Here is a 288,358-nt window from a genome sequence, read left to right on the forward strand (position 1 = left end):
GTGAAAACTCTAAAATGCCTGAATTCACCCTCGTGCACCTTAGTAAGTAGTTGAGTGACCCTAGCTAGACTCTCCCTTGGTTAACCAGGGGTATTGCAGTGTTCAGTATTTGCTACTGAGGACTGAAGAAGCTGAGAAGTGTTGGAGTGAAAGCATTCTAAGGCAAGGACAGCTCAGGGAGCGCTTCAATACCTACTAATGTACCCAACCCCCAGAGGAGGCTTCTTGTCTTCTGATTCACTTTTCTCTTAAATGTTGGCCTCAGGAAAAAGGCTTTGGTTCATCAAGTCAATCCATCTGACCAAATATAGAGTGCCTTGGTGGGGTTGCTATAAATGTCAACTCACAAATTCAGGCGCACGAGAAATTTTTTCTTATAACTTAGTCTATTTTGAGCTCCCATTCCTCCAGGTAATATAAAACTTAATCTCAGTCCATTCAAGCTATCCCCACAATCTCTGAGGCTGTGGCTAAGACAAGGAGAAAGTATTTGATCTTTAGTTTTCTGCTGTCCACGCTGGAAACCACTGACAGGTACACTGTCATGTATGGCCTTAACTGTCTCTGCACATGTGTTGCAGGGCTATTCAAATTCCACCCAGGCCTCAATTACAGTTGGACTCACATCACTGCCATGCCTCCTTAACCTTGAGTTGAAGTTTTCTCAGGTCTTGAGGACCCTCATGGCCATCCAGAAAACACTTTGTTCTCCCCATACCTCACCTGAGTCCAGGGAATGATAAGGCTGCCTCAAGCCCTGTCCCTGCGATAACACCTGCAGCCAGCTCTACTCCACTGCTCTGGAGCCAGGCCGGGCTCAAGGGAACACTTCAGGCTTGTTGCCTCTAAGTGGGGAGAGGCCAGCAGTCCAATCTGCTCAGTTTTCTCCATCCCTCTCCCCTTTGTCTTCAACTTGGGTCTTGCCCCACAGGGCAGGTTACAGCACGTTTGTTAACAAGGAGTTTTGTTCTAACTCACTCCTCTCACATCCCATGAAATTTTCATCTAGTCTGGGGAGAAAGAAAAACTTGCTCAGATTGACCCTGTATCCTTTCAAATCTAGTACATATGTCATGAAGTGTATGACCTGGGTTCTTTAGGGCTTAGGATTTTGAAGCTCAAAAGTCCTGGTTCCTGAAACTCTAAATAGGCTTTTAAAACTCCAAGGCTGAGAATTAACTTTTTAGTTTTCTGCTTTTCTACTATAATAACCTTTCTCTTAGGTGATGAAATTTCTTTGCTGAATATGGGAAGGGCTAGGTGTAAAGACACACACACACACACACACACACACACACATGTAGGGGATAATCTATTAAAATATTATCCCAACATGCTACTGTATACTTAAGGCCATGGTAGAAACTAGGGGAGACAAGAAAAGACACAGTCTATGTGCTAAAGAGAATAAAGTTTCATTACAGAGACAATGATTTATATATCTGAGATACTCAAAAGATGCATTGTCACATATAATCCAGGGATAGCTTGAATGATACTCAAAATGCTATAAAGAAGCCAAATAAGAGAGCTATCAAGATGAACCATAGGGGTCAGAGACAGTTCCATGGAAATGATTGACCTGAAAGGAAGAAGGTAGGAGGAGGTAATAAATGAATAATTTAATCTCGAAAACTTTTCTCCAGGCAAGTGTCATGGCCCTTATATTAGGCTTTTTATGGTGTTTTTTCACTGCTCTCCCACAGGTTTGACAAAAAAGCCTATTTCTGCCTTTCAAAAACTAATGTGCCCTAGAGCGTAATTCACTTATTATTCAACATGTACTTATTAAACACCTACAGTATGCTGAGCCCCATGCTAGGTACCATTAGGGCTATTTGCATAGAAGGGAATCACCTGGATCTCCTACCAAGAGGGAACCATATAATGGGCAGTGTAGGGCAGAGCAGCGGTTCTCACACTGGAGCGTGCCTCAGAGTCACCTGGAGGACTTGGTAAAAGATTGCTAGGCCTCACCTTCAGACTTTCTGATTCAGTAAGCCTTTCACAGTGCCTGAGAATTTGCATTTTCAATGAGATCCCAAGTGATGCTGATGCAGATGGTCTGGTAGAAATGACTAGCATGATGGTTAAGAACCCAGAGGACTTATAGTCAACCAGAACTGGGTTTGAATCCCAGCTCTGGCACTTAGGGGCTGTGCAACTCTGAGTACGTTATTTAGCTGCTCTGAGCCTCAAGTTTTTTATCTGCAACACTTGATTCAACAAGATTCAGCAAACAGATTTTGAGATCTGTGTCTTAAGGTACAGGAGAAATAGCAGTAAGCAAGATAGACATAGACCCTGTGGGGTGACAACCATTCAACACAATCACAAAATGTACTATGTAATTACCATTGTGATTAGGTCTGTAAAGCAGGAGGGTGGTATGCTATGGAAAACAGGGAAAGCTAATCCAGGCTGAATGGTCAGGGAAGACATCACTGAAGCTGGCTGGTACTTGAACTATAAGTAAAAGAGCCCTTGTCCATTAGTAGGGTCAGTAGGGTAGGGCTGCTACAATTTGTAGCTGCTGGATGGACAAGGTATGATAGGGAGATGGGGCAAAAAGGAGCATGGGTTATAAAAGGAGTGGACGAAGCTGGTGGTAGTGGGTGGGGCTAGAGGGTGTAGCCAGTGGATGAGGGTATGGTGGTGGACATGACAATGGGGAATTGTGGTGGGGTGATGAGGATATTGGGGTGTAAAGCCTGGTGGAAGTGGTGCATGGAAGGCTGTGGACTTGCTCACAGTAAGCAAAGTTGGTGGCTATGCCTTGTAAGTGATGGTGATGAGTAGCATCGTTATGAAGACTAAGGGAGCATTCCTTTAGGTAAATGACTCAGAGAAGGTAGTGACTTTTAAGTTGAGACTGGAAGGTTGAAGAGAGAGGTGAGGTATACTCCAAGCGGAAGCAATTGCACATGCAACAGCTCTGAGACAGTAGGGAGCTGAGGGGCCTATAGAAACTCAGTGCAGCTAGAGGGGCACAAGTAAAAGAGAAAATGGTGGAAGAGGGGGCTAAAGACGTGGGTAGGAGCCAAACCATGAGAGCCTTGTAGAGGTTGGTGAAGAGTCTAGTCTTCTTCCTAAGAGTGATTACAAGCGGTAAGATCAGTTTGACATGTTCAAATGCTCACTCTGGCTATATTGTGGATAACAGGCTGGGGGTGGATGGCTCCAGTCAGGAGTTTGGAGAAGACTGAAATAATCTAGCAACTCAGCACCAAGTCACATTTTTCTTCTGACAGTATACAGATACCTCCATAAGCAGAGCTCTTCCATGTCTTCCTCCCCTGTGATTCCTTGCCTGGTATCCCAGTTGTGGGACTACATCTCCTACACAAAAACCTGTTTCCCAGTCTGAATCTTGATCTGAATCCCTAGTACCCACTACCATAATCCCTTGATAGTTAACCACCAGCTAATCTGGACTCTGCCAATTGCCAGCTACTTGGATGACCATTGTCAACTCCTCACTTCTGCTTAGCCAATAACTGGTTCTTGGTTTGCATTGTGGATACTTACACTCACATCTTACCTGCTCTTAGACCTCCATGGTATCATTTGATTCTGAACCTACCCTGATTGGATTCCAACTATCATGTACTCAAGCCTATAATAACTAAATTATGAAACACCAAAATTACGTTCTTGTCCCAGTCCCAGCCTTCCCCCGACCCACTAAACCCTCATGAATTCCCAAGTCTTATCTATTCCAATCTGGCCTGTTCCACCACCACTCAAGCTGTGGTTCTACTAGCAGGTATTGTTGAAGTGTTAGCCACTCAAGAATTAACATAGCCTGGGATTCAGACCACATCAGGTCTTGCTGTCTGAGAATTGGATGTGGGCTGTTTGAGATTCTTGGACTCTTGTGATTATACAACTTAAGCCTGGTAAATAAGTCAGAGCTGCTCCTTTACAATACCTCAGCTCCCTAGTCCAGTTCCTGGGAAGTCAGCTTTCATATGTGAATGGATTTTCCTGAGGCCTCTTGGAAGTTTAACAAGGAAATCTCTTATATATCCTAGACTACAGGCATCACTTGGGTGACATCGTGGCATTCACTCTCAGGCATTCGCCTTGGGAAACAAGAAATCTCTCTATCCTGGGTTGCTAGTAGAGCATATTAACTGTATAGGTCAGATATGCATCTCTGAATGTGTGTGTTAAGGCCCAACTGACTGGGTCCATACTCCTCACATTCAAGTCATCAAACTGCAAGTGAAGATGGCGGGGAGGTGGGGGGATGGAGAGGTGAAGCTACTAATGGGTTCAAAGTCCTTCAGTTTTCTGGACTTGCATTAGAGTTCTCTGGGAATGAGATCAGAGGAAGGGAAGGCAGGTGACCATGTGTGATGGTTGCAGACACAGAAAGCAGGTTTTTGGATTCAAGATCCTTCATCTGTAAACCTACTACCTCTTATTATAAACACCAAAATACCTTGGTGGTTGGGGGGGGGTGCAGTGGTGGGGAGAATTCTCCCTCAGAAAGAGTCATCTCACAAGGAATCTGGGAGGTCTCCTGATCAGGGCCCGATGGTGGGTTTGGTGCCAGGGGGCTGGTGGCAAAGGGTTTATAGGTTAGAGCAAAGAATTCCTGGGAGCCGGAAACTCAAGGCTCTAAGAATAGAAAAGTATCTGACAGGCCCAGACCAAAGAGTTGAAGTCAGAGGACGCTAGGAGTCCAAAATAGGTAGTAGAGGTGGCAGGATGTCAGAGTACCAGAAAGAGAACCAACCCAACAGGGGCAGACCAAAAAGCAGTCAGTCCCAAAGTCAGGGAGTTTGTAGGACTCAGCAAGCACAGGAAGTTCTTTATTCCTTTAAGCTTATGGGGAGCTCTATGGAACAGGTTTGAAGCTGGATTAGTCACAAAGATGATGCTCACAGGGACTTCCCTGGCAGTCTAGTGGTTAAGGCTCCATGCTTCCAGGGGGCACGGGTTTGATCCCTGGTTGGGGAAATAAGATCCCACATGCGATGTGGCAATAAATAAATTAGTAAGTAAGTAAGTAAGATGCTGCTCACAACCAGTGAGTTTTTCACTGGTTGGCCCCAGGACATAATAAATTCCATAATAAATGGAATTTAGTTTTTAGGTTCTCTCTCTTCTCTTTTGGCACCCTCTCATCCCAGTCATCACTCTCTGTATCCAGCTACACAGATCCCACTTGTCAAGTCTAATCTCATGATGCCCCAGGGCCCAGAAATCCCTGCATCCTGGGTCCCCTTCCATGCTCTCTGCCAGCCAGCCAGAAGAAGGCATAACAGACTACTGAATGTTGCCTAACACATTTTTCCTTTGTATTTTAGTGGAAACTTTTAGCAATTGTGTCCTTCAGTGATAGCTCCCAAAAGAATAGTTCTAATATTGTGAATTTCTGGCTCTCTGGCATGTCTGGGAGAATTTGGAGGGCTGGCTTGAAACAACACAAATTTATTCTCTTATGGTTCTGGAGGTCAGAAGTCTGAAGTGGGTCTCAATGAGCTAAAGCCACAGTGCAGACAGGGTTTCCAGGTTCCTTCTGGAGGCTCTGAAGGGGAAATCCATTTATTTGCCTTAGTCAGCTTCTAGTAGCTAACTGCCTGTATTCCTTGGCTTTTGGCTCATTCCTCCATCTTCAAAGTACATCACTCCAGTCTCAGCTTCTATCATCACATCGCCTTTTCCTCTGCCTCTGGTCTCCTCCTGAGCCCCTTTTATTATGATCCATGTGATTACATTGGAACCACCCAGATAATCCAGAATAATCTTCCCATATCAAGCTCCTTAACTCAATTGCATCTGCAAAGGCCCTTTTGCATATAAGGTTGCATATTCACAGTTTCCAGGGATTAGGATGTGGAAGCATTTAGGGTACCATTACTCATCCTACCACAGGGAACATTTCAAATTGTACCATGGTTCAAACTTTTTCTATGTCTGCACATAGTTTATAGATTAGAGATTTTAAAGAAATGTGAAATAACTCAGTGTTACCTTTACTCAATGATCATCATCTTCCAAAGGCTGTATGTGGATGGAAGGAGGTGATTGGGAGGGGGGCGGTGCATATGACAAAAGTTCTGCAATGAGATATTGGAAATTGGCCTCTTACCTGAGTAACTCCACTGCCAATTAGGACAAGCCTCAGCCTTGTGCTTTCATTTGAAGCCTCAATTCATGACAATTCATTTCAGTGCTTCTGCTGCTTTTCCAATACAATTTGTTCTTGAGCTCAAATGGTGCTCTCGGACTGGTTGGAGATTGAAGGCCAGCTTCCTTCAACTCTGGCCTTGGTCGAGGAAATAGGAAGTGGACATTTGGAAAATTTATCTGGGAAGGGAGGGAAATTAAAGCTGAAGGGAATCCAATTGTTTTTCACAAATGTCTAAAGAAATTAGAGCAACGGTGACTCAAAATGACATCCTACTTAGTTTACAAGCTCCCACTTGTTCAGCATTCTGTGGTGCAGGAGATAGCCTGTCCGGGGAGTCTGCACAAGCCTCAGAAGCTGAGGGCAAGGACATAGTGGTGAGCAAGATGGGACACTATCCAGGGCCATCACTTCCAAAAGTTTGCATTCTAGGAAGAAATACATATAATAGCTACCAGTGAGTGTGTGCTTCCTATATACTAAGCACTGTGTTAAGCACATTACATGTGTCTTGTCATTTACTTTAACCTTCATAACAACCATGTAAGGTAGTTAATATTACCCCATTTTATAGGTTAGGAACCCAAGGTACAGAGACATTAAGTGACTTACCTAATGTCAAAAACCTCCTACAAGGCAGAGGTAAAATTTGAGCCCATGTATGTCTGGCTCCAAAGCCCATGCTGTTATCCACTATGCTATCATACCACTCCAAATGGACCCTTGGTTGGGGAATTCTGTGTTAGAGATGTAGAAGTTTATGGTGCCAAATAAGTCATCATACCTGCTCACAGTAAAACTACTGTCCTCAAGGACTTAACTTCCACCATAGGGGCAGCATCAGGGATGATTTCACCAGATTTTTATGAGTTATAATATTTGGGTAACAGGTGAGATGGAGCATCTGAAGCTTTAAAAACCAATTATGTGATCCGATGCTGGCCAGGGCCAAAGATAACACGGTACATGTATTATCGTGCAGGGATAAACCCCCTTCTGGAGAAGAACTGTATCTGAACAGGCTCTTAATTCCAACAAACATCCTACTTGGAATGATCCTCAGTTTTCTCTTCATATACATTTTTAAAAGCCTATCCAGCCACTCCCTACACACCTTATGAATGGAAGAAGCTCTAGGTCTCACGTCCTCCAAGCTAAAGCTTCCATATAGGGACTTCCCTGGTGGTGCAGTGGTTAAGACTCTCTGCTCCCAATGCAGGGGTCCCAGGTTTGATCCCTGGTCTAGGAACTAGATCCCACATGCATGCCACAACTAAGAGTTCACATGACGCAACTAAGAGCCTATGTGCTGCAACTAAGACCCGGCACAACCAAATAAATAAATAAATAAAATTAAAAAAATATTTATTTAAAAAAATGCTTCCATATGTCTCAGAGTGGGGGAGTGGGAGGCACAAACTATTGGGTGTAAAATAGGCTCAAGGATGTATTGTACAACACGGGGAATATAGCCTACATCTGGTAATAACCGTAAATGGAAAGTAACCCTTAAAAGAGTATAAAAGGGACTTCTCTGGTGGCACAGTGGTTAAGAATCCGCTGGCCAATGCAGGGGACACAGGTTCGACCCCTGGTCTGGGAAGATCCCACATGCTGCGGAGCAGCTAAGCCCGTGCGCCACGACTACTGAAGGCCACACGCCTAGAGCCCGTGCTCTGCAACGAGAGAAGCCACTGCAATGAGAAGCTTGTGCACTGCAGGAAGAGTAGCCCCCGTTCACCGCAACTAGAGAAAGCCTGCATGCAGCAATGAAGACCCAACGCAGCCAAAAATAAATAAAATAAAATAAATTTATTTTGAAAAGTATAAAAAATAAAAATTAAATTAAATCAAAAGCTTCTATATGTCATATGTCATATTTTTCCAACCACCCAGACTGGTTCAGAGGTATGAAGGACTTCAAGGGCCTTGGATCTGAGATTTTAAAAAAGAAAAAGAAGGTATGTAGCTACCTAACTCAGAAGAGTTAGAAAAGGTTATACTTTGGAAGACTGATCATAGGAGCCATCTAAGGTTGTGTGGGGCCCTCAGCTTAATGATAGAGGCAGAACATTGTCAAGACTTGCTCACTGGGAGCTGCTCCTATGCCTCAAGCCAGCAGCCACCTCCTTCATTACGTATCATCTCAACTCCAGCAGGTTTGGGTCATTCATTCAACAGATCTTTATTAAGGACCAATTATGTGCCCAGCACTGTGCTAGGCACTGTGGGGGAACACAAAGATGTACAAGACACAATCCTGCTCAAGACACTGTATCTATCTTGCTAGTCAGACTCCCCAGCAAGTACAGGAGCCACAGAAAAGTGCAGAAACAGTGATCAAGTTCACTTAACTCTGGGTCATTTTCGTTTTTGTCCTATTTTTTCCCTGTACCCTTCACTCCACAACTCCTCTGTCCCTGCTCTCATTCCTTGAACCTCAAACTGCCTTTCCTCTCCCCTCCTCAAATAATGACCCATTTTTTGTACTTCAGTATCTTCCTGTTGCTTCATGAAGATTTACCGCAAACTATCTCTGATACTTGATACCTTCACCTATTTGCAGGCATCACACTACCCCAATCTTAACACATACACCACTAACACCACCAACAAAAACAATGCAGCCCCTATTTTGAATTTTGAGATCATGCTAATCAAGGAAGTAGCAACCACTTGGTGACGGCATACCCCAATTCAAATAGCAGGAACTATTTCTAGGTGAGAAGGAACAGCCTGAACTTACAGAACTAAAGTTAGAAAATGCCAGATACGCAAAGTTAAAGTTAGAAAAAGATAACCATGTCACATCTATAAAGTAGTATCAGTTGTACTCAGGAAGACAATTGAGAGTGTTGCAGTCCTGATAACTGCAAAAGAGAGAGAGAGAGAGAGAATGCAAAATTTATTATGGGAGTAGAGAGTACATCCTCCAGGCTATAGCCACAAAAAGAGCCCCAAGTCCTAATGTTTTAGTTCTAAATGCACAAAGCCTGTTATATCTCCATATTCCCTTAGAGAAAACTGCAGTTAGACTAATTGAATAATCCAGACTTTTGGAAACAATGGTAAGCCAAATGAAAATGCATATACAGCATTTTTCTTTCTGGTATAATGGGTCATTAATAATAAGATACTTAAAATAACACAAGCAGCAAGTGTATGGCTTTGGGGACTGCACTCACTGGAAGTCAAATCCTCCTCCGGGATTTGCATCAAATGTCAAATGAGCTCCCACTGATGTTGAAGGCAGTGGGCTGGCATAGATATCCTCCCGAGGCTCTTGAATTCTACAAAAACACAGAGACTATATTCTAGTTCTTAAGTAGCCAGAACACGATAATTATTAGCAGCCCAGCACAACAAACTTTCCCTGATATATTTAGAAATGTGGGACTCAGAATAGCTTTGAAATTGGCCCCTTAGTCAAATGATCTCTAGTTGATTAAGAAATGCCTACGCCTTGCATCTGACGTGCCTGCAAAACAAACAGCTTTTCCCTTTCTCATTAGAACTTTTCTAGTTTTAGAGGAATCAGTCTATAGTTTTCATCCATAATAAGACACCCAAGCCAAGAAGTTCAATGGTAAAAAGCATGGAGTATTTTAGCTCAGCTGGCATGCATATGGCCAAAGTCAATCAAAAAAACACATTGAGCCCCTACTATGAACCCATCCCCATGCCAGCTGCTACAGAGTAGACAGAAAAAGTATTGGCAGAGTGCCTGGACTCAAGTGCTTACCATCTAGTTGGGAGATAAGATTAACATAAAAAACAATTAGCTAAAAGACACAATGTGTTTTCAGTTGGATTGTTCAGAGACTAGGTGCTATGGCATTAAGTAAAGAGGAACATGAATGTGGGCTAGGCTGTTGTCAAGAACTGTGAAGGGTCTGAGATTTTACTCTAATTACAAGCTAGCAAATTCGCCTGCCACACCTTCATGGATACTGGTAGAAAGTATGAGACTCCTGGATTAGAGATGGAGAGTTTATTGCTATAGCAATAGCAGTAGCAGGCATAGAAGCATTTTTGCATTGTTTCCAAAGTCCCAATTCCCACAGGGCAATGTGAAGAGGGCCAAATGACACCTGCCTATGAAGTAGGTTGCATTACAGGAGAAGAACCCTGAGTTTAGGGAACTCGAGCTTATACAATCTTTTTATAATGGGTAATGGGCAATAAGCATGCCTGCCCTTTGCTCCAGAGGGAGACACTACCTCTCTATTGCAAGGGTTCTCCCTCTACAAACATCCTTGAAAAAAATAGTCCAGAACGATGGGCAGGCAGCACCTCACTTGTAAGACATTCAGATACACAAGAGACTCAGTAGTTAGGTGAAGGATTGCGGTGCCATGGATTTGGTAAGAGGTGCAGATCACAGCCCAGGTGGCTCATGTAAACCCATGTCCAGTACAGAGCACATGTCCTAAAGATGAGGAATATCCTAAAATTGCTAATCAAATCCTAAGAGGTCCCGAGCTGCAAAGGTCTTTGTCCAACATGCTTGTTTTGCAGACATGGAAACTGAGTCCCAGAGAAGCCAAGTGGTCCTAACACCATTGTGATGTACAGCTAGCACGTGTCCTAGGTCTGATTAGACAGGTATATTCTGTGCCCACTGAACACTGGCCTATTCTTCATAGTAGGATGCTGGTTGAACACCTCATTAGAAATAAAATTACCACCTGCACCAGGTTTACACTAATGTATTGACATCTACAGCACTCGTTAAATGAACCGTAAATCCAATACACTGAAGTCATTTTCCACCGAATCAAGTCCAGCTTCAGTCAAAAGAATTATCATTGTGATATACTTAATGCCTGGCATTTGCAGAGGGTCTCTGACTAGATCATTTTAGACGAAGAGAAAAAAAAAAATGGTGGAGTCATAAAATAGTGCTGACTAAATAGGTCACATGCAAGCATACTAACCCAGAACTGGGAGTTTAAGGACAGTAATCAACTCACATTGACTACTTAGTGAAGCCATCTAAGGATTCACAGTTCTTTGTTTACTAATCTGTCTGTACTTCACCACTGACTCCAGATCACAAGGGTCATAAATACTACTGCTTGCTTTTTCTAAGAACCTTTGGCCCTTTTCAGTTTGCATAGCAACAGAGCTGCAAGAAAGGGTGAGGGGGGAATATAAAAACTATCTGCTACTAAAATGGAACCCAAAGTATAGATAGACCTTCTTGTATTTGTGGGGAATAATAATCCCAGGGCAAGAAAGTTAATCAAACTGGAATATACTTTCTGGTTGGGTTTCATTAAACCTGACCCAGAAAGTCAGGAGCGAGTATTGAATAAATGAAAAATCTACTTGAGTTTCTGATTTTGTATGCAACTCATGCCACAGAGTTAGAAAATATAGCTCTTTCCAAAATCAGGAGTATACTGGCATATAAAAGCCAAACATGGAATGCAGTTAAGTGTGTCCCTCAGCCCCCAACATCATCTCCCACCTCTAGGCTTCCAATGGCCTAAGGTTGACTGAAAAATCATTGCCATACATTACTGGCTTAAGATGAATTGACTTGTTCTGGCTTCATGAATTATTTGAACTGGAGACTAGTATTGAGATCAAGGGAGATGATAATCTCATTGCACCTGGCAGTCCACACCTGAAGTATTCAGTTGTGGGCACCATATGTAACAAGAAACTTTGAAAATTATAATGTGTCCAGAAAGTATCAACCAATATGATTAGGAGACTGGGATTCTTAGCCTTTGAGGACTAGTTGAGGAACCTAAAGATATTTAGCCAGGAGACGACTTAGTGGGAAACCATTAGTTGTTTCTTCAGATCTTTGCAGGGTTATTATTTTTAATAAATCACTTGGTCTGGGTGACTCCAGAGAACAAAATGGGGCTATTGACATTGTTGAAAAAGAAAACAGAAGTCAACCCAGTAAAAGAAAGAACTTTCAAACAATTGAAGCTATTTAAAAATGGAATGGGAACCAAATAGGGTAGGATGAATCTTCTGAATAGGAGATTCCATTTGCAGTGTGACCTTCCCCCATAGGGCTTATTACACTCACAGGGTCTGGGAGTTAGGACCTTAAAGCAGCATGCTTCTACTAGACACCAGGACCCTCAACCCTCCAGCTGCAAAGCCTCTGGTGCTTTGAACCAATTAGAATAAGAACAATCTATCTCTGAGCAGAAAGTCCAGATCCTGCAAATAAAACCTTTAGTTTTTTTTCCTTAGAAACTTCATATCACAGGACCATAGGCTGTTGGAGGAAAAGGACTTCTAAAACCATCTAAGCTTCCGATTAAGTCCACATTACAGACCCTGTGAACAAAGGATACCCAAGAAAGTTGTAGAAGAAATACCTGTGGACAACTTGACATGTTACATCAACTTATGTTATTTTTCAATCAAAAAATGGGCAGAAAATCTAAATAGACAGTTCTCCAAAGAAGACATACAGATGGCCAAAAAGCACAAGAAAAGATGCTCAACATCACTAATTATCAGAGAAATGCAAATCAAAGCTACACTGAGGTATCACCTCACACAGGTCAGAATGGCCATCATCAAAAAGTCTACAAACAATAAATGCTGGACAGGGTTGGAGAAAAGGGAACCCTCCTACACTGTTGATGGGAATGTAAATTGGTACAGCCACTATGGAGAACAGTATAGAGGTTCCTTAAAAAACTAAAAAATAGAGCTACCATATGATCCAGCAATCCCACTCCTGAGCATATATCTGGAGAAAACCGTAATTCAAAAAGATACATGCACCCCAATGTTCACTGCAGCACTACAATAGCCAAGACATGGAAGCAACCTAAATGTCCATCAACAGAGGATTGAATAAAGAAGTTGTGGTACATATATACAATGGGATATTACTCAGCCATAAAAAAGAATGAAATAATGCCATTTGCAGCAACATGGATGGACCTAGAGATTATCATACAAAATCAGACAGAGAAAGACAAATATCATATGATATCACTCATATGTGGAATCTAAATTTTTAAAAAGATACAAATGGGGACTTCCCTGGTGGCGCAATGGTTAAGAATCCACCTGCAAATGCAGGGGACATGGGTTCGAGCCCTGGTCCGGGAAGATCCCACATGTTGTAGAGCAACTAAGCCCATGAGCCACAACTACTGAGCCTGCGCTCTAGAGCCCGCAAGGCACAACTACTGAAGCCCACACACCTAGAGCCCATGCTCTGCAACAAAGAGAAGCCACCGCAATGAGAAGCCTGTGCACCGAAACGAAGAGTAGCCCCTGCTCGCTGCAACTAGAGAAAGCCCGCATGCAGCAACGAAGACCCAACGCAGCCATAAATAAATAAATAAATAAATAAATAAATTTATAACAAAGATACAAATGAACTTATTTACAAAACAGAAGCAGACTTATAGATATCAAAAACAAACTTATGGGTACCAAAGGGGAAACACTGGGGGGAGGGATAAATCAGGAGCTTGGGATGAACACACACACACTACTATATATAAGAGAGATGACCAGCAGGGACCTACTGTATAGCGCAGGGAACTCTACCCAATATTCTGTGATAACCTATATGAGAATCTAAAATAAGAATGAATATATGTATATGTATAACTGAGTCACTTTGCTGTACACCTGAAACTAACACAACATTGTAAATCAACTATACTCCAATAAAATGAAAATATTTTAAAAAAAAATTTACATTACTCTTGCCCTTAATTATGTACACTCTTAAGTCCCTTTAAAAATAAAATCTCTACTTTGTGCCAAGCTGACAGTGCCAATGGTTTTACTCTTTGCTTCTTCCAACATCTTCTATCAGTTCACTGGAGAGTCGAGCTGAGTTGTAGACCAAATCATAACATCGACTATGTTCTGTAAGCAAGAGCCCCTGATGCCTATATGAATAATGCTCCCTGTAGCTCTGGCTGGGCTGTAGACACTTCTGAATATCTTCCACACCCTTCATCTAGCTCTCTGGCCCAGGCTGTATACTACACGCTTCCCCTCTGCTACACTACAAAGAGCCCAATTGCAGGTATAGTAACTCTAAACTCAGTGTCTATACCAGAAAGAACCAAGGAAGTAGATCTTCTCTCTGTCTTACTACATTTTCTACCCACGTAAGTATGCTGAGGTGCGCCTTATTGGCTCAAGACCCATTGCACAGTGAAGAGAGAAATTAGGATATGCATATACCTTCTCTGGCTTTCTCACAGTGCAGACCTAGAGGAGAAGAACGTTCTCCCTTACACTTTCTGTCTGTTCAAGCCTGGCTGTTTATATACTAAAGGAGGAGATTTAGGGAACTTAGAAAAATCCTCTCCCAACAATGTCTATCTTTCAAGCCATATTCCCTGGCACAGAATTCTATTTTGAATGTCAAAAGCTGAAGGTTAATGTTTTCTTTCATATTTTATCCTCAATCTTTTTTCCTAAGCAGTCGATGGATGTCTTGGGCTGAGAAAAATATCACGTACCCCAAAATGCAAATAAGAAAAACACATTTATATTTTTTCAAACTATTTCCTCCATGACATGTATGATCATTTATTCAGTACTATTCATGGTATATGCATTTTATATATACTATAACACTGTCTAAGTCAGGATTCTTTCAGAAGCATGTGAGAGAAATCCCATTCAAACTGCTTAAACAACCAACAAGCACCTACTGTATAGCACAGGGAACTCTGTTCAATATTACGTAGCAAGCTAAATGGGAAAAGAATTTGAAAAAGAATAGATACATGTGTATGTATAACTGAGCCACTTTGCTATACACCTGAAACTATCACAACATTGTTAATCACCTATACTCCAATATAAAATTAAAAAAAATTTTAATAAATAAATAATTTAAAAATGATTAAAAAAAGGGACTTATAAACTGGGAAGTTCAAAAGGTAACCTGCTTCAGGCACAGGTGGATTGAAGAGCTCGTGTACTCTATCTTCTCAACTCTCTTCTGTGTGTTGGGTTCACCCTGTAGACAACTCTCTCCATGTGCAAGGGAAGATGACTTGTGGAATACATTCCTTCCAGAAACCTTTGCTTCTTGTGCTTCTTAGCAGGGATACGGTGACCTCCTGTGAGTCTCTGCTTCATTGATTGTCTCACCCACCAGAAGTTCTACCCAAGGGCCAGGCGTGTGTCTGATTAATCACTGTAATCCCCAGCTCCCAGTACACGGCCTGGCCCAAAAGGTGAGGAACTAAGACAATACTTGTTAAATAAAGTGATCATTATACAAGGAGAAAACTGTTTTATTGATTCAACAACAATTAGAGGATAGTCCCTGCCCTCCAGGAGCTCAATGTCTACTTCGGAATGTTTCATATCCTCCTTTCTAAGATCCTGGAAATCAGTGGCTAGGTTTTAGTCATCTCTGTATCCTCATCACCTAGCATAATTCTTGGCACACCCAGTGCTTCTTAAACTTGCCCATTTAACTATCCCTAATGGTAGAGTAGAGTAGATACCTATTCCTGAAGGAATATAGGGGCTTAGCTTGAAGTACCCTTCACAAGCAGAATTTTCTTTGAAGTCTTGTGTTCTACCTTAAAAATTCATATAAATATTATACTACATTCCACAACACAGCCACTTATATTTTTTAATGTTTTAAATTACTTAATAGGGAGTAAAAATATGCTCCAGAAAGATGTCCATACAATGCTAACTCAAACACCCATCCAAGTAGGTAAGATGCTCTAAATTCAACTTATCAGGCCCAGTGGAGGGTGTGATGTCAGTTTTCATGAAGGACCTGGTCTTCCCTGAGGCTGACTGGCACAATTAGGAGTGAGGATGAATTGTGCTTGGATTTTTGTCTAAAATGATTTCCCAGAATGTCCCCAAATGTCAAGCTTCATTTGATAAACTAGGCTACATTCCAGAAGCAGGGGAACATAGCTTTCTGTGGGGGAGGAAGAGCAGGGAGTGGGGATGCTGTAGAAAGGACTGGCCTAACTGGGGGCATTTTGCTTTGCATCAGTTGGGGAACTCCAGTGGTTCAGTCACTGGCCACATCCAAAAGTATCTGCTCTGACAATAGTGGGCCTGAGTGTGTCGCAGGACCATACTTAGGCCAAGGGTGAGGGGACATGGCAAATGAGAAAAGAGCAAAAACAACCTAAAAAGAAAGGGGCATGGGATGGTACTACTTAAAATCATTGTTTTACAGAAAAAAACAAACACAAAAATAGCAGTTGGGATGAATTAGAGAAAAATAAAATGGTTTTCAGGAAGCCAGTACCTATGATTCCAAGGCCAGTTTTGTTATTCTTGTTGTTCTATTTTATGGCCCTAGATTGAGCCCTGATCCAGTCCTTCCCAAGTTCCCAACCCAGGCTGTAGTTAGAGACCTAACCCCAAAAGTCATGTCACAAAGTGAATGGCTGACCACAAATGGGACAGCTAAAATAAGGTGAAAGATGCAGAGTAGAACAGCACTTCTCAAATTTAATGTGCATATCAGTCACCTAAGAATCTTGTTAAAATGCAGATTTTGATTCAGCAGGTCTGGGATGGTGCCCAAGATTCAGCATTTTTAACAAGCACCATGCCTGCTGATCCAAAGGCTACATACTGACTGAGAAGCAAGGGTGTAGATCTAGACCTCTTCCCACTTATGCTCACCTCCTGGGTTCACTCTCAATTTTGATAGTCCCTAGGTGAGCCCTTGAGATTTCAGAGAAAAGGTGCAATTTGAATTTACAGCAATCAAGTTTTACTCCATGCTATCCTTACACATAAGTGCTTTTTATTGAGCACTATGTACTATAAATAATCCTGTCTCCCAGGGCTAAGAAAAATACATCTGGAGCAAAAGAAAGCAGGCGATGGGCAATAAAAACAATAACAATTTGGGCAAAAAATGATATCTTAGTTATTAATGCTCTGTGACCCAAGACACTAATACAAATCTAATACAAGTATGGGATAAAAGGAATAAAATGTATGTTATCTACTATTTTGTAAGTACTCTCACACAAACATTGACAGAGACAGCTCAGGTAATACAACAACCAAGGCTGGTAAGGGGAAAGACTAAGCATGCTGCTGAGCACATCGTAACTCTTCAATAACTCTTCAATAAACAGTAACCTCTCAATAAATCTTTAAACTGACAAAGACAGATTTCAGAAAGGCAAGACTGGTTTTGGCAGGAGCAGGGATACATAATGGAAACTAGAAAACCTTGGAAATGCAGAGGAAGACAGCCAGGGTTCTTCAGAGAAACTGAACTGATATATACAATATTATATGTAAAAGATATTTACTTAAAGCAATTGACTCACATAATTCTAAGGGCTGTCAAGTCCAATATCTGTAGGCCAGTCTGGAAACTACAATATCTGTAGTTTCCAGACTGGAAACTCAGGCAGGAGGTGATGCTGCAGTCTCGAGGCTGAATTTCTTCTTCTCCAGGAAACTTTGGCGTTTGCTCTTAAAGCCTTCAACTAATTAGAAGGCTCCCACACACATTATCAAGCATAGTCTATTTTACTTAAAGCCAATTGATTACACATGTTAACCACACCTACCAAATGCTTCACAGCAACATCTACTTTAGTGTTTGATTAAATAATTAGGTAATACAGTCTAGCCAAGTTGGCACATAAAATTAGCTATCACAGAGACTATTCTAAGTCATTGTTTCTTAGCCCTGGCTTCACATTAGAATCACCTGAGGGTTTTTTCTTTTAAATACTAAAGCCAGACCTTACTCCCAAGAGGTTCCATAATTTTCATAGCTCACCAGGCGATTCCAATGATCAGTGCAGTCAGGATGGAGAACCACTAATTTAGAGACCAATTCTCCTCATTTCAATGAAGATGCTAAGGCCAAGATGAGAAAGGAAAAGATTTTTCCCAGCATCTCTTAATAATCCGGGTCCAGATCTGGAATTCCTAACTTATAACCCAGTATGTTCACAACACCTACCTCTGTCACCTTCATCCCCTGACTAGGTGAACTTACAAAAGGATTTTCCATAATATTATACCTTGAATTTTGCTTGAAAATAATTTGGTATTAAGATTGGAAAGAGTAGGTAGGGTGGTATAGATAAAACAAGAGTGACCATGAGGTGATTATTGTTGGAGGCAGGTAATGTGTACCTGAGGGTCTGGTACTGTTCCCTTTACTTTTGTATTACTCTGAAATTGTTATTAATACTTTTTAAAATCAAAACCAAAAGGGGAATCCCATACCACTGCCTAACGCTACATTAAGGTATCAGCTGTAATTAACTGGCTTCCACTAGATTTGAAGAAGCCTTCCCTACTTTTCAAGTCTATACCTGGAAGCATAGGAGAATAGTCTGTCAGTCATGGTCACTTCCTTGTAGCTGTAATGAGTATTCATTCCTGGAATATAACCTGTCTTTAAGATATTAAATAACCAAACAAAACAAAAATTTATTTCATGTTACTAACAAATGGGAAGAAGGTGCCTATTAAATAGCCATAAATGTTGGAAAGAAAGCTGTATAAAACAGGCTTGACCTTAGTGAGTTGCAAAGCACTAGACTGAGGTGCCCATATTAACCATGGAAAGATTATTCTGCTGTTGTTGCATGAATTATTCTATAGATGTCACTTAGGCCAAGTTGGTTGATAGTGTTGTTCAAGCCTTATGTAACCTTGCTGATTTTCTGCCTAGTTCTTCTATTCATTATTAAAAGTAGAGTATTGAAGTCTCCAAAAATTACCATCAAATTGTCTATTTCTCACTTTAATCCTGTCAGTTTTTGCTAGATGTATTTTGGAACTCTATTGTTAGGTACATATATGTTTATAATTGTTTGTCTTCCTGATGGATTGACCCTATTATCATTGTAACATGCCCCTCCATCTCTAGTAAATTTTTTTATTTTAAACTCTATTTGTCTAATATTAGTAAAGCCATCCCAGCTCTGTGATGATTGCTGTTTGAGTAGTATTAATTTTCCCATTATTTTACTTTGAACTTATTTGTATAATTGAATCTAAAGTGTACCTCTTGAAGACAGCATATGGTTGGATCTTGTTTATTCTTAATCCAATTTAACAATCTCTGCCTTTTTGTTGAAGTGTTTAATCCATTTACATTTACTGTAATCACTTACAGGGTAGGATTCATGTCTGTCATTTTGCTATTTATTTTCTATATATCATATCTCTTTTGTTCTTCTGTTACTCCCTTATTGTCCTCTGTCTTAAGTGAATATTTTCTTTTTTTTATCAGAAAACTGATATTGATTTGTTAGAATTTTATTTAGACTTTTTGTACTTTTTTTTAAACATCTTTATTGGAGTATAATTGCTTTACAATGGTGTGTTAGTTCCTGCTTTATAACAAAGTGAATCAGCTATACATATACATATATCCCCATATCTCCTCCCTCTTGCGTCTCCCTCCCACCCTCCCTATTCCACCCCTCTAGGTGGTCACAAAGCACTGAGCTGATCTGCCTGTGCTATGCAGCTGCTTCCCACTACCTATCTAGTTTACATTTGGTAGTATATATAAGTTCATGCCACTGTCTCACTTCATCCCAGCTTACCCTTCCCCCTCCCCATGTCCTCAAGATAAGTGAATATTTTCTAATATACCATTTTGATTTCCTTTAATGATTTGATTTTTAACTATATTTTTGAGTTATTTTATTAGTGGTTGTTCTAGGATTTACAACATACATCTTAACATAGCAAAATCTACTTACAGATCTTTACTAAGTTAATTCTAGTAAAATATATAAACTTTGCTCCAATATAGCTCCCTTCTTCTCCACTTTTGTGCCATTACTGTTATATATTGTACATCTATACATGCTATGAACACAAAAAAATATAGTGTAATAATTATTGTTGTATAAATTTTTGGTTTTTTAAGAATTTAAGAGAATAAAGAAGAAAAATACAGAGCCTTTTATATTAACCTTCATATTTACCATTTCTGGCACTCTTCATTTCTTCCTACAGAATTGAGTTATACTCTGGTGTCATTCCCCTGCCTCAAAATAGATCTGTTCCCTCTCCCCTGCTTTGTGCTATTATTGTTATATATGTTGCATCTTTATATGTTATAATTCAAACAATACTATTTTATAATTAGTATTTTATGCAATTATCTTTTAAATCAGTTAAGAGAAAAAAGAATATGTATTTTTTATGCTTACATACTTTGTTTCTTTGCATGTATTTGAGTTAACTTTTGGTGTCACTTCCTTTCGACCTGAAGAATTTCCTTTAATATTTCTTGTAAAGCAGGTTTTCTAGCAACAAAGTCTTTTGGTTTTGTTTATATGGGAATTTCTTTATTCTTCCTTCATTTATGAAGGACACAAATTTTTCCGCTCTTATGAGGAGAGCAGCACTGCTAGAGAGGACAGACTCCACCAAAGCATTGCAGGAAGAAAGGAGGAGGGAATATAAGGCTCTTGGATACACAGTTAGCACTTGATAATAATTGGAGAAAGGAGGAGGAGAGGAAGGAGCAAGAGAAGCAAGACCTAAAGGGAAACATAGAGTTACTGATTATAAATTATATTCCAAAATTAAAGTAGTAATAATATTCCCTATGTGTACAACCTTTCCCAATTTTCAAAATTCTTTCATTTCCATTTTCTGTTTCTTCCTCTCAAACATCCTGTGAGTTAGCCATGACAAGAATTCTTATCCCTGGTCTCTTACACTACTCACAATTTTGTTAGCAGTTCTCTCTATATATTTATGGAGCCAGACTTCCTGGGTTTAAATCTCTCCTCAGCCACTTACTAGCTGTGTGGCCTTGGGCAAGTTACTTAGCTTCTCTGTGCCTTAGTTTCTTTACCTGAAAAAATGATATGATAGTAGTACCTACTATATAAGGTTTCTCTGAGTATGAAATGAGTTAATATTTTTAGAGTGTTTGGAAGAGGGCCTGGCACCTAGTATCTACTATATATGTTTGTTAAACACGTAAATTGCCAGCTGGGAAACTTCCTAGCTGTGTGACCTTAGGCGTCAATGTCTTCATCTGGAATATAGGGATGACAGTACCTGCAAAATTGTGGTTAAATTTACTCTTATACATTCGCGGTGAGAGTGTTAGCCTTTTGGAAAACAATTTGTCTCTATGTATAAAAATCTTTAATTTTTAAAATCGAACAACTAAAATTAAATAAATTTCTACAGCTCTAGAAGTAATCTGAAATATGGTGGTAGAGGGGTATTTTTCCCATGATTAGTCATTGTGAAAGAATTTATAATAACAGAAATATGGAAGCAACAATAGAGGAACTGTTAAATAAATTATTGTACATTCACTTGATAGAATATTTTGCAACCATTAAAAATGATAGTAATAAAGTGCTACTATAATATGGAAAAAATGCTTACACTGTAGCCAGATAATAAGTTATATGCATAGTATTATTCTAATTATGTTAGAAAATGATATTCCTGTTTTTTAAAATATTACCAAAATTGTAAAAGTGATTGTTTGAGACGACCAAACTAAATTTTTCTTCTATTCTAATTTCCAAACTGTCTTTTATTTATTTATTTTAAAAGCTTCTTCTTTTTTTTTTTTTTTTGGCTGCATTGGGTCTTCGTTGCTGCTTTCTCCAGTTGCGGCGAGCGGGGGCTATTCTTCATTGTGGTGCACGGGCTTCTTATTGTGGTGGCTTCTCTTGTAGCGGAGCACGGGCTCTAAGCGCACAGGCTTCAGTAGTTGTGGCATGTGGGCTTCAGTAGCTGTGGCGCATGGGCTTAGTTGCTCTGTGGCATGTGGGATCTTCCTGGACCAGTGATTGAGCCCATGTCCCCTGCATTGGCAGGCAGATTCTTAACCACTGTGCCACCAGGGAAGTCCCTCTTTTATTTTTTTTTAATGTAGGTTTAAATCATACTAATCTCTGTCCTGTCTACATAACAGGCTTAATTTGAGGATTGAATGAGACACTGACATGTATGAAACTGCTTTGTAAACTCTCACATAACAATCTTATGTAAGGTGTTATTATTTCATAGAGAGTTATGTGCAATCTGAACAGGTCCACAGCTGCACTAAATGGCACTTCTGGGCAGTGCTTCCCACATTTTCACATCAGGACACACATAGAAAATGAAACTGTTTGTCAGCATACTGAGGAAAATGGACCAGGCTCCTTGCAGCCAGAGCAAGTGGTCAGGCTTCTGACCACTCCAGGCCTTGCCCCACCTGAGGGTGAGAGCACCAGTATCTCTGCATACCAAATGGAAATCTCTGCGCTATTGGCCTTACACTTGCTTTAAAAGAGGCCAAGAAATGTAGAGTCCAAAGATCCAACACTTTATGATCTTGGACATTTCACTTCACCTCTCATTTACAAATGGTGATAGCAATATTCCTTTCCTTCCCAGCCTAAGAGGTTAGTGAGTTATCAAGGGAGATGATGGATGTGAAAGTACTTTGTTTGGAAATTAAAAAGATGAGGCCATGCAGTGGACACTATTATTCTTTCACATTTAAACCCTAGGGAGGGGGACTTCCCTGGTGGTCCAGTGGGTAAGACTCCACACTCCCATTGCAGGGGGGGGCAGGCTCAATCCCTGGTCAGGGAACTAGATCCCACATGCTGCAACTAAGACCTGGTGCATCCAAATAAATAAATATTTTTTTAAATAAATAAAATAAACCCCAGGGAGGGGCTTCAACACTAGGGAGACTAGAAGCCAGTGTATCTTTAAATGATACACATATGCTGCTCATTTACTCTGCGAGTGCTCCCTGTTTGCAAAACACTCTGCTAGGTGCTGAGAATCAAAATTTCCCATTCTCCTAAGAAAAAACTGATTTGTTCTTTGGCTATAGCAACTAGTAACCCTTAGAGCCAGTTTTACACCCATTTCTTTTGTCAGTGACATTTGGTGCTAGTAGTCATGCTTCTGAAAGCCAACCAATCAGTGGTAAACCCATGCCTGGGAAAGTCAGCCAGTCCACAGCAGATACACTCCAGTCACCATGTTGCTATAGCTAAAGATGGTAAGTTCTTAAGCACTTCTGCTTCTGGAGCTCACCAATCCCCAAATTCCGTGCTTTCCAAAACCCTATATAAGGTAAACTCTCTGCTTTTCTTAGAGCATCTACACCTTACAAGTGAAGCTCTCCCTTACTTAAGCAAACAATAAACTTAGCTTTTGTTTTCAGCCATTGAGTAGTAGCCTTCAACAGTACTAAAAGTACTAAAAGGTGTTGTATAAGTGAGCCAAAGATGTTCTCTATATATTAGCCCTATGATGTTGACTTCTTCATAGCAGGCTGGGATCTGTTGGTTCAAAAGCCAATAGGTGCAGGGGAGGGGAGATAAATTAGGAGTTTGGGATTAACACATACACACTACTATATATAAAATGGACAACCAACAAGGACCTACTGTAGAGCACAGGGAACTATAGTCAATATTCTGTAATAACCTATAAGGGAAAAGAATCTGAAAAGAAAAAAATATATATATATATATATAACTGAATCACTTTGCTATACACAATATTGTAAATCAACTATACTTCAATTTAAAAAAAGCCAATAGGCAACAAACTCAAACTTTTACACATCCAACTGTTTCAAATATAGCCCAACTAGGCAGATATTTAGCCATTTAGAGCCTCCCTGCTTTGCATACCTTGCAAAACCACACCTAACATCTGCTAGCCACAGGTGAAATAAACCCTGTGGCTATAAAAGATGGCAAGCCATGGCTGCCCTTCAGAGCTCTCTGACCCAGAGGCTTCCCATCACGCTGCTGAGCAACATCACCTAGATGGGTAAACTCCCTCTCCAATTGCCCTCTTCCCTGGAAGTTCCTTGCCCTCCTGCCTTTCTGAGTGGTGGCCCTTGTACCATAGCCTAGGGAAGGTCTAATGCTGTGAGGGACACTCCCCCACCTCCACCATGCAAACCTGTCAAACTGGCACCCAAAGCAATCTTATTGTGTATTACTGCCACCTTGTGGTCGTACTGTTTTCCTTAATCAGCCCAGACATGCCCTCAAGCTCACTACAAGGAGAAATTAGGCTGGCTTGGCTTTCTGCGCTCCAGGAGTTCTCAGGTTGATGGGGGAGTTATGACAAATCCATTTAGATCAGTGGCTAGTTGATGGATATAAACTATTTGTGATCAGATTTGGGAGGGGGGAAGAGGTCATCAAGGGCAGGAGTGTGTCAGGACTAGCTTCCTGGAAGAGGTGGAAATGGAATTGGGTAGTGAGGCGACTAGGCAGAGAAAAAGTTCTAGAAAACAAAAGATGAAATCAAGAGAAAACAGGTCAAACCACTCATCAGTGGGGTGATGTTTTCAAATTCTAAATCTTGCTGAAAGACCTAATTGAACTAGATTCCCTGACATAGGTCAAATACTAAAAGCTAGCTTCTACCAGGTGGATCTGCATCTAAGTAGTGTGTCAAAGGTTATTTCCCCTCCAATGGTGCTAGAGTAAAAATGCTGCACATGAAAATGATCACAGGCTAAGTAATGTGTGGATCACAATACAGAACAGCTTTATGATCCACCTGTCTTCCTGGGTCTAAGTAACCCCGGAGAGAAATAAACTTTATAAACACAGAGGAAAGATTACATCCGACCACGGCTTTTCAAACACAAAAGAAATGCTCATAAATATTCTTTGATTTCACTGGTAACAGCAGGTGCTTGCAGGAAAATAAAACTGTCCTTCTCCTGCTGTCCCCAGTCTTCCAAAGGCATCCCACTGCCCTGATCAGGTTATCCTCCTTGAAACAAAGTAACTTTTAATAAAGTGGGTCGCTGGCAGGGAGCACCTGATATGATCACACACCTGTTATAATAGGGTTTAATTCTGCTTCAGATGTGCTAGTTTTAATAAAAAAGGATTGAGCAAATCAAAAATAAATTACATTGAAAGGTCAGGCTTATTGCTTGTACAGTTATGTTAACTTCCCCACCAATACTTTTAGAAACTGTATTTATGAGACCTTTTGATTTGGGAAAGAGAGGTATAAAATACATCTACAATTTCCCCATTATTTGCAGCAGTATTTAATTTTCAAGTGTCAATTCCAAGCACTTAAGTATGGCATTCTTTAACAGGAGTAAATCTAAAAAGTATGAATTGTTTACAGAATGCTATTATTCAATATATTAATAAAACAAGCTTTCCTATCCAGTGGAAAGTTAGAAAAATCCTTCCAGAGTTTATGCAGCATGCTAATTCACTTGAGTGCATGTGGAGCATTTATTAAGAATGTGTTGGCTCTTAATATGAATGAATATATTCCTCTGACATAGCATCTCCTCTGCCAGAGGGAAGCCTGCTTGATTTACTAACTAGGGATGATGGAGCAATGATCCACCCAAGATTATTTTCCTGATCTTTCTAATGGGACATTCAAGTAGATATAGTGAGTTTGTTTCTTTGCTCAGCTACAATTTAGCTAGAAGTATTTCCATATGCAATTCCAAATGTCCTTCCCTGTTCCTAGGTTGGTTTTATGATCCATCCATCAAACATAACAGAATGTTGAAGGGGACTCCTATTGCCCCAGAATTGGTGACTATGGTCCAAAACTGAAGATAAGTAATAAATAATAATAATAACAACAAACTTGCATGACATTTATTATGTACCAGGCACTGTACTAAGCAGTTTACAAACCTTAATCCAATTAGTCCTCGCAATAACTCTATGATATATATTATTATTATCTTACTATTATCCCCATTTTAGAGATGAGGAAACTGAGGCACAGAAAATGTAAGTGAACTGCCCAGGAACACACAGTTTGTAAGTAGAGAATTCAGGATTTGAACTCAGGCGCTCTAGCTCCAGACTTAAAGTGTCTTGTAGCCTAGATTCTCTCATAGTCTAAAGAGAGCCACCAACAAATGAGACCAGATATTTTCCCCAGGGCTTACTGGACATACTATCAACTACTATCCTCTATGACTCTCCACCTCCAGTCTAGTCCCCTGAGACCTGGAGGAAGGGAGCGAGCAACTTATTAGAGTTTTCAGCCTGGTGGAAAAGAAAAGGTTTTTCTCTTCCCACCACCAAAGGCAAGTGAAGTAGGGGATGGACCCCAAGAGAAGCTTTCATAGATTTGAGGAGAACCTGTAAGAAGAGGAGACTGGTATCTTCAGACTCGGATCATCCAGTAGACACTGCATACTTACTCTCATACCTTTGGGTGCAACAGTATGGGAATACTTAAGAGAGTGTGATATAGATTCTCTCAAGGCAGAGGGTGTGTGTGAATATTGAGGCTGGCCCTGCTCCTCACCTGGAGATTTCTGAAGGCAGGTGACTTGCTGGAATAGTTCATCCCAGTACGATATGAAAGGATTGTAGTGTAATGTAACTTGGAGGAGAACAGGATGATACTCCCACCCCCAGATCCCTGTTGCCCTTGAAAGTCATAGAAAAGGACCACAGCAGTTGTGTGACTCCACATGAAGGATCGTGGAATAGAAAAGGAGGAGCCTGAGCACTACCCAGACAGCTTCAGGGCCAACAGTCATGGCGACCCAACTAGTGACGAGGTTGGGCGCATGGATTTCTGGGAATGACTGTGAGAGACCAGCTGTCCCTCTCTGAGCGAGTTCGCAGTCACAGAGGATGCATTAGTGGAGCTAGCCACCATTCCCATGAAAGCCACATATGTTGCCTGTGTTCACAGATGGTAGCCCAGCAGCAGAAGCTACCGGCAAGAGCTAGAAGCATATCTAACCAGGGTGAGGCCAGGGGCATCTCCCTACGCCAACAGACAGCTAAAGTAGAGAGCAAAAGCAAAGGAGCCAAAGGACAAGCAGGAAGGGGAAGAAGAATGGGGGTGAATACCACACCCCTGTACCTACTCCTATCCATCCATCTACACAGAAACAGGGTAAGGCGCAACCTCTGAATCAGATATGAGACTGGAATTTTTAATAGACTAAATTTTACTCACTGATAAGGACCAGAAGGCTATGAATTTAAAAAGGGAACTCAACGGGGTTTCCCTGGTGGCGCAGTGGTTGAGAGTCCGTCTACGACACGGGTTCGTGCCCTGGTCCAGGAGGATCCCACATGCCGCGAAGCGGCTGGGCCCGTGAGCCATGGCTGCTGAGCCTGCGTGTCCGGAGCCTGTGCTCCGCAACGGGAGAGGCCACAACAGTGAGAGGCCCGCGTACTGCAAAAAAAAAAAAAAAGGGAACTCAACAAATCAAGGTTAGAATCACCGTTCAGAAAACAAGAAACCTTTACACGTTAATACCCTACTAACTTAATATTCCTTAGTTCCTCTGATGAACCAGTTACATCAGAATTTCATGGTGGGGAGTTGTTGGAAAGCAGTTGCCTCTTTAGCAGGCTACTGCACGAGTGCAGAAATTACTCTTCAGGCCCTTCATTTCAAAGATTACAGGTCTTTGTAAACATTCTGACCTTCCATGGTTCAGTTGCAGTCTGTCATTCCTGGATTTATGAGCAACAGGTGCTGTCGAGGCCACCAGCCTAGGGGAGGATACAATCACACACAAAGAAACAGGAACAAAATCATCCTTCTCTGGCTCAGTTCCTACTTGCATAATTGGAGGAACTCTAGCCTCATCCACATACTTCCTTTTGGCTCAAGTTAGCTATGGTGAATAGAAGGGGAAGGACCCTTGGGGTGTTTCACAACTTCTGCCTTAGGCCATATTTCCACATAGGTCCTGGAGACCAGGCCCTGACCACTCTTTCCGGAGTCTACCATATGGTCGCTGCCCAAAGAGTCTACTGCCGTTTGCTGTTTCAGCACTGCAACTCCATTATACTGATAGTGTCATCATCAGCACTGTGGCAGGCCTCTTCTGTACTGGCACTCTTCATCTCATACAGGAATACTACACCAGAATGTGCTGGTACATTCCAGATACCTCATGGGAGTCCTCTCTCCCTCAGACTCTGACATTTGTCCCAAAGGAATGTGCCAGCAGCCTATATGAGTGTCAACCCACCACAATGCCCGTGTTAATCCCTCACTCCCCACACTAAGTTGGTGGACCCTAACTCTCTCTGTTACCGAGGTTAGCTCCTAATAATATTAGATATGTATCGTGCAAGTACCCTGTGCTCAAGCACTGTATCAATACTGGGATAACTGTATTATCACACTCAATCCTCAAAACCACCCAATTAGGCAATTCCTGGTTGGGATTAGTTCTGCCTGGAAAAAATGGAAATAAAAAGGAAGTAATAATGGCTTAAACAGCATGGCACTTCATTTCCACTCATGTTCAGGGAGGACTGGTATAATACTCCACTGTGTCAGAGACCTAGATTCCTATTCCATTGCTCCATCTTGTGTGTTGTTTCCATTTCCATTGTCATTTCACAGTACTGGTTGGCTGCTGGGGCTTTAGCCATAATGAGCCCATTCCCTCCAACAGAAAGTGGAACAGGAATGGGAAGGGTTTGCCCTTCCCTTTAAGGACACTTCCTACATGTTGCACATACTGCTTACAATTCATTGGCTAGAACTTAGTCACATGTTCACACCTAACTGCAAGACTGGCTGAGAAAGCCTTCATTCTTGATGACTTCAGACCAGCTAAAGAACTGGAGTTCTACTGTTGATGAAGAAAGGGGAATATATTTGGGGGACAATTAACAATCTCTACCACAGGTAGGTACAAGACTCCCACATATGATTGTGCATTTTGTGGATTTAGAAAAGCTGAAAGATGAGAGATGACATTTAGCCAGTGCCCACTAACGAAACTAGTGTGCCATAGCTCAAGGTTCAGTGAGCCCAGAAGAAGGAGTGCCTTTTGTATTAGGTTAAACCATATGAAATTATCATTTTCGTACATCCAAAATGATGAAGTATCAGCAATTTCATATGGTTCAACCTAATAATATGAACATACCACTGCTCTGCCTAATGGGGAGGGAGCCCTAATGGCTAAATGTTTAGTAACCAGCTCTCCAGGGACAAAAGCCCTTATTTGTAGTATTTGCTGATTTCCATGATTTAAATATACTCCCACTGTGACCAATCTCAAACCTCCAACTTGACATCACTGAACACAGAGTTGGGAATATATATGCAATAATACAAGATTACATAGTATTTCCACATACAAATATAAGTATATAATCTAAAGAGCATATAGAAGTAAAATGTAGTAAGAGAATTAGGAAGTGATGAGTTTTGCATATTTGTTTTCAATTTAGTTTTTAATTAAAGGTTATATAATTTAATTTTTAACAATGGCTATGTTTAAAAATTGGCTTGCAAAATTTCCTGAGAAGTTAACAATTGGCTCTCGTGAGACAGAATGAGCTGGCTCTAGCACACCCTTGGCTAAAGGTCATAGTCCAATCATCCAGTCATTTGACCCACGTGGAAATTCCTTGCTGCCTTCTGTAAACCAATACCGACCACCCACCCCTCCAGCCTTCCAGATGTGCATGAGTTAAGTGAGTATTTATTGCTTAGCCTACACCCTGAGATCTCTGTCCATATAGCAGCACTTCTTTAACCTATTCTATTTATCTTTTCAGTCTATACTACCCCTTGGGATAATAAAATCTATATGTACTCTCTACTGGGTCAAGTCTACATTTCCTTAGTTTACTTATACTAAAGTAATCTTGTTAGTCCTCTAGCTTCAGAAAGGGTCCCCTACTGATCTTTCTAGGATCCAACAGCTCCATTTTCTCCTTCTCCCCATTCCCCCGACCCCCACCTTCCCAATAACAAAGATCTCTGTTCTGTCATCCATTCCTGCTCTACATCGAAGAAGCCTAATATTTTGTCCTTGTGGTCAAATTTATCCACCTATCCATCCATCTAGGAAATTTATTCCCATATTCCCCTTGGCTAGTCTCACCACCTCATCACAGGACATAGATTAAACTTAAAACTCCATATAAGGTCCTTCATGAGTCTGTATAAATCCCTTTCCAGAGACTTCAAATATTGTCACTCCTTACCTCACATTTCACATTCCAGCAACACTGAAAAGCCTGGAGTTGTTTATACTTTCCCAGGAGTTTCTTGCCTTGTGCTGCTGGTCTTCCCTCCACCTGAAATGCCCTCTCCTCCTCTCCTCACCCCACACAATAATGTTCACTTGTCAAATGCTTGGTCATCTCTCTTCACCTCCTCCATGAAGCACTCCCTGATACCTCGAGCCACAATTCGTTCATTTCTCTACTGCACAGCTTCTCTACTCTGTACATAACTCTACTGTTGTGTGACACAGAGGGTTGTCAGATTTCACAAATAAAAATACAGGACACCCAGTTAAATTTGAATTTCAGGCAAAAAATGAATAATTTTTAGTATGTCTCGTGTGATATTTGGGACAAATTTATGTTGACAATTATATATTTTTTATCTCAAATTCAAGCTTAACTGGGCATCCTATATTTTCTCTGGCGACTCCAGTGACACCACACTAGTGCTCCTCTCTGGCAGCTTGTCTATGAGTTCCTTGAGGGCAAGGATTTCAGCTTGCTCATCTATGTATCCTTAGCACCATGCAGTCCTTAGCACACGGTAAGAGCTTACTAAGTGTATTAGGAACTACATTTGGGTACTGCTTTATACCATTTTTTTTTTTTTTTTTTTTTTTTTTTGCGGTACGCGGGCCTCTCACTGTTGTGGCCTCTCCCATTGCGGAGCACAGGCTCCAGATGCGCAGGCTCAGCGGCCATGGCTCACGGGCCCAGCCGCTCTGCGGCATGTGGGATCTTCCCAGACCGGGGCACGAACCCATGTCCCCTGTGTCGGCAGGCGGACTGTAAACCACTGCGCCACCAGGGAAGCCCTGCTTTATACCATTTGAACTAGTTTACGTACATCATTTTATGAAGTCTCACAAAAACCCAGTAAGGTTTTAAAAAACAGATATTATTATCTTCATTATACCAATGATAAAACCGAGGGCCAGAGAGAAGTGACGTACCCAAGACCATGCAGTGCAACCACGACAGAGGCAGAACTGAGACCAGGTCGTCCTGAGTCCCTAGCTCTTTCCACTAAGCCACACCACTGTCTTTCTGTGTGTGGCCACAGATTTTATGCAACTTTGCAATTTTCAGAACTATCTCTAAGCTTTAAAGAAATGATTATACTTGTTTTGGTTTTAAATGATATTATGCCTCTATTGGTATAGCAGTAACTTTCATATAGTTTGAGATGCTTGAAATTGAGCCTAGTGAATTTTTAATTAGGTATCAATCAAATCAAGAGACTGGTTATAAAGCATCATTTTCCAGTAAAGTCAGCAACATGGTAAATGATTTTATTGGTAAACCATGAGCTTTCTTTACATATTTATTATTATTATGTCAATACAGTTTTCCTCTATCTGCGTATGTATAGCAGTTGACAATATCAGTCACATTATTAGCTTGGTTTCCTCTGCTTGGCTAGCTTTTCAGCTGTGGTAAGTGAAGTCTGCATTCCCTGACTCAGCACTTCCGAAGAAGTGGCAGTTACAGTAAAACTTATATTAACTTGCACCCAAGTAATGAACCCTCTGTTAATTGAAAAATTTCTGCACTTAGCTGTTATGAAAAAAAAAAAGCAATTACATGAGGATGGACTGACAAACTTCTTTTTTCCCCAGAAACGTTTGACAGTAGTCTATTCAGTCTAATTTCCTGTACTATTTCCATCTAGAGTTCCAGATAGTAATGGGCAATTCGCACCTTGGCCCTTACGAAGGGCCCAGCTCTCTAGGTGCCATAGGGTTCAAAAGAGGCAGGAAGAAACTAATGTTTATTCAATACTATGAGCATCTCTGGAAAGATTCTCAAGAAACCAGTGACCGCGGTTGTCTCCTGGGAGGGAAACTGAGTGACAGGGGGGACAGTGGTAACAAGGAGGCTTATTTTGCACTACAGTCCCTTGTGTACATCTTGAAATTTTGATCGTGCACCTATATTACCTAATCAAGGAAATTAATTAAACGTTGTTTTAAATGCCCACCGTGTTCTTAGCGTGATCGAATAAATTCTCACAATGACCCTTTGAGATAAGAATTGTTATCTCTATCTTTAGAGAGAGAAAACTAGAGCTCAGAGAATTTAGGTCACTTGCCCCAGCTCACACTAGTTAACGGAGGGAACAAGAATCTGAACAAGGGTCTGCCTCACTCCAAAGCTGTGCTGACTATGCTGTTCCCCAAAGAAGATGAAAACCCAGTACTTATACTTAAGGACAATCTTGTTGGAGAACTAAGACATAAAACTCTGAAGAGTTAATTACTGTATTTCATTGATTCTAAGAAACACATTTTAAATGTTCTGAAATTATTAGGATGTGTCTTCCAATGGATGGCATGTTGTCCTATATTTGATGATGTTTTATTTTTCTCAGGGGTTCATTAGATAATGGCATGTTTTTCCACCAATGGTATCTAGGAGTCAATGAAATATGGTTCCAATAGAACGCAGAGAGAATCGAAAAATCCAAATACCCAACACAAGCAGTAAGTGCTGTAGTCCTGAGGAAGGAGCATCCTCCTCTGTAAGAGTTGCTAGGGAAGGCTCTGTATTGATCTGAGCTAAGCCTCAGTGAGTGGGTAGTGTATCTGTTATCCATTGCCACAATAATGCTGTGCAATAGACCACCCCAAAACTCAGTGGCTCAAAATGACAGCCATTTATTTATTATTTCTCTCAAGTCTACAGTTTAGCTGGGCAGTTCTGATCATCGAGGCTGCATTTGTTCATGTCTGTATATGGTGGGCTCTCGGCTAGGGTCACTCATGTTTAGAGATGAGCTGGCTATTGGCTGATCTGGTTTGGCCTCTGCTTGAGTGAGGGGTGGTGTGGCTCTTCTGTGTTTCTGTTATGTGTTTCTCGCATACCTCCAACAGGCTAGCCTGAGCATGTGCTCAGGGATATGGCAAGAGAGCAAGAGCAGATGTACAAGAGTGAGCAGGCGGAAATGTGCAAGCATTTTCCAAGCCTCCCCTCGTACATGCTGGCTAACATCCTGTTGGGCAAAGAATGACGTGGTTGAGATCAGAGTCCGAAGATGGGGCAGAACACACTGCCTACAGTGGGAGAACGGAATAATTATGTCCATCAATGCAATCAATCCATCACAGGTAGGCTTCAGATATACAGGCTGAGGAAAGGAAGGCTTTGCTTGATGGCTAGGAAAGAGGAGAGTCAGCTAAATAGACTGTATGTGTGTGTTTGAGGGGGTGGTTACATCAGCAAAGACGGAACCAGGCTAGGCTATATCTGAGTTCATTTAGGAACGATGCTCACAATGACGACACAGAATCATTGTTTGAAATAAGGATAGAGGCAACACGGGGGGAAAGGATAAATCAGGAGCTTGGGATTAACATACACACACTATTATATATAAGATAGATAACCATTAAGGACCTACTGTATAGCACAGGGAACTCTACTCAATATTCTGTAATAACCTCAATGGGAAAAGAATCTGAAAAAGAATGAATATATGTATATGTATAACTGAATCACTTTGCTGTACACCTGAAACTAACACAAATTGTAAATCAACTATAATCTAATAAAATTAAAAAATAATAATAATTTAAAATTTAAAAAAAGGATAAAGCCAATAGGCCAATAAACTCAGCCTCCCCACCTCTGCACCCAGAAGCTCCCGAGGCTCACCCATGGAACCCTAAGTCTCTACCAAATACAGTTGGAAAACTACTGCATAGGGCTTCCCTGGTGGCGCAGTGGTTGAGAGTCTGCCTGCCGATGCAGGGGACACGGGCCGTGCCCCGGTCTGGGAGGACCCCACATGCCGCGGAGTGGCTGGGCCCGTGAGCCATGGCCGCTGAGCCTGCACGCCTGGAGCCTGTGCTCCGCAACGGGAGAGGCCACGACAGTGAGAGGCCCGCGTAACGCAAAAAAAAACCAACCAAACAAAAAAAACTACTGCATGGCACTCTTGGTCCCAGCAGCAGGCCTCCCCTGTCTTTGTTCACCTTCCTAGGACAAGCATAATGAATTCGGCTTGGAGTGCGGGCACTCTGGCCCTGGGGAAGTCACCCTCCAACTCAGCCATCTTGTGAAGCCAAAGTGCCTTCCTCACTAACCAGGGCACCATTCCTCATGTTTGACTCCAGAAAGAGGTCCCCACCTCAGCAGATGAACTTTAGAAAGGACACGTGAACAACCTCCTCTCTAGGATTCCAATTTGCACCCTAATAATGTTTGCAGAGATTTCTTCCCTGTGATATTGGTGGATAATCAACCACCTTTGAGTTCTGAATCACACTGAGGATATCCACAGCACAGAGAATTTTTCTTTTGAAAACAAAAGGGAAATCAATTTCAGCCAATTCAGTTATTGCCATTTTATGAAATTAAGGTGCTCAATGTAAATTAATGTTTTGAATGTATGCCTTTGATCAATAGATGTAATTGTTGTTTGGAATCACACAAAGCCGAAAGCAAACCAATCATTCCAGACACTGTAGGCTTTATACCATGCAGATAAATCCCAAACACAACTGCACTGAGTTCAAAGCTTATGTGCCTCCCTCCCAATTTTACAAGTCAGCTCTTAAAAAGAATGTAAACATGTGCAAAAACAAACAAACAAAAAAGAATGTAAACATGTTCACTCTTTGCCTTCCTTTCTGTGCAAACTCCTCTAGATTTTTAATTAAAAGAATCCATAGGGCTTCCCTGGTGGCGCAGTGGTTGAGAGTCCGCCTGCCGATGCAGGGGACACAGGTTTGCGCCCCGGTCCGGGAAGATCCCACATGCCGCGGAGCGGCTGGGCCCGTGAGCCATGGCCACTGAGCCTACGCGTCTGGAGCCTGTGCTCCGCAACGGGAGAGGCCACAACAGGGAGAGGCCCGCGTACCGCAAAGAAAAAAAAAAAAAAAAAAAGGATCCATAGACCAGAGTAGGGGCAGTTGTTCCTGATTGGTCACTTGTCCAGAAAGTGACTAATATAGTTCCTTATGCTTAGTAATGATATCACTACTAGGAAGTATATATTAAATAGAATATACTGGTGTAGAGCCCTCAGGCAAAGCTAGCCTGATTTTATTATTATTGGAGGACCACTGCAGCCCCTGCCCCCAATCAAAAGGATTGCCCCATGAGCTTGTCATAGCGTACAAAATTCTTATTATTTGTCATTGTCAGGGTACACAGAGGCCTTTTCCCTCTTAAGCCCCAGGATCCATTCTGTCTCAGTCCAGTTTCCCATGCTCTCATGAACAGTGTCTAACACCCACTGAATACTTACCAATGGGCCAGGCACTCAGCTAGCACTTCACATGCATTACCTCACTGAATCTTTACAAAATTCTGTTACATAGGTAACAGTACCCTGATTTCAAGATGCCAGTAATTTTAAGATTCGCTTTATTTTTTTTAATATTTATTTATTTATTTACTTGACTGGGCCAGGTCTTAGTTGTGGCACGTGGGATCTTCGTTGCTGCCTGCGGGATCTTTTAGTTGCAGCATGCGGCATCTAGTTTCCTGGCCAGGGATCGAACCCAGGCCCCCTGCATTGGGAGTGCCGAGTCCTATCCACTGGACTACAAGGGAAATCCCAAGATTCATTTTAATTTAATAAATCCTATATGAATCCTATACATTGACTGTGTAAGATACATATCGAATATAGAGGTGTGAAAACGTTAGAATCAGGAAAATAGGTAATATCCCCATTTACAGATGAGGAAACTGAAGTCCAGAGGAGATAAATTAGCACTCCAAGGTCACAAAGCTAGTAAGTGGTGACCAGCGTTCAAACCCACATCACTGATTCCATTGCCTACAGAGGCACAATCTCTTTACTTCCTTTGCTACAGATCTTAGAGGCCTTGCCCCTCTCCTCCCCAAATGTCACCTTGCATTGTCTTTCATGGAGTTCTGCTAACCCCTAGAGCCCAGCTGCTAGGGTGACACAAATACCTAGTTTCTTCCTTCCAGAAGACCTCAAACAACCAGAAACAAATGATCATGCCAGGAAATAAAAACGGTATCATCTGGTAATAAAGGTGCAGGATCAGTGATTTCAAGATGTAAGACCTAATACATGCAGCAATCTCTCTATCCAGCACCAAAACCACTGAAATATAGAGGGATCCTTGAAAGAAATAAAGCAGATGGGATGGTGTTAAAGAGAGAAACTAGAGCACAACATAGGCAGTAAAACTCTGTTGTGGTAGATGAGAGCAGTACAAAGGATGCTTCATGCCCTCAGGTGGTGGAAACAGGAAGAGCCCTCCCACCTCCTCCCTCCACAGGCCAGGTAGTAGCAACAAACAGTAGTGTCTGCATCCAGGTGGGAGCCATGAGTATAGGAGTTTGAATCCAACAGACATCAATGCTTTAGGTATAAGATTGTCAGACAAATTACAGGACACCCAGTTAAATTTGAATTTCAGGTAAGCAATGAACTTTTTTCCCCATAACTAGGCGCCATATATTGCATGGGACATACTTATACTAAAAAAGAATCTATTGTCTGAAATTCAATTTTAAATTAAAAAATTCTAACACTATAAGACTTTAACTTGCAATATATGGGACATACTTATATTTTAAAATGTCATTACTTAGCCAAGACATGGAGGCAAACTAAATGTCCACTGAGAGATGAATGGATAAAGAAGATGTAGTGTATATATATGCAATGGAATACTACTCAGCCTTTAAAAAGAATGAAATAATGTCATTTGCAGTAACATGGATGGACCTAGAGATTATCATACTAAGTGAAGAAACTCAAAGAATGACAAATATCATATGATATCACTTATACGTGGAATCTAAAAACATGATACAAATGAACTTATTTACAAAACAGAAACAGACTCACAGACATAGAAAATAAACTTATCGTTACCAAAGGGGAAAGGGGGGGATAAATTAGGAGTATGGGATTAACGGATACACACCACTATACATAAAACAGATAAACAACAAGCACCTACTGTAGAGCACACGGAACTATACTCAATATCTTGTAATAGCCTATAATGGAAAAGAATCTGAAAAAGAATATATATGTACATATATATATTTATAACTGAATCACTTTGCTATACAGCTGAAACTAACACAATATTGTAAATCAACTATACTTCAATTTAGAAAAAAAACAAAAAGAGTAATTGATGTGAGATTTAACTGGGAATTCTTTTATTTACTCAGTCTGCCAACCCTATTCATGAGTCTAGCAAACCCTGAGAGTAATAGAGAGCACCCACAGCCAAAAGAATAGCTGGCCATGTCCTCCAGCCAGCAACATCTACTCTCCTCTAAAATAGTCACAGCCAACAGTAGCAACTTCCACCTAGTCCGTCAACCAGATTGTGCAAAACAGAGGCAAGAACTGTCAAACATTTAAGGAAAACTCACACCATTAAAGAGAAGGTGGGATGGGGGGAGGTGGGAGGGAGGTCCAAGAGGGAGGGAATCCTAAAGATGCTACCAGAAAACTACTAGAGCTAACCAATGAATTTGGTAAAGTAGCAGGATACAAAATTAATGCACAGGAATCTCCTGCATTCTTATATGCTAATGATGAAAAATCTGAAAGAGAAATTAAGGAAACACTCCCATTTATCATTGCAACAAAAAGAATAAAATACCTAGGAATAAACCTACCTAAGGAGACAAAAAACCTGTGTGCAGAAAACTATAAGACACTAATGAAAGAAATTAAAGATGATACAAACAGATGGAGAGATACACCATGTTCTTGGATTGGAAGAATCAACATTGGCAAAATGACTATACTACCCAAAGCAATCTACAGATTCAATGCAATCCCTATCAAACTACCAATGGCATTTTTCACAGAACTAGAACAAAAAATTTCATAATTTGTATGGAAACACAAAAGACACCGAATAGCCAAAGCAATCTTGAGAAAGAAAAACAGAGCTGGAGGAATCAGGCTCCCGGATTTCAGACTATACTACAAATCTATAGTAATCAAGACAGTATGGTACTGGCACAAAAACAGAAATATCGATCAATGGAACAGGATAGAAAGCCCAGAGATAAACCCATGCACATATGGTCACCTTATTTTTGATAAAGGAGGCAAGAATATACAATGGAGAAAAGACAGCCTCTTCAATAAGTAGTGCTGGGAAAACTGGACAGCTACATGTAAAAGAATGAAATTAGAACACTCCCTAACACTATACACAAAGATAAACTCAAAGTGGATTAATGACCTAAATGCAAGGCCAGACACTATCAAACTCTTAGAGGAAAACATAGGCAGAACACTCTATGACATAAAGCACAGCAAGATCCTTTTTGACTCACCTCTTAGAGAAATGGAAATAAAAACAAAAATAAACAAATGGGACCTAATGAAATTTAAAAGCTTTTGCACAGCAAAGGAAACCATAAACAAGAGGAAAAGACAACCCTCAGAAGTGGAGAAAATATTTGCAAATGAAGCAACTGACAAAGGATTAATCTCCAAAATATACAAGCAGCTCATTCAGCTCAATATCAAAAAAACAAGCAACCCAATCCAAAAATGGGCAGAAGACTTAAATAGACATTTCTCCCAAGAAGATATACAGATTGCCAACAAACTCATGAAAGGAGGCTCAACATCACTAATCATTAGAGAAATGCAAATCAAAACTACAATGAGGTATCACCTCACACCAGTCAGAATGACCATCATCAAAAAATCCACATATATATGGAATTAAAAAAAAATGTCATGAAGAACCTAGGGGTAAAACGGGAATAAAGACACAGACCTACTTGAGAATGGACTTGAGGATATGGGGAGGGGGAAGGGTAAGCTGTGACAAAGCAAAAGAGAGGCATGGACATATATACACTACCAAACGTAAGGTAGATAGATAGTGGGAAGCAGCCGCAGAGCACAGGGAGATCAGCTCGGTGCTTTGTGACCGCCTGGAGGGGTGGGATGGGGAGGGTGGGAGGGAGGGAGATGCATGAGGGAAGGGATGTGGGAACAGATGTATATGTATGACTGATTCACTTTGTTATAAAGCAGAAACTAATAAAAAAAATAAAAAATAAAAAAAATAAAAAAAAGGGAAGCAAGAAAACACACACACACACACACAAAAAAACCCTACAAACAATCAATGCTGGAGAGGGTCTGGAGAAAAGGTAACCCTCTTGCACTGTTGGTGGGAATGTAATTTGATACAGCCACTATGGAGAACAGTATGGAGGTTCCTTAAAAAAATAAAAATAGAACTACCATATGACCCAGCAATCCCACTACTGGGCATATACCCTGAGAAAACCATAATTCAAAAAAGTCATGTACCACAATGTTCATTGCAGCACTATTTACAATAGCCAGGACATGGAAGCAACCTAAGTGTCCATAGACAGATGAATGGATAAAGAAGATGTGGCACATATATACAATGGAATATTACTCAGCCATAAAAAGAAATGAAATTGAGTTATTTGTAGTGAGGTGGATGGACCTAGAGACTGTCATACAGAGTGAAGTAAGTCAGAAAGAGAAAAACAAATACCATATGCTAACACATATATATGGAATCTTAAAACAAAATGGTTCTGAAGAACCTAGGGGCAGGACAGGAATAAAGATGCAGACGTAGAGAATGGACTTGAGGACACGGGGAGGGGGAAGGGTAAGCTGAGATGAAGTGAGAGAGTGGCATGGACATATATACACCACCAAATGTAAAATAGATAGCTAGTGGGATGCAGCCTCATAGCACAGGGAGACCAGCTCGGTGCTTTGTGACCACCTAGAGGGGTGGGATGGGGAGGGTGGGAGGGAGACACAAGAGGGAAGGGATATGGGGATATATGTATATGTATAGCTGATTCACTTTGTTATACAGCAGAAACTAACACAACAAAGTAAAGCAATTATACTCCAATAAAGATGTTTAAAAAAGAGAGAGAGAAACAACAAACTCAATAAGTGAAAGAATTTAAGTTAGAGGAAACAAAATTAATAAGAAAATCACAATAAGAGCTTCACATAAGTTTGGTTTGTTCTCTCAGAGAGATATGGAAGGATATTACATCCAGAAACCAGGAGTAAATGGTTTTGAATAAGAACTGAAGATTATTTTTAAAGCTAATTAGAGATCTTGAAAATTAAAATAAAACTATTGAAATAAATATCTCAACAGATGGGCTAAACAGCAGATTAAATTTACATGAAAAGCAAATAAGCTGCAAAATTGAACTGGGAAATTATCCAGTAGAACCCAAAGAATTAAGAAGACAGAAAGTACAAAACTACAAAGACATAGAAGTCAGACTCAGAAGTTTTAATATCAGTCTAATAGATGTTCCAAAAGAATAGAACAAAATAGAGAGGAAGCAATATTTGAATAAATAATAGCCAAAATTTTCCCAGAATTGAAGAATGATAATGAATCTTTGATTGAAAAGTCCCAACAAGTGCCAAGCAGGATAAATTAAACACACACACACACACACACATCCTTAGACACATTGTAACACAATTTCAGAAACCAAGGATAAAGTGCTAAAAGCTACCAAGAAGCAGAAAGAGAAGTCAGATTACCAGAAAGGAATGAGAAATCAAATTGACATCAGACTTCCATCTGCAACATGGGATGCAAGAAAACAAGGAGCACTTCATACTGCTAAGGGTAAATAATTCTGAACCTACAACTCTATCAAGAAGAGGGGTAAAATAAAGACATTTTCAGCCACACAAAGACTCAGAAATGTTACCTACCACAAACCCACACTGAATGGTGGATATATTACAGAAAGAAGAAAATTGAATCCAAGAGGAAGTAGTGAGATTCAAATCCAAAACTATCAATATGAGAATTGGGAATGGAGAGAAGAGGGTAATAGAAACATGCTAAGGTTATTATCTTCTCAGGAAGATGAATTAGATACTTACTAAGTCTAGTGTTAGAAAAAATATAACTTTTTGTGTCTGTTAAAAATTTAAGGGTGATTAATAAAACATAGAAATAAAATGTATAATTTTCCACCTTGAAAGAGGGGGGAATAAAAAAATCTTAATCCAACAATTCAGTCTCAATCTCAATCCAATCTCAATTCAACAGGAAGCAGAAAGGGAAAAAAATAAGAAAGTGAAAGCATGAAAGTTTTATAACAGAAAATAAGAAAACAGAAATAACCCTATACACATCAGTGATCACAGTAAATGTGAATGAATTAAACATATATTAAAAGACAGTAAAAATGATTCAACTAGATGTTATGTGCAAGAGAGACACTTAAAACAAAATGACTCATGCTTTGAAAATAAAGAGCTAGAAAAAGCTAACACCAGACAAATGATAACAAAAGGAAAACCGGTGTTGCAATATTAAGAGCAGATAAAATATAAATTCAAGGTAAAAATAATTCAGAATCAAAGAGAGAAACATCATTCTGATAAAAAGAGAGAATACTCCACTAAAAAGATATGACAGTTATGAACCTTTCTACACTTATGAACAGAGGTTGAAAATATAGACACATAAACTGATAAATGTACAAGAAATCATGCTTTCTGTAAGTCACATCACATAGGAGAATTTAACATATTTCTCTAAGAAATTGAGAGATCAAGTAGAGAAAAAGTAAGAATAAAGAAAAATTGGAATATTACTCAGTGATAAAAAAATGAAATCCTTCCATTTGCAGCAACATGGGTGGACCTAGAGGATATTATGCTAAGTGAAATAGGTCAGAGAGAGACAAATACTGTATTATCTCACTTATATGTGAAATCTAAAAAACAACACAAATAAACAACCAAACACAAGCGGACTCATAGATACAGAGAACAAACTGGTGGTTGCCAGAGGGAAGGGAGGTGCAGGGATGAGTGAAATAGTTGGAGATTAAGAGGTACAAACTTCCAGGTATAAATAAATAAGTCACAGGGATATAATATAAAGCATAGGGAATATAGTCAATAACTTTTTATGGTGACAGGTGGTAATTAGATTTATCTTGGTGATCATTTTGTAATGTATAAAAATCACAAATCACTACATTGTACACCTGAAACTAATATAATATTGTAAGTCAAATAAACTTCAATTTAAAAAAGAAAAAAAATCATTTGGGGAAAAAAAGAAAAATTGAATAACACAATTAATATATAGAAATTTGCATTCAACAAATAGAGAATATATCTTCTTTTTAAACATACACAAATATTCACCAAAAAATGACCATTCATTAGACCATGAGGAAATATCATATTCCAAAAACATAATGTCCCATAGGCCATGTCCATTGTTCTTAATGCAATAAAATTAGGAATCAACTACAAAAAGATAGTTCCCTAAAATCTTTATACCTGGGACTTCCCTGGTGGTGCAGTCGTTAAGAATCCACCTGTCAATGCAGGGGACACCAGTTCGATCCCTGGTCCAGGAAGATTCCCACATGCCGCCGAGCAACTAAGCCCATGTGCCACAACTACTGAGCCTGTGCTCTAGAGCCCACGAGCCACAATTACTGAGCCCGAGTGCCACAACTACTGAAGTCTGCGTGCCTAGAGCCCACGCTCTGCAACAAAAGAAGCCACCACAATAAGAAGCCCGCACACCACAATGAAGAGTAGGCCCCGCTCGCCACAACTAGAGAAAGCCTGCACGCAGCAACGAAGACCCAATGCAACCAAATATAAATAAATAAATAAAATTGATTCTTTAAAAAGAAAAAAAAACACTTTATACATGGAAATTTTTAAAGAACACAACTCTAAATAACTTTTAGACTAAAATATAAGTAAAATACTAACACAGTATTGTGAAGCCATTATACTCCAATAAAGATCTATTAAAAAATTTTAAAAAATAAAGTATAAGTAAAATGGGAATTATATTTAGCACAGAACTAATCTCAAAGCATTAGGAATGGGTGCTCCACTTCATTAATCATCATGGAAACACAAATCATAGCTACCACCATTACATAACCATCGTATATTCACCAGAATGGCTAAAATGAAAAAAAGACAGAAAAATACCAAGTGAGGTATGTAGAGCAAATGGAAATCTCATGCACTGCTAAAAGGAGTGTAAATACTTAGGAAAACTGGGATGAAACAGCTGAACACATACATAACCTATGATCCAGCAATTCCACTCCTATGTATATACCCAATAGAAATGCATGCATATGTTTACCTAAATAGATGTACAAGAAGGTTCAAACCAGCTTTATTTGTTATTGCTAAAAACTGGATGGAAAAAATCCAAATATAATCAATAATAGAATGGATAAATAAATTAACTGTAGTATATTTACACAATGAAATACTATGCAGCAAGGATAATGAACCATTACTCACATCAATGAATCTTACAGACATAAGGTTAAGTGAAAAAAATCCAGGTTCAAACGCGTCTATACTGTATCATTCCATTCACATAAAGTTCAAAAACAGGCAACACTAATCTATACAGCGTTATAAATTAGGATAGAGGTTACTCTTGGAGGGGAGTGGTTGGTGAAGGGGCACCAACCACTGGAAGGGGCACAAGAGGGGGTGCCTGAGATGCTGGTCATGTTGTTTCTTGACCAGGGTGCTGGTTACACAGGTGTGTTCAGTTTGTGAAAATTAATTGAGATGTACACTTTTGATTTGTACAGTTTGCTATATGTATGTTATACTTCAATAAAAATTACCAAAAAAACTTAGATATGTGGCCAAATAGTACTCAAAAATAAATTGTCTTAAATGCATGTATTAGAAGTAAAGATTGAAAATAAATGAACTAAGCTTTCAACTCAAGAAGGTAGAAAGAAAACAATAAAATAAATCCAATGAAGGTAAAATGAAAAAATTACGTATGTAGATAAAAACATACATTGGTAAAATATAGAATAAAATTCAAAAAACTAGATAATAAAAAACCCAAAAGTGAGTAATCTGAAAAAATTAATAATGTACACAAATATGGATAATGTATTTTAAATATATTTATTTAAAGTATTTATTTAAATATTATTATTAAATATAATATATATTATTTTCAGATTATTTTCCATTATAGGTTACTACAAGATATTGAATATAGTTCCATGTGCTATACAGTAAATCCTTGTCATTTCTCCATTTTATATATAGTGGTGTGTATATGTTAATCCCATTCTTCTAATTTATCCCCCCCCCTTTCCCCTTTGGTAACCATGAGTTTGTTATCTATGTCTCTGAATCTGTTTATGTTTTGTAAATACGTCCCTTGTATCATTTTTTTAGATTCCACATATGTGATACCATTTGATATTTGTCTTTGTCTGAATTACTTCACTTAATATGATAAGCTCTAGATCCATACATGTTGCTGAAAATGGCATTATTTCATTATTTTTATGGCTAATATTCATATATATATCATATCTTGTATAATATTGTAAATCAACTATAGTTCAAAACTTAACTATAAAAAAGAATATTTTAAGACAGCCACACTGTTCAACTTCAAGGGTTCCTCCTGGAGTTGTGCAGTGGACACCCTGAAGACTTTACTGCCTTGATTTTAAATAAAATGTACACTGTTATTTTAAAAAACTAAATTTTAAAAATTAAAAAAATAATGTAAACAAAACTTTGGCAAATATGACTATTTTTTTAAAAAGAGAGAAAGCAAAAGAAGCAATATCATGAACATAAGGGTATAACTAGAGATAAATTGGGGACTAAAAATTACAAGAGAATACATATTATGTACAACCTAATACCAATTAATTTGAAACCTTAAAAAATGGACACATTCAAGGAAAACACAAATTACCAAAATTGGCCCAGGAATAAACAGAGAATCTTGAATAGACCAAAAACCATTAAAGAAATTTTAATAGCATCCAAAATTTCTAATACCCCCAAAAAGTCCCAGTGGTTTTATTGACGCATTTTATCAAAGCTTCAAGAAAGCAATATTTAAATGTAATGAATAGAAAAAGTTCTGGAAGTATACAACCAAACGGATAGTAGTGGTTACTTCTGGAAAAAGGAGGTGGAAATTATGATCAACAAAGAGATAATAAATAATATTTTCATTTCTAAAAGAAGAATATACTCATGTATTTCTTGTGTAATTTATAATTCCTTTAAAAATTGCCCTACAATTTAAATGCCAAAAAAAGTCTTGATCTGTACCTAAATTGAAGACCTAAATAAAATGGACAATTTCCTATATAAATTACCAACACTGACTCCAAATCCACCACTTCCCAGCTGTGTGATCTCTGGCAAATTATCTAACATCTCTGAGATTCAATTTCTCTGTAAATGGTGAGTAATAATAGTACCTTCCTTACAGGTGTTACAAAAATTAAAATTAAATGAATTAGACAAGTGCTTAGCACAGTGCCTGGCACTTAGTAAGTGTTCAACAATTGTTAGTTATTACCATTACTATTCACTAATAAAATAAATAATATTAAGGTATTACAGAGGCCACAGAACCTTACAGCAATCTCACAGTCACCATCCCTAGTGTGTAATTCCTGACTCCCCTCTGTGGTGACTGGGATCCCCCTTGGGATTCTGTCTTCTACTCTCATTCCTGACTGTGGGCCTCACTCTCCCTCCCCACCCACAATTCCGAACCACTTCAGGGAAAGTCACATGGAGTTTCCTTTTTTGTTTCTTTCCTTTTTAAAAATTATTGTGGCAAAATATACATAACAGAAAATTTACCACTGGAATCATTTTTAGGTGTACAGATCAGTGGCATTAAGTACATTCACATTGTTGTTCAACCATCACCACCATCCAATTTCAGAATTTTTTTCATCACACCAAACAAACTCTGCACCCATTAAACAATAATTCCCCATTGTATATTTTTTTTCCTGGAATTCCCTCTTCTCTGCCTAAAGATACTAAGCCTTTGTCTCCAAGGACACTTAGCATCTCTGAAGCTCTCCAGACTGGGTGGCTTCCAGTTCTCCAAGCTTCTAGAATGATGGTTTCCAGGCCTTTCCTCTCAGTCAGTACTTTCAGTGAAATTAGGGAAGGTGCCTTTTGAAATATAAATATATTTACAGGGATAATGAGCCATTTTAAGTCATTAAAATCTTACTGAGCTACAAAGAACCTGTTATGGGTTGAACTATATCCCTCAAAAACTCTTATGTTGGGCTTCCCTGGTGGCGCAGAGGTTGAGAGTCCGCCTGCCGATGCAGGGGACGCGGGTTCGTGCCCCGGTCTGGGAGGATCCCACGTGCCGCGGAGCGGCTGGGCCCGTGAGCTATGGCCGCTGAGCCTGCGCGTCCGGAGCCTGTGCTCCGCAACGGGAAAGGCCACAACAGTGAGAGGCCCACATACCACAAAAAAAAAAAAAAAAAAAAAAAAAAACTCTTATGTTGAAGCCCTAACCCCCCATACCTCAGAATGTGACCTTATTTGGAATTAGCATTGTTGCAGATGTAATTAGTTAGGGTAACATGAGGTCATACAGGAGTAGGATGGGCCCCTGATCCAACATGACTGGCATCATTATAAAAAGAAAACCATGTGAAGAGACAGACATGAACACAGGAAGAACACCATTTGGAGTTTTGCTGCCACAAGCCAAGGAACCACCAGAAGCTAAGAGAGAAGGCTGGAAGAGGATCCTTCACTAGCATCTTCAGAGGAAGCAGAGCCCTGCTGACCCCTCATTTTTGGACTTCTGGCCTCCAGAACTGAGGTAATAAATTTCTGTTGGGCCAAGTCACCCCATTTGTGGAACTTTGTTACAACAGCCCGATGAAACTAATACAGTCACCTAACAAAGAAAGTAGGATAGGGAAATTTTGAAGGGCAACAGAGGTTTGGTGGAGCGCACTGGTTATCTATTGACCTGGGTAACAAATTGCTCAGAGTATAGGGCACTTCTGGGGAAAGTCAGCTTAGGTTAGAGGCCATAGTTGGGGGCTATGGACAGTAGGGGGCATTATAAGGGTCCTGGGTTCCTGGAAGACTCAGAATGTCTATAAAAACTAGGCCTGCTTACTGCCATTCTCCTTGTGTTTTCAAGGTTACTTTTTTCTGGGTCTACCTGATGACTCCCTGATGCCACATGATATATAACTTCTTCCTTTTCTGTGCTATTTTTTTGTTCATCTAAAGAGAAGATCTATTGGGAGCAGATAGGCGACTGAGGAGAACGGTCAGAGGAAGGCAGGCTCTCCCATTTCTAAGCTGTCCAGTTTGGCATCATGAAGCACTACCTAGTGTTCAGCTCACATGTTGTTTAACTGGAGGCTGACTTTTGTCTTCTAAAGGGCAGTAGGCTACCCTGGATATTAGGGAGGAGATTTGAGACATGGCATTTGGAATGAGTTGGCATATTCAATCTGCCTTTCCCAGAAGAGCTGGAGGCAGGGCCCACTTCTCTGTCAACCATGATGTGACTTCCTTACTATAGACCGCAGGCTTGGGAATCCAAGAAGATCTTCTTTCAGCCAGCAGCTGTTGTCTAAGAGCTGGAACTGAGGCCAAAGAGGCCTGACTGGGAAGCTACCTATAACCCTCCTGATCTGCCTGGTGGTTGAAAAGGCAGGACTCTTTCTCCAGACCTTGAAATTCCCCCCCCTTTTCATTAAAAATGAAATTCACGGAATTTAGAAGTTCTTGAGGTTAGAATGTGCACTTGCTGAAACTGGCTCTTAATGGTCTCTCCCTTCTCATCTGTGTCTTCCTGTGTTCCAGCCTCCTGCCAGTGTGCCCATAATACAAAGAAAACAGCCCCTTCTCAGCAAAATATCTTGAGGTTCATGAATGACAAATAGCTGAAAAGGGAGAGAGCCCGTGCCTTAGTTGACTATATAAGTTTAAAATGTGTCATCTCTTATTTTTAATTATTTTTATTTTTTAATTTCCCTGGTGGATCTTTGAAGAAGTTAGGTAACCATAATTACAAATCAAAAGGAAGGTCCTCCCTACAGAATAATTGGCAAGATTTTCAGCCACAATCATCTTGACCAAATATCTAATATATAATCATACCCTTGGCATTTGCAAATATTTTCCAAGATCAGACATGGAAGCAACCTAAGTGTCCATCGACAGATGAATGGCTAAAGAAGATGTGGCACATATATACAATGGAATATTACTCAGCCATAAAAAGAAACGAAATTGAGTTATTTGTAGTGAGGTGGATGGACCTAGAGACTGTCATACAGAGTGAAGTAAGTCAGAAAGAGAAAAACAAATACCGTATGCTAACACATATATATGGAAGCTAAAAAAAAAGGTTCTGATGAAACTATGGGCAGGATAGGAATAAAGACGCAGATGTAGAGAATGGACTTGAGGACACAGGGAGGGGAAGCTGGGACAAAGCGAGAGAGTAGCATGGACATATATACACTACCAAATGTAAACTAGATAGCTAGTGGGAAGCAGCTGCATAGCACAGGGAGATCAGCTCGGTGCTTTGTGACCACCTAGAGGGGTGGGATAGGGACGGTGGGAGGGAGACACAAGAGGGAGGGGATATGGGTATATATGTATATGTATAGCTGATTCATTTTGTTATACAGCAGATACTAACACAACACTGCAAAGCAATTATACTCCAATAAAGATGTTAAAAAAAAAAGTGTAGGGCTTCCCTGGTGGCGCAGTGGTTGAGAGTCCGCCTGCCGATGCAGGGGACACGGGTTCGTGCCCCGGTCCGGGAAGATCCCACATGCCGCGGAGCGGCTGGGCCCGTGAGCCATGGCCACTGAGCCTGCGTGTCCGGAGCCTGTGCTCCACAATGGGAGAGGCCACAGCAGTGAGAGGCCCGCGTATCACAAAAAAAAAATAAATAAATAAAAAGTGTATCCCTTTAAGAAGACATTAAATAAAAAAGTAAAATGAAGGAATTATGGCAAAGTTTTGCATTGTCACTATATTTTGTCAAGCTTTTTGAAAGGTAGTATAAGCTCTGATGTATGGTGTGATTCATTCACTCTCATTCAGCAGATATTTTTAAAGAACTTACTATATTTTAGGCAGCAGGCTACACACGAGGATACAGTGGTAGGCAAGATGGACCCTGCCTGCACTGAGCTTATGGGCTAACATAGGAAGATTCACAACTAAAGCAGCAATTGCAATAATGTGTGATGCATTCTGTAAAGAGTTAACCTCTCAAGGAGTTGTGAGACTATGATGGAAGAACATTTCTCCTGGACTTGGGAGTGGGGGTGGAGTTGGGAAGACTTCCCAGGGGAGGGGAAATTTCCGCTGACACTAGAAGGATGAGTTACTCTGGCAGTATGTGGGTAGATGGGCGTTCCAGACAGCAGAAACCCATACAATAGGCTAAAGCTCTGAGGCTTTAAGTAGGGTACATACAGGGAACTGAACCAAGTCCATTATGGTTGGAGTATTAGTGTAAAAGAGAGAGAGGTCTGGTTTAAAAAAAAATGAGGTTGGGCAAGTGGACAGATTCCAGGTCATAAAAGATTTTCTAAAATTTGTTAAGAAATTTAGACAGTTTCTTTAGGCAATGGGAAGCCACTGAAGGTTTTTGGGCAGGGAAGTGACATGATCAGATTTATGCTTTAAAAAGCACACTCCGGCTGCAATGTAGAGAACTGACTGGAGGAAGGGTAAAGAGTAGCGGCAGGGAGACCAGTGAGTTAATCGCAGTAGTCCAACACAGAAATGACGGGGGTGAGTGGTAGTCTATGGTGCAGTGATGGAAATAGAGAATAGTGGAGAGATTCAAGAGATACTTAGAAGATAAGATGAACAGGACTTGGTTATTGACTGAATATGGGAGAGGGAAAAAAAGTTGTCAAGGATGAGTCCTTGATTTAGGGCATAGAACTCTGAGTGGTTGGCAAAGTCATTCACTGAGATACAGAACACAGGAGAAGGTGCAAACTTGAAAGGCTATGGGGAGGGGAAGGAGATGCATTTAGTACTGGAAATATTGAGTTTGCAGCACGTGTACCCCAATCTAGACTTACCCTATTTTACTAATGTTTTCTCCAAGTGGTTTCTGGTATAGACCTTCGACCCAATTAGTCAGTCTCCTTATACTGTCAACCTCATGTTAATTTCTTTGCATCCCTCTCTCTCCTCTGTCCACCAAAAGCCTTCCAAGTCAAACGTAAGAGTTCACCTTCTCTCAAAGGCCTTCCTTGACTCCAAGTCATACTGATGGTATGCTCCCCTGCCCTAGTTTTAGCAGTTATCACACACTACTTCTAACTTATTAGTTTTCTGTTTGAGATATGTTAGTCTTACCACCCTAGTGAGACTGTAAATTCTTCTAGAGCAGCAACTATGTATTTACTTGCCTATCCACTCCCACATGCCAGACACGGTATGTGCTCAGCAAGTACCTAATAAAAAACATTTTTCTACTGAAACTGGTATGCAGCCTTCCTTTTTAGCTGTTAAGGCAGCAAGACCAAGCCCAACTCTCTGTTATCTGTGGTATGCTTATTGCAAAGGATCTTCATTCCATGGCATTTGCCATAGTTAATCAGGGGGTGAGGCAGGAAGATGTCAATATTTTAGTTGCAGTAAAGTACAAAAAACAGGCAAATGCACCAGGAAAGAAAACAACAGCAGGCACTGTGCTCAGGAATCTGGGACCTTTATTAGACATCCTCAAACCCCAGCATGGGCCTGGCCTCAAGAATGAACATTTCACACTGAGAGGCACTCATTTTTAAAGAAGGTCATGTTTGAGGTCATAGCTAGTGGACTGTATCACTTTAATGGGGACAAGATAAAAATCATACATTTTTTAAACAAGGCCTGTTGGAATGACTTTGCCTTGGCTTATGATGCATTTACCCTGGGAGGAAAGCAGGTAAACATGGTTGAGACTTTCATTAAGCTATAAAAATTGATGGAGCCAATTACCTCCCTCTGAAAATCAGCCAGTATAAGGAAGAGGAGAGAAGATAAATGGCTTGAAAATGGAAATGGGGCACTGATAGAGCTATGAGTTGCATCAGGCAGTCTCTGATTTTCATAGTGGCACACAAAGAAGAGGGGTTCCTTCTGAGAGAACAAAATTTGACTGAAGTCATCTTTTGCCAAGTACCTTTGGCTCCCATAAGCCTCTGTGTCTACCCCTTTTGGGGATGATATTAAAATACAGGGTTCTTTGTCTTTCCTCTGTAGAACCCTATAGTGTACTTGGTGGAGCCAAGATAAAGATAACCAAAACAACAAAAGAACATTTACAAAGTGGTATGAGTGGAAACATAATGTAAATTAGCTTCAAGCACTCAGGAAATGGGGACTCCAGGAACTACATGATGTGTGTGTGTCCACACATGTATGTGTGCCCACTTGTGTCTGTTGGGGTAGGTGATGGTGCAATAATCTGGGAAATGGAGCTTCATCTTGAGGAAGTGTATGAGCTATAATATTGGAGGAAATGGAGCATTCTCTGTAACTGTATGAGCAGTGGGTGCAGAGGCAAAAATAAAATAGGAAATGTAAAGAAAAGGATTTTAAAAATCAGGCTATTTAGACCAATGGGTCTTTGTGAGCAAGGCTGGGATTGGGGAGTTGGGCAAACAGGCATGCAAAGGTTGGTAGTGAGGAAAAAGTTGGATTGATCAGTTGAGACCAGTTTAAGGAGAGATCCAAAACCTACGGTTAACATCATACTTAATACTGAAAGACTAAAAGCTTTTCCTCCCAGGTCAGGAGTGAGACGAGGATGCTTACTTTCACCAATTCGATTCAACATCATACTCGTGGCTCTAGTCCAGTCAATCAGGCAAGAAATAAAAGGCACCCAGATTGGAAAGGAATAAGAAAAACTATCTCTACTTTCAAATGACATGATCTTGTATATAGAACACTAAAGAATCCACTAAAAAAATTATTATAACTAACAAACAAGTTCAGCAAGGTTGCAGGGTACAAGATGAATATACAAAAATCAACTGCATCTTGATGAACAATCAAAGAATGAAATTAAGAAAGCAATTATATTTACAATAGCATCAAAAAGAATAAAATATTTAGGAATAAATTTTAAAAGAAGTGAAAAACTTATACTCTGAAGACTACAAATCATTGTTGAAGGATACTGGAGATCTAAATAAATGGAAAAACATCCACCCCGTGTTCATGGATTGGAAGAATTCATATTGTTAAGATGACAATATTCCCCAAATTAATCTACATATTCAACATAATCCCTATCAGAATCCCAGCTGATTTCTATGTAGAAATTTAGAAACTGATTCTAACATTAATATGGAATTGCAAGTTTCCCAGAACAGCCAAAACAACATTGAAAAGGAAGAACAAAGTAGGAGGAGTCACACTTCCTGATTTTAAAACTTACTAAAAAGTAACGGCAATCAGGACAGTCTGGTAGTGGTGCAGGATAGACATATAGATCAGAGGAGCGGAATCACAAGACCAGAAATAAAACCATATGTCTAGGATCAAGGGTGCCAAGACCGTTCAGTTAGGAAAAATACCCTTTTCAATAAATGGTACTGGGACGGCTGGATAGCCTTATGCAAAAGAATAAAGTTGGACCCTTACCTCACATCCTACACAAAAATTAACTCAAAATGGATCAACGGGGACTTCCCTGGTGGGCCAGTGGTCAAGATTCCTTGCTCCTGATGCAGGGAGCTTGGGTTCGATCCCTGGTCAGGGAACTAGATCCCACATGCCACAACTAAGACCCAGCTCAGCCAAATAAATAAATAAATATATTTTTTAAAAAGGATCAATGACCTAAATGTTAGAACTAAAACTACAAAACTCTTTAGAATGGAACATTGGGGCAAATCTTCATGACCTCAGATTTTGCAAAAGATTCTTAGATATGACACCAAAAGCATGGGCAACAACAACAACAAAAGTAGATAATTTGGACTTCATCAAAATTTAAAACATTTGTGCTTCAAAGGATGCTGTGAAAAAAGTGAAAAGAGAATCAATCAACAGAATGGGAGAAAATATTTGCAAATCATATATCTGATAAGGGATTTGTATACAGACTATTTAAAAACTCTTATAACTCAACAATAAAAAGTCAAATAACTCAATTTAAAATATGGTCAAATGATCTGAATAGACATTTCTCCAAAGAAGATATACAAAGGGCTTTTCATTAACACATGAAAAGACACTCAACATCATTAGTCATTAGGGAAATGCAAATTAAAACCACAATAAAATACCATTTCATACCCACTAGGATACAATAAAAAAGATAAACAATAACAAGTGTTGGGGAATCTATGGAGAAATTGGAACCCTCATACATTTCTGGTGGAAATGTAAAATGGTACAGCCACTATGAAAAACCATCTGGCAATACCTCGAAAGGTTAAATATAGTTGTCATATGACCCAGCAATTCCACTCCTAGTTATATACCTAAGAGAAACCAAAACATATGTCCACACAAAAGTTTGCAGACAAGTGTTCACAGTAGCATTATCCATATAGCCCAAAAGTGGAAACTCAAATGTCCATCAATGGATGAATGGATAGACAAAATATATATATCCATCATACAAGGGAACATTATTCAGCTATAAAAAAAGGAATGAAGTACTGATACATGCTTCAACATGGATAAGCCTTGAAAACATTTTTCTAAGTGAAAGAACAGTCACATCAGACCACATACTTTATGATACCATTTATACAAAATGTCCAGAGGAGGCATATTTATAGAGACAAAAAGCAGATTAGTGATTGCTTAGGGATGGGACAGGAGAGAGGAAATAGGGAGTGGTTACTAATGGGTATGGAGTTTCTTTTAGGGGGAATGGAAATTCTAAAATTAGATTGTGGTGATAGTTACACAATTCTGAATATACTAACAACCATGGATTGTACACTTTAAATGGGTGAATTATATGGTATGTGAGTGATATCTCAATAAAACTGGTATTATGAGTTGAATTGTGTCTCCCAAAAAGACATGCTAAAATCCTAAGTGCCAGCACCTGTGAATATGACCTTATTTATAAATAGAGTCCTTGTAGATTTAATCAAGTTAAGATGAGGTCATTAGATTGGTCCCTAATTCAACATGATTGGTATCCTTATAAGAAGAGGGAAACCTGGACAAAGATACATAGGGAAAATGCCATGTATAACAAAGGTACAGATTGGAGTGATGCAGCTGCTAGCCAAGGAACACCAAGGGTCGACGGCCATCACCAGAAGCTAAGAAGAGACAAGGGGTGATTCTACCCACAATCTCAAAGGAAGCATGGCCTTGCTGACACCTTGATTTCAGGCTTCTAGCCTCCACAACTGTGAGACAATAAATTTCTGTCATTTTAAGCCACCTAGTTTGTGGTACTTTGTTATAATAGCCCTAGCAAAATAATAAAGCTATTTAGAACATAAATAAATAAAACAACACAAAGAGTTTCAACTTGTAGAGATATCAGAGATAACACTGGGGGGGTTCCCTAGCGGTCCAGTGGTTAGGACTTGGCACTTTCACTGCTTGGCCCGGGTTCAATCCCTGGTCTGGGAACTAAGATCCCGCAAGTAGCAAGGCGTGACATACATACATACATACATAAATAGTACAAAAAAAGAAATAACACTGGACTAAGAGTTAAAAGACCTAAATTTTTGTCCCAGTTCTCTCCTGACTCACTCTATGACATTAGGCAAGTCACTAACTCTGAGCATAAGTTTTCCCATTTACAAAATGCAGGGATTGGGTGGCATAATTATTAAGGTCCCCTTAAGGATGACATTCCCTACCATTAATAGAACTCATTCTTTTTTCAATTCTGAAAATGTTAGCATAGGGCCCCAAATTCATATAACACCAATAAAAAGTAGTGAAATATTTTATAATCAAATTAACTCCTTCCATCTTGAAGCTCTTTTGCTCATCTTGAAATCTCACTGGAACTAAAACCACCACTGTTTATAAGACAAGGATGCCCACTCTTGCCACTTTTATTCAACATAGTATTGGAAGCCCTAGCCACAGCAATCATACAAGAAAAATAAATAAAAGCATCCAACATGGAAAGGAAGAAGTAAAACTATCACTGTTTGCAGATGACATGATACTATACATAGAAAACCCTAAAGAATCCACCAAACAGCTATTAGGATTAATAAATGAATTCAGTAAAGTTGCAGTACACAAAATTAGTATACAGAAATCAGTCACATTTCTATATACTAATAACCATCTATCAGAAAGAGAAATAAGAAAATAATCCCATTTACAATTGCATCAAAAGAATAAAATACCTAGAAATAAATTTAACCAGGGAAGTGAAAGATCTGTATTCTGAAAACTATAAGACATTGATGAAAGAGACTGAAGACAACACAAATAAATGGAAAGATATACCGTGTTCTTGGATTGGAAAAATGGAAAGATACCATGCTCATGGATTGGAAACCTTAATATTGTTAAACTGTCCATACTACCCAAAGCAATCTATACAGTCAATACAATCCCTATCAAAATATCAATGACATTTTTCATAGAACTAAAAGAAATAATCCTAAAATTTGTATGGAACCACAAAATAGCCAAAGCAATCTTGAGAGAGAAGAACAAAGCTGTAAATATCATGCTCCCTGATTTCAAACTATATTACACAACTCAATATTTTTTTTAAAAAACAAAAAAAAACTATTAAAAAATGGGGAGAGGGGCTTCCCTGGTGGTGCAGCAGTTGAGAGTCCGCCTGCCGATGCAGGGGACACGGGTTTGTGCCCCGGTCCAGGAAGATCCTGCATGCCGCGGAGCAGCTGGGCCCGTGAGCCATGGCCGCTGAGCCTGTGCGTCCGGAGCCTGTGCTCTGCAACGGGAGAGGCCACAACAGTGAGAGGCCCGTGTACCGCAAAAAAAAAAAAAAAAAAAAAGGGCAGAGGACCTGAATGGGCATTTCTCCAAAGAAGACATACAGATGGCCAACAGACATATGAAAAATGTTCAGCATCATTAAGCATCAGGGAAATGCAAATCAAAACTACGATGAGATATCATCTCACTGGTCACAATGGCCATCATCAAAAAGTCTACAAGTAATAAATGCTGGAGAGGATGTGGAGAAAAGGGAACCCTCCTACACTGTTGGTGGGAATATAAATTGATACAGCCACTATGGAGAACAGTATGGAGGTTCCTTAAAAAACTAAAAATAGAGTTACTATATGATCCAGCAATCCCACTTCTGGGCATATACCCAGAAAAGAGGAAAACTCTAACTCAAAAAGATACATGCACCCTTATGTTCATCACAGAATTATTTACAATAGCCAAGACATGGAAGCAACCTAAGTTTCCAACAATAGATGAGTGGATAAAGAAGATGTGATGTGTGTGTATGTATGTGATGTGTGTATGCCTGTGTATATATATGTATATATAATGTGTATGTGTATATATATAATGGAATATTACTCAGCCATAAAAACCAGAATGAAATCTTGCCATTTGCAACAACATGGATGGACCTAGAGGGTATTATGCTAAGTGAAATAAGCCAGACAGAGAAAGACAACTACTGTATGATTTCACTTATATGTGGTATCTAAAAAACAACACAAATTAACAAACAAAACAGAACAGAAACAGACCCATACGTACAAAAAACAAATTTGTGGTTGCCAGAGGGGTGGAGGATGGGGAAATTGAGAAATAAGTGAAGGGAATTAAGAGGTACAAACTTTCAGTCATAAAATAAATAATTCATGGGGATGTGATGTACAGCATAAGGAATATAGTCAACAATATTATAATAACTTTGTGTGGTGACAGATGGTTACTAGACTTACTGTGGAGATTGTTTCATAATATACATACATAAATGTTGAACCACTATGTTGTATACCTGAAGCCAATATTGTATGTCAACTATACTTCAATTAAAATAAAATAAAGTAAAACAAAATAAAATTAGGATCCTAAAAAATCTACCCATTCTGTGTAAAGGAGACTAGAACGATTTTACCCATATCTCAGGGAAACATCAAGGACACTTATGGGCTCCTGGCAGCTATGGATTGAAAATAAAGTCTTCCATAAGAAGTCATATTCTAAGTCTGTGACATATTTCTGGGTGGGGGTGCTCACTTATATATTACATGGAATAGGACAATAAATTAACATAAAACTTGGCCCGGAATTGGTAAAAACTCCCATGGTTCCTGCAGAATCAAAACCAATTTTTAGAGACACCTCCACATCCTAGGGTGTATGGAACACCCATAGAAAAGATAACCTTGAGTTTATAATAAAAAGGTAGAAACCACTTGAGGAAATTAACCACCATGAGGAAGAGTCAGCTGTCACAATAAACAGCAGGATTACCATCCAAGAAGCACACAAAATAAATAGTTGAAGGAGATTATAAAATAGGCATGTTTAAAATAATTAAAAAGATAAAAGAAGAGCATAGGACTTTGAAGAAAAAAGATGAATTTAAAGGAGAAACAAAAAGAACTTCTCAAAGTAAAACATAGTCATTGAAATTAAAAACTGAATAGAAAAGAACTGAAGACTAAACACAGCTGAAGAGAGACTTTGTAAAGAGCAGAAGTTAGCTGAGAAATTAACTTAGAGAGATAAAAATGGATGGAGAACGTGAGTGATTAAAATACCTAAAGATATAACAAGCAGAATAGTATTAAAGAAATACTATTATTTTAAAGGTCTTGTTTACAATAGATAGAAAATGAGTTACAGAAGAAATGAAGAAAGAGAATGGGGAAGAGGCAATATTTGAGGAGATAATGGCTGGAAATTTTATAGAACTGAAAAAAGGCATGAGTTCTCAGATTAAAGAAGCACACTGAGTCTTAAGCAGGATTAATAAAAACATGGATAGGAGGGATAAGCACCAACCTCTAGATAATGCTCACGTCTGAAGAGGAAAGGAGGGAACAGTATGACACAATGGATAGAAGGGGATTGAGTCTTCAATGGTATGATGTACCATTTTGTTTCTTTTTAAAAATTATCTGCAAAGGCAAATTTATAGAAAAAGCAAGTTGATTAGTGGTTGCCTGAGGCTGACGTCGGGAATGGGGAGTGACTACCATGGACATGAGGGATCTTTTGGGGGTGTTGGAAGTCTTCAAAGATTGAGTTGTGGTGATGGTTACACAGTTCTGCAAATCACTGAATTCTACTCTTAAAATGGTAAATTTTATGGTATTTAAATTATACATCAATAAAGCTGTACTTTTAAAACTATCTGTAATATATTTAGCAAAACATTATAATGTATGACTATTAACATAAAAAACAAATATGTTTGTATATGCTATTAAAAGCTTTTTTTAAATGACAGGGCATAGCAGTTGGTTTCTGCCTATAGGTCTGATGGCTCAAGTCAATTGCTTTTTGGAAAGAAAAGAAAGAATGTGGGACTTAAAGATAGTGTTGCTGAAATAATAACAGTGATAATAATAGCTACTTTATATTATTTGATTTATTAATTTAGATACATGCATATTTAAATTTTAAGTTAGGGATGTTGATTATATTCTCTCATTCTGTGAAGCCAAATCAATGTTTGCATCTTCCTGGATCACTTTCTGCATCATCTAACACAATTTTCCAAAGCACATCATTTTCACTTCTGAATAGTAGCAGAAGATACAGCATTTCAAATATACATATATGATGCTCTCTCTAGTAAAAAATGTTCCCAGGCAATAAGTTATACCTATAGGCATAACATGCATAACAACTAGTCCATTTTTCTCACTAATAATTTAACACAGTGATTAAAAGAATAAGCTCTGGAGTTTGACCAGCTAACATCTATTGAGGACTTGCTAAGTGTCAAGCCTATCAATCTTCACAATAACCCTTGAAGTAAATATTGTTATTTAGCACCATTTTTCAGAGGAAAAAAAGAAGTCTCGGAGAAGTTGAGTAATTTACAGCTAGTGAGGATCTGAAGGCAAGTGTCTCTACTCTAGCTGCTCCTATCAAAAGTCTAACTACCCAGAGCCATGTTATAAAATTAACCACAGGGTCTGGTGGAAGGAGTGTTGTCCTAAACTCTTGTCAGTGCTGTCAGATTAAAACTTTGTTTCCAGTTCAACCAATGATTTTAGGTAATTTTGACACCAAGGGTTCCAAAGAATTCAGATATCTTTGCCAGAGTTTTTCAGATTGTCTTTTTTAGGAAGGTTCCAAGTCCACCAAATCATGGATAATCTCCCTGTTACTTTAGCTCCATAGAGGAGCTGGGAGCGTTGGCTGACTCATTGGCCAGGTAGCAGGTCAGAGATGGCTGACTTTCGCTGGCAGCAATGGAATTTTTTTAAATGTATAAACCCTAAAACAAAGGCAAAAGTAAAGAGACTATCACTGGGCAAGAAATATCGGTAAATTTCTGAACACAGAAAGCAGATGTAGAAGTGGTAATTGACGAAGTGAGGCAGAAGAAGCAATAGCTAGAAAATGCATAGAGGAATACATCCAAGAAAGGAGTCAGTATGCTGTCTATCATCCCACAAAAGCTTATTGTTCAGAAGTACCAGAGACAACAAAAAGTAGGAGTGAGGTGTGGAACTGACAACACAGGAACTAATTAAAAATCTGTATGTGGAACAGTTGACTCTCCCCAACATCCAAATGCCCATGCGCAGAAATATTAACCACCAGACTTTTTTCCAGGTGAGGAAAAGAGGGCTTCTTCTCTGGAGAAACTAAACAGTCCTACAGCAAACGCCTCTGCTTTCTGATCTTTGGGAGTTCCCTATCAGATGACTCTAATGTGAAACATACCAGTTGACCAGCTTTATCCAAGCACAGAGCTCCCAAGCAGTTGTTTATATTTTATTTCATTATTCTTATACATGAACCCAAGGATCATCAGGCATTTGAAGAAATTTTTCAATGGAGAAAAGATCAATAATAAACAGGAAAATGGCCCCAAGGGAAACAGCAATAGTTCAGGGAATAAAGAAAAGTAAAAAAGCAATAAAAATAAAATAATTTTTTATTGTGTTAAGAGCACTTAACATGAGATCTACTCTTTTAACAAAATTTTGAGTGCACAATACAGTATTGTTAAATATAGGCATTATGTTGTACAGCAGATCTCTAGAATTCACTCATCTTGAATAACTGAAACTTCATACCTGCTGAACAACTTCTCATTTTCTCCCTCCCCCTAGTCCTTGGCAACACCTTTAAACTCTCTGCTTCTTTGTGTGTGTGTGTGTGTGTGTGTGTGTGTGTGTGTGTGTGTGTGTGTGTGGTACGCGGGCCTCTCACTGTTATGGCCTTTCCAGTGGATGCGCAGGCTCAGCGGCCATGGCTCACGGGCCCAGCCGCTCTGTGGCATGTGGGATCTTCCCGGACCGGGGCACGAACCCGTATCCCCTGCATCGGCAGGCGGACTCTCAACCACCGTGCCACCAGGGAAGCCCTGCTTCTTTAAGTTTGACTATTTTAGATGTCTTAGAGAAGTCAAATCTTGCAGTATTTATCCTTACGTGACTGGCTTACTTCACTTAGCATAATGTCCTCCAGGTTCATCCATGTTTTAGGATATGAAAGGATTTCCTTTCTTTTTAAAGTTGAATAATATTCCATTGTACTTATATACCACATATTCTTTATTCATTCATCCATCAATGGACATTTAGGTTGCTTCTGTGTCTTGGCTATTGTGAATAATGCTCCAGTGAACATAGGTGTGCACATATCTCTTCAGGATACTAATTTCAATTCTTTTGGATATACACCGAGAAGTGGGATTGCTGGATCATGTGGTAGCTCTTTTTGGTTTTTTTTGGTTTTTTTTAGGAAACTCCATACTGTTTTCTATAGCATCTGCACCATTTTACATTCTCAACAACAGTGTACAAGGGTTCAGATTTCTCTAAATCCTGGCCAACATTTCTTGTCTTTTGTTTTTTAATAATAAAGGTTGTGAAGAGATAACTCATTATAGTTTTTTGGGGTTTTTTTCTACTTCTGCACTCTGTGTGCTACAATGCTCCCTAGACATTAAAAAACAGTGAATCAAATTCATTATGGTTTTGATTTGTATTTCCCTGATGATTAGTGATGTTGAACACCTTTTCATATACCTCTTGGCCATTTGTATGTGTTCTTTGGAGAAATGTCTGTTCAAGTCCTTTGCCCATTTTTTAATCAGGTTGTGTTTTTCTGCTAATTGAGTTGTAGGATTTCCTTGCATATTTTGAATATTAACCCTTTATCAGATATATGGCTTGCAAATATTTTCTCTACTCTGTAAGTTGCCTTTTCACTCTGTTGATTGTTTGCTTTACTGTGCAGAAGCTTTTTAGTTTGATGTAGTCCCACCTGTCTGTGTTTGCTTTTATTGCTTGTGCTTTTGGTGTCATGTCCAAGAAATTATTACCTATACCAAGGTCATGATGCTTTTTCCCTATGTTTTCTTTTAGGGGTTTTATAGTTTCAGGTCTTACATTTAAATCTTTAATCCATTTTGAGTTGATTTTTATGTATGGTGTAAGATGTAAGATGTCCAGTTTCATTCTCTTGGATCCCATTTATTTACAATAGCATCAAAAAGAATAAAATACTTAGGAATAAATTTAACCAAGGAGGTGAAAGACTTTTACATTGAAAATTACAAAACATTGATGAAAGAAATTAAAGAAGTCACAAATAAATGGAAAGACATCCAGTGTTCATGGATTGGAAGACTTAATATTGTTAAAATGTGCAACCTACCCAAAGCAATCTACAGATTCAATGTGATTCCTATCAAAATCTCAATGGCATTTTTTTTGCCAACATAGAAAAAAAAATCCTAAAATTCATATGGAACCACAAAAGACCCTAGTAGCCAAAGCAATTTTGAGAAAGAAAAACAATTTTAAATAACATCCTCATAGAGATTCGAGATATTGTATTCCTAAAACAAGGACAAAATGCTAAGACAATGGACCAATGAGAAGAAAAGAAAGAGATTGTGTAAATTTAAAATGCAATTTCCAAAATAAAATTTAGTGACAAGGTTGAGCATAAAGCTGAGGAAATTTCCCAGAAAACAGAATGAAGGCACAAAGAGGTGGGAAATCTGAGCAAAAAATATAAGACACAGAGGATCAACTCAGAAATTCTAAATATGATGGAGTTTCAGAAAAGAGAATTTAGAGAGGAAAGATAAAGAAATTATCATAACAAGGAATATAAGATCATTTTATAGAGCTCCGTGAAGAATAGAGTTTCTATACCAAAGAGGCCTCCTCAGTGTCCAGTGCAATAAGTCAAAAACACTCCACAACAAGCCACATCACTGTGAAATTCCAGAACACCAAATATCAAGACAAGGTGCTAAAAGCTTCCAAGGAGAACAAAAGTGGTCATCTACAAAGGTACAAGAATCAGACTGGCATCATATTTTTCATCAGCAACACCAGATGCTAGAAGACAACTGAGCCACACCTTCAAATTCTGAAAGAAAAGTACTTTCCAATGAGAATCATCCAACTACAAACTTATCAATCAAGTGTGAGAACAGAATCAAAACATTTTCAAACATTTACAACTCAAAAAGTTTATTTCTCACACATTCTTTCCTGGGAAGTTACTTGAGGATCTATTCCTGGAAGAAAAAGTAGTTAACCACCCCCCAAAAAAAAGACATTGAGACCCAAGAACCAGTGGCTCCATCCAAGAACTGCAGTGAAGATAAGTCCTAGGATGATTGCTGCTCCTTAGAACTGGGGAACAATCTGGGCAGAATGGAGCGACTTCTTGATGCTTTTTTTCATCAATTTTTTTCCTCAAACTTAGAGGGATTTATTACAAACTGATTTACCTTTCAGTGAATAAATATTTTTCCAAAGTATATAGTTTCTTCAGTTTGACCTCATTTTCTCCTTAATCCATTAAATCCTAGCAAAAGTAAATTGAATAATTTTGATTAAAAATATGTATTATATGATCCAAATTTATCAAAAATTGGTTTGTACATAGCAGCCTATGTGCCCATCAAGTGATGTATGGATAAAGTAGATGTGGTACATATACAATGGAATACTACTCAGCCATAAAAAATGAATGAAATAATGCCATTTGCAGCAACATGGATAGACCTAGAGATTATCATACTAACTGAAGTAAGTCAGAAAGAGAAAGACAAATACCATATGACATCACTTATGTGTGGAATCTAAAATATGACACAAAATGAACTTATTTACAAAACAGAAACAGACTTACAGACATAGAAAATAAACTTATGGTTACCAAATGCAAAGCAGGGGAGGGATAAATTGGGAGTATGGGATTAACAGATGCACACCACTATATATAAAATAGATAAACAACAAGGATTTACTGTATAGCACAGGGAACTATATTCAGTATCTTGTAATAGACTATAATGGAAAAGACTCAAAAAAAGAATATAGATATATACATATATATGTATAACCAAATCACTTTGCTGTACACCTGAAGTTAACACAATATTGTAAATCAACTATACTTCAATAAAAATAAATAAATAAAATTGGTTCTGTACATCTATCCCTGATCTGTCTATATGTGTGCAATCAGATATTCTAGAATGATGTTAATCTCATGTTAATGGTGATTGTACCAGGGTGATGGGAATTGGGGTGGTTTTAGTTCTCAACTTTTTACTTTGAATTGTTTGAACTATTTATAATGAGCATGTATCATTTTTAGAAGAACAATAAAGTCATGTTGAAATGAGAGGATTAGACTCACAGGTCTCCAAAAATCTCTAAGCTCTAAAAGTCTATGATTTAATATTCTATGAAGCAAACACAGATTCATAATTCAGTGATGTCTCCACATTCTTTTTTTTAATAATATTTCACTGATTCTAGCCTCTTTGATCACTGATCTTTGTCTAGGCTCAAGGCCTATTGGAAAAATACTAAATGACCTCAAATAATTAACCTTAGAGGACAGTGTGTTCTCATCAACCAAAAGCAATTTTTAAAATACAAACAAAAATTTTAAAGCAGGAAGCAAACTATCTAATCTAAGAACAATAAAGAAACATCAACTTACACATAAAGTAGTTTTAATATTTAATTGTAATGACAGTAAACTGTCTACTTAGAGAGGTTATAAATATATCTTACATTGGCATACTTTTCTTCAAAACAAGCAGTCCAAATATATTATCCAGTAGGAACATCCACTATTCCCCTAACCTCCCAGGTCTTTCAGACCTGTGTATCTTTGGACACATCCTAATGCTTTCTCCCTCATCTATAATTTGGACAAATGCCATTCACCTGGCGAAACTCAGTCCCTCTTACAACTACAGGCCCATAGCACTTGGCATATACCTCTGTTGTAACAGTTCTCAGGGCCACTGTGTGTAATTGTGCAGGTTGTGCACTGCACAAAGGCACCCAGATGAGGGAGTAAGTAGGTGTGCAAATCTATCCTGAGCTTAGCGACCAAGCCAGGTTGTACCTGCCTAGAGGAAGTCTCTTTATTAAATTTGAACAAAGGTATCTTATAGATTCACACTGACTCTTAGAGTTGTTTGGATTGAAATCAGAGTTTACTCATCTATTGCCCCTCCTAGAGTGTGCACTCCTCAAGGACCTAGCATAGAGTAGGGACCTAATGTTTGTTTAATAGATCCTGAATAAAGATAAGATATAAACAGTTCCCTTAATCTCTTAACATCAGAGTGAAAACAAGTGTCAGCCATCTTTCTCTCCCCTTATTTAGGTTGAAAAACATTTCTCATAAAGTTGTACAGAAGAAAAGGAAGAAAATAAAACTAATATTTCATGAGTAGCAACTCAATGTCAGGAACTTCACATATATTATCTCATTTTATATTCCAAATAACCCCACCTATTAAGTCTTACTAGGAGGGATAGTCAAAATACTTAACAACCAGTACAGCATGGGTACCTACCTGTCAGAGTGGACACTGGCCCAATCAGAACAGAGCCCAGCGGCAAACAACTGATCCACCCATGCTGGTAAGGTTCAGCTGAAAGTCAGCCCTGAGTATCTCACCCCACATTACAGATGGGCAAATGAATGCTCAGAGAGGTTAGGTAATGTGTCAAGCTCACAGAGCTAGTAAGTGGAGAAGCTAGGACTAGACCCTGATAAGTCTGAGTCCCAAAACTGGTGCTCTTTGCCCCATACCATGATGCCTCTCCCTGGTCTCTAAAGCCCAGCAGAAATGTGACAAGTTGGGCTTAAGTTTCCTGATGTCTAGTCCAATGTCTATTCACTAGACTACTTCACTTCCCCAAAGAGGGATAACATTGTTTATGACTCTAAAATAATGACCCTCATTCCATAAGTCACACACAACAAATAGTCCTGTTCCTTTAGAGTCACACCTCATATCTTAGTAAATCTGAACGAGACATTTCTATCACTTTATACACTGAAGAGGATAGCAAAAGGGGACAATCTGTGAATAATGCTCCTAGCTCCCTATGTAGTTTTTAAAGTCCGTATTCTTTAAATCTGAACTACACAATGCAGTTCCTTTCAACAAATACACTTCAACTGTTGAAGAATATACCAAATGTAATTTTGTTCTGTGAAAGTTCAAGGCAATGCTTTGCATCCTAGACATTTTACTATCGGTTGATGAATACTAGCTTTTTTCTGAACATAGTTTCATTTTGGGATCCTGTTATTTACCCAGTCCTTGCATCAGCCACTGCACAGCACTACGGCCAGACACTATACATCATGGCACATCCCTACTGGGAATGAAAACATTCAATAATGTTTGGTTTCTTCCAAAGTTGTTTTCCATTACAGCCCTGTAGGAGACTCTAACAAATTTGTTTCTCCTATGAAATCAGTTCTTTTCTGTAAAGAAAAGGAGATTTTTTCCTTAGGTCAGTTTTACTACAATATAATACTAACCTACAGGTAATTGACTCATTCTGATTTGTGACCAAAATTTATTTTCCTTGCAATAAAAGAGTGAACCTAAGGAAAGATTATCACTTAAAAATGCTTTTTTAAAGATCCGATTTCTCCTCTTTTTACAGAAATAAATGGTGAACGTTTTTAAAATGCAAAATTTGTAGAAAGACATGTTGAAATTGCTTTAAAAGAAATCAACCAAAGTATGAAATACATAATTTACAACTACACTAATGCAAGTATACATAGAAAATATTTCACATATGCATTTTGTAATACAGGTTTTGGATCTTCTTTCCATGCAAGTCATGGGAATGGCATTCAAAATATTTAAGAAACAGTGTAGCACGGACATCAGCCAATCAAAATGGAGGCCATCCTATCTCTGAAATAGAAGCCCAAACTCCTCTGCTAGACTACAGATTAACTTTTAAATTTCTGGGTAGTAAGAAGATCTTGGGGTTCCCTGGGAGGGGTCAGGTCATCTGGGATTGGGGGGGCACTTGAGGGGCACAGGGAAGGAACTATTTACCAATCACTAAGAGGTATTCAATATTTTAATAACCAGTACAGCTGGTTATTAAACAATTACAAGTAGTATATTTTGATTTATATTTTAATATTATATTAGATACTACTATATTAATCAAAATAACCAGTATGGTGGGTACCATCTGAAAATCAACTTTGCCAGTCAATACACTATACTCAAAATGTTCATCAGTGCCTGCCAGGCCCCAGGCCCTTTGTCCAACTCCCCTACCCTTAGCTCTGCTGCCCAGGCAGCCATGTTATATGACATATTACTCTGCCCTTCACTGGCCACAGCCAACAGGACTCAGGGACTCACAATCCAAAGGTTGAAAATCCCTAGGCCAGCCAGCAACCCTTTTGGGCCTGACACAAAAAAATAACCTGGTCAACCAATCTGATTCCTAGTCTTAGAAATTTGAGTTAGGAAATGCAAGTAGCAGTTAGTACTTTCCTGGCAGGAAATGAGAATGGGAAAGGTGATAACAAAGATATCACAAAATACACAAAGGATGGGAGGAGCTTGGGTTGGACACAGTGGCAGCAGTTAATCATGGAACTGTGTGTGGACATCCCAACCAACACCCGAGGAAGGGTGGCAAGCCAGGTGCCAGGAGGGACGGGACACAGGGAAAACTCTGTTTGGGGTTTACAAATATAGGGGCTCCCAGGCACACAGTGACAAAAGACCTAGAGAAATTCTCCTGGATTGAAACTACCAACAAAACCCCACTTCAACTTGATCACCAGAGGCCTGATTCAAGTACCCTAAAATGGCAGTTTTTAAAGTGTGATTCCTGATTTGGATATACACACTACTCTGTATAACACAGATAACTAATGAGAACCTACTGCATAGCACAGGGAACTGTACTCAATACTCTGTAATGGCCTATATGGGAAAAGAATCTAAAAAAGAGTGTATATATATATATATATATATATATATATATATATATATATATGTATATATAACTGATTTACTTGGCTGTACAGCAGAAACTAACACTACATTGTAAAGAACTATACGCCAATAAAAATTAATTTAAAAAATTTTAAAAATAAAAAATTTAGAGATTGGTTCAAGATGGCAGAATAAAAGGATGTGTGCTCACTCCCTCTTGCAAGAGCACCAGAATCACGAATAACTGCTGAACAATCATTGACAGGAAGACACTGGAACTAACCAAAAAAGATACCCCACATCCAAAGACAAAGGAGAAGCTTCAATGAGATGGTAGGAGGGGCACAATCACAATACAATCAAATCCCATAAACACTGGGTGGGTGACTCACAAACTGGAGAACAATTATATCAAAGAAGTCCACCCACTGGAGTGAAGGTTCTGAGCACCACATCAGGCTTCCCAACCAGGGGGTCCGGCAATGGGAGGAGGAATTCCCAGAGAACCAGACTTTGAAGGCTAGCAGGATTTGATAGCAGGACTTCAACAGGACTGGGGAAAACAGAGACTCCACTCTTGGAGGGCACACACAAAGTAGTGTGCACGTCGGGACCCAGGGGAAGGAGCAGTGACTCCATAGGAGATTGAACCAGACCTAACTGCTAGTGTTGGAGGGTCTCCTGCAGAGGAAGGGGGTGTCTGTGTCTCACCGTGAGGACAAGGACACTGGCAGCAGAAGTTCTGGGAAGTACTCCTTGGCATGAGCCCACCTGGAGTCCACCATTATCCCACCAAAGAGCTTGTAGCCTCCAGTGCTGGGTTGCCTGAGGCCAAACAACCAACAAGGAGGGAGCCCAGCCCCACCCATCAGCAGACAAGCAGATTAAAATTTTACTGAGCTCTGCTCACAAGAGCAACAACCAGATCTACCCACCACCAGTCCCTCCCATCAGGAAGCTTGCAGAAGGCTCTTAGATAGCCTCATCCACCAGAGGGCAGACAGCAGAAGCAAGAACTAAAATCCTGCAGCCTGTGGAACGAAAACCACATTCACAGAGAGACAGACAAAATGAAAAGGCAGAGGACTATGTACCAGATGAAGGAACAAGATAAAACCCCAGAAAAACAATTAAATGAAGTGGAGATAGGCAACCTTCCAGAAAAAGAATTCAGAATAATGATAGTGAAGATGATTCAGGACCACAGGAAAAGAATGGAGGCAAAGATCAAGAAGATGCAAGAAATGTTTAACAAAGATGTGGAAGAATTAAAGAACAAACACCTCGAAGAATTAAAGAACAAACAAACAGAGATGAACAATACAATAGTGGAAATGAAAAATACACTAGAAGGAATCAACAGCAGAATAACTGAGGCGGAAGAACAGATAAATGACCTGGAAGACAGAATGGTGGAATTCATTGCCACAGAACAGAATAAAGAAAAACGAATGAAAAGAAATGAAGACAGCCTAAGAGACCTCTGGGACAACATTAAATGCAACAACATTAGCAGTATAGGGGTCCCAGAAGGAGAAGAGCGAGAGAAAGGACCCGAGAAAATATTTGAAAAGATTAGAGTTGAAAACATACCTAACATGGGAAAGGAAATAGCCACCCAAGTCCAGGAAGCACAGAGAGTGCCAGGCAAGATAAACCCAAGGTGAAACATGCTGAAACACATATTAATCAAATTGACAAAAATTAAAGAGAAAGAAAAATTATTAAAAGCAACAAGGGAAAAATGACAACATACAAGGGAACTCCCATAAGGTTAACAGCTGATTTCTCAGCAGAAACTCTACAAGCCAGAAGGGAATGGCATGATATATTTAAAGTGATGAAAAGGAAGAACCTACAACCAAGATTACTGTATCCAGCAAGGATCTCATTCAGATTCAAAGGAGAAATCAAAAGCTTTACAGACAAGCAAAAGTTAAGAGAATTCAGCACCACCAAACCAGCTGTACAACAAATGCTAAAGGAACTTCTCTAAGTGGGAAAACACAAGAGAAGAAAAGGACCTACAAAAACAAACCCAAAACAATTAAGAAAATGGTAATAGGAACATACATATCGATAATTACCTTAAATGTGAATGGATTAAATGCTCCAACCAAAAGACACAGGCTCAATGAATGGATACAAAAACAAGACCCACATATATGCTGTCTACAAGAGACCCACTTCAGACCTAGGGACACATACAGACTGAAAGTGAGGAGATGGAAAAAGATATTCCATGCAAATGGAAATCAAAAGAAAGCTGGAGTAGCAATCCTCATATCAGATAAAATAGATTTTAAAATAAAGAATGTTACAAGAGACAAGGAAGGACACTATGTAATGCCCAAGGGATCAACCCAAGAAGAAGATATAATTATAAATATATATGCACCCAACATACGAGCACCTCAATACATAAGGCATATGTTAACAGCTATAAAAGAGGAAATCAACAGTAAAACAATAATAGTGAGGGAATTTAACACCTCACTTACACCAATGGACAGATCATCCAGACAGAAAATTAATAAGGAAACACAAGCTTTAAATGACACAATAGATCCGATAGATTTAATTAATATTTATAGGACATTCCATCCAAAAACAGCAGATTACACTTTCTTCTCAGGTGCACATGGAACATTCTCCAGGATAGATCACATCCTGGGTCACAAACCAAGCCTTGGTAAATTTAAGAAAACTGAAATCATATCAAGCATCTTTTCTGACCACAAAACTATGAGATTAGAAATGAATTACAGGGTAAAAAACGTAAAAAAACCCAAACACATGGAGGCTAAACAATATGTTACTAAATAACCAAGAGATCACTGAAGAAATCAAAGAGGAAATCAAAAAATACCTAGAGACAAATGACAATGAAAACACGACCATCCAAAACCTATGGGATGCAGCAATAGCCATTCTAAGAGAGAAGATTAAAGCAATACAATCCTACCTCAAGAAAAAAAAATCTCAAATAAACAATCTACCCTTACACCTAAAGGAACTAGAGAAAAAAGAACAAACAAAACACAATGTTAGTAGAAGGAAAGAAATTATAAAGATCAGAGCAGAAATAAATGAAATGGAAACAAAGAAAACAATAGCAAAGATCAATAAAACTAAAAGCTGGTTCTTTGAGAAGATAAATAAAATTGATAAGCCTTTAGCCAGACTCATCAAGAAAGAGAGAGGGAGGACTGAAATCAATAAAATTAGAAATAAAAAAGGAGAAGTTACAGTGGACACCACAGAAATACACAGCAACATAAGAAACTACTACAAGCAACTCTACGCCAATAAAATGGACAACCTGGAAGAAATGGACAAATTCTGAGAAAGGTATAACCTTCCAGAACCGAACCAGGAAGAAACAGAAAATATGAACAGACCAATCACAAGTAATGAAACTGAAACTGTGATTAAATATCTTCCAACCAACAATAGTCCAGGACCAGATGGCTTCACAAGTGAATTCTATCAAACATTTAGAGAGGAGCTAAAGCACATCCTACTCAAACTCTTCCAAAAAATTGCAGAGGAAGGGACACTCCCAAACTCATTCTATGAGGCCACCATCACCCTAATACCAAAACCAGAAAAAGATACTACAAAAAAAGAAAATTATCGATCAATATCACTGATGAATATAGATGCAAAAATCCTCAACAAAATACTAGCAAACAGAATCCAACAACACATTAAAAGGATCATACACCACAATCAAGTGGGATTTATCCCAGGGATGCAAGGATTCTTCAGTACACACAAATCAATCAATGTGATACACCATATTAACAAATTGAAGAAAAACCATATGATCATCTCAATAGATGCAGAAAAAGCTTTTGACAAAATTCAACACCCACTTATGATTAAAACTCTCCAGAAAGTGGGCATAGAGGGAAACTTCCTCAACATAATAAAGGCCATATATGACAAACCCACAACACATATCATTCTCAATGGTGAAAAACTGAAAGCATTTCCTCTAAGATCAGGAATAAGACAAGGATGTTCACTCTCACCACTATTATTCAACAAAGTTTTGGAAGTCCTAGCCACGGCAATGAGAGAAGAAAAAGAAATAAAAGGAATACAAATTGGAAAAGAAGTAAAACTGTCACTGTTTGCAGATGACATGATATTCTACATAGATAATCCTAGAGATGCCACCAGAAAATTACTACAGCTAATCAATGAATTTGGTAAAGGTGCAGGATACAAAATTAATGCACATAAATCTCCTGCATTCTTATACACTAAAAATGAAAGATCAGAAAAGAGAAATTAAGGAAACAATCGCATTCACCATTGCAACAAAAAAAATAAAATACCTAGGAATAAACCAACTTAAGGAGGTAAAAGATCTGTACTCAGAAAACTATAAGACACTGAGAAAGAAATCAAAGATGACACAAACAGATCGAGAGATATACCATGTTCTTGATTTGGAAGAATCAAGATTGTGAAAATGACTATACTACACAAAGCAATCTACAGTTTCAATGCAATCCCTATCAAACTACCAATGGCATTTTTCACAGAACTAGAACAAAAAATCTTAAAATTTGTATGGAGACACAAAAGACCCCAAATAGCCAAAGCAGTCTTGAGGGAAAAAAAAGGAGCTGGAGGAATCAGACTCCCTGACTTCAGACTATACTACAAAGCTACAGTAATCAAGACAATATGGTACAAGCACAAAAACAGAAATATAGATCAATGGAACAGGATAGAAAGCACAGAGATAAATCCACATACCTATGGTCAACTAATCTAAGACAAAGGAGGCAAGGATACACAATGGAGAAAAGACAGCCTCTTCAATAAGTGGTGCTGGGAAAACTGGGCAGCTACATGTAAAAGAATGAAATTAGAACACTCCCTAACACCATACGCAGAAATAAACTCAAAATGGATTGAAGACCTAAATGTACGACCGGACACTATAAAACTCTTAGAGGAAAACATAGGAAGAACACTCTTGGACATAAACACAGCAAGATCTTTTTTGACCCACCTCCTAGAGTAATGGAAATACAAACAAAAATACACAAATGGGACCTAATGAAACTTCAAAGCTTTTGCACAGCAAAGGAAACTATAAAGAAGACGAAAAGGCAACCCTCAGAAGGGGAGAAAATATTTGCAAACAAATCAACAAAGGATTAATCTCCAAAATATATAAATAGCTCATGCAGCTCAGTATTAAAAAAACAAACAATCCAATCCGAAAATGGGCAGACCTAAATAGACATTTCCCCAAAGAAGATATACAAATGGCCAAGAGGCACATGAAAAGCTGCTCAACATCACTAATTATTAGAGAAATGCAAATCAAAACTACAATGAGGTATCACCTCACACCAGTTAGAATGGGCATCATCAGTAAATCCACAAACAACAAATGCTGGAGAGGGTGTGGAGAAAAGGGAATCCTCTTGCACTGTTGGTGGGAATGTAAATTGATACACCCACTATGGAGAACAGTATGGAGGTTCCTTAAAAAACTAAAAATAGAATTACCATATGACCCAGCAATCCCACTATTGGGCATATACCCAGAGAAAAGCATAATTCAAAAAGACACACGCACCCCAATGTTCATTGCAGCACTATTTACAATAGCCAAGACATGGAAGCAACCTAAATGTCCATCAACAGACAAATGGATAAAGAAGATGTGGTACATATACAGTGGAATATTAGCCATGAAAAGGAATGAGTCTGAGTCATTTGTAGAGACGTTGATGGACCTAGAGACTGTCATACAGAGTGAAGCAAGTGAGAAAGAGAAAAACAAATATCGTATATTAATGCATATGTGTGGAATCTAGAAAAATGGTACAGATGAACCGGTTTGCAATGCAGAAATAGAGACACAGATGTAGAGAACAAACATATGGACACCAAGGGGGGAAAGCGGGGCGGGTGGTGGGATGAATTGCGAGATTGGGATTGACATATATACACTAATATGTATATGTATAAAATAGATAACTAATAGAACCTGCTGCATAAAGAAAAGTAAAAAACAATTCAAAAATAAATTTAAAAATAAATAAATAAAACTATGTAAGGAAATTCTTGCTGTAAAAAAAAAAGAAAAAAGAAAAAAGTGTGATTCCTGGACCAGCAGCATCGATATCACCTGGGAACTTGTTAGAACACACATTCCCACAGAAGCAGAAACTCTGAGGGTGGAGCTCAGCAGTCTGTGGTTTAATAAGCCTTCCAGGTAATTCCAATCCAAGCTCCAGTTTGAGAACCAACCCCCTCAAGCTGGCTTTGCAAAGACCGCCAGCATTACCTGGAAATGTACTGCTGCTGCCCTTAGGGCATCTCGGGGTAATCCTCCCAGAGGAAGATTCTCCAGTTGGTCAGATTTGCTGATCAAGGAACTCACTTCTCTGCAGTGTGTGTACGCCTACCAGTTCCAGTATAAAATCCACCATCCCCAAGCAGCTGCAGGATGCAGTATATACTCTGAACCAGGAATCATAGACAGGCCCAGGAATTGAAGATTTGAAGATGCCACCTAAAAGTTATCAACACTGAGTCTGATGAGCAGGTTTTAATGTGCTCTTTTCATATTACTTCTAGATAAAATTGGATTGCCTTCCTCCTGGAAGTGGGGGTAGCAGGTGTTTGTGGCTGAGGTGTAATAGACCGTTTTAGGCAGAGGCAACTTTGGTCCTGCATGGAGGAGAAAGGTTGGTGTACCAACGGACAAGAAACAGACTACAGGGACATGCCAGTTACTGCCTGTTAGTCCACTTCCTGCCTGCACCCTCTGCTGCTCATGCTGCCAACTTTTATATCACATGACCTTGTCCTCTAGCCATAGGGTGTACCCCTGACCCAGGCGCAATCAAATCAATCAAAACACTTACCTACAATGTGACCTGATGTAGAAGATGATCTGTACCCCTTTGAGTCTCGCAGTAAAAAAGGTGAAGGCTGAAGCAGTCAGAAATGACAGCTGAAGCTTACCAAAACTGCCCTGAGGAGAAGGATCTATGAAGGGTCATAGCAAGGCAAAGTAACAACAAAAACAGAATGCATTGCACAGCATGGGCTTCCAGGAAATAAAATCGGTAGGCCATCCATCCATTAAGGCTAATCACAGAGAGAAGCAGAGATACTGAGAGAGAATGACAGTGACAGGGACAGTGAGAGAGACATCATGGAATCCTGGAGAGAGACGGAAAGCAAAACTACCTGGATTGCTGTTGGCTGGTGTCCTTAGGAGAGCCACCTTTCCGTGTTTAGATGGTCAGAGTTACTGAAATGCCTGAGGAGGGGGCTATTTAAATTAGTTTGAGTGTAAGAGCATGTGAGGGTGATTAACAGGATGAGGGAGACCCAGAGTCTATTAGAAAGACAAAGACAATGAAAGAAAGAAACAGAGAGAAATACACACAGACCAACAGAGACAGAGACAGTGCCTATGGATGCAAAGCTTGAAGGGCATTCTGTCAGAGACAGGTTCATGGCCACAACCCCTTCTCCCAGGAGTTTAACCCGAAGTCCAATTAAATGAAGAAAGAATGAATGAATGCACAAATGAATAAATAATAAATTAATAAATTTTAAAAGGAATATGTAAAGCTAATGACCTTTGTCAGGATGGACACAGGTGACGCTGGCCAAGGCCCAGTGGCAGAAAGAGCAACAAAGCTTCTGAGATCAAATCAGTATGAGAGTAGCAAGAGATGGCACTAGTGGGCCAGACCTTGCCCAGTATAGTCAAAGAGGAACAGAAGGACTGGGTCTGCGCGGTGGCAAACCCAGCAACCAATCTCAGCCCTGCTCTTCTGGTGGGTGTCCTGAAGAAAAGTTAGTTAATGTTTCTAAAGAGCTCAAGTGTTCGAATTTCAGACCAGTTTTGTTTGCTTGTTTGTTTGGCCATGCCGCACAGCATGTGGGATCTTAGTTCCCCGACCAGGGATTGAACCCGTGCCCCCTGTGGTGAAAGAGCAGAATCCTAACCACTGGACCACCAGGGAATTCCCCAAACCAGTTTTTGATAGAGCACCTTAACTCAGTGGTGGCCTGGGTGAGGATCTCACTCAGGGGCCTGGGAAGTGATGGGAGTGGGAGTGTTCTGCCCCAGACTTATCAGTTCAGTCATCACACGTGGCAATGCACAGTCCAGCACCAGCAATGGCCTCAGTGGCAATCAAAGGATCACAAACCTTGCCAACTTCAGTGGCAGCAAAAGTGGCATGGAGGGACTTCCCTGGTGGTCCCATGGTTCAGACTTTGTGCTTCTACTTCAGGGGGCCAGGGTTTCATCCCTAGTCGGAGAACTAAGATCCCGCATACCTGCACGGTGTGGCCAAAAGAAAAAAAAAAGTGACATGGGAAGGCTGTTCTGAAGTAAACAACTTAGGGTAGCAAAGGTGGAGGTTTCCAGCCTCAAAAGGGTTTATCTGAATTCTGGCCCAGTGCCAAGAGAGGAGTAGCAGGACCCGCCCTAAGCCTTGGTAAACATGTGGGGCCCTAGTTGTCCAAGACAACACAGGACATTTGCTCTTATGGCCTCTATTCTGACCCTGCCATTTTGACCCCCAGGACATTTTTGTTCTGAATTTTGCTCTTGCCTCCACCCAGAGTATGGACCATTCAGGTTAGAGGAATTTAATTTTACTAGGCGTTTAATACCTCTGTTTCAACTTATAAGACATTTCTTGGAATGTAACTAGGGATTTGACGCCTTGAAAGCAGCTGAGCCCAGGAAAGGAAAGACACCATGTGCTAATCTTCCCAGTTATAGAATCCTCCTGCTTTACCAGTTTATAGCAATGATAACCTCCAGCATGGTGCCTGAGAAAGAAAGAAAGAAAAAGGCAGCCTCTGAAATCTGAAAGCTGGTAGCCTGGTGCTCACAGGTAGGCCATGTTATTCTTCTATTGCACATTAATAAGTTTGCATAAAACTAACTTCAAACAAGGTTATCCTCAGAATGTGAGACAAAACAAGGACACTTCATAATTTTAAGTAAAAGTCAAGGTCACTGTGTCCCAAAGCAACTACCAAACACCGCCCCCTCTTGGCGAAAATGAGGAACTGCTATTTCTTTACCAGTTACAGCTTTATTCTCTCTCCAGCTGACCCTCCCTATAAAAAAGATTTTATTGAGATACCCAGTCACAGAATTGTCCCTGATTTCTGACAGAATCAATCTAGAATGAACCCTCTTTTCCTTAGATCCTCCCTCTACCTAACTAAAGCCCAAATCCTATAATAGGCTCTTTCTACTATCCTCTCACTGAGACACCCCATGGTTCCCCAAGGAGTGTACTCACCCTCCCTGTAACAAGAAATAAACCCAACTTGATCAACTCAGGTGTGTTCCCAGTGGGCTTTAGCTGAAGGGTATTGGCATGCCCCTATAATTCATTCTTTTAATTGATTTATTTTGTCTTTATTGTATGTTTGTGTGTATGTGTGTGTTTTGCATGGAAGGTGGAAAGACATAAACTTTCAACACCATATTTATGATTTTGGAGGGGTAATAGAGTTTTACATGTTGAGTGTAAAATATCTACAAAAAGTTTAAGAAGAACAGGTAACTAGCCATAATTATATTAGGAGAAACTGCCTGTTTAGGTTGTACTATGATAAGTAATGTTAATTATTAAACCGCCTGAGTCTTTTAATGGAAATTTGGTGATATTTTAACAAAATGGGTGTCAATTGGGGGGCTCAGGGATGCATAACATTTTTTTTCCCATTTAAAGTAATGGTAATGGTGATTGCAACTTTAATTCAGGAGGATTTGCACCAAGGGAAATTTCCAGGAACAAATCACAAGGGGAAAGATTATACTCATAAGCACTGGATGTGCAATAGCATAGATCCACCCTGAAGAATGGGAAATTTCTGGAACACCTGAGGGGAGGTGCTCACAATTTCCTCATGGAATCACTAAGAAATGAATATCAATTTCCAAGTCATAATAAATATAACTGGTAGACCTAATCAACACAAGATAAAATGGTCAATGTCTAAAACAGCACAGGGTAAAATTTATTAGAAACAAAAAACTGAAAAAAAGACAAGTCATTTGTAACACTGGAAACTGAAAACTGACCTGAGAAAATTTAGACTTGGTGGAAATAACCACCATAGAAAAACATGGCAAGTTGTGAAATTGCACAAGATAAAATTTTTTACTGACTATAATTTTACAGAAAAATCACACGTTCTTAAAAAATTTAGACATGTAAAATTTGACCGAAGGAAACAGACTTTGATAAAAATAATGTCCACAAGTTACAATTTACAACGCAAAGTAAATTTTACTATGGAAAATAGCTTATTGATAAAGCAAATCCTTACTGTAAACTTAAAATGAAACTAATGAATCCCAATGAAAATACTCTCAGTAGAATAAAAATACAAATGGAACAAATCTGTACAGTTTAGAAAATCGATCAAGGACTTTAGTTGGCTTAAGGGAATTTGTTTCAATAAAAATTTGCTCAATAAGAAAAATCATCAATGTTGGGGTATTAGTTAGGATATAGCTCCATATACCAATGACAACAAAAATCAAAAGCAGTGGCTTAAACAGATGGAAAACTATTTCTCTCTCAAGATAAAGTCTGGAAGTGGGAGCACCTAAGGGCTGGCCAGGCAGTACCATGGTCATCAGGGACCCAGGCTCCTTCTATCCAGCTGCTACACCGTCCTTGAGGTGCATCCACATAACTCAAGATGGTTGCTCAAACTCCAGCCATAATAGCCACATTCCAACTAGCAGGAAAGAGGAAAGGAAGAAGAAAACCTCTCCTTTTAAGGACACTGTCCTTAAGTTGCAGTGTCACTTGTTTACATCTCATTGGTTGAAATTTAGTATGCAGCCATAGCTAGCCACAAAGGGAACTGGGTAATATAGTCTTTTAGCCAAGTGGCAATGTGAACATCTGAAAATAGATATTCTTATTACTAAGCAAGAAGTAAAAGATGTATATTGGGAGGCAATTAGCAGTCTCTGTCTCTTTTAGCATAATTGTGATATACATGCTTGTACACAGAAACAGGGCATCCAAATGCTCTTGTAGCTAAATAGATGGGGGATCCAAATTGTTGGCTCAAAAACACTAGTTCAAATGGTAGAGTCAAAAAGGCAGGTACAAAATATCTTTGTGCCCTTCACAGACACATCAGGAAGGAAGGTTCTAAGTGACTGACTCTGGACTTTCCACTGAGCTGTGTACATGGGGACTCAATGCTATAATCTGGGGTGCTACTAGAGGACTGTTATTTGCACACTAACTGTAAAACAGGATACCTCAACAGCAGAAGCTCGTGGTAGATTCCCCTCCACCCCCAGCTTGTATCCAGACCTTTTGCAATGTAACTTTGCAGCATCTCCCCTCGAGAAATGGAGTCAACTTCCCTATCCCTTGAATCTGGTCTGGCCTTGTGATTCGCTTTGACCAGTAGAATCTAGAATGAAATCCAAGCCTGGGTCTCAAGGTGGCCTTGCAAGCTCTTGCTTTTTCTTTTGGATCCCTGCCAAGCTGCTGTGTGAACAAGCCCCAGCTAACCTGCTGGATGATAAAGAGACATGTGGTCAAGTTACTCCCATTGCCCAAGCCAACAATGAGTGACTCCCCACAACCAGGGTCACCTAACTGACCGTAGTAGACATGTGAGTGAGCCCGGTCAAGACCAAACGAACCACCCACCTGAGCCCAACCCACAGAATTGTGTTAAATAAATGGCTGTTTTAAGCCACTAAGTTTTAGAGTGGCTTGTAGCAGAAGCTAACTGATACAGAGCCTAACTAAAATAAAGCCAAACCAAGCTCAGTTATCATCAAAGCCTGAAGCTGACAATTCTGAATATTCTCCTTAGCATATTAAGTCCAAAGCCCTGCACCCTGGGAGATACAACCACTAGTTAACAGTTCCATGAGGCTTGGGCAGTGCATCTTGCCATGCTCCAGCACCTAGCATTGTGGAAGATCTCCACATGAAGAAAATTATGGCATGTAAATTATTCACACATGGTTTATATTGCTTTTCTTAACTATAAAATAAAAGTGAATCTTTTAAAGACATAGTCCATCCATATTCAAATTTTAGCAGATGTGCATTTATAATACAGCATATGAAAGAATCACTTTTTCTCCTACTATCATGACCAGCAACAGTTGCCACCTCCCAGAAGACTCAAAATACTGTGACACTGTCATACAATTAACCACTGTTCTCAAGGACTCATGTTCACTGACAAACTGTCTCACCAATAATCACAAAATACGGTAAATAAGAAATCCCACATAGGTGATACGATTCTCATGAGAAGTTATCAAGTTTGCATTCTTATTATAATGGTACTTCTTGTGATACCTTTTACGCTCATCAGTGTTCCAGCCATATACCAACATGGAATCAACCACAGGCCATAGGAACTGACCTGCCTACAGAAGCTGAGCATCTAGGCAGTGTAGCATAGTGTCCATATTGGCCTCCAGGGGAAGGGGTTCAGAGCTCCTCTCTGGTCCTCTTCCTATCTCTTACAGGAGTCGTGGAGGAATGCCGAAGTGATGGGTAAGATTCCCGAACACTTGTTGAATCACAGTTTCTTGTGGGTGGAGCCTTGAGAATATAAACAATCCCATATGGATGGAATGCCTCTTTCTGGATTCATTCCCTCTGGAGCTGGTAGCTGTGAGTTTTTTTCTCATAGTAGTGGCAAATTCTGAGATTTGATTTTGGTCTAAGGGAAATGCTACGCTATTCATCCTGCTTTGGTTCTGAGTTCCAGGCTGCCTCTACCCTAAGCTGCCTTGTGATCAAGCCCAGCTCAGTAGAGTCCTGAACTAGGGTTTGGAGCCAATGTGCAAGTTAATAAAATGTTACTTTGCATTCTTTTGACACTCTTTCATGCATATGCATCCCTTGTGGAACACCAAGAGTGGTAGGGCCAAGGCACAATTTAAGTATTCCTGAGTTCCCTGGCCTAATACCACCATAATTCCATCCCTTAGTAGTACCTGGACCTTATCTCCACTCCTAACACTGACATGGTCTCAGTAGACAGAGCAGAACTATGTCCCAGAAACGGACATTTAGAGAGCAAAGTCCCACAAAAGAGATTGAGGTTCAGTTTCCAGACTTGAAGCACTATTCTGCAGGCACAGACTATAATCTCCCATGAGTAACAGGCGGGTGTTGGTATTGGTGCAAATAATCATCTTAGGAGCTAGCCTTGTTCCTGACTTCAAAGTGCAGAAGCAGCAAGGTCTGCAACATGACCTAGGTCTCCCTAAAAGAAGCAGTGTGACATTTTTGGCCTATTGGATGGTTAGATCCAAACAGTCATATGGCCAACTAGATGGCAGGTTCAGATTCTGTTCCTCTTAATCTTGTTTTAACCTGCATCCAGGGATAAAGAGAAAATGATGATGAGATAAAATTCTGGGGTATCGTGTGCCTTCTCTGAAGTTTTCTGAGTCCCTTCTCCACCATATGTTCTCATGCTGACTCTGATTTGGGCATCATCTAAATCCTAATCTACGAATTTGTAGAAAGAAGATAAAGGGGTAGAGTAACAAAAAATAACAGTTAGTGATTTGCAAGGTTTAATCAGGAGACAATACATTCCTTGTGATGGCTGTTCTGATCACGTATCTTCAGTGAGCATCAGCCAAGCTCCAATCGTGGTTGTGGATTTCAGAGACTTCCACAGTGGGATGCAATCACTGCAGGGAGGTAGAGTTCACTAGTAAAAAAGATTGAGGCCTCTATTGCCTGGGGAAGGTAGCCTCGTGGACTGAGTTGGAGAGGAAAATTTCAGGAAAGAAAAAACAAGTCCAAAAGTCAAAAAGACTTTAAATAATGCCTATACCTAGAATGCCCTGGCTGTGAGAAATGGATTGGCCCAGACACAGTGGAAGGCCTTTACCAGGTAACATGATTACAGGATATTTTAAACGAACTAAAAACTCTTGTCCAGGAGATAATTTGAGCTCTAGGAGTGATGGAAGGCAAACTAGGAAAGAATTAGGAAATTAAGGAAAAGAAGAAACACTGAGGTCTCAGAAACCATGATGGACATACACGAAAGGAAAAAAGGGCATACAAAGATATAACCAGACCTAACTGTAATCAGCTATCACGAATGTAAGGGCAGCCATCTATCCAACACACACTGGGAAAAAGCAGATAGAATACCATGCCAATCTTAGTAGAAAATGGGTAAATTACCATATTTTGGCAATGCTCTCATATGGCCAGTACAAAAACTAAGCAGCATTTGGAGACTTACAGTTGATTCTAGGACAGAGGTAAATAAGGTATCAATCCCAATTGAGATGATGGTCACATACCAAATACTCTAGCAAAGATGGGACCTTATTCAAAGATCTTTTCTGTCTTGGATACAGCAAATAGGCTTTAGTGTCTACCACTGAAGGAGATATGTTAGTTCAAAACTGTATTCATGATGGGAGGTAGACAGTTGGACATAAATAATACTCACCATCAACCTCCCATAGATATATGGAGACCCTAAAAAATAGGCCACATAATTTGATAGTCCTACATATAGACAAATCTAGTATCATGTCACAGAAGGAAGATCAGAAATTAGCCAAGCATACCTTGGGGGCAATATGGAAGGCAAGGTTGAAAGTCAAGGGAAGGATATAGCTTGAATCTGACTACAGTGGCCTAGATGAAAGTTTCCCCAGTAGGAAAGCAATGTATCAGGATAGGGACAAATAATCAAGTCACTAGACCAACAGATGAATAAAAAAGCCTGCTATCACCAGGCTTCTGTAATGGTTACATGGCACAGTACAATGAGAAAGGCCAACACGTGGTCCAGTTACCTAAATGAACCACTGCTACAGCAAAGGGGCACCAACCAGCATGGAGAACACTTAAAGAGACAATAGCCCAGGTACTAGCTTTGGCCTTACCAAAAACTTGGGAACCTTTAACTTCTGCCTGATAATAATTCCCAGTACCATAGCTATCAGTGATACAAGAAAGTCTGGTTTGTTAATGGAGAGAAATGAGAACCCAGTACTTTGTACCAGTGCAAAATATCCTGGGCCAGTCACATCATACACTGTCCACACGGGGGTAGATCTTCTAAGAACAGATCAATGATATACTATCCAGTCATTATTCTCCTTAAACACCCCACACCTTTTTATGAAATAACTAAGGGCTAAGAAGAGCTATGCATACAAGGTGAGTGTATTAATTTGGGTTTCCTCAGAAGCAGACCCTGAGACAAAGATTCTAATGCAAGTAGTTTATTTAGGAGTTGGCCCCAGAAAACACTCAAGACAGGAGTGAGGAAGTGAGGGAAATGAAAGCAGTCAATAAGGAGCATGTTATCAACACAGCCACTACTGCGGGAGACTGGAGCTTCATCCCATGAGTAAACTCTGGGGAACCATACAGATGACATACCTTAGAGTGACCTTTCTTAAGGGGTGTGAGAGCTGTTGCACTTACACACCAACTCCAATCAGCTTTTAGTCGAGAGCCACTCTGCGGTGTTAACCCTCTTCCAGCCTCCTGTGCAAAGGGTAGAAAAGCCTTCAAGGCCTCTGATAAAGCCCTCAGATAAAAAGATACTGGCAGTTAGAAATCAGCTGGAGCACACAGAAATAATACGGCGGAGGGATAGGGAACAACTACGTGTACCTGAACCACAGGAAAATCTTACGCCTTGTCTATTGGGGAGGGTAGCTTAGGCACACTGAATGAAGGAGACACGGGGTAGAATACTGATAGAAGTTTGAAATTTGATGGCAACTGGAGGATTTCAAAAAAACACCTGGAGAGAAAGCATGCGCACACCAGCATCATCATTGAAACTGGCCCGGGAATCTGTACTAGCTGCATTGGCTACTGCACCATAGAGGAGAAACAACAGACCACACTGGGGACCTTTGCCAATAACTGGGAAAAATAGCATTTCATTTTGGTGACAGTAGATAGTTTCACGAGTTAGGTAGAGGCTTTTCAAACCAAACACCCAGCAACTAAGATAGCTGCAAAGATTCTAGTCCAACAACTTCTCTTAACTAGGAGGTCTCATATAATGGACCAAATTTGGGGGCATATTTCATGGGAGAACGTGTGATCTGATAAGAATCTGGGTTTTCCAGACAGCATAAGCACTAGTAGGCCAGGGAGCCAGAAGGAACTGTGTGATAAAGACTGAGAGACAAGCAGCTATGATGAAAATGAGAGATTTCTGAGGTCTCTGCCTTCTTTGATTCTAAGGAAATTAGGGCCCGCGTATCCAATGGATCAAAACAGATGCTTTACTAGGGCCTCTGTGGGAGGCTGAGGGTTACTGGTAAACCTATTCACCTCTTGTCTTCTACAGAGAGGCCCTGAGTAAAGGAAACCACTCGGAGTCCCTGTACTTCTACTCACTTCCCTCCTTCACATTCTCCAAACAAAGAAGCAGGTTGGGTCAGATTCCAGTACAATCTGTAGACCGCTGTTACTGGTGGGCTGGATCACTGTGCATTTGTCAAATTGTATTCATACATACAGCACTCTCTTCTGCTGCTTCTGGTCTCTGAGCAGCTGACTCGGTAAACTGACTATCCTGCTCCCTCAATTCAACACGGCAGCCAGGTCTAGCGTTACTACCCTATCAGTCTAGGCCTCTTGTGTGAAATGGGATTTATTTTTTAGGAGTTTTAAATCTTCTGTGACACTTTAATTTCTCTGTGGAAAATTGACAATAAGAGGGATTTCAAATAGAGACTTGGGGCATTCTGCATCCCCAACATTGTGTTGGTTGGACTGTGCTATCATCAGGTGTTCGCTGTATGGACCTCCTTGGTAGGCTATGTTCAACAATGACGCTGTACATAATCTAGGAGCGCTAGATTTCACATCTCTTTGGTCCAAGAAAGAGCCATGATACAGCCAGGGAAATGGCCCCATGAAAAGACTGACAGAACTTACCTGCAGATTTTCTCTCTTAAAGTAGATGGTCACATACAGCTTAGCCATTAACCCCTTTGGGTTAACAGAGAAAGAACAAGAAGTAGAGATTGTTAAGCTTCCATGAAAGAAGTTCAAAGACACTAATTGTACCGGCTCCCACCCTCCATCTTCATTTCTCCCCAAGAAATGCTGAACTGATTGATCAGAGTCCAGTACCCTCACTGGGCTATTTTTCAGTGCACAGAACTTGGGGGTATTAATAAGACCCTCTAAGGTATAATTTTCTCCATCTCAGATGACTGGAACTTTTAATCTCATTGGAGTGGAAAATTCCAAGATTTCATTTTGGGCTTAATAGTTCTGGATTGAAGTTTGGAGCCAAAGCACCAGCTAGTGAAGTATTACTTTGCTTACCTCTGCCTCTTTTGTGGACCTTATAGAAAGGGCAGTTAGGCCAAGGACAGACTTGGATATCTCTGGGTCCCTTGACCTAATATCATTGTAAACTCATCTCTTAATAGCACCCTAATTTCATCCAACCTCCAACAGAGTACAAGAGTCTAAGTCCTAATAGTGGAAACAGTAAAAAGAATCCTATCAGGAGCATGGCAGTAAGAAATATGCAGTCTGGACAATGAAAAAAGACTTGGAAGAGTCCAGCAGACAGTGGGTTGTCATTCTAGAAGATCTATTCCTATGTTGCAGAACCCCAGTGAGAATGAGGATGTGAAAGACGCTGACTTGCACTCAGGGCTACCCAAGGTTTGCCAGTGGTACACTAAATAGAGTCCGATAGGAAATGCAAAAGATCTTGGGAGGGGGAGAGAGCAACTCTTTAGTGGTCCAAATTTTGTTTTGATAACAAACACCACTGTCCTGCATTCCCAGCTTTGCTTATTTGCCATGTTTCACACTAGGTTCTGATCCATTTTCCCTGTTCCCTTATAACCTGACCTTGACTGATTAATCACACACTAACAGTTTCGTGTGACAGCCCCTGTGGCAGAGGCAGTAACGTAAAAACATTCCATTTGTTCCCCTACATTTGCCAGTCCTCTTGCACATACACAGGACCATGTGACTAGTTTTGGACAATGAAATAGAAATGGATGTGACATTTGTCACTTCTGGGCTGAGGCAATAAAGAGCCTATATGCGATTCTCCAGTCTCTTTTTCTCCTACAGCGGCAGCTGAATAGGCCACATGTTCCAGATGGTACAGCTGTAAAACAGTAGAGCCTCAGTCAGCCTCGAGCCTTGAGGGACTGTGTGGAGCAGATCTCCTCCCAGCGTGGGGTATGTGGTGTGGGAAAGGTAGAAGCTCTTGGTGTGCAAAGCTTCTGACGCTCTGAGATTATCTGTTATCTGACCGTACTTGTATTCCTATGGAAGACCCTCCCCCTTTCTTCTGCATGCATAGTACTTACTTCATACTCTTAACTTAGTTGTTAATAAATCTACGTGTTATACCCAGACTCCCCTGGACTGGCTCTATGGGACAAAAGATCAGGCACAAGTCAGCAAGCAAAGCTTTAACTTTCAACCAAATACATAGTTGTGAGCAATTCAATTCAGTAAACACAACTATTTTCTACTGCACAAAAAACAGGAAATAATTAAATTTCTTATAGACATTTCTTTATTATACTTTCCCACTTGAATATTTAGAGAATAATTTAAATGTAATGCATACTGACAGCAAGCACAGTATCAAATATTAGTTTTTTAAATTTTTTCTGTTCTCACCCTTTATTCCTTTAGGAAAAAAATATTTAGATGACCTCAAAGAAACAATTATTATGCTAATCACAGTATGCAGTAACACGTACAAGCCCATACTCAATAGAAAAGAAAGCAACAAAGAAGTGAAAAAGTCTTTCTCCTCAAATCATTTTAATTCAATTTTCCACAGCCATATAAATTTAAAGTATGAAACAACAATAATACAGCTATAGAATCTAGGTTCTCTTTCAAAGCAGCGGCATATAAAACATAGAAAAGCTAAAACCTCAGCACAAGCTTCAAAAGAACAAGGACTGAGAGGATTTTGATGAAGACATGAAATGCACAAAATACAGTACACAAAAATACTAGAATGCATAAAATATAAAGCTACACATTTCAGGTAGAAAGCATTGTAAAATATATAAAATATGCAAGAAATCAAAACCAAAGAGATTTTTCTTAGAGTACCATGAATACACTGGAACTGGCAATTAGCATTTGAAGATGGGAACAAGAAAATAGCAGTTTCCCATTTAAAACTTTATTTCTAGGCTTTAGGATTTCACCTTCTTGACATCCTTCTTTCCAGAGCTCTCAGTAGCTGACTCTGCTTTTCTTTTCTGTGACTAAAATGGAAACAGATTTAATGTTCTGCTCCAATATGCACATTTTTAAATGGCCCAACAATGTTAAATCTAGGATGTAAATGCATTAAAAAAAAATTTTAACATGAATATTCACTTAAATGTTATACTCACATTTAATGTTCTATATAGCCCAACAAACTATGTAACCCAATGTAAAATAACCTCCAAACATGTTTCTTTTTAAGAAAAGACATAAAATACCCATCAAAAATAGTCATCAAGTTTCTACTTACACATGGTACTATAAATGTATGCTTATCTTAAAGAGCTACTTAATACTTAAAGTTTTCTGGGAAAAATGTTATTTATGAGTGTATTATTTTTTTAATCTTATGACAGATGTTAACATACCATATTTCATATATTCTATGATGCACATTTGTTTCCCACTTTAGCATCTCTGAAATCGGGATGCATCCTATAATTGATGACAAATCATTGTTACTTGGCAGCAGTTTTTCTTAGTGGCACATAAAATAATGCTGTGTCTTACAATGGAATGCATCTTAGACTTGATGAAATATGGTAGTTTACTTAACCACACTCAAATAGTATGATCTATTAAAGAGTATTTGAAATTGTAACTATACAAGGCAACCTGACTGAATTAAAATTAAGTCATCTTATTATTCAACAGTTAACTTATTACCAAGTAAAGCTTTGCTGTCTCCTCAAAGTTCTTATTTGCACTCATAGTTCCACAAACATCAGAAAACTTATTTGATCAAATCAGAACTCCCAGTTTCAACCTCAGTCCCACCCCACCCCACCCCTCTCCTACTCCCCATGACAACTCTAGTCTCAATTCAAAGGATTTTACTTGCATTATACTTCTGCTTAAAAGTCATGAGGAATTTTTAAAAAAATACTGAGCCCTGTTACTATGGGAGTTCCTAACCATATGTTCTACAAACAAATAGGAAGCATGTGGTTGTAGTGTAATTCTTTTTCTGTCAAAAACAAATCAGCATTTCATAAAACCAGTTTTTATAATAGGTATCACTATGGCATTAAACATAATATAGGCATTTTAATTATGTAAAAAAAATGGGATCTACCTAAAAGTTAGGAAAATGCTGAAAATTTTACCATTGGAGTTTTAGTTGCCCGTTTCTTCTTTTCTGCTCTCTCTCTTTCCTCAATTTCCATATTTTCTTTCTCAATCAATGAAATCAGAGTATTACAGCGTCTCTGGAATTCCTAAACCAATTAATACAAGACTTTTAATTTCTTCAACCCCGGCACAATCTTTAAAAATTGGTAATTCTTTAACTGTATCATTTTTGTGATACAGAATTTCTAAGTTGGTATTCTTCAGAACAATATTCATACAGAGTATATTCCACCAAAAATATGAGAAGTGGATAAATATCATTCAGTGGGTAAATGGGTAAACAAATTGTGGTACATCCATACATTGAAATACTACTCAGCAATAAAAAGGAAAGAAGTATTGGTATATGCAACAACCTGGATGAACCTCAATGGAATGACGCTGAGTGAAAAAAAGCCAATCTCAAAAGGTTACATACCATATTGTTCCATTTATATAGCATTCTTAAATGGAAGTTTAGAAATGGAGAACATATCAATGGTTGCCAGGGGCTAGGGAAAGGGGGGAGAGTGGGTGTGACTATAAAGAGCTAGCACAAGGAAGTCTTGTGGTGGTGCTAGTTACACGTATCTATGTGTGATAAAATTGCACTGAACTACACACACGTGCGCGCGCACACCCCCTCCCCCCGACACACACAAGTGCATTTATAACCAATGAAATCTGAATAAGCTCTGTGGATGGTACTAATGTCAATTTCCTGTTTGTGACACTGTACTGTATTTATGAAATATGTTACCATCTGGGAAAACTAGGTGAAGGGTGCATGGGCCCTCCCTGTACATTTCTTTACAACTTCCTGTGAATCTTAAGTACTTTGAAAGAAAAAGCTAACAAAAATCACATAAACAAAAAAATAAGAGGATGTCCTATTGTCAAAGCACATTTTGGAAGTACTCAGTTTACAAAAGTCAAACAGATTTCTTTTCTACAGGGCTGCTCACAGCCTTTAAGCTCCTAATGAGCATTGTCAACCACTAGGGTAGGCGATGTAAGAAGCAAGCAATTCCCCAAGCTATTCAAACAGCAGAACTCTCTTCTCAAAGGACATCTTGTGGGATCAGAGTTCTGAGGAGGGTGTCTCAGGAAACACTAATGCATTTGTTAATTCAGAGCAAACTATAGCTGAAAAGATTCCCACATTAACCTTGCCACTATCTATATATTTCACTGCCAGCAAATCAATGCATCCAAACTATAAACAGTTTTTATGAACATATGGTGAGCATTAAACATATGATTAATATGGATGCTCATGTATATTAACCCTGTACACTTTGCTGTATTTTAAAGGTAAATAAGTTTAATATCAAAGGATAAATAACATTTAAAAATGATTTTTTTTTGTATAAGCAAAAATATCTGGGGCTTCCCTGGTGGCGCAGTGGTTGAGAGTCCGCCTGATGATGCAGGGGACATGGGTTCGTGCCTCGGTCCGGGAAGATCCCACATGCCGCGGAGCGGCTGGGCCCGTGAGCCATGGCCGCTGAGCCTGCGCGTCCGGAGCCTGTGCTCCGCAACGGGAGAGGCCACAACAGTGAGAGGCCCGCATACCGCAAAAAAAAAAAAAAAAAAAAAACTGATAAAATATAAAACAGCTAAACCCTCAAATAAAAATGTAGATTTATTGGCAATTAAGAACTCCAACCAAAAAATGGTCCAAGTACAAGAATAGAAAACTCATAGGACTCCCCTGGTGGTCCAGTGGTAAAGAATTGCCTTCCAATGCAGGAGACGCGGGTTCCATCCCTGGTCAGGGAACTAAGATCCCACATGCCGCGGGGCAACTAAGCCCGTGTGCCACAACTACTGAGCTTGCATGCCTCAACAAGAGAGCCTGTGTGCCGCAAACTACAGAGCCCATGCACCACAACTAGAGACAGAAAACCTGCATGCTGCAACTAGATAGAAGCCCGAGCACCGCAATGAAGAGACTGCGTGCCATAATGAAAGATCCTGCATGCCTCAACGAAGATCCTGTGTGCCATGACTAAGACCTGATGCAGCCAAAAAAGTTAATAAAAATAAATAAAATAAATATTTTTTAAAACTCATAAAAAATTAAAATGTCCATATATCAAAAATTTTTTTCAAAGAAATGCAAAGTAAAACAATGATATATTTATTAAATTAGCAATGACACGTTCATGCAAGTGTGTGTGTGTGTGTGTGTGGTGTGTGTATCCGGTGTTGGCAATAAGATGAAATGGGAGCTCTCATTCATTGATGATGGGATGCCAATGTTAAAAGTTGTGCCCCCCACAAAATCTGTAAGTTGAAGTCTTAACACCCCTGCAATGTGACTGTGTTTGGAGAGAGGGCCTTTATGGAGGTAATTAAGGTTAAATGAAGTCATAAGGGTGGGGCCCTAATCCGATAGGTCTGGTATTCCAAGAGGAAGAGACACCCAGAGATCCCTCTTCTCTCTCTCTCTCTCTCCACTCACACAAAAAGGGTCATGTGAGGACACAGCAAGACGACCCCATCTACAAGCCAGGGAGAAAGGCCTCACCAGGAACCAACCCTCCTGGCACCCTGATCTTGGACTTCCAGTCTCCAAAGCCATGAGAAATATGTTTAAGCCACCCCATCTACAGTACTGTGTTATGGCAGCCCAAGCAGACTAAAATAATATCTTTCTAGAAAGCAATTTGGGAATATCAATGATACATCTTAAAATTTTCATACTCTTTGAATGAACAATTCCACTCCTAGATGCTTAATGTAAGGCAATAAGAGATGTATACAAAGATTTACAGAACAATATTTAGAGCAGTGCCATTTTTAGCAGAGAAATACTGGGAACTAAATTTTGGGTACTGTGTCAATTACCATATACATATATACACATCTTACTATATATGTATATACACAGCATAAATACCTGAGAGAGTACTAACTACATACAGTGTTACTAGTGGTTAACAGCAGCTATTTCTGAAAGTAGGAGCAATGGTAACTTTTATTTTCTTCTTTATACTAGCATGTATTTTCTAAATTTTCTGCAATGAACATTTAGGTCTTAGGCAATCTAACATTTTTAAGAAATGGCAAATTTTTTAAATACAGTTTTATCTTTCCAAATAAAAGCTAGAAAAATGGCATACAGAATCAACTATTCAAGCATTTTCTACTCTGTAGAATTCAAGCCCAAAAGAAGGCAGAAAACCAAAGATAGTCTAGCCAGAAAAAAGTTCTTCATTAACAAATTATTGTTTGACTATTAAAAATAACCTTACAAAACACTGGTACATTCACGCATCTTGTGCATCCTCAATTACCCAAGCTTAAATAATTTAGGAAAAATAACACTGGAATTTTCCTTACTTACCAAAACAATAGTGGTATCTTTAATATGCAGACCAAGCACTCTTCACAGCTTCATTCAGTAACACACATACAAATTAAACAGCATGTTATTCAATTTATCTATTATAGAAAGGGCTAAGTTGACCCCGATGAGATTTGATTGTTGGTTTCTAGGGAGACTAGATAGAGTCTTTATGTGAAGCTGATTCTTGAATCATTAAGCTATACCCTCTGGCTATTATTATTCTCAGTAAGTAATAGTTGCCTGTGACTGCAGATATCTTTAGATACATATTCATGGTTCATAATGGGTGATTCAGAAAAAAAACTAACACTTTTGAGACAGTCTCATATGCAGTGAAATAGAATATTTCAAAATGATTATAAATCGACTGTATAATAAGTTCTTACCTTCATTCCTTTTAACCTGTCACTAACTACAGACAGAAAAATAATCTATCTCTCTGGAGAAAGGCACCAAGGAATAAGTGAGTCTGGACGTTACTTTCCTAGCATAGGTAATGCCACTTTCTCTAAAGATACCAACCCCATCTTTTATTCACATGCTTCAAGACTGCCTAACTAAACAGATGGTATCATAAACAGAACACGAGCTAACACCAGAAATTACAAGGAGGCCAGATTACCAATAAAATAGTGATTCACGTTTTGAATAACTAAGTGACTATGAAATGACTATGAGAAATTTCATGATGTCAAAAGCACTTTTATCTTATATAATTTCGCCTTTCACATACATATCCCCCTAGATTCTTGTACCTTTTTAATCTTCCTATTTTCCTCGGATTACAGGGAGTGGTTCATGTGCTCTCAAACTGTTTCCACAATTCTGTAGTCTAATTATCTCTTTCTCTCACGATTTCCCCATGCTGGATTTAGGAATGAAATTGGAGGGAGAAAAATAGCACACAAGAGGAAGAGAGGAGATACAAAAACAATAAAGACAACAGAAGAGAGTAGGAAAATGACAAATGGAAAACTGTTCTGCAGTGTTAATAGCTATGGCCAAAGGAAAAAAAAGTACTTTGTGTTCACACATGCTAAGGAAATGCTAGATTTTTAAAAGGTTAAACAAATTTCTTCATGGCAGGACTTCTCAGAGCTTTTAGCATTCTAATGTAGATTGGAAAGGTCAAGGGCAGGATTCAGTATCAGCATTCCCCAAATTTATGTGAACAGAGAACCCTGTTCTGCATATTGTATACAGTAAGGCCCCTACATACAAACCGAGAACTTTCAAAGATGCGAACTTGCGTTCCATCTTGAAGCTTGCCCGCCATCTCCTACTGCTGATGATCCTTCAGCTCTACCATCTCCCACCTCCTCTCCCTCCTCCAGTCAGTAACTCTTCTTGCCTGTTCACTCTATGCCAGCCCCTATATGCCAGCTATTATACTGTACTACTGTACTTTTCAAGGTACTATACTGTAAGATTTAAAATGTTTGATTTTTTGTATTTTTTATGTATTATTTGTGTGAAAAGTATTATAAACCTATTACAGTAGTACTATATAGCCGATTGTGTTAGTTGGGTACCTAGGCTAACTTTGTTGGACTTAACAAAGAAATTGGACTTACGAACGCACCCTCGGAATGGAACTCGTTCGTATGTAAGGGACTTACCGTATTTGCAAATCCTGGAACAATGTTTGGTAGAAACCAACTTGGGAAATGCTGTGCAGGGTAAGAGTGATAGATAAGACTAAGTTTGAGTCAAAACACAAAGAACCTAGAAGCTAAAAACAAAGAACTAAGCAATTTTACTTAATTCAGTTGACAAAAGGATCTCACTGATGATTGTTGAGCAGGAGTCGTCATGTAATTAAAGGTGTATTTTGCACTCTGAAATCTTCCCTTGATACAGTCTCAATAGTGGGAGCTCATAAAATTACCGACTCTCAAGATTGGAAAGGACCTTTAAAAATTATTCAAGTTGATGCTGAATCCCTTCTACTAGGTCCTTACTAATTAGCTATTCAGCTTGTCTGAATTCTTCCAATGACGGGGTACTCACTACCTCCCAAAGCTGTCTATTCCACCTTCGGACAAGTTAAAAATGTTCCCTTATGCAAAGCTACAATGTACTACCTTATAGTTTCCAACAATCAGTTCTAGGTCTAACTTTTGTAGTCAAATTGAACAAGCTGATTCTCTCTTCTGTATGACAATCTTTCAAATATTACAAGGCACCTCTCATGGCTCCATCACAATCACTGCAATTACCACCAGACCTGCCAGACATCCCTCTTTTAGGCCAAATAGCCTCCTCCTTTACCCATCCTTCATATAACACTTTTCTTGAAGGACTGTATAACACTTATGTCTACCCTTGGTTATATTATTTCTTTCCTTCCACCTTTCTTACACATTCTTTTAAACCAGGGGTCAGCAAATCCTTTCTGTGAAGAGCCAAACAGTAAATACTGTCAGCTTTGTAGACCACATGGTCTCTGTCACGACTGCTCAGCTCTGCCATTGCAGCATGAAAGCAGCCATAAACGATGCATAAGTGAATGCATGTGGCTGGGTTCCCATAAAACTTTACAGATACTAAAATCTGAATTTTGTATAATTTTCACATGTCACAAAATAGTCTTCTTTTGATTTTCTTTCAACCACTTGAAAATGTAAAAATCATTCCTGGCTTGCAGGCCGTACAAATACAGGTAAAGGGCTGCAGTTTGCCAAGCCCTGTTTTAAACTACGGTCTTTAGATTGACTTTAAACAAACTGTCTGCCTTGGTTTTCCGTATCTTTTTAATAGTTTATAATTCCATTCAATGCAAAGTCACCCAAGTTTCAACTTTTGAATACTAGGATATGTATCTCTACCTTTATTTAATAAATAATCGGATGTTTGCAGTAAGTGGCGCTGCCCTATACTGTGTGGTGAATATCAATCACGCCAGGCACCAAGTTCAAACATCCTCTGCCCCAATACTCAGCTTCAAAGCATCAATTCAAAAGGCACAGAAAGCATCAGTAGACTTGAAGTGACTTATTGAAAGAGATTAAAGAGACTCCACGTTACATTTCCTATGTACTAAAATCCTAGACACTAAGCCTGCCTAAGTCTGAATGACAGAAGGTCGCTGCCCGTTATGGTTGAAAGTCAAAAGCAGGTGAATGAGCAAGAGCAAAAAAATAAATAAATAAATTGCACTCCACACCTGCACATCTAAATTGGTAGGTGGTTCTATAAAGTCAGAATCTTCTTCTACAGTTCTTAGTAAAACAAAATGGGTGGTTTTTTCTCCTTTGCTCTTTTATAAACTCCCTATACTTTACCTTTGGGAACTGATACCTTCAACTATACATTCTGGGGTACATTTCCTAGGTTCTTTGTCACTTTGGAACCTCTATAATACTAACAAAAAGCAATGGCATTCTATACTAAAATCTCAGGGCCCACGCACACTGGTAGTTAGATGGGAGTTATATATTCTAATAATAAGAAGAAATATATCCTATATTTCTTAAACAAGTATCAAATGTTATGATAGTTTTACCTAACTGCTGCTACTTAAACATCGCTATTTGTAAAATGTCACATCACCTGTTAGTGCATGTATCATATTTCAGATTGTTAGAACAATTCAGTCTTAAATCAAACACTATAGTTACTAATAAAACACATGATATTTACAACTGGCTACTCAAACAAAAGCTGTAGGGATTACAGCCAAGTAAAGTCTATCATTAGAAAAAGGTAGATGAAAAGAAAAGAAAGGAAAGGAAAAGAAAAAAGAACTCAAACCCGTTGCTACATTTCTTCACATTCTATCCAAATCTGATCGAACTGTAGGGGTCTATGAGATAGAAGCAAACTGAAGTACGAAAGTTCCATGCTCATTTATTCACTGAATGCCTACTTTGTGCAAGGGTTATGCTGGTACTTTTAGGTGTAACCATTTGCACCTGAAAGTTAAGAGAGCAGTAGTAAAAAATGACTCTGGGGCAGATGGTGCTATATTAGCCAAGGGAAGTAAAAAAAGAGGAGGAACAGAGAAAAGACAGAGATATAAATTTGGGAATCATCAGCCTATATGGTAGTTGAGGTAGACATTTGCCCATTTCCACAGAACAGTATTTCTAAAATGTAAATCTGGCCATGTCACTGCCCTGTTAAAATCTTTCAATGACTTCCCTTTTCCTATAGAATAATGACCAAAGTTCAATACCAAGGACAGGGCTCTTCATAATTTGGCTGCCAGCTCCTTCCTCATCTTCCAGGACTTCCCTACTCACACTCCAGCACAACCTACTTGCAGTTTTTTAATGTGCTGTGCTTGTTTCTACCTTTGCACATGCTGTTTCCACAGTCCCAGGGCCAACTCCTTCCTGGTCATTCAAGACTCAGTTCCAAGAAGGACCTCTTCTATGAAGCCATTCCTCTGACCTAACCCTCAAGGCAAAGTTAAACACAACCCCTTCTGTACATACCTCTATATAGGACCTTTCTGAAAATTAAGGCTGAAAGGGACATTTTAGTCTTTCAAGCACATTGGGAAACAATATATCCCTATAAGCATAAATATATTTTAATATTTTCATAATTCTACAGTCAAGAAGAACCCATCATTAATTTTACATTTTACCAATTTTGTGAATAATGTATTAATTCATATCCTCACATTTCACTAAGAATGTAATGCTCTAAGAAATCAATATTAGCTGTTATCACACAATTAAGCACTAATACACAAAATAAAAAATCATGAGTGGCCTTCTTTATAAAATTTCCTAGGCTATGCTGCATAAGCAACAAACAAAAGTGTTATTGTGACTATAAGACAGGTTGGAAAATTTTTAATTTGACTTTTGTTTTTCTAAAGTATCTAGAAAGAAAATCCTTCTCTGACTGGACAGATAATTTATCAAATATCCTGTGCTGAACTAATAATTTAGTTAATGTTTACTATCAATGATAAACCTATAAAAAGGGAAGCAAGCTAATAAAGAGCTATAGCAATATTTTCTAAATAGTATTTTTTCTCCTACAATTCTGATGAGGAATGTCATGCTCTTAATTTTAAATAAGGAACACTTTCATTAATAATAAAGCTGTGATTTGAAAACCAACAGCAATAACATGAAATTTTTATTACATTGTATACAACAGTGTGTGATTCTCTCTCTGAGATACTACCCAAAAATTTCATTTAAACTACTACAAAAGGCAGGGTAATTGTAATAACTAATTACTAATACTCTGATTCAACTCTAAAGTCCATGGTCACAGGCTATGTACACGGAGCTTCTGGCAAGGCCAGGAGAGGAAAGAAAAAAGCTTCCTAGAGGCTAAAAAGTAAGAATATTTTTTAACTAAAATTAAGAGTCAAAGCAACCCTGCAAAGGAAGCATAGTGGCTATATCAAGAAATGTTCTTTATTTCAGAGAGCCAAATTCTGCTTTTTCTCCTTTAAGTACTTAAAAGAACCTAAGCAGGTCCAAAGAATTACTGATTAAACTTTGGATACTTTCAATATGTCCTTTCCAGTAAACTAATGTGCTAGATATTTTAGACTTCTCAGATTCTTTTCAAATCTCCCAGTCACGTTAGTCTGTCACTAAATGAACAGAGATAATGCCCTGACATTCATTCCCTAAAAGGAATTAATGAGCTAATGTTGGTAAAGGGATTGGCAACCTTATATATAAAAGGTAGTATATAAATACAAAGTATTATCTTTTCCTCTTACAGTCATCTGGCAAAGGTCCTTTTAATTCTGATAGTTTTTAAATGTCCTAAGCCTAAGAGCTCAATATAATACATTTTTTTCTTAGAAGGAAAATGGTAGGGCAATTCATGTACTCTGAGCTTAAAAATCTAAATTGATCATATCCTTCCTACTTGTTTATGTAGTTCAATAGAGACTGATTACTTACTTAAAGACCACACAAGTTCTCAGAGAAAGAAATCACAGTCTTTTTAGCACAGAGAAACAGAACTAAAACTCATTTTCTCTTTTGTATAGCCAGCATTTTTAAATGGAGAAGAGCCTCAAAGAAATTTTCAACCTTTAGCTGAAGGCTTTCAAAATGTGGCATATTTAGAAGTGGAGGTTCATGCCTTTAAGTACTTTAAGACTGTTAAGTCAGAAGCCATGAATTCAGTACTTTGAGATCTTTGAATAAAATATAACTACCAAGGTTTCTTTTTTTTTCCCTAAGTATTTCACACTATTTATTGGTTTCTCTGGGAAAGAGTCATCTTTAAGCAAGGTTATGTTTTTAAAGATAGCTTCTTTAGTAAGCTAAGTTTAAAGTTTAATCATTAATAAAATTTTAATTTGAACACAGTGACACACACACATAATGAATCAAATTACATCCCCTGTTATTTCTAAGATGGGGTTTTTCAATGAAGCAAATTATTTTAATTTTGGAAATCACAAATGCCTCTTTCAAGGGGGAAGTTTCACTTCCTAGATTGTGAATGTGATTCACTATACAAGACCAATTATTTAAAATGAGGGGAAAAGAGATCTAGAAATAATAGTAATCCATTTCTTTAATTCCCTAATGATTTTTATTATCATGAAACATTCCAAAAAGATGGTCTAAATATATTCATGCATATTTTAAAATATATTACTTATATTCTAAATCCAGAAATATAAGCAAAAATTATCCATTAACTAGGAAGGAAATAATATAGTAGAAAAGTTAACAAAAACTCTGGACTAAAATATATAATATGAAATAAACTACTATACGTTTTTAAAGATTCTTTAGAAATCATAAATTCCACCTTCCAGAACATAATTAAGGACAGAATTGTCTCCATTTTTAACAGACAAAATAAAAGTTTCATTTTTCAATCACGTATGTAGTTAATATCCACTCTTTGGAAAACATACATTAGAGATTTAAACCTCTTGGTAAAGAAAGAGGTAAATGTTTTGTTGAAAGATGGAAGAAAAGATTCTTTACAAGGGAGTTCAGAGACATCTAGTGGTTGTTAATAATACACTGGGTTTCTTCCCGGAAAATGAAATAAGGTTATGTATGTAGTTCTACAGTCATGTTCGTATTACAAATAATATAAGATTTTCCTTGCTCTTTTGAATCTGTTTCATCCGACTGCTTTAGTTTAATGTTTCCAGAAACTGAAAACAGCATTAAACTCAACCTTTTAAAAAATTAGTAAACTATCACTGAAATAATACTCAAAATTCAGTAAATGTTCCATCACATGAAAGGGCATGTATGATCGAAAACATGATTCATCAACAAATGCAGGTGGGCATTTGTCTTTTACAAGCTGCTGATGCCGCTCTAAATTAGATCATTATACTCATAAAACCTCAAATGGCTAAAAATTTTAAATGCATGGCTTTTGAAAGGAGTTCTCTGCTAAGCATGGTCATAGATGCACCGAGCTAGAAGGCACCTTAAAAGGCCAACTAGCTCACTGCCAAAGTCTTCAGACTGTCAAAATAGAATCTCATTTTCAAAGCTAATAGAAAGCTATTTAACACTGTTCTTCAATAATCTATTTCAACCATCCAAAGAACCCTGTCAAACAACTCTTCCCTACATCCAACCTCAGCCATTCATGCTACAGATTAATTCCTATCTTTTATATTCTTTTCTCAATTCTTCCTACTGTATCTTATTAACATATACACCTCTTCCTATTCTTTTGTACAAGTATAGCACTTTACATTCATCCCTACAATTGTCATGTTGCAAGGGAGATTCAACCAATTCATCATTCCAATTTCTCTAGTTCCTTTTGGATTCTGGCTTGATCCAAAGTACTTGCTACCTCTCCCAGCATTATGTATTCCATAAACTTGATAGACGCATTCTAATAACAATCCAGGAACCCTCTAAATTTGTGTTAAAATTTTAAGAAATATCTGATCTTATAAAGCATCCACCAAAATTAGCACCTTCAATATAGCAACTCAGATTTTTCTTTTCTTTTTTTCAACTTGAACTGAAAATATAAAATGGGTCAAACAAAATGTTCAGCATTGCTTCACACCCCTATGAACTTTTGGCCAAGAAAACATTTATGATAGACAGAAACTAAAGAAAAATGTTCACTGTTTAGATTGTTAGTTTCTGGTTACTTTTAATGTTTAGGCTGTATGAATCTACTTTTGTCTTAATTACCTCGGCTAACAAAAGACTGATGATGCCAACATTAAAAACATGTGGCATTTATTTCAATATCAGCAAGAATACTTCTAAGCAGCACTAGGATTTAACAGGAACACAATTCATGTTAGAAAGTAACAGTAAATTGCATGAAGCTAAAATAAAATCTCTTCTTAATTATTCTGTCTCATAATATTCTTATAAAAACTCTACTTAGGCAACAATTCCTTCTCATTAAAAATAAATCCTTAAGTTATTCACACAGTCTCAAGTATCACCTGCCTCATTACAAAGGGGAAACTACCTTTAAAGTGAAGAGCTCTGATGGTTACCATATTAACCAAGTAATCAAACTCAGCATCACTAAGAATGTGACAACCTGACATAATGAGCCTCCTGATGTGATGCAATGAGAAATACACATCACTTAGGCAGCATTCCTGCCGAAAATGCTTAACCTAAATCTAACAGTGAGCAAACAATGAGATACATGTTGGGCATTCTACAAAATGAGTCTGGGTACCTTAAAAAAGTCATTGTCATGAAAAACAAAAAGTTGTAGACTGAAGAGACTAAAGAGACTCAACCAAATGCAATATGTGAACCCTGACTGGCTCATCAATTTAAAAAAACAGCTATGAGAGACACTTTAGGGACAACTGGAAAATTTTGTACATGGACTGTATACTAGATGACATTACTGAATCAACGTTAACATTTTCAGGTAGGATGATGGTACTGTGCTCATGTAGGAAAATATTATTTTTATTTAGGAGATAAATGCTGAAGTATTTAGAGGTGAACGCTCATGCTGTCTGTGACTTACTTTCAAATGGTTCAGAAATATAGATCTGTATATAGATTAATGAGTATAAAACATAGATCTGTATTTCTGAGTACAATATATAGATTCTATATGTGTAGATAGATGCCATGTATGTATGTATAAGTATATACACACATATACTAGTGAGAGGAGAAAGCCAACGTGGCAAAATGTTAAGAATTAGAGAATCTAAGTAAAGGAGGTATGATATTTGACATTTTTCTAAAGAAAATGTTGGAGGAAATAAGTAACAAAGGAATACGTACCATGGCGGTTCTAGACTTGATAAACCAGTCAAATCTAAACTGAGGAGCATTCCGAACACACTGTCTTAATTCTTCATACACGTTTTCTCTATCAAAGCCCATTTTGTGTAACATACAAATCAAGAATCTATCTTCTTCCTCAGTATAGTTCTTTCCTTTGCTGGTTCCATACTGAATACGTAACTGATGAAATGGAGCCTTGTATCTTGCAATCTGTAGATTTAAACAAAATAGTGCTTTTGACTAAATGTGCAATAATAATAAGTCAAAGCTAATCACCATTTAATCAATTAAAACAATCTATTGGTAATGTGACAATTATGAAATATACTACTTTGGCATCCAGGGCTTTCTTGATACTGATCCTTCGTTGAATTCTTGCTTCTCCACGTTCAATTTGAGCCATAATTTTCTCAATGTCCTGTAATTCATTGCAACGTTCCCAAAATACAGCTGAAAAACAGAGTTATTACTTTACAATTCTATCATCTTAAGTAAATGAATCCAAGGAACTGTAGAATGAGGAATTAGCAGGAAAGGATACAGTGAACTTACACTGCTTATAATTAAGATTCAAATTCATCTGTATATATACGTTCAATTATTAAATACTCCTAAGGTGTAATAAATGAGGGGTATTAAATACCTCCTTCCATTTAAAAGTAAGACCTCAACAAGGAGGTTTTAGGTTAGTGATTTTCCTTTCATGAAATATTACAAAGTTTTTAATTATCCATCCCAGATGACTAGAATTTCAAAAGATACTACTACAGATACTGATTTAAGCTATGCTTTTATTCAAACATTATATAGAAGGCACCAAACACATAAAGTGAAACAGAAGAGAGGGTGGTCATATAGACTTAGAGAACATAGTTTCCTAGCAAGCAAAAATAAAAACGAAACTATTATCAACAGGTCAATCAAATTTCCTATAAAGCAACAATTTCTACTGAAACTGTTACTTCACTTTTGGAACCACTCACTATTCTTACAGTGTTTCCAGTGACATATAGCTTGTTTTTTTAACTTACTTGGAATAGCCTTTTCTCTTTAAAAAAAAAAAAAAAGGAAAGCCAAGTCACCCAAATTTTATAAATGAGCTAAATGAGCTGGCTGCATTAATATGTCACAACTTATGACTTCAGTGAGAGGCCCTCTAATGACATATTCTACATTCTCAAAGCTTTTCATTTTTAGAGTCTATCAAGAAAGGAATGTCAGTACTCTGATTTTTATAAGCACCTGTATTCATTTATTCATTCTCTCACTTATTCATTCAACACAATTTAAACGCCTACTATGTATAAGATACCACGAACAGCCAACTGTACACATTTCATCTTTTATTGCAACCAACTACATAAATTCTTTCAAATCTCCCCATCCTCTGACTTGGCCCCAATTAAGCTGCCCTGAGCTAGTCATGCTACCTGGATTGCTGTCGATTTGAAGGAACATCTAACATGGTATTTTTTTTAAATAAGCTCTTTTTAAAAATATTTATTTATTCATTTGGCTGCGCCAGGTCTTAGCTGCGGCACGTGGGATCTAGTTCCCTGACCAGGGATCGAACCCAGGCCCCCTGCATTGAGAGCACGGAGTCTTAGCCACTGGACCACCAGGGAAGTCCTGACATGATATCTTTTTAAATCATTTTTTTCTTGCAATTTCATACACACTGATGTTCTCCCCCTTCCTAACTTTTGAAGAAAATTCTACTTCAGAAAACCTCTCTGCACATATCCTTTTATACTCCTTTCATTCAACTCTTGCTGCTACAATTTCTCTCTCTCCTCTATTTTTCCCCTCTTTAAGCCCCAAAATGTCCTAAACTTATGTGATAAATTTTAAGGGTAGTAGTAATGTTATACTGTTATCAAAGTAAAGGACATTCATAGACTTGATGTTATACTACACGAAATAAAAACTCAAATATAATCCATCTCTCAAGTCCCTGGCAATCACCAGAAGACCCTTTCAGATTTCCAAAAGAAAAAAAAAGGGTCTGTTCTCTAATTAAACATGGATTTATTCAAGCATTAGCACTATAACTAAATTAAAAATTGTGCCTAATCTATATTAATCTTTGGTATATTTAGTAGTATTTCAATGTTTCCTCCCTACTATTTTTCATGGCAAAAATGCAGAATTTCAGTTGTTAGGCTAAATAGGCTTTGAAAGGCTAGCTCAGAAACCTAAACCTACTTTGTAACATTGTTTCTATGGGGAAAAAATGCCCTAGATTCTATACAGCTGATATTCAGACTAAATTTGAGAGCTCAACCTAACTGGATTTTAGAAACTTCCTATGTTCTTCTACATAAAGAAAATTTACTAGACATATTTACCTATTTTAATAAGATTTCTTTTCAGAAGCCTGAGGTTGGATGCACTGTGACATGGAAATCAATATTAACTCCATATGCTTCAGCACCTAATCTAATTCTGGTCAAGACCAAAGACACAGCTAAGTAAGAGAAGGAGCTGATTCTAGGACCAATCAACAGATTTATTCAAGCAGTCTTTTCAGATCTACTCCAGCTTGCCTGGAGTTAACAGAATCCACACATAACTTGCCTGGAGCAAACTAGAACCCTGAGAGTGTTTGAGGATCTAAAAGGACCTTATAGGAATTCTCTACTTCAAGGACAACCTAGAAAGACACTAATTCCATCCACTGAAACTGAAGCCTTAGACTTGACTTGCCCAGAAGATGATCAAATTCCAGACGTGGGAAAGTAGGCATTTGCCAGTGCTCATCCAATAGCTACCACCCTTGTTTTATCAGTGCTATACTTGGCTCTATTAGCTAACTAGTAGGGACAACAGCAATTTGTTTTGATAAATCTTATAATCTTTTCATAGAAATACAATTATATTTTATACTTTCACTTACAGTTTATTCATAAAAGTCTAAAGGTCTCTGAACAAAGGTAAAATTAAATTGACACTAAAGAAATGTATAAGGTTACAATTAAACACCATTTTTGTAGTTGTATACAAACCTGAATACTCCATGACCTCCTCAGGAGATTTGCCCTCCACCTCTCGAGCTATATTATCAATGTCATCTCTTCCATATTTCTCATTAGCTTTAATAAACTGATTAAAATCTCGCTTAGTCCAGTTTGTGAATCCCTGTGAACAAAAAATTAAGCATCATCAATAGAGGTTAAATCAACAAATCCAAATATTGTTCTATTTAGTTCTATACAACGATACATTAAAAGCAGTTCAAAAGGCTTGAAATTTTCCTCCTTATAAAATCCAAGGTTTTTTATGTTGGAATCAAAAGTTGAGTTAGTGTTATTAATAACTGCTTTTCTATCATGAAGAGAATATACTTGCCTCCAAGTACTAAAAACTGATTTATAGTTCCAAGACATTGTGTAGTTTTTAACTCCGTATTTTATAGATGCCTACTACATTAAAATACAAATGCATTAAAATTAAAATACTAATGCAAATGCTGAAGTCCTGGATATTCCAGTACTTCATTTTTTTAACAGACTTATTCCCATGTAAATTAAGAAAAAATGTGGATGCATTAAATCAAAAAAATACATGAAGGAAAAAAAAGACTGAAGAAAAAATTTTGTAGCTCTTTACATCATTCCAAAGTACTGTGAACAAATAATTTCTGTTAAAAATTATATTCATAAATAGGATTCAATAAACAGAATGTTATTGGGCCTGCTCAATTTCTTTCCTAAAAGATAGAACAGTTCGACTAATCAGTGTTTTAAGTCTCCTTGGTATTTATTAGCGTATCTCTGAAGTCACAAGATCAAATTTTTGTCTTCCACTCCTCATGTCCCAACCCACATAAATGTGATACCCTTGACAGAGCAAAACTCTATCCCTAGGCATTAGTTGATAAAGATTTTAGATTACCCCACATTTTGTTCCTTTGTACTCCCATGATTTTTTAAAAGATTAATTATTTAGGGCAGTAGAGAAAGGTGATTAAAGATGACTTCAAGTACTAGGAGGGGCAAAAAATTGATTTTGTTTCTAATTACAAACTAGAGCAATTTCTCAGTTGAGACTGTATATTCACAATATATTGTACATTTACAATATACTGCAAGCCAAGTAACATTCTAAGACCATAACTTTATTTTTGTGTTCAGGAAATAAATTTTGAAAAAAAATCATGAATATTTAAATGTTTTATTTTATTCTGTGGTAAGTCCTAATATTCAACCAGTTGCAATTACATTTTCGAACTAAACTTTATGACTTCCAGGCATTTGGCTCAAAAATTATGAATGTAACTTGTAAAACTTCATTCAATAAAATTACATGTTATAACAAAGAAAAGACCTATATAATAAATAAGATATAAATATAAAAACTATCTTTCAATAATTAATGTGGAAAATTTCCTAGCATTGTGCTTTGCATATTGTTCAAAGGAATTTGTTGAATAAATAAATCTTGCTAGTTACTTTCTATACTAAGGTGGTATCATACAGTACACGTTTCTGTATTATTTTCCAAGGATCTTTTGCACTGTAATTCTTTTTATGTTCTACAGATTATTTTGGAAGTATGACACTTGTAAAACTCATTAAAGCAACAATGACCAGAAAGCATTAATATGTTGTTCAAATTGAAATGTTCCCTACTTATTAACTATTAGCTTTTAACTATACAATGAGCACCTCTTATAGTTTCAGAAATTTCTCATCATTGTATTAAAGTTCTTTTCAAGAAAGAATATAAGGCATTTTGAGAATTATGAAATCATTCCATAAATAAAAGATTAGTAGAGTATAATTTCAGAGGACAGTTCACAATCAATAAAATAAATTTAAATTTTCAAGAATATGCTAGTAATTACTGTCTATCAGGATTCATATGTGGATTAACTGACTTTATTATAATTGATAAAATGCATGTCTTATTTCTTATAATTGACACCTATATTTTGCATTTATATATTTTTTAGTATTTCTAAAAGAGTGTATTCTAAAAAAGGAATTTTAAAAAATAGGGATATTTGGTCTAAATGTATGTTTACAAAATAGCCCTGAGTTGTGTTGGTGTGTCCAATCAGGGTACCAGGCCCATATAATAAAAAGTAGGTGTAATTTATAATATCTTTTTTTCTATTCGTTGACTAGAAGTATTTCAATCACTTAAAATATGTTACTTGTGTGAGAAGTTTTTCCTTTTCTTCAGTCTCTTCTGGTGTAAGAGGTTCAGCTCCATCAATCTTTTTTTGCTCCTCTCTTTGAGCCACAGCTGGATTTGGGATATCAGGGTTCCTTGGGACCTAAGAATCAAGAGGTGTGTTATGAGTAAACTGTTGAGAAAAATTAATTAAGGGTATACATTCTTATATCAATATTTAGAGTTATCTCAGCAGTAAACAAAATAAAGTCATATCAGAATGACACATGATCCTCTCCACATTTCTACTACCATGATATTACCAAAGTAAAACTGTTCTTAAATGTGCCACGTGGTATTTTACAGTTAAAAACCAGTCACAGGGCTTCCCTGGTGGCGCAGTGGTTGAGAGTCCGCCTGCCAATGCAGGGGACATGGGTACGTGCCCCAGTCTGGGAAGATCCCACATGCCGCGGAGCGGCTGGGCCCCTGAGCCATGGCCACTGAGCCTGCGCGTCCGGAGCCTGTGCTCCGCAACGGGAGAGGCCACAACAGTGAGAGGCCCGCGTACCGCAAAAACAAAACAAAACAAAACAAAACAAAAAAAAACAGTTACAGCTAAATGCCCATTATATTCTAGATTTAATTACACTGTGGAACAAAAAAATCCTTATGATATTGTAATACATGGTAATAATAATATCATTATCTCCAACACCAACATTATAAAATGAAATCTCAAGCCCAGAAACAAAAAGTTGGGTAGTACAAAAAGAGCCCATATTCACCTGGCAATACAGACCAGGGTATAGAAGTGGCAATGCACCTGAAGATTGCATCCAATGCTCTAATCAGTTCAACGTGCAAAAAGAAAGGAGTACTTTTTTTGCCTTCCAGGATATGGAAAGAGACAGAATCTTCACATAAAATGCAAAGACTGAAAGAGTGACAGGATAATGAAGAAGCAAAAAAAGAGAAAACATAGAGACTATATATAAGAGGGAAGGGGTAAGCAAAGCACACAAACAGCTGTGATGGGACCTGCAGTCAAGGGGAAAAAACTACAGTAGCAGTGAGCAACAGAAGGTATAGTGTATACTATACAGCTCTGCATAGTATACAGAGCTGCAATACACTGACAACTGAGAAGAAGAGAGCTCAAGTTCAAAAGACTGAGGACAGAAGCTCAGCTCTACAAGGAAGCAAGCAGTAAGACAGTCATTTGTATCTCAAAACTGTAGCCCCAGGGGCCTCAGTGTGTCACCATGAACTTAGACAACCCATACAGTTCAGCAGTATAAAGCAGCATTCATTGTATGGAGTGATAAACTAAGTCACTCAGCGCAAAGCCTCACATCATTTTTATGTGCATCTGCAGTGACAATGCAGCACACTGATTTACGAGGGCAGGTATATAACATGTATAGTACATTTTATAGCATCCATCAAACATGGCAAGAACAGGGTTGGCAGTAAGCCTTCCACTGTTTGGAAGGCACACCTATCATAAATGACTCATCCTCTAGAGGTATCAAATAGTCACGGTTTTACTAAAACATGATTATAATACATACTAGAGTACATTTCTCTAATTGTTATACATATTTCATAGAGTTTGAACCATAGCACTGTAATTTAAAAATAAGTATTTTTAAAACTATTGTATCCAATAGTTGTTTAAATATAAAACCTACTAACTGGGCATTAAAAAGACATACTGAAAAACAGATTCATTTGTACATAATCATCAGTATGAGACAATCAAATTAGTAAGTATTGACTAAATGTCTATTTTGTCCATAGCACTACGATAGGTGTTCACTGGAATATAAAAAATAGTGGACATGGTCCTTGCCCACAAGGAGCTCACAACCTAGTTGCGGAATTCTGAGCTATACTCTAAGAAATATAAGAATTTGGGGAGATGGAGAAGAGAGAAAGAATATTCTAGGCTGGAGCAGTAAAGCAAAAACGGTGAAAGCAAAAACAGGAAGGAGCATATAAGGTTTATGTTGAGACGGGATAAGAAACAAGGCCAGGTGGAAACAGAATTAGAGGGCCTTCTGAAACTACACATTAGGCAACAGCAAGCTATTGGCGATCTGTCAACAAAGGAGTACTGTTTTCACCTGCAAGCCTTGTGCTGGATGGATTGAAGTGAGGAAGCGACTAGAGGCAAGAGAACCAGCTAAACTGTTGTAATCTAGAAATGACGTATGATCACCTGGCCTAGGATGGTAGCAAATGGAAATGGAAAAGGTGTAAATTAAAAATGAAATGTAGTCCAGTGATATGCATGATTTAAAATAACTTTTTTCAATAGCTAAATTCCACTTTTAAATCACAGGCACACCAGCAATTCCATTCCTAACATATCTATACAAAGACTTTTAGGAGAATGTTTATAGCAGCTTTACTCACAAGAGCCAAAACCCAGAAAACAGTCCAGATGTCCATCAACAAGAGACTGGATAAGCAAACTGTGGTATATCCTTACAATGGAATAGTATTTGTCCATCAACAAGAGACTGGATAAGCAAACTGTGGTATATCCTTACAATGGAATAGTATTCGTCAATAAAAAGGAATGCACTATTGATAATGGGACAACATGGATGAATATCAAAAACATTATGCTAAGTGAAAGAAGCCTTACACATAATATATGATTCCATTTATGTGAAACTCTAGAACAAAAAAACTAATCTATAGATGAAAATAATATCAGAACAGTGGTTGTGTCTGGGGAATGAATATAAGGATTGACTGGGAAGGGGCACTTTCTATATCTTTATAGGGGCTTCAGTTATGTAGGTGTATGCATTTGTCAAAATTCATCAAATGACACACAAGATTTATACATTTCAATCTATATAACTTTTATCTTAAAAAGAATCAAATAAATATTGAACTCTGGCTAATGATATGCACGTTGAAGTGTTTCTGGGTGAAATATACTTATGTCTGCAACTTTGAAATGCATAAAGAAATAAGAAGGATATCCATTTGATAGAAAGCTGGAGAAATGGACAAATAGTTGATAAAGCAAATACAGTAAAATGTAAATTGGAAAATATATGTTGTGTGTATATGGGTGTTCACTGTATAATTATTTTGACGTTTATCTGTTTGGAAATTTTTCATAATAAAATGTTGAAAAAAATTACAGACATAGCTTTAAAAGCTTAACAGACCCCTTCAGTTGCTGGTGAAATTACTTTGGCCATAAATTTTAACTTTCATTGAGGAAAATCTCTTTAATCTTAAGATATTTCTCTACCAAAATGCTTCAAACTTTCCATATCTGACAAACCATACTTTAACAAAATATTTCATAAACATCTAATTTTATGACAGAAAATGGATAATATACTCACACAAAATAAACTTTTTATTCCTATGTAGGTATCTTCAATACTAAAAATTTTCCACCTGAACTTTAATAAAGGCAAAATCAGAATATTATATCATACCATTAGATTTTAGGATCTACTGCCCATATTTTTAATACAGCAAAACTTTAGAATGACTTCATCAATGTTACATTTACAATTTTAGTTCTAAAAATTACTCAAATAAACAACTGCTAAAATTTTTAGAATTAGAAATGACTCATAATTCCTAAATTCCTGTATCTCTTCCTACAAATAATCTCCTTCTTAATACTTATTATTTTTAAAAGGTATTCATTTTTTACCTCACGAGGTTTTATCGGCATTTAGCTTCCTAGAGTGATTTCAAAGTGCTATAAAAGAATTAAGTAGACGAATTATAGGCCAATAGTACTAAACGGGTACCTAGATGGTATCTCAAGTACTTATACTGTATATATTACTGATGACCCCCAGTAACACTTAATATACAAGAAGTTATCTTTCAAGGAAACAGCTCAATTATTATTTGGATTTCTAGTCAGATAGTAAGGAATTTGTGATTAACAGCTATGTTCCATGGAAAAGTGAAAAACTTTTTGGGGGGTCTTGTTTCTTAGGAGCTTCAGCAAGCATTTCATAGAAATATGGAATACTGAATTAAATGTGACAACACACAAAATAAAAGTAACCTGAAATCAGCTCACTGTATTTTCATTCTACCACAGCAAAACAGGTGGCCCACAATGACACATTACGGAAACTCACAAAGATTATAGAACTTCCTGCATTTGTCACATGTTTATATCCCCCCCAAAGAATTTTTATTGAAGATATATATATATTAGAATGTCCTACAGCTTTCTTCAGCTTCTAATATGGCAAAACTCTTTCATTCCATGTCTTGGACTCAATGGGACTTTTGGATACTCCGGATTTTTAAAATTCTGCAATTGAAATTTCAATTCAGTCACCTTCTTCCAATGGAAGGGTTTTAGTGAGCAAGTGATTAAAAGCATTAAGTAACTCCTTTAAGTCACAAGAGCAATGAAGCTTCTGAATACGTCTAACCTGCAACAAGGTCAGAGCTTAGACAGCAGGGAAAATTGGCACAGCTATCTACCAAGTGGTTAGGACAAAACAAACAACTACTTCTCTCAGCCTCAAATAAAACAGAACTCTTTAATTCCAGATCTTATTATCAGGAATACTGCTGTGACCTTGTTGTGCTGAGTATTGAGGGGAAAAAACAAAACAGAAAATAAAAATGCAAATAAGCAGGCCCTGAAGAAAAATGCTGTTTACCAACTGCTTCAAGCCTACTGAGCCCTTCACTAACCACACTCCAAGTCACTACAGAATGTGACAGTGGGGACTCAAAATGGACAAAATGGAACGATGCACCACAATGCCCCCGGCTTCAGACAAAACCTCCCTCCCCTGAGCTAACAATCATTCAAGCAGAAAGAGGGAAAGGAGTCCCTTTTTGAGAACCTAACTACGTAGAGAATATCAGGAAACTCCACTACAGCAGTCCTGTGCATCTGAGAACAAACTATTGTTCCAATCATATTGTGGCTTGGGTTAGTTTTCTGGAGGTTTAGTAGGGGGAAAAAAATCAATGCTAGGAATCCTTGAGAAGATATGCCCAACACTTATCAATATCATATCATCCTTTATAGGAAGCTTTTGCAAGTGATTAACATGCCATGCTCATCTGTCTATACAGTCAGCCCTCCGTATCCGCGGGTTCTGCATCTGTGGATTCAAGCAACCTCAGATCAAAAATATTTGAGGAAAAAATTGCAGAAAGTTCCAAAAAGCAAAACTTGAATCTGCTGCATGCTGGCAACTATATACATAAGATTCACTTTGTATTTATACCTATTTACATAGCAATCACATTGTATTAGGTATTATAAGTAATATACAGATGATGTAAAATATATGGGCAAATTTGCATAGGTTACATGCAAATACTACACCATTTTATATAAGAGACTTGAGCATTCATGGATCGTGGTATCTTTGTGGGCTTCTGGAACCAATGTCCCGCAGATACCGAGAGACAACTGTACTCAAACATGAGACCCACCCAATTAAAGCACCCACCTTAGCTCAGGTCTGTAGCCCCTGGTAAAGAATGGAAGAGACAAGGTTCAGAAAGAACCAACATCCAGAATGTATTCTTCTTTGTCTTGTAAATCCCCAGCTAAGTATGCATACAGAGGATCAAGGCAAGTCTTAAGACAATACAAAGGCAATCCAGGATGGGGCTGAGGAGATCATGGAGCTAGGAGTGGAGTGGTAGGGGGTCGATTCTCCTTCCACCCCCACTGCCACCACCACACTCCCAGCCACCACCATCTTTTCATCTTCACACTGCAGCAGCCTCCTGGCTGGTTTCCCTGGAGAAACTCACCATTCTCTGTGTTGCAGTCAGAGTGATTTTTTTTTTTTTTTTTTTTTTTTTTGCGGTACGCAGGCCTCTCACTGTTGTGGCCTCTCCCGTTGCGGAGCACAGGCTCTGGACGCACAGGCTCAGCGGCCATGGCTCACAGGCCCAGCCGCTCCGTGGCATGTGGGATCTTCCCGGACGGGGGCACGAGCCCGCATCCCCTGCATCGGCAGGCGGACTCTCAACCACTGCGCCACCAGGGAAGCCCAGAGTGATTTTTAAAAATGTAAGTCTGATCATATTCTACCTCTTATAAGTGGTTTGACCTTGAGCAAATTACTCAGGGCAAATTACTCAACCTCTGTATGCCTCAGTTTCCCCACCTGTAAAATGGGTATTTAGTTCCAGGGCTCTTCTGAGAATACTGAGCTAATCATTTTTCAACAACTAAGAAGAGTAAGCAACACAAGTAAGGACTAAATAACTACCTGCTGTTATTATTCCATCACCCACCTACCCCTCTGCCTTAAAAACATCTCAAAGGCTTTCTTTGCTCTGAAGTTCAACCTAATTAATATGACCTATAATTAATGTTCAGTGCTCCACATGATCCAACTCAACCAACTCACCAGTTTCATCTCAAGTCATTCTCCTTCTCACCACTCCCTAGCAACACTGGCCTTCTTTCAGTTTCTGAAGGGGCAATCCTCCTTCCTACCACAACACGTTTGTACCTGTGGCTCCCCCACCTGAACGCTTCTGTCCCACACTTCACTTGGCTAATTCCTGTGCATCTCTCTGATCTCAACTTAAATGGTGGTCCTTAGGGACCACCTCCCTGATCTCCCACTCCACACTAGATACCCATGTTATGATCCCTCATAGCACCCTTTGTAAGTACTGAAAACAAATAACGTCACTACGCTGTGCTTTCAGCTTAATGTCTGTCTCTTCCATTAGAACGTAAGTACTGTGCACTGAGGAACCCCCTCTGTCTTATTCGTCAGTTTATCCTCAGACCTTGACATAGGACCTGGCATAGGGGAGCACTCGATAAATATGTATTAAATGAAAAAGTCCTCCTTTCACTCACACTCCCTCTCCAGTCACTTCTCTCCGGGAGGTGAGGAACAGAAAACAGTAAGGTGCCATAGCATGGATGCCATGCCATCTCCCCTCTGCTCACTCATCCCTTTCCTCTCTTCTCGCACCTTCCTCCTTCCTATCACCCTTTGCAGCTGTCCCTTCATTCCTCCCTCTTCTAAGGTTTCCTCTCTCCTCCATCTCCTTCCAGCTGGCCATCACCCAACTGTCATGTAAGACCCTGACCCTTAACCACAAACTGCCTGTAATGAAAGGCACTATTTACATTAAAACCAGAGCTGTGGCGAGAATGTGGTGGGCACGGTATTATCACAGGGAACAGAATTTCAGTATCTCCAAAGAAGGAGCATAAACAGTTATATTAGCAGAGGTGATTTTTTTATTGCTGCTACTTGACTACCACTTGGCTCACCTCCCAAACAACATGTCAAACCACTGTAAACACAGTCCTTATTTAGGGCTGCAGAAAGAAGCAGAGTTATGTCAGCTGCAGAAATAGCCCAGAACGTCTGAGTGGAAAGAGCATAGCATTTGAATGCTCAGAACCTGTGTTTGAGACCAGCACCCTTGGCAACTCTGTTAGCTACCTGACCTTGAACAAGTCATTTAACCTCACTGAACTTGTTTCCTCACCTATTATATAGAGGTAATAAACCTATCTCACAGGGTTTCTAAGAAATCAAATGAAGTATGTGGTAAAGCATTTATTCAATTATAAGATGCTCTACACAGATTTTGGTTGATTACTGAGGTCTAACATTTCAATTTAATTCTCCTTTTAAGTCTCACTAATGATAGTCAATAAAAGTTAACAGGGGGCTTCCCTGGTGGCACAGTGGTTGAGAGTCCGCCTGCTGATGCAGGGGGACGCGGGTTCATGACCCGGTCCGGGAGGATCCCACATGCCGCAGAGCGGCTGGGCCCGTGAGCCATGGCTGCTGAGCCTGCGCGTCCGGAGCCTGTGCTCCGCAACGGGAGAAGCCACAACAGTGAGAGGCCCGCGTACCACAAAAAAAAAAAAAAAAAAAAAAAAAAGTTAACAGAAAATAATGATCTAAACCTAAAATGTTTAATAATTCTTAGTGGGATCATGTATATATTTGTTTACCTCGTGAAATCTTATTCACTACTTTATTAATTTTACTATTTTTATTATACATTTTAAACCTATAACTTGCCTGTTTCTTCTAACATATTGCTGTTTTCACTTTCTTTGAAACTGGTTTTATGCCTCATCCGATGTTCAACCATGATTACTGTACTCTTCTACAACTTCCTAAGAAGGATTTTATCCAGTCCTGTTGGTTAAATACATTCAAATTTAATCATATTTCTCTAACCGGATTATAACTAACCACTTTATTTATATATTTTTATACTTATATTCACCCTAACTTTCTTGTTCCTATTTATATATATTTCCACTTATATTCACCTTAAGTTTCTTGTCCCTATTTATATATATCTAAACTTTGGTACATAAATAGCAAGCAAAACTTTTTTGCTCTATTTCAAATGACAGTGCTCCCACTTTGGACAAACAGTAGAAACACTCTAGAGATTCACTCAGTTCCAAAATATTTTTTTAACCTCTTTATTAGAGTATAACTGCTTTACAATGGTGTGTCAGTTTCTGCTTTATAACAAAGTGAGTCAGTTATACATATACATACGTCCCCATATCTCTTCCCTCAGTTCCAAAATATTAACTCACTAAATATCTTATATGTATATGGAGCTTTTCTAGGCATATTACAGTTACTAATCAAAATAACTGGTCACAGTTCCACTTGTGATAAAGGTTCACAAAATAAATTTTAAAACACAGCTTACAATTCATAAAACAGAAATCTTCATAAAATTATAACAGTGTTAATACTTTTATAATTTTGTTCATACTTTTGATTATTATTTGGTCATCCCTTTCCACTCACTAGGAAGCCAATTTCAACATACAGAAATAACCTGGTATGCTTAATCTCTCAATGTGATAGCTGTAAGTATGACAAACATTATATTTCACTCACTATAAATAGGTTCTTATCTACCTATATAAGAAATTTGAATTCCAAAAGATCATTTTTAAGTTTTATAATTCATTATCGTGTTTATCATTATTTTAACACCTAAGTGACCACAATCTACTAACCACCAACAGGGCTTCTATCAATCTATGAGCAATAAACACAAAAATACTATTTCTTGGTCATTTTGAGGAAAATAATCAAAAATTTCCTATCATCTATCATACATTCACTTCTATTTAAACATACCTATTGTTTATTCTACATATTCTTTGAGCACTTGAACATGAGCATTATTAAAATGGTATTACTATTTTGAAATATTGGATAATTCTCCACTGATCTCATTTAGTGATGATCTTACTGGTGATTGGGTAGCTTGATGCTTTGCTTCTAGTTAAACCTCCTCTTTGGTTTTAAAAACACCACTATTTTGACTTACTCTTAAGTTCTCTCACATTAAAATGGAACACTTTCTAGTCTAGCTTGATACATTATATTAGCTTAAAAGATTGTATTATGCTAATCCAAAAAACTGAAAAATTACCTTATAGCCTATGGTCTTCCTATAATAAAGAATTTCCTTTTCAAGGAGCTCAAATAAGCGTGGTGGGAAAAACTGAAAATCCTGAACATTTGGCTGTTTGGGAGGTCGTGGAGCCTGCGGGGGAGAAAATGCATTACATATATATTTGTTTTCAGTACATGAAGTGAACATACTTATCTTTTATTATTTCTTTTATATACAGAAAAATAAATACAATGGAATCCATTTATATGGCTGGAGCATATCAAGTACTCTTCTGTACTGTTATATTTTAGGGACTAAGATTTAGCACTAATATAAGTAAAACTGAATCAGAGACCACGTTACAAGAGAATTCTACTGTAGGACATAAAACCTGGCCTCATACTGCTTTACCTTTGGAATCTTTGGCTCACTAACACGTAAAGCCTCTCTGAAGTAGGCATCCACCGCATAGTTGGCTTTGCGTTCTCGCTTGGGAGGTTCAATCCATTCCACCATTCCAAGCTATACACGAAAACAAGAATGAGGAGTTTAATAATTCCAAATTGTTTTATAAATATCAAGCACATCAAGGTTGTAGAAGTGTGAGAAAACAAAAGCCATTAGGAAGAATCAAAACTTGCTTTGTAAGACTCTAATTGGAAAAGATACATGCACCCCAAAAGAATCTGAAAAAAAATAACTAAATCACTTTGTTGTACACTTGAAACTAACACAATATTGTAAATCAACTATACTTCAATTAAAAAAAAAAAAACTTGCTTTATAAGTCACAGTTATACATCCCAAGTTCCAAAACCTCATACTGTATACCAAGTTTAGGTGCAAGTGCAAGGATGGTTTTCTTTTTTTTTTTTTAAGTAAGTTTGAAACTTAGCTCTTCCTTAGTAATTGAGAAGAATTTGCATAATCTGGTTAATATTTTATGTCAAAATAAATAAATAGCGTCTAATATAGGAGGAAGACTAATATTGATTCTGGTAACTGTGTTAAGTGTATGAATTAGAAAATAGCTGAAAGGCATAAATAATGAATATCAACATGACAGCCATATAGCCCTTCAAATCAAGAGAAATTTTAAAATAAGACCTCTTGGTAAGGTAGCTGTGGGAAAAGCCAGTGGAATCAGAAAAACCTGAATTTGAAACCAGGTTCTGCCACTTTACCAACTGTATAACTTTGAAGAAATTATTTTCTCCATCTGTAAAATGGCAATAATAATAATACCTACTCTGAGGATTAAATGTGACCATATACGTGAAAGCATTAGGTAAACTGCCAAGAGTTAAATGTAAGTTATTATTAAATATCCAAAGTGGTGTGAACAATGATTTGGTAGCCTTACAAAATTTTACCCCAATATCAGCTAGAAAATGCAATTTAAAAGTCAACATACAAAAGTGACAATATAAAGTTCTGGAGTCTGTAGGTATGCTTTTCTAGTTCAGATATTTTTCTTGATTTCACAGTGCCTAGCCTAGTACTTTTACACAAAAGAGGCCATTAATCTATTGGGTTGGCTAAAAGTTTTGTTTGTTTTTTTCTGTAAGATGGCTCTAGTAGCACTTAGTTGTCTTTAACTTTATTTGAAACAATTCTGTTAGATTGTATGTGACAGCTGTCATATCAGCATGCATTTAAAAAAAAGACATCAAAATTGGTGAATTTTTGTGTAGCCATTTTAACATTGAAGATGGAAGAAAAAAAGCAACATTTCCAGCATATTATGCGTTATTTTTCAAGAAAGGTAAAAATGCAACTGAAACGCAAAAAAAAAAGATTTGTGCAGTGTATGGAGAAGGTGCTTTGACTGATCGAACGTGTCAAAAGTGGTTTGTGAAGTTTCGTGCTGGAGATTTCTAACTGGATGATGCTCCACAGTCAGGTGTTCCAGTTGAAGTTGATAGCAATCAAATCGAGTTATTGAGAACAATCAACATTATACCATGCGGGAGCTAGCCAACATACTCAAAATATCCAAAACAAGCACTGAAAATCATTTGCACCAGCTTGGTTATGTGAATCGCTTTGATGTTTGAGTTCCACATAAGTTAAGCGAAAAAAACCTTCTTGACCATATTTCTGCTCTACTTAAACATAAAGAAAATGTTCCATTTTTAAAACAAATTGTGACGGGTGATGAAAACTGGATACTGTACAGTAATGTGGAATGGAAGAGATCGTGGGGCAAGTGAAATGAACCACCACCAACCACACCAAAGGTCAGTCTTCATCCAAAGAAGGTGATGTTGTGTATATGGTGGGATTGGAAGGGAGTCCTCTGTTATGAGCTCCTTCTGAAAATCCAAACGATTAATTCCAACAAGTACTGCTCCCAATTAGACCAACTGAAAGCAGCACTCAATGATTAGTCAACAGAAAATGCATAATCTTCCATCAGGGTAACACAAGACCGCATGTTTCTTTGAGGACCAAACAAAAACTGTTACAGCTTAGCTGGGAAGTTCTGATTCATCTGCCGTATTCACCAGACACTGCACCTTCAGATTTCCAATTATTTTGGTCTTTACAAAATTCTCTTAATGGAAAAAATTTCAATTCCCTGGAAGACTGTAAAAGGAACCTTGAACAGTTCTCTGCTCAAAAAGATAAAAAGTTTTGGGAAGATGGAATTATGAAGTTGCCTGAAAAATGCCAGAAGGTAGTGAAACAACAGGGTGAATACGTTGTTCAATGAAGTTCTTGGTGAAAATGAAAAATGTGTCTTTTATTTTTACTTATAAACCGAAGGCACTTTTTGGCCAATCCAATACAGTTAATGGTCCCACTCTATTTGACCTCATCTACAGGCTGAGTTCTAACCTTGTTATCACATTTTAAGAGTGGATGATAAACTAAGATGACTAGAATGGTTAGAAATCATAAACTCTGTGTCTAGAGAAGTAAAGACTAAAGACAAAATGGTGGCATCCACATTATGGAAAAGTCTATCAGATAGAAAAAAACAGTTCTTTGTTGATCCATAAGATTAAAACCAACATGGAAAGTCACAAGAAAGTAGATTGCTACTCAATATAATTTAACAAATATGTCTTAAGTACCTATTTGCAAGTGTCAAGGATACAAAAATGAATAAAACAATCTCTTCCACCAAGGAGCTTATAAGCCAAATAAGAAGTATTTTGAGGGACTTCCTTGGTGGCATAGTGGATAAGACTCTGCGCTCCCAATGCAGGGGGCCCAGGTTCGATCCCTGGTCAGGGCACTAGATCCCACATGCATGCTGCAACTAAGAGTTTGAATGCCACAACTAAAGAGTTTTTTGCATGCTACAACTAAGAAGCCCACCTGCCTCAACTAAGAAGCCCATGTGCCACAACTAAGGTGCCCGCCTGCCTCATTTAAGGAGCCTGTGTGCCACAACTAAGACCTGGTGCAACCAAATAAATAAATTTTTTTAAAAATAGAAGTATTCTGAGAACCAGAGAATATAACACAGTGAAATGAAATATCCTGAGTAAGAATCCCAACATGACCCATGACCGAGTTCAACCAGAGGCTGGATGGGGGTAAGAAAAAAAAACAGAGGCTAGATAACTGTCCTAGATGCTATAGATGGGATTTCTTAATCACAAACAAAGTTAGACTAAATGTCTCTTTTACCTCTAAAAGTTCACAAGATGGATAATGTGAGTTATGTAAGATGATGAGTTTTGTTTTCTTTTTCCCCTCAGATGGGTTAATGTGAGATGACAGTAATAGAAAAGATATATATATATATATATAATTTTTTTTTTTGCGGTACACGGGCCTCTCACTGTTGTGGCCTCTCCCGTTGCGGAGCACAGGCTCCGGACACACAGGCTCAGTGGCCATGGCTCACGGGCCTAGCTGCTCCGCGACATGTGGGATCTTCCCGGACCGGGGCACGAACCCGTGTCCCCTGCATCGGCAGGCAGACTCTAAACCACTGCACCACCAGGGAAGCCCAAAAAGATATTTTTTAATAACCAATATTTATTTGTCTCAATTGGGATGAAAAATCAATAATAACTTAACTTTCTAAAAGTAATGTATTTGGCCATTTAACCTATACTTGTTTGAAGGTTTAGATATTCAAATTTGAAATAAGTATTAAAGGCCAATTCCTGGACTTTCAAAAACAGAATAAATCATGCTGAATTAGTTTATTTTAGATAAGACTACATTAATACAAACTTATTCAGGTTAATTTATTCAGAATCAATTTCAGTCATTATGACTTAATTCACCAGGTATGGTTATAAACTAATACAACTGGTTCGACAAATCTTATATGAAAATCTACCTCACTGTGCAATTTCCATAGGTATGAACAACATTCTTGCAGGTTTTCAATTCTCTTCAAAGGACAGTATGAACTTATTTTATGAACCTATCTAGAAAATATGGAAAAAGACATAATAAAATATAATTTCAACTCAGAATATTCAGAAAAATATCTGATTTAGTCAGTCAATTATAAAAGTCATCATAATTGTTATCATTAAAATTTCTTTATATCTGTACATCATTATTTTGCTAGAATTAGAAACACAGGAATACTTGTTATATTAGAAATGGACAAATATTTTACTAAGCCTAATTTTCCTCTAAGAATGTAGGTAGGAAGCACCACTGATATTTAGACTTTTCACTGTTATTTTATAAAACACTTATAATAACAATAAGCTCACGGGAGTAATTGTAAAATTAATAAAATTCATATCACATAATGAGATCTAAAAAGCATATTAGGAAGGCAGTTTCCACTCTGTGTATGTAGGCTATCACCTCCATCTCCTCAGAGTAAGCCATAAGTAGTCTGAATTAAGGTTATAGATAGAATAACCACATAGATTTTGGTCAAGATACTAAAAACTAACCAGAAATAATGATATCAACAAAGCATTATCAACATACTAGTTGCAATGCAAATTAAAATGGCTCACCTCTGATTTTTCAGTAAAATCAATACCCAAGAATAAGCTTTTTTATTTTAAAAAATTCATTCTGTCAGTTAAAAAATATAACAGCTTTATAGAATAATTTGAGTAACAAAATAAAAACGATAGAATTGTATTATAACTCAAAAAATAACTCTCCTTGAGTCCATGTTGATATAAATAAATGAGTATATAAATAAATGTGCAGAAGGGACAGCTCTTCCTTACAGAAAAATCCCAATTAATAAATGTAGATGGAATGAAGGAAATACAAAATTACCATTAAGTAAACACCACAATAACTATTGCAGGCAAACTCCACCAAGAGGTGCTAAAACCAGTGGGCAAAAATTTGAGGCTTATCTCCCCCCACCAAGATACTTATCAGTTACAAAGGGAAAAATGGGAACTCTACAGTGGAAAAACCCAGCAGCCATCACTTCAACAAAGTGATTAAGGTTACTGTCGCCAGTAACATGACATAGTGATGTCATATGTTCCCTGGTATGATGTACTGAGAAAGACATAACATCCCTTCCAACACATTCTTGCTAAAAATGCATAATGTCAATCAAATCATGAAAAAAAAGTCGAACAACCCCAAAGTGAGATTCAAACTACAAGACGATTGAACAATACTCTTCAAGAGGGTCAAGGTCATGAAAAACAAAGAAAGACTGAGAACTATCACAGATTAGAAGAGACCAAGGAGACACAGCAACAAAATGCAATGTGGGTCAAGAGAATGAGAAGACAAGCCACAGACTGGGAGAAAGTGTTTGCGAAAGACATATCTGATAAGAGACTATTTTCCAAAATATACAAAGAACTCTTAAAACTCAACAATAAGAAAACAACCATTCTGATTTTTAAATGGGCAAAAGATCTGAGGAGACACTTCCCCGATGAAATACAGATGGCAAATAAGCAAATGAAAAGATGCTCCCCATCATATGTCATCAGTGAAATGCAAACTAAAACAAAGACATACTACTACACACCTACTAAAATGGCAAAAATCCAGAACACTGACAACACCAAATGCTGGTGAGAATGTGGTGCAACAGGAACTCTCATTCACTGCCCACGAGAATGTAAAATAGTATGGCCACTTTGGAAGACAGGTTGGCAGTTTCTTACAAAATTAAACATACTCTTACCATACAATCCAATAATCGTGCTCCTTGGGATTTACCCAAAGGAGTTGAAAATCTATATCTACACAAAAACCTGCACATAAATGTTTATGGCAGCTTTATTCATAATTATCAAAACTTGGAAGCAACCAAGATGTCCTTCAGTAAATAAATGCATAAATAAGCTGTAGTACATCCAGAAAATGGAATATAACTCAACACTACAAAGAAATGAGCTATCAAGCCATGAAAAGACATGAAGGAACTTTAAATGCATATTACTAAGTGAAAAAAGCCAATCGGAAAAGGCTACATACTGTATGATTCCAACTATATAATATTCTGGAAAGGGCAAGACTATGGAGAAAGTGCAAAGATCAGTTGTTGCTAGGGGTTGACGGGAGGGTGGGATTAACAGGCAGCACACAGAGGGTTTTTAGGGCAGTGAAACTATTCTGGATATCATAATGGTGGATACCAGTCATTTATACATTTATCCAAACCCACAGACTGTACAACACCAAAAGTGAATCCTAATGTAAACGATGGACTTTGAATGATAATGATGTGTCAGTGTAGGTTCGACTGGTGTGGGATGTTGACAGTGGAGGAAGCTGTTGGGGGGAGGCAGATGGAATATGGGAAGTCTTTGTATTTTCCACTTGATTTTGCTGTGAACCTAAAACTGCTCTTAAAAATAAAACTCTGTTTTTAAAAACTGCAATGTGGGATCCTGGATTATAAACCCTGGAACAGGGAAAGGACATTAGGGGGAAACATGTTAATTTCCTGGACTTGATCACTGTAATATGATTAAGTAAATTGTTAACATTAGGGGAAGCTGAGTGAAGGATATATGTGAACTCTTTATTATTTTTTGCAATAAAGTCTGAAGTTATTTCAAAATTAAAAGTTTTTAAAATTACAGCCATAATTTCAGTCTAAACAGACAAAATAAATAAAATTACCATTTCTTCAAGAGACCTTTGTTGCCCATGAAGTATATTACAAGGCATTCTTTTATAAATGAGATCACCTGTAACAAAGTCCTTCTGGCATTTAAGTAACTATATGTTAACAATAATATTATTACTAATATAATTAATACTAAGTGCTATATATTTTGTTCTAATTACTCTATAATGTAATTACTCCAACCTCCATTTGATAGGTGAAAAAACTGATTATCCAAAGTCACTTAATTATGGTTACCAAAGGGGAAAGGAGAGGAAGGATAAATTAGGAGTTTGGGATTAACATATACACACTACTACATATAAAATAGATAACCAACAAAGACCTACTGTACAGCACAGGGAACTATACTCAAAATTTTGTAATAACTTATAAGGGAAAAGAATCTGAAAAAAATACACATGTATGTATAACTGAATCGCTTTGCTGTATACCTAAAAGTAACACAACATTGTAAATCAACTATACTTCAATAAAAAAATAATTTAAGTCACTTAATTAGTGATCGAGTTGTGATTTCAGCTTTAGAATCCAGGAACTCAACCACATCCTATACTGCTTCTCAAAAACAAAAGTGGTGGTAGAGGTAGTAGCAGCAACAGCAAAAATGATGTTGATGGTGGTGGTAATAATAATAATAATAAACCAGCCCTTAGATAAGATCATTTTGACATACATCACTTTCACTCTATAGCACAGTATTGTGATAGGTAAGTGCCACTGTTTTGTTAAATATATAATTGTTACGGGAAGAAATGCTAATTTGAGAATCTAATGGTTGAGGGTAAAAAGTTACCTTCTGTTTTTCTCTATAATCTTCTCCTTCAAACTTGTACAAACTTTGTTCAGTGTCCATTCTAAAATTTCTCAGAGAAGACTCTCCCATTTTCTGCAAGCGTTCATTCATCTCTGCAGTCTAAAGTTGAATGCATTGAAATTAGAAAATTATCACTGAATTACTTATAAAAATCTGTGGATTTTCTCTTTTTAAAAGTCAGGTTTTGATATGAAATATGCAGTCTGTTAATTTACAAGGTAATAATGCAATGTTAACATCAAACTTGAATATAAATTTAATTTGCCCCAAGTATTTTAAATACTTAAATGGTTCTTAAGTGTTCTCACTTAGGCTTTCTTTAAAATCTTTTGTCATTGAGAATGTAGCCATATTATAATTTCTGCTGCATAATTTTAATGGGACACATGGCTAATACTAAAACAAAGGCAAACTTGGATTAAACAACACATTTGCACACTAACATGAAACACAATAACACAAGATTGTTCAAATTCCAACATATGACCTCAGATACATGAAAAGGTACTAAATATCACTAATCGTCAGGGAAATGCAAATCAAAGCTACAATGAGATATCACCTCACACCTGTTAGAATGGCCATCATCAAAAAATCTACAAATAATAAATGCTGGAGAGGATGTGGAGAAAAGGGAACCCTCCTACACTGTTGGTGGGAATGTAAATTGGTTAAGGCAATGTAGGAAACAGTATGGAGGTTCCTCAAAAAATTAAAAATAGAGCTACCATATGATCCAGCAATTCCAAATTCCACTCCTGGGAATTTATTTGAAGGAAATGAAGACACTAACTTGAAAAGATACCTAGCTGCACCCCCATGTTCGTTACAGCACTATTTACAATAGCCAAGACGTGGAAACAACCTAAGTGTCCATCATGGATGAATGGATAAAGAAAATGTGGTGTAAATGTATACAATGGAATATTACTCCGCCATTAAAGAGAAGGAAATCCTGCCATTTGAGACAACGTGGATGGACCTTGAGGCTATTATGCTAAATGAAATAAGTCAGACAGAGAAAGAAAAATACCATATGATCTCACTGATATGTGGAATCTAAAAAAAAAAGAAAACCTAACTCATAGACCCAGAGAACAGATTGGCTGGTTGCCAGAGGTGGGGGGTGGGAGGTCAGTTATAAAATAAATAAGTCCTGGGGCTATAATATAAATGTATGGAGATATAGCCTCAGAAACAAAAAATAGTCTGAGGAGTAAATTCGACCAATTTACAGTAAATACAGTAAATAAGTGAACATGGTAAAATACCCCGTGGGGGTGGAATCAGCAAAATCTAGACTGTGAGCAACTCAAAAGGCAAACAATCCAGTTTCTTCACCAAATAAATTACAAGGGAAATAATACATAAATGGAGGGAGAACCTACAGATTAAAAAAGATACACATGACATATCAACCAATGACAGTGTATAGACCTTATATGCACTCTGATTTTTAAAAAAAGTTTTAGAAAAGCTTAGCTACTTCTGAGATAATTGGAAATTTGAATTATAACTGGATTTTTGCTGTTAAAGAATTATTGGGGTTTTTCAGGTGGGACAATGCCATCATGGTTATGTTTTTAAAGAGTTCTTATATCTTAGAAATACATAGTGAAATATTTACATCTGAAATGATATGGCTGAGATTTGCTCCCAAACAATCCAGGAAGGGGGAAAATGAACTGGGAGTGTGAATGGGGCAGGGCTGGTTGATGGTTGTTGGAAATGGGTGATAAGTACATGGGGGTTCATTACACTATTCTGTCTACTTTTGCTTATGTTTGAAATTATCCATAATAATTTGTGAAAAAAGGTAAAGTCAACACAAAATTGTAATATTCTGAAACAGCTTATTATACTTCAACAAATAATGCTTTAATATTTTACAAAATGTTCACAAAAGTTTCAGTTAACACAATGTATCAGTAGATAATTTCTAATCCCATGCAAAAAAAGTCACAAAAATGCAGTCCTGATACAAGTGATTAAAAACAAATTTTTTTTTGGCTTTTAAGTAGAGTAAATACCAATATTATAAGCATGAGATATAAGGTCACTCAATTTTAAAATCTAGTTCTTACTCTTCTCACCAAAAATTAAACTAAAAAAATCCCTAAATTATCCCTGGATATAAATCTACAGATTCTTAGAACATGAGTCATTTGAAACATGCATTTGAAACAACACACTACAATAATCATGCTGAAATAAACTGATGTTAAAGCAATCCATCATGAAAACAAAATGCCATTTTAACTAACCTTCTTTTCCCCTCTTTCCAGAAGAGTTGTAATGTCTTCATCTGTCAGCTCACTTTCTTTAGAAGCAAAAACATGGGTGGCTCCATGACGTATCATTTGTAACATTTCCTCTTTTGCCATCTTGTTAGACTGTTGGTCAATAAGTCTTCCTGATAATAAAAATAAAAGTTGTATATATTCAATGATATTCCAGAGAAAGCATAGCATATTAGTTCTAATCAGAAACTACTACATTTAAACATAAGTGAAACTTTATAACGGAAAATTAGTGAGCTTTAAAGTAATTTTTTAAATGAACAACCCTGCAAGTTTTTCCTCTACCATACCTTCTGTTTCAATATGAATTTCCTTCTATAAAATTCAGTTAAAACATAAAAGGACAGAAACATTTTCTCATGTTCAAACTTCATTTCTCAGATCAAATTGTTCTGTATGAAAAGGTACCCTCTAATACATGTTTTAAAATTTTTAAACCAAACATTTTATCTCCTAAATAATACCAAGTACTTCAAAAGACATGCCACTGACATTCAGCTATAAGCTAGTGATGTTCAAGTACCTACTCCATATACTGAATGCCAGGTTTCAAAATAGGCAGATTTAAATTAGCATTTTTTTAAATTTGACTTTTTTCTTTTACTAAGTTTGCAGATTTTGGTCAACTTTCATTAAAAGTAATCTCCTCTGAAGAAAATTGCAAGTGTTTTTCAAAAAAAACACCTAATTCAGTTTACACGTATAAATACCTTGTTGTATGACAATTGAGTCAAGTCTCAGTTTTATCTCAGCTCTTTCAACAATCCTTTCTTCAACGGTGTTGTCAGTGATGAGACGAAATACACGTACTGGCTTCTTCTGACCGATACGATGTGCCCGATCCTAGTAAAAAAAAATCCTAATATAAGACATAGGGTATTCTGGATAAAATGTATGGTATAGCCAGCTTATGCTATAGAATTCTTAAAATAAAAATTAGTTCCTGTTCTCTCTAGACCTGCCACTTTTGAAACGAGGGTAAAGAATATTAAGAATATCTAGACACCCCTGGGAACACAGAAATCTGCAAATATTCTGCCGTACCATTAATGGAAATTTCCAGAAGGACAACAAACAAAACCCCTTTAAGATGAGGACTAAAGAGAGCTGAAAGCTTCTGGACTAAGTTACTAAGTAACTTTAAGCCATTAAATACAAACATCTTCCACACTAGCAAGGAGTTTTTTAAGTGAGGGGCAAAGTAGTTAATAAGGGTTGCTTTGGTGGCAAAAGTCAGCTTTCTCTCATCAGCAAGCAGTTCTTTCTGTTTACTGAGGCAATTCAGGGATCTGTAGTAAAGGGTCATAAAAATTAATGGGCTATTAATACCCTTACTGTATGGTCTTGAACTGGTCCTATGGTTTACAGTTGGTAAAGGTGTGACAGGTGGCAAGTTCTGATAACATATAAACAACTATGGGGAGTGTTTTTGGGTTTTGTTGTTTTTTTTTAAACATCTTTATTGGAGTATAATTGCTTTACAATGGTGTGTCAGTTTCTGCTTTATAACAAAGTGAATCAGTTATACATCTGTCCCCATATCTCTTCCCTCTTGCGTCTCCCTCCCTCTCACCCTCCCTATCCCACCCCTCTAGATGGTCACAAAGCACCGAGCTTATCTCCCTGTGCTAATGTGGCTGCTTCCCACTAGCTATCTATTTCACGTTTGGTAGTGTATATATGTCCATGCCACTCTCTCACTTCGTCCCAGCTTACCCTTCCCCCTCCCCATATTCTCAAGTCCATTCTCTAGTAGGTCTGTGTCTTTATTCCCGTCTTGCCCCTAGGTTCTTCATGACCATTTTTTTTTTTTTAGCAGCCACTATGGAGAACATTATGGAGGTTCCTTAAAAAGCTAAACATATACCCTGAGAAAACCATAATTCAGGAAGAGTCATGTGGGCTTCCCTGGTGGCGCAGTGGTTGAGGGTCCGCCTGTCGATGCAGGGGACACGGGTTCGTGCCCCAGTCCGGGAGGATCCCACATGCTGTGGAGCGGCTGGGCCCGTGAGCCATGGCCGCTGAGCCTGTGCGTCCGGAGCCTGTGCTCCGCAACGGGAGAGGCCACAACAGTGAGAGGCCTGCGTACCGCAAAAAAAAAAAAAAAAAAAAAAAAAAAAAAAAAAAAAAAGAAAAAGAGTCATGTACCACAATGTTCATTGCAGGGGGAGTGTTTTTAAAACACAAGAAGCTGCCAGAACAAATAGGTGAAGGGAGGAGGCTGGTCGAGAAAAACAAATCAAAGAAACAGGGTTCAAAACAGCCCTTGTACTAAATATAAAAACACTAGAGCCAGTAACAGTTTCAACACAGCACACTGAGAGAGAATGCAACACCCCTACACATATTTACATTTCAAACTCAAATCAGTAAATCGTGAAAGATCAGCTATCCTCTAACACTTTTAAGGAAATAAAGTGTTACCAGTAAGTTTTCCAGTTCAGTAACACTTACTGGGGCTTACTCCTACTTAGTCACATCAAACATGCAGTTTGGTACTTAAAGCAGTAACAATTATGCCAAAGCATGTGGATTTTAAAATGTCCCAATGGTCAATATTTTCAATTCTCTATTATAAAAGAAAAGGGACGACTTCTAAGCTCTGCCTCATTGGCATATGACTTTAATCGTTTCCAAAGACAGTCAGTTGTCCCATAAATTCCGGGGATTCTGAGTGCATAGCTATGTTGTATCTTTTTACTTCTGAAATTATATATATCTCAAAACTTGAGTCACAGTGACTCACGTTGTAGCTCTAGTTCAATAAATGATACCATGATGAAAGGTAAGAAAAGCTCCCTGAATCTTTTTTAAACATAGAGTAGTTTCTGATGGTGTCCTTAGGTAGCAAATGTTTTCCTGGAATACATTCCTTTGTTACCTTTTTACCTTCTTGCCCCAATTGCTTTATAACAGAAATTAAAATCCTATCTCTCCCAATTTCAGTGCTAAGGATTTTAATATATTTAGTTGTTAAGGAAAATAATACTGAAAGACTAATTTTTAAACCCTTTTCATTAAAACATATGTATGTGCCCTCTTCAATATTTAGGAGTGGGAAAAAATGACATTTCTGTTTCATGATAAAAGCCAAAATTGGGCTTCCCTGGTGGCACAGTGGTTGACAGTCCGCCTGACGATGCAGGGGACATGGGTTCGTGCCCCAGTCCGGGAAGATCCCACATGCCGCGGAGTGGCTGGGCCCGTGAGCCATGGCCGCTGAGCCTGCGCGTCCGGAGCCTGTGCTCCGCAACGGGAGAGGCCACAACAGTGAGAGGCCCGTGTACCGCAAAAAAAAAAAAAAAAAAAAAAGCCGAAATCAACACACAAATGCTATAGTTGGGCTTGGGGTGTATTTGTTTTTGTTTCGTTTGTTTTTGCGATCAGCACAGCAGCTTTTTTCCAGAAAAATCTATTTTAACATCTACAACCCCCCCAAAGATTGTTGTTACCCTTTTATCGTAAATTACCTTTGTGCTGTATAAATAACAATAGTTTTCTGAGCTAAGGCAAATTTCTGATATCATTAAAGATTACTAACCATAGCTTGTAGATCAACCTGTGGATTCCAGTCTGAGTCATATAGTATAACCACATCAGCACTTGCCAAGTTAATTCCAAGACCTCCAGCCCTGGTACTCAGCATAAAGATGAATTTGCTACTATTAGGAACATTAAAGGCCTCTATTGCTTCCTTTATTTAATTGACAGAAGATGGAAGAAAAAGAGAGAAAAATCAAATTATATTACCAGAGTCCTTAAGAAAGAAATAAACATTTTAACATGCATGCTCAAAACCCCACTTTGTAATATTCTTCCACCTTCAAAAATATTTAAGCATCTATCTATAAACTGTACTATGTGTACAGTAAAAAGTGTATTACATAATGTTCCTAATCTTTAGAAGCTTACATCAATAAAAAGAACAATCACAAAAACATTTAACTAAGCAAGTAATCAATCATTTAAATTATTTTAAAATAATAATAGTGAAAATGTTTTAATTGAGTGGGAGCTAAAATATATCTAGGGGGGTAAAATGTCAGATATCTCAACTTCATTCCCATTAATTTATGAAGAATTAATAAAGAAGGTATAGAAGACCAACCAAGAGAGATAAAAGCTTAGAAATGGGAATGAGAGCAACAGATAGAGGGGAAGGTAAGTAGATTTATTTCCATATGGTGAAAAGGAGCAAACAGGGAAGTAATGAGGAAAATCAGGAAGGTAATCCAGGAATATTCAGTGAAGAGTCTTAAAAATTAATAGGATGTTAATATCCTTACTATATAAAGCTCTCATACAAATTAATTAGAAAGAAACACTAAGACCCCAATAGAAAAATGAGATAAAAAAGGACAGTACACAAAAGAACAAGTACGAATGGCTAATAAACACAAGAATAATGTTCAGTCTCACTAGTAATCAAATAAATGCAAATTAAAACAACATAATACCATTTTTTAAAGATTAAAAAAATGATATACTCAATGTTGACGAGGGGGCGGTGAGACGGGCACTCTCATACATTGCTGCTGGGAGTGTAAATTGGTACAACCTTTCTGGAAAGCAATTTGGCAATATGCATCAAGAGTCTTAAAAGTGTTCATACCCTTTGACCCAGTAATTCCACTTCTAGGAATTTATCCTAAGGAAATAATCAGAGATGGGCACAAAGATTTATGTATAAGGACTTTTACTTAAGCATTATTTATAATAGTGAAAAATTGGAAACAACCTGAATGATCAACAATAGGGGGATAAATTATTTATTGTATGTCCACAGGGTGAAATATTACACTAAAATTATTTTTACAATGATATGTTTTTACTGATATAGGAAAGTACAACATAATGTTGAGTAAAAAGTATCAGGATACTGAACTTCATATGTAGTGTATAATATTAATTATTTATATATTATATATGCATAAAAAGATTGGCCAGAAATACTTTTCTTCTCAAGATTTCCTTGGCAATCATATATTACTTTCATAATCACAAAATACAGGAAGTTCTATTTTTAAGGAATGGAATGGCATGGTCAAAAGTTGCAGACAGAGAAGGTGACTCTGCCGCAGTCCATACAGCATGTAGAGGGGGCAGTATAGAAAGCAGCATGGTGTAGTGAGAGGCAATTTGGTGTAGAGGAAATAGCAAAAACCTGGGCGTGAATCATAACTCTACCATTTATTACACATGTGGTTCTCAGCAAGCATTTAACCTCTCTGAGACACAGTTTCAAGTGGAGAAAATTATGCCAATACTTTACTGGGCTGCTGGGAGAATTCAGCTGGAACTCTAAGTTGCCTAGCTCATAGTCGTTGCTTGACAAATGTTAGTTCCTTTCCCTATAAAAGTGAGGAGGCCAATATGTAAAGGTTACAGAAGCTAGCTGAATTTAGCTGTAGCAATGGAGAAAGGGCAAATCCAGCTGCTATTGAGAAAGAATTGCTTATTAACAGCTCGCAAACAAATCGAGTAAGGAATTAAAGGTAGTCTTCCCCTTCTTACTAGGAAAATAGATGAAATGCTTGTCTGAACAACAACATAATGGGAAGGCAGGACATTTCCAAAACAAAATGAACAGCTCTCACTTTGCTATATCTTTTTTTTTAAAGATTCTTTTTTGATGTGGACCGTTTTTAAAGTCTTCATAGAATTTGTTACAATATTGCTTCTATTTTATGTTTTGGATTTTTGGCTGCAAGGCATGTGGGATCTTAGCTCCCTAGCCAGGGATCGAACCCCCACCCCCTGCATTGGAAGGCAAAGTCTCAACCACTGGACCGCCAGGGAAGTCCCTCACTTTGCTATATCTAAAGTCAAAGCATGTGATTCAAAGTCTCTGAAGCGAGAACATTATTTAACATTTTAAGAAATCAGATAGGGCTTCCCTGGTGGCGCAGTGGTTGAGAGTCCGCCTGCCGATGCAGGGGAGACAGGTTCGTGCCCCGGTCTGGGAGGATCCCACATGCCGCGGAGCGGCTGGGCCCGTGAGCCATGGCCGCTGGGCCTGTGCGTCTGGAGCCTGTGCTCTGCAACGGGAGAGGCCACAACAGTGAGAGGCCCACATACCGCAAAAAAAAAAAAAAAAAAAAAAAAAGAAATCAGATAATTGGAGCATAATTAGGTAAAGTCCACATTATTCATGAGCAGAGATATTAGACAGAAATGCAAATTGGCTATTTGAGATCAGAAAGCACCTACTCTTCTGCCTTAGTATCATCTTCATTCCGGGAAGAAGGGCCATCTTGGACGGTACTATGCTTAATGTGGATTTGGAGAAATCCATTCCCAGGAATAAATCAGCAAAAGCCCAATAAAGCTTCAAGTTACCATTTCAGAGAGGGTAAAAGACTAAAGAGAAGGGAACAGTATAAACTTTGAAACATCCTCATTTATAAATATTACCGCAACTTTTTTCCCACAGTGGGTAGCAGGGAAACCCTTAATGTGAAAAGGGCCTGTGCTCCTGCTGTGGACACTATCATACACTATGCCAGGTTTCACTAAGGAGGCACACAAGGGACAGAGTGCCCACTGCAGCTATGGAAGGAGAGGGACACAGGCTGAGAGTCTTTGTGGCCTGAGAAGGGGTCCTAGAGCTGAGAGGTGAAAAGGCCTGTGTGCACTTTCATGACCTGTGGGCTATACTGCACTACATAGTACAAAAACTCTGTTCATACATATTATATGCAGTGATCCTCACAACACTGTCAGGAAAACAGAAGCCTAAGCATTAATATTACCCTTATAATAAAGAGTCAAAGATACTGAGGCTCAGAGGATTAAATAGCTTGCACACATAGTGGTGGAGTTGGTGTTAAGTTCAGGTCTTCTGAAACCAAGTTCAATGCATTTTCCACTATACCATGAAATCACGATCTCTGCCCAGAGCATGAGTATAGACTTAAAACAGAGGCCAAAGACAGAGCCCTGAAGGATCACAGAAAAGAGAAGATAAATTAGCAAAGCCCTCTCCTTCAAAAAAAAGTGCTTTAAAGGGCTTAAAATACATTAGACCCCTGACATTCATGAGAAATCATCTAAAAATCTTTAAGAATTTCCAAATTAGAGAAAAATACTGGGTGCTAGGCAGGCTTCCTCATTAGCTAAGTGACTCATTCCTGCACACCAACCTTTTAGTACTCCAAAATCCAAGTGCATGATAAGCTCCTACACCTATGTTGTCCCATTTCAGTTGTACAAAATTTCCATAAGACTGAGATCATTCCCTTTACAAATTACTGTCTCATGAGTCTATGGTTGCTCATAAATTGAAACAATCTCAACTGTTAAGCTCCATGAAGAGCGAGGGTCTAATGTAGGAGGCAAATCAAGAAAAGAAAATGACATAGAATCAGGGGTCAAAGAGTAAACTGAGAAACAAGTAGTCAAAAGGCCAGAGACAGCAGTGATTAGAGGAGGCAAGGATGTAATAGATAACTTAGGATGTCTTTGAAAACCTTGGAAAGAATGATTTGTAAAGAGCCAGTGTAATGGAAGTCCAGCTAAAGATCTCAAAGAGAGAGATGGTAGTGAGAAATTCAATGCACCTAGCTAAAGAAAAGGCCAAAGTTCAAAACTACCTAATGATGAAAAACATGGCTTAATTGAACTCTGATTTTTCAAGTCTTGCTTTATTTTCTCTTCCTCACCTCTCTTTCTTCATGTGGGGTTTGTCCATCCAGTCGACAATACTCGTAACCACGCCACATACAATAATCCTCCAAAATGTCCAGCAAGCGAGTCATCTGGCTAAAAATGAGAACCCTTGAACCTAAAACATTTCACCAAAAAAAAGCAAGTTATTCATCTTGTGTAAAACTAACTTGAAAGTTACAAAAATAAAAGTAAACATCACATGCAATATAAATATATAGCACATGAACACTCCACTAACCACACACACACACACACACACACACACACAAACACACACACACACCTTCAAGGGATACTAAACAGAAGTATGCATTTGTTGAGTTACACATTTTTAAGGTCCTCAAAATCCTCCACGCATATTAGGACGATTTAAAAATCTGCCCTTACTAGAAATAGAGACACAGATGTAGAGAACAAATGTACGGACACCAAGAGGGGGGAAGTGGTGGGTTGAATTGGGAGATTGGGATTGACATATATACACTAATATGTATAAAACAGATAACTAATAAGAACCTTCTGTATAAAAAAATAAATAAAATAAAATTTAAATGATAAAAGAGTAAAAATAAAATAAAATAAAATTTTAAAATAATAAATAAATAAAATAAAATCTGCCTTTACTCCATCCTGAGGATGTTTCTAGTCTCTCATCCTCAGGAGATACACCCCCACACTGCTTCCAAGCTTCTCTTCCTAACATACAAGTCTGATCACATCACTCTCCACAGCCAAATGTTCTATGACCACCCCCACCACCTTCAAAATAGTCCAAACTCCTTAAATCATAGTGTAAAAGGCCTTTTGTAATGGCCCCATCCATCTTCCCAGACTCATCCACTGCCACTCTACCCAAATACCACAAGCTCCACATTCCCTTCTTTCACACCTCTGCTTCACTGAAGATGTGGAACACCCGTCCCTTCCTTTTTCTCCTGGTTTACTCCTACACATTCTCCCGTGCTCACCTCAAACGTCATCTTTGTGAAGACTTCCCCAACTCCCAATCTCTCAGCATATCACAGCACTATCACAATGACCTGCAACTATTCCTCCTCACTGTACTGTGAGCATCTACAAGGCAAGGACTGTTGTCTTATGCATCTTTGTATACCCAGCCCCTAGGACAATTCCTGACAAACAGTAAATACTCAACAATGTGTGCTGAACAAGTGAATGAATGAATGACAAATGATTATGCAAAATGTTATTCATATACAATATTAAGTTACTTCACATTAATTTGAAGATTTGTAACTCACCCTGTTCTTTGAGTTTGGCCAACAGTTTATCAAGAACTACCATTTTACCACTGTTGCTAACAATGTGCTCATCAGTGGTATACGGTGGACCAGGTTCAGCACCATCAAACAGGTAAGGGTGATTACAACACTTTCGAAGCTGCATCAGAATGTTTAAGAGCCGCATCTTGTCCATTTTGCCAGCAGAGTTTAGAACATCAATATCTTTCATCAGGATTTTTGTATACCTAAAATTTTAAACTATAATTAATCATCGACTATTATAAAGGCTTAATGCCATCAAGAAATGCCCCTTTGGAAAAAAATTAATGTCCCTTTGGTGATCTGCTTAGATTCCTATTTAAAGAAAAACAAAAAGATTTGATTTGAGACTAAATTTGATCAGCAAAACCAAAAAATATTGAAGATCTGAATATTTTAACTTGTATGTTGCCTGTAAACCTATTTCCTCCTGCTTTATCCACTGCTAAAAATTGCCATCAGCTGATAACAATTCAGACAACTACATCTGATAATTATTAATATTTAATAACTACAATATTTGCTGAAAGTTGGTATCTGGCTTTTACTTGTTTGAGCTAAAAACAATTGCAATTTCTTATACCTGTCTTCATAGGTCATTTTTTTCTGATCCTATAAACATTTTTATTGTCTTTTCTAGACCTTCACCCAGAAGAAAACAGACCTACGTATCCACCTGGACAGTAATAATATTTAATTATAACGACAGCCAACTTGTACTGAGTGCAAGTGCCAGGTATATGAATCATCTTGTTAACTCTTCACAACTCCAAGATAAGTACTAGGGTCACTGCCATTTTACAGATGGAAATTCAGGCAGCTAAAATAAGTGAAACAATTTATTCAGAGCCACAGAAAGGGACAAAGCGAGGGTTTGATCTTAACGTCTGAGTCCAGAGAAATATACTCTTTACCACTACTCTATACTGGCTTCAATAATAGAGCAGTCACTGTATATTATAAATTATCTAATTTTATTTATATAAGCAACACTTTGCTTCTCTTAGTAGCATTATTACATTATTAACATGTTTAATTTTATGTAATTTATGATTCCTTGTGACTCCTCTTGTCAATTTCCTGCTCTGCTTGTATTTATCAATACAAGCTTGCTTTTTTCATTGATGGAAAAAGCAAGAATAACCAACAAATGTGCTGGTGACATTATCCCCTTTAACCCTAACATCCTTATAAGCTAAGTATTATTATCCCCATCTTACAGAAGGGAAACTGAGATTACATAACTTGTCCAAGCTAAATAGCTATTAAGAGGCAAAGCACTGACTCAAACACAGGTCTATAGACTCCAAGGCCCATGCTCTTTCCTAAAGGTTAAATAAAATACTCATCAATTTTCTATTAAAATATCTGAACTACTTAACTTGGCATTTAAACATAAAAATGTAATTTTTGAACTAAAGGCACAACTGAACCACTACAAAGCTAATTTTTAATAAATAAATTCTAATGGAAATAAAATAGCTCACCATTCTCGCTGCATTTTACTCAATCCCAAGTAAATCTTGATTTCCTTTTTAGGAGGCAGGCTCTTCTCTACATCAGTTTTTATACGTCGTAACAAAAATGGTTTTAAAACCTAAAAAGTGAGAGTTTTTATAAAAGTTTATAAAACATTCAATATTATAAACCATTTATTTCATTGACAACATCCTAATGTGAAATTTACTTCCCACTGTATAATCTGAAAAACACTACCAACACCAGTTGCCAACTTTCTTGCTAAAAAAGAACTAAGTAATGGCCCATTAGAGACACAGAATAGGGGACCTAAATTAGACATTCATGATTTGATGGCAGAAAAGACATTAAAAATTAAGACAATAAGATTATTGACTATTGAAAAAGTACAAAATATCCTTTTTAAAAAAAATCTGCTGTCATACAATATTTTTAAACCTGAGAGGAAATCTGAAGTCAGAATATGGATCCAAGAGTCTCTGAAAGTGAAACAAAAATTCATGCCATTTAAAAATGGTTAAATATACGAATGAGGAGAAAGTGGTTCAATGTTAAGGAAGATACGAATGAAAAGAGAAAAGACATGAAATAATCAGTGTATACCTGCAAGGCAAATTCTATCACAAGAAAAAAAGAAATCTCTAGAGCACCTGCAATGTGCCAAATACTACACCATGAACTTGACAGAGTATTAAATCCTTACAATAAATCTTTAAGGGAAAGGCAATTATTTCAATTTTAGTAACGTCACCAAAGTCACCTTGCTAGTAAGTGGTAAAAGCAGAAATCAAACCCAGATCAGGCTGATTCTACATCCACCTCAGTCCCTGATTAGCTGTTGTGAGCTGGGCAAGTTCTTTAACTTTTCCAAGCCTGTTTCCTCATCCATTCATCTAAAACATATAGATTTATGGTATATATGTATGTCAAGCATTTTTAAATGGGGATAAAGATACTTATTTTCAAGGCTTCTGTGACAATTTGTGGTAGTACATGTGTAGAGCTTAACCACAGTAGACATCAGTAAACTGTGGCTATTATTACTAGAGATCCATGGGAGGTAAGGAAAAGGGAAGTGTAAACGAAGACTTCTGGTTTCCTGCTTGGGCCTCTTAAATTTGTCTAAGTGGCATTTTTAAGAGTTTCAACTGACTGTGAGACATTTAGGCAGAAGACTCAGAAGGCAGTGGGATATGTAAGTCTAGAGCTTAGGAGAGAGACAAGGAGCGAGAAATTTGGGAGTTATAAGTATAGAGGTGGTAGTTGCAACTATGGGAGTGAACCCCGAGGGAGAGCACATATGAAAAAGGAAGCCAAAGACAAAGCCCTACAAAACACTAAACTTTCAGGGACAGAGAAAGAAAAGCCCATGATGGGGACTGAAAAGAATAGCTAAAGAGGTAAGAGAAAATCCATCCCATACCCCGGACACTAAACAGAAAGCTCTTAAAGCAGGAGTGGTTAGCAGTACTAAATATTACAGAGACGCTAGGGCACTGACCAAAAGGTATACCCTGAACTAAGTAACTGAAAAATCACAAACACTTGTGAAGTAAGGTTCAATTGTATTTAATGGATAAAAGCTAGTGGTCAATGGATGCAGGAGTGAACAGGACCCACCAGAGACAGAGTAAACATTCCCCAGAGTTGACCAAGTTCGTGCTATCAGAGGCCCAGCTGTACTACAACTTGTGTTACAAGATTCTTGGAAGATTTGTCTTCTACTCCTCTGCATTCTTACAATAAATTCCCTATTACATAAGGTCATTTGTTTCTGGACTTGTTCTGTTTAACTCTAAATAAATATTTACATAAAGGATGATGACTGTTGGGGCTTCAAGTCAATAAATGTTTAATGAGCAGTTACTCTGGACCAGGCACACAGGGCACAATGTGGTGGAAAATAGACAGGGTCTCTGCCACTTCAAGTTTACATTTTTCCAGGGTAGGGGGAGAGAGGGAGAAGTGGACAATACATGGGTTTTTTTTTTTAGTATTATTTGTAAAGAGAGATTGAGACTCTCGTTAAAAACAGCAGACAAAAAATAGCAATTGCATCTATACCCACTTCCTCACAAAACTCCACTAAGCCAATTAAAATTATAGGTGTACATTTTAAAAAAAGAGTGAATAGGGACTTCCCTGGAGGTCCAGTGGTTGAGACGCCACACTTCCAATGCAGGGGGCAGGGGTTTGATCACTGGTCGAGAACTAATATCCCACATGCCACATGGTGCAGCCAAAAAAAAAAAAAAAAGAGCGAATAGGAGATTTGGTGGTGGAGATAGAGGGGATAAACTAAACTTTCAAATAGCTTAGCCATCAAGGTAATAAACCAGAATCACAGCTCGAGAAGGACAAAGTGTTGAGGGAGTACTGTTCTGTGTATGTGAGGTGGGGGCATCTAAGTGTGGGTTAGGATTTAACAAGGGAGATAACTGAGCATGTTTACATGTTGAAGGAAAAGAGCCAACATGGAAGGAGAGGTAGAAAATTCAGTCAATAAAAAGGATAAATCAAGGGGAAAAGTCCATAAGGAAACAGGAAAAGATGAGATCCAGGGTTTATGTTGGAACAATTAGCCACTGCTGGGAGAAAGAAGACCTCTTCCACTCAAACAGAGGTAACACAGATGCAGATATCCTCGGAAGATGGATATCCTTGAAGGAGTTCCTACCTAATGTCTTCTATTTTCTCTTTGAGAAAGGAATGATGGTACTTGCTGAGAAAGGAGGAGGGCAGGGAACACCTGGGTTAGAGGTCTTGGGAGACTGGGGAAAGTCTGAAATAGCTCTTCTAGGAAATGACAAAGAATGCTGAAGAAGGCCACGCTGAAGGATCACCAACATCATCAAATCCCAGCTTACGTTAGGGAACATGAAACTGTAGTGGCTCCAACCTGTACAGTGGGTGTAATCTTCTTTATCAGTGTTGAGCAGCCCCAGTACAGAGCAGGTCACTCTGCTAGTAAGTGGTAGAAGCAGAATTCAAACCCATAGGACAGAGACACAGTTACATAATTCCAGTTTAGGGCTTTTAGGGCAGAAATGGCAGATCAAGAGAGCAAGGGAGTTTGAGATATTGGCAAAAAAAAAGTGGTTCAAGTGATAGAAAATGGGCTCATTGCTGGATACAGAAAATGTAATAGAAATGGTCTGACAGATGGGGGTAAAGCAGGGGTCCAGGCACTGGATATCTCTGTGAGATAACAGGACAGGTACAAATGGAGTAATATGAGTGAAAGAGAAGGATACAAGAAGCTGTTAACAAAGAAGGGAAAACTGGTGTCCAATGAATGTGAGGGGGTCACCTGGTAATGAGTAGATGACAGAGAAAAGAATGGACGGAGGATGGACTTGCAAGATAACTTGAGCCTCAAAGGAAGAGTTTTACACATGACAGTGGAGAAGCAGTGGTTTTGAAATGGCATTGGGGAGCTAGGAGAATACTGATGCAATCTCAGGGACCTGTGGGGTACAGGAGAGTGAACAGCCTCTATGGGAGAGAACCACATTATCCAGGGGAGAGAGCCAAAGCAAAAGAGCTGTTTCGTAGAGAAGCTGAGGATACAGTGGGAGTCTGCCTCCCCAAGAGGCTATTAGAAAAGTTGAGAGGGAAAAACACTGAGACTGAGCCCAGAAGCAAATCCACAAGTTCGAACAGATTCTATAGCAGCTTGTTTTCTAGCTCAGTTATATATATATAATTACTAAATTTTCCAGTCTGCTATTACTTACTGTGTGAAGTCTTTCCACAAGTTTTTGATCACCAAGACAATTTTTAGTGTCAAACCAAGAATCAAAGTCCTGTGGAGGAGTGAAAATTCTGCAGTAAGTGCGCAGTTGTTTTTTCTTTAATAAATGCAGTATTCTATAAATTCTTATACAACTCATATAGCAATAATTCATTTTAAAAGCACTGTCAAAAATATGTTAACTGTGATGGCCAATATTATTTACTTCTGAAAACAGATAAAATACTGGAGCAGTTAACAAAATTTGAACCGCATTATAGAGGCACTCCATCAGCAGTTTTTCCTTAAAAAGCTTTTATTAGGCTTCCCCATACCATAGTAGCACTATATCCAGTTAAAAGGAGTAGGAATAAGAATAAAAAATTGAAGACATGCTAATGAAAATGTTAATCAAACAGTAAAAATGAACAAAAGCAAGATAAGGTATACAAACCAATAGATAGCTGAACTTGGTACTTTTATTATCAATTAATATCAGTAATGAGGAAAATCAAGCTCCAAAGTCCTTAAATCATTCAATTCTGTTTGCTGCACTAGCATAACCTTGTGTTAATGATAAAAACAGTATAAATCATACATTTACAAAATATGTTGCTTTTCACATCACATATTATAAGCTCTTTAGTACTCACCAAATGTTAATACCTGCAATAATTAAAGATTATTTCAATGACTCCACCTGCCAAACTAGTATGCAGAAAACCCTTCCAATTTAATTAAAAGAAAATTTAGAAAGCACTATTCTGAACTCAGTCTACCTTATGTCATAAGTTGTGGTAGCGATGTTATTATATAGGCAAAGTTTAACAGGCAGGATAATCTCAAAGAAAAGAAACATTATTTCTCTAAATATCCCCATTTGAAAAAATTTCTACTTAAGAGCACCTTTCTGAGAAAATCAAAACACAAATAAAGAATTACAAATGAAAAAGAACTATCAATTTCAATCTACATTCTATGCTTTGAAAACAGATGTCTGTGAACATAAGAAAATTACACTTAAAACGTATGACAAGGCTTCCCTGGTGGCACAATGGTTGAGAGTCCGCCTGCCGATGCAGGGGACACGGGTTCGTGCCCTGGTCCGGGAAGATCCCACATGCCGCAGAGCGACTGGGCCCATGAGCCATGGCCGCTGAGCCTGCGCATCCGGAGCCTGTGCTCCGCAACGGGAGAGGCCACAACAGTGAGAGGCCCGCGTACCACAAAACAAAACAAAACAAAACAAAACAAAACAAAACAAAAAACGTATGACAAACTTACATCTGCAGAATTAAAGACATCAGGCAATAAAAAGTTGAGTAGTGCCCAGAGTTCATGCAGGTTATTCTGCAAAGGTGTTCCAGTTAGGAGCAAGCGGTTAGTTGACTTGAACTCACGAACAATCTCTGAAAGCTAGAAAAATAATAGTTATGTCAACATTGTTTTATTTATTAGAATGTTCATCAGTTCTTCATCCAACCCAATACATTTTTTGAATGAAATAAAACTTTAAAATTAATTTTCTGTGGCAAAATATCCTGGTTCAGGTGACATTGCCACAGTGAAGCACAACTGAACAAAATATTCTAGGCATTTCTACACTTACAAGAATGCAGATCATAGTCACACCTGAGACCGTTCCCCCACTTTAAAAAATTTACTTTTTCCATTTTGGGTCCACAGAAACAGTCAGAACTCTATGGAATTCAGGCTAGTCACTTTATACAACAGTATCGCCTTCTCCCTGCCAATCATGTTCATCCACCATGCCTAGCCAACTTCTAACTTGGCCTGGTCACAATTTTTAAGCACCACACTTGAGCCCATTTTCCCCGAATATCTTATATTAACTTTCTAAATATAAAACCACAAAAATTAAAGCACAAAAAGTACAAAAGAACAGTAATCTTATCAATAAAAATGCACATTTTTATAGCGCTCTTAAATTAACAATTATTCTCTAACATGCGTCCTCTTATCGGGTATTAACTCTAATTTGAAAAGCACCACCTGGTGATTTTGCTTCAGTTGTGTCCCTGGTTCTCCCAAAGCAGCCCAGTGATCCAAAGAGAGGTTCATCATAATAATTGACGCTTTTCCTACTGTTGATGGAGTTGAATGGCAAGAAATGTTGGTATTTTTAAATGTTAACACCACACTCTAATTCACACAAGTAAGATAATTCTAGGAAATGATTTTTTCTAATCCATATGAATACACGTAAGGTAGCTCCTCAAAAAATAAACCAATGCAAATCACATTTATACACCAAATATTGCCAAAATATTAAAATACTGTAGCATAACAGAGTTACTTAGGCTGCAACAGTTACAGCAAATGAACACCTAATTTTCTTTACATAAAAACTGGGCTCAATTTTCATTTGTCTTATATTCAATCATTTAAACTTCAAAATCATTTTAAAAACTGATTTTCTTTCGCATTCTGTGAATAAAATCACAACCTTTTATCACTTTTTAAATTCTGAATACAGAGAAGTAAACAAACAGAAATTGTAGTTAAAAGAAAACTTTAATAAAGATGTTGAGAACTAGCTTACCTTAGATTTTTCATTCTTTATTCTGTGAGCCTCATCGATGACTAGGTATCGCCAGTGAAACTTTTTGAATACAGATTTTTCTTTAATTACCATCTCATAAGAAGTAACACAAACATCCCACTCTCCTGGCATCATTTCATCACGAATAAAAGCAGCCTGATGCAAAATAAAGTTCCTTATATTAGAATATGTTGACAAGATGTCACAGAATTAAAGCATCAACAGACTATTAAGAATTCTAAGAGACCCTTGGAATCATTCGGTCTCATCCATTTTAGAGATAGGAAATCTGAGGCCCAAAGATACTTTTGTGGTCAATTATCTGTATGACATGCTAATATTTTTCATCAACAAAAGAGAAGCAAAGGCTTCCATTAAACGAGTACAGCATATTCAATGAACTGGAGAAGTTCATATCACCAGAAGATGACAATTACTAGGCTCTCTCTTCATACCACAAAGGATCAAAAGGACATGGGCAAAGGAACTACTTTCTGAATACCATACTCTTACCAAGATCCAAGCATTACCAACATGATAGCATTTCCATAAATGGAAAAAGCTCAACATACATGAGTGATTCCAACCTTTTGAGATCTCTTGTATGTCTCCTTCACTTTCTAGCAGGGATGAGTCATAAATTTTGTTACGGGGTCATGAAAGCCCATTAATGTTTTTGTGAAATTCCTGATGTTATGAGGCTATAAATGATTTTATAAAGGGGACTGGCTCTATATAGTACATGAGTCTATTTAAAACAGTGAGACTATTTAAAACTATTTTTAAATCTTCATAGGCAGTGGCCAATGTGGTAGCCAAGTTGATTGAAAGCATTTTTAACTTGTATTAACTGAATTCCAGATTAATTTTTATTACAGGTCAAAATAAAACCACAGGGCTTCCCTGGTGGCTCAGTGGTTGGGAGTCCACCTGCCGATGCAGGGGACGCGGGTTCATGCCCTGGTCCGGGAAGATCCCACATGCCGCGGAGCGGCTGGGCCCGTGAGCCATGGCTGCTGAGCCTGCGCGTCCAGAGCCTGTGCTCCGCAACGGGAGAGGCCACGACAATGAGAGGCCTGCGTACCACAAAAAATAAATAAATAAATAAATAAATAAATAAATAAATAAAACCACAAAGGTTAACAGGGAGCAGCAAAATCTACATTGAGAAGGGACTGGTTAGTACTGTAAATCTGAAATTACAGTGCATAAACAAAATTGACTGTTCACTGCAAAGTCATTATTTCATAAATTCAATTATGCATCAAACACGCCAGGGACTCTTTCAACAAATATTCAATGAGTGCCCACTATGTAAAAAAGAATTGCCTGGACTGAAGTAGAGGACAGATAAAAGGCCTTTGTAGATCTCAGCTGCTCCCTGGGAAGTGGTATTCAAAAAGTTAATTAAGACATTAGGGAGTTAGAGGCAAAATAAAAAGAACCAGGGTGCCAGACCCTATTTAGTCCTGCATATACCTTACCCTTATTTGATTTTGTGAAATACTCAGTTTAATGGTTCCTCGTACAGTTTCATAGAACATACACATATTTTAATTTAAATTAGCTCTTCCTTTAAATTTGTGTAACTACTTGATAGTTTCAGAGTTAAATATCTTGACAGAATATTAAAGATCACATAATCCAAAAGCTCTCATATTATGGGTGACAAAAATTAAGGCCCTTTGAGATTCATTCAACATCACAGTCAGTAGAAAAGCCAGAATTAAGACCAGATCTCCTGTTTCCATGTCCATGACCTTTGATGCCTCTGGAGTGTGAAAGGAAGGGGTCAAAAACTATGTTTAGGAATCATACCTCTAAACACTTCAGGACTACATTAGCTTCAAACAGGATCAGGATTTTCTCTAATAATTTCCTACCTCAATTAAATACCTACTGTAGCCTACATCAAATACTTTATTACCAAAATACTGACCTCATAAAGTGTTTACAGAAGGCCAGGAAAATATAAAGATCCAATATATCTATCCCATGTGGTACAAAGGTTCAAATCTGTCGATAAATAATGATCTGGATTTTCTCTACACATAACGACATCAATCTTTAAGTGTTGCATATGGCACATTAATTATTTATGTAATTAACAATTACTGGTTCTCAAACTCTTTGACCATGGCCCACAGTAAAATAGTATTTTAGGTCGCAATCCAGTATATACATACGTTTGAGGGCGTGTATACAGAAAGAAGCAATACATATCCTCAATGCTACTATCTACTCTGTTCTATCTCAATGTTTTAAAAAATTGTCACCACCCACTAAACTGAACCCCAACCCATTAATGAGTGGCAATTTGCAAAACATTGACTTTGAAGGTTAGTTTTCATGATTAAGAAGTTTTTGAAGTGTCTAGAAGAATTCCAACCTCCCATGGGGTACAGATAGGGCAGTCACCAATTAAATACATCCACCCTTTCTTGAAAACTCCCAGAGACACTTCATGAAACCCTTGGATTCCACATAATATAGTCGAAAACCACTGACATACATTTTTACTGAGACATGATAACAACACAAGCCTAGATATTTCTCAATATCTATGACCTTCAAGAATAATTTCAGGGACATCCCTGGTGGCGCAGTGGTTAAGAATCTGCCTGCCAATGCAGGGGACATGGGTTCGAGCCCTGGTCTGGGAAGGTCCCACATGGCGCGGAGCAACTAAGCCCATGTGTTACAACTACTGAGCCTGCGCCCTAGAGCCCGCGAGCCACAGCTACCGAAGCCCGCGCGCCTAGAGCCCATGCTCTGCAACAAGAGAAGCCACTGCAATGAGAAGCCCCCGCACTGCAACGAAGAGCAGTCCTGCTCACTGCAACTAGAGAAAGCCTGCACACATCAACGAAGACCCAACACAGCCAAAAATAAATAAATACATACATACATACATACATAAAACGAATAATTTCAGCAAAACAAATCAATACTTTAGAAATACAAAATTTTATAAGAAATGGTATTACATTATATAATAGCAGCAATCAGAAAGATTTCTAAGTGGCTAATTTGCTACTGCGAAATATTAGGCATAGGGAAGAATCAAGCCTGTAATTCTACATTTATGAGCTCAGTATTTCAATATTTAAATTATTTATAAGTTAAATTTAAATAACTTTAAGTAATTTTTCTTCAAGCAAAATGATAAGAATAAAATCACATAATTCATTATGCTACCATTCTTTTGAGGATATCTTTTGATAACCTATCTAAATATGTAAAATAGAATAAATCTTTACTCTAAACTATGTTCTCTCGAGGCAAAATAAAGACCAACTTTAATAATATGCTTTCTAAGCTGATTATTCATTTTGGTATTTTTGCATAATTCATTATTTTTAGATTAATTCAACAGTCCTAAAATAATTGTAGCCTACTAGATTGACAAATAGCTACTTTAAACAAGAGCCCAGAATTTCTGATATTATCTAAGAATGTATGCACACATGTATTTTTCAATTCAAAGATCAAAACTGAAAGCTGTGTCTATGAATAAACACAAAACACAACGCTCTCTGTACAAAGAGAAAAAGTTCCATTCATGTGTGTGTGCATGTGCATGTATGCATGTAAACAAGTCAAAGTCAAAAGTAAAAAATTTAAACAGAAAAATTGAAATGCAAATTGATATATTTCTGGCATCAAAACAGCACAAACGATAGAATCGCTAAGATATACTGTCAAAAAAGTAAGATTTTTTTAAATAAAAAATCACTTAAAAGTGCAATTCAAAATGCTTAGGTTAATGAGCTAGTTAAAAGTAAATGCCAATAAGCATAATAATGGATTTTCTGTTATGAATAGGTAACACATCTACCTCACAGGAGTGTTGTGAGAATTAGCTTAATTAATATATAAAATGCACTTATAAAAGAGCCTAACAAAGAGTAAGCACAACTTAAGTGATATTTAGTAGTAGCAGTCAACTCGAATGTCTTTTATAGCAATAAAACTTAACCCCAGGGGCTTCCCTGGTGGCACAGTGGTTGAGAGTCCGCCTGCCGATGCAGGGGACACAGGTTCGTGCCCTGGTCCAGGAAGATCCCACATGCCGCGGAGGGGCTGGGCCCGTGAGCCATGGCCGCTGAGCCTGCGCGTCTGGAGGCTGTGCTCCACAACGGAAGAGGCCACAACAGTGAGAGGCCAGCGTACCGCAAAAAAAAAAAAAAAAAAAAAAAAAAAAAAAAAAAAAAACTTAACCCCAGAAATGATGTTTTCCTTGATTGCCTTTTTAAACCTGTTTCTCACTTACTCTCGCATCCTTGTCTCCAACGAAACAAATAACACGAAGAGATGGGACCCATCGCTTAAATTCATTCATCCAGTTGTGTAAAGTCGACTTTGGAACTAAAACCATGTGAGGTCCAGGAATGTTTCGGTAATGTTTCAGGTAACCAAGCAAAGCAATTGTCTGTAAAGTCTTACCAAGACCCTGCATTATCATCACAAGGAAAAAAAATCCATAAACATTTTTTATTTAGTGAAACATTTGTTAGTAGCAACTTTACAAAAGATATTTGCCAACTATCTCACATAGGGAAAAGTTAAAAGACTTTTTTTTTAATGAATAACCATTCCAATTCAATACTTACCCTGAGCACAAAAAGAAGCTAAGAACTTGCAGTTAGAAAGTTGCTCAACAAGGCAATTTTCTATTTAGGAGAATTTTACTCCTAAAGGAGCAAGCAACCTATATTATTTTTTCTACTAGTTTGCAAAATTAGGAATTTCGTGTATTTCACAAAGACACATTTCCTTTATTAGCCTGCTTAGATACCGGTCTTTCTTTCCCATTGACCCCAACATTATTACAGCCCAGATATGAAATATTCAGACTCTGCATTTCAAGGGGCATGTAGCTCTACACTTGCATCTCACACCCTTGAAGACCTAAGGAATCATAAAAGAACAGAACATAAATGAACTTTGCAGCCAGAAAGGACCCTAGAGATCACCTAGTTCAGTGGACTTTTTAAAAAATAATATACTGAACACCCATGAATCCACTACCTAACCTATGGGAAAGGGAACTATGTCCTATGCTGTATGACCTTTCAAAACAGTTTCTGGCTTTATCTCTATACAGGGTATACATTTATTTTATAAACCTAAGCTTAAAGCAATTTTTATAGCATTTATCTTATCTGATATTTCACTTATGAGATGAGTTTTATGGATGTTATGCATTAAAATCTTAAAATGTTTATACTCCTTAACCAAGTAAGTCCACTTCTAGAAATCCTATGGAAATAATTTGAGAGGTGCAGAAAAACTAAATTACAAGGGTTCTCATAACAGTATTATTATACATCAAATATATACATATATATCAATCAACATATACTATACACATATATATAATATATACTATCAACTAATCCATATGACCAGCAATAAGGGAGGAAGTGAATAAAATTATGGAACCTCCCTAGGATTAATTATTATGCAGTAATTAACAATTATTTTTACCAAAATGTTTTAATTATGTGGAAAATATGTATGAATGTGAAGAAATCAGAATACCAAATCATATATAATATGATCTCAACTATGCAAAATAAATACAACCAGAGGAAAAAGACTAAAAAGAAATATGCCAAAATGTTAACTATGGTTATTTCGAGGTAACAAAATTATAACTTACTTTTAATTTTTTCTCAGTTTTTTTCCATATTTTCTATACTCGAAGTATCTTTCCCCTTTTTAGTAATTAAAACATAGCTGGTGTCAGCATAAATTCAACATGAAGGATCTTTAGACAGGCTGCAGCCAAGAGGAGCTTGAGGCAAATCCTGATCTTTCTGTTGTCCAATTAACTAAGCTCCTCCCTGTCTAAGCTGACTGTAGTTTCCAACCCAGAATACTAAATATAAGGAGCTACAGACCCTTGATTTAAAGGACTTGCCACACACCTAACAGTTGCTTAGCCAGGCATGAGTACCTATGGGACTGACTACTACACTACAAGCTATACAGCATCAACAGTCATGTGGCCCATATGGATATGTGATTGCAAATATGCCTCCAGAGTCACATATATGAGTATCACTGCCCTCTCTTAAATCCCACCTTATTCATTTCATCTTAAAATGCTAAACCAGGTCTTCATATACTCCTCTGACCTGATGAATTAGCATCTTAAATGGCCTTACTTTTTCTCTTTGGTTTTTTTTTTTACACAGTCTGCCCTCAAAATCCACAGGTTTCACATCAGGTATTTAACCAACCACAGATCAAAATCTGTGGATGGCAAACCGCGGATACAGAGCACCCAACTGTACTATGCCATTTCATATAAGGACTTGAGCTTCCATGGATTTTGGTATCCCCGGGAGTCACAGAACCAATATCCCTCGGATACGGAGGGACAACTGCATGTCCATCATTCCTTAGATCATTTCCTGACTCCCAGCTGGCACTCTACTGTCAAGACTCAACAATGCTCTTCACTTATTTGTTCCTCACACTTTCTTTGATCACACATGGAGGCATTTACATTCACTCATGCATACATTCATTCATTTAGCGTTTGGTTTCTATCCCCACCTCATTCCCAAAAGGATTTCAGGTAGCCTACAATGAAAACATGGAACATAAATTAATGGTCAAAAAGAAATAAAGAGGGGCCAAGGAAAGTAAGACTAAAAGCAAAAGAATAGGAAAAGGCACAAAGGACACAATGGGCAGACCATTAAAAGTTACACAGATGCTCCATTTTGGTATTCACTAGGGCTCTGAGCTTCCTGGAGGCCACAGTGCAAACATCAACAAAAGTACAAGGAGGTTTTTTTTATACCATCTGAGAAAATTTCAATAAGAATTTTGTGGCCTGTGAAAGTATATGTTCTAGAGATTACTTAAAGAAACAATTCTAGACTTCACAAATGCCTTTTATGTTATAACTAAATAAAACAATTAGCCTCCAAACCCCAGGGGGGAAGTTCAGCTCAGGTATTTCAAATTTACATAAAATTACTGAAAACTGAGAATGTGTTTTTAGCTACCAACTCCTTACCATTTCATCAGCCAAAATACCATTGACTCCATTTTCATACAAAGAGATCAACCAGTTCAGTCCTCGAATCTGATAATCTCTCAGTGGTCCTCCTTTCACATCTGAAAAAACAAAATCAAGGCTCTCATAATTTCATTAATACAACCAAGTAAAATTTTCTAAAACTAAACTGAAAACAAAAAACACCAACATGATGAAGTACTTACATGAAGGTGACACCTCAAATCTAACACACACGTTAGATGTTTTCCGACTCTCTGAGAGCAGCTCTTCATCTTCTTCTTGTTCTGTGCGCCTGTGACGGTAGCTGAAATGAAAAAAGAAATACTTTCGTATTCAACCCAAATGCTAAGGTGTCAATTAAGTCAGTATACACTGTTAATATCTTTTATGAAAAGCAAAGGTTATCTAGAGTCTTGCTTAGAAGTTGGTAGAACCAGCCTACATTTTTACTGATTGTCTACTGAGATAAGAAATATTGTTGCCTCCAAAACATACTTACACTGATGATAACCATATTTTTTGAATATAAAATCACACTGAATAAGTGAAGAAGGAAGGGAAGTATGAAGGGAGGTAGAAGGAGGGCAGGAGGAAGGGAGGGAAGGAGAGAGGGAAGAAAGTAGAGAGACAGATGCCAACATACTCTCCAACAGAAATTAAGCTCTGCTTGTCATCTTTCTTTATTCGAGGGCGTCCCAATTTCATGTTCAGAGGAGATGTTGGAGATTTCTGTGCTGAAGGTTGAATGAAATGTGCAAAAAGTTCTGTCTGCTTCAGTAAAAATTCAAATCTCTTCGCTCGATCTGCTTTCTAATTTACAAGACAAAAGAAAAAGTAATGATTTCCTTTTGTGTTCATTCAAAATTTAACAAATACTTATATTGCACTTAATTTGTACTATGCTCTAAGCACTTTAAACATACTAACCCATTTAATTCTCTTAATAAACCTATGAGGTAGGTACTAGTATTATCCCCATTTTACTGATGATAAAACTGAGGCACAGAGAGGGTAAGTAACTTGCCCAAGTTCCCACAGCCAGTAAGTAGCAGAATTTGAAAATGGTATTTTCAGATGGTTTGAGTAGAAGCCAAGTGATCCGACAGACTTAATAAATGCCTCAATAAGAAGTACTCTGCTTAAAGAATTGGGGTCAAAAGGCAAATCCTGAATGGTTTGGAAAGTCAACCAAGAATTTTCAAGCTTCATCTAGAAACAATTTAAACCTTAGAATACAGTGTCATCTTGTCTCAAAATACTTTCAATGCCATGGTACAATACATTTCTCTCTTCAAGTACAGTGATCTGGAAAATTGTGTTTTATGCTAAGAGTATATAAAGTTTCTCCCGAAAGTGAGGATTTGGAGAAAAAAATATACACGCACACATATATAAGTGAAATAGTTGATATATGTTAACAATTAAAAATCGACCAAATGTAAAATAGAGAGCTAGTGGGAAGCAGCCACATAGCACAGGGAGATCAGCTCCGTGCTTTGTGACCACCTAGAGGGGTGGGATAGGGAGGGTGGGAGGGAGACGCAAGAGGGAGGAGATATGAGGATATATGTACACGTATAGCTGATTCACTTTGTTATACAGCAGAAACTAACACACCAGCGTAAAGCAATTACACTCCAATAAAGATGTTAAAGAAAGAAAGAAAGAAAGAAACATCGATATATAATTTCTCAATACATTTTAAAAGGTCATATAGCTTATACCAATAAACGCAATAAAACTTTTTTTTCACTAAAAAAATCTTAAAAGATCAAGATAAAGAAAAAAGCGAAGGTGATTTTTTAATTCCCAGTCACTTTCTGACCACAGAGTAGAGAACGTTTGATTACCAATGAAGGATGCATAATTAATAACAACAGAATCTTACAAGAATTCATTAACATAAATATAAGAATTAGACAAATACATTCAGACCAGTAGCTGGAAGGAGGCCAAGACCTTTCCATTTTATGTTATCCTCACTGGAATGTTGTTTTTAGAGTTGTTAAAACATTAACTGTCTACGTTAGATGCGGCCTTAAACATTAAGGCATGGAGTTTTGTAAAATCACCATGAACAACCAAAAAATGTACTTCATCTCTACTAATTTTTATAATATTACTTCAAAAACAACCCCTTGACAAAAAAAAAATCAGTTTGAACTGCCTATTAATTTCTCTTTTCAGTTAACCAAGTTCACTGGTTTTGAAAGATCCCAGGGCATAAAAGTCTAGTTAAAATTAAAGCTAAAATATGGGTTTTAGTGACTAAAAATTAAATAATTAAATGTAGAGCAAAGCCATAGGTGGGTGTAATTACGGTTATACTGCTTAAGCATGTAATATTTTCATACATTGGGCAAATAGCCTTCCCTCAGGAAAGTGTATTACCATATTACATGTTTCATAACGTGTAGCACTCATTCACATATCCAGAGCAAGGAGAGAGGGAGAAGAAAATACCAGGCTGGTTTTGTGACCTGCTTTCTCTCAGCCATATTGATATTGCCACTTACATTTTCACTTCGTGGATAAAATATTTCTAGCGTAAAACACCCTATTATAGGGTAAAGAGTGCTAAACAAAAGTGAAGAGATGTGCCTTCCAGTCCCAACTATTCCATATCATTTCTCTGATACTCTATTTCCTCATCCGAAAATGAGGAGATTCATTTATCCAACAAAAATCTATTATGGTGGATGATATATTAAATTACTTTTCAGTTCTAAAACCTAAGATTCTGTATTCATTATATAAACACATATTTTTTTAATCTTTCACATGTCCTCTATACAAATCAACTACTGTATTCACTATCCTAGCCAAGAACATATTTACCATTTTCTCTTCATATTCTGGATCCATTTCCTTTTCAGATTTAGAAGCTTTAGCAGCAAGTTTGAGTTGAAATGGAGAAAGGACTTTCTAGAATTTCAAAGAAAATAAATCATCAAATTGCAAAGCAAGGTCAACATTCTCATTTGAAGAAAGTAAAAAGTAATTAAATACTAAATAAATAAATCAACATGGGCCACGCCTGGACCAATGATGAGAGCATGCCATGAACAGGGCTTATGATTAATCCAGTTCTGTGCACCTGAGGTCCAATTAAAAAAAAATCCGAAGAATTGTGAAAGCCAGAGAAATAACATTAATTAAAATAAAAACCAAAAGGTGGGAAAATGAGCCTTTTCACCTACTGTCTAATTTAAAGTGTAAGAAAGTGTATAACCACCAAATAGGAGATTTTAAATCTAGACTATTATCAACCACAAACCAAAGAATTCAAGGAAAGTAAATATTAATTCTCAGAAACACTTCTTTATGTAACAAGCCAAACTTTCAGAAGAAAAAACTGTGGTTTCTGTTCCTGAAAATATATGATTTTTTAATATTGTTTTATATCCTAATTAGAACATTTAAACTGTTTTATGTACTGCAATGCAATCATTTATATTTAAAATAATGAAATAGTACAGTTTCAAACTTTTGGTTTATGTTAATTTTCTCCTACTGGAAAGAAAACCTTTTAAAACTATTTATAAACACGAATATTTTGTAGAAGCAGTTTCTCAGGGCTATTAACTATTAACCTTTGATATTTAAAAAACTGTAATTTAGTGAAAAGTAATATAAATCAGCTACTTTAAAATACTGAAATTATCTAGGGGGTTATCTCATATATCCTATCCTTTATAAAGACAAAGCTGGTACTTGTAAATATAAGTAGATATGTAGAATACACCTCCTTCCCTGTAAGAAATCAAGAAGTAAAATAATAAAAACACAAATCTATCCATTAGTACCAAAGTGGAGAGTATTCCAGTTTTAACACAGACTGCAAAATCAAAACACAAATCTGTTTGTGAAAACTAAAGAAATTATGTCCATTTGAGCATGGCTTTTGACAGCCTGTTCCTGAAAACTTAGGTCATAAATCAACAGAAGAATGTGATCTTAAACATAAGAAAAACATGGCTTCAGTAGTTAATGTTTTCTAACATTTACTAAAATTTCTATTTTGAGGAAATCCAGACTAAGATTATGGAATCTGACCCTGGTCAGGGTTCTCCTTTGGAGCACTGATCAGATATTGTTCAGTTATTCTTAGCCCAAATAACAGCCATCTTGATTTACAGCATCTCATATGTATGTATGTGGGATGTTCTGAATGTAATTCTGGATGGATGAGAATAGAAACTACTAAAATGCCCTCAATACCACACTTTCAAACTGTCACATACACTAGAGACCCTATTTTATTTTCAATGCAACAAGGAAAATTTGATAACAAAATCCACACCTTTATCACTCCCTGAAAAGCTAAATGAAATCTAGTTTTCAAGTTTCAAAATTACTTTCCCTCATATACACAAGTATATAACTAATAATGTGGGATACAAATTTCACATATAGAAAATTAAAGCTTTAATATTAGAAAAACATTTTACTCTACTTTTTTGCTTACCTTGTGGTAGAATACCATAAAATTTTAATTATATGCTAATTAAAATTCCTAACCTTGAGCATTGCCATTAAAAGCTGTAGGTAATTACTTAATTGGCACTATCTTCCACAACAAATTTTAAAATACCTACCTTCTAAACCTTTCCATTTGTGTCTGTATATGTTTTCACAAATAAACCCTCTCATACAAGAAAAGATAAAAGGTGACTAAGATATTCTAATGAATTCCTTATGGATTTTATCATCTGGTAGTCTAGATGCCATGAGAATGCAGCACAAGGTCACCAAGATGCCCTGTCTTAAAGACCATGACCTTTTTCTTGACATTTTCATTACCAAAAATACCAACTCTAATTTTCACAGCATTAGGTTATCCAACTGTCACTTAAACCAAGGAAGTTCAAGAACCAGAAGGTAAGCAAAAATACCCTTCTGTAGCTAAATGTCACAAGATAATCCACTCTCATCTATTTTATGCATCACGAAAATGCTCTTGTTCCGAGCCTACTTTCTTTTATTTGATACGCAATTCCAGCAAGTTTGATAATCTGGCTTCCCATTCTACAGAGAATAAAAGCAGGAGCAAATGACTTGGGAACGACCAGTAGAAGAAGGCACACTGGCAACAGCAAGAAAGGACGGCAGAAGTCCAGGACTAAAACTTAAGTTCCATTGCAGTAACAGCCCTTTGCTTGGTGTTCAGGTTATCTCCCTCTCCCCGCTGGATCCCTTGTATTTTTGTATTTTACAATTGTTTTAAATGAAAGGTTTTGTTACATCTATGTCCTTTATCATAAACCCATTCTTTCTGATGAAAGTAGATGAAGTGTCTAAAAAGTGATAGTTAACCTTACAATTGAGGAACGAGACTGAAAAATTATGAAAAAATCATCACAATACTGAAGTGTCTGGGAGGTGGTTATTTAATTGAGGGGAAACAACCTCCTAGGTCACAAATGCCTTTGTATCACTGTCAGAGTACAATAACTGGCGGACATGAGAAAAAGGTATTTAATCTGCACTTTTAGGACACCATTTAAGGCATCAAGGCAGTGTGTAAATATTTAGATTGGAGGGAGGTACCGATTTACTTTATTTGAAGCAATGGTACAAATGAAAGCACTTAAGTAGATGTTTTGGTACTACTCAGATTTTTAAGGAAAAATCTAAAAAGATGTAGTGACTAAATCAGTAAACTTCAGATATCCAGAAAGTTCCTTCCAGGCAGGACCTCATTTCCCTATGCTGAGCGGACAAATGAGATACTATTAGTGCAATTTCTGATCAGGCCACAGAGTTGTAGTAATATATATGCATCAACTCTCAGTGATTATACAGGTTTTTTATTGATTCCCAGTCTCTTCACAATTCAAAAAATTTATACACCCTGGAAATTCGACAACCTTTACTGCCATACAAAAGACGGCGGAGCACTTACATTTACCCAATCTAGGGAATAAAAGGCACCTAGACGCACTCCTGAATTTCCCAACATTGATTTATATTGATGCTTGGTATTTGGCCCAGCTTTAATCATCGATATTGTCTTACCAATCCAAGTACCACATAGATCCTAATATGCGTATGTTTTCTATGGTTTTCACTTAGCACTACAATCGTCTTTCTGTTTAGTCAACCTTGTAACCGTAAAATATGTCAACTGAAGCAACTGCTGAATTTAAAATTACTCTAATTCGCGGCGAAAGGTGTTAATTTCCCTCAATAGCTTTTCATTTGGTCATATAGTACCATATAATGATCCAGACAAAGCCACTGGAGATCTCTAAAGCATAATTTTAATTACCTACCGTTTTTTTAAATTGCGATATGTCTACTCGTAAACGGAAAAAAATCCAGCCATAAACGATCCGTTCCACAATTTTATTATACATCAAAAATCCTTATGCCCCATCCTATTTTTTAATCTCAATTTTTTCAACGAGTTTCATAGTTTTATTTGCACGTCTCGGCCCATATGAAATATGCCTTATGGAGATAATACATATTTTTCTGGATCTGGCTTTACTAGGTGTCAGAGCCGTCCCCTTATGTACATTAGCAGCAGTTCATCCTGGCGACGCTGAGTTTAAAAAATTTTTTTTTAAAAAACCTGCGTGTGTCCAGGAGCCAGCAGCGCCCACTAGGAAAGGGAGGCGGAAGCCTGGAAGGCTTGGGGCCGGATTGGGGGACCATTTGGGTGGCCCTGGAGTGAAACACTATACCGTCGGGGGCGGGGCAGGAGAGGGTGAGGGTGCACACGTTGGAAATTTTCCTAAGCCAGCGTCCACCGTGCCTCAGTCTTGGGTTTGGATTGGGAGGAGGCGGGGGTACAACGCTGAGAGCTCATTTTCTCGGGGTGACACCCCCGCCTAACTCAGCAGGCGGGGACCAAACGAACAAGGGATGATTTTTTTTTCCCTGCCACCCAAGGGGCCGACATTGCCAATCAAAGAAATAAAAGTCTCTCCTATCGTCCTCCGCCTTCCAACCACCGGCACCTGGAAATTCAAATTTCAAAAAATAAGCCCCCAGCAAAACCCCTTTTGCGCGAGTGTGGGATTGAAGGGCCCAGATTTCCCAGGCAGAGGCCGACGGGAAGGGGGGGGAGAGGGAGCGAGCGAGAGGAGAGGGAGAGGCGGAGGCTTTTTCCTGCACGGCCCCATCCCCCACCCCGTTACCCCAGTTCCGGGAACGCGAGGCGGGCCGGGGGCTGTGGAGGGGCTCCCCAGCCCCCAAGTCCCGGGATAACGGGCACCCGCCGCCCCGCGCCGCGCCCGCGCCCCGCCCCCGGCCTCCAGGAGGCGTAAAGGGAAGGGGGAGGGGAGCGAATGCTAGACTGTTCCGCCGCCCCCACCCCGCGCGCCCGCCGCCCCCAGCCCAGCCGAGCTCCGCGGGTACCTGTCGGCGCCCAAAGGTCAGGGTTTCGGCCCCTCGGAGGGGCCCGGCGCAGGATTTGTCCACCGCACACACACCCCCTTCCTATTTACCTCCTTCTTCTTCTCGCCCTTCTCCTTGGCCACGGTGGCTTCGGTGGCCGCGGCGGCCGCTCCCTCCTCCTTAGAGGTGGACGGCCCCGGCTGCTCGTCCTCTATGACCACGACCGTGGCGGTCGCATCAGAGGCTGCCACGGTGGCTGCCACTGCGGCGGTGTCCGGCTCCATGGCGTTGGAGCGGGAACAAGGAGGGGGACGAGCAAGGGGACGAGGGCTCCTGGGCGGCGTCAGTGGCTGCACTGGAAAGAGCTAGATGGAGCAAGGGTGGGGAATCACGGGCTTCCAACCCCTTCACTCGGGCCCCCCTTCTTTAAATAACCCTCAACCCTGCCCCACTTCCGTCCACCCACCCTACGTCACGGCCTCCCCCCCGTCACCCTCCCCCCTTCCTCCACCCCCCCCCCCCTCAACGATCGCGAGACTCCCCCTCCCCACCCGGAGCCCGGGCCGGCACCACACGACCAACTGTTGCCTGAGCGTGGGGCGCGGACAGGGGTGCAGGCGGGAACCCACAGCCAGCAGCCCCCTAAAAATCTCCTTCCCCACACGCCCCCAACAGTCAGCCTCAGCTCCCCTCGCAGATGTGTGCAGAAAGAATCCTCTTCCCCTTAAATCTGCTCTTTGTACCTCGGGGCGCTCTCCCCTTCTTGCACAAAGAACTTTTCCTCTGCTTATAACTGTACTGTAGAAGGTCTGTTTCACCATTTGCAAAGCCCAGAACCCCTCTGGGGACTTCCCTTTCCCAGGTCCCCAAAGGGAGACTGGTGGTGCTCTTCCCACCTTCGTAAATTCTGCAGAAGAACAAGCACTCCTTCAATCTCTAGATTGCAGCTGCAAACATTCACTTACAAGGCAAAGCGTGACCCGAGTTTTACGTATATTCGCTCTGTTTTCAAGTCTGATACCTCTCGGATGGCCAATGTGCAGGAGCCCTTCTTTTGCCTTCACCACTGAATTTTAAAAGTCCTGGGGATCAAGGTCAAGGTCCCCACAGAACCTCGGGCAACTCAGGTGCCTAATACTAATAATTGGGTTGAGTTATTGTGATTTTTTGTGTATTTTATTCGTATCCCTGTTGTTATTTAGTAGTAATTCAACACCAATAATATGCATGATCACGGATATAAAAGCATTTTATAAAGGGTATGCAAATGTCAGTTATTAAATATTATTGTTTCTGTTTCTCCCCACCAGTTATTTTGATCAATAACGGGAAGATTAACATCTTAGTCTTAAAATTTCAGTCAATAGGGACAAAAGATAGCAAAACGTATAAAACACAGTATACCAAACAACAATCACAAAACATACAATTTCCAAAATGAAGCAAGTATTTTCCAAAGTGGAAAGAAATCTTGATTAATTTCCCTTAACACACCTTCCTAAATTCCCAATCTGAAATCAAGTGTGATTTCTGCAAAGAGCAGGAAGGCACACAATTGTCCCCCAAATATATCCCTTTTTCCTGGGGATAATACGCTAAATTCCCTTTTGTTTTAAAGCTGTGACTCCTTAATGTGCAAAAACCTTGTGAGATTTTAGCTGTTTTTGATCATTTACACCTTAGTGTGAATGAGTGTGAGATCCTGTCCAGGGACTGGTTTTGAACAGAGAAAAAGAGGCAAAGAGCAAGACAGGAGATTGAAGGAGTGTGCCACTGAGAGGAAAGGAGAGGCTGGTGGTTCTAGCTTTGCTCTGATTTTACTTTCATTATATTCTTCTCGTTTACTTTAGATTTTGCCCCCAGTGCCCACGTTTCTAACCCTGAAGTACACATGTGTACTATCCAACAGGTATACGGAGTCTCAGTATTAAAAATAGTTCATATTTCTGAAGCGTCAACTTTAGTCCAAAAGTGGAATGGAATTAAGTCACTTAACAGGTCATTTGAAACATGATTTTTTTTAATTTATTTATTTATTTTTGGCTGCATTGGGTCTTCGTTGCTGTGCACTGGCTTTCTCTGGTTGCAGAGAGCAGGGGCCACTCTTGGCTGTGGTGCGTGGGCTTCTCATGGTGGTGGCTTCTCCTGCTGCAGAGCACGGGCTCTAGGCGCACAAGCTTCAGTAGCTGTGGCATGCAGGCTCCAGAGCGCAGGCTCAGCAGTTGTGGCACACGGGCTTAGCTGCTCCGCAGCATGTGGGATCTTCCCGGACCAGGGCTCGAACCCGCGTCCCCTGCATTGGCAGGCGGATTCTTAACCACTGCGCCACCAGGGAAGCCCAAAACACAATTTTTTAAAACTAAAATGTGTAGATGTATTAAGGAATGAACTGCAGAGTTTGAAGTTTCTCCAAATAAAAGCTTGAGACTTCCAGTTGGATATCCTACCCCTTCCCCACTAACTGTTCAGTCTCTGCAGTCATTCAGAGTTGTCTGGTGGGAAAGTTCAAGAAGCGCTGAAAGAGAAGGATGCTGCAATGCATGCATCCACCTGACTTGAGAAGGACCCTTCCAGATGAGGGCAATGGAAGAGTTCTTTATTACCAAACTGCAGCTGTGGGAGGATAGAAGTCCCCTTTCATTGCCTGAGGCTTCAAAGGAGAAAGACTCAAGAAATATTCGTTGTGTATTGATGTGTTCCTGCTTGCAAGGGTACTTTATCCTATTGTATTTCTCATTGCCAATGTATGGTATTTCAGATAAATCGTGGGCTAAATGCACTTTTGTGAGGAAATCTGGGAAACTCACGTCCTTTCATAACACCTTTTCTGTGGGAACATGTGTTCCAAGTTCCAAAAAAAGAATTTAGAAATTAATTTGGGGGATACATTGGCAATTTTTCTTGTATGTATAATGCATCTTCCTTTTCAAGATGATGTGGCTGAAAGTGCTACCAAGTATAAGTTTGGCTGGAAAGGTCAATGCTTGGTCCATAGACCTTGCCACTGGATTCATGTAAATATTGCCCTTTGGCTTGTGGCAACAACTGCTATTTACAGAGCATGTGCTATCCTTATTTGCAAATCTGCCTAAAATTCATGATCTGTAGACTTTGTTCTGCAAGAGTCACCTCATTTCTGATCCTACTGAACACCTTGCCCTGTCTGCTACTACTTTCCCGAATTATGTCTTTTCATTTGAAATGGTCTTGAATTGCTCTGCAACGTTGAGGTTGGAGAACAAAGCAAAATTTTTTTATAGAGAACCATGGGGTCATATTTGGGAACCTCAAAACAAATCCTAGTCTATAGGACAGGACAATACGTCCATTTGGCAGATTGTGAATATTGTAGAAGTTATCCAATAGTCATTTTCACATAGCCAAACTTGCTTAGTAGCTACCAGAATGTGTGTCCAGTGGTGGTATTAAATACTTTTATAAAGTTCATAAAGGCAAGGTCAAGGGCGTTCATAAAAGCAAGGTCAAGGGCGTTCCTTCTCTATCCAGTATCTGAAATTTATCACTGAAACCACAGTACGACAAAAAACCACATTGTGATCCCACTGATCAATGTTCTTCAGAAACTGGTACAAAGGATTCTGGTGACAGTATCTTGCTTACCACTCTAGTGACCATTCTGTTCATATCAGTGAGCTTCTCCACCATTCTTGTCAAAGACATTTATGATAGTGGCATTTTTTAAACAAATTTTGTGATGCATGCACACTTTGGTTTTAGAATTTTTTAAATAAATTTATTTTATTTATTTATTTTTGGCTGCACTGGGTCTTTGTTGCTGCACACGGGCTTTCTCTAGTTGTGGCGAGCGGAGGCTACTCTTTGTTGTGGTGCACGTACTTCTCATTGTGGTGGCTTCTCTTGTTGCGGAGCACCGTCTCTAGGCGCATGGGCTTCAGTAGTTGTGGCTCATGGACTTAGTTGCTCTGTGACATGTGGGATCTTCCTGGACCAGGGCTCGAATCCATGTCCCCTGCATTGGCAGGTGGATTCTTAACCACTGCACCACCAGGGAAGTCCCGATAGTGACATTTTTGCAAATGTGTTGTTTCCTCGATGCTCCGTATGTTAAGGAAAAGGTGATGGTAATAGCTAGTATACGTCTACCATTTCTTGAGTACCCACTATTGTATCAGGCACTGTGCTAGGTTCTTTACATATGATATTGCTAATCCTCCTGGTAATTTTATGAAATGAATATTATTATCCCTATTTTATAGATCAGAAAACAGAGGCTTTGAGAGTCTAAACAACTCATCTAAGGTCCCACAGCTGGTGAATGACAGAAGCCAGATTTAAATCCCAGACTGTCTGGCTCCAAACCTCACCTTTATTAAGTACCCTGTTCTTCACAAGGCTTCCTCCTTGACCGTAGAAGTTATGTTGAGAAAATGACTGAAAAATATTTCTACCGATTGTCTCCATGGTGTTCACTCTGGGTTTATTAGAAGAAACTGTCACTCTTAAGGCTCTGGTTTTATATACAGCCAGATAATTTCTTTAGCTCCATGTAAAAGTTGTTGTAAAGTGGAAGTTGGAGAATAACTTGGGATTCTTGCATGTACCCAAAGTAAATTCTTGGAACAGGAATGGACTCAGGACAGTTAGAGGTCAGGGAGTGGGGAAAACCTAACAACTTAGATGTCCAAGAAGAAGTGTTTGGCAGAATATTGTATAGTACATTCATAAATGGAATACTAAGTGGTCATTATGAACAATTATGTAACATATATTTGATGACATGGAAATATGCTTCTAATATATTGCTCAGTGAAAAAAAAGGCAAGCAAGAAAACAGAGTGATCCCATTTTTGCAAAAAGAAAGAAATTATTTACATAAGTAGATTTCCACAAAGGAAAAGTCTGGAAGGTTCCACTCTAAATGTTAACAGCAGTTACAGCAAGGTGGTGGGATTACGTGTGGCTTTTTTCTTATTTTTGCTTTTCTAATCCTAATTTTCCTCCATGAAGGTATTCATGCTTATATAATGAATAATATATATATATATATATATATATATATATATATATATATATATATATATAACTGAATCACTTTGCTGTACACCTGAAACTAACACAATATTGTAAATCAATTATACTTCAATTAAAAATACAGAGAAAAATAACATTTTCACAAGTGAATCAAAAAATATTGCTCAAAACTGGACAGGTTGAAATAATCCCTAACAGAAGGAGTAGGAGCTAGTGGACAGGGTAAGTCAAAAAGGGACTACTTCATACTGAAGAGACAATGCAGTTATTTCATGTGTAATGTAACAGAAGAAATATAAATTACTGTGCTGTTTACAGTAATGTTACCTGTTTAAGGAACTGTTTTTTGGTGGGTTTTTTTTGACTTTATCATTTTAAGTTTCGTGTAAAAGAATTTTTTTTTACTTCTAAAAGTTATCACACAAAACCTAGCTCAGGAAAAAGTTATAGCCGGATTTTTAAAATACTTCCCACCCTGAAATTCTACACACACCATGCAAGCCCTAAAACATGAAACACATGCTAAGTAATCTGAATTGGATTTGCTAAAACCAAATGGTGAATATTATTAGAGGCAGAATAGCCAATTATTACCAGCTTGGGCTCTAGAGTTGGAAAGACTTGGAGTTCGAATTCTACCAAATTATTTAACCTCTCTAAGCCTCAGATTTGCAGCTGTAAAATGGATATAATACCTAACCCAAAGTGGCTTTATGAGGGCTTAATGAAAAAGTATACGTAAAACATTTAGCATGGTCTTGGCATGTAATATGCATTCAATGGATGGTAGTTAACAAAAAGAAAAGCAGGGTGATGCTTTGAGCTTCAGACTGAGCCAAGGAAAAAGCCAGGATATGAGAAAGTCCAGAACTAAAGTCCTGAACTAAATTGGGGATAAGGCAGGATTGTTGTTTGCCAAGTGATTTTCTCTGTTCGTTATCATTTATTAGGGTCAGCAAATTGGTGCAATTACACTTCCTCAAAGGTAAGTTATGAAAAAGGCAGTAAGTGAGGGAGAAGAGGGTCAGGACACCTCCCTGCTTAGAATATGACCTCCTTGAGGACAGGGACCGTTTCTGATTCACCTTTGCTTAAAGGCCACATGAAATGAGGTGGAGGGAAGGGGGTCCAGAGGCTGGCTCCCCAGTGGCATTGTCTTCCACCCTCCACACATACCCTTCAGGTGTTATGCTGCCCTCTGTGGTTTCTCCCACTTTTCCTCTTTTAATTTTGCCCTAGGTGTCCATTTTGGACAGATTTCATATTCATAATAATATATTTATAGAACACTTTTCAAGGCTCTTTTACAGCTTACCCACTCTGTGTTAAACAGTATATCAAGGACTATGATGACTTGCAGAGAAAATGGATTAGGCTCATCTAGAGCCTAGACCAGTGGTCTCAAACATTAACACAACAGCATCTCCTGGAGGGCTTGTTAAACACAGATGGCTGGACACACTCCCAGACTTTCAGAATCGATGGGTTTGGGGTGTGGCTAGGAATTTGCCTTTCTAACAAGTTCCCAGGTGATGCTGATGCTGCTGGTCCAGGGACCACACTTTAGAACCAGTGACTTAGAACAGAGCTCAGCAAACTTTTCTGTAAAGGACCAGATAGTGAATATTTCAGGCTTTGTGGGCCAAAAGGTCTTTGTTATAACCATTAAACTCTGCTGCTATAGCATGAAAGCAGCCATAGACAATAGGTAAATCATGAGCATGGCCGGGGTCCAATAAAACTTTATTTATGGACACTGAAATTTGAATTTCATGTGATGACATATTATTCCTGTTTTGACGTTTTCAACAATTAAAAAATATAAAAACAATTCTTAGGTCGAGGTCATACAAAAATGGGCATCAAGCTGTGTTTGCTGAACCTACCTGAAAGAGAACTCATTATCTAAGGAAGATAAAGCAAACACAAGTGGAAAAAAGAGGCATAACAAAGCAATAAACATGTGAGTAGGTGTTTAACCTTGATAGTAATCAGGGAAATGCAAATTAAAACCACAATAAGATACCGCTACACATCCACTACAATGGCTAAAATTTTTTAAAGATTAACAATACCAAGAGTTGGGGTGAGAAGCAATGGGGACTCTCATGTAGTACGGGTGAGAGTATAAATTGTATAACCACTTTGGAAACCAGTTTGGCATTATTTACCAGTGCTGAACACACATGTACCCTATCATGGTAGAGAAATGGAGATGTGCCACCCAGATTCTCCTTCAAGAAAGGACATTCTGTGCAGATATGGGGAATGCCATCAACAGATAGCTTCCAGCTGCCAGCTCCTTGAAGGTCTGCCTTAGCTGCAGAGAGTTGCTTTGCCCAGGGTCAGGATCTTCCTAAGATGAATGAGCAAGGCAGGAGTGTCAATGAGCCAGGCCTGACACAGAGCACACTGATGGGTACTATTTGTTCTGAAGCTCCACACCAAGTTGGCTCAAGCTTTGTCAGACCTGTGTCACAGTTCACCTTCTCCCTCAGCCCAATCCTCCTTCTTCTGCCTTTCTTTCATGGGTGTTGGTCCTAATAAACAACTTGTACTCAATACCCCATCTCAGGTTTTGCTTCTGGAGAGCCCAACCTATGACTCCTTTGACCCAGTAATTCCACTAGGATAATATACCCTAGAGAAAATCATTCTTATGTACACCAAAATCTATGTACAAGAATATTCATAGCAACTTTCGTTTATAATAGCCAAATGCTGGAAACCACCCAAATGTCCATCAGCAGGAGAATGAATGTGATGTATTCACATGATGAAATATTATACATCAATGAAAATGGCAGCAACATATATCTACATGCATGACACAATATTGAGAGAAATAAGCAAGATATAAAAGAGTGCCTACTATATGATGCCATCCATTAAAAGTTCAAAAATAGGCGAAAGTATTTATGACTGCACTCATAATTGACAAAACTATAAAGAAAATCAAATAAATGTTTACCACAGAAGTCAAGATAGTAATGTCCAGGTATGATCTTCAAAAATTTTAACTGGTATGACTCAAATCCAATCAGATAGAAGCTTTTACACCTCATGAGAGTATGCTGGCTCAATACCAACACTGGTTTAATTCTGGGTGGTGGAAGAAGGGGTGGTCAGAGACAGAGGCACCTGGTTTGGAGGTGTCTTCCAAAATGCCAACAATGTTTGGTTTCTTGACCTGGCTAGAGGTTACATGGACATTCACTTGGTAGTAATTAAACTGTACATATGTATTTTATGCACATTAAAAGCAGGAAAAAATAGACATACTATAGGAAAATATAAATGCTTTATAAACATTTACATTAAAAAGTATAACTGTTGGGCTTCCCTGGTGGCGCAGTGGTTGAGAGTCCGCCTGCTGATGCAGGGGACACGGGTTCGTGCCCCGGTCCGGGAAGATCCCACATGCCACGGAGCGGCTGGGCCTGTGAGCCATGGCCGCTGGGCCTGCGCGTCCGGAGCCTGTGCTCCACAACGGGAGAGGCCACAACAGTGAGAGGCCCGCGTACCGCAAAAAAAAAAAAAAAAAAAAGTATAACTGTAATGCACTGAGGAGATGGTGGGGGAGTGAAGGTAAGAATGATCAGAGCTCATCGTGTGCTAGCTCACTGTGTGCTTATTTGTTCTGTAACAATATGATATAAAACAGACCTTGAGAAATTCCAAGACATTCTATAAAGAGGTACAGAGAGAGAACCACTGTTGTTCAGAAGGAGCATTCTTTTCCAGCTGAGAGGTAACGGGAGGAAAGCTTCAAAGAAGAAGGACTATTTGAGATGAGCACTGAAGAATCGTGACGATTCCAGCAGGTACAGCTGCAAAGGAGGTTTGGGGGAAAGACAGCTTTAATGAGATGTAAGGAAGAATGAATCGCTTGTGATCAAGAAATTAGACAAATTGATGAGAGCAGCATTTCCCAACTTGTTTTGCTGCTTAACATCCTTCGATGTTAGAAAATTTAGGAAATTCTGAATCATACATTATTTTCTGCAAGAGATACCTATATTGAATGACTACTGTGCTAGGTGCTAGGTATACAGCCATAGCAAGACAGACACCATCATGGAGTTTACACTGACTATATTGGGACTTAATTTCTTTCTACAGGCACCATTCTTCATGAGAGCAGAAAACAATCTAGACTAATCCATGTAAACTCAGTCAATTCGATGTTGTTTGTGTGTGTGTGTCATTTCACATTTAAACTCGGTCAGATTTAGGAGTACCCTCCCTCCCTCCTTCATGACCCTCACGTTGATTTTGAACTCCAGAGTTTATGTAAGACTGAAATAGCAGTGGTGGGGAGGAGGTGTCCACTTCTTAGGCTCTTGATATATTCTGCACTGGCCTTCCCTGAGATGTACAGTCACCCTGTCATCCATTCCTGCTGCCATCTGTGAAGGTGGCCAACTCTGCTTCAGGGCTCTAATCACCCTGGTTCCTACTGCCACCCAGCGCTGCTTCCCCTTGTCATAACCACAAGACTCCAGCTTCTAAGTTTTCTTTTCCTATTTGCCTCCTTCTTCTCAGTTCTGAGGCTCTTAGGATGGAGGGATAGAGTGAGTAACATAACACGTCTTGCCCAGCGAGTGTTCTTCCCAAATCTTTCTCTCTTACGCCCTGGACCGAGACATGAAACAATAACCTAAAAACCAAGAGTATGTTCTGCCCTTCTTTTGTGACATCTGCATTGGAATTGAGACCAGCCTCCTGTGTCACATCCTGCCTCAAAAGGTCACAGGGTTGAGGTTAGAAGAGAGCTTGGGTAATCTTTATAGATCACCCCTTGGATCCATCAGTGTATAGATTAAATGCCACAAATAGATAAAAACTGCATTCAAGACTTGGCTGGAATCCTTGAATTTTGTGCTTTAAAAAAATATCAGCTTGCTTATTACTTTAATAATTTTTGTGTTTAACCTCCAAATGATGATATTAGAGAGATGGTTTTACTTTGCAGATGTGGCTAATTTTTATTCCTGATAAACGAAAAACTGAGTTGAATTCAGCCATAACTCTATTTTCTCTTTTAGGGTTTTCAAATTACTAGAGAAATCTTTATGTACTATGTAAGAATTTTGATCAGATAAATGCAGCTTATGGGCCTGATGAGTATCACCTTGAGAATTTGTAGAATTTTAATCATTTTTACGGTCTGTATTTCAACATCAGCATCCCTTTGATTCTTTGCAGATATATGTCAAACAGCTTATGACCAGTAAAAAATAATTTAACACTCTATAAAGGTTAAGACTGAGATGGCAAGTTAGAAGTATTCAGCTGGATGATCAAAAGAGTACCTGAGTCATGAGCACACCCATCTGACAGCCACTAGCCACTGCACTTGTTCAATTCCTAAGGGAAATGCTGGGTAGAGCATAACGTTGTGAAGAGTAGACTTGGGAGGTAAATCTGGGAAGATTTGTTCAGGACAGAACCCTTTTTAATAATTTTTTTCAACTCCAATTTCCGAGGGAAAGTAGGCCTGGGTGCTGCCAGACCTGGCTATGGGATTTGTGAAGCAGAAAGGAGATCCTGGTCAAGCAGAATGAACTAGGGGAGGGGGGTGAAGGGAATTAAGAAAGTAACCAGGGCATGGGAGTTCCCTGGTGGCCTAGTGGTTAGGATTCTGCACTTTCACTGCCGTGGCCCGGGTTCAGTCCCTGGTCAGGGAACTGAGATGCATGGCCAAAAAAAAAAAGAAAAACTAGAAACTAACCAGGGCAGGAATAAGGTAGCTAAGGGAAGGTGAGATGTAGAGGGGAGGAGGAGGGTCTTCAGGGCCTCCTCTGTCTGCTGTGCCTGTCCCCTTCACATGAGTCTTTCTCACCCCAAATTCCATAAGGAATGAAAAGTATAAGTGGAAATATATAAATAAAAATGAGCTCTTTGTTATGCTGCTCTGCATGGAAAGCAATATCTACGTTGGATTTGTGTATATGAAAAGCAAGGCTTTTCAACTACTGGGGATTTAAAAATCAATGAATCATTTATGCCTCGGCTCGGCCTGCCTTCCAGCCTCTGGCTGCTGACTCACCTACTCGAATCTTCCTCCCCAGCCTCATCTGTGTTAGGCAGGCCAGTTTTTACCTTTGCAGGCCCTACGCTCTCTTACTGGTGAAGGCTTCAGCTAACATCATATTAAAATGCATCCCCGTCCTGCATTAAAAATTTATATTTTTGCTATAAATTTTTGAAAGGGCTTTTGTAATTTTGCTCTTGAAATTATTTGTCCGTGAATAACTAATTTAATTTATAATGGCTGTGATTTCTCCATAATCATTATGCATACTTGGAAATTGGAAGTGAGAAGATCCAACCTAAAAATTATTTTCAAAGGCTATAGATTTTTTAAATAAATTTACAATTAATAAACTTGATAGAATGTTATATTTTGTGTCCATTTAATTGACTTATTATTTTTGTGTTTTTCATTTTTTTTAGTATTTTATAGTCTGTTTTTAAGATCTCACTTTTAAATTTTGTCTCCAGAAAGCCTGTAAGTCCTAAACACTTAGTTATAGTTGTTTAACGGATAAAAGACAGGCGCCGAACACCCATTTACTCGTTGGTGTGTTTTGAGGGGGTGGTTGTGGTGATGGTGAGTGGTGAGACTTGGGCTTTCTCGAAGGTAGAGTTTCATTTATTTGAATTTTGTTCAATGACCATTTAACTCTTTGCATTGGATGCCTCTTATATGTCAATACAAGTATAGGACATAAGATCTTTATTCAGTTAGGCAAAATGCCATCTGATGATGATAAGTGAGAATGATCAGAGCTATACCTTAAGGAATTTACTATAGAATTGACAAAACTTGAGTTATTGGATATTAGAGATGAAGGAGAAGCAGGGTTCTCAGATAAACCTGAAGTTTATACAACAATTTGCTGCAGGAGCAGGCCTAGGGAAATGATGAAATTAGTCAAGCTTGCCTTCATCACCCTCTGCTGGCCCTAGGCTGAGTAGATACAAATCTTTACTCAACTTTGACTCCAGGGTCAGCTATTTCAATATATCCTAAACACCACTTCAGACTCCCTCACCCCATGACCTTCTGCTCTGCCTGCTATACTAATTCCCAAACTTAATGTACCATCTTGGGATATTTTCCCTACTCCTGCTTTCCATCTGCCAAGCATTGCCAGAGACAGTTACAGACTCATGCTGATTTGGACCACTATGGAAATCCACACCATCTGTCTCCAACTGGGCTCTTTCTGTCGCTCTAAAACCTTTATTAACTTTTCTGGATTCGCTATCACTCTCCACCAGTAACTATTCCCTCCTCCTCTGCCTTGTTAAAGTTCCTAAACCCTCTACTCTCAACTTCAATTTCATTGGAAATTTCATCAGATTAAATGTGGTCATTCAGGTAGAGCAGTTACCATAGTGCCTGGCACATAGAGGGTTCTAAATAAAACACGTACTGTTATGATTGTTAATATTGAATGAATGCCATAATGTGTTGGATTAAAAGCTCGGGCTTTGGAGTCAGACAAACCTAAGTTTGAATCCTGATACTGCCATCTATTAGCTAATGAGCAAGTTGCTAAACCTCTCTGAGTCTCGGTTTTCTTATCTTGAAAATGGAAACAATAATATTACTACTTTAAAGGGATTTAGTGATAATTAAGTAAAAGTACTTATGTGAAACCATGAGAAGAGTATCTGTCACATGAGTACAGTGTTAAGCCACCAGGATTATTATTGCTGTTATTACTGTTAATACATCCACTTATTACTCTTTTTTTTCTTTTTTTTTTTGAGAAAATCATCATCTCCCTTGTGAGAGACCACAGGTTTTAATGTCCACACCTCCTCGGTATATTTCCATGTCTTCACAACTTCTTATTCTTTTTTTTTTAAGATTTTATTTATTTATTTATTTATTTATTTATTGGCTGCATTGGGTCTTCGTTGCTGCACACGGGCTTTCTCTAGTTGCGGCGAGCGGGGGCTACTCTTCATTGCAGTGTGCAGTCTTCTCATTGTGGTGGCTTCTCTTGTTGCGGAGCACCGGCTCTAGGCGTGCAGGCTCAGTAGTTGTGGCGCACGGGCTTAGTTGCTCCATGGCATGTGGGATCTTCCTGGCCCAGGGCTTGAACCCGTGTCACCTGCACTGGCAGGTGGATTCTTAACCACTGTGCCACCAGGGAAGTCTTATTTTTTTTATTTTTTTATTTTTTGCTGAGAGGCTTGTGGGATCCTATTTCCCCAACCAGGGATTGAACCCATGCCCTCGGCAGTGAAAGTGGGGAGTCCCAACCACGGACCACCAGGGAATTCCTGAAAACCTCTTATTCTTTACAATAAATATTTGAGTACACCACTGTCTGCTGGGCACTGTTTTAGGTGCTGGGATACTGGAGCCTTGGAGGAAGAAATCTCTCTTCTCTAAGGTCAAGTCCTCTATCTGCACCTTGGATCCTTGTCCTTCCCAATCACCAAGGGATTTTTCTTGCAACCTTTCTGCCTCCCTCTTCTAGTATCTTAAATGTCCCCCTCTTCGTTGGCTCCTTCTCCTTTGCTTTAAAGAGGCTTCATGTTTTGTCAAGAATTTCTGTTCAACCCTTCTAACTAATTTAATTAAAATTATATATTTTTTCTTTTTATTTCCAAACTTCTTCAATACGTGGTCCCTCGTCTCCATTTCCTCAGGATATCATCTCTCCTCAATTCCCTGTAACCTTGTTGCTACCCTCTTACTGACCACTTATCAAAACCACTTATTTTGTGGTCTCCAGTGAATTCCTTGACACATCCAAAGAAAGTATCTCAATCTTCATTTTCCGTGTCCTGTTTTCAGCATTTGACACTGCTAACTCTCACCTCTATATTAATTCTTTATTTTTCATTTTCATTGATTGTGAACATTTTCAAATGTAGGAAAGTACATGGAATAACATAACCAGTATATGTACACTCCACCTAGTTCTATCAGATCTGGCCAGATCCACTTTCAGATTGTGTTTAAAGAAATAAATATTTCAGGGCTTCCCTGGTGGCACAGTAGTTGAGAGTCCACCTGCCGATGCAGGGGACATGGGTTCGCACCCCGGTCTGGGAAGATCCCACGTGCCACAGAGCGGCTAGGCCTGTGAGCCATGGCCGCTGAGCCTGCGCCTCTGGAGCCTGTGCTCCGCAACGGGAGAGGCCACAACAGTGAGAGGCCTGCATACCACAAAAAAAAAAAGAAAGAAATATTTCAGATATAGTTGATGTTTCTTGTATGCCCCTCCCCAGTCTCAATCCTCTCCCTCTCTTGAATTTGGTGATGATCCTGCCCTTTCATGTTTTATATATTATTACTATTGTATGTATGTAGCCATAAGCAACAGGTAATATTTTCAGACTTTATATACTGTACATGTTTTATAATTTTCTCTTTATGCTCAACATTATATTTTTTGAGATTTTACTCTGTTCATACATGTAGCTTGAGCTATTCATTTTAATTTCAAAATAGTATTCAACTTCATGAATACCATGATTTATTTATTCATTCACCTACTGATGGACATTTAATTTGCTTCCATTTTTTTTGAGATTAACAATCATGCTGCAATGAGCATTCTTTTACATGTCTCCTTATGCACAAAGGTTAGAATTTTGCCCAGGTCTGTAGCTAGAAATGGAATTTCTGGGTTGAAGGTTATTACCTATACAACTTTATTATACAGTGTCAAATGGCTCTTCATAGCAGTTCTACCAACCTATACTCCTTATAGCAGTGATCAGAGTTCTATCTGTTCTACATTCTCAACAGCACGTCTGAATTTTTGTCAAAGCAATGATTGTTTCATAGTATCTCATGGCTTGAATTTTTTAAAATTTTTACTGGGGTATAATTGATTTACAATGTTGTGTTAGTTTCAGGTGTACAGCAAAGTGAATCTATTATACAAATACATAAATCCACTCTTTTTTAGATTCTTTTCCCATATAGGCCATTACAGGGTATTTAGTAGAGTGCCCTGTGCTATACAGTAGGTCCTTTTTAGTTATCTCTTTTATATATAGTAGTGTGTATGTGTCAATCCCAGTCTTCCAATTTATCCCTCCTCCCTTTACCCACTGGTAACCACAAGTTTATTTTCTACATCTGTAACTCTATTTCGGTTTTGTAGATAAGTTCATTTGTAGCCTGTTTTTAGATTCCACATATAAGCGATATCATATGATATTTGTCTTTCTCTGTGTGACTTACTTCACTCAGTATGAGAATCTCTAGGTCCATCCATGTTGCTGCAATAGCTTGAATTTTTAATTTCCCTGAGTAGTAATGAGGTGAAGCACCCTTTCATGTCCTTTTGGCCCATTTGGATTTCCTTGACTACGAATTGCTTATTCATATATCTTGTCAGTTTTTCTACTAGGTTTCTTTCCTTTTTTTCTCACTGATTTGTAAGGGTTCTTATACATTCTAGATAGGAATTCATTCATTCATTTAATCATGGGACTTCCCTGGTGGTCCAGTGGTTAAGATTTCACCTTCCAATGCAGGGGGTGCGGGTTCGATCCCTGGTCAGGGAACTAGGATCACACATGCCTTGCGGCCAAAAAACCAAAACATTTCATCAATATTTTCCTAGCATCTACTTTGTTCCAGGAATGGTTCTAGGCACTGGGAATGCAGGAATAATCCAAACAGATAAAAATCCCTGCCCTCATGGAACTTACATTCTAGTAGGGGAAGGTAAACAATAAACACAATTGATAAGTAAAATAGATAGAATAATGGATAATGATAAATCCTCTGGAGAAGAAATTAATAGGGAAGAGGGATAGGGAGCATGTATGTATGGGAGTGGGAAAGGAACTTGTTGCACTGCAATTTTAAGTAAAGTTCTCTAGGAAGACCTCACTGAGAAAGTGAGTTTTGAGCAAAGACCTGAAGAAGGTAAGAGTGCAGGCAGGGTGAACAGCAAGTGCAAAGGCCCTGAGGCAAGAGTGTGCCTGGCAAGTCCTAGGAATAGCATGGAGCAGTGTTTGATTAAGCAGAGTTGCAGAGAGTGGTGGGAGAGGAAGTCAGAGAGGTGATGACAGCTAGAGTGTAGAACCTCATAGATTATCCTTTGTTAGTCATATGCATTGAAAACATATTTTCCCAGTCTGTGGCTTGTCTTTTAAGTTCCTTATGTTATCTCGAAGTGCATACATTTTGAAATTTAATGCAGTTAAATGTGTCAATCAATTCCCTTCTTGTTTGTGCTTTTTAGTGTCTTAAGTAATCATTCTCATTCCCTATTCCAAGGTCATAATGATAGTCTATTTTCTTCTGAAAGTTGTAAAGATTTGCTTTTCACATTTAGATCTTTATTCCACCAGATATTGATTTTTTTTCTCTATGGTGTGAGATAGCGATCAAATTTTATAATTTTCCATGTCAATTATCAATAGTTCCAGCACCATTTAGTGGATAATCTATTTTCCCTCACTGATTTGAAATGTCAAATATGCTGCATAACAACTTTCCATATATGTGTAGATCTGTTTTGGGACTCTGTATTTGGTTCCATTGGTCTGTCTACCTCCATACCACACTGTCTTAATTACTATCAGTTTAAATCAGTCTTGAAATATAGGTCATGGTAGATTCTTGAGCAAATGAATAACACAATTGAAACATTACTCTAGGAAGAATATTCTTATGACTGTCAACAGAGTAGAATGGTCAAAGGTGATATCACAAGGGCTTACACTAAAGTGATGGCAGTTTGAATGGCGAGAAAACAAGGAACCTAAAAGTAATTCCAAAGAACATATTAACAAGATTTGTTGGCTGATTGGCTACAGAGCAATTAGGAGAGAGGAAGCAAGCATATGGCTTCGAAATTTCAAGCCTGGGTCACTGTGTGAAATAACGATGAGTTAGTTTTGTCATCCAATGCTTTGGTAACAATGGGTTATATTAGGCAAGGGATCTGGGCCAGAGATATATATTTGGTCTTTACCTGCTTAGAGGTGACCTAGAGGGGGACCAAAGAAAGCAAAGGTCTGAGCTTTGGGGATTTTCCCTAGTTAGGTGGTGGAAGGAAGAAGTAGCGGGGACATCTGAGAGGTATGGTAATCAGTATGGTGCATTCTATTAACCATAACAAGGATTTTGAATGGATGACGTAGGTCCTAGTAGCCCCAACACCTTTGAGTTCCCTCATTGGTATGACTGTGCTTTGGTTCTATGGCAATCTTCAAAGTCACCAGAACAAGTCTGTTGTCACAGGCAGCATTGAAAGCGTATCACTTGCTGGATGTTGGGGAGACGCCCCCCGGTCCGACGGGTCTCTCCCTGCAGTTCCGCAGGTTGGCCGCAGGGGGCGGAATCTGCGGCGGCCTGGAAAACCGGCGGGGGCGGGAGGCGCCGCTCTCTCTCGGGTCAGGTTCCCGGCTCCCGGCTCCCGGCTCCCGGCTCCCCGCGCCCGGCACCCCGTGCCCGGCACGGAGCCGTTTCTCCAAGGACGTGCAGCCGAGGCGAGGGGGTGTGAGGACGCGGGAGGCAGTGTCGTCGGATCCGCCCGCAGTCCGCAGCCCCGCCGAGCCTGGAAGCTGCCGGGATGGAGCCGCCGCTCCCGGTTGGAGTCCAGCCCCTCGCCGTATCCGCCTGAGAGAAGGGGGGAGGGGAGGCCGCGCAGGGCGGGGGCGGGGGTCCGCGGGACTGCGGATCGCAGCAGAGGGGCGGCTAGGGGCCGGTCAGGACCCGAGGCCGAGCCGAGCGGGGGAGGGGGGCCAGCGCGGGAGGCGCTGTCTCCGACCCTGGGGCCGGAGCCTCCCTCCACCCGACACCGCGGGTCCCCTTCCGGCAGCGCTTCTAGAAGAGACCCTTGACTAGCGCCTGCATACTATCGAGGGTATGGAGATGAAGGGTCCTGTCCGGGAGCCCTGCGCCCTGACCCTAGTCCAGAGGAACGGGCAGTATGAGTAAGTAACCACCTGATACCCACAGAGGGGAGCCTGCCATTACCTTCCAACCCCAAACCGCGACAAGCCACCCACCCTCCTCCCACTGAGGCCGCGCAGGCAACAGGTTTGGGCCCAGGTGTGACGTGCCAGTGCTCTAACCACCGAGCTTTGTCCCCAACTTCCAAGCCGGTGGATTGATTGCTCCTGTCCGTGTGGCTCAGTGGAAGGACTCAATGGGCGGGGAAGCAGGAAGCCTGGGTTCTTAGTTCCTGCCCCTGCAACTGACATGGATTGTGTAATCCTGGGCTAGTCAGTAAAGCTTTCTGGGCCTTAGTGTCCTCATCAGTTTAATAAAAACATTAGCTGCTTTAATTTATAGCCTTTGGAGTTTTAACTGGGAGAATAAAAATGCGAAAGTGGTTTACAGAAAGTATAAGTACTGTAGAAACGCTTCATTGTTAACCTTACAGAGGTGCCTTTTCTTAACCTCATTCAGCTGGTTCCTCCAGTCTCACCACCCCCTTATTCCATGTGCTTGGAGGCATATTCATTAATTCAGTAATGGGTTTGTGTAGGCCAGTAACTGCCTCACTTATTGACTTGACAGTTAGAAAAAGTAATGAAATGTGTAGAAATGTAAACGACATTTGACATTTCATCAGGGAGTGTTACCTTCCACTCTGCCTTGCACATAGGAGCTCAGTAAAGACTGTTGACTGATCAAAAGATTTTGATAAGCCATCAGTATACTGCTGATCTCCCTTGCCACTAATGCCTCATCTAAAGTATCCCTGATGACCATCATATATCATAGGTAGGTCCCTATCGCTCTGTGCCCAAGCCACCTCCCCTGGTTGTTCACTGGTTTCTTGACATCAGTGAAGAATTGTTGATCGCTGAAAGTTTTTAAATTGTTGATCATTTAAATGCTGCCATCCCCCAACATTGGATTCTACTTAAAAACAATTTTTCTCAGTCCCTGCTTTTAGATTGTCCAGACTCAATCTTTATCTATGCTGTCCACTTTACAGAGAAGAAATTCACACTGGCCTAGCCTGCCCTTTTCTGAGGCTCTTGGTGCCACTCTCAACTGGATGTCAACTGGTTCTATGGAGGTAGCTCTTCCCTAGATCCTGCTTGGTCCATTCTGTTGATGTGATAAATTCATTTTATTTTTCCCAGATTTCATCAAACCCTGGAAGACCAGTTTAATGAAAGTAAATTCAACAGAAAAGTGAATTGAAAAGTGAAACACCACTGCCACTTCCAAAGGCAAGAATAGGGTGGGAAGATGTAAGCCTTGGGCAAATAAGTAAATTTTTTGTGCCTCGGTTTCCTCTTCTTAAAAACAAAATTATAAGGATTAAATAAAATAGCTACATTGTTGAGATGACCACATCTCAGGATCTGGTCCCTTGGTTTGGTAGGTTTGGAACTCTGTTCAGCTGATAAGGGAGTGAGCAGCTGGCCTTGAGGTAAATGCCTCATTCTATCTGGTCTCTTGTACTGGAAGAACTTTTAAACTTGCAGTGGTAGCTCTCCTGATTATTTGTGTCCTCCCCATAGAGAAATCAAATTCTGTATTCCAGTTCTGTAAAACTTAAGGGTATAGCACAACTAACACTCAATGGCTTGATGTGTATCAGGTACTCTTCTAAGCATTTCATGAATTAGTTCATTTAACCCTCATGTGAGGGTTACTGTGAAATTGTAATATCATCATCATCCCCCTTTTCTAGATATAGAAGTTGAGGTACAGAGAGGTTAAGTCATTTGTCTGAGTCATTACATTGTCTGATAAGTTTCTTTTGAAATCATTTATTGGAGACACCTGATACTGTCAAACCATACATAACCCTCAAATCCTTGTCTCTTGGGTGCCTTCTCTGACTTGAGTGTCCAGAACTTTTTTACTTTGGGCCTTTTTATCCTAGAACTTGAAACCTATTGCATTCTTTAGTTCTGTAGTTCCTGCTATCAACCATAGGAGAAATTTACTTGAGAGACTAAAATTACAATTAAAGGTAAGGCTTTTTTGCACACAAGGAATCAAACACTAACATTCATTTTTTCAAGGCAATTGGATTATGATGCCACCTGTTGTTTCATCTTTAACCTTCCTTGAACAAATCAAAGTATTTCCTAGGGATAATGCTGGGTCTGCATTCACAATTTTTTACTCTTTTCTGTTTCCAACTACCAAATTCTGATTTCCATTTTTTTTGCCATATACCTATTATTTTTCACCTTTCTGTGTTGAAAGAAATGATGAGATTTAGGTAGAATTTTTATTCTTAGCCCTACTCTCTTGTTACAATTTATTTAGTGACTAACATGTAGTAGGTATTAAATAAATATTTGTGGAATTGACTTAAATTCCCAGTTTATGTTTTGTGATGGGTATTTTTTGGGGGGGTTGCATTTCTTTTTTAAATTGAGAAATAATTGATGTATAACATTGTATTAGTTTCAGGTGTACAACATAATTACTCGATATTTGTATATATTGTGAAATGATCATCACAATAATTCTTGTTAACATTCATCCCCACACATAGTTAACAATTTTTTTCTTGTGATGAGAACTTTTTTTTTAATAAATTTATTTATTTATTTTTACTTTTGACTGCATTGGGTCTGTGTTGCTGCGCATGGGCTTTCTCTAGTTGCTGTGAGCAGGGGCTACTCTTCATTGCGGTGCGCAGGCTTCTCACTGCAGTGGCTTCTCTTGTTGCAGAGCATGGGCTCTAGGCACGCAGGCTTTAGTAGTTGTGGCACATGGGTTCAGTAGTTGTGGCACACGGGCTTAGTTGCTCCGCGGCATGTGGGATCTTCCTGGCCCAGGGCTCGAACCTGTGTTCCCTGCATTGGAAGGCGGATTCTTAACCACTGCGCCACCAGGGAAGCCCTGTTGTGATGAGAACTTTTAAGATTTACTCTCTCTTTTTTTATTAATAGATCTTTATTGGAGTATAATTGCTTCACAATACCCTGTTAGTTTCTGTTGCACAACAAAGCGAATCAGCCATATGCATACATATGTCCCCATAGCCCCTCCCTGTTGAGCCTCCCTCCCCATCCCACCCCTCTAGGTCATCGCAAAGCACCAGAGCTGATCTCCCTGTGCTATGCTGCTGGTTCCCACCAGCCAACTATTTTACGTTCGGCAGTGTATGTATGTCGATGCTACTCTCACTTTGCCCCAGCTTCACCCTCCCACCCGGTGTCCTCAAGTCCATTTTCTATGTCTACCTCTTTATTCCTGCCCTGCAACTAGGTCCATAAGATTTATTCTCTTAAAAACTTTTAAATATACAGTACACTGTTATTAAGTATAGTCATCACGTTGTACATTACATCCCCATGACTTATCTATTTTATAACTGGAAATTTGTACCTTTTGACCCCCTTCACCCATTTCATCCCCCCCACCACCTGCCTCTGACAACCACCAATCTGTTCTCTGTGTCTATGAGTTCAGTATTTTTGTTTTTTGTTTTTTGATTTCACACATAAGTGAGATCATACGGTATTTGTCTTTCTCTGTCTGACTTATTTCACTTAGCATAATGCCCTCAAGGTCCATCCATGTCATTTTCTGTTTTGTGATGGTTTTTAACAATACGATCCAGTTGAATCTTTACTGCTGATGTTCAACACCACTTCTATACTATGTTACTTGGGAATTATATTGGTTTGTGTTCATTTTCCTCAGAGTAAGCTCTTCCTCCTTGACCCTTGCTTTGTCAGGCTTATCTACTTTTTGGTCTCCATCTGGGTTTATAGGATTCTCTGCTTGACTCATGAACTTTGCAGTTTGGAAAGGGCCTGCCCCATATTCTTGTAGTCACCTTAAAATATTAAACCTCTGCAAATTAGGCAAGCAGGATCAGAGCAGAAAGACAGCATTAGTACTTTTATTTCCCTTAGTCCTGTCTAAGCAGTTCCTTTCCCCAAGTTAACTCCTTCAAAGTTAACACACTTGAAAAAAATTTCAAAAAGCTAAAACGATAAGCCTCCCCCAAAGACAACTAAATGGAAATCAAACCTTTCAGAACAATGACTTCTAATATCACATGTTGAACAGGTGTATTTAGAAATTCATCTCTGTTTATAGCTTAATTAAATGTTTGTTTATTCAACCAATATTTATTGAGCATCTATTAGGTAGGTGACAAAACTGAATATGATAGGGTCTTTGCTTTCAAGGAGCTGAAATCTCAGGGAAATAAATGTAACTATAACAGAGTGTGTTAAGTGCTCTATTTGAGGGGCAGGCAAAGGGCGTGAGGCCAAGTTTCACAGAGGAGGTGATAGTTGAGCTAGGTCTCAGGAAGAAGACTGTTCCTGGCAAAAAGAACCACCTGAAGAGTGATTTGGGGGGAAGGTAGGAGATGTTCAGAATGGCCATTTACCAGTAGGTTATACCTTGACTGTGGGCCACTAAGAATAAGTAGTAAATGAAAATTAGTATTTCAGGAGTACATAGGAATTTAGAAATCTTGCATTTCACACTGGGGGGCCAAGTTCAGTCATGCTTACCAGAAGTATTAGCATGAAATTAGAAACCATGGTAAGAACACAAGGGATGTATAGGCAATCTGGTTGTGATATCTGCTATCTTATTGGTCACTGGGATTATTTTGACTGATTCAGCTGGCTGGGCACCTCCTCTTCTCCATGAACCTGTATATCTGTTTGAAGAGATAGAATCATTCTTTGATAAAAGCCATGGGAATATAACCAGAAAGCTAATTGATGAAATTTATAATACATTTATTCAACAAACTTGAGTGACTGCTATGTGCCAGGTACTGTACTAGGTGCTAGAAATACTATGGTGAAAAGACAGCCATAGTCCCTGCCCTCATGGACTTCACACCTAGCTATTAGTTCTTCTCTCTGGTATGCGTAATCTGAAGGTGTGTGCACTGTAATTCATGCTCTTAAGTTTGTAAACTGTTTTTAGGACATAGACTATTTTATGTTCTCTATGGCATAGAACTGTGGGTATTCAGATACTGATCACCACTAATATGCTTTTAGACCTAAAGCAATATCATCATGATGCTCAGATCCAGGGAACAAGATACAGCAAGTCTAATAAACACAGACTAGATTTGTATAAGAACACAGCAATGTATTTTGTTGTTAAATGTTTGAGTTTTTCAGTAGCTATTCGTTGATGCATTCTTCTGTTTCCTAGGCTAATAATCCGGTTGCACAAGAAGGAACAGCATGTTCAAGATATCATTCCTATAAATAGCCACTTTAGATGCGTTCAAGGTACTAGCTTTAATTGCTTAGCTAGTTTTATAATGTTTTTCCTTGGTCATTATTGCTTTGTATAATACCATACATACTTAAATTTGTCACTGCACATAAAATGAAATGTATTACACTCTGTGAAAAAAGATAACATTACTCATCTACCATTGAGAAGATGATAAATGCTTTGTTTAAGAACCCTGAAGGATTATATTGAAATATATATATTCTTACCTGCTACCCTGACTGGGGTTAGAGATGTATGTAGTCTGTTACCTATGTAGGTAGTCTTTTATGCTGATGAACCTATATGTGGATTTAAATCACATTCTTGGGTTTAACTGATACACTGCTCATTGTAAAGTATAAAGGTCACTTGAATTCACATGCGTTCAGCACTTTCTCCCCACACTATTTGAAATTAAAACATTTGGCAACAAGCCTTGCCAGACTGTAATACCTTACACTCAATTGTGCTGATTCTCAAACCTTTGCATTGGTGAATCATAAGAAAATCGACTCTGGGGAGGAAATATTTGGCTTCCTGCCTTCAAATTTGGGGAAAGAGAACAGAAAATCTGTTGTTTCATCTGCTACAATGAGACTCAAAAATTGGGAGGTTTGTGTAGGAGGTGTTGCTTCTGTCATTTCACATTGCTCTAGAAAGGAAATAGATTATTAGAGAACAAATGCATTGTGTTTCCAGTGGGTTCATTGGCTTCATCAGACAGGCACTCTGTGTCAGCTGTAGCTTCTTGGAAAACTTGAATCCTACCTTGCATGGCTTCTTTCTTAAACTACATTCAACTTTTTTTTAATCACAAAACTAATATATATATACTGTAAAAAGTTTGGAAAGAACAGAAAATTATAAAGGAAATAAGTAAATTCACATCCTTCAGAGATGAACACCTAACATTTTCCTTTTTTCTACACCTGTAACTTTTAGGGTGGCTGGGACTCATACTGTATGTAGTTTTTTGTCTGTTCCACATGCCATCATATTATAAGTGCTTTTACATGCTATTAATAGCTGTATACTATTCCATTTTATGAATGGCCTATACTGTAGTTATTCCCGGTGTTTGACATTCAGGTTATTTTTTGTTAGTATAAATAAGTAATGAATCTTCCTGCATGTCTCTTATTTCCTTAGGATTTATCTCTGTAAGTAGAAATACTAAGTGGGCATGACTTTTTAAGAGAGCATGTATTAAGAATTAAAAATACCCACAGTGAATAGAATCCACATTGTATAGAAGAACGAAGTCTTTTATTTAGCCATTTACCCTGCCCTGTTTGAGAGAGACGTATTGAACCAGGCACCTGCATGCTATAGTAAGTTACTGTGCTCACCTCACTTTTCATAGTGTAGTACCCTTTGTTACATGCTCAGCCCTTTAAGGAGGAGAAAAGCCAAAGAACATGACGTTAGTATCCTATTAATTCTATACCTTTTTGTGCTATCAGTACTTCTAGAGTCTTGTTTACCCTGTTTCTCTTAGTCTTATTTTTAATAAGAAATAGATGGCACGTTGCTAGATTGGAATCTAGGAAAATATGTGTGCACACACACAGTAGTTCCCCATGACAAAAGGAACCTCCTTGAGTTTTCACATCCTTTGTTTCCCAACCTGTACGCCTATTTTGAAAAGTCTCTAAGTACTTCAGTTTTAAAGAATTAAAGTTATCAAAGAGCAGTTGTGAACATGTAATACCTATGCCCTGATGCACTGTTGTCCCTTGCTTCATTCATCATGCTAGTAAAAGTATCGAGACTATTCTCTAATATTAGACAACTTAGGTAATTATCAGTTGCTTCTGTTGCACCTGAGTAATGGAGCCAAATATACAATCCAGGCTAGTGAGGGAACTATAAAAAGCTGGGCCTACTACATTTGGCCAAGGTAGATCCAAACGAATCCCAAGGAATCAGTACCCAGAGTTTAACTAGCCAGGAGGGTCTGGCAGGTGCCGTTGGCCAAATCCAGGGAAGTCAGGGAGGAAGAGATGGGTTGGGTCTAGACACTAGAGGTAAGGAAGGAAGTCCAGGTGAGCCATAGAGAGAAAAGAGAACTCTGAACTTGGAGACTGTGCTTTGGCCCATTTTATACTTCCTTGTTGGGTGTGGTAAGCCTTGGATCCATAAGTGTTAATGGTAGACTGAAGATAAAGAACTTCAAGTATTCTCTGCTCCTATATGGGACAGGGGTGGAGGTAATGAGGTCCCTGGGAAATTTTCAGAGACTAGATTTGAGTTAAGAAGGTAATTCACTTTTAGGCCTTTCTCGGCTTTTTATAAGAATTATCTAAGTGATACAGTGAGATTATATTAAGTTGGTGTGTTATAGTTGAGGGGAATTAAACACCTTCACTTGGATTAACATGTTATATTCCCTACTATTGTCATTGCTTGATTTGCTTTGAGACATTCCATGTGGTTACTTGTTCAGTTAATTTTTCTTTTAGTTGAATTGCTCATAGTCTTTAGAACGTAGTGCTGTTAAAATCCCCTTTAAAAAGTGCTAAACAAAAAAGCAAAGCATTTTTTAATGTGTTCTAAAACCTAGGAGTGGTGATTGAGAGAAGTAGTTATTTAGTTAGGTGTATACTTCTTTTGGTTGTAATGAATGGTTTTCTCTTCCCTGATTCTGTTCTTTCTTCTTTTCCTTCAGAAGCGGAAGAAACTCTTTTGATTGACATAGCTTCAAACAGTGAGTATCTTTCTGAATGGAGTTGATTTTCATTCAACAAATATTTACTTGAATACCCACGGTATTTAAGACACCTTTTTTGCACAACATTTATCTTACCATTTTATCCTGTATTCTCCATTTTCTTAAGGCAGCCATACAAATTAGAATTACCTCCCAAAAACATTTAGCCTAAGCTTAAGAAAAAGCAGGTGGCTGGCAAGAATCTTTAAAAAGTTGAAAATATGATCTGCTTTTCTAATGCTGAACTTCTTTGAACTACCAGTATTGTTGCTATCAGTTAAGTCATTGCTGTGGAATTGAAAATTGTAGGAGGGGCCAGAAAGTGTTTAAAGCACATAAGGTTTATGAGTGTTTTTTTTTTAACTGCTGTTATATTTTAAGCTTTTCTCCCCCCATCCATTTTTTATTTTTGCATGTTAAATCATAATGTTGTCCTTTGTTTGTTATATAATTTGGGGAGATTACAGAGTCCCTCTTGTACCAGGGATACCTTTTTTTTCTTAAAATAATTTTGGTCTTTTATTTCAGCCCATCCTCTCAAGGCATTTCTTTATCAGCGAGAACATGGTCTTCCTTCTCAGTTTCTGTTCTCTCATTTTTATCTGTTTGAAGCAAATCATCACTGACTTTCTGTGCTAGCTGTTCTCCATTTATCATCTAAAATTGTACTCTTTTAACATGGGGAGGAGAAAATGGGCACTTGAAGGCTACTGTATCTACTCTGTGTTTGCTGTGGGAAAGAGTATATGACCACATGAATCTAAATCAAATGGGTTACCTTATCTCTTGGCTGAGTCCTTGGATGAGTGGGGCTTGGCCCTTAGCTTGGGACTATCAGTTTATACATAATTTTGCTTAGACACAGTCCCTGTCCTTGGCACTATTATTTTGTATTGCAAAGTTTAGATAGACTTTTTCTGGTTTGGGTTTTATTAATTCTTTCTTTTGGTCATAGATTTTGGAAGTCTTAAGGGTTGATCCTGAAAGGCTGAGCACTTCCAGCTTCTAGCTTCTACTGCAGATATGCAAGAGAGCAAATAACTTAATAGCTATGTCTTATTGTACAGAAAAAGCAGAAGGCAAGAACAACACTAATAAAGCAAAATTTGAGCGAAGTTTGTTTAGCAGTGACTGACGTGGCTGCTGAAATCTGCTGAAATTAGATACCTAAATGTCCTGTTCTTAGTGTGGAAATAGGTATTTGATCCAAAGCTGAAAAGTTAAACTGAGCTGTGCCTTTTCTCTTACAAACACCTAATTTATAGCATTCATTTTGTTGGTCTCTCCTACATAGAAATTAAACATGTGTTGCTCTGTCCAGAGTTCAAGTCACTGGATCATATGGGAAGTAGTTAAGTAACCACTTGAATAAAATCCTTTGTTATTTCTGCCCATTTATTATTTGCACTGAAACTAGATTTTTCTCTTGATCCTTAGGCTTCATACATAAATGTTTAGAGTACACAGTATGTTGCTGGAGAGAGACCTTGGGTTTGTTAAGCAGGCCTGATTTTACCGTAACTGTGTATTTTCCCACTGTCTGGATGTCAGTATTAAACATTTAAAAAATGTTTTTCTGATTATACAGGTAATACATCCTCATTATGTACAATTTGGAAAATTCAGAAAAGTTGAAGTATCAAATTAAAATTTTGCTCCTGCAACTTCGAGATCACCACTGTAATTAACATTTTTATGTATCTCCTTCCAGTCTTTTATTTATATTTTTACATAAATGGAATCCTCATATATAGTTTTTATCCTGCATTTTCATTTAACATTATATTGTGACCTTTTCCCATGTCATTTAAAATTATTTAAAAACATGATTTTTTTTTTCTTTTTTTTTAGTATTAGTTATTTTATTTGTTTGTTTGGTTTTTTATACTCCAGGTTCTTATTAGTCATCAATTTTATACACATCAGTGTATACATGTCAATCCCAATCGCCCAATTCAGCACACCACCATCCCAACCCCACCGTGGTTTTCCCCCCTTGGTGTCCATACGTCCATTCTCTACATCTGCGTCTCAACTTCTGCCTTGCAAACCGATTCATCTGTACCGTTTTTCTAGGTTCCACATACATGCATTAATATACGATATTTGTTTTTCGCTTTCTGACTTACTTCACTCTGTATGACAGTCTCTGGATCCATCCACATCTCAACAAATGACTCAATTTCGTTCCTTTTTATGGCTGAGTAATATTCCATTGTATATATGTACCACAACTTCTTTATCCATTCGTCTGTCGATGGGCATTTAGGTTGCTTCCATGACCTGGCTGTTGTAAATAGTGCTGCAATGAACATTGGGGTGCATGTGTCTTTTTGAATTACGGTTTTCTCTGGGTACATGCCCAGTAGTGGGATTGCTGGATCATGTGGTAATTCTATTTTTAGTTTTTTAAGGAACCTCCATACTGTTCTCCATAGTGGCTGTATCAATTTACATTCCCACCAACAGGGCAAGAGGGTTCCCTTTTCTCCACACCCTCTCCAGCATTTGTTGTTTGTAGATTTTCTGATGATGCCCATTCTAACTGGTGTGAGGTGATACCTCATTGTAGTTTTGATTTGCATTTCTCTAATAATTAGTGACATTGAGCAGCTTTTCATGTGCTTCTTGGCCATCTGTATGTCTCCTTTGGAGAAATGTCTATTTAGGTCTTCTGCCCATGTTGGATTGGGTTGTTTGTTTCTTTGCTATTGAACTGCATTAGCTGTTTATATATTTTGGAGATTAATCCTTTGTCCATTGATTCGTTTGCAAATATTTTCTCCCATTCTGAGGGTTGTCTTTTTGTCTTGTTTATGGTTTCCTTTGCTGTTCCAAAGCTTTGAAGTTACATTAGGTCCCATTTATTTATTTTTGTTTTTATTTCCATTACTCTAGGAGGTGGATCAAAAAAGATGTTGCTGTGATTTATGTCAAAGAGTGTTCTTCCTCTGTTTTCCTCTAAGAGTTTTATAAAGTGTCTGGTCTTACATTTAGGTCTCTAACCCATTTTGAGTTTATTTTTGTGTATGGTGTTAGGGAGTGTTCTAATTTCATTCTTTTACATGTAGCTGTCCTGTTTTCCCAGCACCACTTAGTGAAGAGACTGTCTTTTCTCCATTGTATATCCTTGCCTCCTTTGTCATAGATTAGTTGACCATAGGTGTGTGGATTTATCTCTGGGCTTTCTATTCTGTTCCATTGATCTATATTTCTGTTCTTGTGCCAGTACCATATTGGCTTGATTACTGTAGCTTTGTAGTGTAGTCTGAAGTCAGGGAGTCTGATTCCTCGAGCTCCGTTTTTTTCCCTCAAGACTGCTTTTGCTATTCTGGGTCTTTTGTGTCGCCATACAAATTTTAAGATGATTTGTTCTAGTTCTGTAAAAAATGCCATTGGTAAGTTGATAGGGATTGCATTGAATCTGTAGATTGCTTTGGGTAGTATAGTCATTTTCACAATATTGATTCTTCCAATCCAAGAACATGGTATATCTCTCCATCTGTTGGTATCATCTTTAATTTCTTTCATCAGTGTCTTATAATTTCCTGCATACAGGTCTTTTGTCTCCCTACGTAGGTTTATTCCTAGGTATTTTATTCTTTTTGTTGCAATAGTAAATGGGAGTGTTTCCATAATTTCCGTTTCAGATTTTTCATCATTAGTGTATAGGAACGCAAGAGATTTCTGTGCATTAATTTTGTATCCTTCAACTTTACCAAATTCATTTATTAGCTCTAGTAGTTTTCTGGTGGCATTTTTAGGATTCTCTATGTATAGTATCATGTCATCTGCAAACAGTGACAGTTTTACTTCTTCTTTTCCAATTTGTATTCCTTTTATTCCTTTTTCTTCTCTCATTGCCCTGGCTAGGACTTCCAAAACTATGTTGAATAATAGTGGTGAGAGTGGACATCCTTGTCTCGTTCCTGATCTTAGAGGAAATGCTTTCAGTTTTTCACCATTGAGAATGATGTTTGCTGTGGGTTTGTCATATATGGCCTTTATTATGTTGAGGAAAGTTCCCTCTATGCCTACTTTCTGGAGAGTTTTTATCATAAATGGGTGTTGAATTTTGTCAAAAGCTTTTTCTGCATCTATTGAGATGATCATATGGTTTTTATTCTTCAATTTGTTAATATGGTGTATCACATTGATTGATTTGCGTATATTGAAGAATCCTTGCATCCCTGGGATAAATCCCACTTGATCGTGGTGTATGATCCTTTTAATGTGTTGTTGGATTCTGTTTGCTAGTATTTTGTTAAGGATTTTTGCATCTATATTCATCAGTGATATTGGTCTGTAATTTTCTTTTTTTGTAGTATCTTTGTCTGGTTTTGGTATCAGGGTGATGGTGGCCTCATAGAATGAGTTTGGGAGTGTTCCTTCCTCTGCAATTTTTTGGAAGAGTTTGAGAAGGATGGGTGTTAGCTCTTCTCTAAATGTTTGATAGAATTCACCTGTGAAGCCATCTGGTCCTGGACTTTTGTTTGTTGGAAGATTCTTAATCACAGTTTCAATTTCATTACTTGTGATTGGTCTGTTCATATTTCCTGTTTCTTCCTGGTTCAGTCTTGGAAGGTAATACCTTTCTAAGAATTTGTCCATTTCTTCCAGGTTGTCCATTTTATTGGCATAGAGTTGCTTGTAGTAGTCTCTTCGGATGCTTTGTATTTCTGCGGTGTCTGTTGTAACTTCTCCTTTTTCATTTCTAATTTTATTGATTTCAGTCCTCTCCCTCTTGATGAGTCTGGCTAATGGTTTATCAATTTTGTTTATCTTCTCAAAGAACCAGCTTTTAGTTTTATTGATTTTTGCTATTGTTTTCTTTGTTTCTATTTCATTTATTTCTGCTCTGATCTTTATGATTTCTTTCCTTCTGCTAACTTTGGGTTTTGTTTGTTCTTCTTTCTCTAGTTCCTTTAGATGTAAGGTTAGATTGTTTACTTGAGGTTTTTCTTGTTTCTTGAGGTAGGCTTGTATAGCTATAAAATTCCCTCTTAGAACTGCTTTTGCTGCATCCCATAGGCTTTGGATTGTTGTGTTTTCATTGTCATTTGTCTCTAGGTAGTTTTTAATTTCCTCTTTGATTTCTTCAGTGATCTCTTGGTTATTTAGTAACATATTGTTTAGCCTCCATGTGTTTGTGTTTTTGACGTTTTTTTCCCTGTAATTCATTTCTAATCTCATAGCGTTGTGGTCAGAAAAGATGCTTGATATGATTTCAATTTTCTTAAATTTAATGAGGCTTGATTTTTGACCCAAGATGTGATCTATCCTGGAGAATGTTCCTTGCGCACTTGAGAAGAAAGTGTAATCTGCTGTTTTTGGATGGAATGTCCTATAAATATCAATGAAATCTATCTGGTTTATTGTGTCATTTAAAGCTTGTGTTTCCTTATTAATTTTCTGTTTGGATGATCTGTCCATTGGTGTAAGTGAGGTGTTAAAGTCCCCCACTATTATTGTGTTACTGTCGATTTCCTCTTTTATAGCTGTTAGCAGTTGCCTTATGTATTGAGGTGCTCCTATGTTGGGTTCATATATATTTATAATTGTTATATCTTCTTCTTGGATTGATCCCTTGACCATTATGTAGTGTCCTTCCTTGTCTCTTGTAACATTCTTTATTTTAAAGTCTATTTTTTCTGATATGAGTATTGCTACTCCAGATTTCTTTTGATTTCCATTTGTATGGAATATCTTTTTCCATCCCCTCACTTTCAGTCTGTATGTGTCCCTAGGTCTGAAGTGGGTCTCTTGTAGACAGCATATATATGTGTCTTGTTTTTGTATCCATTCAGCAAGCCTGTGTCTTTTGGTTGGAGCATTTAATCCATTCACGTTTAAGGTAATTATCAATATGTATGTTCCTATGACCATTTTCTTAATTGTTTTGGGTTTGTTTTTGTAGGTCCTTTTCTTCTCTTGTGTTTCCCACTTAGAGAAGTTCCTTTAGCATTTGTTGTAGAGCTGGTTTGGTGGTGCTGAATTCTCTTAGCTTTTGCTTGTCTGTAGAGCTTTTGATTTCTCCATCGAATCTGAGTGAGATCCTTGCAGGGTAGAGTAATCTTGGTTGTAGTTTCTTCCCTTTCATTGCTTTAAGTATATCATGCCCCTCCCTTCTGGCTTGTAGAGTTTCTGCTGAGAAATCAGCTGTTCACCTCATGGGAGTTCCTTTGTATGTTATTTGTCATTTTTCCCTTGCTGCTTTGAATAATTTTTCTTTGTCTTTAATTTTTGCCAATTTGATTACTATGCGTCTCGGTGTGTTTCTGCTTGAGTTTATCCTGTATGGGACTCTCTGCGCTTCCTGGACTTGGGTGGCTATTTCCTTTCCCATGTTAGGGAGGTTTTCGGCTATAATCTCTTCAAATATTTTCTTGGGTTCTTTCTCTCTCTCTTCTCCTTTTGGGACCCCTGTACTGCGAATGTTGTTGCGTCTAATGTTGTCCCAGAGGTCTCTTAGGCTGTCTTCATTTCTTTTCATTCTTTTTTCTTTAGTCTGTTCCGCAGCAGTGAATTCCACCATTCTGTCTTCCAGGTCACTTATCCGTTCTTCTGCCTCAGTTATTCTGCTATTGATTCCTTCTAGTGTAGTTTTCATTTCAGGTATTGTATTGTTCATCTCTGTTTGTTCTTTAATTCTTCTAGGTCTTTGTTAAACATTTCTTGCATCTTCCCCATCTTTGCCTCCATTCTTTTTCTGAGGCCCTGGATCATCTTCACTATCATTATTCTGAATTCTTTTTCTAGAAGGTTGCCTATCTCCACTTCATTTAGTTGTTTTTCTGGGCTTTTATATTATTCCTTCATGTGGTATATAGCCCTCTGCCTTTACATCTTGTCTATCTTTCTGTGAATGTGTTTTTTGTTCCACAGGCTGCAGGATTGTAGTTCTTCTTGCTTCTGCTCTCTGCCCTCTGGTGGATGAGGCTATCTAAGAGGCTTGATGGGATGGACTGGTGGTGGGTAGAGCTGACTGTTGCTCTGGTGGGCAGAGCTCAGTAAAACTTTAATCCACTTGACTGTTGATTGGTGGGGCTGGGTTCCCTCCTTGTTGGTTGTTTGGCCTGAGGCAACCCAACACTGGAGCCTACCTGGGCTCTTTGGTGGGGCTAATGACAGACTCTCGGAGGGCTCACGCCAAGGAGTACTTCCTAGTACTTCTGCTGCCAGTGTCCTTGTCCCCACGGTGAAACAGAGCCACCCCCCACCTCTGCAGGAGACCCTCCAACACTAGCAGGTAGGTCTGGTTCAGTCTCCCCTGGGGTCACTGCTCCTTGCCTTGGGTCCAGATGCACACACTGCTTTGTGCGTGCCCTCCAAGAGTGGAGTCTCTGTTTCCCCCAGTCCTGTCGAAGTCCTGCAATCAATTCCCACTAGCCTTCAAAGTCTGATTTTCTAGGAATTCCTCCTCCCATTGCCGGACCCCCAGGTTAGGAAGCCTGACGTGGGGCTCAGAACCTTCACTCCAGTGGGTGGACTTCTGTGGTATAATTGTTTGCCAGTCTGTGAGTCACCTACCCACCGGTTATGGGATTTGATTTTACTGTGATTGCGCCCCTCCTACCGTCTCATTGTGGCTTCTCCTTTGTCTTTGGATGTGGGGTATCCTTTTTGGTGAGTTCCAGTGTCTTCCTGTCGATGATTGTCCAGCAGCTAGTTGTGATTCTGGTGTTCTCGCAAGAGTGAGTGAGAGCACGTCTTCTACTCCGCCATCTTGTTTCCTCCAAAAACATGATTTTTAATGGCTAATATTTTCACCATAGATATGCACCAAATTTTATTAAATTAACTCCTTTATAAAATTAAGTCACTGTCAAGGAACATGGTATATCTATCTCTACTTACTCAGTTTCTCTTTATATCGCTCAGTAACATTTTGTGGTTTCTTCATAGCTATCATACATTTGTAGGTTAACTATCTTTTGATGGATTTTATTTGTTTGCTGCTATTGTCATTGGAACCTTTTTCTCTTATCTTCTAATTGCTTATTACTAGTGTACAGAGAAGCTGTTGAATTTTAGATATTTATCTTTTATCCAGCTACTTTACAGGAATTTATTTTTATTTTTGGGGGCTGTTTATTTTCTTTTTTGGTTTTGATAGACAGCCCTAGTCATCTGCAAATAGTAGTTTTGTCTCTTTCTAGTAGCTATAACTATTAGTTTTGCTTCATGTCTTATTATACTAACAAGAATTTGGAGATCAATGTTAAATAATGATGATGATTTATGTTTAGGCCCTGGTTTCAGGGAGAATGTCTCAAGTGGTGCTTCATTGTTGAGGTTGTTATTGCCTGTTGATTTGATAGGGTTTTTTAAAACCGTGTTAAGAAACTGCATTTATTTCAAGTTTGTGTGGTTTTTAAAATGGTGAATGTATATTGAATTTTATCAAATGTCTTTTGTATTTATAGAGATGGTTATATTGTTCTTCCTTATTTGACCTATTGATTGACTGTATTACACTAATTCCCTAATATTAAACCCTCTTTTATTCATTATTCAACAAATATTTGTCGAGTGCCTTCTATTTGCCAGGCACTATTCTAAGGGCTGCACAATCAGTAGAGAACAACATAGATAAGTTTGTTCCTCCAGCTTTGGTTCTTGCTTCTGTGCTGTTTGATACTAGTGTCACGTAGATGCCTATAATCCATTAATTCATTCCATAAACATGTGAATACCTTTCATGTGCCAGGCAGTGTGTTCTGGGGATATAGCAGAAAGCAATATAGTCATGGTACTTCATGAAACTTAGTGAAGGAAACAGAATTTAAACTGATAAGGTATAGTCGTATAATTGCAGGGGTGTTTTTTGGTTTGTTTTGGGGGGGGTTTGGCCACACTGCGTGGTTTGTGGGATTTCAGTTCCCTGACCAGGGATCAAACCCAGGCCCTCTGCAGTGGAAGCCCAGGATCCTAACCACTGGACCACCAGGGAATTCCCCATAATTGCAGTTTTGATAAATGCTATCAAGGAGAAATACAGAGAGTTTATAAGAGTGCTAACTAAATTAGGCAGGGTACTCAGGGAAGGCCTCTTTGAAGAAGTGACATTTAAATTGAGACCAGAGGGGATAAGTAAGAGACAGGTGAAAATGGGGAAGAGTATTCCAGGTAAAAGGAACTGCATGTGTAAAGGCCCCAAATTGGGAAGTAGCTTGACACTTTCTTTGAAATGAAAGAAGGCCAGGATGCCTGAAATAAGGCTCAGGCACCAAGGTAGGACAGGCTAGGACCAGATCCAGTAGGGTCTTGTAAGCCATGATAAGGAATCTGGATTTTCAGATTTTTAAAAATTGAAAGAATATGAAGGATTTTATGCCTATGTTGGGGTGCCAGTTAGGAGGCTCCTTCAGTAGTTTAAGCTAGAGAGTGTGGTGGCAGTAAGAATGGAGAGAAGTGGACAGATCTGATAAATGTTTTTGGAGGTTAAATCAACAGAGATTGGTGTGGGTGTAGGGGGTGAGCTGAAGTGTCAAGGATGAATCCCAGATTTCTGGCATGAATGCGGATGGTGGTACCATTTGCAGAAATAAGAACATTGCGGGAGGAATGAGTTTTCCTGGGGTAGGGGTCATGAATTCAGTTTTAGCTATGTTTACTTTGAGATTTCTTTGAGACATCTGAGTGTAGGTGATAAATTGGCAGTTGAATGTATGCATCTGAAGCTCAGAAGTAAAGTCTGGGTCTCTAGCACATAGAGGGTATTTGAAACCATGAGAGCTGATGTGACTGTATATAGAGCTGTGCTCTCAGATACCATAGCCACTAGTTGTATGTGCCTATTTAAATTAGTTAGAACGAAATTAGAAAATCAGTTCCTCAGTTCCTCAGCACTAGTCACATTTCAAGTACTCCTTAGCCACATGGGGTCATTGGTTACCATATTGGACAGTGCAGTTAAAGAACATGTCCATCATCACAGAAAGTCCTGTTGGACAGTGCTGATACACAGTGAGAAAAAGGTATAAGATCGAACTCACTCTACTTTTTAAAGTTCAGATAGAGGAGGAGATGCTTCAAAGGGCACTAAAAATTAGTGACCAAAGAGAGAGATAAACTAGATGAGCATGGTGTCATAGAAGCCTTTGGAAGAGACTATTTCAAGGAGGGGTCAAGTGTTGATTTCTGCTGCTAGGTCTGATAAGATGACTGAAGAGTATCCATTGGATTTAGCAATATGGAGATTATTGGTGACCTTAACAAAGCAATTTCAGAGGGGTGGTAGGAGCCAAAGTCATATTGGAGTGGATTAAAGAGAGAAATGGCAGGTGAGCAAGTAGCAACTGTGTGTCTTTTAAAGCTTGACTGCAAAGGGGGAATGTAGAGGTGGACCGGAGTTGGAGGGAGATATGGGGTCCAGGAAGGTTTTTTGTTTTTTAAATGAGGAGGATTTAGAACATGATTTATTTTAATGCTGATGAGAAGGAGCCTGTGTGAGGAAGAGGTTAAAGATACTTGGGGGAGGTGTCTAGAGAATGATTGTGAGATTCCTGAGAGAACCTGAGGGGTTGCAATTCAAAAAGAAGATGGCCTTTGATAGGACTCTTCCTTCGTGCATCAGAAGAGAAAGGAGAAGATGAGTACAGATACGGGTAGGTTTCCATGTGATGGCTTCCGTTTCCTGTGAAGTATGAGGTAAAGCTCATAAAGTATGAAGAGAGCTTGAGAAGAGGGGGATCCAAAGATTGAGGATAAATGAGAAGGTGTGAATAGTGGTTCCAAATAGTAGTGGGAGACAAGCTGACTATGGAAACTTAGGTTGCCTCCTATCATATAGGGCCCCATTGAGGTTAGCAGTCAGTTTATTGTGTGTGTGTGTGTGTGTGTGTGTGTGTGTGTGTGTGTGTCTGTGTGTGTGTGTGTGTGTGTGTGTGTGTGTGTGTGTGTGTGTGTTTACTCCCTCAGACTAAGTACAGAGAAGGCAGTTAGTTGGATTTCTGAGGGTTGGGAGTTAGCCAGGTAGGTGTTAGCTAGAACAGAGTGGTAAGGCAGTTCTGGGTTTTTGCGACAGAGTGAAACGATGGCATCTGTTTGATAAAAAGGGAAGTGAAAGCAGGAGGAAGTGAATGGATACTGAGAAAGTGGAGGGGTCAGTGTGCTGGAGGTTCCCATAAGGGCAGGTAAGCTGGAAGGAGGAACAGTTCAGAGTGGGATATTTGAATTCGAGATTTATGAGGTGATGGTGTTTCTGTGATGAAACGTCCAGGGTATAACTGAGGCAGCCCCAGTAGGGACTGGGGGAGTAGGTGGCTGAGGTGGAGGGGCAAAGTCGTTGGATGAGGAAGTTGAAGGTGTTGACTGAGCTTTCTGTGCTAATTTTTCAGGGACGCAAAATTAAAGCAGCCTGTGAGTGGAGAGGAAGTCTTTTAATCAGGCCCGGATTTGGAAGTTTCTGGGAAGTTGGTACATGATTTCATGGAGGAGGGAAGGGAAGAAACTGGCATAGCCCAGTGGGTGAGCCTCAACGGAGAAGGGATTTTTCATGAGGGAGGAGGAGAGGGAATGGTCTGGAGATGGCATTAGGACAAATAAGGACATCAGTCTTAAATTACATAGGGTGTGAAAGACTATAAATAGCCTCTAGTTCAGAGGGCCGCAGCGGGAGCTAGTCTCAGGGGCCAGCCAGTTTGCAGGTGACTCTGATTTTCAGTCTGGATGCACTAGATCACCTGGAGGAGTGTTTTAGAAACTCCTAGTGCCTGGGCTTCACCCCCAGAGATTCTGTTTTCTTGGCCTGGGATGGGGCCCCAAGTGTCAGTATTTCCTAAAAGCGCCTCTGGTAATTCTAATGCACGCTTAGTTGAGAACTACTGAGAGATGCAGGGAGTATTCAGAGGAGAAGTTGAAGATAGAGGAGTGTTTGCTGATCACAAAGAGGCCAGAGGGGCTGGGAGGGAGGAGAGTACAAGGTTGGGTGGTGGGGGTAATTTGTCCTCTTTCCCATGCAACATGGTGAGGGAGCATCTAGTGTTATTTTGTAAGCAATTTCTGGAGTCTTTTGTCCGTTAAAGAGAGAGTCAAAGGTTCAGAAGTGGATTTCTACCATAAGAAACTAGGATTTTCATTTTATTTTCTCATGTCTTTGTTATTTACAAGTGTGAAACAGTCCAGTTTGGTAGTCATTAAATGCCTTCTGTCTGTGAAGTCTGATGTCATTGTTATCAGTAAAGTGACCGATGAGCCCAGTTTGCCTGGGACTTTCCCAGTCTTAGCTTTGGAAGTCTTGAGTCCTGAGAAACCCCTCCGTCCCAAACAACCCCGGGAGACCATTGAGAGTGTTGTGTTGGATAACCGGTATGTGCAGCCTGCCTCTTGCCCTTAAGGAGCTTATAGTTTCCAGGGCCATGAGAAAGCAATAAATGTAATAAATCAGTTAAAACAAGAATGTAAACAAGGACATGGGTTTCCTGGGTCACCATATCCAGACAGTCGATGGTAAATAGAGGGCATTAGAAAAGGGGAGACAGGGCTTCCCTGGTGGCGCAGTGGTTGAGAGTCTGCCTGCCGATACAGGGGACACGGGTTTGTGCCCCGGTCTGGGAGGATCCCACATGCCGTGGAGCAGCTGGGCCCGTGAGCCATGGCCGCTCAGCCTGCGCGTCCGGAGCCTGTGCTCCGCAACGGGAGAGGCCACAACAGTGAGAGGCCCACGTACCGCAAAAAGGAAAAAAAAAATAAAATAAAAAAATAAAATAAAAAGAAAAGGGGAGACAGTATGTTATATACATAGGAAACTAAAGTCCCAGATAACTTTGCTTCTAATTATACTGTTTTCCAATTGACTGTTCTTGAACCAGACTCCTGGACATGGGTCATTATATTGTTTTTGTGAGTTTATTCAAGACATACATTTTTCACTTGAGGTAAATGAGGTATAGATGCTTCTTTTCAGAATAATTCAAACCAATCCCATTATGCTTTTCTTTTTTAATTAGCTTATAAATTCAGTTGCCTGGGTACAATCTGTACCTAGGAAGAAGCCATCATATTTCCTTTTTTCCCTTCACACTTCAGAGACTCTTACTATATGATTTGGATTTGAAATGGTAGGAATTTCCAGCTAGGAGATGGGAGGAGGGTGGTTGAGGAATTGATCTTCTGCTAGATTTTGGAGGTTCCTACAGTGACATTTGAGCAATATATCAGAAAGTAGGAAACTGTGATTTCAGTACGTATCATATCACTGTATTGGGCTGCTCATTGACACAGTTTATCAGCCTTCATTAGATTTTCCTCTGTGCATCACCCCCAGCACCACCACCACACCGAATCCCTTGATCTTATAGGCATGCTTCACACGTTAGAGGTCTGGAATATTTGCAATCTGGACCTTCTCCTATTAAATTGGTAAGTTGAAAATATGTCAAGAAAACATTATTTTCCGTAGCTATATGTACATGGATTTCCATTCTTTTTAGGTGGCTGCAAAATTCGGATTCAGGGGGACTGGACCAGAGAGCGCCGCTTTGAAATCCCTGATGAGGAACACTGTCTGAAGTTCCTCTCAGAGGTCCTTGCTGCTCAGGAAGGTAACTCAAGCCTCAGCAATTTTCTTTCTACTATTTGCATGGGACATGCTGTACAGAGGCAAGTGGCCATTAGCAAAGTACCTCGCCCGTAGAGCCTTGATAGGCGATTTTTTTTTTCTTCAGGAATGGCCCCAGGGATAGGTTAGGGAATAAGTCTATTCAGCTTTAAGGACACTGAGTCAATTTCCAGAATCTTCAGTTTCATTCCTTGTACAGCTTACTGCAGACTGTAATCCTCCTCTGGTCCCAGATGATCCCAGAGCTGCCGTCATTTTCTTAGTCTCTTCCTTTGTATTCAGGAATGGCACTGGCCCCTGCACTTGAGTGCTGAGTGAATGGCCTTTGGTTATGGTATATTCCACTCAATGGAATAGTCATTCCATTCTGACTATGACCCTTATCTCTCCAGCACAGTCACAACTTCTTGTTCCAGAGCAAAAGGACTCATCCAGCTGGTACCAGAAATTAGACACTAAGGACAACTCTTCTGTTTTTTCAGGTACTGAAAAGATTCTTTTTTTCCCTGGTTGCTATGATTATTGCAGAGTCAATAGATTTTATCTGGGCAGATAAGATCATGTGGATTAATGTCAGTGTCAGATACCTTCTCCTATGGAGTGGTTTTATCAAGTCCGTACCCACTGACTCATGTTCACTCCTGATCCTTTCTGTGGCACATTAGCTATTTCAGTGCCAGCTTAGCAGAGGGGTAAAAACTGCAGGCTCTGGGGCCAGACTACCTGGGTTTGAATCCCAGTTCTCTGACTTACTAGTTATATGACCTTGGTCCAATTACTTTGACAACTCTGAGCTTCTGTTTCTTTTTCTGTAACATAGGAAGATTTTTAATAGAACCTACCACATGAGGTCTTTGTGACAGTTAAGTGAGATAATGATATAGTTCCTTACTATCAACCAAGCATTGTGCTAAAAGTCTTCTATAAATACTAGCTCTTATTATTCACGTTCCAAATTAACGTAACTTACTGTCATTCTAGTTAATATGTCAGTGCTTCAGGGACAGATGTGCTTCTTCCCCCAGTCTACGTTATCACTACTCTTATACCTTTCTGTTTGGTAACACCACTGAGCAAATAGTGATCAAACCAAAACCGCTGATCAAAGCAAAGTCCTATCAGTCCTGGATAAGTTGGATGTTATCTTTTCCCCCTTCCACTCTGGGTTCTGTGTCCTTCAGGGCTTCTTGGATTTGAGGATAATTTTTCATCTTTGAATTTGGACAAGAAAATAAATTTGCAGAATCAGCCTACAGGGGTTCATCGGGAACCGCCACCCCCACCGTCTTCAGTGAATAGAATGTAAGTCCTATGTTGAAACAGATTTCCCATGTTTGAGACACACATGGGAATCGTTTAAGGCAATTTCACTTTTGAATTCCTCCTTTATTTGCTAGGCTTCCACGTGAAAAAGAAGCTCCTAACAAGGAACAGCCCAAAGTGACCAATACCATGCGGAAGCTCTTTGTACCAAACACCCAGTCTGGGCAGCGGGAGGGTCTCATCAAACACATCCTGGCAAAGCGAGAGAAAGAGTATGTCAACATTCAGACTTTCAGGTTAGTCTCTCTTCTACTTACTGAGGCTAAACGTTAGTACGTATAGGAAAAAATGGTCTTTTGGTATTTAAGGTATTAGTTTAATTAGCTTAATTCAGAATAAAAGCATAAAGAAAAGAATGGTGAGCTGATTCAAGCCCCTGTCTTTATGCTGGTCAATAACATACATATCCAAAATAATGCAAATGCTACAATTTCCCTTGGATTTTCTAATTACTAATGAGACCACATCTACTAATCTCTCTATCCACTCTTAGAGAACCAAGTCAAGCTCACAAGTACTAGAGAATTGTCTCCTAGTACATTTCATAAGCAAGTGTGTTTATCTATCTGACCTGCTGAATTTCTTCTTGCCAATATTGGAAAATTAAGTCCGCCATTACCACTAGACTTTAATTTACCTACTTTGGGAAGTTAACTGAAGGAAGTTTCACCCAAGCATCTTGATTGGGAGGTCCGTCTTGGATTCTTTCCTCTATTATATTTTTCATTTCATCTTGGTGATATCCTCTTTTCTGGACTCACTATGTGTGGCGTGTGGCGTGTATCCCGATGTTCAAAGCAGCAACACTTTTCTTTGTTATTTTCGAACAGCATGTACCCTTTTAGTCCAAGATTCCAGTCCCATCTGCTATCCCATTATGCCTCATTTATTCTAATTCAGTCATGACTATATCCCTATGCTGAAACCTCCAGATCTTCAGATTTCCCGTGATGCTTATATTTGTATGTAAACAGTTAAGACAGTCATGAGTTTTCCCTTCTGCTTTCCCCCTTAATACTATATCTGTCTCAACAGAATTTCCTACACAGATGTCCTTGTAATCCTTCGGGAAGTGAGTTTTTGGATTTAACTACAACTCCTTATGAAATAGTTATCCATATTAGACATCCTTATAGCATGAAGATACCTCTTTCCCATCCACAAGCTCTCCCTTCAAATATGAGTTTGGATGGAATGTAATAGAAAGGAAATGTGGTAGAGCAATTAAATTTGTATTTTTTAAATAGAGACTTGGTTCCTTTCTGTAGGTTTACCTGATGTAAAATTTGGAGAGAATAAGCCCACTGCCTTTGTCTTCTACATGCCAAGAGGGTTTTGTGTATGTGTGTGGCAAAACAGTTTGAGAAATTATGTTGCTTATTGTGAACATTCACACTTGACCTTTGTTTTTAAATTATTTTTTGGTATCATGTATTAGATTCTTTGTTGGAACATGGAACGTGAATGGCCAGTCTCCAGATAGTGGGTTAGAACCTTGGCTGAACTGTGATCCGAATCCTCCTGATATCTACTGCATTGGGTAAAATACACGTCTGGAATTTCATTTTGGCTGTATGTTTGGTGTTAGTTTATGTGACATTTTGCTTTTTTTCCCCCCACCATTTGTAGAAACCTACTGTAGACTATATGTGAGAGTTAACCTGTGGGTCACATTTGTGAGATCATAAAGGAACAGATACCTAAATTGGTGTAAGGAAGCATCTAATCCTCTCAAAACCCATAGAAAACTATATACTTCATAGAAACTGAGATTTGAGGTTAATTCTAACAGTGACTATTTCTAGGATATATAAGCAAAGCTCTACTGTTATCCCTTATGGAGGTTTTTTTGATTGTGTTTTGCATAGCCTGTGCATATACTTGTGGTGGGGAGTCTTTTGAAAAGAAAACTACTTGTCCTTACTGATCACCTGAGTCAATAGAGCAGTTCTCTAAAATATATCTTTTCCCCATTTTTTCATCTAATGTCTCAGAAAATGGGACAGGAGGTAGTCAGAGATAATTACAGGATGTGTGTAGATCCCACATCCTATTGTTTTCTCAGATTCCAAGAGCTGGACTTGAGCACAGAAGCCTTTTTCTACTTTGAATCTGTGAAGGAACAAGAGTGGTCCTTGGCTGTGGAGAGGGGTTTGCATTCCAAAGCCAAGTATAAGAAAGTAAGCCGCATTTAATTATCTTTTTTTAGTATACAACTAAATAGAACTCACTAGAAGTTACTCTGTTATCTATAGCTTGTTCCAAAAGAGTGGTTTAATTGAATTCTTCCCCATGTGTAATACTGGAATAGGGCAGACTAATCCTTTTTATTCCTATTTCCTAGAAAAAAATTCCCTAAGTTTCCCGATCTTATAGTTTCATTGCTTAGGTAGTTTTTAGGAGAAAAGAAGAATTTTATTGTTCTCATAGCAATAATTAACTCAAATGATGACACATAAGGTAAGTGATTTTTGCAATGAGAGTTTAAGATTGAAATTGTTCGCTGACATGGTCAGAACTGGATGCTTTACAGAAAAGCAGTTTGAAGCATGTGGGTGCATAGGGCAAGCTTTGGAATTGGAGCAAGAACAGAAGTGTTGTGGAATTTAAATGAGCTCGAAACTTGGTTGTAAGTCAAGAATAGAGTTGACTTTAGCAAGGTCGCCCAATTTGTTGTTCTCTAGAAGGCACATGGTAGAGGCTACCAGAAGAGTTATTTTAATTATGGGGCTACCATACCAAGCCCTTTAAAAGGAATCATTTGTCTAAGTAATTTTCATCTGCATCTTTTAACAGCTGATATAGGTGATCAGACTCCGGAAGATATTATTCCTCTCATATAGACTAATACACATTTCAGACATATTTCTAGTTCACAGACTTAAAAGTAAAAAGGATTGTTATTTTATACATTTTAATTTCTTAGAAAATTGTAAATCAGAAACTAGGAAGGAGAGGCAAAAGGAACAAGCTGGGATAGAGGCTTTTGTCATTATTCGAATTTTTAATGCTACCTACTCATGGTAGGCTAAAAAGCGATTAAAATAATGAATCTAGAGCTGAGTGTACTTGTTGTCTCCAAAGACTTTTAACTCCTACTGGTCAGAGCCAGATTAAAGCCTTCCCAAAGAAATTTTCTTTTCTCTTTATGAGGTCCACTGGGAAATTAGAGGATTTGGATTCAGATTAGGGCATGGTTATATCTTCTTGGTGGAAAATTAGTTGTGGGAATTCGATATGTGGCAAAGAGTGGTATTAACATGAACCTCTTCTAATTCCCTGCAACTCATAGGTTCAACTGGTCCGCCTTGTTGGGATGATGCTCCTGATATTTGCCAGAAAGGATCAGTGGCGATATATCCGTGATGTTGCTACAGAAACAGTTGGGACTGGAATCATGGGGAAGATGGTGAGTTACTTTGGAAATGAGCTCAGTTATGACTTATGTCCATGTGAAGTTCAGGTGCTAGTTGCATCCTTGTACTAACTGTGAATAATTACTCTTGCTAACAGGGAAACAAAGGTGGGGTGGCTGTGAGATTTGTATTTCACAACACTACCTTTTGTGTTGTCAATTCCCACCTGGCTGCCCACGTGGAAGACTTTGAGAGAAGGAATCAAGATTATAAGGACATCTGTGCACGAATGAGTTTTGTGGTCCCAAATCAGACCCTCCCACAGCTGAACATCATGAAACATGAGTGAGTGGTTAAGTCTTCCTTAGCCTTTGAATAGTGGAGGTGAGAAGAGACTAAACGTGGTGAGAAGCTATAAAAATGTGAAGAGTGAAGAGATTATTGTTTAGGGATTGGGGTCACAAAGAAGGGGGCGGGTTTGAGGAATAGCAGATGCATTGAGTCAGAGGAATTAGATTTGCTATCAGAGGAAAGGTTCTGTTAGTGGGCATCTAGAGTAATGGTAGAGGGGGTCTGTCAATTGACATCAGTTTTTATTATTTTTTATTATAAGATAGAAATGTTCATTGTGAATGTAATAAAAGGTAAAAGTAAAAAATCCCTCATTTCTTACCTCTGCTCTCCCCAGCCAGTCCCTCCTTCCGAAGAAAAACACTGTGGACAATTCAGTGTGTATCCTTCCAGATCTGTACTGTCCATTATGACAGCCAGTAGCCATAGGTGGCTGTGGCGCACTTGAAAGTAGCTAGTCCAAATTGAGATGTGCTGTGAGCATATACACTGAATTTAGTAGGGAAAAAATGTAAAATATCTCAACTTTTTAAGTATTGATTGCATGTTGAAATGACAAAAGTTTGCATATATTGAGTTAAATGGAATTTGTTTTTTTTTTAAAGAAGTCATTGGGGGTTTTTTTGTTTTGTTTTAATTTATTTTTGGCTGAGTTGGGTCTTCGTTGTTGTGCACGGGCTTCCTCTAGTTGCGACGAGCGGGGGCTACTCTTTGTTGCAGCACATGGGCTTCTCATTGTGGTGGCTTCTCATTGTGGAGCACGGGCTCTAGGCGTTCAAGCCTCAGTAGTTGTGGCACACCGGCTCAGTAGTTGTGGTTCACAGGCTCTAGAGCGCAGGCTCAGTAGTTGTGGCACACGGGCTTAGTTACTCTGCAGCATGTGGGATCTTCCTGGACCAGGGCTTGAACCCGTGTCCCCTTCATTGGCAGGTGGATTCTAAACCACTGCACCAGCAGGGAAGCCCTGGAATTTGTTGTTAAAGTTATTTTCACTTGTTTCTTTTACTTTTTATATTCAGCTACTAGACAATTGAAAATTACATTTGTGATGTGCATCCTATGTCTTCTGTTTGTTTTTTAATTAATTATTTAATTTAGTTTTAATTTTGGCTGTGTTGGGTCTTTGTTGCTGCGTGCAGGCTTTCTCTAGTTGCAGCGAGCAGGGGCTACTCTTCGTTGTGGTGCATGGGCTTCTCATTGCGGTGGCTTCTCTTGTTGCAGAGCACGGGCTTTAGGCACACAGGTTTCAGTAGTTGTGGCATGTGGGCTCAGTAGTTGCGGCTTGCAGGCTCTAGAGCACAGGCTCAGTAGTTGTGGCACACAGGCTTAGTTGCTCTGCGTTATGTGGGATCTTCCCAGACAGGGATCGAACCCGAGTCCCCTCCATTGGCAGGTGGATTCTTAACAACTACGCCACCAGGGAAGTCCCTATCTCTTCTGAATAATGCTGTTGTAGACTTTTCTCTATGCACATACAAACACACACATACTCATTATATAGGACTGTATTGTCCTATTTACTGTGAATCTCTTTCCAAGCCAGTAAATATAGATCTACATTATTCTTTTTACTGGCTGTGAATCATTAAGAAAAGGGGCTGTGGAGATTTAAAGACACCGATGGATAATGTGAAAGGTTAGTGAAGAATGGGACTTAATAAGGATAGAAACAAAAATCAGTTGCGGAATGGATTGTTAGTAGAAAATGGTTAGTTGTAAGGAAATTAATACTAGTAATTGAAATTCTGAGAGGGTGATGAGATTTGGAATAGTGGTTTGAGATGTGAATTAGTAGGAAAACAAAAGATAATTTGGGGGTATTAGGATCAGTAGAGAGTGGGGTAATTGAGGAAAGAGTAGGGAAAGGTAGTGATGTTGGCCTCTTTCCATATTGTCTCAACAATTAGGATCATATAGAATTCTGTTTCACAGTGGTAAAACAAGGCCTTGACATCAGTAATCATAAAATTGCCCTGAAATTCCATAAACTTACTTACCCAGGACCTTAAAGATTGGCAAAGAGACCCATTTGGAACTTGAGATAGCTCACAAGAGAACCCATTTTGGTGTGGGAATTTCAGGGTCTCCCCAGGGCGGCTCTCAGCACACCTGGGGGTCTGTTGCTGTGATTGGGAGCCTGAGGCTCTCGTGGCCTGCCATTCTCTTTCCTGCCTGGGACTTGGACTGCGGTTCTGGGGCAGGGGTAGACAGACTGGCTACAGCAGAAAGCCCTGGACCTACGTTTGCTAGTGGGCCCTGCCCGAGAGAGCTGTCATTCAGACCATGCAGACCCTAGTGGAGAGCCTGCAGAACATCAGGGCTCAGAGAGGCAGAAAACGTTCAGATTCTCTTCCCCTAGAGACCTGGCAAGTAGCCAGGTGAAATTTTGAAGCTAGTCCAGCAAATAAACGACATGCTTCTCTCAGGGAGTTAACTCCTTGGTTTCTGAGTCCCACACATACACCGTATTTCCCTGTCTTTGTTCCTTATGTGTGCAGTGCCCGTCCTCCCGCCTATTTTGTAATCCCTCGTCCCTCTCAGGTGTTGATAGTACTCGCCCCCAAAGGATAGTGATAGCTTAAGCCCCTAGTCAGACAGTGATAAATGAATGATTATCAGTAATCTCCCCATTTTCCTTCTCTCCATTCTCCTCTGATTGATTTTTATGCTCATTACTGTGATCTCTGTCATGTATTTCTTTATCCTCAGTGTTGTCATCTGGTTGGGAGATTTGAACTACAGACTTTGCATGCCTGATGCCAATGAAGTGAAGAACCTTATTAATAAGAATGACCTTCAGAGACTCTTGAAATTGGACCAGGTAATAACATTTTATTTTATAGGTACTTTCCTAGACAGCAGATAAAATTGTTAGGTTTATGAGTTAGACCCATGGGAATTGTGTCTTACTCTAGAAGTAGATGGAAAGGTCTCACTGTCTGGGGAAAACATTGTGACTAGTGATGCAGTGAATACACACAAGGTTTGTAGTGCTTTTATTAAGTGCTTGGATGGGAGGAGAGGAGATAACGTTAGTGATAAAAAGTCAATATAACATTTATTCATTAAGTCTTTATCAAGAAGGGATTTCAGAGATTTGTATAAATGAGTTGGAGAATGGGTGGGGTTAATTGGAGAACACTTCCTGGAGGAAGTGGGCCTTCAGCTATGTTGATGTGGTTTGGCAGATGGAACAGGGAAAGCTGCTCTATGATTACTTGGCAGGCTCAGCAACAGCTTGGAGGTAAAAGAGGGAGGCCCTGTGAGGGGATTGGGAGGCACAGAAGAGAAGTTTGTCTGGGAAAAATAGCACAGACCGTGGCCTAATGGGAACTGATTGAGAAGTTGGGGCTTGCTAGTTTATAGATGTTAAAACCTGTGTGAGAAGCATTGATATGGTAACATTTATATAAAACGATATTGAGGAACCTAGTTTTCTGTAAATTTGCCTTGGAGCCTGGCACAGGACTTGAATTTTTACTTTAGCATATGGATACTGGCTGCTAAAAGTGAATGCTTCTTATTGAGGGAAGAAAATGTTTCAACTTGATTTGAATGTCTTTAAATCCTAACGTGAGACTTTTGACCTTCAGACATAGTCAAAATTCCAGTGTTTTGCAGCAGAATGGTTTTTACAGTGAGCCTTTCTTGGCTGTGTCTACCTTCACATTGAGGTTGGCTGGCTAACTTTACATTTCTTCCTCTGTCCTGCCTCCAAAGGGGATACAATTGGAATAAGTTCTGAATCTTATGTAATTCTGGTAAAATATTTGAGTGAAGGTAACTTTCAAAACGATCTATTGGCTTGGCCGAAAAGTTCGTTCGGGTTTTCCACAAGATGTTACAGAAAAACCTGAATCAACTTTCTGGCCAACCCAATATAACTATTCACTGAATTTGGCTTTTGGAATTATCCAATCAAAATTTGTGTGCTTTTTTAAAAAACTAGAACTGTGCCCAAACTATTATATATAGGATGAATAAACAACAAGGTCCTACTGTATAGCACAGAGAACTATATTCAGTATCCTGTGATAAGCCATAATGGAAAACAATAGGGAAAAGAATATATATATGTATAATTGAGTCACTTTGCTGTACAGCAGAAATTAACACAACATTGTAAATCAACTGTACTTCAGTAAATTTTAAAAAACTGTGCTAACATCAGGGAACTTATGATTATTCAGGTTTCATTTTTTCCATTTTACCCTGACCACCATTAGCAATAAAAAATTGGTGACATGCTCATATGAGCATCCTGTCTGTGGGTGAGCTTAGATGCTGTTGGAATGTCAAAATTTAATTCATAAGGCACAGAAATTTTATGTATGTGCTCCGATAGTTGCAAAAAACTTAGATACTTAGAAATGGCTGATCAACCCAATTGTCACTTCTGTTAAGATGGTGTTACCCAGCTTATATGATACGTTTTTCTATCTCTAGCTAAATATTCAGCGCACACAGAAAAAAGCTTTTGCTGACTTCATGGAAGGGGAAATCAAGTTTATCCCCACGTATAAGTATGATTCTAAAACAGACCGATGGGATTCCAGGTAAAATAACAAGAACCTCCTCATGGAATAGGTTAAGCCCTGATCTTATTTCTGTCTCTCTGAATTGATGAAGGGCTGGGAAATTTTTAGTTCTTGCCAGAAACAGATAGAAAAACCTAATGGCTCAGTGCTGTTACAGAAGAGGTTTCAGTTTGTGTGTGCTCACAGGTGAGCTCACCTTAGGAGAGTGTGAACTGCTCTGTCAGGCTGTCGAAGTTTTACGAGCTGCCTGCGATGCCTTATTTCTCTCACCTCAGCAGACTTGCTTATTAGATTTTTGCCCTTTTGATCTTACCCCTATTTCCTTACCTGTTGCCCTGTTCTGGCTCTTTTCCCAAACTCTTTTTCAGCTCTTTAACTCAGGATACCAGAGGTGAAAACAAAGAGCCATGAAAGGTTCTTCCAGCACAGTGGTTCTCGATCCTGAGTTCACATTAGACTCTCTTGCCGGACTTTTAAAAATACCAGTGCCTGGGCCCGACCTCCACGACTGCCGGAGAAAGCTGAGAATCACTGTCTAGGGGGCCTGTTGATTTCCCGATCACCCCTAGTAAAGTGCCCCTGTCAGTATATGCCTGGTGACTGTTTGTCTTCTACCTACTATTTCTTCGTTTCCTATGGTTTCCTACCTGGCTGAGCCCAGAAGTTTGAAAGAAGAAAAGAATGCCTGGGCATAGTCAGCTTCTTTAGACTCAGAGAGCGCCAGGGTGGGGTGGGGAGGAGCCTGTCCCATCCTCCGAGGGAGCTGCTCAGCAAGTGAAAAGTGACTCTGACAGATCTTGTGCACATTGCCTTGTTTATTCCACTCACCTGACTTGAGAGTCAACTGAAGAGCTACTGATAAGAACTTTATTTGTGTCACCGTCTGGATCAGGTGTACAGGTGTTGCTTATTTTAATAGAATGATGAATAGGCTTTTTCCCTCCCCTTGGTATTCTTATGGGCTGTTATTTGTTCAGACGTGCACGCTTAGGTGTTAGTTCATCTTTATTAGAAGAAGCTCGACTTATCCATAAAAGTCCGGGTTTAAAGAAATCTCTATTACCCATCTCCAGTGAATAAGCCCAGTCTAGGAATATAGGATTGGATTTTTAGATTTTATTAGTTGTCTATCTGTTGTGAAGCATCATTGCTGTTGATAGAGCAAACAAAGAGGAAGTGTTCTGAATATAATCCTGTCCTTCTGAGGGTATTTTAAGAAGGTGCTATTCTGTTTTCCCCTGGGGCAACATTATTGAAGATATAATCCTAATCTTAGGAGCACCGTTTATTCATTCATTAGATAACTATTCATTGAGCACCTACTTTACATCAGATACTGTGCTAGGGGCTGAGAATGCAGTGACAAACAAGCAGACACAGTCCCTTCACAGAGCTTGCAATATAGTAGGGAAGATAATAGTTGGAGTCGTTAGGGAAGGAGAAGCAGATAACAAGAGGGCCTAACTCAGGTCTGAACCAGTGTGGTAGGTATTCCGTTCTTGTGTGGTATGTTATTCTAATTCCTTACTTTTTTTGCAGTGGGAAATGTCGGGTTCCAGCCTGGTGTGACCGAATTCTCTGGAGAGGAATTAATGTTAATCAGCTTCATTACCGGAGTCACATGGAACTGAAAACCAGTGACCACAAGCCTGTTAGCGCCCTCTTCCACATTGGGGTAAACACTTGTTTGTTCACGCAGTCGTTTGTGTGTTAAGTATCTATTCTTAGAGCGTTACTTAGACTCAGAACGGATCAGTAATTCAGTGAGCCATAAATGTTTTCATAACCAAATAATCATTTGCAGCATTGAGAAGTTAGTGCCCTTGACCCTCCTAAATGCTGTCCATATGGCCTTTTAGTGACCCAGATGTTTCTCATGCTGCATAATGGCTGGGTAGCACCCTTCACCTCCTAAAGTCGTTATACATAAAGAAGAGTTCAAAGCTAGGTTTTAAAGGATGAGTAGGTCCTCATCAGATAAATAGTAAGGAGTGGAAGCACTGGGAGGGAGGTTCCAGGTAGAGGGCTGGGGACACAGCAGGAACAAAGGCACAGACCAGTCAGAATACAACATAATCTGTATATAATGTTAAGAGGCATATTGTTAGTTCTACTAACTAAGATAGTGAAGCCTTCCCATCCAGGAGTACAGGTTTTAAATTTCTCTTTAACTCTATTGCATCCTGGGCTGGATTAATGTCCAGTTGTTTAATTTTTTGTCTCTGTTGTGAGTAAAGTTTTTGTTTTCTAGCTGTGTGTTATGAGTATGCAAGTTATATCTTGGGATCTTATTGACTTACTTTATTACAGCTAGTACATTTAGATTATTTCTTGCAGTTTTTCCAGACCTGCAGTCATGTAATCTGGCAGAACCTATATTGGGCAGTGCTTGATAGAATGGACGTTATAGCTAGACTGCTTAAATTTGCCTCCCAGCTCAACCACTTTCTAACTGTAACAATGGAAAATTTATGTAACATCCCTCTGACTCAGTTTCCTCCTCTATAAAATGGGAATAACAATGGTACCTACTTAAGAGGATTAATGAGGTAAGACATGCGAAGAGCACAGTAGGGTGCTCTTTCCTCTGTATGTATGTTGATTTTTTTGGCTTCTGAGATAGGTTCTCACCAATATGTCTTATCCTGCTCCTGTCTTAGAGGGGAATGACTTTGGGGCATTTCCTTTATGTACAAAATTTGCTCTTCATCTTAGAATAGATTCTAAATTTTATTGAGGCAATCATGACTTGACTTTTATCCATTTTGAAATTTTAAAATAATAATGAATAATAATAGTATGTGTTCCTCAAAAAGTAGCTAGTATGTGCCAGAGACTGTACTAGGCAATTTATACCCATCTCATTTACTCCTCACAACAATGCTTTGAGTTAAATATTTCTCATTTAACAGATGAGCAAGTGGAGAACCAGTGAGTTTAAATAAACTTCTTTAAGAGCATGCAGTTAGAAGGAGAGCTGAGATTCAAATCTTAAGCCTGTTTAATTCCCAAACTTATAGATGTTCTTTCTCCTACCCCCACAATGCCTGCAGAGTTCCAGAGAACTTACTGACTAGATATACCTTCAGATACTACTTTTAACCCACCTAATTTCTAGCTTGGGCTTGTGGACTGCCCTGTTTTCTTCATTTGAGTTCTCTTAATCCATTTTTAAAAGGATGTCTTTCCCCCAGACACTAACCTTTTTGGTTTCATCAGCTATGCTTAACTTTTCTGTTTGTATTTCTTTTCAGAACCTCAGAATATTTGTAATACTCCATACATATTAATTCAGAGCTCCCAGCAGGATATTTACAGTTTTTCGATGCTTTCTGTGTATTTTTGTGTGTCTTTAATAAAAGTCTACCTTTCTAGTTTTTAATACTTTTTAAATCACACAGGAATTAAAATGTGTTGGGGCTTCCCTGGTGGCGCAGTGGTTGAGGAGTCCGCCTGCCAATGCAGGGGACGCAGGTTCATGCCCCGGTCCGGGAAGGTCCCACGTGCTGCGGAGCGGCTGGGCCCGTGAGCCGTGGCCACTGGGCCTGCGCGTCCGGAGCCTGTGCTCCGCAACAGGAGAGGCCACAACAGTGAGGGGCCCACGTACCACACACAAAAAAAAGTATTTTCTCTTTAAAATAAAAATAAAAGTAAGCAAAATTCACTGATAAGGCTGAAGGTCTTCAGTGCCTCTTCTATCCCCTACTCCCACTTTTGCGCTAAACCCCACTCCCTAGCCAGGCCAACTACCCTTATGAATTTCTTTCTTTCTAGACCAGCACTGTCCAATAGATTTTCTGTGATGATGGAAATGTTCTAGATCTATCCTGTCCCATCCAGTAGCTATTACATGCAGGCAGCTATTGATCACTTGAAGTGTGACTGAGAGAACTGAACTTTCAATTTTATTTAATTTGAAATAATTTAAATTTAAATGTCCTTATGTGGCTACTGGCTATAATATTGGACAGCACAGTTCTAGACCTTTTCTGTTTACCCGTACACAATATGGTGGTGTTTTGTGTGTTGGTATTTATATATCATAAATGGTCTCATACTATATGTGTTGGTCTGCAACTTTTTTTTTAATTCAGTGGTGTATCTTGGAGAGCTATCCGTGTTATTGCATAAAGATCTAGCTCATTGTACATATTTCTTAATTCCTAATTTTATTGGTAATTTCCTTTTCTAAAGTGGATGTATCAAGTGGTGACATTCTGTGGTAACCTTTTCCCCTTCATTATCCTTACTGTGCATTAAGGGTTATGATCATGATAACCCATTGAGAAGAGCTTTGATTATTGGGTAACCACCCCATACTTTGGACTCTTGGGCACGCTATGATTAGAGGCTTTAAGAACCGCATTGTATTTCTTACCACCATTCACATCAGTGACTGTTAACAAAGGGACCAAGTGCTCAGGGGCCAATTAATTTCAGAAGACCTGCTGTGGGCTGGCTGAGATTAAGCTGAGATGGGGTTCCCACCCCTGCACTTGGTAATGGGATCTGTTGCATTGGTTCTTAGACTTTGGTGGACATCAGAATTGCCTAAAGAGCTTCAAAATGCATGGACCCCACCCCTTGGAGATTGCAATCAGTGAGCTGAGGCATCTGTATTTTTAAGACCTACCCCCCCCAAAAAAAAGACATACCCAAGTTGGTCCTGTCACATATCCAGTATTTTGGAAAGGGTCTTATGCTAGAGGTCCAGATATCACCTCTGCTATTAACTGTGGCAGTGAGCAACTTAGTTGATCTTTTTGTACCTTGATATTCTCAACTGTGAGAAGAATAATCCTTGCTTTGGTAGCCTCACAGATTGTTGTGAAAATAAGATGACATATGTAAAATACTTTTTGAAATAAAAAGTTGCAAAGGGACTTACCTGGTGGTCCAGTGGTTAATATGCCGTGCCTCCAATGCAGGGGTGCGGGTTCGATCCCTGGTCGGGGAACTAAGATCCCACATGCTGTGCGGTACAGCCAAAATAAATAAATAATTTTTTTTTTAAGTTGCAAAATGTTGAAAAAGAATTTAAAAAGTATAAAATTCCTCTTAATATAACACTGTAGTAGGCACCCTGGTGACACTAGTGATTGCTTACTCCTAAGTTCTCTAATCATTATGGTTCAGATATGTAAAAACCTCCACAGTCTGAGACGCAGCTTTGATGTCCTTATTTTCCACACTTTCTTTACAACCTCTACTGCATACATCAATCTTTTTTTTTTAATTGAGTTTGTGAAGTTTTCTATTCTAAAAAGAAACTGGGGCCTTAATAAGTGAAAATGCTATGTTAATTATGTTTGTTTTGGGCATCGATTTGTATAAAGTTTTAATAGTAAAAAGAAAAAGCACAGCTGTGTCAGGAAGCCGAAAGTGCTGTGTCAGATGGGAGTTTTTTCGATCTGTTAGGCAAGATGATTTGTTTATCGTCATGCTTTTACTCTGATCTGGGACATTTTGTATTGGCCGTTTTCTAAAATGGCCATAGGGTCTATTTACTAACATACTTTTATCATCATATAATCTGAGCATTGATATTATATTGGTATTATGATTCTTGGCATTGTGCATAACAGTTAATAGAGTTAAATGCTTTAGTCATGTTTTCTGCTGTTTCAGCACTTTATGATCATTGTTAGAAATAGTGATAGGTATGTTTTGATAGGTATGTCAGTTTGTATAGTGCAGGAAATAAGTTTTAGCACAATCGTCACATTTTCTCCACCACCACATTACTTAACAATGGAGCAAGAAAATGTTCTTCCCAAATATTTATTATTGCCAAGCTTCGTAGCACAGAGGTTTAACTTTTCCAAGAAGTTAACCAATTAACCTTACCTTTACCTTACAGTGTGTGATCCCATAATTTATGTTTGTTTTAGTGGCCTTTTTAAAGATGGTTAGACTCTTAGAGATATATAAGTTGAGAGCACATAAGACTAAAATAAGGATCTGTCTGTTTTTCTCAGGTAAAAGTTGTGGATGGAGCGAGATTTCAGAAAGTGTTTGAGGATGTTGTTTGCACCACAGTTTATTTGAAATGGTTGCTATAATGACCGGTTTTAAACTGTTAGGTAATCTTAAAGGAAGGTGAGCTACGCGTATGTAAGACTGAAAAGAGGGTTCATTTTCTTTCAGGTGAAGGTTGTGGATGAACGGAGGTACCGGAAAGTGTTTGAAGATATTGTACGCATCATGGACAGAATGGAAAATGACTTCCTTCCTTCCTTAGAACTCAGCCGGAGGGAGGTGAGCAAACACACACGGCTGCCCATCTGCTGCCCATCGTGGTCGCACAGGGGAAACCATGTTACTAGGAGAAGGCAACACTGCAAAGTCATGAAGACTGTGTGAGCTGAAGGCAGACTGCCTCCACTTCGGTCCCAGCACTGCCATCTAGTAGACGTGTGGCCGTGGGCGAGTGTCTTACCCTCTCAGGGCCACAGTTTCCTTTTTTGGATAAAGGGGAGGTTGTGAGGATTACCCGAGTTAATACATGCAAAGCCCTTAAAACAGCGCTGGACACAAAGTAAGCCCTCAGATGTTAGCTGCTCTTATTTAATATTTCAGAGTTGCTGGCCAATTCATATCTCAGGAACCAGGACTCGGTCAGGGATGCATGCCCTGACCCGAGGTGAGGTTATACTCTTAGGATCCCAGGAACAATCAGAGTAGCCTAGAGAAGTAGCAAGAGCTGCCTGGCTCCTTCTTTGCTGTTGTGAGAGGGGACAGTGGGTAGCTGGCTCGCTTGGCGAGTGCATCCGGCAGTTAATAATGACCTCATTCTTTATTCATATTCTCTATGGAATAATCCAACTGACTTTCTTCCCCTACTAGTGATGCATGTTTGTGTCTGTCTGTTATTCCCCAGTTTGTGTTTGAGAATGTGAAGTTTCGGCAACTACAAAAGGAGAAGTTCCAGATCAGCAACAATGGACAGGTTCCCTGCCATTTTTCTTTCATCCCTAAGCTTAATGACAGCCAGTACTGCAAGCCATGGCTTCGGGCTGAACCTTGTGAGGGCTACTTGGAGCCAAGTGAGTTTTCCCTTTACCATTGTCTCTGCTCGCAATGTACCATCCCCTCATGACTGCCATCCCCTCCCTTTGATTAACTTCTTGTTTTCTAACCATACGTCTCTCACCTTCACTGTCATTGTATTGGGGCTCCTCCCTCTTCCGTGTGTCCCATCTCTCCTTCATCACTTAATGATTTTTTTAGAGGACATTTCTTCTCTTGGTTCTCATCCCCTTTTTGCTTTTCCACTGGAGGTTTCTGTTATCATGTACCATCTCTTACATTTCAGATGAGACCGTGGACATTTCCCTTGATGTGTATGTCAGCAAAGACTCTGTGACCATCCTGAACTCAGGGGAAGATAAGATTGAAGATATTCTTGTCCTTCACCTGGATCGAGGCAAAGATTACTTCTTGACCATCAGTGGAAATTACTTCCCAAGTTGTTTTGGTACATCCTTAGAGGCTTTGTGCCGAATGAAAAGACCAATCCGAGAAGTTCCTGTTACCAAACTCATAGACTTGGTAAGAGGCATCCTAAGACATGCATATCCTTTAGATAGAATTTTCGCAGTGCTTAACTGATGTCCTCCTTCTCTCTGTGCTTCCTCTTTTGTCAGGGCTGGCAGGGGAAGTGGGGGGTGGATGGCAAGTGATAAATAAGAAAAAGAATGTCACTTTAACACGCCTTTCATTGGATTAAGCCTAAAAAGAAAGAGAAGGTAATATGTAATTGGCTCTTGTCAGGAATATGAGATAATACGAAGTTCACTGAATTAGATTAAAGCCTCCCTTCTCAAAGATTTATATCTTTGAGATATAAAGATATGCTTACTTGTTTTGCTCTTCATACTTTCAAGTCATTTTTGTATAAATTAGCATGTATGTGAGGTCCAGTAACGGGGCGGGGGGGTGGTATTATCCTCATTAAATATGTGAGAAAACTGAGGCACAGAGACAATAACTGGCCCAAAGTGGAATAAATTAGTGACAATTCTGTCGCCCAGATTTTCTGACTCCCAGTCCAGAGCCCCTCACTATATCATCATATCTAATCCAAGTCAGACTCAGCTGCTTGTTGGAGCCCAGGCCATAAGTGAACCTCAGAGTACCTGCCTCAGAACCCCCAGGGGTCCTTACACAAGTGCAGGCCCCTCCCCCCAGTCACCTCTGGCAACGGAATCAGAATCTTAGGGTGCGAGGCCTGGGGATCTGCATTTTATCAGCATCCTGGATGATTATAATATGCACTGAAGTTTGATACAAGTTTAATGTGACTCACTCAAGAAAAGAAAGGAGGAGGATTTCTCTTTCCCGACACCAAGCTATAATATCAATGTCCTTATGGAGGAAATGCTTATTATCTTCAGGAACGAAAATTAATTTAGCAACAAGTTCACTCTGTTAAGAACCTTTCTTGTAAGTGAAAATATTGTTGGATTTGTGTGCAGACCTCTTTGGGCTATGCCTACTCTTGGTCTTTTACCAAAGAAAATTAGATGGTGTGACAGCCCTGTGTTATCATTACCATTAGTATTCACATTGATCCTTTTGGCCTAGCCGGAGCAGTGATTGTATCATCTAGCGGGGAGGGCTAGGCCAGCGGGCAGGCTGCTGGCTTGCTGGAGTGTGATCTGTTCTGTTGCCATGGAATTGTTTTAGCGATGACTCAGATGGCAGATTAAAACCCTTGAGTTCAGTCCCAGCATTCTTTCTTGGAATTATGCTTGTTTCCCTAGAGCCCTCATGACTGAGTGTATTAGCCCTGGTTGAGAGACAACCATTTTTTTTTCAGAAATTCATATCCTGACATTCTGTTATTTTTCAGGATACTTATTTTTTCTTCTACCACCATATTGCTATCTTTTGAATGTATTATTTCACCTTTTAGAATATGTTCTAAATGAAGTTGTCTCCCTTTCTTTTCCCTACCCCTTGCCTCCATCCCAGACACCATTTCCCAGCTTTCTCTTTCCCAACTTTTATTATGAAAATGGCAAATGTGCAGAAGAATTGAAAGAACAGTACAGACACTCACATGCCTTATACACATATACTGACATATACTTACTTTTGCTATACCATTTGAAATTAAGTGGTGATGTGTCACTTCACCAGTGAACACTTTGGCCTGCCTCTCTTAAGAAAAAGAATAACTTCTATGTCAGCACAGTGCCATTATGACACCTAAGAAAACTAACTACTCGGTATTCAGATTTCTCCAGTTGTCCCAATAATTTCTTTCATAGCTTTTGTAAAGCCAAGATCCGACCTGGGTTCATGCAGTACATTTGGTGAGGTCTCTGCAGTCTCTTTTAGAGTAGAACAGTTCTTTCCTTTTTTCTTTAATGACTTTGCCTTTTAAGAGTCCAGGACAATTGTCCAGTCAGGGGTCTGCCATTTCCTAAATTTGTCTGATTGTTTCCTCTTGGTAATTTTTAAACCTGTCTTTTTGTACTCCCTCCTCCCACCTTATTTCCTATAAACTGGAACTATTTGGTCAGAGTTGGCAGACACATTATACTGCCCTTTACTGCAATTGTCCCATATTAATTAAAGTGACAAGAAGGAGACTCAACCAGCATTAAAATTGTTTATTTTATTTAAAATATTATCAAGTAATTCAACCACATTTGACCATGAATAGAAAGTAATCAAAATCTTTAGTGGAGTTAATGGCTCTGTAGGAAGCCTTTTTTCTTGTGCACACATGATTCAAAGTTTTAAAAAATAGAACCCGGATCATTTTTCATTACAGAATTGCTGAGTTCTTCTTAAACTGTATGTGTGTGGTCACCATTTATTCTGTTAAAGCTTTTATTTTGTAGGATTTAGGGTTCTGATTCTTTTCACAGCCTGTTGCATTTACTAAATCCCTGGATCTCATTGATGAGGAAATTATCCATATTAGTGTGGGGCAGTAAACAAGAAATCTAAGATTATCTGTACCCCATTTGTAATACCTTCCCAGTCTGTTTTGGCTTGATTTTGACCTTCTGAAATGTTTTCTTAGGTTTGTTTATTCATGCTTGTTCCAAGACCCAAGATGATATTTCAAATCCCATGAGACAAGGCTATTAATAATGATACCTGTTGTCCTTTTTTGTATTATTTACTCTAAAATTTGAGTGAAACCAAAAATGAGCTCAGTGCCTGTGTTGACTCTCCCTGTACTGTTTTCACGAAGATTCTTGTGCCACATGCTCTTTCCCCCAAATGCAGAATAAAGTAACTGGCGTAAGTCCTTTTCATTCTTCCTGATAGTGACTTTGCCACTACTAGAACTGTTGGGATTAGCACAGGTGGCAAACAGGGGAGAATCTGTTTGTAATTATCTTTATTCTTTTCCAGAATTAAGATAGATGTCTCTGGTTTATTAATTAGCATATTAAGTAGCATATGATCGTCAATATTTATTCATTATACATTGGATGCAAACTACTATGGAGTTTATATGGGTTCTTATAGTTTAAGAAAGTTTACTTGTATGTACAATATGGCTAAATTCTAAATCGAGGTTAGTAGGGAGTTTGGTTACAGATAATCTAAACATTAACTACCTTTATTGGCTCATGTCCAGTGTATTTAGTAAGTCAATATTTTGGAAAGTCACTTAGAATGAGAGTTGTGGAGCTTGTAATTTGTATCAACAATAGATTCCTTTCCTGTGCTGTTTACTCAAGCCCTTATATGCTATAAAAGCTTATTGATTGACCAGCTAATCTCTGTGAAAATCAGTCTCAGATTCAGCCTGTTTTGGTGTGTGAAGGTGGTTAAGTAGGGTGGGAGCAGTGGATAGAGAGTCTTTTTTTAATATTTACATATGTTATTACTCTGCTTTATGTTATTTTTTAAACTTATTATATTTTATTTTTGGCTGCATTGGGTCTTCGTTGCTGCACATGGGCCTTCTCTAGTTGTGGTGAGCAGGGGCTACTCTTCTTTGCTGTGCACGGGCTTCTCACTGCAGTGGCTTCTCTTGTGGAGCACGGGCTCTAGGCGTGTGGGCTTCAGTAGTTACGGCGCATGGACTCAGTTGCGGCGCGCGGGCTGTAGGGTGCGCAGGCTTCAGTAGTTGTGGCACGCAGGTTCAGTAGTTGTGGCTCGCGAGCTTTAGAGCACAGGCTCTGTAGTTGTGGCACATGGGCTTAGTTGCTCCGTGGCATATGGTATCTTCCTGGACCAGGGATCGAACCCGTGTCCCCTGCGTTGGCAGGTGGATTCTTAACCACTGTGCCACCAGGGAAGTCCCTTTTTTCTTTTTTTTTTTTTAAGAAGATGTTGGGGGTAGGAGTTTATTAATTAATTTATTTATTTTTGCTGTGTTGCGTCTTCGTTTCTGTGCGAGGGCTTTCTCTAGTTGTGGCAAGCGGGGGCCACTCTTCATCGCAGTGCGCGGGCCTCTCACTATGGCGGCCTCTCTTGTTGCAGAGCACAGGCTCCAGACGCGCGGGCTCAGTAGTTGTGGCTCACGGGCCTAGTTGCTCTGTGGCATGTGGGATCCTCCCAGACCAGGGCTTGAACCCGTGTCCCCTGCATTAGCAGGCAGATTCTCAACCACTACGCCACCAGGGAAGCCCCCCCCTTTTTTCTTTATAAATTAACACTTTTGCTCTTTTTTTTTAGCATTTGTTTATTTTTCATTTATTTATTTATTTTGGCTGCACCGGGTCTTAGTTGTGGCATGTGGGATCTTCACTTGCAGCATGTGGGCTTCTTAGTTGTGGCATGCAGGCGGGATCTAATTCCCTGTCCAGGGATCGAACACAGGCCCCCTGCATTGGGAGTGTGGAGTCTTACCCACTGGACTTCCAGGGAAGTCCCAGGGGATAGAGAGTCTTGAAGTCAACAGATGAGTTTATACTGGAGCCAGAGGGCATCTAGATCCACCGGAAGTCTTTAATGAGTTGTATGTGGCTGTAAATGGACACATTTGGAGGAACATTCTGGTTTGCATGTAGACTGGACTAGTAGAGAGGAAGCCAGGCTTGAACCCATCAGTTAAAGGTTTGGCTTGTAAATACAGAGGTGAATAAAGTTGAGGTGTGGGGGAACCAGCTGTATTTGCTTGGGGACATGTCTATTAGGAGAACAGTATGAAAAATTTGAAATAACACGAATAACAACTTGGTGATGAATTTGTCCCCAGTGATCTCTCCAAGTAGGTGTTTACTTTGTCTTACTGATCTAACGACCCATTTCTTATCCTGTTAAGTGTATGGTTTGTGTTTCTTTTTATATTTCACATGAACGAATCCTTTCTAGAACTTCAGTATCCATTCAGTTTTCTGCTTTTTATTTTTAAATTTGAATCTGCCTCTAATTGACTCTTTTTACATGATTTTAGCTGCATTTACTACCGGGAAAATTCCTCTAAGGGTGAATGCTGGGATGAAGAATGATTTGCAGTGCATTTGTAGTATGCCAGTGTTGCCCCGCTGGGGACTCCTGAACGTTTTTCCCTTTTTTAATGTGATCAACACGTAGCCTTTTGCAGAAAGTGGGCAAGTCAGCTGAACTAAGTGATTAGCAGCACCCTTAGGACTGCCTTAAGAGAATTCTCTTTACTAGTGGGAGCTAATGGTGTTTCTATTTTCAGAGTTGAACCTAGACTTGAAATAAATATAATTTACACCTACTTTATGCCTGAAGCCAGAGAAGTAAACTCTCAGTGTAAATCTGCTGCCCCTCCACCAGTATAAAAGTCCTTTTGATTTCAGAGTTTTCTCTTGAATCCATTCATTTTTTAAAATATTTTTTATTATATTATTTTTAATTGTATTTATTTTATTTTTGTCTGTGTTGGGTCTTCGTTGCTGCACGAGGGCTTTCTCTAGTTGCGGCGAGCAGGGGGCTACTCTTCATTGCAGTGCACGAGCTTCTCATTGCGGTGGCTTCTCTTGCTGTGGAGCATAGGCCCTAGGCATGCAGGCTTCAGTAGTTGTGGCACACAGGCTCAGTAGTTGTGGCTTGCAGGCTCTAGAGTGCAGGCTCAGTAGTTGTGGTACACAACTTAGTTGAGGGCTTAGTTGCTCCGCGGCATGTGGGATCTTCGCGGACCAGGGCTCGAACCCGTGTCTCTCCTGCATCGGCAGGCAGATTCTTAACCACTGCGCAACCAGGGAAGCCCCATTCTTTTTTTTTTTTTTTTTTTTTTTTTTTTGCGGTACGCGGGCCTCTCACTGTTGTGGTCTCTCCCGTTGCGGAGCACAGGCTCCGGGCGCGCAGGCTCAGCAGCCACGGCTCACGGGCCCAGCCGCTCTGCGGCATGTGGGATCTTCCTGGACGGGGGCACGAACCCGCGTCCCCTATATTGGCAGGCAGACTCTCAACCACTGCGCCACCAGGGAAACCCCCCATTCATTTTTTAAAAAATATTATGTTCCCATTATTAGTTGAGGTGCTTGCTCTCTCCTGCTTGACCTACGTCAATAGCGTTTTAACAATTCCCTTCGCCTCTATTTCTCTAGCCTTCTATTTTCCCTCTTCAGGGCTGTCGGACTGATCTTTCTGTAATACAGCTTTGGGGCCTATCACTTCCTTGCTTAAAGTTAGGCATGTGGCTCCCCCATGCCTGCTGAATACAATCCAAATTGCTTTACCTGTCATTCAAGGTCCAGCAAAGTCTGACTTCAACACACCTTTTTAGATGTATTTCCTACTATTTTTCTCATTATCCCCTCCTGCTCCCCATAAACCAGATGACTAACTCTTCCCTAATCTCACCTTGTGATTTACCTTCTCTGCAACTTTGTTTATTTCTGTCTCCTCCCACTTGTAATGTCCCCACCCCATTTCTGCCCTTTAAAATCCTGTGCATCTTTCAAGGGCTAGTTAGGTTGCATCACCATTGTGAAAAAGTCCCCTGACAGCCCCAGTTGAAAGCCATCTCTCTTTCCTTTGAACCTCTGGTTTTTTGTTTGTTTGTTTGTTTTAACCATTTATTGAGAACTCATATTGGTGAATTACAGTAATGCCAGGCCATAAATTCTGGGAATCCTTACCCCAATTCAGTTGTAAGCCCGAGTCAGGGACTGTGTCTTTCCCCTCGCTGTAGCCTCACTTTTCATACCCCCCCCACCCCTCAAAGACATTTAGTTCAATGCCTTGCACTGGTAGATAGTCAATGCCCGAAGAAAACCTTTTGGAGGGCTTGGTTTGACAGGTTAGTATATAAAAACTCTGCCTGGCTTTACTCATCATATCATGTGGCACATATTCATAGGAGGGAAAATAGAGAAGTCTGTCAGACAAGCAGATTCTCTATTTGTTAATAAGTAGTTCTAAATTTTAAAAAAGGTTGTGCTCCAAAATTTAGTTAAGTTAGATGTTTGGCACTCAGAATTAACTTCCACATTAAAAAGTGTTATAATTACAATACTATGAATACTGTATACTTTTTAAAGCACTGTTACTCTGATTATTTTTATTTCATTCTATATATGGTATTTAAAAGTCTAGGTAAACCTACAAGAGCATGTTTAATTCATAATGTACCTAATAATACTAAAAACCCTACCCAGCATATATAACAGTCATTTGGGACAAATGCATTCAGCGTTACTACTTGGAGTATCAGGGAACACATATTTCCCCACCTCCAACCTCCTGCACATCTGTGAAGGTAAGATCAGGATTTTTCCTTTTACTCTCAGACCGAGACGTGGGATTTATATCCAAGTTCTTGGTGGCCCATGGCGGGGTTGCGAGTTGCTGGGGAGGTGCAGGGAGCTTTGAGAGACCAGGCCAGCTGCTGGCATACTGCGCCACCACTGCCCCACACCCCCCGTGTTTTAGACTGCTTCCGTGTCCCTGTGAGGTAAATGTTATTATCCCTGTTTTAGAGATGAAGAAACTGGGGCTCTGTGAAGTTTACTAACTTGCCTGCAGTCTGTACAAAATAATAAGAGGTAGCGTGAAGATTTGTACCCAGGACTGACACCCATGCCTGTACTCTTTCCACTAACCCTGCTGCCTTATAACTGTCTTTAGCCTGCTGGGAGTAAAATACATTCTCCAGCTTTCCCCTGCCTCTCTGTCTAAGAAGCAGTCAGTTTATCCTTTTTGAGTTATCTAAGGGAGCATAGTGGTAATGACTGTGGAGTCAGTCAGACCTGAGTTCTAATCCTGATTCTGCCACTTAATACCTAATAGTGTGACTGTGGGCAAATGATTTAATCTCCCAGAGCCTCAGTTTCCTCATCTGTAAAACGGGAATAATATCTACTTTGTGCATATGTGCAGACTAAATGACATTGTATAAGAGCCCATTGCAGTTACTGCTACATGGCAGATGCCTCCTAAGTGGTGGCAGTAGTTACTGTCGCTGTTGTCATTGTTACATTGTAATAATAGCACAAAAGACAGAGGCGATTAAAAAGGTACCTTCTTCCCTCTCCCCTGCTTCTCTTTTTTCTCTTATACTCTATAGGAAAACACAGTAGGGGATAATGATGGATCTTGTGGTCCACAAAGGTCTGAAATGAAATGAATTTGCATTTCAGAGGGACTTCCATATTTGAGGACTCTAGGGGCCCTTGAGGAGGGGAGACGGTACCGGGTGATGGAAAGGAGTGTGAGATACTGCTTGGGAGGCTAGCTAGGGTGAGAGGCATGGCAGTGGAGAGGAGAGAAGCTTACCATCTCCTGAATGGCCACTGTCGGGCTCACAGCCAAATTCTTCCACTGAAGTGGCGTCAGGGTGAGCGAGGTGCCACACAGCGCAGCGGCAGGGCCTGCCTCCAGGCAGCACGGGAAAAGGAAATATCAGTGGGTGTCTGGCTGGCTCAGCTGGCAGCTGCCAAAGGACACAAAAGTCTAGGACTGGACATGTATGTTTCTTGAGCGATAGACTCAGTATACTGCACAAAATTTGAATATGCATGATAGAGAACTTTGCATATGAGAATGTGTTCCATTTTCAATCATGATTTTTTGAAGAATTTAAAGCCGTTTAAAGTGTATGTATCTAGTGAGGTAGTGCATTCTAATAATACTGATCTGTTTCTAATTCTGTAAATTAATTCTAATCATTTTCTATCTGTCAATGACTTTCTTTTCCTGCTCTGCTCTCAGGAAGAAGACAGCTTCCTAGAAAAGGTAATGCAATCCATTGGCGGTTATGTGTTTCCCTGTGCTTGATTAACATTTAGCCATGGTCCCTGGAATTTATCCCGAGGCTTTCCCATATCAGACACCTCTGACTCCATGAGAATCCCCCAAAGTCCTGCTAGCTGTCTTTAAGTGTGTCTGAAGTACATGAAAGATTTATTTTACTGCACCAGTCAAGTCATTGAGACCCAGTACATAAAAGCAATAGGACTCAAGGTTCCAGATTTGTATTTTTGAAATAAGAAGTAACTAAAGAGCTGTCTTGATGTATGTGAAAGCTTGTGAGATGGAGGAGGGTACCGTTTGCCATTTTCCATTTCTGATGATAGTAAAAGCAGAAGTGAATTTCTGTTGCATTAAGAGTGATTTGGGGGAAGTGATAATAGTGATTAATTACTGAAAGAATACACAGGTACAATCAAGAAATAGATCATAGACTAGAATCCTACAGCTGAATGAGATCATAAAGGATCGTCTGGTAGAGCTCCCTGCCTTCAGACAGGGTAAGGTGTCTTCTCCATTCTAATAGACAACCAAGGCCCAAGAAGGTTAAAAACCTCGCTGAAGTTATACTGCTCCTGACATCAGGGGTATGGGGCAAAGGGAACTAGAACCTGGGTCTTCGGGATACCCAGTGAAAGAACCGAGCGAACGCTCCTTCTGCGGTGCTTTGCCACCTCTCCATCTTCAAGCTGGAGTGTGCCTGGCTCCACACAGGGCCATCCGGTAGAGAAACATGGGCTTGAAAAACATTCTTTTTTTAAAAATGTTGAACCTTCTTTTAATTTATTTATTTTTATTTTTGGCTGTGTTGGGTCTTCGTTTCTGTGCAAGGGCTTTCTGTAGTTGTGGCAAGCGGGGGCCACCCTTCATAGCGATGCACAGGCCTCTCCTGTTGCGGAGCACAGGCTCCAGACGTGCAGGCTCAGTAGTTGTGGCTCACGGGCCCAGTTGCTCCACGGCATGTGGGATCTTCCCAGACCAGGGCTCGAACCCGTGTCCCCTGCACTAGCAGGCAGATTCTCAACCACTGTGCCACCAGGGAGGCCCTTGAAAAACATTCTTAAAGTACTTTCACACAGTATCTAACGTGACCTCCCCATTTGGTGGAGTTTAATGCAGTTTGTTGGTGGAGATGGTGTACTGTTTTTGTGCTTCAGTTAATAGCACTAACGTTACAGAGTGTGAGTTTATCAGGCACTAAATGTGTCCCATTGAAAGAAGAAGACAAAGCATGCCTGGTTTCCCTTTGAAAGTTAGAGTTCAGGATAATTTGTGGACTTTTTAAAAAGTATTGTTTCTTGTGCATAATCTTTCTCTAGACTTCAGAGATACAAGTATGACATTTCATATTATCACACATGAATTTGAAAATGGATAGTGGATGGTGTATATAACCTACTGGCATTTTATTAACCTTTTGAAACCACTAAGGATTGAGACGGCTCTGCTTCCCAGCCCTTCCCTGTTAATAGCAGGCCATGTGTCTTTTCATCTTGAACAGTGCCTTGTGTTGCCTTAATGCCTTAGTACAGGAAGAGTGCTAATTGGATGTCAGATTTTTTAAAAAGTACATGAATCAGTGCTGAATAATTTATATGTGGTAAGTTTGAAGGTGTCTGCTAAGCAATCTGTACCTGTGTTGCACTTGGTCCAGAAAGTGAGCAGAGCGCATTATGGACAGTGTTTTGGCTCATATATCATCTGGATGCCTGGATTTAATACTTGCAACTGGAAAGAAGTTAGTGGGTGAGCCACTGATAGAAGGTCTGGCAAGTATAGGAAATGTGAATATCAAGTGATAGATTCCCAGGGAAAGAAAGAAAGGAAGCAAAACAAATGTGAAGAAGATAGATTTTAAATGATAACCAACTGTCATGCTGCCTTCTCTTCCTTATTCCCTTAGAAAGGTGCACAGTGGCTTTAAAAGGTCACCAGTGCTTATTGAAGAATAGAACGTCAAGAAGAACCCTCTGCTCTGTTCTAGTGTACACACTATCTGGAAGTAATGAAATGCTTCTCTTCTTTCCCTTAAAGTGACACGGCTAAATAAGGGTTGTGGATCAAATTTACAGCATTTCCTAAATTTGAACATATATATGACCTTAAGCCGGAGGTGTAGGAGGGGGAAGATGCCAAAAATTGGTCACTATTTTCTCCACTAGATTTTTTATGAAGGCTGCCTTCAGATGCCTTTTAAGCTATTTCAGATATCTTTTTGGTATAATTTATATTTGACTATATAAACATAAGATAATTGAATTTATTCCCCATTTTCAAGTTCAGATTTAGTTACTGATCTAATTTATGTCACTTCTGGGTTTTCCTCTGAGATTCTTTCAGGAGAATCTAACATAGAGTAGAAAGTTAGGTGAAAGGAGTCAAAGCCCCAAGAATTCTTTGCTGAGCTATTACTATAAAGAATAACTTCTGGACTCAGAGCCTAGACTTTTCATGGTATTTCTGGCTCTTGGTATGCTGTATTCAGTTTACTATTTTTGGATCTTAAGACTTTGAGTTTTAGTGCCTTAAGATTAGACCTTCTATCAAGCCTGAAATATTCATGTAGGTAGGTCTAATGTGAATTGTCTTTCATTCCTGAGGACCAGAGAATATCATTTAAATCAGCAATGCAAGCTCTGACATTTGTGGTAAGACCTGAAAGAAGAATAAGTTAAAAGTCACCACCACCAACAAAAAAAGTCAACAAAAACCTAAGTAGGTGCCGCTCTCTCAAAGTGCTCTGTTGACAATTGTAATTTAATGGTCCATGAGTCTCCGGTGGTGTGTGGGCTCTACCGTGACTGTATTGCTGGTTCTCAGTGTCACCCTTGAAAGGATTTACAGCACACAATGCACCCACGTGATAAACATAATAAACCCAAGTGGAATGCTTAATGGTTAAGTGAAGCATCTGGAAAAGGAGATCATTTAACTGTGGGAATCCGTATCGAGTGCCTTCTGACCAGGAGTGTCCCAGTGAGAAAAAATGAAAAGTCTTAAGAGGTGAAGATCAGATTATACCCACATAAGCAGAATTTGAGGGAGATTGTTACACATAGAAGTTTTCATTGAGACCCTTTTGATTCTCACCCCTTTTTATCTATTAGGAGAAATCCCTGCTGCAGATGGTTCCGTTGGATGAAGGTGCCAGTGAGAAACCTCTTAAGGTCCCCAAGGAGATCTGGCTCCTGGTAGATCACTTATTCAGACACGCCTGTCACCAGGTGAGTGAGAGTGGGCCTGCCCTGGAACTTTGGAAGGTGTGTGAGTCCAGTGGGAAATGATAATACCTCACGTCAGTATATACAGTGCTTTTAACTTTCCCAAGCCACCTCCGCAGAGCAGCACTGTCATATCAGATTGCCTGGGCAGATGGAAGTATCCCCGTTTACAGATGTGAGAGCTGAAGCATGCAAGCAAGGTGATTTACCTAAGACCACGGCATAAGAGTAATGGCGGAGCAGGGCCGAACTCCTCCCCTGTCTCCTGGCTACACATGCTTTCCCCTGGACTGCTGAGCACCTGAATCTGTAACGCCTGCTTTAGCTGTCATGGAAGCATTGCAGATTTCAAAGTCCAAAGCAAACTTCGAGCCCATTTCTTTAATTTGGTCCTCACTTTTCAATCCTATCTAAAATACCTGCCACCCCTAACACATTCTTCCAAAAAAGAAAACTTTCATGGGACTAAATTGAAAGATAATGTTGTCTTACCTATGGACAAGTGAAGAACTTGAAGGCAAGGTTTGGTATGGACATGCCCTTTTACTCCTGCCCTAGCATTCTGTGTATCAGTATTTGAATGTGGTTCCATGTTTGGACTCTGCCTTCTACTTGTCAGGAGGCTAGAAGTGGGAACACCTGGTCTCCCCATGGAGTCCTCTAGTCCCCTGCCATATCAGGTGCAGGCTGAAACCTTTGAAGATAATTTTCTAGTTTGAAATAAAATTTCAGACGGATTATAGAGATGATAAAGGGAAAAGGGGCCATTGTCACACCTTTTATATATTAGGAACATATTCGTGTTCCTAAGCACGAATATGCACCTCACCCTGCCCTTTGCTTCCTGCTGCTCTCCTGATGCCTGGGTGATCATCAGAACCTTAGTGCTGATCATTTTGCCGTGTTCCATTCATTGTGACCTCTTTGGTAGGAGGACCTGTTCCAAACCCCTGGAATGCAGGAGGAGTTACAGCAGATCATTGATTGTCTGGATACCAGCATTCCCAAGACAATCCGTATCCTTTTCGACAAAGGCTTAGGAAGCTGGACGTGTACTTGCCCAAATTCTCCTTCCCACCTACATTTGATTTGTTTTCCATCTTTATTTTCTTTGTAGCTGTCTTTCATTATAAGGTAATCATTGACTGTACAGTTAATTCCTCTCAGGAACTTTCGACCTTTCTCCTTATCAGACTCTTACAAAAAGGAATCAAGGGTTAGATAATGACGACTTTTAATTGGCATGGGACATAGGACCCACAGCCATGGTGCTTTTCTGCTTTAAGCCAATGATCACTCCTGTCACCAGGACAGGGAGGAGGATAGGAAACATTGGTGACTAGTTTCCAGTGTGAACTGTCATTCTGCAGGCCACATTCCCTTGACTTTCAAGTTGGGCCAAACCTCCCAAGAGTCTTTGATCAATTCTGTAACAACTCAGCTGCAGCATATGTGGACCAATAAAATATCAAACCCCAATTAGGATCAGGGTGCTCTGAATAAGAGGAAGGAAACCATCCCTGAGGGAGCTTGAGGAAGGGAGAAAATCGGGTCTAAGTGTGGCCTTTTCCTTGGGGCCTCTTTCCCTTGACGGGAGTCAATCCAGCTGGCAGTAATCACTCAGTGGCTGAGGCGCTGCTCATTTTCCTGGAAGCCCTGCCAGAGCCTGTCATCTGTTATGAGCTCTATCAGCGATGCCTCGACTCTGCTCAGGATCCCCGGATCTGCCGACAGGTGAATTTTATTGCTCTGAGAATGTGTTTGAAGCATGTTCCCCCACAGAGAAATCATTGATTTTTACCAAACCAGCTGGGCAGCCAGCTGTGTGATAGGATGGGTCTGGTTCTCTTGTTCATGGCAGGGCACCAGCATTGAGAGTTGGGACCCTTAAATTTTAGGTTGTGTTATTTCCTATTATATTTGCCACCCTTTTCCAGTTGACCTATTGAGTAGGGTGGATACCTCTACTCTGGGGTAAGATTAGTGAAACAGATCGTACATGGGATTCTGGATGACATGACCAGGAATGGTGGGTGACACTTGTGAGCCTTTCTTTTTGTCTTCTTGGTGTTTGTTTTTAATCTTGAAATGATTTTGATGCACAATAGCTGAGAATACCTCTGAATCAGACTAGTGAGTATCGGGAAGTGCTGCCACCCATGCTAAATGGCATTGCAGAGAAAACCACAGCCACCTGCCTAGGGAGATGGGAAAAGACCAGGCTAACACCCGTCTGCTCCTGAGGCAGGGCGTGCATGCGAATGTGTGATAACTGCGTGACCTGCTCATTGAGTGGACAGGGGCCAAACAGGATGAGCATTCTGCCTCAGGAGTTATCATTTGACAGGTACTATATTGGTCATGAGTAAATAAAGGAGGAGTCCTGTAAGGGTTGGATTATAAACTACTTTTATGGCAGCTGTGAGCTCTTCTTACTCCCTTCCTCCACCTGTTATCCTCACTGCCCATCCCCTTTTTTAAAAAAAACAGGTGATTTCCCAGCTTCCAGGATGCCATAGAAATGTTTTTCGTTACTTGATGGCATTCCTTCGAGAACTGTTAAAATTCACTGAGTACAACAACGTCAGCGCCAACATGATCGGTAAGAGCACTTCCTGAGAACGGCCACACGGGGGCGTTGGTCAGGACGGTCCGTGTACGGTGCACACGTGTATTCCCTCCCTAGTGTCCAGGCCCGCAGCAGTCACTTCCTCCCACTGCCCTCATCCCCTGGCCCCCCAGCCCCCCATCCCTGAGGCTTCGCTTAGGTTGTGTCTGACCGAGGGTTTTCCCCTTTTCTTTCTCTCGCCCTCTAGCTACTCTCTTCACTAGTCTCCTCCTAAGGCCTCCACCCAACCTTATGGCAAGACAGACTCCAAGTGACCGCCAGCGTGCTACCCAGTTCCTTCTGAGTTTTCTGCTTGGGAGTGATGAAGACTAATAATAAGCCTTTTCCTCTTACAACTCTCCAAGATTCTAGAGGCGGAAGATCTTGGGCACCAAGTATTTCAGAATGATTTGAAAAGATATGCCACAGGAAGGGTCTGTTGCAGAATTTTGAGGCTGTTGGCATGAAAAAGTTCTGTTTCTAGTGTGAAAGGAAGCGAGTTTCCTAATCCCTCCCTTACCATATCCTACGCAGCAAGATACTTTTTGACTTATATTGCCAAGCCAAAGTTACCATATTTTGGTGTTTTTCTGTTCTCTCTTTGTAAGGCAAAGAAATCTGTATTTACACTCCTTTACCTGGGGATGTGTTTGTTGTCCTCCTGCCCAGCTGTCATGATTGTCCTTAGCACCCGAGGCCTAAACTCTGAGATGTTCCCCTTCTAGGCCTACAAGCACTACTTGCTGTAGCTCATACTTGTCGGTAGTCCTTCGTCTAAAGCACTTTGGCCCCACCCCCTCCCCGTATCACCCCTTTGCTCTCTACTCTGCTAATACCATCATGTCAAAAGAAGTCTGGGTGAAGCTAGTGACTCCTTGGGTGTCTCCAAAAGTGAGTTAACCATCTCCATGTGGTTGTTACATGCATTTGTGCATCTCTACTACAATGGCATCTGTACATTTCTCTAACATTGGCCTATTATGGATCTGCAATGGGTGGAACCATATTCTCTTGTCTCAGACCACACTTAGTAGCAGAATGTTAGGGACTGTTAGAGATGACATCTCATTGATGTGAGAGAATCACAGTCAGAGTGAAAGCACTTTGAGTGTTTCAAGAGTGAGAATATTCATGCTCAACAGGTCCTGCTTCCTACCATCCATTTTGGTTCTTATTCAAATTTTACATGAGAACCAATCCTGAGTGTGGGGCCCATCCCCCACTTAGAAATCCACCTCCAGAGCAACACTTGTACCACAGTCAAAAAGGGAGGCTGCACCTCAAGTGGGCCTCTCTGTAGAATCTGCTCCTTCCCCCAGCAGGGGCATTGAGGATAACCCTTAGAACCCCCCTCTCCGGTCTTCTGAAGTACCAGGGGCAGATGTCACCCACTCCCTCATCAGGACTGACTCTGGGCTCTACAGTCAGCTGCCCTTAGCTCCCAGTCACCTTCTCCAGTGCTGTGTAAAAGAGACTGTGCAGTAGGATGAACCAGGCACCTTCTCTCCTGCCCAAGACAACCCTCTGAGCTTGTCATTTACTCAAGCTCCTGCGGGGCAGCCCTTTTTTAAAAAAAATTAATCTATGTTGGTTGGCAAACCAGCCACCAGCCACTGACTGCAAAACTGCCTGATGCAGTTAGCTTCCTCCTGGTTTTCTTTCATTAAAACCACCCTGAGTTGACTCATTGTCACATGTTCACATGAAATCCCAGGAGCCTCATGTATAGGCTCTGTGTGTGGTCTTGGGCATTGACTCTTCTAGAGCATCAAAGGAGAGAGCTGTGGAAGCACCGCCATGAGTGGTTCTCCACTTCCCCCATCTCTTATGCGTTGAGTCCTTTGGGGGAAGAAAAGGTATGTATCCTGTGATATTCTGGCTAAAGCCTCTCCTGACTGGGAATTACAGAAGTAGTAGTCAAGTTACTGGTTGCCAAATAGCTGCAGATCTGTTAGGCCAGGGGCTGGGCATTGAACTGAGTTAATGGCAGACTGAGCAGAACAGTTGTCATCTCCACTAGTCCAGAAAGGGATCGCTGGAGAGGCAGATGATAGAAGCTGGGGCGAGGCCGTAACACAAAGGGAAATGCCTGTCCTAGACACATTTCCCAGTCTACTGCCACCTGGGGCCTTCAGGTGGTCAGGGATGTGGTTAGTGGGGCTGTGTGCAGCATCCGGCTCACCCTCCAGAAGGCGGATGCACTCAGTTGCTTTACTGCCTCAACCTTCCTTCCAGCTCTGGTCCTGGGATGTACACAGGGTTGAGGGTTTTAGACAATCTCTAGGGAGGGGGGACAAGAAATGGAGCAGACATAAGAAATCTGCTTCCCTCTAATTCCTGAGTACCTCTCATGTACTATTCCCTAGTGCCTCTGAAGTAAGGAGTTTAGATCCAGCTGGTAGGGAAGGACTCTGCATCTATCGTTTTAGGGAAGAAGCAGTTTCAACCCCACGTGGTGATGTTGCTATTAGTCTCCCTTTCACTGTTACCTGATTCTTATTCTGTAATTGTTTGTTGTATTTCCCCCAAATGTCTTAGTCACTAGGCAAAGCTGCTAGTGGGATTCTGTATTTCATGTCATCTTTTTTATTATAATTTATTGCAAAATTTTTTTCTGAATAAATATATGTTGTGTGAAAAACCAAAGTGTGATCTTGGGAAGAACTGAGGAGGGAGGCTTATGTCACTGGGTCCCACTTGACTGCTGCAGTCCCCACCGCTACGCCTGGACTGTCATTTCCTGTCTTACAGGGAAATATCGTAAGAATTCTCAGTATATTTGCCCTTGGAGAGGAGAAGAAGCCACATATTTTCAGAGGTTAATAAAGCAGTCACAGTGCCTTCAGAGGCCAGCCAAGGATTCTTGTTTTGACCCTGGGGATTCAGGCAACAAAATAACACTGTTAGGAGAAAAGATGTTGATTCTTAATGCCCATAAATGTCACACTGGGTCAGATCCATGATCGCGCCAGCCCCAGAAATCTGACAAACTTCACTGTCCACATTTTGGGAGAACCCAGTTGGCCTTGGCAACATAGCCTCAGTAGTGTAGACATGCCTCCCAAAGAGCCTGTTTTCATGTAATTCACTTTGCAACTTTTGAAAAATCAGTTTTGAACTTATATTACCTCTTGGGGTGACAAAGTCCATAAATTTAATTGTGCGTTTTCTTTTTTGGCTCTAATCTGAACTCTGAGACTTTAAGAGGAGATCCCTAATTGGAGCATGGTGCTTATTCCCCTGCCGCCGCCGATCTCTAGTATTGATTTAGGCGTTCTGATTCCTTTCCCTTCGAGACTGAAGAGGCCTCAGCTGGAGGCTGCTTGTCAGCCAGCGCCCTCTTCCAGTCCCCTCTGACTGTGAACTTGACCCTGATGCATGTGCTGATTCAGTGTTGTCATGAACGGTTTTTCTAGCCCCACCCGAAGCCTTGGCAGAAGAAGGTGTTTCCTTTTGCGAGTGATTCCCCCCAGTGGACGGAGACTGACGGCCAGCAGTTTGTACACAGCAGCGGGCGGTGTGTCAGAGCAGCCTCAGTGACTGCCTTCCCAGAGGTTAGAAACCGCGTCCCTGGCTGCTGTTGCAGGAGACCCGTGAGGGCCTTCCTGACCGCAGGGCAGGTTGAAGACCTGGCTCTTAGTGTAGCCTAATGATCTAAAGCTACATGCTGCCATGGCGAGATCACCATGAAATGTTAGGGAGAGAACCTTGGTGGTGATCTGATCCAATCTCGTTGTTCTGATGGGCAAAGTCAGGCTCAGAGGGGACAGTGAGTGACTTAATGTCACTTAGGTTAGTGACATGGCATGGCATAGTGGGAAAAAAGAGCTTCAGCTTTGGAGTTAGACCTGGTTCTTTTTTCTAATTTTTTTACAAAATTTTTCAAACATATAGAAAAGTTGAAAGAAGGGAACAGTGAACACCCTAGACCCCTAACCTGTACTCACCAACTGTTACCATTTTGCCCGAATTGCTTTATCTCAGAGGGGCCTGGTTCAATCTGGGTTCTGCCACCGCCTCCTTACGCATGATCTTAGACTAGCTAACTTCTAGCTTCCTGGCCTATCAAATGGAGTGGGCATAGTACTGATCTTATATGACTTAACTACATCACTCTCATCACTTCCCTCTTAAAAACCCTCCAGTGACTTCCCAGTGCATTTAAGAAGAAAATCCAAACTTTCCCATGGCCCACCAGGCCTTGCCTTATTACATGAGAAAGAAAGGAAGTGCAAGCATGCTACCTGGCACGTAGTGGGCGCTGGGTAGATGTTAACCAGTCCCCACTCACCCCAGCTCCGCACCGTTAACGGTATGACCCTGGCTCTGCCGCACTGCCCTAGGCTTTTAGGGTCTCACTTGATGTTGACAACCTTGTCAGCTCAGTCAATTCTGACCCGTGCTCAGCCTGTCCCCCTTCCCCCACCACACACCATCGCATCACCTTCCATACTTCCGTATTTCAGAGTTCGGCCGCCCATCTTCTGGAGAGTGGGGGTGAAGTGTAAACTAAACGATGAATAATGAGCTGCCATCACCAGCATGGGACAGCTGGCTGCTGTTAGCCTTGAACCTCGGGAACCCCACCTGCAGTTCTGCCCATCCCCCCCCTCCCTGTCAGCCTCCTTTTGCTCCTTCCTGCGCCACTGTGCCCTGGCCTCAGTGCCTGGGTTCTAGCCCTTCTTCCTCCGCCTGCCCCTTGGATAAAGCCCCCCTGTAGTTTCCACCTTTGCTGCTCCTCACCCAAGTTCTTTCTTTCCCAACCAATGCTCCCTTCTCCCTCACCTCGGTCCTGTGGAAGCTACTCCCATGCCCGGGTTCCCTGAGAGGAGACCAGGGCCTTGCCTGTTTGTCAGTCACACTTTGAAGCCACAGCTCTGTGCTGTTCAGTGAATGGTTCTCAACCTTGGCTACTCATTAGAATCATCTAGAGCATGTTTCTCAAAGTGTGCGCCCCAAACCAGCATCACCTGGAAATAGGTCTAAATCAGTGGTTCTCAACTCTGGCTGCATAACCTGGGGTACTTTACAAAATACCAATGCCTAGGCTCCACCTTGGACTGTTTGAATGCCTACCAGTCACCCTCCCCCGCCCCCTGCCACTGTACTCTGACACTGTCCTTTCACTCCTCCCAATGAGCTAAGCTCTTTCCCACCTCAGGGCCTTTGCACATGCTGTTTTCTCTCCCAAGAAACCACTTCCCTCACGCACTTCAGAATGCCTCAGCCTCCGTCTTTGCCATGCTTAATCCTGAGTCACCACCACCCCCCTCTCCTGACCCATTCACTCTCTTTGCTCCCATTCCTGGATTCCTGGCACAGCATGCTGGCTGGCTGGCTGCCCCTGGGCCTGCCATGTACCATTCATTCCACAGTCCTCCTCTTCATCTCTAGCTGACCCTTCATGGACCCGCACCTCAGGGACCAGGGAATTGTAGTGGTTCTTCACACGGGCTCTAACAGCCAGACAGCCTGGGTTCAAATCTCAGCTCTGCTACATCTTAGATGTCTGACCTTGGGAAAAAGTTAATTGACTTCTCTGGACCTCAATTTCCAGATCTTAAAATGGAAGTAATGATAGTGCCTTTCCTCAAAGAATTGTCAAGAGATGAAATCAGCTGATATGTTTCAAGGGCTTGGAACAGTGCCTGGTGCATAAGTGCTAAATAAATGGCAGCTAGTATAATTATTCCAAAACCCTCTACTAGCCTCAAAGGCCAGACCCCTCTTCCGCTGCCTTTCAGCTCCCAGCAGGTGACTGCACCCTTTCGTTTGTGAAAATGTCAAAGCGGTCAGCTGAAGCAGCCCTCTCGAAGCCCTGCGCTGCATATAAAAATGTCTCCAGCTTCCCCTCATCCCTCCCCGTTCCCGCCTGTCTTAGAAGTAAGTGGTCCTCCTCCCCACCTCCTCCCACCCTCACTGGCTGTGCTCCTGTCACCATCACCCCTCCTTTTGCATCTTCTACATCAACTATTCGTTCAAATATTTGTTGAGTGTCTCCTGTGCGCCAGATGCTGTTCAAGGTGCTGAGGATATAGAATTAAACACAGTAAAGTGGCTGCTCTCTCAGTGCTTTCTCTAGGAGGGTGGGGCAGGATGGGGTAGACAGACGTAAAAATAAACCATGCACAAGGTAACTGGAGATCATGATGAGAGCTCTGGAGAGAATAAAGCAGGGTGACGTGCCAGAGGGCATGGCAAGGGGACTTCGTCAGTGATGGTTGCTTTGAGGTGGTGATGTTTGAGCTGAGACCTAAATCTCAGGAAGGCAAAAGATCCCGTATCTTGATTTGAATGAAGATTACACAGTATATACACCCACCTGTCCCACAAAAAAGCTAGCTGCACAAGATCTGGCAAAAAACCTTCCAAAAAAAGGAAACAGCAAATGCAAAGGCCCCAAGGCAGCAAAGGAGCTTGCCGAGTTCAGGGAACAGCAAGGCAAAACACAGTTTGGGGTAGGAGGCATGCTAGGCGAGAGGCAGGCAGGGACCTGATCACGTACACAGTCTGGGAAGGAGGCTGCCTTTTATTCGCTGTGCAGCAGGAAGGCATGATGGCTTTATTTGGGAGTCATATGATTTATGCTCTCTCTCCAAATCTTAATAATAGTAATAATAACAAATAACTATAGCTATCATTCATCCCAGGTGCCGTACGAATACACTTAACCTCAGCTTTAGCCTTGAAAACCACCTTATAGGAAGCCACGTTATCCCACTTTCACAGGTGAAAAAAAAAACACAGGCTCAGAGAGACTACCTAACTTGGTACTTGGCTAGTGGCAGACCAGAATATGACACCAGACCAAAATCTGTGTTCTGAAACACAGCCACTGGGGCGTCAACATCAGGGAATCCCCTCAGCACATACTTTACTCTAAACCTGTTGGATATTCCCCTCCTCAGGTAGTCATGATATATATTGATCCATCTTGGTTTCCTCTCATAACCATGATGAGTGATGACTATGCTAGCTGCAGCCAGAGCTAAAACTCAGCAAACATGACGAGCCCCTCTAGGAATTAAGCCTGTTCTCAATCACGCTACAGGTGGGGGGGGATGGAACTTAGCCTGTGACTTAATAAATAGAGATACTATATCGGTTCATTATAATGGGGGATCTTGGTGACTACGACTGAAGTATCCACATTATAATCACAATAATAGCCATTAAGTGCATAATATTCTCTGCCATTGCTGCACTCGGACAATGCAAAAATCCAGATACAGGAAAGTGGCCGCATCACTCGACAGTGTTCACTCTGTCATGAAGACTTACTGCAGGGTATAAATGTGATGTGAGGACTAAGCTAAATCGTATGCCTCTACTAAAGGAGTGTGGCACAAGGGAATGCGATATTAATGCCGCCAGCAAAGTTAGCGTAAAGTGTTCTTTGGTAATCAAATTAACAGAATACAGGCTTGTGAAATGAAGGCATGCAAATAGACACCATTCCGAATCTGGACAACACACAAAAGTAACTGCATAACAAGAGCACGGGCTGGACGTCTTCTTGCTCAAATATTACCGTGCTGTTACCAATGGACTAAATCAGTGAGTTTCTTGGCCTAGGGCAGTGATCCTGCACTTGAGAACCACTTGAGAGCCTAAGAAACGCTGATGCCCAATCCCCACACCCTGACAGAATCATTTAATTGTTCCAGGGTGGAGTCCTGGGCATGGGATTCTTAGAAACTCCCCGAGTCCCTTGGTGGACCGCCAGGATGGTGAAGCTCTGGGCCCAGGGCAAAGAGGCCCGAGGGACAAGTCAGACTGGCTTGGGCAACATCCTCCACGAGGGGCCGCTCGGCTGTGCCCTTCGAAAAATAAAAGGGTGGGATTTCATATTGTTTAAGGTGCATCCCGTGTGCCAATTGTTATCCTATTTTCAGAAGGGCCTTTGTAAAATGGATACTATTCTCATCGTTTTCACAGGGTTTCTTTTCAATTTTCTAAAATGTACACTATCGGGGATTCCCTGGCCGTCCGCTGGTTGGGACTCTGAGCTTCCACTTCAGGGGGCTAGGGTTCCATCCCTCGTGGGGAAACTGAGATCCTGCAAGCTGTGCGGCGCAGCCAAAAAAACAATCATAATAATAAAATAAGAAATAAAATCGAGAGGATCTTGGGATTTCAGGTTGAAAATGGCAGATTAAATACATCCATTTATCTCCACGCCATCCACAAAACCCCACTAAATGACAGTAAAGGAATGAAAAGAAAAATGATAAATTCATATTGACAAACGTGGGAGAGCAGGGCTTCCCTGCTGGCGCAGTGGTTAAGGAGCTGCCTGCCAACGCAGGGAACACAGGTTCCAGCCCTGGTCCGGGAAGATACCACAGGCCCCGGATCAACTAAACCCGTGCGCCATAAGTACTGAACCTGTGCTCTAGAGCCTGCGAGCCACAACTACTGGGCCCGTGTGCCACAAGTACTGAAGCCCGCGTGCCTACAGCCTATGCTCTGCATGCAAAAAGAGAAGCCACTGCAATGAAAAGCCCGCACGCCGCAACGAAGTGTTGCCCCCACTCACCGCAACAAGACAAAGCCCACACATAGCAACGAAGACCCAACGCTGCCAAAAATACATAGAGAGATAGATAAATAAACAAATAAATAAAATTTATTTTAAAAAAATAACCAAAAACAGGAGAGCAGCTAACAGCAGCGAGGGGGTGACCTGGAGATTTTAATGCTTCAGAACCCAGGAAAGGCTCAGGAATTCTGAGCTACCTCTGAATGCTGAGGAAGAAATTGGTATCAGGGTGGGCAACTAGCTGAGTCTGCCACAGTTTAAAACAAAATGAAGAAAGAGCAGTATAAGCGTAGTATGAGATAGAGAAGCAAACAGATGAAACTGCTAAGGATGTAAAAAATGGTGGTTTCTGGGAAGTGGGAATTGGGATGGGGCAAAGCAGTTCGGGATTTTGCTCTCCTGAAAGCCTTGTGTCATTTGACCTTTAAAATTAGGTATATACATCACTTAGATTTTTTTTAAGGCTGCTTTTGAAACGGGTATGGGGGGAAAGGCACGCAAATACTGTAGATGGGGCTATAAACTTGTAAAAGCTTGCCGAATGGCAGCTGGGTAATACGGATCAAAAATTTTCATGTGTGGAACATTCAGTCCAGCAGTTCCACTCCTGGAATTTATTCTAAGGAAGTAGTTGGACAACCACTGCTTTGATTATAAAATAGAAAACTTGGAAACTATCTACATGCCCTGCACCGGAACCTTCATTTGAACAAGTGATGGCTCATCCACACAGTGCAATTCTATGCCTATGCTTTAAATGACGGATTTCATACCTACCACATGGTCAAAACTTGTGAAAGCCAGGGACTTCCCTGGTGGCGCAGTGCTTCAGAATCCACCTGCCAATGCAAGGAACACAGGTTCGTGCCCTGTTCTGGAAAGATCCGACATGACCCGGAGCAACTAAGCTTGTGCGCCACAACTACTGAGCCTGCGTTCTAGAGCCCGTGAGACACCACTACTGAAGCCTGCGCGCCGAGAGCCCCAGCTCTGCAACAAGGGAAGCCACCAGAATGAGAAGACCGCGCACCGCAACGATAAACCCAATGCAGTCGGAAATAAATAAATTTTTTTTTATTGTAAAAGCCTGAAAACAGCAGGAGTTGCTCAGCATGTGAAACAACGTAATGTTGATATAGTGCTGGCGAGTGTACCCTGCTACAATCTCTTTGGACGAAAAAGCAAAAATTGGCACTATAGCAATGAAAAGAGAAATACACACTGTGATCAATTTTTCTCATACGGAGTCTAAAATGATATAACAACGTAGGAAGAAAATCACAGTTACTTAGTAAAATGGGAGAGAAATCGAAGGCCACGTGCCACGTACCACTAGGTGCGACGTGCAAGAACATCGCTAGTAGTGTTCAGAGGGCCTCAGGCTGCACTCGACCCGAACGTCTACCAGCAGGCAACAGAAATACAGCAGTCCGTGAAGAGCCGAGATGCACACCGAACAGCCGCACACACAGTAACGCGAGAACATCTCCGGGTTTCGGAAACATTCCAGCTTGCGGAAGACAAGAGAAAACGAAAGAACGCATTCACTTATCTACGTAACCTTCCACGCGAAGTAAATGAAATTCCACGAAGAATCAGGCTAGGGACGTTAAAAAGCACGAAAATCAGCAGCAAGGGCGAAGGGTTAGGAAAACAACCTTCCCGAACACTACATAAGCCATCCCATGAACGAATAAAGAAGTGCACCTCCCCGACCCTGGCTGACACCCACGGTGCTTCCAGCACTAAAGTGTCGTTTTAACACCTGAGACGCTGACACCTTTTCCTCAGGTTTTTACTTAATTCCCCTTTCACAGGGTCGCCATTGTGGCATGCAGAGAGCTTCTGGGGCCCAGTGAGCTCCTATGCTTCCTAGGCCATAGCCCTACGGAGAAATAGCTTCCTGAGAAAGCCAAAGGGACCCAAAGTGTACCCTGAGTTTATGCACCGAGAGGAGCAGGGCTCACGAGGTTGCTATACAACAAGCATTGCCCGTCGGTCTATTCTTTAAACACACACATCAGCCTTGCTTATTTTCGCAAGACCTCCAAAAATTAAGAAACCCGAGCTGCTTTACTTCTCAGCAGCCGAATCTTCCAAAACACATAGAAAATTTACACATGCTGAGCAAAAGCCTGTGCGACCCTATTCCAAGCAACCTCGGGAGACAATGCCAAGGAGATTGGCCGACCTTGTACAGTGAGGGTGAACATAAGCTCGGGTCAAGAGCTTGCAACACTTCTTTCCAGGTAAGTGACTGAAGTCACTTTCTTTCAAATCATAGCTTTAAAGGAAAACTATGGCTTTCACTTGAACATATATTGTTTGCATTTCATTCTGGTTATGCAAATGAAGGCTGAGTCACCGCCCCCGCGCTTCACGCCCAACGTGCGTCGAAGCCCGCTTCCAGTGGCGTCTACCCGGGACCCTGACTACATGTCTTCTGCTCCTCGAGGCTCTGAGCGGGATTTCTTTGGGGTACAGGATTTTGTTGACTGCTTAAGAAAACGTCGGAGCTCTGCATTTGACACGAGACACGGTTCACAACTGATTATCAAATGAAAGGTAAAAGACAACTACGAAACTTTATTTAATAGTACACTTTTTCTTCCAAAAAGACACGTCTGTGTGTGCGTTGGGCATGTATATGCACAGAAGAGTGCTTACACCAAAATTATGCTTACACTAAAATATTACTGGCCGTGATGCCTTTTGTTAACTCTTTATTTTTGTCCATGTTTTCAGAAATTTCTGTGATTCACGTATGGAGAAAAAATAAGGAAATCAATAAAAAGGATTTCATAATAAGCAAAGATAAAGGAATTAGAAGGAAAGAATAATAAGCATAGCAGAAAAAAAGACAAAGAATCAAGGATCCAAAATGAGTTTTAAACCATTTTTATTGGACTATAGTTGATGTACAATATTGTGTTAGTTTCAGGGGTACAGCAAAGTGAGTCAGTTATCCGTATATATGTATCCACTCTTTTTTAGATTCTTTCCCATATAGGCATGACAGAGTATGCAGTAGAGGGCCCTGTGCTCTACATTAGGTCTTTATTAGTTATCTGTTTTATATATAGTAGTGTGTATATGTCCATCGCAATCTGCCAATTCATCCCCCGCAAATGATTTATTTTTTTTCAAGATTTGATCAAGGAAAAGAAGAAGGCGTAAATAACACTAGGAATGAGATATGGGATATAAACAAAGATACAGAAGTGCGGCCCGCCAGGCTGTCTCCATGTCCAGTATCATTTCTCTCCTTCCTCCCTACTGAGTGTCTGCATTATAAGGGGCAGCAACGTGACGTCATAGGTCAAAACTTCCTTGCAAGTATTGGAAGATACAGTCGAGACCATCTTCTAGAAAACAGAGCCAAACAGGAGGTAGAAAAAGGGGAGCAAAAAGCCAAAAATTAGGGGTTCATTCCAGCATGTACTACATCTAACTAAAGAAAGTCCAGAAAGCGAAAAAAAAATGGAAAGGAGAAAATTAAGAAAGAATTAGGGTGTAAAACAGATAGCTAGTGAGAAGCAGCCGCATAGCCCAGGGAGATCAGCTCGGTGCTTGGTGACCACGTACAGGGGTCGGATAGGGAGGGTGGGAGGGAGACGCAAGAGGGAGGCAATATGGGGATATATGTATACGTATAGCTGACTCACTTTGTTATAAAGGAGAAACTAACACACCATTGTAAAGCAATTATACTCCAATAAAGATGTTAAAAAAATACAGAAACTTTTCCAGCACACACGCACGCACACACACACACACACACACACACGGAAGCATTTCCCCTGATATAGTTGTTTTAATTTTGTTAATTTAATCTATTTTTACATTATTTCCATGAGAATATTTTTCACAGCCTAGCCATCCAGGGTCCTATGAATATATTACTTCGCTTCAACTTTTCTTTTGTCTCTGAGTTGATCATTGTCTTAGTCCTCATTGGCTTGATTTTCTTTACACCTATTACCCATTTCTTTTCCAGAGTCTCTGCTAGAAATGTTCCTCTACTCTCAATATATTCCAGCACCTCAGGTAATTGAGTCGTTTAATCTACTTCATGAAACATCCCTGCAGGAATCCTAGGCCCTCCTGCTCCAATATGGACCATGTGTTCTCTTGCGCCGGGATCTTCCTTCTTTTTCCTCTGTTGGGTCCCTTTTCCTTTATCTCATATTTTTCTCTTTTCTAGGTCACTCCTTTGTATGTCACCCGAGGCTAAGTTATGGTGTGGTAACATAGGGCCCCAACACCTCGCTGGCTTCCAACAAGAAACATTTCTCCTCCGGCGTGTTACAGGTCCCTCATGGGTTGTCTGTAGCTCTGTGTTGTGCCTCATCTTTGCCCCAGGACCCAGGGGATGGAGCAGCTTTTGTCTGGAACAGCACCAGTGTCAAGCCAGAGGAGAAGAGGATGCGGCTAACCGGAGATGAGCCTCCTGCTGCTACTCCGAAGTGACACGTGTCTCTTCTGCCCACATTCCAATGGCCAGCGCAAGTCACGTAGCCACTCTTAAGTTCGTTCCATATCTAAACTTTGGTTGGGTATAAAATTCTAGTTTGGAGCAAGTTTTCCTTCAACATTTTGAATGCATTGCTGTATTGCCTTCTACCTTTTAGTGTCGCTGTTGGGAAACTAATGCAATTCGGATTCTGGAATCTTGGTATGTGACCTGTCTTTTCTCTCTGGAAGCTTTTAGGATTCTCCTTTTGTCCCTGTGGTGTGGGAGGGCGGGTGAAAAAGCATCAGTCCATCAGACCCTCTTCTTCCCTAGAAGCAAAGGTATATATCATGTATATGATCTAGGAATGAGTTTGATGCCATGTGACAGAAAACGCAAAATTACAGTGGTCTAAGCTGGATACTTATTCTGTTCCACGTCGATGAAATCCAGAGGCAGGTGAGCAAGGCGTGCGCTCCAGGGAGCAGCCAGGGACTCAGGCTCCTGCCAGTCCTCGGCTCCCTACAGGGGTTCTTGTAGTTTATTTCCACTGAGATAACACTGGATTATAACAGTATAAGTTTCACATGTACAGCCTCATAGTTCACCTTCTGTACACACTACAGCATGCTCACCACCAAAATTTTAGGTTCCATTCATCACCATACAGTTGGTCCCCTTTCCCTATTTTGCCCTCCTCCTACTTCCCCTCTGGTAACCACTACTCTGTTCTCTGTATCCACACGTTTGTTTTTGTTTGGATTGGCCTGTCCTTTTCTCTTGTTTTGTTTGTTTGCTTCTTATATTCCATATATGAGTAAAATCATACGGTATTGTCTTTCTCTGTCTGACTTAGTTCACTGAGTATAATACTCTCAAGGTTCATCCATGTTGTCGCAAATGGCAAGATTTCATCGTTTTTATTTTTTATTTTTTCTGCAGAATTTAGTTATTTTTATTTTTTGGCCATGCCGCTTGGCATGTGGGATCTTAGATCCCTGACCAGGGATCGAACCCATGCCCCTTGCAGTGAAAGCGAGGAGTCCTAAAAACTGGACCGTCAGGGAATCCCTTCAGCACATCCTTTACTCTAAACCTGTTGGATTGGCCCCTCCTCAGGTAGTCATGATATACATTGATTCATCTTGGTTTCCTCTGATAACCATGATGAGTGATGACTATGCTATCTGCAGCCAGAGCTAAAACTCAGCAAAGCTGATGAGTAGGAATTAAGCCTGTTCTCAATCACGCTGGAGGTTGGGGGGGGATGGAACCCAGCCTGTGACTTAATAAATAGAGATATTATATCGGTTCATTATAATGGCGGATCTTGGTGACTATGACTGAAGTAGCCACGTTATAATCACAATAATAGCCATTAAGTGCATAATATTCTCTGCCATTGCTGCACTCGGACAATGCAAAAAGCCAGATACAGGAAAGTGGCCGCATCACTCGACAGTGTTCACTCTGTCATGAAGACTTACTGCAGGGTATAAATGTGATGTGAGGACTAAGCTAAATCGTATGCCTCTACTAAAGGAGTGTGGCACAGGGGAATGCGATATTAATGCCGCCAGCAAAGTTAGCGTAAAGTGTTCTTTGGTAATCAGATTAACAGAATACAGGCTTGTGAAATGAAGGCATGCAAATAGACACCATTCCGAATCTGGACAACACACAAAAGTAACTGCATAACAAGAGCACGGGCTGGACGTCTTCTTGCTCAAATATTACCGTGCTGTTACCAATGGACTAAATCAGTGAGTTTCTTGGCCTAGGGCAGTGATCCTGCACTTGAGAACCACTTGAGAGCCTAAGAAACGCTGAGGCCCAATCGCCACACCCTGAGAGAATCATTTAATTGGCCCAGGGTGGAGTCCTGGGCATGGGATTTTTAGAAACTCCCCGAGTCCCTTGGTGGACCGCCAGGATGGTGAAGCTCTGGGCCCAGGGCAAAGAGGCCCGAGGGACAAGTCAGACTGGCTTGGGCAACATCCTCCACGAGGGGCCGCTCGGCTGTTCCCTTCGAAAAATAAAAGGGTGGGATTTCATATTGTTTACGGTGCATCCCGTGTGCCAATTGTTATCCTATTTTCAGAAGGGCCTTTGTAAAATGGATACTATTCTCATCGTTTTCACAGGGTTTCTTTTCAATTTTCTAAAATGTACACTATCGGGGATTCCCTGGCCGTCCGCTGGTTGGGACGCTGAACTTCCACTTCACAAGGCAAGGGTTCCATCCCTCGTCGGGAAACTGAGATCCTGCAAGCTATGCGGCGCAGCCAAAAAAAAATCATAATAATAAAATAAGAAATAAAATCGAGAGGATCTTGGGATTTCAGGTTGAAAATGGCAGATTAAATACATCCATTTATCTCCACGCCATCCACAAAACCCCACTAAATGACAGTAAATGAATGAAAAGAAAAATGATAAATTCATATTGACAAACGTGGGAGAGCAGGGCTTCCCTGCTGGCGCAGTGGTTAAGAAGCTGCCTGCCAACGCAGGGAACACAGGTTCCAGCCCTGGTCCGGGAAGATACCACAGGCCCCGGAGCACCTAAGGCCGTGCGCCATAACTACTGAACCTGTGCTCTAGAGCCTGCGAGCCACAACTACTGGGCCCGCGTGCCACAGGTACTGAAGCCCGTGTGCCTACAGCCTGTGCTCTGCATGCAAAAAGAGAAGCCACTGCAATGAGAAGCCCGCACGCCTCAACGAAGTGTAGCTCCCGCTCAGTGCAACAAGAGAAAGCCCACGCACAGCAACGAAGACCCAATGCCGCCAAAAATAGATAGATAGAGAGAGAGAGAGAGAGAGAGATAAATAAATAAAATTTATTTTAAAAAAATAACCAAAAACAGGAGAGCAGCTAACAGCAGCGAGGTGGTGACCTGGAGATGTTAATGCTTCAGAACCCTGGAAAGGCTCAGGAATTCTGAGCTACCTCTGATAGCTGAGGAAGAAATTGGTATCAGGGTGGGCAAATAGCTGAGTCTGCTACAGTTTAAAACAAAATGAAGAAAGAGCAGTATAAGCGTATTATGAGATAGAAAAGCAAACAGATGAAACTGCTAAGGATGTAAAATGGTGGTTTCTGGGAAGTGGGAATTGGGATGGGGAAAAGCAGCTCGGCGTTTTGCTCTCCTGAAAGCCTTGTGTCATTTGACCTTTAAATTTAGGTATATACATCACGTAGATTTTTTTTAAGGCTGCTTTTGAAATGGGTATGGGGGGAAAGGCATGCAAATACTGTAGATGGGACTATAAACTTGTAAAAGCTTGCCGAAAGGAAGCTGGGTAATACGGATCAAAAATTTTCATGTGTGGAACATTCAGTCCAGCATTTCCACTCCTGGAATTTATTCTAAGAAAGTAATTGGACAACCACTGCTTTGATTATAAAATAGAAAACTTGGAAACTATCTACATGCCCTGCACCGGAACCTTCATTTGAACAAGTGATGGCTCATGCACACAGTGCAATTCTATGCTCATGCTTTAAACGGCGGATTTCATACCTACCAGATGGTCAAAACTTGTGAAAGCCTGAGGGACTTCCCTGGTGGCACAGTGCTTGAGAATCTACTTGCCAATGCAGGGGACACAGGTTCGTGCCCTGGTCTGGGAAGATCCCACATGACCCGGAGCAAGTAAGCCTGTGTGCCACAACTAGTGAGCCTGCGCTCTAGAGCCCGCGAGCCACCACTACAGAAGACTGCGCTCCGAGAGCCCCAGCTCCGCAACAAGGGAAGCCACCAGAATGAGAGGACCGCACACCGCAACGATAAACCCAACGCAGCCGGAAATAAATAAATTTTTATTTAAATTGTAAAAGCCTGAAAACAGCAGGAGTTCCTCAGCATGTTAAGCAACGTAATGTTGATATAGTGCTGGCGAGTGTACCCTGCTACAATCTCTTTGGACGAAAAAGCAAAAATTGGCACTACAGCAATGAAAAACGAAATACACACTGTGATCAATTTTTCTCATACGAAGTCTAAAATGATATGACTACGTAGGGAGAAAACCACCGTTATTTAGAAAAATGGAAGATAAGTCGAAGGCCACGTGCCACGTACCACTCGGTGGGACGTGCAAGAACATCGCTCGTAGTGTTCAGAGGGCCTCAGGCTGCACTCGAGCCGAACGTCTACCAGCAGGAAACGGAAATACAGCAGTCCGTGATGAGCCGAGACGCACACCGAACAGCCGCACCCACAGTAACGCGAGAACATCTCCGGGTTTGGCAAACATTCCAGCTTGCGGAAGACAAGAGAAAACGAAAGAACGCATTCACCTATCTACGTAACCTTCCACGCGAAGTAAATGAACTTCCACGAAGAATCAGGCTAGGGACGTTAAGAAGCACGAAAGTCAGCAGTAAGGGCGCAGGATTGGGAAAACAACCTTCCCGAACACTACATAAGCCATCCCATGAACGAATAAAGAAGTGCACCTCCCCGACCCTGGCTGAAACCCACGGTGCTTCCAGCACTAACGTGTCGTCTTAATGCCTGAGACGCTGACACCTTCTCCTCAGGGTTTTACTTAATTCCCTTTTCTCCGGGTCACGGTTGCTGCACGCGGAGCAATTCCGGGGGCCCAGCGAGCCCCTTGCTTCCCAGGCAGCAGCCCCACGCAGCAATACCTTCCTGAGAAAGCCAAACGAACCCAGAATGCACCCTGAGTTTATGCACCGAGAGGAGTAGGGCTGACAAGTTTGTTAAACAACAAGCATTGTCCGTGGGTCTATTCTTTAAACACACACATCAGCCTTGCTTATTTTTGCAAGGCCTCCAAAAATTAGGTAACCAGGGCTGCTTTACTTCTCAGCAGGCGTGAATCTTCCGAAAAACACAGAAGATTCACACATGCTGAGAAGAAGCGTGTGCGAACCTATGCCGAGCAGCCTCGGGAGACAATGCCAAGGAGATTGGCTGACCTTGTACAGTGAGGGTGAACGTAAGCTCGGGTCAAGAGATTGCAACACTTCTTTCCAGGTAAGTGACGGAACTCTCTTTCTTTCAAATCATAGCTTTAAAGGAAAACTATGGCTTTCACTTGAACATATATTGTTTGCATTTCATTCTGGTTATGCAAATGAAGGCTGAGTCACCGCCCCCGCGCTTCACGCCCAACGTGCGTCGAAGCCCGCTTCCAGTGGCATCTACCCGGGACCCTGACTACATGTCTTCTGCTCCTCGAGGCTCTGAGCGGGATTTCTTTGGGGTACAGGATTTTGTTGACTGCTTAAGAAAACGTCGGAGCTCTGCATTTGACACGAGACACGGTTCACAACGGAATATCAAATGAAAGGTAAAAGACAACTACGAAACTGTATTTAATAGTACACTGTTTCTTCCAAAAAGACACGTCTGTGTGTGCGTTGGGCATGTATATGCACAGAAGAGTGCTTACACCAACATTATGCTTACACTAAAATATTACTGGCCGTGATGCCTTTTGTTAACTATTTTTGCCCATGTTTTCAGAAATTTCTGTGCTTGACGTATGGAGAAAAAATAAGGAAATCAATAAAAAGGATTTCATAATAAGCAAAGATAAAGGAATTAGAAGGAAAGAATAATAAGCATAGCAGAAATAAAGACAAAGAATCAAGGAAGCCAAAATGAGTTTTAAACCATTTTTATTGGACTATAGTTGATGTACAATATTGTGTTCGTTTCAGGGGTACAGCAAAGTGAGTCAGTTATCCGTATATATGTATCCACTCTTTTTTAGATTCTTTCCCCATATAGGCCATGACAGAGTATGGAGTACTGGGCCCTGTGCTCTACATTACGTCTTTATTAGTTATCTGTTTTATATATAGTAGTGTGTATATGTCCATCGCAATCTGCCAATTCATCCCCTGCAAATGATTTATTTTTTTTCAAGATTTGATCAAGGAAAAGAAGAAGGCGCAAATAACACTAGGAATGAGATATGGGATATAAACAAAGATACAAAAGCGCGGCCCGCCAGGCTGGCTCCATATCCAGTATCATTTCTCTCCTTCTTCCCTACTGAGTGTCTGCATTATAAGGGGCAGCAATGTGACGTCATAGGTCAAAACTTCCTTGCAAGTATTGGAAGATACAGTCGAGACCATCTTCTAGAAAACAGAGCCAAACAGGAGGTAGAAAAATGGGAGCGAAAAGCCAAATATTAGGGGTTCGTTCCAGGATGTACTACATGTAACTAAAGGAAGTCCAGAAAGTGTAAACAACATGGATAGGAGAAAATTAAGAAAGAATTAGGGTGTAAAATAGATAGCTAGTGGGAAGCAGCCGCATAGCATGCCCCAGCTGGAGTGGGGGTGAAGGTGGGGTTCCTCCTTAAAATTTCGGTCTCTTCTAGCTACATCCCAAGATTTCAAGTCAGCTGCATAACCTGCCAGTAGCTCAGATCCAACCTGACATTGACCCTGACCAACTTCCCCTGGCATCCTGCCATCTCCCATCACCCAGGCTTGAATCCTTGGTTATTTTTGGCACCTGCCCCACTTGTAATCAGTCACCAATGGCAAACAACAAATATTAATCAACCACCTGCTAAGTGTACGCCACTATGCAAGGTTCGGAAGGAAATCAAAATGAGTAAGACTGGTCATCATAAGATCAGGTATATGTAATATTTTTTTGAAAAGAAGGAGAGAGGGAGAAAGGAAAGAGGGAAGGAGGAGAGGGGAGGGGAAGGGAGAAAAGGTGTTATGGGACATCCACAGAAGAGAGGCCAAGATCAAGTCGTTCACAGTCTCCTCCTTCCGACCCCTCCTTGCCACTGAATTCAATCCCTCATTACCCCTGTCCTGGGGTAGCCCTCCTAATCCCTTTCTAACTAATTTCTCAGCTGCCAGTACTTCTCCCTTTCAGTCTGTCCTACACACATCACTGCCAGACTTACCTTTCCAATGCACTGCTTTGATGTCATTCCCCTAATGAAAACCACTCCAGGCCCCTCACCCCCGCTTACCACAGAAGTACCAATTCTTCAGCCTGGCATTAAAGCTCTCGGTCTCTTCCGCCCACCTCTCCCCCAGAATGTCCCTCTCTTGACCTTCTCATGCCTGTGCCAGCCACCTGGTCCAGCCCCTACCACTCCACCTGCCCAAACCCCATCACACTCAAATGTCACCTCCTCCTGGTAGCCTTTCGCCAGGACTCATGCCTCACCTGAACACTTAGACCTTCCCTTGGTACCACTATTTTTAAAACGCCACACAACAAAGGGTGTTGTTGCTACTAGAAGCTTTTGTGTTTCCCCACAGTGCCTCACAGACTCCAAGTGCTCAACGATATTTGGTTAACAAATATTGTCCCTCAAAGCACTTAAGGACACAAGTCCGTATACAATGGGTGTTCCCGAAATGTGTATACATTTCATTATTCATACTGAGCTCTATTACCTTTGGAGGATTCACGTGTGTGTATGTACCTAGTAAATTATATTAATTTAGTCCAAGAAGATAATAGCTCGCAGCAGCTATCCAGTACTATTTTCTATTGCTTTGTAGGCAACAGAATCAGCCTTGCTGAACTTACTTCCTAAAAGCGAATCTGAAAGTTACTCAAAAATTTAAAAATAGAGCTACCACATGATCCAGCAATCCCATTTCTGGGAATACACCCAAAAGAATTGATAACGAGGACTTAAAGGGATATTTGCACCCCCATTATTCACAAGAGCCCAAACTCGGAAGCAACCCAAGGATGCACTGACAGATGAATGAAGAAAAAAGACGTGGTATATACATGCAGTGGAATATTATTCAGCCTTTAAAAGGAAGGAATTTCTGACACATGGTACAATATGAATTAAGCTTGAGGAAGTAAGCCAGTCTCAAAAAGACAAACCTGCATAATTACACTTACATGAGGCACCTAGAGTAGTCAGATTTATAGACATGGAAAGTACAGTGGTAGCGGCCAGGGTCTGAGGGGAGGGAGACATGGGAAGTTGTGTAATGAGGGCAGAGTTTCAGTTTTGCAGGATGAATACACTTTGGGGATCTGTTGCACACTACTGGACGGTACACTTACAGATTATCCATTCAAAAGGGCAGAAAGAAAATTAACCAACAGTGATAAATTTTCTGTTAGGGTTTTTTACCACAATTTAAACATTTTTTAATTTAAAAAAAAAAGTGATTCTCAGGACTTCCCTGGCGGTCCAGTGGTTAAGACTCCACGCTTCCACTGCAGGGGGCGTGGGTTCCATCCCTGGTCGGGGAACTAAGACCCCACATGCCACGTGGCACAGCCAAAAACAAATGAAAAAGTGATTCTCAAAAGGCAAATTTCACCACACCACCACCCTTCTGTTTAAAACCTTTAGTGGCTCTCCGGAATTCTTCCTGGGACCTACAAGGCCCAGTGGGTCTGAGTGTCACTGACTCTAGCCCCCTCCCACGTCCTGCCACCCCCATTCTCTTGGCTTCAGCCACGTGGGACTTTTGTCCTTGACTTCTCTCTGCCCGCTCTCACGCCAAAGCCAACTCCTCCTGTGCTAAGCTCTCCTCACACCCTTTCCTCTCCCCCAGAGCACTCATCCCACTTTGTAATGATACATTCATTATTTGACCAAGGTTGCTCTCTCCCACCAAGTCAGGAACTCTGTGGAGGCAGAGACCACCTTCTTTTTTTAACTTTCCTTGCTATGGTGTCTCTAGCACGTAGCCTACTGCCTGGCACCCAGTAGCGTATGTCGTTTATAACTCCAGTGTTGGCAAAGGCGAGGGAAACAAGCATATCTGCTGCTTGTCAAAGGGTAAATGAGCATCACCTTGCTAGAGGCAATATGGCAATGTGTATCAAGAGCCTGGAAGCATTCGTAGTAGTAATTCCAATTTTTGGAAATGATCCTAGAGGAGCACAGTGGCGGAAGTGCACAGAGGCTCATCCCAGCATCATCTATTAGGGCCAAAAACTGGAAACAAGCTACATAGCCTTCCAAACCGGAAGGTAGGTCAACACACTGCAGATTTTTATGGATAAAATACTACACAGCCTTTACAAATAATGTTGCACAGGAATGGTGACATGGAAAAACGCAAAGATGTAACACTGAGTGGAAAACGAGATATAAGCAGGTATGTACCGAATGTCCTAAATTTAAAAAAATCAGATTTAAAGACAATACATAAAGATAAGACATGTAATGTACAGCATGATGACTATAGCTAACAATACTGTATTGTATATTTGAAAGTTGCTAAGAGACTAGCTCTTAAAAGTTCTTATCACAAGAAAAAAAAAATGGAACTCTGCACGGCAATGGACTGTTTTTTTTCAGGCCGTGGCTTGTGGGATCTTGGTTCCCCAACCAGGGGTCAAACCCAGGCCCCCTACAATGGAAGTGCAGAATCTCAACCACTGGACCACCAGGGAAGTCTCGTGTGCAGCAATGGATGTTAACTTGACTTATTGTGGTGATCATTTCACTATATATACAAACCTCGAACCATTATGTTGTACACCTGAAACTAATATTGTTATATGTTAATTGTATCTCAATAAAAAATAAATTTTAAAAAGGTAACACACAGGCACAAACATGGTAGACAGCAGTCACGCCTAGGTGGTAGCACTGCAGGCAGCAGACCCTCCAGGAAGTCTATAAAGGAAGCTTTAGAAGCCATTGAAAGAGAGGCCAGGGACTTTCTCTTGAACTGCAAGCTGCTCTGCACAGCAAGCAGAGTTTTTCCTTAAACTGCATATGTATTTGCAGTGAGTTTTGGGGTGCTGATGGAGATTACGGTAAAGCCCCCCCAAGACACCCTGTGGTGCCAACCTAAATGTTTATTTTTGTACTTTTGTACTTGTTTGGTTTTCTAATGTTTTATAATGAGCATGCATTACTTTTTATATCAGAGAAAGATTAAAGAAAACATTATTTCATAAATGAAAGACACATGTGTATGTCAGATGAACGGACACAGTGTCCTCTTCAGGCACAGTGTAGGCGGCTGGAGAGGCCCTCGCTGCACCCTCGCGTCCCAGGTCTGCTCTATCCTTCGAATCTGCAGCCTTCTCTCCTCTGGCTTCTGGCACTTCAGACAAGAACACCACCAGGCAGCCGTGGGGCTCCCTGGCCGGCCAGGGTCCTATCTTGACTTTGGGCCTCGGGGCTCCACGAGACATGTCGCTCTAAGCCATGTCCACGCACAAAGACACTTGCAAGGACCATTCAGAGATCCAGGGCCACTCCTCTACCTCTAACGGTGGCCCTGGCTCCAAAGAGCAAGGATCATTTACCGATTGTAGCTGTGGCCAGTAGATGGCAGAGAATGACTGTTCACACTTGTAAAACAGGTATTTAAAGCTACAGTGACTTTTCTCATTTCCTGATCATTTCTTTCTATTGTGAGGAGTTTGATTGACTATTCTTATAATCTCTTACTTATGGCATGAAAAATCAACAGAAACATCTTTTTGCTTTTTTCTCTTTATTGGCTGCATTGGGTCTTCATTGCTGCATGCAAGGTTTCATTGCGGTGGCCTCTCCTATTGGAGAGCAGGGCTCTGGAGTGTGTGGGCTTCAGTAGTTGTGGCACGTGGGATCAGTAGTTGTGGCTCGCAGGCTCTAGAGCTCAGACTCAGTAGTTGTGGCTCACGGGCTTAGTTGTGCCACGGCATGCGGGATCTTCCCAGACCAGGGCTTGAACCCGTTTCCCCTGTATTGGCAAGGGGATTCTTAACCACTGCACCACCAAGGAAGTCCAAAACATCTTTTCAAGACTGGATTGCAATTATCTAAAGTCCATGAAGGTGTCAGCCCTCCCTTTGGCTGACAATCAGGTTGAATTAAATAGCATTCTTCCTCTCTTGCCTCCTTCCCCGTCCCTCTTCCCAGTTATTTAGAAATTTTAATTTAGAGTGGGGAGATAATTTTTTTTTATACATCAGGTTCTTATTAGTCATCCATTTTATACACATCAGTGTATACATGTCAAACCCAATCTCCCAATTCATCCCACCACCACCCCCGTCCCCTGCAGGTTTCCCCCTTGGTGTCCATACATTTGTTCTCTACATCTGTGTCTCTCTTACTGCCCTGCAAACCGGTTCATCTGTACCATTTTTCTAGGTTCCACATACATGCATATTTGTTTTTCATACGATATTTGTTTTTCCCTTTCTGACTTACTTCACTCGGTATGACAGTCTCTAGATCCATCCGCATCTCTACAAATGACCCAATTTCGTTCCTTTTTATGGCTGAGTAATATTCCATTGTATATATGTACCATATCTTCTTTATCCATTCATCTGTCGATGGGCATTTAGGTTGCTTCCATGACCTGGCTATTGTAAATAGCACAGCAATGAACATTGGAGTGCATGTGTCTTTTTGAATTATGGTTATCTCTGGGTATATGCCCAGTAGTGGGATTGCTGGGTCATATGGTAATTCTATTTTTAGTTTTTAAGGAACCTCCATACAATTTTCCATAGTGGTTGTATCAATTTACATTCCCACCAATAGGGCAAAAGGGTTCCCTTTTCTCCACACCCTCTCCAGCATTTATTGTTGGTAGATTTTTTTGATGATGGCCATTCTGACTGGTGTGAGGTGATACCTCATTTTAGTTTTGATTTGCATTTCTCTAATGATTAGTGATGTCGAGCATCCTTTCATGTGTTTGTTGGCAATCTGTATATCTTCTTTGGAGCAATGTCTGTTTAGGTCTTGTGCCCACAGAACCTCCGGAGATCCTCATTCTGAGAGACTCACAGCCCATGGAAAAAATGGAACGATTCCTGTTTCATTTTTCAAGTGGACAACCGGAGGACCCAGCGAGGAAGGGAAAGGGAGAGATCTTGAGGCACTTTAGACCCGAGCTGGTGTCTAGATCCTTGCAGAGACTCAATCTCAGACTCTGAGAAGTATTCACCTTAATAAAAACAATAAAACATGTACTAACTCATGTAGCTATGAGGTGAATATTATTGTTATTCCCATTTGACACATGAGGCACATGATAAGTTGCATATTTCTCCAAAGTCCTGGGCCCTGGAAAATAGAGACCAGGGCCCCCAGAGGCCACGGCAGAGGCTGATGGTCCAAATCTGCTAGAGAGCAGAGGGTGTGCCATTCCTAGGGGGTAGTTCACCATCTCCAGCCAGATAGCGCTCGGTCTGTGGTCACCTCACCCTCCGCACCACAGCCTGGGGTGTTCCCAGGCCCCCGGGCAAGTGCCTGGAGACAGAGGGCAAGGGAGGAGCTGCATTTCTGGAGCCGGGCTCCTCAGAAGGCGTTTTCAATTCCTCCAGACCAGCCTTGCACTCCAGTCCACGAGGTCATCTGAGGCCCCACGTCTCTCAGCTCCTCTGCTTGGGGCCCAGATCCCTGGCTCTAGCCACATACTCACAGGCTCTGGTGTGGAAGAGAGAGTGGGTGGGACGTTTGCTAGTTTCTTTCTGACTGGCTGTGAGCCCAGAGAGGGCAGTGGCGTGCTGGAGAGCTGGGCAGCCGCCCTCTAGGGAAGCCAGGCCCACTGTCCGGCTGGCAGCAAGTGCACCATAGGGAACCCATCTGTGAGACCCGCCTACCCTCCACAGGCAGGCAAGGGGAAGGGGATCCTGAAGCACAGCTACCTTGATTTGTAGGGTGGTTTCTATCAAACATGGAAGGCTGGGGATTTAAGGGACGCTGACCCGTTCAACTCGGGGCATCTTCCTGAGTCCTGCCAAGAACAGAGACCTCAGGGCCTAGCTGTTCAATTCTTCGGATGTCATCTTGGGCCACCTGTCCACCAGCAGCCAGCTCCACCAAACAGATGTGTTGTTTAAATCCATGAGAGCTGAGGGGTGCCAACAGAACCCCTGCTGGGTGGCCACCAGCAGGGGCAGGACCCCTGTGCCCTGCCAAGGGAGAGGTCAGGAGTGTAAAGATCTCCCTGGAAACCAGTCCAAACACCAGTGTCCCATCTCACCTCAGCCTGCACTGTGCTGTGTGGCCACTGGGAGGCACCGTCGGCTCACAAGAAGCTCTGAGAAGCCAGGCCACCTTTCCATTCCCAGTCTTCTGCGGGGGAGAAAGCCGCTAGGGAAACGTGTGGCCTTCTGGAAACGTGTGGGATTTTCCTCCCTGACAGGAAAGATCTGTCCTGGTCAGCCATGGAGGCCTGGGCTGGACACCCCCATGCCAGCCGTTGTGAAGCGTGGAGCAGAGAGGCAAAGAACAGAGGCCTAAAGCGGCCCTGGCCCTGGCTGGACTCCAGGCATCAGCCCGTGGTTGATTAGCTGGACCGAACAAGGGGTGAGACCAAAATGCAGAGCCAAGCAGGTATGGAAGCGAAGGAGCTGCAGACGGGGGTCTGCAGGATGTCTTGGCTCCTGGGGTCAGGGGTCCTCAGGGAGGTTTTAGCAAGGACCCTTGACCTCGATGTGTGTGGTGGTGGGATGGGCTGTGGTTAGAGGACCCGACACAGAGCAAGTAGCCCAAACTGAGACTGGGTGTGATGTTTGACGTGTCCCTCTCATTTTCCCTCATCCACGTCGTCCCCAAGTTCTTCCATTTCTATCTCAGAATACTTCTTGAATTTTCCACTTCTATCCAATTCTACTGCCTCCACCCTAGTCCAAGCCTCCATCATCTCTCCTTGATGACTCTGAGATACGGCTTCCAGATAAAATATGAGATGCCCGGCTAAATTTGAATTTCAGATACACAAACAATAACTTTTTGTATATCCCGTACAATATTTGGGATAGAATTATACTAAAAATTGTTCTCTATCTAAAATGTCAATATCAGCAGGCATCCTGGTTTATTTTCTTTTCTTTTGGTTTGTTTTTAAATCTGGCAACCCTCCCAAGAGCTTTACCAGCCTTACAGTCCTACAGCCAATTCTCTACAAAGCAGCCAGAATGAACTCACAGAAATTCACATCTAACCATGTCAGTACCCTGCTCAAAGCCCTTCAAGGATTCCCAATCACGCAGGGATGGGATCCACGCCATCCACGTGGAACACAAGAACCCCTACACCCTGACCAGCAGCCAGCTCTCAACTTCATCTCCCACTGTGCCCCCAACCCACGCTGTGGCCCCAGCGTATGAAACGTTCTGTTGCCCCTTACATATGCCCTGTGCCTTCACACACCCGTCTCTGTCCAGAAGGCCCTTAAAGAACGCCAAGTCAGTCATGAAACTCAACCACCAGCTCTTCTTGCCAAGCTCTCCCTGACATGTCCCCTGCCTCTCCCCAAGCCATACATAATGGCCTTTAACAGAGCCCTTATTTAGCTGTATCAAAATGATCTCTCTGTGTGTCTGTCTGTCCTGCTAGACTGCAGCCCTGTAACCAAGGCCCAGCAGTCAGGCCAGGTAAGAACCATAGGATTGGAGATATACAAAACATAGCCAATATTGAATTCATGAACCACTCAGTCTATTGCACCCAGTTAGCACACAGCACAGGTTGGTCAGAGTAGGGAAAATAGGAAGGGGAGGGAAGGAAGCAGTCCAAGGCGGAGTCCAGGAAGGAGACATCTCTGCACAAGCACCAAGCCCTGGTCCAGACATGGGTCTCATGACAAGCACGAGCAGGAGTCACCCTCTGCTCCAACAGGGCCTTGGGCTGCGACCCTCTGAACAGCTCCCAGCAGTGTGGAGCTGGTCCTCCATCAAGGAGCCCTCAAGTCCCTCGGCTCAGTGGTCCCTTTGTAGGGAGTCCATCAGTAGGGTGTGACAGTTGTGCACCAGGGGGTCTTGTCTCTATCAGTTGCTCCTGTTCCAGGGAAGTCTTTTTGTGGACGTTGCCAAACAAACTTCTTACCTAAAGTAACACTCTTTGATTTAAGACACTCTAAAACACTAGAAGTCCTATACCAGACGTTTCAAAACCACTGATATAGAAGTTCACTTTGGCCACTGTGACTCCATTTAAACTACTTAACATAGCTGAACACAACTTAGATCCTATGCGTTTCACAGAAGATGACAAAAGGAATCACCACATAACAAGTCCCCTTCAAGGAGGGGTCCTAGTGTGATTCACCTCTGTATCCCCAGTGTACAGCGTAGAGCTTAGCCCAGAGCGGTGCCCTTAATTCATGTGTGAGGCACGAATGAATGGGTGAATGACCTTAAGTGATTCTAGATCTCCTGACACCTAGCCAGCACTGGCAGTGGCTGCAGTGGTAGAGGGGTCCACCAGGGGGCGGAATAACCTCAGTATTGTTTGTCTTGTTGAGGGAGTGGCTCAGAAAGTGGTCTCCCTGGCATTTGGCTCCCTTCTCCAGTTCCAAGTTTTTGTTGGTGTTTTGTTTTGTTTTTAAATCATGGAAACACAGGACAGGAAGGGACCTTGAGAGAACATACAGACCAGCCCTCTGCTTTCAGTTAAAAAACTCTCTATTTCCCTTTAATACCTGCTTGCAGATAGTTAAAAACATTCTACGGTTTCTTACAGATCAATCATAGAGAAGTTAGGAGACCTACTCCAAGTTCCACAGCAAGTGAATGGCACAAGGGGGCCTGGAGCCCACAGCTTAGCCGACAGGATCCCATTGCCTTGTCCTGCAGCCCTGCGAGGGAGGCTCCACCATCCTCTTACACCTGAGGACACGCCCAGAGAGGTTGTCATCTAGCTGGGTCACTCAGTGGGAGTGCTGGGACTCGGACACAGGTCTCCAGCCTTCCTTTCCAGCGTTCTTACCTCTGCCGTAGTCACAAAACTTTGCTTGGCTCTTTTGGGGCGGGTCGGTTTGGGGGGGATGCTCTTTCCCGGCAACTTTGCTGCAGGCGTCATCCAGACTCCCCCTGGGGAAAGTCTGTCTGTTCTGGGCCTGGCCATCTGAGTCAAGGTCGGCTGCTGTGCCAGCCCCAGACCCTGTTCTCCCTCCCTCCAGCTGCTGGCTCAGCCTCACCCCAGAGGGCCCACAAGGAGACTGGGGCCGCGAGAGCTCTTTGAAGAAAGCTCAGACGGGTGGCAGGTTTTCGGGGTCGGTGTTTCGCACCGTGTAACTGGTTCATTGTGGAGTCTCAGCTCAGTTGGGTGCAGACTTCCTGAGGTGGGAGAAGCCCTTCGGCCATTACTTCTTCCGGCCGACTCCCCCGCGCCCACATTTTCACCCACACTTTCACACACCTGCCGCCCGCACTGACCACAGGGCCTTTGCTCCAAGGAGAAGGGCTAATTATTAACCAGTTAAAAGAAGCTGTCCCTACCCTCAACGAGCTTGCAGGGATTGGGGAGCAATTCGAAACAGACGGTAATGGAGACTGAGCTCTGGGGGGTCAAGAGAGAGTGGTGGTTTTAGCAGGGGTCTTGGAATTTGATAGGCCTGGAATCTGATAGGCTTTGCTGTGCGACTTTGTTGGTTGGTTTTTTTTTTTTTTTTTTTTGGCCGTGCAACACTTGCAGGATCTTAATTCCGTGACCAGGGGTCGAAACTGCAGCCTCGGTAGTGGTAGTAAAAGCGCAGAGCCCTAACCATTGGACCGCCTGCTGTGTGACTTTGGATAAGTCACTTCCCCTCTCTGAACTTGTTTCCTCAGATTTAAAGTAGGGGTGATCACACCTCCCTCAGGATCCAGAGGGTCAGATGAGATGGCATACAGGAAGTATGAGCTTGTGGAGGGCTTGGTACGTAGTGGTATACGATAAATGTTGGTTCTTAGGAGATCAGCAAACATTACAAAGGGAAGGGGGAGTAAGGGAAGGCTTCTTAGGGGAGATTAGGGTTGAGCTTGGCTTTAAAAGAGGAGAAGTATTTGGAAGGTCAGATGGAAGAAGATGCTTGTAGGTAAGCCTTGCCAAGCATTTGAATGAATGAATAAAAGCAAAGCCCCAAGGTTCACTTCCATCCTCTCTCATGGATGGTTTAGAGAGAGGGTCATGCAGGTGACCTGGCCCACGAGGGGCATACCAGTGAGAAGTCACAGGGGAAGTCACAGGAGCACAGTCGTGCTCCTGATGAAACTTCAAACCACCTCCCCATGGGTAGAGGAGGGGTAACCCTGGGCCAAGCTGCGTGGTGTGCCTGTAATTTGTGACCCAGGGTCTGAGACCCTGGGCCTGTCCCTCGAGCCCTCCCCTGAGAAATCGATCCCTAAGTAAGTGCCTCCTGGTTGTCACTGGATAAATGAGTGAGCCCTTCCAGGAAACTGGTCTGCATTTCAATGGGGGCTGTTTGGAGACAATGCCTTATCTCCCAGGGTTTCCCAACTTTTTAGCAGCCCAGAGCTCTTGTTTTCTCACTTGAGACCTCAATGGGATTCCTTGAGCAGTTTACATCTTCACTGTTGGCTGAATCCCAGGACCCAGAAAGCATAGTTTGCATCTCTCTGAATATCCAGGGCTCACTGGATCCACACAAAGTCATGGGGGGGGGGGTGGCTAGCTGGGCCAGAGGGAGAAGTGCTAGTGGAGCTCCTCTGCTTTTGCTCTTGTTTGGGCAAACATGGTACATACCGTGTCCTTTTCTCTGCATTGCTCTCTGGGCATCGCTCAAGGTAGGCTAGGTTTGCTGAAGTTACACAGAAACCCTGAAATCTCAGTGGTTTAATACAGGAAAGGCTTATTTCTCGTTCACACAAAGTCTGATGCGGATTAGACAACAGGTAGCTGGGCTGTCTGCAACATGCGGCCTCCAAGGTCTCCACAGCGTAGGGAGAGAGATGGGGAAGCACGTGTCTTAGTCATCTGACGCTGCTATGACAAACTACCACAGACTGGGTGGCTGAAACAACAGAAATTTATTTCTCACAGTTCTGGAGGCTGAGAAGGTCAAGATCAAGGTGCCAACCGATTTGGTTCCTGGTGAAAGCTCTCTCCCTGGTTTGCAGACGGCCGCCTTCTCACTGCGAACTCCCTGGTGTCTCCTCTTATAAGGGTACCAATCCTATCAGATCAGAGTCCCACGCTCATGACTTCATTTAGCTGTAATTCCTTCCTTAACCCTAGTTCAGCCACGCTGAGAGTCAGGGCCTCAACATATGAATTGAAGGGGGGGGCACCACTCAGTCATAGCACATAACAACTCTTAAACACCTCAGCCCCCAAAATGATGTACATCACTCTCCCTTGGTCAGAATTTGTTACGTGGCCCAAACAACTGCAGGGGAGCCTGGGAAGTGTATGGGACCAAGTGGATATCTGCTGAGCGTGATCTTTGCCACACACGGTCTTCAGGACTGAGCCTGCTGAAGAAGAAACGTCTTGAGCATCAGAACAACAGCGCTGAGACATAAGGTAGGAAACACACACTCCTTAGACTGTCTTCCAGGCAGGTTCAAGGAGCCAAGACCTGGAACCTGATTCTGAATAGGATTCTTGGGATTGGGGGTGGGAGGGTAGGAAACTTGTCCCTGTGGTTGGGATATTTTGAGGTTTACTATGTCTCCTCCCCAGGATGTGGACACAAATGTCTCCTCACAGATATATCAATAGGGACTCAGGAAATTCAGATGAATTAGGCAGAGACCACACTTTGGAATCATTTATTTCTAAATTGACATATTGCATATTTCTCTCTGTTTCTTATTTTCTGATAGCTCATTTTCCACTACATATCAATAGGAAGAGAGCTAACAAAGGGCTGCCAAAGAGGACTCTTCAGGACCCTGCTTTAACCACTAGATATTTGAGCAATATGTTCTGACAGCTTGTTTGAGGGGAAGGTCTCGGTCATGGCTTCCCTCACGGAGGCTTACAGGGCCCGCGCCTGCCTCTCCAGCCTCATCCCTCTGCCTAACGACCCAGGCACACTGGCCACCAATCTGTTCCAAGAGACCCCAAACCCTTGGCTGCTCTGGGGCATGTGTTTGCTGTTTGCTCTGCCTGGAATGTTCTTTTTCCAGATCTTTGCAGTCTGCTTCCTTTTCATCATTCAAGCCTAAGTTCAAATGCCACCACCGCACAGAGGTCTGACCACTCATCTAAAGCCATGAGGTCTCCCCTGATCCCCCGGTCACCGTATGAACAGATACTCTTCATCATCAGCCAGTTTATTTCTTCGGTAACAGTGATCACAATCTGTGCCTACCTGTTTGATTACTTCCTTCTGAATGTCTTCCAAGTGATTTCTAGGGCTCCATCTACTGGACTGAGTTTCCCCAGGAAAGCAGAGACTGCGCTGTCTCTATCCTTTGTGTCCCCTATGGGAGAGAAGGGCACTGCTGACTCAGGTATAAGAATATCTGAGCCCTGGGCTTCCCTGGTGGCGCAGTGGTTGAGAGTCCGCCTGCCGATCCAGGGGACACGGGTTCGTGCCCCGGTCCCGGAAGATCCCACATGCCGCGGAGCAGCTGGGCCCGTGACCCATGGCCGCTGAGCCTGCGCATCTGGAGCCTGTGCTCCGCAATGGGAGAGGCCACAACAGTGAGAGGCCCAGGTACCGCAAAAAAAAAAAAAAGAAAAGTAAAGAATATCTGAGCCCTAACATAGTGTGAGTGTTCCCAAAGCCCTGGGTGAAAGTCACACATGAGATTCAATGGAGCACCTACGGTGTATGTTTAGTGCTGTGTTCTAGGGCTGTAGGCAGTCCTGGCCCCTGCCTGCCTTCAGAGAGCTTGTGCTTCCTACGGAAGACACTACATCATCATCACCATCATAGAAATAATAAGTGACACTTATATAGTGCTTATTATATACCATGGTTTGTTCCAAGCACCGTACATCTATTCATTCAATTTAAGCCCTACAGTGGCCCTACGAGGGAGGCACTATAATCATTCTCATTTTTACAAACAAGGATACTGAGGCTCAGAGAGGTCAGGTAAGTTGCTTGAGGTTGCCCAGCCAGTGAGTATGAAATGAGCTATGATTAGTCACCAGCCAGGGAATTCCCCTCTTTCTGTTGTGGTCGTTGTTGACCTAGGTTGCTTAGGAAGTGCTACATCAGCTCCTACTGCAGTTTAGATCCTGTGTGCTGGTAGTTGTAAACAACAATGCAGGAGGAGACCTGCGTGCTCCCAGAGCGCTCCTGAATTTTCTCATTGATTTTGTATGTGAATGAATAGCTTTGAACCTCAGCGAGGCCCTTCCTTAAGGGTGCCGATTGCAGTAACTGATCTTGGCTGCTGGGAGTTGCAACATTTGCACTAAAGTGATGTTCCCAAAGCCTGGAGTGTGTGTGTGTGTACATGTGTGTGCGTTGGCAAGGGGGATGTATCTCAGAGCTTCACACCTAGTCAATTCATGTGTTGTGCCTCGAGCACAGGACTGCTGAGGTCAAAGTGGTGACTGCTGTTTCTTTCCTTCATTCCACAGTGTAATATGGGGTGATGAGCCTGACTCTAACATCAGACAGACTTGACCTTAAATACTAGTCCAACTGTGTACTCGTCTCATGACCTCAGACAAGTCGCTTGTAACCTCTCCGAGCGTGCATTTTCTCATCTGTAAAGTGGGGCGAAAAACCAGCACTTTCCTCATCACATGGTCCAGGTTAAATGAGATAAGCCTTGTGAGGCACAGTGCCAGGTACGTAGCAGGTGTTCCAGAAAAAGCAGCTCTTCTGACCATTCATTGGCAAGGCATTGCTGGGCGCGCGCAGTGTGCCGGGCAGTGTGCTGGGTGGGGGAGAGGAGGAGGAGGAGGCATTCAGAGATGAGTCCGAGAAGGGCCACCTTGGCTCTCTTCCTCACCCGGCCCCAGATCCAGCCAGGAGACCTTGCACTTGGACTCGCACAGAGTCCAGGCCAGAGAGAGTCACCGGATCAGTGCACCACCCACACCCGCATCGCCCACCCTCCCACCGTTGCTGGAGCTGCAGCTGGGGCGCAGGGAGCTGCTCCCTCGTGGAGGTGGAGCCGGCACAGGTTTACAGCTGTGCATGGGACAGGGTGGGGCACCAGCGCGGGGCCCGTGTAACTAGGCCACCGTTTCTCTGTTCCTCTCCTCAGCCTCTTGGGCACAGGCAACATGCTATCGCTTTCTACCTTTCCTTGGGAAGTGGCTTCCTATCCTTGTCCGAGACTTCCTGTTATCTGTTGTGTCCTTTTCATTTTGCCACCTGCCCATCCCCAATCTCCCGCTCCCCAGTCCCCGTGCTTAGCCACCACTAGGCTCAGTGGTCAGGGGATCCGTCTTGTCGCTGGGGACACTCATGGGATCATATCAATATGTCTAACCAGGCACCAGGGCATGGCCCGTTGTTGGGTGCTGTTGGCAAGAGGAAAGGAGGGGAGGGGAGAGGAAAGGAGGGGAGGGGAGGGGAGAGGAAAGGAGGGGAGGAGAGGGGAGAGGAAAGGAGGGGAGGGGAGAGGAGAGGAAAGGAGGGAAGGGGAGAGGAAAGGAGGGGAGGGGAGGGGAGAGGAAAGGAGGGGAGGGGAGAGGATAGGAGGGGAGGGGAGGGGAGGGGAGAGGAGTGGAAAGGAGGGGAGGGGAGAGGAAAGGAGGGGAGGGGAGAGGAAAGGAGGGCAAGGGGGAAGCGAGAAAAAAGTAGAGGACTTGGTCCCCATCCTGGCTGATGATGGAGGGTGTCACCTCACGCGGGAGGGTGGGAGGAAAACCCAACGGGCATTCTGTCCGTAGCCCAGTGTGAAACTCTGCAGCCTGTACTTTATGCCGTGGAAGAAGTGGGGAGAGCACGGGGGGCCTGTCACACAGGGAGTGGGGCTAGCGCTGGACCTTGAAGGAGGCGAGGGATTGGGATGGGGCGGGCGGGCTCAATTCTGGCCTGGGTGGGATGCAGTTGTCTATCTGAGGGCTGGTAGGAGGCACCAGCTGGGTGGTGAAGAATGAAGGAGGTGTGGGTCAGGCTCAGGCCAGGGGTAGAGCAGCCAGGTGGGGGCCAGAGGTGGGGACAGCAGAAAGGCGCAGAGGGACCTTTGGCCAGATGGCTGCAGAGGCCATGGGGGTGGCCCTTTCTCTCCACCCCTCATTCTGTTCTCTTTGTAGCCTTTATCTTCTGCCTGCCCCCCTACTCTCTCTCGCTCCTTTGGGTCTCATCATCGTCCTTTTCTTCTCAGTTATTTCACCCGCCAAATAAAGCTATTCACGCTGGAGGTCGGAGACCCGTGGTGTCACCTCTGCTGCTTTCCATTCTGCCCGTTCTGAAATGTGATTCAATAAGAGCTGCTGCCTTAGGGCTGCAGTTGCTGCCTTAGGGCTGCAGTTGCTCCCCGGGCTGGATGTGGGGCACGAGGACCCAGACCTTGGCTTCCCTGCTCCTGCTCGCTTGCTGCGGGCTGTGGAACAAGCCTGTTTCACTTCTCACCCAGGCTGGAGACGGGCGAGGATGCCAAGTCTAGAAATTGCTTTTCTTCCAGAGTCAAATGGCTTCCTCTCAGCAACAGTCCCTTTAACATGAGAGGGAAGCCAGAAAAGGAGATCTTTGATGTTGTTCAACTGAGAAATACATCAGGTGGGAACGAGCCGGAAATGCCGGAGTGAAGGGCTCTGTGGTCGCTGCACTGGCGAGGGCGCTGCCTGGACTTTGCTTTTTGATGGCACATGTCTCCCGACATAAACACAAGCAGAGCAGGGAAAAACAACCTTCAGTCCCCAAACAAACAGAACAGGAACGGGATCTGCCTCGCATGAGCAATGGCTCTTGCTGCGACGATGCAGCTCAAGGGGCCTTCACTGTGGAATTTCCTTCCTTGAGCATGATGGATTTTCCATTCTTGTCCCCGAATGAACACCCACCTTAGGGCTTAGTGGATTGGCAGGGGACCTCTGCAAGGCCCCCCGAGAAATGGACAGCACTGTCTCACCTGGGCCTGGCTTCAGAGGGGTGTGCCTCCTCTCTTGAGTCGGGTCTGAGATGAGTGCTACTGCATCCCTCAAAGCGCCATGAGACCCATTGCCCTCAGATGCCCGACCACTTCGCTGGAAACCACCCTCATTTTCTGTCCCATCTTGGACTTCTCCCTTCATGCACCAAACACTCCAGTCCTAACAGACTCATCTCTTCTTTCCAGGAGAGGGCCGTCTTTTCTTGCATCCCTGACTGTCTGCTTATTCTGCTCCTTGGAGCACTCTGCCCCCACCCCATTTCTGCCCATCCAAGAGGCAGTATGGCCTAGTATTGAGGAGCATGGGACTCTGTTTACGTTTGATTCTGGGCTCCATTGCTTACCATCTGTGTGGCCTCTGTGCCTCCATTTTCACCTCCGTTAAATGGGGTTAATAATGGCTCTTCTTCCTAGGATTGTGATGAGCCCTAAATGAGTTACTCTTTGTAGTACACATAGAAGAGTATTTGGTATATCATAAGCACTATACAAAGGGTTAGGAATCAATATGCAAATCCTACTCCCTTTCAAAGTTCAGCTCAAATGCCACCTCCTCCATGAAGTCTTCCTGATCCACCCAAGTGGAAATACTCTCTCCCTCCTCTAACTTCCCATAGCCTTTTAGCTGGATCTGCCCTGGGGAACTACTTGGTATCATAAGAAGATATCCACACGTCCCAGTTACCTCAGGGCTGGGACCCCTCCAGTAATTTCCACAGGGCCTTACACCCAGGATGTGCTCAATAGGTCCTTGGTGAATGATTGAATAAAGTTGAGAAGGGGTGATAATGGGACCCAGGGGGAGAGCACAGCTGCTCCTCAGCCCAGTCCAGCCTCCCCATGGGAAGGTGAAGGATCCATCACCAGGGAGTGATGTGTTCGACAGTTGGGGCCGGCTCACGTGGATCCACCGCTACTCCTTGATCAGGCCCTCCTGGCGAGCAGTGGCGAGGCTGGGGCACGGTGGACGGCAGACACAGTGCAGGGATACTCCCAGCAGCCTCCACCATGCTGGGCCCTGACAGTAGTGCTGAGGCACCCTGGACCACATCTGGGCTGCTTCATGTGCCCTCTAATCCTGGGATTCTCAGTCTACAGTACAGCCAGATTGATCAGGATCTCAGAGCCAAACCCAACACATTTTCTTCCCCCCCAAATGCTCCCTTTCCTGCATGATTGACCCAGTTCCTGCTGACCTTGGGCTCCAGATGCTACCCACTTTCCCTCCCTCTTTCCCCTCCTGGCCAGCAATTATGGACACATTTACACCTCCTTGACTCAGGTCCATCATCCATTGGGGCTGGACTTGGGCCCTACCAGGGAGCTGAGCTGTTTTCTTGGTGGCCCCAAGCACCCTCATATACCTTTAACTACTCTACTCGGATTTTTGTTCATTGCCTGGGCCACCGCTTGCTGAAATGACTTCTCTGTGGCCTTCAAGCAACCATGGCTTTTCTGTACGCTTCACAGCACCTAGCATGGTGGGAGTGAAGGTTGGCCTTGCACGTAGTACAGGCTTCCTTAATCCGTTTTTGGTTCAAATGCTGAATTAGGGGGTGGGAGGAGGGAAATAAAGCCCCAGTCACTCTGATCATATTCTTCTTAACTTTTAATATTCTGACCATACTAGTGGATCCCTGAGTTATCGGGTCCTTGAGATTTGAATGACATTGCTTTGAGTCCTCCCACCCCCACCCCTGGGCCAGAATTGACCCAGGCAAGTCAAGAGCCCGGTCCAAGATATTTGTGAATTTCTTGGGGTGGAGGAATAGGGAAGATTTATATTCTCGTGGTCTCGTGTGCCACCCAGGTTCCTGGAGCTTTGGGCATGATCTGTGCTTTCACCATATTGACCAAGAGAGGAAACGTAGACCCTTCCCACCAAGGAAATGAGAGTAAAATTGACTGAAGGTCCTTGGCTGATGGAATCCTGGGGAAGGAGGCACATTACACACAGCCCCCTGCCTCCTCTGTCCCTCTTCCTCTCTGCTCCTTGCTCTTTCCCTCCAGGATTTCTAAGGTTGCTCCAAATTCTGAAGCCTTTGGTACCCATTAAGGGTGTGAATGAAGGTCAGGGAATGTATCACCTTCTACCCCCAAGAACTTATCAAGTCTTTACCAACATAGGTAGTTCTTGCCCTGTGGATTCTTGCCGTTAAGTAATACAATTTTCTGCACCCCATTACATGAGCAAGCTTCTTTCCCTCTCTAGGCCTCAGTCTCATGCTCTGTGAAACGGCATACAATCACTAGGTCAGCCCTGTCCAACAGAAATATAGTGCAAGACCTATATGTAATTTTAAACTTTCAAATAGCCACATTAAAAAACATAAACAGGTGAAATTAGTTCTTGTTGATCTTCTCAGGTAAAAATGGGGGAGCTACTAAAGAATCTTTCAACAGCATTCCTGAGGTAAAATTGACATATAATAAACTGCACATATTTAATGTGTATGGTTTAAGATTTCACATATGTGTACACCTGTGAAACCATCAAGTGTCCTCGTGCCCCTCTGTAATTATATATGTTTAATAGTATATTTTAACTCAATTTACCCAAAATAGTCCATTTTACATGTATTCAATATGAAAAAAATAGATAGATAAATAAATAAAATTTATTAAAAAAGAAAAAAACCCTCAAACAGGAGAGCAACTAACAGCAGGGTGGTGGTGACCAGGAGATGTTAATGCTTCAGAAACCTGGAAAGGCTCAGGAATTCTGAGCTACCTCTGATGGCTGAGGAAGAAATTGGTATCAGGGTGGGCAACTAGCTGAGTCTGCCACAGTTTAAAACAAAATGAAGAAAGAGCAGTATAAGCGTATTATGAGATAGAGAAGCAAACAGATGAAACTGCTAAGGATGTAAAATGGTGGTTTCTGGGAAGTGGGAATTGGGATGGGGCAAAGCAGCTCGGGGTTTTGCTCTCCTGAAAGCCGTGTGTCATTTGACCTTTAAAATTAGGTATATACATCACTTAGATTTTTTTAAGGCTGCTTTTGAAACGGGTATGGGGGGAAAGGCATGCAAATACTGTAGATGGGACTATAAACTTGTAAAAGCTTGCCGAATGGCAGCTGGGTAATACGGATCAAAAATTTTCATGTGTGGAACATTCAGTCCAGCATTTCCACTCCTGGAATTTATTCTAAGAAAGTAATTGGACAACCACTGCTTTGATTATAAAATAGAAAAATTGGAAACTATCTACATGCCCTGCACCCGAACCTTCATTTGAACAAGTGATGGCTCATCCACACAGTGCAATTCTATGCTCATGCTTTAAACGGCGGATTTCATACCTACCAGATGGTCAAAACTTGTGAAAGCCAGAGGGACTTCCCTGGTGGCACAGTGCTTGAGAATCCACCTGCCAATGCCAGGGACAGAGGTTCGTGCCCTGGTCTGGGAAGATTCCACATGCCCCGGAGCAACTAAGACTGTGTGCCACAACTAGTGAGCCTGCGCTCTAGAGCCCGCGAGCCACCACTACTGAAGCCTGCACTCCGAGAGCCCCAGCTCCGCAACAAGGGAAGCCACCAGAATGAGAGGACCGCACACCGCAACGATAAACCCAACGCAGCCGGAAATAAATAACTTTTTATTTAAATTGTAAAAGCCTGAAAACAGCAGGAGTTCCTCAGCATGTTAAACAACGTAATGTTGATATAGTGCTGGCGAGTGTACCCTGCTACAATCACTTTGGACGGAAAAGCAAAAATTGGCACTACAGCAATGAAAAGCGAAATACACACTGTGATCAATTTTTCTCATACGAAGTCTAAAATGATATGACTACGTAGGGAGAAAACGACCGTTATTTAGTAAAAGGGAAGATAAATCGAAGGCCACGTGCCACGTACCACTAGGTGTGACGTGCAAGAATATCGCTCGTAGTGTTCAGAGGGTCTCAGGCTGCACTCGAGCCGAACGTCTACCAGCAGGAATCGGAAATACAGCAGTCCGTGATGAGCCGAGACGCACACCGAACAGCCGCACCCACAGTAACGCGAGAACATCTCCGGGTTTGGCAAACATTCCATCTTGCGGAAGACAAGAGAAAACGAAAGAACGCATTCACCTATCTACGTAACCTTCCACGCGAAGTAAATGAACTTCCACGAAGAATCAGGCTAGGGACGTTAAAAAGCACGAAAATCAGCAGTAAGGGCGCAGGGTTACGGAAACAACCTTCCCAAACACTACATAAGCCATCCCATGAACGAATAAAGAAGTGCCCCTCCCCGTTCCTGGCTGAAACCCACGGTGCTTCCAGCACTAACGTGTCGTCTTAATGCCTGAGACGCTGACACCTTCTCCTCAGTGTTTTATTTAATTCCCGTTTCTCCGGGTCACGGTTGCTGCATGCGGAGCGATTCCGGGGGCCCAGGGAGCACCTTGTTTCCCAGGCAGCAGCCCCACGCAGCAATACCTTCCTGAGAAAGCCAAACGAACCCAGAATGCACCCGGAGTTTATGCACCCAGAGGAGCAGGGCTGACGAGTTTGCTAAACAAAAAGCATTGTCCGTGGGTCTATGCTTTAAACACACACATCAGCCTTGCTTATTTTCACAAGGCCTCCAAAAATTAGGAAACTGACATGGCTTACTTCTCAGCAGGCGAATCTTCTGAAAAACACAGAATACTCACAAGTGCTGAGAAGAAGCACGACCCTAAGACTTATCGGACTGCCTCAGGAGACAGTGCCAAGGAGATTGGCTGACCTTGTACAGTGAGGGTGAACGTAAGCTCGGGTCAAGAGCTTGCAACACTCCCTTCCAGGTAAGTGACTGAACTCTCATTCTTTGAAATCATAGCTTTAAAGGAAAACTATGGCTTTCACTTGAACATATATTGTTTGCATTTCATTCTGGTTATGCAAATGAACGCTGAGTCCCCGCCCCCACGCTTCACGCCCAACGTGCGCCGAAGCCCGCTTCCAGTGGCGTCTACCCGGGACCCTGACTACATGTCTTCTGCTCCTCGAGGCTCTGAGCGGGATTTCTTTGGGGTACAGGATTTTGTTGACTGCTTAAGAAAACGTCGGAGCTCTGCATTTGACACGAGACACGGTTCACAACGGAATATCAAATGAAAGGTAACAGACAACTACGAAACTGTATTTAATAGTACACTTTTTCTTCCAAAAAGAGACGTCTGTGTGTGCGTTGGGCATGTATATGCACAGAAGAGTGCTTACACCAAAATTATGCTTACACTAAAATATTACTGGCCGTGATGCCTTTTGTTAACTCTTTATTTTTGTCCATGTTTTCAGAAATTTCTGTGCTTGACGTATGGAGAAAAAATAAGGAAATCAATAAAAAGGATTTCATAATAAGCAAAGATAAAGGAATTAGAAGGAAAGAATAATAAGCATAGCAGAAATAAAGACAAAGAATCAAGGAAGCCAAAATGAGTTTTAAACCATTTTTATTGGACTAGAGTTGATGTACAATATTGTGTTCGTTTCAGGGGTACAGCAAAGTGAGTCAGTTATCCGTGTATATGTATCCACTCTTTTTTAGATTCTTTCCCCATATAGGCCATGACAGAGTATGCAGTAGAGGGCCCTGTGCTCTACATTAGGTCTTTATTAGTTATCTGTTTTATATATAGTAGTGTGTATATGTCCATCGCAATCTGCCAATTCATCCCCCGCAAAGGATTTATTTTTTTTTCAAGATTTGATCAAGGAAAAGAAGAAGGCGTAAATAACACTAGGAATGAGATATGGGATATAAACAAAGATACAAAAGTGCGGCCCGCCAGGCTGGCTCCATATCCAGTATCATTTCTCTCCTTCCTCCCTACTGAGTGTCTGCATTATAAGGGGCAGCAACGTGACGTCATAGGTCAAAACTTCCTTGCAAGTATTGGAAGATACAGTCGAGACCATCTTCTAGAAAATAGAGTCAAACAGGAGGTAGAAAAATGGGAGCGAAAAGCCAAAAATTAGGGGTTCATTCCAGCATGTACTACATCTAACTAAAGAAAGTCCAGAAAGCGAAAACAACATGGAAAGGAGAAAATTAAGAAAGAATTAGGGTGTAAAATAGATAGCTAGTGGGAAGCAGCCGCATAGCCCAGGGAGATCAGCTCGGTGCTTGGTGACCACCTACAGGGATCGGATAGGGAGGGTGGGAGGGAGACGCAAGAGGGAGGCGATATGGGGATATATGTATACGTATAGCTGACTCACTTTGTTATGAAGGAGAAACTAACGCACCATTGTAAAGCAATTATACTCCAATAAAGATGTTAAAAAAATACAGAAACTTTTCCAGCACACACACACACGCACACACGCACGCACGCACGCACACACACACACACACACACGGAAGCATTTCCCCTGATATAGTTGTTTTAATTTTGTTAATTTAATCTATTTTTACATTATTTCCATGAGAATATTTTTCACAGCCTAGCCATCCAGGGTCCTATGAATATATTACTTCGCTTCAACTTTTCTTTTGTCTCTGAGTTGATCATTGTCTTAGTCCTCATTGGCTTGATTTTCTTTACACCTATTACCCATTTCTTTTCCAGAGTCTCTGCTAGAAATGTTCCTCTACTCTCAATATATTCCAGCACCTCAGGTAATTGAGTCGTTTAATCTACTTCATGAAACATCCCTGCAGGAATCCTAGGCCCTCCTGCTCCAATATGGACCATGTGTTCTCTTGCGCCGGGATCTTCCTTCGTTTTCCTCTGTTGGGTCCCTTTTCCTTTATCTCATATTTTTCTCTTTTCTAGGTCACTCCTTTGTATGTCACCCGAGGCTAAGTTATGGTGTGGTAACATAGGGCCCCAACACCTCGCTGGCTTCCAACAAGAAACATTTCTCCTCCGGCGTGTTACATGTCCCTTATGGGTTGTCTGTAGCTCTGTGCTGTGCCTCATCTTTGCCCCAGGACCCAGGGGATGGAGCAGCTTTGGTCTGGAACATCACCAGTGTCAAGCCAGAGGAGAAGAGGATGCGGCTAACCGGAGATGAGCCTCCTGCTGCTACTCCAAAGTGACATGTGTCTCTTCTGCCCACATTCCAAGGGCCAGAGCAGGCCTCGTAGCCACTCTTAAGTTCGTTCCATATCTAAACTTTGGTTGGGTATAAAATTCTCGCTTGGAGCAAGTTTTCCTTCAGCATTTTGAATGCATTGCTGTATTGCCTTCTACCTTTTAGTGTCGCTGTTGGGAAACTAATGCAATTCGGATTCTGGAATCTTGGTATGTGACCTGTCTTTTCTCTCTGGAAGCTTTTAGGATTCTCCTTTTGTCCCTGTGGTGTGGGAGGGCGGGTGAAAAAGCATCAGTCCATCAGACCCTCTTCTTCCCTAGAAGCAAAGGTATATATAATGTCTATGATGTAGGAATGAGTTTGATGCCATGTGACAGAAAACGCAAAATTACAGTGGTCTAAGCTGGATACTTTTTCTGTTCCACGTCGATGAAGTCCAGAGGCAGGTGAGCAAGGTGCGCGCTCCAGGGAGCAGCCAGGGACTCAGGCTCCTGCCAGTCCTCGGCTCCCTACAGGGGTTCTTGTAGTTTATTCCCACTGAGATAACACTGGATTATAACAGTATATGTTTCACATGTACAGCCTCATAGTTCACCTTCTGTACACACTACAGCATGCTCACCACCAAAACTTTAGTTTCCATTCATCACCATACAGTTGGTCCCCTTTCCCTATTTCGCCCTCCTCCTACTTCCCCTCTGGTAACCACTACTCTGTTCTCTGTATCCACACGTTTGTTTTTGTCTGGATTGGCCTGTCCTTTTCTCTTGTTTTGTTTGTTTGTTTCTTATATTCCATATATGAGTAAAATCATACGGTATTGTCTTTCTCTGTCTGACTTAGTTCACTGAGTATAAAACTCTCAAGGTTCATCCATGTTGTCGCAAATGGCAAGATTTCATCGTTTTTATTTTTTATTTTTTCTGCAGCATTTAGTTATTTTTATTTTTTGGCCATGCCGCTTGGCATGTGGGATCTTAGATCCCCGACCAGGGATCGAACCCATGCCCCTTGCAGTGAAAGCGAGGAGTCCTAAAAACTGGACCGTCAGGGAATCCCTTCAGCACATCCTTTACTCGAAACCTGTTGGATTTCCCCCTCCTCAGGTAGTCGTGATATATATTGATTCATCTTGGTTTCCTCTGATAACCATGATGAGTGATGACTATGCTATCTGCAGCCAGAGCTAAAACTCAGCAAAGCTGACGAGCCCCTCTAGGAATTAAGCCTGTTCTCAATCACACTGGAGGGGGCGGGGGTTGGAACCCAGCCTGTGACTTAATAAATAGAGATATTATATCGGTTCATTATAATGGCGGATCTTGGTGGCTATGACTGAAGTAGCCACATTATAATCACAATAATAGCCATTAAGTGCATAATATTCTCTGCCATTGCTGCACTCGGACAATGCAAAAATCCTGATACAGGAAAGTGGCCGCATCACTCGACAGTGTTCACTCTGTCATGAAGACTTACTGCAGGGTATAAATGTGATGTGAGGACTAAGCTAAATCGTATGCCTCTACTAAAGGAGTGTGGCACAGGGGAATGCGATATTAATGCCGCCAGCAAAGTTAGCGTAAAATGTTCTTTGGTAATCAAATTAATAGAATACAGGCTTGTGAAATGAAGGCATGCAAATAGACACCATTCCGAATCTGGACAACACACAAAAGTAACTGCATAACAAGAGCACGGGCTGGACGTCTTCTTGCCCAAATATTACCGTGCTGTTACCAATGGACTAAATCAGTGAGTTTCTTGGCCTAGGGCAGTGATCCTGCACTTGAGAACCACTTGAGAGCTTAAGAAACGCTGAGGCCCAATCCCCATACCCTGAGAGAATCATTTAATTGGCCCAGGGTGGAGTCCTGGGTATGGGATTTTTAGAAACTCCCCGAGTCCCTTGGTGGACCGTCAGGATGGTGAAGCACTGGGCCCAGGGCAAAGAGGCCCGAGGGACAAGTCAGACTGCCTTGGGCAACATACTCCACGAGGGGCCGCTCGGCTGCGTCCTTCGAAAAATAAAAGGGTGGAATTGCATACTGTTTAAGGTCCATCCCCTGTGCCAATTGTTATACTATTTTCAGAAGGGCCTTTGTAAAATGGATACTATTTCTAATCGTTTTCACAGGGTTTCTTTTCAATTTTCTAATATGTACACTATCGGGGATTCCCTGGCCGTCCGGTGGTTGGGACTCTGAGCTTCCACTTCAGGGGGCAAGGGTTCCATCCCTCATCGGGAAACTGAGATCCTGCAAGCTGTGCGGAGCAGCCAAAGAAAAAAATCATAATAATAAAATAAGAAATAAAATCTACAGGGTCTTGGGATTTCAGGTTGAAAATGGCAGATTAAATACATCCATTTATCTCCACGCCATCCACAAAACCCCACTAAATGACAGTAAAGGAATATAAAGAAAAATGATAAATTCATATTGACAAACGTGGGAGAGCAGGGCTTCCCTGGTGGCGCAGTGGTTAAGAAGCTGCCTGCCAACGCAGGGAACACAGGTTCCAGCCCTGGTCTGGGAAGATACCACAGGCCCCGGAGCAACTAAACCCTTGCGCCATAACTACTGAACCTGTGCTCTAGAGCCTGCGAGCCACAACTACTGGGCCCGCGTGCCACAAGTACTGAAGCCTGCGTGCCTACAGCCTGTGCTCTGCATGCAAACAGAGAAGCCACTGCAATGAGAAGCCCGCACGCCGCAACGAAGTGTAGCCCCCTCTCACCGCAGCAAGAGAAAGCCCGCGCACAGCAACGAAGACCCAATGCAGCCAAAAATAGATAGATAGATACATAGATAGATAAAATTTATTTTAAAAAAATAACCAAAAACAGGAGAGCAGCTAACAGCAGCGAGGTGGTGACCAGGAGATTTTAATGCTTCAGAAACCTGGAAAGGCTCAGGAATTCTGAGCTACCTCTGAAGGCTGAGGAAGAAATTGGTATCAGGGTGGGCAACTAGCTGAGTCTGCCACAGTTTAAAACAAAATGAAGAAAGAGCAGTATAAGCGTATTATGAGATAGAGAAGCAAACAGATGAAACTGCTAAGGATGTAAAATGGTGGTTTCTGGGAAGTGGGAATTGGGATGGGGCAAAGCAGCTCGGGGTTTTGCTCTCCTGAAAGCCTTGTGTCATTTGACCTTTAAAATTAGGTATATACATCACTTTGTTTTTTTTTAAAGCTGCTTTTGAAATGGGTATGGGGGGAAAGGCATGCAAATACTGTAGATGGGACTATAAACTTGTAAAAGCTTGCCGAATGGCAGCTGGGTAATACGGATCAAAAATTTTCATGTGTGGAACATTCAGTCCAGCATTTCCACTCCTGGAATTTATTCTAAGGAAGTAATTGGACAAACACTGCTTTGATTATAAAATAGAAAACTTGGAAACTATCTACATGCCCTGCACCGGAGCCTTCATTTGAACAAGTGATGGCTCATCCACACAGTGCAATTCTCTGCCTATGCTTTAAACGACGGATTTCATACCTACCAGATGGTCAAAACTTGCGAAAGCCAGGGACTTCGCTGGTGGCGCAGTGCTTAAGAATCCACCTGCCAATACAAAGGGCACAGGTTCGTGCCCTGGTCTGGGAAGATCCCACATGCCCCAGAGCAAGTAAGCCTGTGCGCCACAACTAGTGAGCCTGCGCTCTAGAGCCCGCGAGCCACCACTACTGAAGCCTGCGCTCCGAGAGCCCCAGCTCCCCAACAAGGGAAGCCACCAGAATGAGAAGACCGCGCGCCGCAACGATAAACCCAACGCAGCCAGAAATAAATAAATTTATTTTTTTTTAATTTTAAAAGCCTGAAAACAGCAGGAGTTGCTCAGCATGTGAAACAACGTAATGTTGATATAGTGCTGGCGAGTGTACCCTGCTACAATCTCTTTGGACGAAGAAGCAAAAATTGGCACTACATCAATGAAAAGAGAAATACACACTGTGATCAATTTTTCTCATACGGAGTCTAAAATGATATAACAACGTAGGAAGAAAATCACCATTACTTAGTAAAATGGGAGATAAGTCGAAGGCCACGTGCCACGTACCACTAGGTGCGACGTGCAAGAACATTGCTCGTAGTGTTCAGAGGGCCTCAGGCTGCACTCGAGCCGAATGTCTACCAGCAGGAAACGGAAATACAGCAGTCCGTGATGAGCCGAGACACACACCCAACAGCCGCACCCACAGTAACGCGAGAACATCTCCGGGTTTCGCAAACATTCCAGCTTGCGGAAGACAAGAGAAAACGAAAGAACGCATTCACCTATCTACATGACCTTCCGCGAAGAATCAGACTAGGGACGTTAAAAAGCACGAAAATCAGCATACTAAGGCCGCAGAGTTAGAAAAACAACCTTCCCGAACACTACATCAGCCATCCCATGAACGAATAAAGAAGTGCACCTCTCCCAACCTGGCTGAAACCCACGGTGCTTCCGGCACTAAAGTGTCGTTTTAACAGCTGAGATGCTGACACCTTCTCCTCAGGTTTTTACTTAATTCCCGTTTCACCGGGTCGCCGTGGGGGCACGTGGAGAGCTTCCGGGGCCCAGTGAGCTCCTATGCTTCCCAGGCAGTAGCCCCACGCAGAAATAGCTTCCGAAGAAAGACAAGAGAACCCAGAACGCACCCTGAGTTTATGCACCGAGAGGGGCAGGGCTGACGAGTTAGCTAAACAACAAGCATTGTCCGTGGGTCTATTCTTTAAACACACATTAGCCTTGCGTACTTCCGCAAGGCCTCCAAAAATTAGGTCACCTTATTTTGCTTCATTTCTCAGCAGGTGAATCTTCCGAAAAATACAGAAGATTCACAACTGCTGAGGAGAAGCGTAGCCATGGTCCTTATCACGCTGCGTCGGGAGACAATGCCAAGGAGATTCGACCACCTTGTACAGTGAGGGTGAACGTAAGCTCGGGTCAAGAGCCTGCAACACTCCCTTCCAGGTAAGTGACTGAAGTCTCATTCTTTGAAATCATAGCTTTAAAGGAAAACTATGGCTTTCACTTGAACATATATTGTTTGCATTTCATTCTGGTTATGCAAATGAACGCTGAGTCCCCGCCCCCGCGCTTCACGCCCAACGTGCGCCGAAGCCCGCTTCCAGTGGCGTCTACCCGGGACCCTGACTACATGTCTTCTGCTCCTCGAGGCTCTGAGCGGGATTTCTTTGGGGTACAGGATTTTGTTGACTGCTTAAGAAAACGTCGGAGCTCTGCATTTGACACGAGACACGGTTCACAACGGAATATCAAATGAAAGGTAACAGACAACTACGAAACTGTATTTAATAGTACACTTTTTCTTCCAAAAAGACACGTCTGTGTGTGCGTTGGGCATGTATATGCACAGAAGAGTGCTTACACCAAAATTATGCTTACACTAAAATATTACTGGCCGTGATGCCTTTTGTTAACTCTTTATTTTTGTCCATGTTTTCAGAAATTTCTGTGCTTGACGTATGGAGAAAAAATAAGGAAATCAATAAAAAGGATTTCATAATAAGCAAAGATAAAGGAATTAGAAGGAAAGAATAATAAGCATAGCAGAAATAAAGACAAAGAATCAAGGAAGCCAAAATGAGTTTTAAACCATTTTTATTGGACTAGAGTTGATGTACAATATTGTGTTCGTTTCAGGGCTACAGCAAAGTGAGTCAGTTATCCGTATATATGTATCCACTCTTTTTTAGATTCTTTCCCCATATAGGCCATGACAGAGTATGCAGTAGAGGGCCCTGTGCTCTACATTAGGTCTTTATTAGTTATCTGTTTTATATATAGTAGTGTGTATATGTCCATCGCAATCTGCCAATTCATCCCCCGCAAAGGATTTATTTTTTTTTCAAGATTTGATCAAGGAAAAGAAGAAGGCGTAAATAACACTAGGAATGAGATATGGGATATAAACAAAGATACAAAAGTGCGGCCCGCCAGGCTGGCTCCATATCCAGTATCATTTCTCTCCTTCCTCCCTACTGAGTGTCTGCATTATAAAGGGCAGCAACGTGACGTCATAGGTCAAAACTTCCTTGCAAGTATTGGAAGATACAGTCGAGACCATCTTCTAGAAAATAGAGTCAAACAGGAGGTAGAAAAATGGGAGCGAAAAGCCAAAAATTAGGGGTTCATTCCAGCATGTACTACATCTAACTAAAGAAAGTCCAGAAAGCGAAAACAACATGGAAAGGAGAAAATTAAGAAAGAATTAGGGTGTAAAATAGATAGCTAGTGGGAAGCAGCCGCATAGCCCAGGGAGATCAGCTCGGTGCTTGGTGACCACCTACAGGGATCGGATAGGGAGGGTGGGAGGGAGACGCAAGAGGGAGGCGATATGGGGATATATGTATACGTATAGCTGACTCACTCTGTTATGAAGGAGAAACTAACGCACCACTGTAAAGCAATTATACTCCAATAAAGATGTTAAAAGAATACAGAAACTTTTCCAGCACACACACACACGCACACACACACACACGGAAGCATTTCCCCTGATATAGTTGTTTTAATTTTGTTAATTTAATCTATTTTTACATTATTTCCATGAGAATATTTTTCACAGCCTAGCCATCCAGGGTCCTATGAATATATTACTTCGCTTCAACTTTTCTTTTGTCTCTGAGTTGATCATTGTCTTAGTCCTCATTGGCTTGATTTTCTTTACACCTATTACCCATTTCTTTTCCAGAGTCTCTGCTAGAAATGTTCCTCTACTCTCAATATATTCCAGCACCTCAGGTAATTGAGTCGTTTAATCTACTTCATGAAACATCCCTGCAGGAATCCTAGGCCCTCCTGCTCCAATATGGACCATGTGTTCTCTTGCGCCGGGATCTTCCTTCGTTTTCCTCTGTTGGGTCCCTTTTCCTTTATCTCATATTTTTCTCTTTTCTAGGTCACTCCTTTGTATGTCACCCGAGGCTAAGTTTTGGTGTGGTAACATAGGGCCCCAACACCTCGCTGGCTTCCAACAAGAAACATTTCTCCTCCGGCGTGTTACATGTCCCTTACGGGTTGTCTGTAGCTCTGTGCTGTGCCTCATCTTTGCCCCAGGACCCAGGGGATGGAGCAGCTTTGGTCTGGAACATCACCAGTGTCAAGCCAGAGGAGAAGAGGATGCGGCTAACCGGAGATGAGCCTCCTGCTGCTACTCCAAAGTGACATGTGTCTCTTCTGCCCACATTCCAAGGGCCAGAGCAGGTCACGTAGCCACTCTTAAGTTCGTTCCATATCTAAACTTTGGTTGGGTATAAAATTCTCGCTTGGAGCAAGTTTTCCTTCAGCATTTTGAATGCATTGCTGTATTGCCTTCTACCTTTTAGTGTCGCTGTTGGGAAACTAATGCAATTCGGATTCTGGAATCTTGGTATGTGACCTGTCTTTTCTCTCTGGAAGCTTTTAGGATTCTCCTTTTGTCCCTGTGGTGTGGGAGGGCGGGTGAAAAAGCATCAGTCCATCAGACCCTCTTCTTCCCTAGAAGCAAAGGTATATATAATGTCTATGATGTAGGAATGAGTTTGATGCCATGTGACAGAAAACGCAAAATTACACTGGTCTAAGCTGGATACTTTTTCTGTTCCACGTCGATGAAGTCCAGAGGCAGGTGAGCAAGGCGCGCACTCCAGGGAGCAGCCAGGGACTCAGGCTCCTGCCAGTCCTCGGCTCCCTACAGGGGTTCTTGTAGTTTATTTCCACTGAGATAACACTGGATTATAACAGTATAAGTTTCACATGTACAGCCTCATAGTTCACCTTCTGTACACACTACAGCATGCTCACCACCAAAACTTTAGGTTCCATTCATCACCATACAGTTGGTCCCCTTTCCCTATTTCGCCCTCCTCCTACTTCCGCTCTGGTAACCACTACTCTGTTCTCTGTATCCACACGTTTGTTTTTGTTTGGATTGGCCTGTCCTTTTCTCTTGTTTTGTTTGTTTGTTTCTTATATTCCATATATGAGTAAAATCATACGGTATTGTCTTTCTCTGTCTGACTTAGTTCACTGAGTATAATACTCTCAAGGTTCATCCATGTTGTTCCAAATGGCAAGATTTCATCGTTTGTATTTTTTCTGCAGAATTTCGTTATTTTTATTTTTTGGCCATGCCACTTGGCATGTGGGATATTAGATCCCCGAACAGGGATCGAACCCCTGCCCCTTGCAGTCAAAGCGAGGAGTCCTAACAACTGGACCGTCGGGGAATCCCTTCAGCACATCCTTTACTCTAAACCTGTTGGATTTGCCCCTCCTCAGGTAGTCATGATATATATTGATTCATCTTGGTTTCCTCTGATAACCATGATGAGTGATGACTATGCTATCTGCAGCCAGAGCTAAAACTCAGCAAAGCTGACGAGCCCCTCTAGGAATTAAGCCTGTTCTCAATCACACTGGAGGGGGCGGGGGTTGGAACCCAGCCTGTGACTTAATAAATAGAGATATTATATCGGTTCATTATAATGGCGGATCTTGGTGACTATGAGTGAAGTAGCCACATTATAATCAAAATAATAGCCATTAAGTGCATAATATTCTCTGCCATTGCTGCACTCGGACAATGCAAAAATCCAGATACAGGAAAGTGGCCGCATCACTCGACAGTGTTCACTCTGTCATGAAGACTTACTGCAGGGTATAAATGTGATGTGAGGACTAAGCTAAATCGTATGCCTCTACTAAAGGAGTGTGGCACAGGGGAATGCGATATTAATGCCGCCAGCAAAGTTAGCGTAAAGTGTTCTTTGGTAATCAAATTAATAGAATACAGGCTTGTGAAATTAAGGCATGAAAATAGACACCATTCCGAATCTGGACAACACACAAAAGTAACTGCATAACAAGAGCACGGGCTGGACATCTTCTTGCTCAAATATTACCGTGCTGTTACCAATGGACTAAATCAGTGAGTTTCTTGGCCTAGGGCAGTGATCCTGCACTTGAGAACCACTTGAGAGCCTACGAAACGCTGAGGCCCAATCCCCACATCCTGAGAGAATCATTTAATTGGCCCAGGGTGGAGTCCTGGGCATGGGATTTTTAGAAACTCCCCGAGTCCCTTGTTGGACTACCAGGATGGTGAAGCTCTGGGCCCAGGGCAAAGAGGCCCGAGGGACAAGTCAGACTGGCTTGGGCAACATCCTCTACGAGGGGCCGCTCGCCTGTGTCGTTTGAAAAATAAAAGGGTGGGATTTCATATTGTTTAAGGTGCATCCCGTGTGCCAATTGTTATCCTATTTTCAGAAGGGCCTTTGTAAAATGGATACTACTCTCATCGTTTTCACAGGGTTTCTTTTCAATTTTTTAAAATGTACACTATCGGGTATTCCCTGGCCGTCCGCTGGTTGGGACGCTGAGCTTCCACTTCACGTGGCAAGGGTTCCATCCCTAGTCGGGAAACTGACATCCTGCAAGCTGTGCGGCTCAGCCAAAAAAAAAAAATCATAATAATAAAATAAGAAATAAAATCGAGAGGATCTTGGGATTTCAGGTTGAAAATGGCAGATTAAATACATCCATTTATCTCCACGCCATCCACAAAACCCCACTAAATGACAGTAAAGGAATGAAAAGAAAAATGATAAATTCATATTGACAAACGTGGGAGAGCAGGGCTTCCCTGCTGGCGCAGTGGTTAAGAAGCTGCCTGCCAATGCAGGGAACACAGGTTCCAGCCCTGGTCCGGGAAGATACCACAGGCCCCGGAGCACCTAACCCCGTGCGCCATAAATACTGAACCTGTGCTCTAGAGCCTGCAAGCCACAACTACTGGGACCCCGTGCCACAAGTACTGAAGCCCGCGTGCCTACAGCCTGTGCTCTGCATGCAAAAAGAGAAGCCACTGCAATGAGAAGCCCGCACGCCGCATAGAAGTGTTGCCCCCGCTCACCGCAACAAGAGAAAGCCCGCGCATAGCAACGAAGACCCAACGCTGCCAAAAATACATAGAGAGATAGATAAATAAATAAATAAATAAAATTTATTTTTAAAAAATAACCAAAAACAGGAGAGCAGCTAACAGCAGCGAGGAGGTGACCAGGAGATTTTAATGCTTCAGAATCCAGGAAAGGCTCAGGAATTCTGAGCTACCTCTGAATGCTGAGGAAGAAATTGGTATCAGGGTGGGCAACTAGCTGAGTCTGCCACAGTTTAAAACAAAATGAAGAAAGAACAGTATAAGCGTAGTATGAGAGAGAGAAGCAAACAGATGAATCTGCTAAGGATGTGAAAAATGGTGATTTCTGGGAAGTGAGAATTGGGATGGGGCAAAGCAGTTCGGGGTTTTGCTCTCCTGAAAGCCTTGTGTCATTTGACCTTTAAAATTAGGTATAGATATCACTTAGATTTTTTTTAAGGCTGCTTTTGAAACGGGTATGGGGGGAAAGGCATGCAAATACTGTAGATGGGACTATAAACTTGTAAAAGCTTGCCGAATGGCAGCTGGGTAATACGGATCAAAAATTTTCATGTGTGGAACATTCAGTCCAGCATTTCCACTCCTGGAATTTATTCTAAGAAAGTAGTTGGAAAACCACTGCTTTGATTATAAAATAGAAAACTTGGAAACTATCTACATGCCCTGCACCGGAACCTTCATTTGAACAAGTGATGGCTCATCCACACAGTGCAATTCTATGCTCATGCTTTAAATGACAGATTTCATACCTACCAGATGGTCAAACCTTGTGAAAGGCAGGGACTTCCCTGGTGGCGCAGTGCTTAAGAATCCACCTGCCAATGCAAAGGACACAGGTTAGTGCCCTGGTCTGGGAAGATCCCACATGCCCCGGAGCAAGTAAGCTTGTGCGCCACAACTAGTGAGCCTGCGTTCTAGAGCCCGCGAGCCACCACTACTGAAGCCTGCGCGCCGAGAGCCCCAGCTCCGCAACAAAGGAAGCCACCAGAATGAGAGGACCACACACCGCAACGATAAACCAAACGCAGCCGGAAATAAATAAAATTTTTTTTAATTGTAGAAGCCTGAATACAGCAGGAGTTGCTCAGCATGTGAAACAACGTAATGTGGGTATAGTGCTGGCGAGTGTACCCTGCTACAATCTCTTTGGACGAAAAAGCAAAAATTGGCACTACAGCAATGAAAAGCGAAATACACACTGTGATCAATTTTTCTCATACGGAGTCTAAAATGATATAACAACGTAGGAAGAAAATCACCGTTACTTAGTAAAATGGAAGATAAATCGAAGGCCACGTGCCACGTACAACTAGGTGCGACGTGCAAGAACATCGCTCGTAGTGTTCAGAGGGCCTCAGGCTGCACTCGAGCCGAACGTCTACCAGCAGGAAATGGATATACAGCAGTCCGTGATGAGCCGAGACACACACCGAACAGCCGCACCCACAGTAACGCGAGAACATCTCCGGGATTCGCAAACGTTCCATCTTGCGGAAGACAAGAGAAAACGAAAGAATGCATTCACCTATCTACGTAACTTTCCACGCGAAGTAAATGAACTTCCTCGAAGAATCAGGCTAGGAACATTAAAAAGCATGAAAATCAGCAGTAAGGGCACAGAGTTAGGAAAACAGCCTTCCCGAACACACATAAGCCATCCCATGAACCAATAAAGAAGGGCACCTCCCCGACCTTGGCTGAAACCACGGTGCTTCCAGCACTAACGTGTCGTCTTAATGCCTGAGACACTGACACTTTCTTCTCAGGGTTTTACTTAATTCCCTTTTCTCCGGGTCGCGGTTGCTGCACGCGGAGCGATTTCGGGGGCCCAGCGAGCCCCTTGCTTCCCAGGCAGCAGCCCCACGCAGCAACACCTTCCTGAGAAAGCCAAACGAACCCAGAATGCACCCTGAGTTCATGCACCGGGAGGAGCAGGGCTGACGAGTTTGCTAAACAACAAGCATTGTCCGTGAGTCTATTCTTTAAACACACACATCGGCCTTGCTTATTTTCGCAAGGCCTCCAAAAATTAGGTAACCAGGGCTGCTTTACTTCTCAACAGGCGTGAATCTTCCTGAAAAACAAAGAAGATTCACACATGCTGAGAAGAAGCGTGTGCGAACCTATTCCGAGCAACCTCGGGAGACAATGCCAAGGAGATTGGCCGAGCTTGTACAGTGAGGGTGAACGTAAGCTCGGGTCAAGAGCTTGCAACACTTCTTTCCAGGTAAGTGACTGAAGTCACTTTCTTTCAAATCATAGCTTTAAAGGAAAACTATGGCTTTCACTTGAACATATATTGTTTGCATTTCATTCTGGTTATGCAAATGAATGCTGAGTCACCGCCCCCGCGCGTCACGCCCAACGTGCGCCGAAGCCCGCTTCCAGTGGCGTCTACCCGGGACCCTGACTCCATGTCTTCTGCTCCTCGAGGCTCTGAGCGGGATTTCTTTGGGGTACAGGATTTTGTTGACTGCTTAAGAAAACGTCGGAGCTCTGCATTTGACACGAGACACGGTTCACAACGGATTATCAAATGAAAGGCAAAAGACAAATTTGAAACTATATTTAATAGTACATTGTTCTTCCAAAAAGACACGTCTGTGTGTGCGTTGGGCATGTATATGCACAGAAGAATGCTAACACCAAAATTATGCTTACACTAAAATATTACTGGCCGTGATGCCTTTTGTTAACTCTTTATTTTTGTCCATGTTTTCAGAAATTTCTGTGCTTCACGTATGGAGAAAAAACTAAGGAAATCAATAAAAAAGGATTTCATAATAAGCAAAGATAAAGGAATTAGAAGGAAAGAATAATAAGCATAGCAGAAATAAAGACAAAGAATCAACGAAGCCAAAAGGAGTTTTAAACCTTTTTTTTTGGCGGTATGCGGGCCTCTCACTGTTGTTGCCTCTCCCGTTGCGGAGCACAGGCTCCGGACGCGCAGGCCCAGTGGCCATGGCTCACGGGCCCAGCCGCTCCGCGGCATATGGGATATTCCCAGGCCGGGGCACGAACCCGTATCCCCTGCATCGGCAGGCGGACTCTCAACCACTGCGCCACCAGGGAGGCCCTAAACCATTTTTATTGGACTCTAGTTGATGTACAATATTGTGTTCATTTCAGGGGTACAGCAAAGTGAGTCAGTTATCCGTATATATGTATCCACTCTTTTTTAGATTCTTTCCCATATAGGCATGACAGAGTATGCAGTAGAGGGCCCTGTGCTCTACATTAGGTCTTTATTAGTTATCTGTTTTATATATAGTAGTGTGTATATGTCCATCGCAATCTGCCAATTCATCCCCCGCAAATGATTTATTTTTTTTCAAGATTTGATCAAGGAAAAGAAGAAGGCGCAAATAACATTAGGAGTGAGACATGGGATATAAAATAAGATACAAAAGTGCGGCCCGCCAGGCTGGCTCCATATCCAGTATCATTTCTCTCCTTCCTCCCTACTGAGTGTCTGCATTATAAGGGGCAGCAACGTGACGTCATAGGTCAAAACTTCCTTGCAAGTATTGGAAGATACAGTCGAGACCATATTCTAGAAAACAGAGCCAAAGAGGAGGTAGAAAAATGGGAGCAAAAACCCAAAAATTAGGGGTTCATTCCAGCATGTACTACATCTAACTAAAGAAAGTCCAGAAAGCGAAAACAACATGGAAAGGAGAAAATTAAGAAAGAATTAGGGTGTAAAATAGATAGCTAGTGGGAAGCAGCCGCATAGCCCAGGGAGATCAGCTCGGTGCTTGGTGACCACCTACAGGGATCGGATAGGGAGGTTGGGAGGGAGACACAAGAGGGAGGCGATGTGGGGATATATGCATACGTATAGCTGACTCACTTTGTTATGAAGGAGAAACTAACGCACCATTGTAAAGCAATTATACTCCAATAAATATGTTTAAAAAATACAGAAACTTTTCCAGCACACACACACACGCACACACGTACGCATGCACGCACGCACACACACACGGAAGCATGTCCCCTGATATAGTTGTTTTAATTTTGTTAATTTAATCTATTTTTACATCATTTCCATGAGAATATTTTTCACAGCCTAGCCATCCAGTGTCCTATGAATATATTACTTCGCTTCAACTTTTCTTTTGTCTCTGAGTTGATCATTGTCTTAGTCCTCATTGGCTTGATTTTCTTTACACCTATTACCCATTTCTTTTCCAGAGTCTCTGCTAGAAATGTTCCTCTACTCTCAATATATTCCAGCACCTCAGGTAATTGAGTCGTTTAATCTACTTCATGGAACATCCCTGCAGGAATCCTAGGCCCTCCTGCTCCAATATGGACCATGTGTTCTCTTGCGCCGGGATCTTCCTTCTTTTTCCTCTGTTGGGTCCCTTTTCCTTTATCTCATATTTTTCTCTTTTCTAGGTCACTCCTTTGTATGTCACCCGAGGCTATGTTATGGTGTGGTAACATAGGGCCCCAACACCTCGCTGGATTCCAACAAGAAACATTTCTCCTCCGGCGTGTTACATGTCCCTCATGGGTTGTCTGTAGCTCTGTGCTGTGCCTCATCTTTGCCCCAGGACCCAGGGGATGGAGCAGCCTTTGACTGGAACATCACCAGTGTCAAGCCAGTGGAGAAGAGGATGCGGCTAACCGGAGAAGAGCCTCCTGCTGCTACTCCGAAGTGACACGTGTCTCTTCTGCCCACATTCCAAGGGCCAGAGCAGGTCACGTAGCCACTCTTAAGTTCGTTCCATATCTAAACTTTGGTTGGGTATAAAATTCTAGTTTGGAGCAAGTTTTCCTTCAGCATTTTGAATGCATTGCTGTATTGCCTTCTACCTTTTAGTGTCGCTGTTGGGAAACTAATGCAATTCGGATTCTGGAATCTTGGTATGTGACCTGTCTTTTCTCTCTGGAAGCTTTTAGGATTCTCCTTTTGTCCCTGTGGTGTGGGAGGGCGGGTGAAAAAGCATCAGTCCATCAGACCCTCTTCTTCCCTAGAAGCAAAGGTATATATAATGTCTATGATGTAGGAATCAGTTTGATGCCATGTGACAGAAAACGCAAAATTACAGTGGTCTAAGCTGGATACTTATTCTGTTCCACGTCGATGAAGTCCAGAGGCAGGTGAGCAAGGCGCGCGCTCCAGGGAGCAGCCAGGGACTCAGGCTCCTGCCAGTCCTCGGCTCCCTACAGGGGTTCTTGTAGTTTATTTCCACTGAGATAACACTGGATTATAACAGTATAAGTTTCACATGTACAGCCTCATAGTTCACCTTCTGTACACACTACAGCATGCTCACCACCAAAACTTTAGGTTCCATTCATCACCATACAGTTGGTCCCCTTTCCCTATTTCGCCCTCCTCCTACTTCTGCTCTGGTAACCACTACTCTGTTCTCTGTATCCACACGTTTGTTTTTGTCTGGATTGGCCTGTCCTTTTCTCTTGTTTTGTTTGTTTGTTTCTTATATTCCTTATATGAGTAAAATCATACGGTATTGTCTTTCTCTGTCTGACTTAGTTCACTGAGTATAAAACTCTCAAGGTTCATCCATGTTGTCGCAAATGGCAAGATTTTATCGTTTTTATTTTTTATTTTTTCTGCAGAATTTAGTTATTTTTATTTTTTGGCCATGCCGCTTGGCATGTGGGATCTTAGATCACCGACCCGGGATCGAACCCATGCCCCTTGCAGTGAAAGCGAGGAGTCCTAACAACTGGACCGTCAGGGAATCCCTTCAGCACATCCTTTACTCTAAACCTGTTGGATTTCCCCCTCCTCAGGTAGTCATGATATACATTGATTCATCTTGGTTTCCTCTGATAACCATGATGACTGATGACTATGCTATCTGCAGCCAGAGCTAAAACTCAGCAAAGCTGATGAGTAGGAATTAAGCCTGTTCTCAATCACGCTGGCGGTTGGGGGGGGGATGGAACCCAGTCTGTGACTTCATAAATAGAGATATTATATCGGTTCATTATAATGGCGGATCTTGGTGACTATGACTGAAGTAGCCACGTTATAATCACAATAATAGCCATTAAGTGCATAATATTCTCTGCCATTGCTGCACTCGGACAATGCAAAAAGCCAGATACAGGAAAGTGGCCGCATCACTCGACAGTGTTCACTCTGTCATGAAGACTTACTGCAGGGTATAAATGTGATGTGAGGACTAAGCTAAATCGTATGCCTCTACTAAAGGAGTGTGGCACAGGGGAATGCGATATTAATGCCGCCAGCAAAGTTAGCGTAAAGTGTTCTTTGGTAATCAGATTAACAGAATACAGGCTTGTGAAATGAAGGCATGCAAATAGACACCATTCCGAATCTGGACAACACACAAAAGTAACTGCATAACAAGAGCACGGGCTGGACATCTTCTTGCTCAAATATTACCGTGCTGTTACCAATGGACTAAATCAGTGAGTTTCTTGGCCTAGGGCAGTGATCCTGCACTTGAGAACCACTTGAGAGCTTAAGAAACGCTGAGGCCCAATCCCCACACCCTGAGAGAATCATTTAATTGGCCCAGGGTGGAGTCCTGGGCATGGGATTTTTCAAAACTCCCCGAGTCCCTTGGTGGACCACCAGGATGGTGAAGCTCTGGGCCCAGGGCAAAGAGGCCCGAGGGACAAGTCAGACTGGCTTGGGCAACATCCTCCACGAGGGGCCGCTCGGCTGTGTCCTTCGAAAAATAAAAGGGTGGGATTTCATATTGTTTAAGGTGCATCCCGTGTGCCAATTGTTATCCTATTTTCAGAAGGGCCTTTGTAAAATGGATACTATTCTCATCGTTTCCACAGGGTTTCTTTTCAATTTTCTAAAATGTACACTATCGGGGATTCCCTGGCTGTCCGGTGGTTGTGACTCTGAGCTTCCACTTCACGGGGCAAGGGTTCCATCCCTCGTGGGGAAACTGAGATCCTGCAAGCTGTGCGGCGCAGCCAAAAAAACAATCATAATAATAAAATAAGAAATAAAATCGAGAGGATCTTGGGATTTCAGGTTGAAAATGGCAGATTAAATACATCCATTTATCTCCACGCCATCCACAAAACCCCACTAAATGACAGTAAAGGAATGAAAAGAAAAATGATAAATTCATATTGACAAACGTGGGAGAGCAGGGCTTCCCTGCTGGCGCAGTGGTTAAGAAGCTGCCTGCCAACGCAGGGAACACAGGTTCCAGCCCTGGTCCGGGAAGATACCACAGGCCCGGAGCACCTAAGGCCGTGCGCCATAACTACTGAACCTGTGCTCTAGAGCCTGCGAGCCACAACGACTGGGCCCGCGTGCCACAAGTACTGAAGCCCGCGTGCCTACAGCCTGTGCTCTGCATGCAAAAAGAGAAGCCACTGCAATGAGAAGCCCGCACGCCGCAACGAAGTGTAGCTCCCGCTCACTGCAACAAGAGAAAGCCCACGCACAGCAACGAAGACCCAATGCCGCCAAAAATAGAGAGAGAGAGAGAGAGAGATAAATAAGTAAAATTTATTTTAAAAAATATAACCAAAAACAGGAGAGCAGCTAACAGCAGCGAGGTGGTGACCTGGAGATGTTAATGCTTCAGAACCCTGGAAAGGCTCAGGAATTCTTAGCTACCTCTGATGGCTGAGGAAGAAATTGGTATCAGGGTGGGCAAATAGCTGAGTCTGCCACAGTTTAAAACAAAATGAAGAAAGAGCAGTATAAGCGTATTATGAGATAGAAAAGCAAACAGATGAAACTGCTAAGGATGTAAAATGGTGGTTTCTGGGAAGTGGGAATTGGAATGGGGAAAAGCAGCTCGGGGTTTTGCTCTCCTGAAAGCCTTGTGTCATTTGACCTTTAAAATTAGGTATATACATCACGTAGATTTTTTGTAAGGCTGCTTTTGAAACGGGTATGGGGGGAAAGGCATGCAAATACTGTAGATGGGACTATAAACTTGTAAAATCTTGCCGAATGGCAGCTGGGTAATACGGATCAAAAATTTTCATGTGTGGAACATTCAGTCCAGCATTTCCACTCCTGGAATTTTTTCTAAGAAAGTAATTGGACAACCACTGCTTTGATTATAAAATAGAAAAATTGGAAACTATCTACATGCCCTGCACCGGAACCTTCATTTGAACAAGTGATGGCTCATGCACACAGTGCAATTCTATGCTCATGCTTTAAACGGCGGATTTCATACCTACCAGATGGTCAAAACTTGTGAAAGCCTGAGGGACTTCCCTGGTGGCACAGTGCTTGAGAATCCACTTGCCAATGCAAGGGACACAGGTTCGTGCCCTGGTCTGGGAAGATCCCACATGACCCGGAGCAAGTAAGCCTGTGTGCCACAACTAGTGAGCCTGCGCTCTAGAGCCCGCGAGCCACCACTACAGAAGACTGCGCTCCGAGAGCCCCAGCTCCGCAACAAGGGAAGCCACCAGAATGAGAAGACCGCACACCGCAACAATAAACCCAACGCAGCCGGAAATAAATAAATTTTTATTTAAATTGTAAAAGCCTGAAAACAGCAGGAGTTCCTCAGCATGTTAAGCAACGTAAT

The 288,358-nt window shown here is 40.6% G+C and overlaps 2 protein-coding genes across 7 annotated transcripts; one reads left to right on the plus strand and one right to left on the minus strand.

Annotated features, from left to right (window-relative positions):
* Window positions 1-9,357: 9,357 nt before the first annotated feature.
* On the minus strand, window positions 9,358-156,435 carry SMARCA1 (SNF2 related chromatin remodeling ATPase 1; the record flags this gene model as incomplete). Of its 4 annotated transcripts, none has more annotated exons than XM_079726923.1 (25): window positions 9,358-9,432; window positions 87,784-87,894; window positions 100,343-100,555; window positions 100,677-100,795; window positions 103,351-103,483; window positions 105,504-105,626; window positions 114,908-115,021; window positions 115,283-115,393; window positions 122,722-122,841; window positions 125,007-125,155; window positions 125,753-125,885; window positions 128,584-128,736; window positions 129,655-129,690; window positions 132,704-132,825; window positions 133,973-134,199; window positions 135,481-135,590; window positions 139,210-139,278; window positions 140,490-140,621; window positions 141,769-141,924; window positions 146,042-146,221; window positions 148,805-148,905; window positions 149,011-149,111; window positions 149,451-149,617; window positions 151,646-151,732; window positions 156,262-156,435. In XM_079726923.1, the coding sequence occupies 25 exons, from the start codon at window positions 156,433-156,435 to the stop codon at window positions 9,358-9,360; spliced, it is 3,216 nt and encodes a 1,071-aa protein (XP_079583049.1). The 4 variants fall into 4 exon arrangements, with proteins under 4 accessions (XP_079583049.1, XP_079583050.1, XP_079583051.1 ...); XM_079726924.1 differs by lacking the exon at window positions 9,358-9,432 and adding an exon at window positions 86,602-86,673; XM_079726925.1 differs by lacking the exons at window positions 9,358-9,432; window positions 129,655-129,690 and adding an exon at window positions 86,602-86,673.
* Window positions 156,436-173,736: 17,301 nt separating this feature from the next.
* Window positions 173,737-227,501, plus strand: OCRL (OCRL inositol polyphosphate-5-phosphatase; the record flags this gene model as incomplete). Of its 3 annotated transcripts, none has more annotated exons than XM_079727290.1 (24): window positions 173,737-173,775; window positions 174,018-174,100; window positions 179,289-179,368; window positions 182,026-182,064; window positions 195,504-195,614; window positions 196,024-196,113; window positions 196,813-196,933; window positions 197,029-197,190; window positions 198,393-198,494; window positions 199,020-199,134; window positions 200,247-200,363; window positions 200,468-200,655; window positions 203,371-203,482; window positions 205,108-205,217; window positions 206,739-206,874; window positions 211,347-211,457; window positions 212,080-212,245; window positions 212,515-212,750; window positions 221,301-221,324; window positions 224,447-224,563; window positions 225,492-225,576; window positions 226,167-226,294; window positions 227,051-227,162; window positions 227,377-227,501. In XM_079727290.1, the coding sequence occupies 24 exons, from the start codon at window positions 173,737-173,739 to the stop codon at window positions 227,499-227,501; spliced, it is 2,709 nt and encodes a 902-aa protein (XP_079583416.1). The 3 variants fall into 3 exon arrangements, with proteins under 3 accessions (XP_079583416.1, XP_079583417.1, XP_079583418.1); XM_079727291.1 differs by having other exon boundaries at window positions 174,021-174,100; XM_079727292.1 differs by lacking the exon at window positions 221,301-221,324 and having other exon boundaries at window positions 174,021-174,100.
* Window positions 227,502-288,358: the final 60,857 nt, after the last annotated feature.

The sequence above is a fragment of the Hyperoodon ampullatus genome (genome assembly GCF_949752795.1).
Source record: "Hyperoodon ampullatus genome assembly, chromosome: X".
In the NCBI taxonomy this organism is placed as follows: Eukaryota; Metazoa; Chordata; class Mammalia; order Artiodactyla; family Ziphiidae; genus Hyperoodon; species Hyperoodon ampullatus.